Source organism: Mustela nivalis (assembly GCF_964662115.1).
Source record: "Mustela nivalis genome assembly, chromosome: 12".
NCBI lineage: Eukaryota > Metazoa > Chordata > Mammalia > Carnivora > Mustelidae > Mustela > Mustela nivalis.
Window position 1 is genome coordinate 16,202,171 of NC_139031.1, and position 286,515 is coordinate 16,488,685.

Genomic DNA, 286,515 nt, shown 5'->3' on the forward strand with positions numbered 1-286,515 from the left:
GAAATTCAGCAGTGTCACTGATCAGAGCTGTTTAAATGATTGAACAGACTATATGTATTAATTTTTCTAATTTCCTAATAAAAAATAATTTACAAAACATTTTCAAAGCCATTTTAAGTCAATGGCTCTGAAATACAAATATTAACATTGAAGGGTCCTTTGAAACTATGATCAACTAAGATGCTTAAATACGTTAATTCTATGAGCCATTCTTCACTGCCTCTGTTCTAAACATTAGTAAGGTGGAGGAGAAAAATCCAAGACAAATAAAGCATCCTGAGATGGTTCTGGTTCTCTAATTGGGTTCGAGTAATCCCAGAGGTGAATTAGGTTAAAAAACTCATAGTGATGTAATTTTTTTTTAGATGCAGTGGAAATGACCACAGTTTTTAAAATTCATCTATAAGAAATTGAAAATAAAGGGGGAAAATATGAATATAAATCCCCCAAGGGTAAGTATGCCTGAGCATAGAAAAGCACAAATGAAAAGTCCAACCCAGAAAAGAAAAGAGTCAAATGACAGAAAGCAATTTCTGTTTTCAAATGAATCTCACTTGTTCCTCCAGAATCAGTCTAGATTTAAGGATCTGTGGGATAGCAACTCAGCCAAGGTAGCCTGGAGAAGGCTTTTGCTCTGTCCCTGGGCAGTAGGTCTCTCCCCGTCGCCCACAACTGAGCTCCTGCCTGTGAAATAAATTGCATCTTTGTCTTACTAATGGGTTTTCTGCTTCGAGTTCTTTATCTTTCTGGTTTTAAAGTTGCCCATGGTCTAAATCACTTTTCATGTTACGGTACCCAAGCAAAATGCATTCTTTCATTCGCTTCCTCATCAATTCATTCTTTCAATTATTCATTTATTCAAAGCTCTTTGAGCCCTTGGCACTCTGCTAGTGAAGGGTATACACTAGTGACACGGCAGGGGGTCTTGTTTCTTATAGAGATGATAAGCAGAAGTTAATAATTTGATATAGAAAAGGAAATGGGAGTGTCCTTCATAACGGGCCTCCAGATATCAAATTTTGATAGCACCATCTTCAGTTTTTGAGAAGACGTGATGGATGTGTAAGGAAAATAGGACCCAAAGTATTCATTTGGCTGATTCCACAGAAGAGAAAATAGAAGCTTCTCAATGACAGATTTTTGAAGCACAGGTGCTATCAACTACATTATCACCCAAACCTGACAAATCAATGGTCTTTAGGTTGTTGAGGACAAAAGTAGCCGCCGTGTTGCTCACACACTTTTATTCAGACAAAGTGCAGCCACGAAAAGTTTCAGAAGGATGAATAAAGGAAGTTTTAAGAGAAGAGAAGTACTGACATTGTTTCTTGGTCAACAAAGAAAAGTTGCTGGGTTATAATAATTGACATCTAGTCCTAAGAATTATCTCCTTGGCTTTACAGGTTAATTAAATCTGGAATAAGATGTTTTTTTTCCCCCAAACAACATAAACATAGCTGAGACATAAGTTATAAATTCAAAGAATACTAAAGATAAAGAAATGGACTCAGACCCAAAGAGCCAAAGGGACACTGAAGATTGTAAGTCAGAAGAACAGCAAGGCCAGAACATGATCCTGGACACTCTACCCCCAGGCCTCATGTTGTGGTTAGTTGTTACTGCTGTTGTTTTTCCCACTTTAACACACTTCCTCTGGGAAGGGCTAATCTGACCTAAAGAAAGGAGAATGGGGGGGCACCTGGGTGGCTTAGTGGGTTAAAGCCTCTGCCTTCGGCTCAGGTCATGATCCCAGGGTCCTGGGATCCAGCCCCGCGTCGGGCTCTCTGCTCAGCGGGGAGTCTGCTTCCTCCTCTCTCTCTCTCTGCCTGCCTCTCTGCCTACTTGTAATCTCTGCCTGTCAAATAAATAAATAAAATCTTAAAAAAAAAAAAAAGGAGAATGGATTTTTAGTTTTTTTCCTACTTTCTTGTGCTTGTCATAAATTTCTCATACGTAAGTGTCATTACTGCATTTATTGCTATGCACAAAGGGGGAAAAGACAAAGGGACAAAAAATAAGACTCTTATGTCTAATAAAGAGAAAGCCAATAATATACTTTCCAAAGTTACAGTTCATAATTTGTATACTCATATCCATGATAACCAGTTAGTATGAGAGGCTTTTAGAAACTGAGGTCTACATTCTGTACTCAATATACTAAGATGTTATGTCCAGATGTCTCAAAAGAGGTTTTATTTTTTAACAGAAATCTTTCAAGTACATGTTCATAACTACCAAATGCACAACAAAATTTCAGTCCTGTGAATGTTTTCTTTTTTTTTTTTTAAGATTTTATTTATTTATTTGACAGAGAGAGAGAGAGAGCACAAGTAGACAGAGCGGCAGGCAGAAGGAGAGGGAGAAGCAGGCTCTCCATTGAGCCAAGGAGCTCGATGTGTGGCTCGATCCCAGGACCTTGGTATCATAACCTGAGCCAAAGGCAGCCACTTAACTGACTGAGCCACCCAGGCACCCTGTGAATGTTTTCAATATGCAGCTTTCCCCAAAATGTTTCTTATAGTTGGCCCTTCGAATTTGAATTTGCAGAGTTCCTTTCTTTACTGGAACTGCTCATTATGAAGAACAACAGCTCCAAGACCTTCGGGCAAGATAATTTGTTAGAATCAAATACAAAAGAAGGCCAAATAAATCTAAGACTTCATTTTTAAATACAGGCACTATTTATATTTTTATACATGAAATAGGAGAACTAGAGTTTTCTACCCTGACAATCATCTGGGATTTATGGCTCTGTAATTTTCAGGAATATTTAAAAACTCTACTCAGAAGACAGAAGAAATGCAAAGAAGTACTTGGGTACACTTTAGCCTGCATGACCACAGACCTACAACTGTTCATTCATTGATTCAATACATATTTAATGAACACATAGTATGTGCCAGACAGAGTTCTAGGAGCCTAGGATACATCAGTGAATGAAGATCCCTGCCCTCCTGGGATCTCCTTGGAGTAAGTGGGAAGACAACAATAAAAACAATGAATCTAATAAAAGAGTTATAGTACACCATAAGCAAGAAGATGATACATGATACTAGGAAAGGAAGAGCCAAGCAGGGTAGATGGCATCAGGAGGGCAGGGATCAGAGCAGTCTGTAGTATTAAAGAGAGTCCTCGGGATCAGCTGATGGAGAAAGGCAGGTATGGGCAGACTTAAAGGAGTTGTGTAGTTGAACTAAGAGCAAATCCAGGGAAAGAACATTCTAAGCTCTAAATAAAATCACCAAGGAAATAAGCAAACAGAGAAAAGAAAAGGGAGGACCAAGGTCTGAGCTCTGAGGCTCTCCAACATCAAAGTTTGGGGAAAGAGGAGAAAGCCACAGAGAGAACTAAGAAGGAGCAGCCACTGAGGTCAGAGTCAAGCAAAGACACATTCCACGAATGAGGTGTACCAGGGAGGAAGGAGGGACCAAATGCCATCTGTAGGAGGAAGCCCTTGGATCGACCATCAGAATTAACACACGTAGGTCACTGCTGAGAGCACTTGTAGTAGAATTTGTGGAAATGAAAGCCCAATCAAAGTGGTTTCAAATTGAATGGGAAAAGAGAAATTAAAAACAATGAGTTTGATACAAGGGAAAGTTAAGAAAAGACTGTAAGAAATGGAGGAAGTGGTGACAGATGATTTTGCTTTAAGATGAGAGAAAATAACAGTATATTTAAATGTTGGTGGGAACAGTCTAGTCAAGATACGGGCAAATGATGCATAGGAGTTAAGAATAAAGAATTGTTACAGCAATTATCTTTGAGTAGGCAAAGGGGATGAGATCTTGCCAACAAGTGAAGCAACAAGCTTTAGACAGAAGCAGAGGTGTTTTAACCTAAGGATAGGCAATAAAGCAGAATGTATGGATGCAAAAGGGAGTAGGGACATAGATGGGATTTGGTCTTCTAGAAATTCTCTTGTGATTGCTTCAAAGTTTCTCAGTGAAATTAAGGTTTACCCCCTGAGAATGAGAAAGGGGAAGCAAAGCAGAGGAGGTGGGAAAGAGTATTACTAGGTGAGCAGGGGAGAAGAGAACTGGGGATGGGTAGTTCAGTGGCCTGAGCACATCAAGAATCTACTTGAGATTTATGGTCATCATTTAAGTTGAGACAAGGCAGCACAGTTGTGTGTTTTTCTCCAGAGATACTCAGTTGCATGAATACTGGTGTGGAAAGGCAGAGGGGTCTCGTTCATCCAGGGTTGTGGCTTTGCCAATCAAGTAAGAAGCCAGAGAAAGGCAAGGGGGTTGATGGAAAATGCACAAGGGTCACTCTGATGATGGACCGTGAAACTGAAGTCTAAGAATTAGAAGTAATCCAAAACCATGCCTCCTGTCTGCTCTCCTGCTTTTGTCTTCCCATAGGATTTGAAACAAGGCCGTATTTCCTACATGTCTGTAGCTCTTGACAGCAACTAGACTTGTATCCATGATGGCTACTCAATTAATATGTATTGATTGTCTAGTTGCTTCTGAGTGTGAATGTGTAGCAGGTTCTCCAATCTTCAGTGATCCTTCCAGAGTCAAGCCCCACTGGATCTGACAGATGGTCTATAAGTTCTATATTTGAAACACCGTATGTCATGCACCAAAGTTCTATACATACTTAGCTTTAAATTTTCAGGTTTGGGTGATAATGTAGTTGATAGCACCTGTGCTTCAAAAATCTGTCATTGAGAAGCTTCTATTTTCTCTTCCCCACACATTTACCACCTCAGCCAGATGCTCCCAATTTCCTGCTTCCTCAGAACACGGTCTGGCCATCCTGGGATTGAATCCTGTTTCACCAGGTCTTATGTAAACACCCTGGTCCAGGAACTGCCATCTGTCTATTCCCCTTCCTCACTTCTCATAGATCTCTTGATTCATAACTGCTGTGTCAGAAATATTGGGAGGATGAATTGATTTTCTACAGTCTCACGGAGTGCTTCATCTCTGCCCCACAGCTGTCCCCGACCCTTTCTATTACTGTCACACACAATTTGGGTTATCTACCTAGGCACAACTGCTGGATTTGATAACATATCATTCCTTTTGCATTTTAAGCCGTAAATTCAGAGACTCCTAATCCTGTTTAAAATATGTGAAAACTAAAGCACCATGACATTTTCATCCCAGGTCACTCAATATTGAAGTGATGACACAAAAACACTGAAGTTCTCCAGATGCCCATTTTAATTAATTGGGGAAAATAATATTTGGGGTACGTATCGCTATAGAATATGGATCTTCAACTTGCTTCTTTGAGAGTGAGTCATATTGCCAATGACTCAAATAAGAATTTACCCCATTACCGATGCACCATCACCTTAATCCATTTTTTTTTTCGGGCATAGAATGCAAGTGTTCCAACAAGCAAGTTCACCTTATTCCCCCTTGATTTCCAGTTTAAAAGCTGAAACACTTTCTGTTGTGAAGAAAAAGTTGGGCACGGATATAATGAAATCACATTGTACAGTGCAGCCAATAATTTCATTTAAAGGCAAATGTTCTATTTTGTACAAGGCTACTCATGACACAGTAACATGAACAGGTGTGCATCAAATACACTTCCCTGAGGATAGGGAAGTAAAGGAAACACACACAGTTCTTGCCTTCAAGGATTTACAGTGGGGGTGGGGGAGGTGCTGCAGATGGGACAAATGAGTAATTTTAGTGGAATTATATTATGAAAGCATTTCTAGGCCAAACCTATGCAAAGAGCCCCTGGACTTTATTGGACATTGTCAACACATTTTTTGTTTCTAAATTAAAAAAAAAAAATGCTATCAGGGCATCTGAGTGGCTCAGTCAGTTAAGCGTCTGACTCTTGATTTTGGCTCCAGTTCTGATCTCAGGGTCATGAGATCCAGCCTCAAGTTGGGCACTGAACTCAGCAGGGAGTCTGTTTGAGATTCTCTCTCCCTTGCCCTCTGCCCCTCCCCCGGCTCATATGCACACATGAGCTATCTATCTCTCATTCTCTCTCTTAAATAAATAAATAAATAAATATTTTCTAAAAATGCTACCAAATAAAAGGTTGAAAGTAAGACTTTAGCCCAGAAACAGGCGTCTTGGTAATGACCCCATTGATCTGTTGTTCTGCCCGTGGAGCTATAGATCCTTCTAATTAACAGAAGACTTGTCTCAAATGCCTTAATTCGTCCAGTTTGACATCCACGGTTACTCCTTTCTAATATTGGCCTAATTTCTACATTTTTCTAATTACTTCTTTCTAAGGATCTTCACTTGTCAGTGTCTATGACTGCATAAGTTACTGTTCCAGTTACTGTTCTGCATAGGCAAAAATCACAACCATATCTAAATGAAACCACCAGTTTTTACACATTAGGAATAGTCATTCCCATACTGTAAAGTAGAAATAAACCCAGGCTATCTATAGGATTTATGTAGGGTTTATTGCATACAGTGCATGAATGGCTACCTACTTATAAACTTATAGGTTTTGTTGAGGCTCCTCCTTTTCTGTCATCAATCAATTTTGGAATTTCTTAATTGGGAAGAAAGGCACCTTGCTCCACGGTCAGAGTCAAAGTTCCAAGTGCAAATACAGGAGCCTTTTGTCTTTTGATCTTGTTTAGAGATGCCCCCAAACAAATGAATTCAATTTTTAAAAACATCTATTGAATGCCTACTGTGCATAAGACATAGCAGTTAAGTATGAGCCCCCAAAGAAACCGATCTGGTGAACGAAATGAACATTCAGCACCTTATAAAATGCTCACCAGTCCCACAGAGAACTAACTGGAGGGCAACAAAAGTTGTTTCTCTAAAGCCATCTGAGATTTGCAAGAAAAATCTCACTGTTCCAGAACCCAATTCCTGCCGTGGAAATGGATGGGGAAAACGCAACTGAAAATTAGAATTTGGTGTCTTTTTGTGATCATATAGATTTTTTTTTTTTTGATTGATGCTTTATGCTCAGAAAAGTTTAAGATTTTCATTTAGAAAACTAGAATAACTTTCTAGAAATTTTCATTGACGTTTTCAACTCCTTGGGTGGGAAGAAATTCAGATGCCATGAGTGGGCACAGGAAAAGAGAAATGGGAAAACATTCTAAAACATACCAAGGTATAAATATTTGCTGCTTGTTAGTTCCCCTTCTTTTAAACATGAAAACTCTGGCATTTTGCTTCCAGTAGCTGAATTCCTAGTCTACTGATGATGAAACCCCAGAGGAAAGTCAGAAAATGGAGACCTCCCACCTAACACATCCCAGGAGAAGGCGTTTAGTCACCCTGGAACGTGATAGGAGAAGAAATGTGTTCTTTACTGCTGTTGACAAATGGGTCTTGTAAGTTGCCCTGTCTTCATTTGAAGCCAGCATCTAGTAATTAACCCTTCCATCTGGCGGTGTCTTTTCCACACTTCTAGTCAAAGACATTTCACATTCCTAATAGCTGTGACTTCAGACGTCCTCCCGCTAATGATACTTTCTGTTTCCGTGCCCATTTGCTAAAATGCTTTCCTCTAATTTAGTGACCTGAGCAGGGATATTAGGAAAAGTGGAAAACAATCATTCAGAAACTCATTAAAATATCTCAGTGCAAAATGAGAGTGGCACGCATGAGGAGAATGAAAACCCTGGGAAGGCATAATAAAGACCTCAGAGCCATTACGGGGGCTGTCAGACTGGTTTTAGTCAATCACAGGCTTTGGAAAAAGAAAAAAGTCTACGTGGACTTTAAAACCAGTAGGAGCTCCTCACACGAAAGGTGAAATTAACCTTGTACCATCCTGGCTATGTGCTCTGTCTACCAAGCAATCACCTTCATAAAGCAATCCAGCCCTATCTTTACAAATTCTAATGCTATTAATGTGAAAATGAAAATTGACCTTTTTTGGGAGGGGGGGGGGTGCTGGAAAGCGTTCTGATGGAGACATACAAAGACAGCATCCCCAGAAATGGGTCCACCTGGAGTTTTAATGTAAGCAAGCTATTGATATTTATTGAGGCAGTTTGCTTTCCCTAGTGAGAATAACAAGACTATGAATTAAGAAAGGGGATTTTTATATCACAAAAACCACTTACATGTTGTTTGATCTAACCTCAACCAGTTTTCTTATGGGTCCTTTAGTGTTCCCATCCATAAAAAGGGCACTTAACCACTTAGATCGCTAGTAGCATTTTAGGAGGTAACAAATTCTTTAACCAAAAAAAAAAAAAAAATCAAGTTTTTTTTTTAAACTTTATTGACATACAATTGTAAGATATATAGACATGCATTGTGCTGATTTGGTATCCATATACATTGTGGGTATATTCCCACCATCTAGTTAATCAACATATCCATCACCTCACAGATTTATCTCTTTTTTGTATGTGTGAGAACATTTAAACTCTATTCTCTGAGGAACTTTCAATTATACAATACAGTGCTATTCACTATAGTCATCATGTTTGACATTAGATCTCAGACTTGATTCATTTACAACTGCAAGTTGGTACCTTTTTACCAATCTCTCCCAATTTCCCTCACCATCCAACCACTTTTCTACTCTATGACTCTGACCTTTTCTTTTCTCAAGATTCCATATGTAAGTGATACCATGCAGTCCTTGTCCTTCTCTGTCTGACTTCCCTCACTTAGCATAATGTCCTCATGATCCATCCATGTTGACACAAAGGCAGGGTCTCCTCTCTTGTGGCTGAAGATTCCATTGTATACACATCATTCTTCTTCATCCATTCATGCATTAGTGGACACTTAGGTTGCATCCACCTTGGCTATTGTCAATAATGCTGCAGCGAACATAGGGGTGCAGATATCTCTTCAATATCCTGCTGTTGTTTCCTTTGGATATATACCCAGAAGGAGAACTACTTGATCATATGGCAAAGTCTTTATAATAAAGGCAGTTACCCTTAAGATCTCAGGTCAATTGTCATGTCTTCAAAAAAGACTTCTCTGACTACCACACCCTATCCCGCAACATCCCCAACTTCTACACACAGTACATCATGTACTTAGAACATCACATAGTTCCTTCATAGCATAGTCTGTATTTATGTATGCACATGCTGCTCACATCCTTCTAATCTATGCTCCATGAAGGCAGAAACTATGCTCTTTGTTCACTGATGTACCCCATGTGTATGCCCAACACAATGCCTGGCATATGGTAGGAAGTCAATGAATAGCGAATTGAGTAAAAGTTTTAAAACTTAGATCTGGAGAGAAGGATATTTAGAGTCCTGATAAGTGATCAAAGAACTATTTCTTCTCTTATTCTCTAGGTTTATACCATAGAGGCAAGGGTCCAAACCAATCAAAACACTGCCCAGAGTCCTGTAGATCAACCCAACCCCACCATGATGGAATTCTTCCCCAGGAGGGTGACATCTGGGGCTCCTGAGCTGTCCTATATCCTATAAGACTGTCCTATATCCTATAAGACTCACTATTTATTATTTTCCTTTCCAAAACCAATGCTCATGAATTTAAACTCTAACAAGGCTTTCTTTTACTTATCGTAAAATGAAAATGAACAGCTCTAGCTCACCCATACAATTCTGTCTTCTAACTTTTTAGATGTACATTATCTTATCCATTCCAGTCCCTTTTTTGTTCCCATAATAAATAGACACATGCACACATAATTTTTAACTGTGTGGACTTAATAGATAATTTGCCTAAAAGAACGTAGTTCTATTATTCAGGCTAACACACTGAAGCAGACAACTCATTTTTTCAGCTAATTGAAAAATGAGATGACAAGTTTTTAAAATCGTGCTTACTTGGTATGAAGACAAATAATCCAGATGACCATTTGATCGCTTTTCTGGATAACATAGCCAGCTGGATGTATTTTCATAATGCTGAAATGAGATGATCATTTTGGCATTATCTGGAAAAATTTTTTTCTTTGTACCCAAACAACTTGCCTAATGGCATAGTTGTCCAAATACTTCATTTTCTCAGTTATTTTGGCTCTGACAAATCTTTCAGTCCTTGTCTTTAAACAGAGGACCTTACGTGGTTGATCACAGATCATTCATTTGTTTAATCTTTCATCCAGCCAACCTTTATTGATCATCTGCAAAATACAGTGCTAATATCCTGTGGGCTCAGAGAACCCCTTCATGGAAGCCAAGAGTCTCTCTCTGGCCAGAGCATCTCTGCTTTTATCCGTTTCCTATGGAATCTGAGTGTTTCCAAATTAACCAGCCCTTTAAGCATGCCCTTTTCTTAATATACAAACAAATTAGACCAAAGCTTCAATCCTGTGAACAGGAAAATAGTCACTTTACAAATATTTCTGGGGATTCTCTGGGAGTGCTTACATGTCATAATAGAGTCTAGTCTCCTCAGTATGCAAATGACCACCTGCCTTTCTCCCTAATCACTCCTGGATATAGATAGGTAGTTCTCCTGCTTCTCCAAGGGTTGTCTTCTCCATAAGCAGCCCCTCCATTTGAGGCTAGGGGTTGAGGTGGAGGGGGCACAATAGGCAGCCTGCATTTCCCAAGGCAGCCTGCAAACAAGACAGGCATTAGATTATTGAATCAAGCAGCACGGGGCACCTGGGTGCCTCAGTCGTTAAGCATCTGTCTTCAGCTCAGGTCATGATCCCAGCTGGGATCGAGACCCGCATCCAGCTCCTTGCTCAATGCAGAGCCTGTTTCTCCCTCTCCCACTCCCCCTGCCTGTGCTCCCTGTCTCACTGTCTCTCACCTGTCAAATAAATAAATAAAATCTTTAAGAAATAAATAAATAAATAATTCTGCTTTGGTGAAGTCTGAGGATTTCCTAAGGGATTATCTTGCAAAGGGAAAACAAAACTCCAAAGCAATGCTACTGCCCCTGATGTTGGGGTGGGGGTGGGGAGGCTTCAGCCTCAGAAACCCATTCATTGCCAGGCCTTTGGCTTTTTCCACCCCACATCTGTCACCCCAGGAAGCTGAAAAATCGGTTAATTCCATTCTGAGTTGCCTCAAACCAAGAAAACTACCCCTTCGCTTCGTTACGATCCTCCCCATCCCCACTCCTTCCCTTCAGGCCCTGTTTGGGCCCTGCCTTCCCATAACCTATTAATCGTTGCCCCCAACAAAAGAATATTCCTGCTTCCGGGAGGAATTCTGACATCGTTCTGAAAATGTAGAAACACTTGCAGTCAACATTTTGCTACGGTATTCGTTGCTTCCCTATACTCTCTGTATCTATCCTATTCTACTATGATTTTCTTTAAACAAAAGATTTGTCAAACACACACACACACACACACACAAACGAAATGATTCGACAGGGCTTACTGATGTTTTCAGGAGCAAGGAAGGAGACTGAACTGTGGAAGATTAACTTGCCTGAGGGGCCTCGCCCTGAAAGAGTTTACTTTTGAGACAACATAACATTTTCATTTCCGGCTGCTTCCACTTCCGGATGCTAAAAGCATCTTTTCTTCATCATTTCTAAAAGACTAGGAGTGCAAACTCTTAGCGGGTCTTTTCCAATACGGTGTTGGGACTGGTATAAAATAAACACTCAACACGAAGCTAGGTCACCTCTATTTTAGTTGCACTTCTTTGGCCTAAATTAAGGATTTATTTCTCCCACAGAATTCTGTGGAACAGAGAATATTTGTTCCTCTTCCTTCCCTAGAGATCTTCCTCCAGATGGCCACTTAGTCCTAAGTAATAGGAAGAAAAAAGATGTGGTTTTATTCATATGGCTTATTATTTTCCTTAAACTCCCCTCCTTATCATTCTACCTATATAATGTCAGAGCACCTGAACAGAAAACCAAAGCTGAACTCACCTGGATATATGGGCTATATACATTAAATGTAAGTGCCAGTTGACTGATCACTGCCTGGATATTTTGAGACTTTGTAAATACCAAGCTAAATCTGAATTCATCCAATGAGATTGAAACCTAACGGTTCCTACTAAGGCCTGCTGAACTGCCTTGCTTTTCTCAGTGTGCATGAAAATAGGCCAAGGAGCTAATACAAATGTATTCAGTAGTTTGGGATATGCTGTTTGTATTATATAGTCATTATGATCTGTCAGCTCGCCCTCTATCATTGCTGGCTAACCTTTAATTTCTGATATTTATTCTCTTTGAAAATAAAGTTCATATTTTTGTAAACATGAAAAGTATGCATGCTAATTGAAAACCAAAATGGAGATATGACAACGCAAAAAGGAAATAAAAATCAGCCATGAGGGACACCTGGGTGGCTCAGTCAATTAAGCCACCGACTCTTAATTTCGGCTCAGGTCATGTTCTCAGCGTTGTGAAACTGAGCCCTACATTGGGCTCCATGCTGTGTGTGGAGCCTGCTTAAGATTCTCTCTCTCCCTCTCCCCTCCCCATCTCTCTCTCTCTCTCTCTGTGTGTGTGTGTGTGTGTCTCTCACCCTCTCTCCCTATCTTAAAAAAAAAAAAAAAAAAAGATCAACCATGATCCCCTAACCCCAGAGATAATCAGTGCTATAATTAATGAGATTTCCTTCCCATCTGCAAATGTGTGCATGTGTATATGAACATGCATACTAGAATGTAACATTCATAATTATGTTGATGTTGTCATTTAAATTTCCTTGACTATCAGTCTTTCATGCTATTTTAAAGTCTTAATCATTTCCCAGCTCACAACTATCCTGATGAGCGAGGAACTAATGAAGCTCTATTGAGTTTCATCAAAGTCCTCAGAGCTTTCCGCTGGACATGGCTAGATGCTGAGAAATGGCCCAACAGAAGCTAGAGAAAAACTCATCCCAGATGTCAGACAGAGACCTTGTCTGAGAGCAGGGCCCCAGGCTTTGGAGGGAAGATGCCACTCTGACTTCGGTATGGAGTCTCTGGCTCAGATTTGCCTTCTAGTTCATGTCTCAGAGATTTGTGCTCAGCAACCCAAGAAACAGGTAGGACTATAGGTCAAAGCAAATGAAATGCTGTTCACAAATATTTGTATCAGACATTGGGTAAGTGGTAGTTCTGCTTTAGGACCTGTAGGGAAAACCTAATAGTAAAGGAAGGAAGATCCCCTTCTTCACAGAACCCAGCATGGCTTTGGTCCGCTGAGGTTCCAGAAAATGCTCCTGAGCTTTGGCCCACAGGGATCTCTCATGAACCTCTATTGGAGTCACCTCAAGTCCATGACAGCTCAAATAAAGGCATTGTCCACAGTAGCTATGCACTAAAGATGGTGAAAACTTTGTCAATGTTTTCCATGCACAGGCCAGATTAGGAGAGGAATCAAATCATAGGCAGCACAGAGTAACTTATTAATTACCAAATGTGAGATAAGCCAGGAGATGTGTGTTAGGGAGTAATGGGTAGAAAAGGCACTTTAAATAGAAGTCCTTTAACAGATTGAAATGAGAAACATGGCCTCTATCTGCAAGAGGGCAAATCCCTTAGCCCCAGGAAGCCCTTTTCTAGAATTTGCTCAACTCATACCAACTACATAAAATTTTATTCCTGACAACTCAACAAATACTCTTTTCTGTTTTCAGCAGATAAATAATTAAACGGTTACAGCATTCTCTGCATATTTGCTATGCATATACTTCACCACTGTGAATGGCCTTTAATCTTTATTAAATAAATTCAATTATTTTTGCCTTTTCAAAACCCAATCCCAAAGCCTTTTCTTCTGCAATGAATTTAAATATCATTGGCTCTGGAGTCAAGCCATGGAGAGGCACTAGATGAGAGTCAGCGAGGCTTCCTTCTGTCCTTCCCACTACCAAGTTAATCGTTTTCTCCTGTAAAGCCAGAAAGTGAACAGAGCAGAACGCATCTAAAGTAAAGCCAATTGCCAATTTCTCTAAAAGGCAACTACTACTTGCTTCAACCCTGAGCAGATAAGGAGACAGAAGACTAATGGTGCTTCAGTCATTTGAGTCATCTGTGAATTAAATGATTATGAAATAGTAAGAACAGTAAGTAAGTGACAAGCTTCATGAATTGGATATTTGTACCATGGCGGTACCCACAGGCTATCACTGTCTCATTACAGACAATTTTGGTTGAACTTCTCTCCAAAGTTAATAATGCAAATTCACTCCTCATCACAGAAAAAAAATATATGGTGCTGAAACAATCAATCTGCCAAGAGATGATGATGATGATGATGATGGTGGTGGTGGTAACATACCTACAAAGGATACTCTGGGTCAGGTACACTTCTCTTTATTTGAGGAACTCATTTCATCTTCCCAACCATCCTGTGAAATAAGGGTTATTATTGTCTCCACTCTACAAATAAGTAAAATAAGGCACAGAAAGATGAAAAAACTTGTCAGGGTAATATAGGAATTGGATTTCAAACCTACTGGGGGAGCTGGATTTCAAACCAGAAATCTGATGTTACGGTTAGCCACATGCCAACATGTAGATCAAAAGCAAGCTTAATCTAATACCTTGACATGGTAGATTGTTCAGAATTCCGAAGTTGTTTCAATTTACTGAATTGTTTTCTTTTCATCTAAGCAACTTAATGATAATGAATAAAGTCATTACATCAAAGACAAAGTATGAGAATTAAACAGATTTTGCAAATTGGGTCACTTTTCATTTCTTGATAACTGAAGTTTGGTTAAATGACCATGGAAGAGTAGAAGATTCAACCATTTGCATTATGGATCGCACAGCTCAGTACTTCCTGGGATGAGATTTATGTTGTAAACAATTGCATTTTCCAAAATGAGGGGAGAAAGATAGAGGCTTGAATTAGCTGCATATCAAGTGTTTGGAACAAAAGCCATTTTTTATTTCTTTGTTGCGAATTAAGTCTGTGTAAGGAAAGGCATAATTTTTCCCCTTCCTTCTTGTTTCCTCTTAGTACCTCAGGACCCCTTGGAGAAGGGTCTTTGTTTTTAAGCAGACACCCTGCTCACAAGCACCACACTACCCAGACTGCTACTCTTCCTCACCTTCCACCTTTCCCATTCTCAACTCCTCTAAGACTTACTTTCCAATGGCCAGGCCTCTATAATACAATTGCCTTTTGTGTGAGAAAAGTAGTAATTGAAGTATTCAGTCTTTTTCTTTTTCTTAATAAATTTTACCAAGTAACAACTGTCATCAGTGATATTATTGAAAGTGGACTCATTTTATCCAACAAACCACAGGATACATAGAAGTCCTTCTACTCAGGAGACTCGGCAATAGTAACAGCCATGTCAGTTGGACTCAATTTATCCAAAAAGTCAAAGGAAACATAGAAGTTCCTCTACTCAAAAGACTTGGCAATAGTAATAGGCATGTTGGTTGTGCTCTTGTGGGCAGAGGCCTTGTCTTGTTATTCCCTGTATCTACACATCTGGAATTCTCAAAAATGTTGAATGGATGTAATTGACCTGAAATGAAAACACCAAAGCTAATAAACAGATAAGGCTTTTTGTGCTGCCCAACTTGAATCTGGTCACTAGATATGTCCTATTATGACGGCCAGTTCCGGAGGAGCTTGATATGTATAACCAGAGAAAGTGAGGGAGAGAGAAAGAAAACTGGGGTAGAGTGGGATGGTGGTAGAATCCCAGATATGTGACAAACATGAGAAGAGCTGAACCAGGGTAGAGGAAAATAAGAACATAGGGAGATTCGGGGACACTAGAAGCTGTGCCACCAGAAATAAGCCTGTGCCAGATGTGACTCTTTTGCATTCTGTCTTAGTTCACTTGGGCTGTTATGACAAATATACCATAGACTGGCTGGCTTAAACAACAAAAATTTATTTCTCTGGAGGCTGAGAAATCCAAGATAAAGATGCTGACAGATCCGGAGTCTGGTGCAACCCACCACCTCGCCTATAGATGACCATCTTCTTGCTATGTCCTCAGATGAATGAAGGGGTGAGGGAGCTCTCCAGGTCCTTTTTTATAGGGACATGAATCCCATTTATGAGAATGCCACCCTCATAACCTCATCACCTCCCAAAGTCTCCACATCCTTATAGTGGCACGTTGGGTTTAGGATTTCAACATATGAATTTGGGGGAACATGAACATTCAGTCCATAACACATTCCTACGCTGCTTTCAGTCCTGGGATAAAGCAGAAGATGGTCTTAGTGACCCCTTCCTCACTACCTTAGCACTTTCTTTTATACTCTGCTTTCAGTGTGATATTCTTATTAGATCATTATCAATTGGACCTTAAAGGTCTGGGCTTAAAATTTCCAGTTCAATCCATTTTCATTAAGATATACCCATAGAGCAGATTTCTCGAGAAAGCATCTATTCATTACTTATGTAGTTACTTACTTACACAGTAAGTGCACATCTTTAAGAAGAATGAGAGAGTGGTTGTATCAAGGAGCAGGTGCATGTTTGGGAAAGTGGATTTGACCCATTAACATAAAGCCTGTCGTCAGCGAAATGTTACACCCATCTTAGGACTGGAACCACTCTGCTCTTCAATGTACTCCAAGTTGCACCTCTCCAGTGTTTTATGGGAGTTCATTACCTTCATATACTGCAAAATTCAGCTGCAGAGAAACAGAATCTTCAAGCATGCTTCTATGGAATGATTCCCAGAACTTGAAGTTCTTTATCGTTTCTGGTCTTTTCCTTCCCTGACACTTATCATAAAAACATATAAGGGACCCAAATGAAGTGAGTTGAGTTATTGTAAAATACGGATTTTGTTTTCCTTTTCATGCTTAAGGTCTTTCTGTGCTTAGATATTTCTCTTTCTTTCTCTTAACTTTGACATGTTTTTATTGTGGACTATGCCATGCATAAAGAAGTATATGTGATGTTTATATATATGTATAGTTTGAAGAATAAGACACACTTTCTTCCTCTCTTAATGGAATGTTTAAAAACATTTAATGGATTAATTGGGAAATAAAAATGAAAGCATTAAGTCCAAAGGAAAAATATATGTTTTTTAAAGCCTCTTAAGAAATAAAGTTATAGGGACTCCTGGGTGGCTCATTCGGTGAAGTGTCTGCCTTTGGCTCAGGTTGTGATCTCAGGGTCCTGGGATTAAGCCCTGCAACAGGCTCCTTGCTCAGCAGGGAGCAGAGAGGCTGCTTCTCCCTCTGCCTCCCTCCCCCACCCTGTGCTCCTACCCCCACCCCATGCTCGCCCTCTCTTTCACTCTCTCTCTCAAATACATAAATAAAACCTGAAGGAAGGAAAGAAGGAAGGAAGGAAGGAAGGAAAGAAAAAAATTTCTGAAGATTTCTGAAAGTTTCCTTTTTAAGTTGAGAAAAGTTGAAACAGACTCCAGTGGCCTGCTTTTACTTTGTGCCCTTTCCTTTATTTTTGCTCTTCTTTTCCTCCCTTCCTTTTTACCCCTCTTCTAGCTCCCCTTCTCCTGAACCTTCCGTGGCCCCAGACAAACAAGGCACAAGGCCAATAGCTCTCTAAAGAACTGTTCCGACAGCTGCTCACAGAAGACTGGGTGAAGTCCCCGAAAGAGCCATGAAGACACAAAATGGTCTCCTACTGCTCCAACCATTTCACAGAAGTTTCAGAGAAAGAAAACCTCCACCTGAAACCAGACCACAATCACATACCTGGTTCTTCTCCTTGACCAATGAAAAATCCAAGCCAAAGGGTGTCTGCTAAGTAAGTTACCTGTGAAGCACTCCCTGAAGCACGTCAACTAAATGCAGTTTTTACCCTCTCTCTGAGTTTCCTGACAAGTGTTTCAAGGCAAAATTCACGTTCAGACATCAATGTTTCACCTCATCACCTTTCCTTCCACCGGGAAGGACAATTGGATTTCCTTCACGGTGGGATCGCCCTCCGTGGTAGGGCAGGACACCCAACATGGAGACTTCTCTGACCAGTCACTAGGCGTTGCCAGCAAAGGGCAGTGGAAGATTTGGAACTGCTAACAACCCTCTAGGTCCCCAAAACTGTGACCCCTCTGTGTCTGGCATCTTTGGACTCTTCCCCACTTCATCTTGGGAAACCCCCTAATCCTGAGTTCCTCCACTCACTCTTCCAAAAGACTTTTTCTTTCCTATGTCTCCTGGTCATCCAGAAAGAAAAGCAGCCATCAAAGGGGAACCTTAGTGGGTAGGGTGGAGTGCTCACCTCCTGTGTGAGCACTGGGAGGCCAAGGCCTCCTCCCACCCCTCACCCCGCCGCCCCCCATTCAGAAGAGCAGATCAGAGAACGGTGTTTCCTGCATTCACAAGGTTAGACTTGAAGGAGCTCTGGAGATTCACCAATTTCCTATATTCTCCTGATAAACATTCAGAAGCCCAGGGAGCTGAATTGGCCCACCCAAGGTTACAGAATTAGTTCCTGTCAAGGCTGAAATTAGAATCTGATCTCTGTCCCAGACACACTGAGTGCTGATTAGTAATGATAATTATAAAAACAAGAAGAAAGGTAATAATAATGTTTACTGAGTACTCACTATATGTGTGCCAGGCACTATTCTAAAAACTACATGCATCAATTCCTTTAATCCTTACCCAAACGTTATGAGACAGACATCATTATTATTATTTCTATTTTACAAATGAGAAAACTGAAACTCAACGTAATTAAGGAAAAGCTAGTGAGTCGTGGAGCCTGGATTTCATTCTGGGAAGTCTTATTTCAGAACTAGAACTTATAAAATCACTGACATTCCCACTGCTCTGTGGTAAAATGAAAGAATTAAGAACAGGGCAGTTCATTTTTCTTAAAGCAAGATATATGCCATTTAAAAACACCAACTTTATTATATTCTGCATTTATTTTAGAATATTAAGAATTCCCTTTCTTTATGAGAAAATAGAATATATGGTAGTTGTTGGTGTTCTATAAGTTTTATTTTTTAATAAAAATATATTTGGGAGTTGTTTATTTTATGAAATTGCAGAGTCTAGAAAGCACTTCTTGCATTATCTCCTCCTGCACGAATTCTGGGAGAACCCGTTGTTGCTTTCATGCTTGCTTCTGGTTCCTGGAATGGGTGGTGGGAGTGGAGGGGGGCGCTACCCAGGTGGAGAATGACCAAAATTTATCACATACTTTTTATCAGTCAGGACTCATTTGATTGCAAGTAAATAACAAGTAAAAATAATTATATATTGACTAATTTAGCTGAAACATTTGGGGATCAGTTCCTCAAATTATGTCTCAAATTTTATTGGCTTCTCTCTTACCATTATATTGACTTAATTCCAAGACTCCATGGGAGCAAGATGGCCACCAACAGCTTCAGCTATTTTCTGTGCTCAAGTTCATAGGGGAAAAGGTATCTCTTTCTCTCTCTCTCTTTCTCTCTCTCTCTCTCTCTCTCTCTCTCTCGTAGCTCCATGTAGGGTTGTACTTTAAGTTGACTGAGTTACAGCAGTCCCTGAAGGGGTCACTGTGGCTGTGTAGATTTATGCTACTTGGCCAGTTCTAAGCTATTCATTATACTCCTAAAGCTGACGATAGGATCAGCTCCATCCACTCTGATGGCAGCAGGAGGATGGATCTCAAAAGGGGAAATTAGACACTGTTGACAGTTGCCAAAGGAATGGGTGTTTGATCATCAAGCCAGCAAATGTCCACCATTCACCTAATGTGTGTCACTCGCTAGGCCAGGTGCTACTCACTCATCACTTCATTTAATTCTCATAATAATCCCACCAGGCAAATGATAATTTACCAATGAAGAAACTGAGGCTCAGAGACACCAAGAAACACACAAAAGGTCAAACAGCTGGTAACAGAAGTTCCAAGAATCAAATTCTACTCCAACCAATTTCAAAGCCCAAGTCCTTGATTTTTTTTATTCTATAATTTGCTTATCCTGCCCTCCCTTCTACCATTAAAACTGGAGATAAAAGAAGCCATCCTGCATATTATAATGACAGGTTGGTCGAGGGGTCCAATAACTGCCCTGTTCCTGGTTTTCTTTCCCTCTCTCACTTCAAGCATTCACAATTTTTAAAATATTTTTTTCTCCTCTCCTCACCACAGTTGAAAGAGCTAAGATTAGAGACACTGATTATGTCTCGCCCCTGAGTTGAAGAGAAAATATAATCTGGAACAATTCTAGAAGGACATTAATCAAATGAGGGAACAATGTTTCTTCTCCATTTGAGTTAGAATTTCCCAGAATGTTAAGCATCTGGTACCATACCTCCTAGAATATGTCCGTTAGCCTTAAAAAAGAAATTTGTCTAATTAAGTGACCAAGAAGTACATAGGAAGAGAAGAATTTCATCACTAATATATTCAAGAACAGTCTCTTGATTCAGTCTACAGCAAACACAGTAATCACAATCACCCCACAACAGCCTCAGGAAACTGTTCCCTGAAATAGTAAATCTGTCCAATCAAAATTAAATGCTCAGAGTTGTAAACAGTATTCAGTGCTTCATTCAAAATCTAAACCAAGACCATCATTTGCAGCATCAGATACCAGTAGTCATGCAGATTTGGGTCATAAATAAGATTGATACATAATATTTAATAAAATATAAAGTCATGACTGAATTTAGTATGGAAAGAATCCGAGATCATTAATCTCCAGGTTTACTCAATGTTTAAAATTAATTTTCATTATTTTCCAAGGAATGTTCACATTTGGGGGAAAAAATAATGGTCATGAAATAAAAATATGGAGAGTCCCTTGTAGATGTTCCCCAAAACACTCAGTCAACCATCTGACCACACATCATCTCCCTGTGGCTTCAGAAAGCAGACCAAGGTCTACTTCTCCTCATTCCTTCTCTCTACCCCCACTCCTCTGAACAGAGACAGCAACTATGCTTACGGGACAACTTAGTTCTTGTCCCACACATCCTGTGGCTCCAGGGTGAGGAACTTGCACATCTCCTCAATTTATATTTCTTCATGGTTTGAAGAAGGACATCCCAGGTTGAACCTAAACTATGTTCACCACTAAGCTTACATATGTGTGGGCTTGTCTGGCAAACTAAATGGGGTACTTGCTGAAAAATAATTGAGAAAAGAAAGGCTAAGCACTCCAGAGAGGGGGAGACATGGCCAGCCACAGCTTTTCTCTACTTAAAAAAAAAAAAAAAAAAAAAAAAGTCTTGGCTCCTGGGCATGAGCAGTGGTGGCCATGCCTGCTCTGAGACAGCAGAAGTGATGGCAGTGCCCAGCAATGGGGACAGGGTGGATTGGTAGCAGAGTGGGATATGGTGTTCAGTGGGCTCTTGAGGTACCTCAAAGTGTCTTCTAAACAATGGAACTGGGAGAGGGAAACAAGAGTGGAACAGCACAGGACTATATGGCAACTGCCCAGAATGTTGGTCAGATGCATGCCTTTTGGTATATGGAGACTCTGAAATAGCTGCATAGGTAAGGGAAAGAGCATGGGGCTGTGACTCCATATTGGATACTAGCAAAACAAAGGTTAGATAAAAAGAGGATATTAGATGACCTCCCTTTAAAGCTTCCAGCTCTGACTTTAAACAATTATATGATTCTCACCAGCTAATGGTGGGTAGGAGAAATCATATCCCACACCCCAAATCACTGCCCTCAATCTTCACCAACAGCAAGTTAAGACACCCGAAGACAGGAATAAGAACAACCACCATTGAATAGGACACCCTTCCCTCTTCCTTGAGAGATTCAGTGTGCTTCTCCTTGCTCACCCTAATTCCTGCTCAAGTTTCTCCCCTCTTCTAAAGTGACCTCTTCTCCAGATTCACTCTTCATCTGTCCCTCAGCTCTTCCTACCCCTGCCTGGGGCATCCCACAGTGTTAGGGTTCCAAAAAAAATTATTATTTTTCAAATCCTTCTTTCCATCATGCTTTGTCCAATAACCTTGTCCTAATTCCAAGCAATGATCTCTTGGTACATAGCTCACCAGTCACTTTGATTATTAGTAGTACTCCTATTAGAAATTCTAATATCTTAGCTGATTGCAAATTGCTCATTTCCACTTCTTTAAGATCACTAGGCCCATAGTCCTGGAGTGAACTGTGTGACCATGTGCTTGACTCTGACATAACTTTTCTTCTCTCTTCAAGGTCTGGCTCTTCTAGCACCTTGGGAGCCAGGAGTTAGAAATAAGTGAAAACAATAATCATGTCCATGATGGAGGTGTTCTGGCCTCCCAGTCTCTCCATAGACACTGTGCTGCTTTTCTTGGGGCAATGCTCAATCTTCCCTTGCCCCTCCCCAAGACCCCAGAAAGAGAGACATCCCTACCTCCCATCCTTTCCATTTGCAGCACATGCCTCTAGTCCTTTCTATGGATTCAGGGGCCCCTTCTTTGGCCCAGCAGCCACCTGGGCAGGCTTATGCACCTGCTTCTCCCTTCATGTCTATGTGCTCAGCTTTGTCCTCAGAGGGCCACAGGGACTAGAATGGGTATGACCCCATCTTGTTCTTCTTCGATGCCTTACACCATGGCCCCTTCTTACTCTGCTGGTGATGACTAGTCCAATAAACCTTCCCTGCTCAGAGATCCCCAGACTAGTAGCAACCAGGTCTCTATGTCCCACATACTTCATGTGTCAGATGCCCAAAAAACTTTCTTGTCCTGTTCTGTACCACTCCAGAGTCAGTACAGAATGAGTCTGCAGGGTCTGGATCTCAGTACCATTTCATCAGGAAGGAGACACAGGATGCTCCAACTCCTTTGACTGATTTTCCTTGAAGACCCTTCACTTGGCTTCTTGGAGAAGAGAGAAATTCCCTTTGGAAACCTCTTACCCAGGCCCTAATGACACCCTCTATCTCCTATCCTCTTGCAGACAGGCGTGAGATGCTGAGGGTTATGCTACTGAGACAGGTTTAACCACCTCTTAGTAAACAATACTGAAGGGTCTTGATGGCATTGACTCGTAACTATCATTAGGATGTGAAGTACTTCGGTGTTCTTGACCTCCCTTGGTTTTATGCCTGTGCTGTAATCCCAGCACTAAAGAACAAAATAATTCTCAATATCCTATTACAAAGTTCAGTGGGTTGATAAGAACTAAACTCTGGCATGGAGCCAGTCCTCTCTGCACCATCAGAGAGCCACACCTCTACAGCCCTCCCACTTAGAGATAAACTCATCCATAGTCAGTTGGCACAATTACAGTGAGACCTCCAACCATTAGGGAAGGAGACTCACCATCACTGGTTTATAAGCCAATACAGCAAAACTTTTTGATACAATAACTTAACATCTAGAGACCATGAGAGTAGCATTCTCACAAACAGCAAGATGACTTATAGCACCATCCCTTCTGCCTATAACCCTGCTTCACCAATTGCGAAATTGAGAACCATAAATTCTCCAACTCCACAGAACAGAGTCAATCACTTGAGACCTGAGATGACAGAGCTACTCCACAGCTCAAAGAAGAACACTTTTTCATCCTCAATGAAAGTTCTAAACTCCCTTCCTCATCATAGTCCTTGCTAATTTTATGTAAAAGTCATTGGAAATGATCTGACTTGATCTATAAGCCAGAAAGAAATTTCTTGTTAACAGTAAGCCCAATACCTTCTGGGCATGAGTAAAAGCGGCCATCTGTGAAATGGCGGTTCATCACTCAGGACACGGCATTCTTCCCTGGAATGTTCTCTCATTCTAAATATGTCATCTCAGGAATTTTATAGGCTGATGTCATCTGACACATTGAAAAGTGTATGAGTGCTAAAATAAATATTTCAAACACCAAACAGGCTCCTGTTTATCTAACAATATACATAAAAGATCCAAAATCTTTTGTTTGGCTGTAGCAAATAATTTTTTGTAGCTTTTCTGACATACTTGCAGCCATTCTGTGGATAATGTACAATTAAAATGGGATTCATCTGCCCTTGGTGGTAATGTGAGACGCCCTATTTGTGTCTTAGTGACATACTATGGAGACAGAGAAAGGCAGCACCCAAGTTAGAATGTAAACACGCCCCTTGGGAGATGCTTTTGTAGGCCTACTTTTTTTTCTTTGAATTGTGTACTAATGAAGGCAGTTCTCAGTAAGACTCCCCAGCCTGCAACATAGCAAGGTTGCCCTAATACCAGGCCACTCTCTAAGTCGCACTGGCCACCAAATACCTCTTCAGCCAGTTGTGTATGGTTGTTCCTGGTGCTGCTTGTCCTCTGCTACACTCCTGGTAAAGTGTGGTGCACAGGAACCTTCCCTAGAAGCCACAGGTTCTCAATCTAGGTAGCACATGAGAAGCACTCGGTTCACGGGGAAATTTTCAAATCCTGATCCCCAGACCAATTTCTCTCTGGGAGTGAGAAACAAGCATGGATAGTCTGTAAAGACCCCAGGCAATCTCCGTGAACATGGTAGACTGGGAACCACTGCCTCCCCATAACTATGCTGAATGTGTGAAGAGAAACATGGTACAAAGGCAAGCGGCATTGACCCCTAAAGATGAACCGTTTAAAGTTGTAATCGAATAAAACGTGCAATCGCGTCCATCATATTTGCATACACCATATGTCAAAATTTGCATGCCATAGATCTATAAATGGTAGCCATGAGTTTCCCTAAAGATGGGTTTCTAGAAAGCAAATGGGCAGAGGTAAGGTTGGGAAGGTGGCTCAGGGCCGTGTAATGAAGGGCTATGAATGTCACAATAGGATTATGGACCTTACCCTTTGGTGACTAGGGATTCTCTGAAGGCTCAGGTGCAGTGATGTGATGTGATTAAGGGAATATTTTAGGAAGACCGGCCTGCCAATAATAGTAGGATGGATCAAAGAGAAAGAAAATAGAGGCAGGGAGACCAATTGAGAGGCAACCAGGGTAGTCCAGGTCTGAGGAGCCAAGAGACCCAGGAAAGAAAATAACTATCACCATCAGAGACCACCAAGTTATTGAAGGAATAAGGAGAGGTGGCCGGAAGAGGAGACCTCAAGCCAGGTTGGGGAGAGACCAGGAAGTTGGGAAGAGAAAGAGTTTGAAACTAAGAGAAAGCAATTCTGACATGTTCCATTTGTGGTTACTGCAAAATATCTAGGGAAAAGGTCTAATGGGCAGTCAAAAATCTGAGCCCAGGGCTCAGTAGAAAAGACAAGTTCTTTCTTGTTCACAAAGAATCAGATCTTTCCTGTTCTCAAAGTTGGGAGAGGATTTACAAACAGGTCCTTAGACACCAGGCTCGGCTTAATCATCTTTTTTTTTACTGCCAGGACCTGGCAAAGATCATGGTACATAATAGATATTCAATAAATGTTTGTCTTTCTGCCTGGTTTGTCTGATGTGTCTGAGGAGGAAACAGTAGGACACTCTGAAAATAATTTTTCCCAAATTCAATGTTTGAAACAAAATCTGCCCTGTCAGCCTTCAGGGGCTTGAAGAACAACAGAAATGGGTGAACAAGCAGAAGAATGCTCTACCTCAAATTTCCGGTGGGGGCCACACAAGACCACAGGTGACATGGGTGCTGTGAGTGGAGGTTGCTGGCTGCTGCCCAGACATCCTAGCAGGGAAGCCAAGGGAACGAGGAACAAGTGGGGTCCAATAACCCACACTACCCAGAACTTAACCCCTAAAGGAGCTGGTGACGGACTAACTATAGATAGAAGGATTAGAATAAACTCTGGATAGAAGATTTATAATTGTAAATAGAACTCCAAATGTGCCCAACTTGGAAAAAACACTGATATAGAGAAAAAGCTGAGTAGTTACCATCTCTAGGACAAATGTCTCCCAATCTGTCAATACCATTAGTTGTCCAGAAATGGAATAAACATCACATCACACTACAGTACTACTATTATTCAAATATGTAGGGACATTGTTATACTTGATAATACATACAAATTTTATGCTAAAAAGTTGTCCACATGCTAAAATATTTAGGAATTAATAGTTTATGGATTTTTACATCATCCACTTCATTACTTTTTCTAAAATTTAAAATTTAATTATGAATAATTTCAAAAGTGCTATAAAATCCTTTTTTAAAATGCCATCAGGACTACATATATATTTCATTATATTCACATTTATTAGTTTATTAAATTATATTATTGGTTATATACTATTAATTTTTCTGCTATTAATTTATTAAATTTAAATATGAATTAAATATAAGTAGTCATATTTATTTAAAAATCACTTTATGTCTTCTCTAAAGGGTAAGATTTTTTTAAAGATTATTTATTTTAGAAGAAGAGAGAGAAGGGATGCCTTGTTGGTTCAGTCAGTTAAGCATCTGCCTTTGGCTCAGGTCATGATCCCAGGGTACTGGGATCAAGCCCTGAGTTGGGATCCCTGCTCAGTGGGGAGACTTCTTCTCCCTCTGCCTGCCACTCCCCTTGCTTGTGCTCTCTCTCTCTCTCTCTCTGACAAATTAAATAAGTAATTAAATAAGAGAGAGAGAGTGAGCATGCAGGAGGGAGGGCAAAGGAGAGAAGAAGAATCTTAACCAAACTCCCTGCTGAGCCTGTGGGGCTCAATCTCAGGACCCTGAAATCCTGACCTGAGCTGAAATCAAGAGTCAGATGCCTGACTACCTAGAAGGTAAGATTTTTTTACATCCTCTTTTTCCCTCTGTTCCTGGAAATTATCTCTTTCCCAGAGATTGACATATGACATTTTTATGTTTATATTTAATATTTTTATATATATGTGTATTCAAAACCACCACGTGTTGTTTTCTGTGGGGTTTCTAATGCTTAAATCAATGACATGAAAATGTATGGCTCTAACTTGGTTGTTGGATTCAATATCATATTTTAGAGATTTATTCATTCATTTTAACTGCTATATAGTACTCCGTAGTTCGAATAACTAGTTTATTGGCCCATTCCTTTCTTCAGGGTTAGATTGTTTTCTTCTAACTTTCTTTCTTTTACAAACACTGTCACAATGAAGTTCCTCGCACATGTCTCTTTGCATGCATATGGGAAAATTTTTCTAGGCTGAATCGCTAGATGGGACCTTATGCATTAAAATGTTATAGAATGTTAAAATTAGAAGCTTTGCCCAAGATCCTAAAGTGATAGGTATTTGTTATCAAAGGGAGATGCCAGACCAAGACAAACTCATGGCACTATCTAAAAAGTGGTTTCACTACCCTTTTGCCCTCCAACCTCAATGAACGAAGATAACAATGGGATAAAAATGGGTCCAATTGTTGCAGATGGAAAGAATTTGTGATGAGGATTTCCTGTAGGTCCTATCCTGGCCTGTGAACACCCACCACGGAAGGAGTAGTTATAGCACCACTTGATTCTCACCTCAATTCATTGAGTGGAATTGAAGGGCTTAATTGGTGACTCCTGTAGTATACTGGGTGGCGTGGACTGGGTCCATCTCCTATGCAAATCTTAGAAAGGGCTAAAATGAGCTTGTTGCTAATGGGTAAGTCAAAAGACAGGAGGCTGAATCAGCCTGTTCTAACCACAGCCCCTGCTGAATGCCAGCTGTCAGAGAGATTAATGAGGGCCCAATATACTTTTATTCCTTGAGGTGGTCAGAAAGCAACCTGGTGTTGGTCCCATTACAAAACACTGTCTTCTATCTGGGAAGGGACACCAATTTATCACTGGAATGGATACATACTTTTCACAGGTGTTTGCCCCTCTTGACCACAATATCTCAGTGAGCATGAGTATCTGAGGGTTACAGACCTCTTCTCTGTCAATATGGTACCCCACCAAAACTCACCTCCGAATAAGGAACTCATTTATAGCAATGGCGGTGTGTTAGTGGGCTTGTGGCCACAGGATTCCTTGGTCTTGCTATGGAACCATCAACCAAAGCAGCCAATCTGATGGAACGGGGCAGCTTGTCAAAGCTTGGCTGATCTGCCAAACGGAGTTCAGCACATGTGAAGTTAGGGAGCTCATCTCAAGAATGCAGCATGTGCATTGAATCAAGTTACAATCTGGTTTTCAATGGCTAGAACTGAGCCAACAGCCAACATACTTTAGTCTCTGATGACAAGAAAAACAGTCCACTCCAGTAAGCAAGGAGTGGAATCAAAAGCAGCCCCTTCCATGATCATACTCAATGACCTACTTGTGGAACTTAGCCCCCAAATCTGGAATCTGAAAGGTCAGAGGTACTGGCTCTTTGCAGGGGAGGGAGACATCAGTAAGAACTCCACAAAACTGAAGGTTGCAGTCACCACTTGGTCAGGGAGCTCCCTAACGGCCAGCAGGTGAAGGAGTAACTCTCAGCGTGCGGCTGATTGATACTGATATTCTTGGAGACCTTAGGTTTCAAATCCAACCTGGAAGCAGGCAGGAGCATGACGGATCCCTGCAGATTCCCTGGGGCATCTCCAGTGAGCACCAGCTAGTGTTGACTGTCAATGAGCAAGGGCAGTAAATGTGTCTCAGGGTGAGCTCCCTGACAAGGATCTGAGCACAAGCAGCTTATTTGAGGGCAAACCCAGAACACATGAGTAGAAAGACAGGAAGAAGGTAAAGCCAGTATTATCAGCCAGTTTGCCATGGTGGGTATCTGGAGCGCACTCTGCTGTGGCCCACGCAGAGTCAGCGTGGAACACAGAAGCCGAAGGATGAGGAGCTGGAGTGTCCCTCAGCATCTCCACACGGTCCGTGGCTGAGAAATGCTCCCCTAGGATTCACTTGCAAACACTTCTGGTCTTCCCTTGGGTCTTCTCAGAGAATTCGCAGATGTTTCCAGCAAGCAGCCTTCAGTCTGTAGAGGTGAATTCTGAGGACACAAAAGCAGGGCCCAAAACCATCTGCTCAGGCCACAACCCAGCAAAGGCAGAATGTGAAAGCTTTAGGAGAAGGTCTGGGCTGCCACACCAGGAAGCAACACAAACCAGCTAAATTGCTGACCACGCAGGAGGGGATCCCAGGACAGGTGGCTGTAGGAGGAAACTGAGGCCCAGAAAGTGGGGCGTCGGGATCCGCCGTAGCAGCGGGACCAGCAGACACGCATCACTGACCTCGTGCCTCACGAGTTTCAAGACACCTCAACTTGTCACACTTTGAGGAGGACTTGTTCCTCCCTGAGAAGAAACTAGAATAGCATATTCTCATAAAAATAAAAATGGAGACTCTAGGTTGTAGTAATGGAGCTAAAATAAGGAAGAGCAGGTTTAGAATCGAGTGGCTACAAGGAGAAGACTGTGGTGTCGCCAGGACTTCTCAGACTCCCTTGCCTGCCTCCTGGACCATGTTGTCTGTTCTGGGGGTTGACAAGAACTTTTGTCCTATATATGCTCCAACCTCCCCTTCATCTCTGTCATGGGGCCCAAGCTGTGAGCCACACTGATGTAGTCTGGCTTCTCCCTCCACTGCCAGATGCAAAAGAAACACCCCAATATGGAGCATGGATCTGTTGTCCTGAACACCTGCAGGGGGTTGGGGACCTCGTCCTGGAAGAGGGAATGTGGTAGAGTTGAGCAGGAGATGGGAGGAGTCAGGTCGTCCATGTTCCTCCTCTCCTCCCGTTAAGGGCTCTGAGGAAGCCCCAGCCTGATCTCCAGCTGAGGTTCTGCAGCCCAGCTGGTGGCCCCAAGCAAAGGTGGGTGTAAGTGAGTGCTCCCCGCATTCCTTCCCATCTCCCCTTGTCTCTTGTTTCCTCTCCCTCCTTCTAGTTGCCCTGGCTTTGCACTTCCCCAATAAAACCTTAACACTTTAAGTCCTGGCTCCTGACCTGTATTTTAGAAAACCTGGCTTCACCAGGATCACTTCTAAACTCAGCAGTCCCCTGGACATTTTCCGGACCACCCTGGGGCCATCGATTGCAGCCCCACACCCGTTCAGGGTCAGCTCTTAGTTTTCTTTGAATTACTGTCCCTAGTTTTCTTTGAATTACTGTCCCTTCACGGAGACAGAAATGGGTAAGTCTCACTCTGCAGGGAAGTTTGCTTTTACGCAGCCAGATTGGAGAGAGCCTTTCTCCTTGCTGGCACTGGGCTCTCTCTGTTTCCTTTCTGGGAGATGAAGCTGAGACTTGAAGACTCAAAGTGAGCTCCGGAAAAACCAGGGCTCCGGAGCTCGCTCACTCCTGGGGAATCGTGTCTTTTTGATATTCCTGTTCTCTAAATATTTCTCTTTTTTCACCGTTTTCTTTTAAGAAGTGGTTTCCTTTTGTTTTACCTGCAGCATTTAAAGTGTCTTGACCTGGAAGGTTTTGGGGGACATCTAGTCTACAGTGTTGCCGGAAAAAAGTTTTGGGGAACATTTTTGAAAAATTTGAAACAAGCTTGCTCTTATAGAAAAGTTGTGAACACTATGTGATTTTTTTCCAAAATCATTTAAGGTAAGTTGCCAACATGATGCCTATCCCCAAATATTTTTGTCTGTGTTTCCTGGGCGAGGGGTATGGGAGGCATGGAGGATATTTCTTCTAAGAAACCTCATATAACTATCAAAATCAAGAAATTAACAATGATATCCTAATCCCCAGACTCTTTTCATATTTTGCCATTCATCCTGATAACATCCTTTATAGTAAAAGTATTGCCTTCAGGAGTGCCTGGGTGGCTCAGTCGGTTAAGTGGTCTGCCATCCGCTCAGGTCATGATCCCAGGGTCTTGGGATTGAGTCCCACATTGGGACTGAGCAGGGAGCCTGTTTCTCCCTCTGCCTGCTGCTCCCCCTGCTTGTGCTCTCTCTCTCTGCCTCTTTCTCTGTGTCAAATAAATAAATAAAATCTAAAAAAAAAAAAAAAGGGGTCCACATCAGAGTCATTTGCTTCTTTGGGTCATTGTGTCTTTTTATACTTTCTTCATCAGTAACAGTTCCTCTTTCTTACTTTGACAGCTTTGATGATTAAAGGCTAGTTATTTTGTAAAATTTTCCCCAGTTTGCATCTGTCTGATGATGATGCATCCTTGGCAGGAGTATCATAGAGGGGAGTCTGCATTTATTATTACTGCATTTTCCCAGATAGCACACAATTTTAATGTCTCTGTACTGCTGGTGTCCGCTCTTGTTCACTTGATGAGCGTGTGCCTACCAGTCCACTCCACTGTAAAGTACCTCCTTTTTTGTTATATAATTGATAAGTATTTTGTGGAGATTTTGAAATTATGTAAATTTCCCATTCACATGAAAATTGCAATGCATCCACTTGGTAACCTCTGTTCGTATACCCGCCTTGTGTGATGGACCATTACTCTTGCTATCTGATGTAACAGTTCTGCTCAATGTGATGCTTAAATTGTCCCCTCTTTGGCTCCCATCCCCTCCAAGCATAGTAGGCTAAAATATATGTATTCATGAAATACACGCATGCATCTAAATCTACATTTGTTCTTATATCTATACTGAGAATATGAATTCACACAGATACCTCCAGTTCCAAATCTTCATAGGCTGGTCCCTTTCTACTTTGTAATTCTCCCCACACTCTGATATTGAAATGTCTAGTTCCTAATTTTCCTTAGTATATTTATTCATTTATTCATTAACACCCATTTATGTAACTAATTTCCATCTCCACTACCATATGCACACCTTCCTCACTCCAACACCATGCCAGACTGCCACCCCCAGCCCACATGGACTCACTCTCCTGGACTGGGCTTGACCCTGTTTGGCAGTCCTATATAAATGCCTTCCTCACACAGCTGTCTGGACACTCTCCTCACCCAACCCAAGCTTCCACACCCTGCCCCAAGCCACCCATGCGTGGACGCTTGCCTTCTTCTGCTCGGGCTCTGTCATCCCACTCTGGGTCACCATGACCAGCACCTGTCCACCCAAGCATGATGTCTAGCTTCCCAACTGGCTTTAAAACTGGATTATTCAGGAAGAAAAGGGGAAGGAGACAGAGCACTAGGGATTTTTAAGATTTTATTTATTTATTTGAGAGAGAGAGAGAAAGAGAGAGAACTATCAAGCAGTGAGAAGTGGCAGAGGCAGAGGGAGAAGCAGATTCCCCACTGAGCAGGGATTCCTGACTCAGGGTTCGATCCCAGGAACTGTGGGATCATGACCTGAGCGGAAGGCAGACTTGGCCGACTGAGCCACCCAGGTGCCCCAGCACCAGGGATTTTTAACGTGCACACTTAATGAAGTATAAAGTTAGTCCAAATACCTATCTTCACCCTAATCAACTCAAGGACTTCAGAGTTTAAATCCTGCACCTCTGCCTCCCACCCCATGGTCTTACATGTGGTTATTGTCATGGGTTTTTCCCTTCCTTTTTTGTATCTCCAAAATTCATAGTTATCTTAATTATGATTTTATGGAGTCAATCCTTATTTATGTTGATCAATACTTTCCCCTCACTTATTTGTTCCCCATTGCTTCTGATAGCCCACTTCATCTAGACTCAGTCCTCTTTTTTGCTCACTCTACCCATCATGGTTTGTCCTTCAATAGTTCTTTTTTTTTTTTTAAGATTTTTATTTATTTGACAGAGAGAGACACAGTGAGAGAGGGAACACAAGCAGGGGGAGTGGGAGAAGGAGAAGCAGGCTTTCCACTGAGCAGGGAGCCTGATGCAGGGCTCTATCCTAGGACCCCAGGATCATGACCCAAGCTCAAGGCAGATGTTTAATGACTGAGCCACCCAGGCACCCTGTCCTTCAATAGTTTTATCACACTGTGTCAGCAATGTCTTGTAGACATGAACCTTTGCAGTCTTTGTCATACATTAATGTTTACTCTTATTCTTTGATGACAGTTTAATTGCAGGGAGCACTATAGGGCAACATACAAGTTGTCCCAGCTTGCTTTGGACTGGGGGTCTCCCAGCATAGGGACTTTCAGTGTTAGAACCAGGACCATTCTGGACAAACTGAGATGGTTGGTCCTCTACTTCTATATTTTATTATTTTCCCACAGTTGTATTAAAAAAGTGATTCTGTTGTCTGTTGATCAGTACTTCTGAGAAAACTTACATGTGATAAATTTGTTTCTTTGAGGGTAACTTGCTTCTATCTAACTTCTCTCTGGCTTCTTCTAGGATTTTCTCATGCCTTTGAAACTATCAGAATGTTGTTATAGAGATTTGTTTCTTATTCATCCTGTTCAGGATTATCAAATATGAATATTAGTATCTTATTATAAATTATGGAGATAGATATCTTTCACCAACTCTAAAACATGTTCAGCCATAATCTCTTCAAATATTTCCTCCTCCGATTTCTAGTTATTCTTTTGGAAATCCTGCTGGATATACTCTTTATCTTCTCATTATATACAATGTGCTACTTAACCTCTCTTGCAGACTTTCTGGCTCTGCATTCCCAGTACTGCATCCCAAATAACTTCCTCAGTTCGGCCTTCCAGGTAAAAAGTCACCATTTCAGTAGTATTTAAACTGATGCTTTACCCATTCACTGAGTTTAATTTCATGGGCTAGATTTTCACTTCCAGAAGCTCCATTTGGTTCCTTTCCACATATTTTTATTTTTATTTTTATTTATATTTTTTTCAGTGTAATGTGACTTACTTATGTAGATCTTTAAAGTCTCTTGAATCTTTACAAACACTTACTTTGTATTCTCATTCACATTACGTCTGTCATTGAGTTCAGGGACTCTACCCTCCCTGTGTATTGTGTTTGCTTTTTCTTTCTCTCTCTCTCTCTTTCTTAGTTGTTTTGATTAATGATTTTGAACATGAGATAAAAGAGTGATGTGCTCTTCCTTTTTTTTTTTTTAAGATTTTATTTATTTATTTATTTGACAGACAGAGATCACAAGTAGGCAGAAAGGTGGGGGGAAGCAGGCTCCCCACTGAGCAGAGAGCCCAATGTGGGGCTGAAATCATGACCTGAGCTGAAGACAGATGCTTAACCCACTGAGTCACCCAGGCACCCCAAGAGTGATGTACTCTTTCTATGAGAAACCTGTGGGCCTATTTAAGGAAGTATATTTTCAAAGTAGTTCTGCCAGGTACTCCCGGTTATTAATACCCAATCACGAACTTTATTTTTTCAATTTAGAGATTTGAGGGACACCTACCTAGTTCTTAAGAACCCAAACTTGTGAGAAACAAGCCTGAGTTACAGATTCTTCTGAGGAGAATTTTTCTTTTAATCTAGAGTTCAGGTCAAAAGCAAGAATTTCCTCTTTGTCTCTTTACAGTGGTGGATTGTTTTCTAACACCTCTTGTAGTGAGGGTGGCTCTTTGAGGGTTTTTACTTTATGCATGGGTCTCATTTACAACAACACATCATTTCACTCAGGCTTCAGGTTACCAAGACAGAAACTCTCAGTCTGACCTCTACCCATATCAAGGGTGGATACATGAGTGTTCCCAACATTCTGGCTTTAGTTCTTTCTTCATTTCTGGTAACTAATAGTCTTTCTTGTGATGAGAACTATGTATTCAAAATTATTTGAGCTAGTATTTCTGAGTCTTTGTGATGGGAGGTTTCAGACATTGCCTCAATCCTCCTCTTGCCAAAGTTGTAATTTCACATTATAGCAGGCCCCTTTCATGGACCACTTAGAAACACCTCAGCTACACCTGCCTCTTCTGGTATCTGCAGTTCTCACAAGCTCTGCTTGGGATCTGACCAACTTCATCACATGTGACTTGGCAGATTTTCTAACAGCCCACGCATTTCCCCCTAAACAAGGAAAAGAGACCAGGCGGTTCCTCTACAAGAATGCCAAGGGCATTAATAACAATCTCTAGAGTTTTCTGTACATTGTGATATTCTTTCATGCACATCCTATGCAGTGTCCATAACAGCATGGACTCCCATTCTCTGGCTCTTGCCTCTGCCCTCCTGCCCAAACAAGAGCTCTCAGCACCCACGCTAATTCACACATCATCACCACACAGCTTGACCCTACCCCACTTTCCTATTTGGACCCCAGACTTTCTCATTGTTTCTAGTGTTAGTCTGCACCCCAGGTTCTAACTTGACCTTCTTCTAAGTAATACTTATTCATTCTACCTGTAGATCTTGCAAAGATAGGTGTTTCCTACCTTTGAAGAAAACTTGGCAAAAGCCAGGGCCATTTGCACAAGTTGCAGAATGAATGGGAATTTTTTTTTAATTTATTCTTGACTAAAATAAATTTAGAATTCTAAATTAGAGTCCCCAAAACCACACCAAGTAAACTAGGAAAGAATTTTATTCAGTCTTACAGTCTATCTAATGCTGGCCTTCTGTAGAAGCTATAGTGACCAGAAACTCCATCAGTCAACTATCACGTATGCGCATACACACACACACACACACACACACACACACACACTGCCCAAGAACTATTGTTTGGCCCTTTTCTTTCAGTTTTATTGAGAAACTGCAAATCATGTCTCCCAGCACAGCAGTAAGTAGAATGGAATGTCTGACTATAGCATATTTTGTCCTGGTTGTGTGGACACCTTTAGACACACTCCGTAGATAAAAATAGAATATCTCAGAGCTATGCATACAAAGAGTATAAGCTCTCATATATAAATAATTGCATGCATACAAAAGATTTAAATACTGTTTCTTACGCTCCATTGGAAAAAAAAAAAAAAAAGATCTGGAAGAACAGAATATCCCAGTCAATTCCTACCAGATCATTAGAATTGGCACTGAGGATTCTGACCATGCAAACCACTCCAAATCACACAGAGTCATTTTTACCCAAAAGGATACTGGGGACACTTCATCAACCCTAACTTCTGACAAAACTGAGTCAGGACAAATCTTACCAATGTTGGAGATAAGCAATCTCTAAGCAAATAAATAAAACAGATGGGCTAGGGGCACCTGGGTGGCTGAGTGGATTAAAGCCTCTGCCTTCAGCTGAGGTCATGGTCTTAGGGTCTTGGGATCAGGCCCCACATCAGGCTCTCTGCTCAGTGGGGAGCCTGCTTCCCCTTCTTTCTCTGCCTGCCTCTCTGCCTACTTGTGATCTCTGTCTCTCAAAATAAATAAATAAAATTTTTAAAAAAAAGATGGGCTAATAAAATATTTTGTTACAAGGGAAAAGAAATATTGTAAGGGAAAGAATACACATTAAAAATTATTTTCTGTAGAAACATTCTATATATATAAAATATATGTATTTTATATGTAGTAGTAAAATATACATAACAAAATATATCATTTTAATCATTTTTTCATTTTTAAGTGTATAGTTCAGTGGCATTAAGTATATTCATATGGTTATATAGCACAGAATGTATCTTTTAAAATTCCTTTATCGTATCCCCCCAAAAATACAGAGATAGCTTCTGAGAGGGGAAAAAAGTACAGGTTTAAAATTCTCTGTTTTAGAGACAGAGAGTGCATGGCTCTGCATGTGTGCAAGCCAGGAGTCAGGGGAGACATAGAAAGAGGGAGAGAGAAACACTTTAGCAGACTCCATGCCTAGCTTGGAGTCAAATTTGGGGTGGGGGGGTTGGCTCTCACCCCTGAGATCATGACCTGAGCCAAAACCAAGAGTCAGATCTCAACTGACTGAGCCTCCCCGGCTGCACCCCTAAAACATTTTAGTGAAACTGCACTAAACTTCACAGGAAGTTACCTCCTCCTTCACAGGAGGAGGTAAAAAGCAATACTGATAAAGAAGAAAATCTATTCAGTGATGTGGAGAATAATCTTGAGAAAGCCACCAGAATAAAAAATAAAGAGGTAAGAAATACCAACAATGAGAAAGTTGGTAACAAAATAAAAGAAAGAAGTTTATGGGTCTAAGACAATCATGGCAGCCCAACCTCCCCCATCATAGTGATTGGTTCAAAATACCCATGTAACCTGTGATTATCCAATCAGAGTGAAACATGAAACTTTTATTTAAAAATATGAGGATAGATGCCATCTCTCCTAGATGTGAGTAAGGAAGGCTGTTGCCCCAGAAACTACTGGCCACCATCTCACTTAAATGTGGGAAGGTATGGGAGAATGAAGCTTATAAAGGATTAGAAAAGTGGAGAGCCAAGAGAATTGACAGCCTGATAGTGACATGAATATAGGGTATTATGTTGCTTATACACTTTCCTATCTTTGAATTGTTATGTTTTTAATCTAACAAATCTTGTTTATTGTTTAGGAAAATCTGAGATTTGAGTTTTCTTTTTTTAAATTCAAAAATCTTTCAGTGAACACGCTCAATAAAATCCCTCCCTTAGTAGAATTCCCTCAAACCAGAATGCTCAATGTGAAAATTATAAAATTAAGAGTATCTCTAAGACAATTTTAAAAGACCTGTACTTAGGTCTCACCTAGTGAGAGTCTTAAATGTCAATAGAAAGAAAAAATACTAGAAGCTTTCAGGCAGAAAAATACAATTAAATACCAGGCTGACCTTAGACTTGGTAGAAATACTAAATACTGGTAGGTAATTAAACAGTGCTTAATATAATTTTGAGGAAATTCTTGTTTTGACTCAAGAATTAAAAATGTAGAAAAAAACTTGTTCAGGTGTCGGGAGCCAGTACAGGAGGCCTACTATAAGAGCTGTAAGGGACTGAATATGATTGGCTGTTCATTTAGGTCCACTCACGAGGGAGGTGCATGAGCACTGCGGTGATTGGCTAGGCGGGCTAAGCTGCCGGTGTATATATGCTTGAATGTACTTGTAGAGGGGCGGGCCCACCGGGAGCCAGGCCTCCCCGCGCCGGCTGGAGGGGGCCGCAGCCCAGACCATGGCGGCGGCAGCGGTGGCGGCGGGCGCCGAGGGGCGGCGCGGGGCCCTGGAGGCGGCGGCGCCGGAGCGGGGTGGCGGGAGCTGCGTGCTGTGCTGCGCCAGAGGGGGAAGAAGATAAAAAGAAGCCATTAAAGAAGTTTGCCTCCACGCGTGTCTCCGTGTCGTTCTTGCCGGCCGAGAGCGACAAGTGGTGCCGAAACCCGGGAACTCGTGCAGAAGAGACGCGCGGAGTTAGGCAACGATCAGTTAAGAGTGCACCTATTTCTGTCTAGTGACAGGGAAAGTTCCTCAAGTCGAGGACGAGCGTAGAAAGCTTTCCGAGATGGGAAACGAGATGGCTGCAAAGTTCCTAGGATAAGGACGAGAGTAAAGCTTTCCGGTATGGGAAACGAGATGGCCACATATAAAATGCTGGGGCCGCTTTCTGATATCCTTAAAGCAATTGGTACTCCTTTAAAAAATAAAACAGCTCGTTTGTTTTTGAGAGAAGTGGGACAAACGGCTCCCTGGTTTTTGGAAAGGAGCAGAGGAGGGAAATCGCCCAAAAGCCAAAAGGTGAGCAAGATGCAAAAGGAGCTTGCAAAAAAGGAGGAAAAGCTAAAGAAGGCTATGGCGCAGCTCAAAATGCAGGGGGAAGTTATGGCGCAGTTGAAATTAAAAGTGAAGGAAGGAGCTATGGTGCAGTTACAAACAAAGACGGAAGTGGTAGATACCTTAGATCCTATGCCCACACGCCCAGCCCCAACAGCGCCACCTTACGAGGGGCCTCCTCCGTATAAACCTTGCTGCACCAAGGCCTGCTATTGTGCGAGCTGCACCCCACGAGTGGCTGCCATAGTAGCCTCTCAGGAGTTTGGGTGGGAACAGGATTCTCATTCAGTCCTAAAATCCCCACTTACTCTAACTCCACCTTTTTTGGCTATAATTATACCTACCAAGACCCGGCGCAAGGCGCGTCAGCTCACCTTCTAGATAGGTGGCTGCTCTGCAACGCTGCACAGGCATGTACAGGCTTGGAAAGCCTTCACTTTATTAATGGGTCTACATGGCCTAACTGTGTACAACTATCACGTAGGCTCTCGATTTGAAACAAATGTTACTTGCAATTGCACCTCAGCTAAACACATAAGTTACTCACCAACGCCCATCTGTGTTAGAGCTCCCTTTCTCTTCATAGTTTTTAATGCTTCTACTATTAACAAGTCATCTAGTCTCTCTTGTGAGTCCCAGAATTGTCTGCCCTCAGAATGTTGGAACGCCACGGTGGGAGACTCGGCAGTAATAGCCAAGATACCGACGTATATCCCGATGCCAGTACAGGTGAACCCCAACAACCTGCCGGTGCTGCTTCGACATAAACGAGACTTTGGAATAACAGCAGCCATTATTGCAGCTATCGCAGCATCCGCCGCCGCTGCTACTGCTGCCGCGGTAGCGTTGACAACGTCAGTACAGACAACGTCAGTACAGCTGCGCTCAACAACGTCACAGGAATGGTCGCTGAAGCATTGGCTACGCAAGAACAAATTAACGGACATTTGCATGCTGGGATCCTTATTGTAAATCAAAGGGTTGATTTTGTACAGGAACAACTTGATATCCTAGAGTCAATTGTGTCGATAGGATGCATACATAATATGGCTGGACTTTGTATCACACCTATAGCTCATAACAACTTATCCTTAGCAGCTAACCTCTCTAGACAGTTAGGAAATATGCTTAATGGTACCTGGAACCGTCAATTTCAAAATTTAACTAGGCAATTACGAGCTCAAATTATATCCATAAATTCTACCAAAGTAACTATTGCACCTGTTAGTGAGTGGAAAAAAATGTTACAGCAATCTGTTTCGTTCCTCAAACAGTGGGCCGGACTTGGTGCCATGGCTGTTCTCTTAATCACAGCTAACGTACTAATGTTACGTTGGGTGTGTGGCCGTGTCCGTTGCAATCAATGACAATAACACCTCATGGTTCAAGCCATGATGGCTCCTGAAGCTGGTACCTCCCCCCAGATATGGCTAAGTATGCTAGATCGGTAGTCAAAGACGGGTAAGACTGATCCCACACCATAGCAACCTAAGACAGGGGCTCTTCGACCAGGGAGAGTACCCGATGACGGGTAAGCATGTGTGCTGAGGATTGGCAACCTAAGACAGGCACGATCTCAGCCATTATAAATAAATAAAAAAGGGGGAGATGTCGGGAGCCAGTACAGGAGGCCTACTATAAGAGCTGTAAGGGACTGAATATGATTGGCTGTTCATTTAGGTCCACTCACGAGGGAGGTGCATGAGCACTGCGGTGATTGGCTAGGCGGGCTAAGCTGCCGGTGTATATATGCTTGAATGTACTTGTAGAGGGGCGGGCCCACCGGGAGCCAGGCCTCGCAGCGCCAACTGGAGGGGGCCGCAGCCCGGACCATGGCGGCGGCAGCGGTGGCGGCGGACGCCGAGGGGCGGCTCGGGGCCCTGGAGGCGGCGGCGCCCGATTGGGGCAGCGGGAGCTGCGTGCTGTGCTGCGCCAGAAGGGGAAGAAGATAAAAAGAAGCCATTAAAGAAGTTTGCCTCCACGCGTGTCTCCGTGTCGTTCTTGCCGGCCGAGAGCGACATTCAGGTATGAAAACAATAAAAAGACCTCCCTCGTTATACAAAGATTATGAAAATATAGCAGTAGCCTTCCTTAAAAACAACAACAACAAAACAATCTTGCACCAAAACACTATATACAAAAACACTATATATGTGAGGGGCACCTGGGTAGCTCAGTGGGTTAAAGCCTCTGTCTTTGGCTCAGGTCATGATCCCAGGGTCCTGGGATCCAGCCCCACACTGGGCTCCCTGCTGGGGGTGGGGAAACCTGCTTCTCCTTCTCCCAGTCCCTCTCCTTGTGTTCTCTCTCTCTCTCTCTGTGTTTCTCTCTTTCAAATAAATAAAATCTTTTAAATTAATAAATCAATCAATTAATTAATTAAAGAAATGGCAATGGTAAACGTTTGATGTTGGACAGGACTTTTCCTGTCATGTCAGAATTTTGTTTAGAGCCCCACAGCTGAGTATATTGGAGGCCATGGATTGCCAAATTCTGAAGAGAGGACTAAGTGATTCTCATACACCATCCAGGGTTTAAAGGGGCCCCCAATGCCACATTCCAACCTGCTTAGGTAAGTAAAAATGAACAATTCAAAGAACTTCTGTTGAATGAGAAGAGATGTTAAGATAGGTCTTATTGGGCAAATGGGCTGAGATTTTTTCCCCACCCCCCGGGGGGGCGGGCAGTGATTAAGGGGGTGGGGACAAAACATACACCCACCCCCCACCGCTCCCCCTCGCCCCCCCACCACCCCCCCTGCCACCAACTCCATAAAAGCAATTTAGAGGGTTTAGGGTACCTTTCAGAAGAAGACATCTGCATCTCTGTCTCCTGTAGTGACCTGCAGAGTCTTGCAAACCCATCCTGGTGTTGGCCTCAGAGCAGAGGGGCATGTGGTAAGAAAATTCTTTGATGGGCGCCTGGGTGGCTCAGTTGGTTAAGCCTCTGCCTTGGGCTCAGGTCGTGATCCCAGGGTCCTGGAATCAAGTCCTACATGGGCTCTCTGCTCAGCAGGGAACCTGCTTCTCCGTCTCTCTCTGAGTGCCTCTCTGCCTACTTGTGATCTCTCTCTCTGTCAAATAAATAAATAAAATCTTAAAAAAAAAAAAAAGAAAAAGAAAGTTCTTTGAAGCTTGATGTGTCTCCCTGGGAGTTTGAGGATTTACATAAACATAGAGATAGTGTCCTGTGCTCCTCCGGAGAGGTTTGAAAGCTGGAGCCTGGTCAGGGTATCATGGAATGAGAAAGAGAGAGGCAGCAGTGGGGTGGGACGAGATGGGAGTTTCATGTGCCTGAAGAGGATGCAGGGAAGGTGGACGGGTTGGAGCATTCTCGAAGATGCCTGGCCAAAGAGGGTGCCTGGCTGGGGTGGGGAAACTCAGCAGCAAGAAGCATGCACTGGGGTAAGAGCAGCGGGAAGTTCCCCCAACACTAGAAAAATGCTTCAGCACGTGGTGTCTGGGGACCTCATATTTAGTGATTGTATATTAATATTTCAGTGCAGGTATTTCTAAACGTATGCCTATATTTATCATTAAAAATGATATCTACAAAAAGCTTTTAATTTCCTGGGCAACTACTTACTATATATTGTTAAACAACAACAACAAAGTATAAAATCATATCAATAATGTAAACTCAATACATTTTTTAAAATGAAAATACAAGGATCAAAGATAAATATGTCTAAATATTATGTAAAATAGCTGTCTCTTACTGCAGGAGTTGAAGGTAATTTTTCTGCTTCTTTCTGCTTTTGAGCATTAAAAATGTAAGAACATGTAGTATTATTTAAAAAGAGAAATATGCTACAAGCCTTCATAATCTGGGGTTGTTGATGGATGGGCTTCAACTTATCCATGACTCCTCTAAGACTGCTCGTCACTTTTTCTATAACTAAGTTTGTCTGGAGAGAAAATGAGAGTTTTCAAAGGATTTCATCATCCCAGAATTACTAAATCCATGGACTGAAAATTTTTAGAAAGTGGCTTAAAGGAGTCCGAATAACTTAGCTATCATGTTCCATATTTGCCCCATGCCTTTATATTAAAAAGTTCTATATTTTAAGTATCATTATTCAAAAAACTAAACCAGTAAAATTTTACTTGTTTGACATTCAAATGCAAAAACTCCTAAGATATTCATGAATATCTTTCTCATTTAAATTATAACTGCTACCGAAACAGCTATTCCATAAATATTTATTGAGCAACTGTAGAAGCAAGGTACCAGGAAGCATGAAAACCTTTTTCAGCTAAGAACTTCAGGTCCAAGGTACAGGGAAATGAGGAAGAGGTACTACACCTTCGTGGGATGATTTGTTTATTTATGCATGTGTAGATGTATGGGTGCGTGCCTGTAAGCATTTGAGTATTTATTTTTATTCATGTTTTACCTTGCTCAAAAATATTTAGGGGCACCTGAGTGGCTCAGTCGGGGGAGTGGCAGACTCTTGATTTGGGCTCAGGTCGTGATCTCAGGGCCCTGGGATCTGTCCACATCTGACTCTGTGCTCAGTGAGGAATCTGCCGGAAGATTCTCTCTCCTTCTGCCTCTGCCCTTCCCCTTGCTCTCATGCACTTATTCTCTCTGTACAATAAATAAATAAATCTTAAAAAATTTTTAAGGAAATGTAGCAAAATAAATATAACAAAATAAAATTTAAAATAAGTAAGTGAATCAGTTGGAACAAAGACTAAAATGAGGTAGAAAAAGTAAGACAAAGGCAAGAATAAGATCAGTGCTCTTAGTTCATGCCAAAGTTTTAAGTTTCCTTGTAGCCTAAACAAAGAGGGAAACATGATCTGTTCCATGATTCTTGCTGCCCAAAAGATAAAAAGAAACCAATTACCCAGGAGAAACCCAATGACTGCTAGTTCTAACACCAAAGGGAAAGTTCCCCCATGGGTCCTCATAAAGAGGACACTGTGCAGGATAATGAACATCATCTTCATGGGATTAAATAATGAACAGCTGATTTCTATCCTGATAGAAAATGTGCAGCAAAATATCTGGGTCATCCTAGGCATCCCTGGAGAAGTCCTAATGGCCATGTGCTTAAAATGACAACTCCCTATCCCCTTTCGCAGCTCTGTTTCTTCCCACAACACTTGCCATCAACTTGTATTTTATCTTTTTGAACCTGTCTTCCCCACACTGAAATATAAATTTAATGAAGACAGAGACTTTGTCTATCTCATTTGTTTGCATTCCCAGAATTTAAAAGAAGAGCTAGCATATAGAAGTTGCTCAATGTATATTTATTGAAAGAATGAATTTCATGAATTATCATCATATAATAAATTATTATTATTATCGTCAACATGTTATTAGAGGGATTCACAGAACTCTTTTATATAATATCTTTAAGGTACATGAGGTAAAATTAAACTGATTTAAAACTTAAAAAGGCAATTCTATGAAAGTCACAACAATGTGGTATAAGAATGTAGATTTCAGTGGTAAAGATGTGAATTTTATGACATCTAAAAAAATCAATAAACTGTGTATTATTGGATAATCCTTTACAAATACAGATTTGATCATTACAATGAACCTGCAAATTAGGGCTGTATTTTCTGAAAGCAGTTAGAGATGAGGTATTCTATGTTTCTGTAAAATGCACAGTTATCTGGCTTAGTTCAGCTGGGTTAGAAATCAGAAAAGAAGTCTAAAAAATGACACAATCCTGAACCGAAAATAAGTTTGGCACCCATGCAGGTGGGCCAAGGGATAACCCCCAGCCAGAGCCAAGATTTTTCTCAGAAAAAGATTAGGTATTCACGTGAACATAAAGACAATTTGATGATGATGGCCTCAAATGTTTATTCTATAGTTTAGTAGCTGTTAAGTTTTTAGCCCAGGAAAAATTTCAAATAGGGTATCTAATGGCTCAACTGAAGCATCCACCATCTTTTTTTAATTATTATTAACATATAATGTATTGTTTATTTCAGGGGTACAGGTCTGTGATTCATCAGCCATACACAATTCACAGCACTCGTCATAGCACATACCCTCCCCAATGTCCATCACCCAGCCACCCCATTCTTCCCACCCCTCTCCCCTCCAGCAACCCTCAGTTTGTTTCCTGAGATTAAGAGTCTCTTATGGTTTGTCTCCCTCTCTGGTTTCATCTTATTTAATTTTTCCCTCCCTTCCCCTATGACCCTCTGTCTTGTTTCTCAAATTCTGCATATCAGTGAGATCATATGTATATGTGTGTATTTGTGTGTGTGTGTGTGTGTGTGTGTGTGTGTATCCTACATCTTCTTTATCCATTCATCTGCCAATGAATATCTGGGCTCTTTCCATGGTTTGGCTATTGTGGACATTGCTGCTATAAACATTCAGGTGCATGTGCCCCTTTGGATCACTACATTTGTATCTTTAGGATAAATACCCAGTAGTGCAATTGCTGGGTCCTAGGGTAGCTCTATTTTCAACTTTTTAAGGAACTTCCATACTGTTTTCCAGAGTGGCTGCACCAGCTTGCATTCCCACCAACTGTGTAGAAGGGTTCCCCTTTCTCTGCATCCTTGCCAACACCTGACTTGTTTCCTGACTTGTTAATTTTAGCTATTCTTACTGGTGTGAGATGGTATCTCATTGAGGTTTTGATTTGTATTTCCCTGATGCTGAGTGAGGTTGAGCACTTTTTCATATGTCTGTTGGCCATGTGGCTGTCTTCTTTGCAGAAATGTCTGTTCATGTCTTCTGCCCATTTCTTGATTGGATTATTTGTTCGTTGGGTGTTGAGTTTGATAAGTTCCTTATAGATTTGGGGTACTAGCTCTTTATCTGATATGTCATTTGCAAATATCTTCTCCCATTCTGTTGGTTGTCTTTTGGTTTTGTTGACTGTTTTCTTTGCTGTCCAAAAGCTTTTTATCTTGAGAAGTCCCAATAGTTCATTTTTGCTCTTGCTTTCCTTGCCTTTGGCGATGTTTCTAGGAAGAAGATGCTGTGGCTGAGATCGAAGAGGTTGCTGCCTTTGTTCTCCTCAAGGATTTTGATGGATTCCTGTCTCACATTTAGCTCTTTCATCCATTTTGAATCTATTTTTGTGTGTAGTTAAAGGAAATGGTCCAGTTTCATTCTTCTGCCTGTGGCTGTCCAATTTTCCCAACACCATTTGTTGAAGAGACTGTCTTTTTTCCATTGGACATTATGTCCTCCTTTATCAAAGATTGGTTGACCATAGAGTTGAGGGTTCATTTCTGGGGTTTCTTCTCTGTTCCATTGATGTATATGTCTATTTTTGTGCCAGTACCATACTGTCTTGATGATGACAGCTTTTTAATAGAGTTTGAAGTCTGGAATTGTGATGCCACCAGCTGTGGTTTTCTTTTTCAACACTCCTCTATTTTGGGTCTTTTCTGGTTACATACAAATTTTAGAATTATTCTGAACCATCCACCATCTTAGTAAGATTCCCATAAAGTAACATGCACTTTTAGCATCTTACAATTGCAGAATATACACTTAAGCAAATAAGTTTGTCTTTGATAGAGATATTTTCTATAAGGGACTTAAATATCCAGAGATATTTACAAATATGAGAACTTTAGTTTGATTATAATTGTCCTGTCACTATTCTTTCTGAAACTAGTATCTAACAGAGTCAGTTGTCAATTCAAGCTGGTCCCAGTTGTTGACAATAAAACCATATAATTGTTATCTGGAAAAGATTGTCTTTCTCTTGGAGACTGGGGAAGGGTAGATCATTCACCTAGGTCATCTTAAAGTGGTATCATTTTTTTTCATGTGAAAGGAAAGAACCACAAAACTTCCCTGTTTTATTTCCATCAAATACTATTATTGGATTCACAGAAGCCCACACACTCCTACCTGACTCACATTGACAACCAATGGGAAGAGATGTGTGCCTAGGGCAGATGGTCAGCACAGATTCTCCAGGAGAACTAGTGGACTCATGTCCCCAACTGCTGGGGCTGCTGCCCACATTTGGCCCTCACCTTTCAGCCCCTTTGAAAATTACATCTGCTGAGACAACTTGAACTTGGTCCAATATGCATGCACCCTTGGAGGGCTCTCAAGAGCTTCCTATCTCCGCATATCCAAATCTAGCTTGCCCATCAGGGCCCTGTTCAAATACCATCTTCTTCCAGAGACCTTTCCAGATTCCCCCAGTAACTGTTCCTTCCTTCTCTAAATGGCCCTGTTCCCTTCCCTGACAGAGTTACCAGATATAATACAGGACACCAGTTAGATTTGAATTTAAGATCAACAACAAATACTTTTTAGTATGGGCATGATCCAAATATTGCCTGAGACACCCATGTACTAAAAAAACTGTGCGTTGTCAATTTGAAATTTAAATATAACTGGGCATTTGTATTTTTATTTGCTAAATCTAACAACCATATTCCCAGGCAACCAGAACCCAATAAGCCCAACTTCCTCACCCCAACATAGGACAACTTTGAAGGGCTATCTTAGTTTCAGAGCATCCTTTGTGGCCAAACTAGGGTTTTCATTGACAATGACAATCTGTACCCAGATTTTGTCTCTGCCCAATCTTGCTTCCTACCCCATAGTAGTCCTTCATTCCAAAGAGCACCCCAAAATAAACCTCCAGTACATTAATCTCCCTCCTAGAGTCTGCTTCCCTGGAAACCCAGCTCTGGACAGTGCCCTGAGAATGGAACAATAAAGAGGAGTGGGAGGAAGTCTGGAAAGAAAGACTCAGGTAAACTTACAAAGAATATACACACACCCTGTAGTGAAATGTGTAAAGATGGACTAGGTCATATAGGTCATAAAATATACTTTGGGCAATAATTTAGAAGTAAATACCTAAAAATCCCAAACGTTTCTCACTCCCTGTGGGAGGGATGTGAAAGAGGAGGTATCATAGTAGGAGGTTATTATTGCCTTACACCAGTGCTTCCTAAGCCTTCCCACCTCTTGAGGAGCAGAGAGCCCACGTCTGTCATCTGTGGCTGCATGAAATTCTTCTGAGGTCTTTGCTTTGAATACTAATACAGATCACACCATTTCATAATTTATTACTTAGGCATTTAAAACAAAATGCTTTTCCCAAAATCATTCCATTCACTGACTTCCAAGAAGATGCTCCACAACGTTCCTGTAGCTTTCTATACTTTGTGGAATCAGCCACTCATCCCTAAAGGAGTTCTTAACCCAGCTTGAGTAGCACAGCCCTAAAAGGATTTACTTCTTCCTCACAGGGTTGATTCTGGGGTACATCATGTCAGCCTCTCCTGAGTCCAGGATCTCGTTCTCCCTCTTGCTTTCTCCCAGCCAAAGATTTCTGCTCCTGCGAAGTGGAAAAGTGTCCATTGGTATTCTAGCCTAATTCCAGGTATACCAGGCATACAATGCTTGAAGTTAATGTAGAAGTCTTTTGTCTAGGTTGCCCCAGCAACACCTGGTCACTACAGTCAGAATTTGCATTAAAGATAACAGGTCAGAAGCTGAAAACAGCTCACCAATCATATCATTGAATGCTATTATCAATACCTACCTTGGGTCATTTCCCCCTCAAATTATTGTCTGCCACTTGCTCACACAGAAACTCATCTCCCATTAGTGCAAAGTCTGACATTTCATTATCTAGAAAGAACACAGTTGTAAGGAAACCTGGAGTTCTACTGTGCAATCCTAATTCGGGGAATTTTCTATGAAAACCCTAATTTTAAAAGTCCAGGTTCTACTACCACTCCTCTAACATCTCATATGTGATCACTTGTCCATCTGAAGAAAGGCCCATTAACCCCTGCTGCTCATTTACTCTTATTAAATCAAATCTCTATTGTATTGGTTTTTCTTGCCGCTGTAACAAATTGTCACATGTTTAGTGACTTAAAACAACACACATGTAATATTTTATAGTTGTGGAGTTCACAATCAGACACAGGTCTCACTGGACAAAAATCAAGATGTCAGCAGGACTCCATTCCCTTCTGGGGACTCCAACTGCTGATCCATTTCCTTGCCTTTTCTAGCTGTAGTGGATTTTCTTGGTTCATGGCTCATTTCTTCCATCTTCAAAGCTGGCAACACAGCATCTCTCTGACCCTTTTTATATTATTCCATCCCATCTTGCTCATCGGAGCCTAGGAAGATTCTCCTCTTTGAAGGATCTATGCGATTGGACCTATGGGGGGCCCACCTGCTTCCCAGAATATAAGATAATCTCCCATCCCAAGGTGATTAACTTAATCATATCTGCAAATTCTCTCAAGTAACATATTCACTTGTTCTGGGGATGGAGGGGTGGGCAATAGGGGTGTTGTCATTCTATGTACCACATCCACCCATAACAAATGATTCTTCCTTATCCTGGGGTAAGTCATTAAAACAGACCCAGAAATATTTGGAGAGTTTAAAAAATAAATATAAGTGTATCATATAGGAAAAATTTTAATTATGATAAGCCACACCAAACCTCTCCTTCTCTGCATGACTTTCTTCTCTGTGAAAGATGTTGGTCAGATGACCAGGATGAAATCTCTCCTTGCAGAAACCTATCCCCAAAATTCTGTGTTGGCTAATGCAATTTCTAACAATGCAACTACCAATCCTGAATCCTAACAGTTCTTCTATGAAGAGTAAATCTATGTAGAATTAACAAATCATATTATTACTAGTAGGATTCTCCTCAAATTGAAAAACCAGAGTGTTCATCAACTATGAGATGAGGCCCATGTTGAAGTGAAAGGTAACTATCGCATCTATGGGAAAATTTTTCAAAATGTTAAGATAATTCTCATTTCAAACTCTCAGCTATGGAAGTAACTTATTTCTAAATCAAAATTTCTGTCATAACCCTATCAATGCAATATTTATATTCCTCAAGATGAAGTAGTAGAGGTACATCTTCTGCAGCAGGTAGAAATGAAAAATGCTTACCTCTGGTTATTTGTGAAGTGTTAAAATAATCTTTCACTTGGAATTTTGTGAAAGTCCTAGAAAAATAAATAGCATAATATGTATAGTATGGGGGAAATAATCACCTATCTACTTTTAACAGTATAAAAGATAATTCTGTTACAAACTCATTCCCAAACTCTGCCTTTTTCAAATTTCTCAAGAAATCTACATACAAATTCTTATTCAAGAGGCAGCTTTTGCGACGATATACAATCAAGATTTATTGGTTCTTCTTCCACAGTGAAAATCTATCATGACCATTTGATTTTCTAAACGACTCAAGAAAACAGACCTTTGTGGGCATCGGGGGAATTTTTAATACAAAGTTACGAGCATTCACTTCCTACAGATCTCAACACCCCCTCCCCCAAAACTGTCCTTGGCCCCCTACCATGACCAAAGAACTAACAGCAAGCAGTGAAAATGAGTCTCCAAGGGGAGCTAATTTTAAAAAAAAAAAAATGGCCAAGAAAAGAAAGACACAGAGAAAAATGAAGAATACGAATATGTCACCCTAAAAACACCAGTGCCTAGAGCAGGGCCTGGCATGGAGTCAGCACTCCATAGATATTTACTGAATGCTGAAGTTCTTTGTTTTCTATTGAACATTTTTCACTGAGCAATGTGTCCCAAGAGATACAGTTCAGTGATGATACTATCAGTGGGAAAGGAGTTGGTGAGGTGGGTGACTAAAGTTCTAGTCCAAGCTCCACCACAACTAAATGTCTGATCTGGGGGAAATGCCTGACACATCTGGATCTCTCATTCCTCTGCTGAAAAATGAGGCAAATAGACTATGATCTGCAAGATCCCTTCAAATGCAAAATCTAGATTCCTTGGACACAAGAAGGTATTCAGTTGTTTCAATGCTGTGCCCCAGGCTTAGCTAGCACTCAGCTTCATCTTCTCTTCTTCTCTCACACTCTTTGTAGTTGTGATCTCTGGCCTTGTCCTACTGTTAGTTCCAGTCCTACCATAGTTCCTCTGACTCCAAGGTCAACCAGTGGCAGCCACCATCATCTATAAGAATAGTGACTGGCCTGTGCAGGGACCCCCTAGGAAACTACTCTCCCTTTATCTCATATCCTCAAGGTTTTTTTTTTTTTTAATGTATATATTGGATCCATAATTTTTCTTTTATTTGGAAATGATCCTACTAGGATATATTATTAGCTTACTTTTGGGCGTGGTAATAATGAAGTTAAGAGTATCAGGTAGATGTAAGATTTCTGTTCCTTGAACGAACACTAAACTCTAATCGTACCTACCTATCTCATTGACATTGGGCTATAAATCGTCATAGTTTCAAGAGAAATAATTCAGGCATAACCCAAAGTCCATCCTGTGAAAGTTTTTCCAAGAGCATTCCAATTCTCCGTTGCTGATGGTGAAGTGTATTGGCTGCACAGAAAAGGAAGTACATTTCTCTCATCTCTTCTCTTTCACTCAACCCTGACATCAAAACAGCAGATTCCTCATAAACAGACTGAAAAAAAAATTAAAGAAAAGAAAATATTTATATAAACCAGTTCCTGAATAACATTCAGCTCTTGATAATAGAAAACCTCCCAAATGCTTTATCCCAAGACTCCCTAAGGCTCCTAAAACACAAATACACACAAATCGTGTTCAGGAATCCTTACTTAAAGTTGATTAACCCAGTCCTTCAGTTCTGCCCTGTCCCTGAGATATGATCAGGCGAACTCATTAGTAAAATACCTTTGTAAATGATGCTTTTAACACAAACCAGACGAGCAGATGTGTGACAGCAGTCAGGCCCACCATTCTGCCTCATTTTTACTGATCAGCCAGTAACCATGACAAACACTCAGTGAATTATATGGTTTCCTTAGGGAGAAAGACAAGCTCTTATTCTACAAATAAGACTTTTTTTAAAAATTCTAGAAGAAAAGACCTTGGCTTATTAATTTTGAAATCTGATGAAATGTTCAATTAGTGGCAAAGCGCAACTTCTAAGTCTAATTTATGAACACAAAATCTAACAATGCAAATTTAAGGAGACCTAGGTCAATAAGGTTGACTCTCCACTAAATTGATAATCAGTGAGTTTTTCCAGAACTAAAAACAACTGAAGCCAAGGTGTTTTCAAGAAAATATCACGGTAGATCTTAAATAATAATTATTTTGCCAACCTAAAATCTCTTGTGTTCTACCATCAGCCTGAGCAGGAAACTCATCTACCTCTTTTTTATTTTTTTTTAATTTTTTATTTTTTATAAACATATATTTTTATCCCCAGGGGTACAGGTCTGTGAATCACCAGGTTTACACACTTCACAGCACTCACCAAAGCACATACCCTCCCCAGTGTCCATAATCCCACCCCCTTCTCCCAAACCCCCTCCCCCCAGCATCTACCTCTTTTTTACACAGAACTTTGCACAGGGTCATAAAGCCAAAGCCTTTCCATAAATTAAGGTACCAAGTCCTGTTTGATGCATCGATTCTCTAAGAAGACTGAGGAATTTAAATCAGTGAGCCACATAAACAGGGACTTTTTTTTCCCATAGTAAAACAAAAGCAGGATTTTAAAATCAACTGGTTTTGATTTTACAGAATAGTATCTTTCAGATCGTAATTATATTTTCAGAGAAATAATTAATGGAGAAGAAAATCAATTCCATCTCATTAGATAATGAAGGGCATTTTACATCAAGCAACAATACATTAAACCTTGCATAATTAGTCAAAACAATCATGATAACTTCAACCAATTTACAGAATAAACCAATGTAAGGGAAGAGTCCCTGAAGTAATGTAATACTGAACTGATATTTAGAATCCTCTTAAACAGAGCATATATCAGCACAGACATCTGGTATTTTCCTGTATCCAATCTCAGCTTACATTTGAGTTTATTACAATAGAACAGAAAATTAAAGTTCTTAGTATCCTGAACAGAGCACTGGGCCAAATATAAAGTGACCTCCAGTTTATGGCAGTCAGAAGTGCAAATGAAATTCATCAGGTTGCTTTACTTCTTCCCAAAACCAATCAGAAATAAGGAACAATAGAAATGGGATATGATGAAGGTAATTCTAAATGTTGAAAGACAGGTCAGGTCAAATGGGGGAAGAAGTTGGAGAGGGAAGGTTGGGGTGGTCAGAAGGCATCACAGGAACAATGGATGCCTTCCTTATATCATGAAGTAGCTATAAAGTAAGTTTTCCCAAAATCCTACCTAGGCTGGCTCCACATGGAATGTTCCCAAATATTTCTTTGCTCCACCCCACCTGCCTGGTACTTGGTCATCATTCACCTTCCTAAGGTGACTGGGCCTTGAACTTACCAAAACTAGCCACAGAAATTGCTATCTCTTTCTTTCAATCCCATCATTTCCAGAAACTACTAGAAATGACAGAAACATAGATTTTTCTCTCATCAGGAAAACACATGAGTAGTTTTCAGATTTTCAAACCACTGGAAATAGGTGTACCTACCAGTGATTTACACTATAAAAAGATTCTGAATAGGTATGCCCTTGGAGAAACTCTTGTCAAGGAATGACCCTCAACTCTTGATTCCCTAAATTTTTCTCCCAAACACACAGGATCCCATGTAGATTCTCAGTACTCTTAATGCCTTGGGACTAGTTTCTGCTTTAAGAGTCTGCTTGATCCAGTTTGTTTCATGGTCCATCCCAGATTGACCAGAGGGGTGTATATACAGGTGCTCTCTTGATTTTCTTAGAGAAGGAAGAGGTATTATAAGCTAGGATCAATCAGACATCAGGTGTCTGCCTCTGTGTTTGGGATTTCTCAGTGCAACCCAGCTATTCTAGCCCTGATGCTTACTTGATGGCCTTTAAGGTATGCCTTCTACAGTTCTGGTACCCCTCCAACACTCTGGTGTTGTGAAATGAAAAGCAAGAAGGCACACAAATTGTCATAACTTTTCTATCAATAAGAGATTGTCAATGGGTTGAAAAGGAATCTCATTAAAAATAATTCTTTACATAAACAGATCACTTGACATCCACAAATTATTTTCATAGTTTATATGGCAGAATCCTCAAAATGACATCTTGAGATGGGATAGATAATTTAATTTCCTCTTTTTAAAAGCAAACAGACTCAGAAAAGCCAAATGACTTATTTACATTATAGGATTAATATCTAATAGAGACGGAACTTGAACCCAGGATTCCAGATTTCAAGGTTGAGTGTGCTTTCCAATGTATCCTGGTACGTGTCATATCTGAAATGAAGGAAACCAAGTCTAAAAGGCCAGCATACACCACTTGGGATACTTACAGATCAGACACAAGACAGCACTATAGACCAGTAAGAACTTAATAAAGCCAGAACCCCACCATTGGCCCATCTTTTAGACTTGGCTAATAGATTATCTTTGGTTTTATTAATCTCTTTGGCATCCTAAGTGATATGTCAGGGGTGTCCCATGAGGTCCAGAAGAGCAAATCTCCACCTTGACAGTTTAAAGACATTTTTGTTGAATATTTTTAAAATGCAGATGCCTAGACCTAGCCCTAGACCTACTGAATCTGAATTTCCACATCCATAACCTTGGTATATGCACTCTTTAAAAAGCTCTAAAGTAGCTACTGATGCAAATCTAGGATTGTGAACCACTCTTCTGGAGAACAGTAAACTCTATTGTCAATTATACTCATAAAAAAACCATCAATGAAGGGAACTCAAGGTTTATTGAATATGGTAGTAGTAGGCTTAGTTATATGTTTTAATAAGCATTTTTCAGTTTTCTCAACCAATATTCATACTGTAATTTTTCTTCTCTTTGAAAAGCCACAGGAGGAGAAAGGGCCATTCTCCTCCACTATCTCTTGTGCTTACCAATGAGGCAGGCTCATTAAAAACCAATTAAACAAGGGCACCTGCGTGGCTCAGTCTGTTAAGCATCTCGCTCTTGGTATCAGCTCAGGTCCTGATCTCCCGGTAATGAGATCAAGCCCTGCATCAGGCTCAGTGGGGAGTCTCCCTCAGATTCTCTCTCTCCCTCTCCCTTTGCCCGCCCCCATGCACATGCTCTCTCAAATAAATAAATAAATCTTTAAAAATTTAAAAATAAAAACTTTCTTCTTAAAAAAAATAATAATTAAAAAATTTCTCCGGCTTAGACTCAATCTAAAATATTCAACAAACCAAAGCCAGATCAACAAAAGAGTCCCTGCAACCTCCTTAGTGACCCTCCATAATCCCTATAGGTAATTAGTTAAAAAATGATTGTTAGATGTGCTTTAATCAGACTTTCATCTACTCACAGTGTCATGTAAGAACAGACATGGCATCATGTAACTGAGCATTGATTGCTAAAAAGTTTAAATACAAATTTAGAGTATACTCCTAGCAAAATTTATAAATTCTTATAAACATTTAACAATTTATTCTGTTTACTAATCTTACTTCTGATGTCATCTTATTATCTTATTATCCCAGTGCAATTGTTCCACTCTCTTAAATTAATTATATTTTATCTTGTTATATGCCATACATTTTTATAAGTTACCCCACATATTTTTTAGGAACAAGGAAAGAGAAAGAAGAAAAAGAGGAAAAAAAGAAGGGAAGAAGGTAGGAAAAAATATTCTAGAGCAGCCTGAGCTTAAATTATCCATCGTCTCTAAAGATTTTGTATTATCTACTTACTACAAATTATATTCTTACAAATGTGGGTATTATATGACTTCAAGTTATTCAGAACTCAGTGCTGTGGTTTTCTAAAAAGGTGCTTATCTGTTTTAGTAAGAATGAATATTCTTATATTTTTCCACTTAGAACTGTAAAATAAGTGAAGCAAGGGGGTAATATTCATTGATTTCTTTGGCAAGTTCTTTAGTGAGGGATGCAAGGTGGTAACCACTTGCCACACTCCATTGTAATTGTGTGTTAGCTTGCTTCCCCTCAAAGCCATGCCACACCACTCATCACATTATCCTGGCACATGGTAGTCATTCAGTTGAGTGACTATGATCTAAGCAAAGTCTTAGAGATTTGAGGACCAAAACACACATACAATAGGCCGTCTACTCTCTGGGGTCTAGTATATAGACTGGGATAAACATATACCAATGAAACATACATGTAAGTGGAGCACCTGGGTGGTTCAGTGGGTTAAGCATCCAACTCTTGATCTCGGCTCAGGTCTTGATCTCAGGATTGTGAGTTCAAGCTCCATGTTGGGCATTATGCTGGGAATGAAACCTACTTAAAAAAAAAAAAAAAACCCACATATATAAATATATACAAATGATTGTCATAGAAGGTAACCTGTGATAAATATTATTTAAATGATTGAAAAAATAAGTGTTCTAGGAATCAAGGAGAGAAGAGGTTCCTTTCAGGTGAGCACTCAGGGAAAGATCCATGGAAAAGTGATTGTCATGGCCTGGAGGCAGTATGGGGCATTCCTTCCATGTAGAGGAAACACCACAGGAGCAAAGGAAATGTGGGGAAATGCAAATGGGTTCAGGAGACAAGTTGACTGAAGAGGTAAATTGAACTAAAGGGTGATGGGAAATAGTGATTGATGTGAAAGAAACTGTCAGTTACTTCCCTTCCCATCAACCCCTTCTTCCTTAACGACAGTAACCTGACTTTAGCTCGTCTCCTAGGTGCCTCACTAAAAGACATTCCCATCCTTTCTAGAAGGTAGGTATATCCACAGAATTATGCTTTGGCTAATGGAATATTATCTGAGGTGTCACATGGGACTTTCAGCAAGGCTCTGTAAACATAAGGGGGCACACCCTCTTTGTCTTCCCTCATGGACCAATACTTGTTTGTGTAGACTGAAGCCTTGGCAGCCATCTTTGACTATGAGGCTGGTCAGTCCTAAAAAAAGCCTTGCTTGGTTCTTAAGGACTTCATTGGACCACATACCAAGCAAGTACTACCCATCACTGGATTCGTTTTATAGGAGAAAGAAATAATGTCTGTGTTGTTCAAGACTCTTTCACATCAGGTTTTAATGTTATGTAAACCAAAACCTGACCAAAACTGATACATGAGAAAAACATGTCAGCACAACCCACACAGCATACACACACTATAAAACAAAAAATGTTACCCTATTCCTGTAGGCTATTCAGCCAACTTTTCCACTCATCACTTTCTTGACTTTCCTAAACCCAGATGATACACTCTGCTACATTTAAGTAATGTTTACCACAAACAGAGCCCCTGAGAAATCATCTCCAGCAGCAACGTCGAAAGCAATTTTCCAGCATCTGATTTTGGTGTAAATCATTAAGATTCTCGCTTTGGCATGCCACAATTACAGCGAGGCAGGGCTGCAGTGTGGAATTAATCAAGGCGTAATAACCAGGTCAGCTTCAAAGGACTTCGTTCCAGCAGGAGAAAAAGGCAAGGACAAGGGAGGGGTCAACACTAAAACTTAACTGACCAGCCAAGGCGCTGCTGACAATCCCTAGGCAGGTAGAATAAAGTCCTAACTAATGTGAACCCTCGATTGAAAGGACTCATTTGTGCAGCAAGATGCAATCTTTATAATTACTTGCAAAGCAAAAATCTGAAGTCTCCTGAATTACTTCAGGAAAGAAGGTTCTATGGTAGGAGCTCCGTGAAGTGTTTTAACAAGAACAAAAGAGGCACAGGAGTCGACAAAATGGAGTTTGGGAAAGCAAGGTGATGAAGAAGGAGCCCGTGCTAACCGCAATTAACATATAAGAGAGGAGATCAGCACATCTCATCTGATTAATTATCAGCTCCCCACTTCTAGGCGGGAACTGAATGGCCCCAGGAGTTGTGTCAACCTTTGCCAGTGGCTTTGAAAGTCCCTTTTGAACAGAGGGGACAACAGAAGACAGGAGGGTAACAATGCCTCCTCCTGACCGCACTTCCCATGAAACACCTGGCCAACTTGGTCCATGCCCCAAACTGAGGCCCAGCCTTGGCTTCTCATTGGCTTCTTACGCACCACCCCTGCCATCAGAATCATGAAAACAAAATCCACACTTTTACTACCGTTGCAAAGCATGTCCACCTGTATCTTTTGATGCTAATGACAATCCCAACGAGGAAACTGAATCACAAAGAGGGACTTTGAATTCACAACCATCACTGAGAGATTTGGGTTTTTTGGAAAGAATCTGTTCTGGGTTATGGAGGTACTGACGGAGAGGAAGGAAGAGGGGAGGAAGACAGAGAGAGAGGGGACTGCCCAGGCAATGACAGAAGCCAAAGAGTACAAGGCGCACTCAAAAAAGTTGTCTGTGTGTCAGTTGAGTGTCAGGTGCACAGAGGAGTAGAAGGAGGTCAGGAAGGAAAGGTAGGCGAGGACCCTGTTACGGAGGAATGCCTCCAATGCCAGGTCATGTGAGGTCAGGGACTGTATGAGTGCAGGCTAATCACATACCTTCCGAACTGACTTTAAGAAAACCAATTGGGGGCGCATGGGTAGCTCAGTGGGTTAAATCTCTGTCTTCAGCTCAGGTCATGGTCTCAGGGTCCTGGGATCAGGCCCCACATCGAGCTCTCTGCTCAGCAGGGAGCCTGCTTCCTCCTCTCTCTCTCTCTCTCTCTCTCTCTGCCTGCTTCTCTGCCTACTTGTGATCTCTCTCCGTCAAATAAATAAATTTAATAAAAAAAAAAGAAAAAAAAAACTAATCAGATTGGGATGTGTAGGTTGTACGTAAGTAGAAAAGCTTGAGACTAGGCAGAAACTTTGGGGGGAAAGTTAATAGTAACCAGTGCAGTTTTCTCTCTCTCATGCATATGTACGCACAAGTTTTCTTTACAATGAAAACTATTCCTAAACTGAGGTTTCCTTTACTCTGGGATGATAACCACACCAGGCTCTGCTCCTGCATGCGAAGCCTGAGTGCAAAGCCCGTGTGCACATCACTTAAGGGACCCTGCTCCTTCTCCAGCAGCTGTCCAGCGTCACCACAAAACAAATATGTGGGACTGTTGACAGAAAGCCATAATCCTTCCTACAGCTGTTGCATAAATTGCCTATTAGCAGTCCCAAGCCATAATTCATGTCAGATCATGTAGATTCAGCCCTTAGGAAGAACTGGAAAAATCTTATCATTAAATGACGTTCTTTACCAAATCCCTAAGCATTTTCTTGTTATTTCCTAAAGCTGTTCCTCCTTCCAACTCATCCCTGAACTTTCTGAGAGCTGGCAGAATCAAACATAAGCAAAAAGTTCATACTCTGTGTATACTGTTCCTCTGGGGACAGGCCTCTTGGGTCCTTGGGATTTATATTTTAGTACCACAATTTAAATGCAGATTTTTAACTCCCATGTTGAGCAGCCAAAGAGGTTTCTGACTTGATTAAAATACTGATGCATAAATTTTATACTTAACATTTTTCTTCTATAACATGAACCCAGCTAAGCAGAGTGGTACTGAAGCGATGTTTTTAATGAACTTTCAGGTCATGCGTAAGGTCTCCGAGGAAGTTTATTTTCACAGATCCATTCTCCAAGTCTTAAAGGAACAGAGAGTTCTCCTACTTTTTAAATAGGATTTTAACAACAACTCCTACCAACGGAAGCTCATAAACTGAGGGGACATATTGCTGCTTAGTCCTGTGGGTGGGGGACAGTGGCCGAACAGCTAAGAGACAGGAGAGGAAAGGTGGAATTCACAGTCCAACTAACCAGTGTTTTGCAATTTGGTATTGGGAAGCTGTATCAAGCATCTGAGCCTCAATTTTACCATTTACAGAAGTGGGGGTGCTTAGCATACCGACCTGAGGATGTCATCAGACAGCAGCTAAAGGACAGAAGTCACATGATAGACAGCAGTCCTCACTCCTTCACACAGGGCATCTGGGTTTGTTATTTAGTTTGTGAACTTGTCCAATCTGGCCCTCAATTTCCTCTCTTGTAAAACTGAGGAAGGTAGGTGAGGTGATGCCCTAGGTCTCTTCTAGGCTAATACAATGACCCTCTGGTGCTGCTCTAAGCATCACAACCATTAACCACGACGGCCACAACCATGGCCGTGGTGGTGATGCAGTGGCAGGTGGCTCAGCAGGCAAGGAAACACGGAGACTGCTAATCGTGTGGAAAAAGCAACCCAGCTTGAGAGAAGAGTGAAAGCAAGCCAACTTGAGCTACTCTGCCTTACCTTCACCTAGCCACGCAGAGGCCAGCACTTCAAGGAAAGAAAGAAAACAAGATGGCAGTGGGGGCAGGAGGATGTCCTGGTGGCGGGGGTGATGAATGGAAAAAGCCAAGAAGGAAATTAAAACAGAAAACATACTCCACGTAACTTAAATCTGATATAAGATGCAACTTATAAAGCAGAGGAAACACAAAAATGCTCTAGTAGAGGCAGCCGTCCTGCTTAGCGGCAACCCCAAAGCCAGCAACTCTTCTTGTCTTTCACAGTTCCAGCCCGTAGAGTTATGAATGCAACCTCAGGCTCTGAGCACAAATCATGTTCTCTCCCACAAATGCAGTTCTAACTCTACTCGGTCCTACTCACAATGACAAGAGACAAAGAGAATGAATGTCATGTGCGTTTGCCAGCTGCCAGATGGAGACTATTGGTGAAGGATTTCAAAATTCATAAGGACCATCCATCCCCACTCCTTAAGAAGCAGGCGGTCTTCCTTCACTGCGCATGACCGTGTTCTGTGGGAATTCAGCAAGAGTTAAGCCTAAACCACAGACAGCACAGAAGCCAAAGACCTATGACATTCCCCAGGAAAATTCACCGAAGACGTTCTTGGCATTCTACCACTCTGATACAAATAATTTTAAAAAGGAACATGTTGGGGCACCTGGGTGGCTCAGTGGGTTAAAGCCTCTGCCTTCGGCTCAGGTCATGATCCCAGGGTCCTGGGATGGAGCCCCACATCGCATGGGGTTCTCTGCTCAGCAGGGAGCCTGCTTCCTCCTCTCTCTGCCTGCCTCTCTGCCTACTTGTAATCTCTGTCTGTCAAATAAATAAAATAAAATCTTAAAAAAATAAAAAATAAAAAGGAACATGTTACATATACTGAACTCAAGTACAGCAACCATACTGATGCCAATTAACCAAAGGAAATGAGAGTTACTCCTATCTTCAACTCAACCAAGAAAAACGTAAAAGCATGTTGATAATGGGCTTTGAGATCTTAAGCCAGAAATTTATGTGACTTGGTTACTGTAAAAAAAAAAAAAAATCCTAAGAATTACCTTTCTAGCAATATGATAGCGATATCTCCTGCCAATACCATCACCGCTCTCTTTACCAAGTGTATTTATCAAGAGTTGTGCTCTGTTAGGTTGTATTTTTATGTCTGACTTGTAAACAAGCTGCCCCTCTGGGTTTGCCTTTTGCTGTTTGGGAATTTGAATTCTGTGCAGGTAAACTCAAGACTGCAACCCTGCCTTCGCCATCAAGTTTATTCCTCCTGGGGCCTCTCCCTCAGTGAGAGGTTTTCCTGGCTCTCTTGAAGCAGAAGGATCTTCAGGATTCCACACCCTACCTCCTGGACAGGCTTGGCTTACGTTCACTAGAGCCAAAGTTCTCACAGAGAGTTGGCAAGGTCAAAACTAGATCCCAACTCATACTGAGAACTGCTGCTGTCTTAGCGCAAAGACAAGTTCATGGTACCAAACTCGACTGATAGTTACTGTATGCTATGCTTCCGCATATGTACAAGCAGGTTAAAAACAAAATTTGCCTTATTTTAAATTGCCCCTGATGAGTATAAATAATTGACTTGATGACATCTCAATCCTGAATGTGTGTCTTTACTGCATTCAGTGTGATAAAAGGGAGGGAAGCCTACCCAAAGCACATCTGTTACACACAACCATGTTGTCTCAAGGGAAAGCACTTGTTTAAGGTTTGAGTTGGGGACGGAACTAGCTGCTTTTCCAAGCAACATCATTTTGACTTGAAACGACAATGGGGAGGCAAACTACAGGGACTCAGACTTGGCAGACATTTTCTTAGAAATGAAGAGAGAGTCTGTCACTTCAAGGAAAACAAGAGACAGTGTTCGCGCCCATGATAACATTTGAGCTTTCAAGCAAACAGTAGGTTTCAGAAAACCTGAGTCCACTGCTTGAGCTTGACACTTGCCCATTCTAAAAGATTTTTCTGGGAAAATCAGTGAGGATATTGAGGAGCATAATTTTTTTATATTACAAAATGAAATGCATGGATATTTTAAAGATCAATATTTTCCAAATTATCAAAGCCCGATGTTAGGTTTAAAAGATCCAAAGCGCGGGCACCTGGGTGGCTCAGTCATTAAGTGTTTGCCTTCAGCTCAGGTCATGACCCCAGGGTCCTCGGATTGAGCCCCACATCTGGCTACCCACTCAATGGGAAGCCTGCTTCTCCCATTCCCACTCCCCCTACTTGTGTTTCCTCTCTCACTGTGTCTCTCTCTGTCAAATAATAAATAAAATCTTAAAAAAAAAAATAAGGGAGAGAGAGAGTACAATTTGCCAAGTTTGGGTAGTATCAAAGTACGATATCCACCATTGTCTGAAAATTCACTTAACATAATTTTCTCTTTTTCAACGTTGAAAACAAATAAAACAGATAATCTCAAAAAAATAAATACAAATGAGTAAAAAATAAATACAAAAAATAAACTAAACAATAAAGTACAAATAAAATAAAAAACAAAAAAATAAAATAAACATATAAATACCCAAAAATAAAAACAAATAATCTCAACAAACTGAATGTGAAGTCTGGTGCCTTATCAAGACCAGCCTCAAGCTCGAACCACCACCCGACTCCCCAGCTCTGAGCTCCTGCAGTCTAACCCCCAACTCATGTTTGGTATAAAAAGACTCTCTGTATTCCCTATGCAGCATTTTCCATCAGCCATTTACTCCTCCAGCACCACTTGGCATTAAGTGCTCTCGTCATAGACGTTACCCTGAGCCACTGGTGATTCCCACTAACCTGGATGGTGAGCAGGAGCACGGAGACTCACACCAAAGTAGGGCAGCTCCAGAATCCAGGCTCCCTCCTGCCATACTTCACTGCTTCTGTGCTGGGACACTCTCTGGGTGAGGGGTATGCTACGTCTTCAACCCAGAGCTGGGTTTGGATTAAACCATCTTCTCCAAAACACCTGAAAAGAATTCCTGCCTCTCTATTAGTTCTTTGGAACGTATACTTTTCCTCCTAATCCTGCCACAAAGTTAAAAAACAAACTGCTGCTGGCTGAATTGTGGTCGCTCAAAATTCAGAGGCTGAAGCCCTGATCCTCAGTATATTTGGAGATGAGAACTTTAAGAGATCATTGGGTTCAGATGAGGTCATGAAGGTGGGCCTTCATGATGGGATGAGTGCCCTTTATAAGAGACATTGAGCGCTTCCCCTCTTCCCCTTCCCTCCTCCCCCCTCCCCACCCCCACTAGTGTGCCCCATGGTAAGACCCTGGGCAGATACAGAGTGGGTACTGACCAGACACCAGCCCTGCTTGCAACTTGATCTTGGATCTCTAGTCTCCAGAACAGTGAGAAATAAGTGCTTGTTGTAGAAGTCACCTAGTCTGTGGTATTTTGTTATGCTGTCAGCCTGACCTAACATAGGAGCACAACTCAATTTTTTTTTGTTAATTCTGCGCCTCACTTGGCCTGCACTTAAGGTGCCTTCTGCTTCAGGTTTTCTCCTAACACAAGACTAACAGCGATGTCTTCAGAATGAACATGAGCTGATAGAGGACTGTACCCTTCCCCTGTAAGTCTTCAGCCCTCGGGAGACCCACAGCTCTGTCTCCAGTCCCAAAAAGCCAGAAGAGAGGTACCCTCAGAGTTCTTGCCCACATATTACATTTGCTGCTTTTAATCTTTCTGTTTTTTAACCTCCATATTCTCCTAAACTTCTTGGGAAACATGTAATGATATTTAATTTTAATTCTATAGCTACAATGGATTTGCTGACTAGAAATGGAGGCTTCTGGAGGCAGTACCTTAATCCTCTTTAAAAAACAGCTCCTGGAGCTCTCTGCAGCTGTAAATTATAAAAACAAAAGCAGGATTTAAAAAATACACGTGCGTCCTGGTAATCACTTAAAGTGTAACACATCATGTTTAAACAGTAATATGAATGCATCCTTGGGATAAGCAGAGGCATTAGCAGTATAAATCTTGATTATTGGTTACAATTCTCCAGGTTTGTAATGTAGTAACAATTGAAATCACTCCGACTGGAAAAAATTAACCCATACCTGTCCCTTCTTGGGCCCGGAGACCCAGCTCCCAGGCGTGAGCTATCTTCTGCTTTTGTGACAAGAAGCACCATTTCTCTAGGGCAGGTCTGATGTTGGTTTTCATGACCATCCTTCTCCTAAGGATGTCAACCTAAGCAGATGTCTGATCCCAGGCTGCTTGGGACCTTTCCTATTTCAGATCCCAAAGCCCTACATCCTAGGAAGCCCTCAGAACTATCGGACCCCATACCCTATTCACCTAGTTCAAAAGCCATTTTTGAAACAAACGAACAGCCCGAAGGACTCGCACATGTCATCTCTTAAAGAAAGAACATGAGGGATAGAACAGTGCAGTTGTCCAGAGCATAGCTGTGGATGGCTGGGTTCAAGTCCAAGCTCTGCCACTTACCAGCTACGTGACCTTGGGTAGCTGAACTTCTCTGGCCCTCCATCTCCTCTTCTGTAAAACGGGAAATTAATGGTACCAACCACAAAGGGCTGTTTGAAAATCCAGTTTGTTGATATGCGTAAAGCATTTAGAACAGTGGCCAGGGCACGCTATCAGAAATGATGAAAGCAACTGACCTAGTACTTGGTCCATAGTAGATGTCCCAGCTTATTTAAAATAATAGGGCCAGAGCAACCCTGGGCCGAATTGGGAAGGAAGTGAAATTATTCTTCAGTTTCTTTTTTTTTTTTTTTTTTTTTTCCGCCCTAGGCTTGTCCAAAACCAGATCAGGCACCTCCCTCCTGGGTATTTAGTAGAAATCCCAACTCACTCTGCCTCCCTGGACAGCGCTCCGTCCTTCCTCTCTAACAGGGCATCACACATTCTCTGGACTCATTGCTTCTGTGCTCGTCAGCGTGCCCTCTGCACTCACCACTGCCTTTGCCCTGTTCCGGATGTCTGTTGCTGGTTGCTGATGAGTTCATTTGTGCTGAAATGCTTCCTCCCCACTGTACCTCACCTCCCACCCACAGGGATTTAATTTTCAAAGGGAACTCCCAGAAACTTCAACTCTGAATCTAGGGAAACTAATCTCTAACAATTGGGACTTGAGGCTATGTGGGAAGGGAGGGGAGGACTGGGAACAGGATCATTTCAATGGCATCTCCCAAATCCCCGTGAAGACCCAGTGCCTGCTAACATGGAGGACTGGTTTGACTGGAGACTCGTTCCACAGATTCTTGCTTTGAGACACACATTCATTACTCGTCCCCTGATAGGTCCTAATGCTGATTATACCAGGAAGCTGCAAACAGATGAAGTCTTACCTCTTACCCTTGAGTAGAGGAGTAAGGAAACCAAGTCCAAAGATCTAATTTGGAGGGAATAGATGCTATCACCACACCACCCATTCACAAGGGTGAATTTTTGGAGGCAGAAAGAGAAAGAGAAAGGACTAACAGTAACTCATCAGAATGAGTAAAGAACACCTCCACTTGGAACTTTTACATGGGAAAGGAGTCTTAGACATGCCCAACTAAACACAAAACGCAAGTGACCAGAGATGAACTTAGAATTTCCCTTTCATTGCCAACTCCCTCAATTTTCATTGCCTAGACTCAGGCATTAGATGCCAGTTAAACCCACCCCAATGACCCTCTGAAGGCTGTTCTCCTAGATAGTCTCCCAAACTTCCAACCCCTCTCTCATCAAAACTTCCCTGCTCATGTCTCCTTCCTTCAGAACCCTTTTTCTAAAGCAAATCTAATAAACTGTATAAAGATCTGGTGGCTATTGGTGAACATGCAACCCCTCCCACTTATATCCCTTTAGTGCCTTAACTTGAGGTTAATCTCAAGCACAGTAATGGATTTCAAGTATAATGACAGGTATATAGAGGAAATAATAAAGAGTGCACACGTTGTACCCTAAAGGCATACCCCCCAAGCGTTCCATTGATAATTAGACAAGGTAGAATATAAGGCCAATAGTGAATCACTCTTTGTATGGCATGATTTTTACAAAATATTATTTTATTTTGCATTTAAAGTCTATTTAAAGACAAACCATCTTTGGTATGGTATTTTAATATTAAAAATAAGAAAGGTCTTTAGCAAATCAAGTTGGGATTTGGCAATACCTCTCCACCCCTACCACCCTTGCAATGCTACTAAGAAAACTTCTACAAATAGTAACAGCCCTGAGGGACAAGACTCCTACCTCTTTCCTTAGTGACCCTGGACAGGTCCTGCCCTAGAACTGGGCCACACACTGCTGCCCACAAAGCTTAATTAGGAATTGCTTAGAAGTTTTGAAGTTCAAGGTTCACAGTAAGAATCTCAACAATATTCAGGCATGCCTTGGTGGCTCAATCGGTTGAGCATCTAACTCTTGGTTTTGGCTCATGTCATGATCTCAGGGTCATGGGATGAAGCCCTCCATCAGTCTCCACGTTCAGCTGGCAGTCTGCTTGAAAGTCTCTCCCTTTACCCCCTTCTCACTTGTGTGTGCAAGCACACTCTCTCTCTCTCTCAAATAAGTAAATAAAATCTTATTTAAAAAATGAACTTTGACAATATTTTCAGTTAACACATACTACTCAGTAACCTAAAAACTTGAGTCAGAAAATGCTCTGTGGTATACAGCCTCGTTACTTGGGTTCTAACATAAGCTCCTTCTTCTTTATTTAGTTTTCCAGAGGCATGGAGAAGCAAGACACATCGTCCAGACCAGTAGAGTGAATCTTCTCAGAGATGATGTCATCTGAGGAGCTTTCAATTATTCTCCTGGCAAAATTTCTTGCTTTCCCAGCTGTCACAGAAGCTGAATTTTTTTTTTTTAAGATCTTATTTATTTGACAGAGAGAGACACAGTAGGCAAAGACAGGGGGAAGCAGGCTCCTGCTGGCAGAGAACCCAATGTGGGGCTCGATCCCAGGACCCAGGGGTCATGACCCAAGCTGAAGGCAGAGGCTTTAACCCACTGAGCCACCCAGGTGCCCCAAGCTGAATTTTTTATTCATTCTTCTCTACCAAGGCTGAATTTCTCTAAAATTCCCAGAAAATACTGTAGAAAGTAGTAATATGTTAATCCAACATCTATTCTTAAAACTTTTCATTCCATCCTCCATAGCAATAAGAGGAAGAGCATAGTATTTGGACATGGAAGATCTATTAAACAGTGAATAAACTAAGTACTTAAAGTGAGGTATTAGGCATTTCCCAATAAAAGTAGATTGATATGCAAGTGTTATGGGCTGAATTGTGTTTTCCCACAATTCTTATGTTGAAATCCCATTCCCAGTACCCTTTGAATAGAACTGCATTTGAAAATAGGATCTTCAAAGAGGTCATTAATGGAGTCATATAGGCGGTCCTAATCCCTGAGACTGTATTTGGATATAGGATCTTTCAAAGAGGTGATGAAGGTAAAATGAGGCTGATAGGGTTGGGACCTCACAAGAAAAGGGAGAGACACCAGAGTGCATGCAAACAGGGGAAGAAGCCATGTGAGGACACTGTGAGAAGGCTGCAGTCTGCAAGGCAAGGAGAGGGACCTCTGGAAAAATCCACTATGCTGACACCTTGAATTTCTACCCTCCAGAACAGTGAGAAGACAAATATCTATTGTTTAAGCCAACCGGTCTGCTATTTTCTTATGACAGCCCTCACAAACTAATCCAACAAGAGTCCTATTCCTCTATGAAATAACACTGTGTTTGATTTATTCTTAAACACAGGCACCGTGTATGTTGGGCTCAGGGGAGTATTTCGGTGCCCAGAAGCGTTAGAGCTCAGTAAGTAGGTAGCTGCTGAAATGATACGATAGAGGAATAAATAAGTAAGCAAATTAATTGTATCAACTATACTTCAAGTGTTGCCTAACTGAGAGATAAACAGGAGAGGAGAGCAGGAAACACTTCTTTCTTTTAATGGTTTTAAGTTATTCCTCACCATTGATGTTACATGGTTGACTGGCTTTGGGCCAACTTGCTCAGACCACAGAGATTCAAATTCTCACCACCAATTAATTTGCTGGCCTTAAACCCCTAGGTATTTTTGGTGGAAATTACATCTTTACTGTCTGTGTCTCCATCTGTATGTGGCTGGCTTTGTGTGTGTCTCTCTGACCTTCTCTCTGTCACAGAGCAAATTAATTGTATAAAATGAAATAGTGGGGCGCCTGGGTGGCTCAGTGGGTTAGGCCTCTGCCTTCGACTTGGGTCATGATCTCAAGGTCCTGGGATCGAGCCCCGCATGGGGCTCTCAGCTCAGCAGGGAGACTGCTTCCCCCCTCTCTCTCTGCCTGCCTCTCTGCCTACTTGTGATCGCTCTCTCTCTCTGTCAAATAAATAAATAAGATATTTTTTTAAAAAAATGAAATAGTAACAAAGAGCCAAAACAAGTAGCACCGGAGGCAGGAAGGCCCTAGCAAACCCTTTCAGTGGCCAGTTCCTAACCCTTTGAACCAAACACATACCAAGAATTACCAGTACCGGCATCTGGATCTTATTGCTTGGGTGTTTTTTATGTTTGTCAATACCAGAACCCCCCATCCACACAGAGTTGGGTTAATTCATCACACACGCGCACGCACACACACACACCATATCACTGCCCACTGGCTACCTTTGGCCAATGACTGAAGGAAGTGGTGTGTAAATACGCCAGCCCTCACTCCATTGCTGGAGGAGCTCTGGGATGTGGGCTGCACAGCAGGGAGAAGAGCCCGTTGCCCACACTAATGGCTTACTAGATGTGTGCTCTTCAACTGTGTGTCTTCTTCTGTCTTATTTCCCCACTTTTCTTTTTTTTTTTTTTTAAGATTTTATTTATTTATTTGACAGAGATCACAAGTAGGCAGAAAGGCAGGCAGAGAGAGAGAAAGGGAGGCAGGATCCCCGCTGAGCAGAGAGCCCGACACAGGGCTCCATCCCAGGACTCTGGGATCATGACCTGACCGGAAGGCAGAGGCTTTAACCCATGGAGCCACCCAGGCGCCCCTCCCCACTTTTCTTTCACATCCCAAATAAATGTCAGATACTTGAATCTTAATTCAAGGTCTGCTTCTGGGTAAAGCCACATTGGGGCAAAATAGACCTGCTTTAGAATTCTGGTGATACCACTTACAAGGTTAGGCAAGCTAACGATCTCCCTCAGTCTTCACTTACCTATTTGTAAATGGAAAAGGTTAATACCTACTTTGTGGGTTGCAATGAAATAGCATGCATGTACTTAATGAGTTGATTTCTCCCTCTTTGGTTTGGCTCTCCCCGCAGGAGATTTCAAACCGGCAAAGAGTTCTATCATTTGATTTGCTATGTAACAACCCCTCCTGCCTCCTCAATTTAGTGGCCTAAAGGTCTGTTATTCAGCTCACAATCCTGGGGGTGAGCAGTTTGGTTCTTCTGTTGGCTTGCACCGGGTTCACTCGGGCAAAGGTGGACCACAGGCAGTGAGGTGGGTGATTATGCTCCTGGGGGTTGACTAACTGCCCGGATGAGCAGGATAACTGAGCCACATGTCTCCCATCACCTGGAAAGCTGGCCCAGCCTTCAAGTGGCAGCTCAAATCCCCAAGAGTAGCAAGATGACAAGTCCTAACGCATTGGTGTTTTTGCACATTTGTCATTATTGCCAGTAGAAGGACTCTGTTTCTAGATGAGAAGAGCTACCAAGTGATAGTGCAAGAGTGTAGATATAGGTAGGGGAGAAATCTGTGGCCATTTGTGCAACTGACTACAAACAATATGCCTTACATATATCTCAGGGGCTTCTACAAGGCATCTGGGGACCACCAGTTTGTGGTGGGATCTCCCATGCCAGGTAGCTTGCTACTGATTGAAAAACAGGCTGGCTCTCTCAGGTCAAAAAATAATCCCTCAGCTGCATTTACTAGGTAAATTTGAGAAGCAAAGTGTGTAGCTGTTATCTTTGACCAAAGTTAGAAGTTTTTGTTGGAAGATGATAAAGAGAAAAAGTTTTTTTAAAAAATCCAGAACTATATTTGTTTTACTAAAATGTTCAGATGTTACCATTGTTTAATCACCTCTGATGTAATTATATTAATCACTGGAATGGCTGTGTGAATACAGATATTCACACAAACACATTCTTCAAGATGTTGTCTAGAGATGTAACTACAATCAATCCAGGGAACCAGTGTAAACTAAGCTGCTGCTTCCTTCTACCAAAAACCAATTAATTGCAAGCCTGAAGACTACACAGAAAGATTGTAATAATTGCTTCATTCTTGTAAAAGCAAACCATTTTTCTAAGTTGATTACAGGTCATAATTACTCATCTTAATTTCAATAATAATTACCTTTATAACATTCTTTATAAAAATAAAACTAAAGACTTGCTTTATAAAAAAAAAAAACTTTTCTAATAAAGGATGAAAAAATTATAAATAACCTCAGGGGGGAAATAGTGCCTTGGATTCAGTAAATTGCAAGCAACATTTCTGGCTCCTGAACAAAAATTGGTCTGCTCAATAAAGTCCAGAGAGTCTCAGGGCACAGCCGTGAGATTGAAGTAATTCTCGTGCTGTTGTAATTGCATTTATTTTTTTATTAACTGTTACATACATACTTCTGATATTTTGTTAAACTCTATGCATAATTAGGATAAAAGAATTAAGACTTGACTGCTTTTTAGAAGGTTACTGAGAGGACCTAGGCTGGTGGTAACAATCCCCAGTCCACCCAACCCATATGTGTACCCACCACCAGCTTGAGCAAGACTCACTAACTTCCTCTAAGGAAGGCAGTCAGGCCCTTGGGACTCAGGGCAATGGCTAAGACACATCATTCTAAGTATGTATCTCTGGACCTCAGAAGCAGAAGAATTCAGCTTCTCGCCAGGCACAGTGCAATTCTCTTAGGCTCCGCTGGAGGGACACCTCTCCAAGGCAGGAATAAGATCTGAGTCTCCCTCTCAACAGGGACTCCATTAGGACAGCACTTTTGCAGGCAGAGGAAAGGGGAAATCTCAGCCATGAAGCAAGAGTGGGTTCAGCTCGCCCATCTCCAAACAGATGAACTGCACATTGAAACAGGACAACACTAAGGGGAAGGTAGCCATGTTGTCTGTCATCCAAACCAGGATACTTTTTTTTTTTTTTAAGATTTTATTTATTTATTTGAGAAAGGGAGAGAGTGCACACAAAGGGAGAGGGAGAGGGAGAAGCAGACTCCCCACTGAGCAAAGAGCCCAATGTAGGGCTGGATCCAGGACCCTGAGATCATGACCTGCCCCAAAGTCCAATGCTTAACCGACTGAGAAACCCAGTCGGGGTTTTTGCACATTTGTCATTATTGTGCAATAAGACTTTACTTAAGAACCCAGATACTTTCATTATGCCAGGACACAGGCATGACTCAGGGCTTCCCCAGAGTGGGTGGTTCTATGTGGGAAAGCTGATAATATATCTGATGACAGCAGGATATTTTCTTCTGACCTGGTGATAGATGCTGATCCTAAGCAACAACAAAACAGAAGTCGGTGTTAACCTCTCCGAGGGCCTCTTTCAGCCCCTGGCCTCCCAGCAGGGTTGTCACACGCTCCACACAATGGTCTCCACCCTCTGCTTCAAGGAAGCAAGGGCAGCTCCCAGGATCACACAGGAAAACACATGAAAAGACTTCATCTCTAGCCCTGGTTCTTCTACCCAACTCATGGTGGGAACCGCCAGTGAGGGAAGAGAAGGCTTTGATTGCACAGCTAACACAGATGCTTAATGGGACAAAATTCATGGCAGAAGAGTTCAAAAACTAAAATGCCCTCTGAGAATTCTCAAGAATTCTGACCACCCCTGTACAGACCTGGACCTGGGAGCAGGGACGGGGATGTCTTTGTAGTATCTTCCTGCCTACAGCTCCTTCCATGCCCCTTTGGAATGATCACACGGCACTTCTCTGCACCCTCCTGGGGGCAGCTGTTGATGTTCCCCACACAGGAGGAGCCCCATTAAGTACTCCCATAGCCAGCCCTCAGTCCTGGCACATTGATCTTGGGGGTTCAGACAGCAGCTTACGCTGCAGTTTTCTGTCCCTCTCCCTTTGGAGACAAGAGAAGGATTAGAATTTTTTTCTGCCTTTGATTATTATAGACTTTCTTTTCATCTAGGTGCTTCCTGGGGACGAAACAACACCATTTCCTGCCCTAAGTGAATGCTTACACCAAGATGACAGTTGGAAGATCTTACAGTGACTCAGTAAGTATTAAAGTATTAGAGTTTTATCTCATTTTAAAGAGAATGGACTCATGCTGTCTGCATGCCAATCTTCTTTTCTTTTTGAAGCTGTCAAATATTAATGTATAAAAACAGGTGTACTCCATGATGCAGGTTGCCATGAAATCTTTAGAGTTGATATAGTAACTGCCAAACACCAAGTATTCTGATCCTGCCCATCACAGGAACACTCCTGTCTTTTGAGACCATCTTCTAGGACCCTCTCATCTCCAACTGTCCCATATCCAGTCACCATCACTTCTAAAGAATCAGCCCCTTCCTTTCATTTCCATTACCCCCCTCTCCAGCTGCTAACCTGACCTCCCACCAACTCTAGAGTGAGAGCCTTCTACCTGGATCCCAGCCTTGGGTCTCCCCCATCCCCAGCTAACCCTGCCCACTAGCCTCCCCTGTTCTCCCCGCCTCACTGGTGGTAATTTGTTAGAGGAACACACCCTCACTGCTTACAAAGAAGCAGACACTACATGAAGGATTTAGTGTTCACTAGCTTCCCCATTATCCCCCAATAATATGGGGTGGTTACTACTCTTACCCCCATGTACACATGAGGGAATCACCCAACCTCATGCACCAAGCTAGTGAGTGGTGAAGCCAGATAACAAACTCAGGATTCTGATGCCAAATCCTAGGCAAGAAATCCTTTCGAACTCTTCTCAAATGTGGGTGAAGAAAGGCTCACAAGATAATAATGACAGAGAAAAACAGCATTGCTACCCCTTGGCTGGCAGACCATGGGAAGGAAAGAAGTCTTTGTTCTTTTCAGTCTATTTTGAGATGTATAAGAGGAGCAGACCCTCCCCACCTCTGCAGCCTGCAGCCCCAACAATCCAGACAATCCAACTTCTAGGAACGTCCTCACACAGTTCTTCCCTTCCTCCTGTGTGGGGAACATCAACAGCTGCCCCCAGGAGGGTGCAGAGAAGTGCCGTGCGATCATTCCAAAGGGGCATGGAAGGAGCTGTAGGCAGGAAGATACTACAAAGCATGGTTCTGGTCCATGCTTTTTTTTTTTTTTTTAAGATTTTATTTATTTATTTGACAGACAGAGATCACAAGTAGGCAGAGAGAGAGAAGGGGAAGCAAGCTCCCTGCTGAGCAGAGAGCCCGATTCGGGGCTTGATCCCAGAACCCTGGGATCTCTTGCAGGCTGTGGGAATAAAGGAGGGGTATGGGAATGAAGTTGTTCTGGGCACAAGTTTGACTCTTTCCTTCACTGAACAACCTCCCCCAAATAAGACCGAGGATCCCAGGCTTGAGGAAATGGGATGTTTCCTCCCAGGTTGCTTCAGATTTGGGTTTTAGTTCAACACCGCCTTTCCTGTTCTCCCCCATCCAGCGTGTCTTGCTTTCAACCCTCTCACAACCCTGAAAATCTCTCTGAAACATTATCACTGTGACACTTTTCCATTGTCTTTATGGACCTATTTAACTAAAGCCTCCACGAAGGTAAGGATCATGCCTATTTTGGTTCACATTTCTATTCTCAAGGAAGCCTCCTTGAGTTCTTTCTTTCCTGAACCCCCACATAGAATCTTAATTACAAAGCCAATCAATTCTACTTCCTGATTTATAACCTGACTCTTTCTCTTGCCCTCTCCATTGCTGTCATCCATGGCCAACCCTTCATCGCCTCTCATTGGAGTTATTTTCACAGCATCTTGCTTCTAATGCCCACTGTCCAAAAGTCTCTGCTCAACAGCCACAGATCAAATTACAATAAAATCCAAACTCTTGAACCTGACTTGCAAAGTCCTGCAAAATCTGACCCCTGCCTTCTTTTCCAACCTCATGCAATGCAATCTCATTTTAAGGCCAAATGGAAGGTCAAGTTCATTCCAGCTTTATGGCCTTTGTCCTCATGTTCTCTGCCGGGAATGTGCTGCCCCTGACCTTCCTTCACATGGCTGACTCCTCAGCATTCAAATATCAGCAAGCGACACTGCTTCTGATGACCCAATCAACTTTGTTGCTCCCTGTGATATTCCCTTTATAAGTTTTCTACCTGGGACTTAGTACTTAAACTACTATATGATTTTTTTCTTATTTGTTTCTTTGTTGGTTGACTTCTCTCTTCATTTAAATTAAGCTTCATGAGAACAGTGACATTGTCTTTCTTTATTCGATCCCAGTGATGAGAACAAGGTGCTTGCTAAATGTTTGTTTGTGACTTCCTGGCACTTTGCCTGGTATAGTATACCTTTTCAGCAAATATTTGTCGAATGAAGGCATAGCAATCTGGTTTTAAATTATTAAAACTTTATGCATTTTCTATTTAGTCTGGCAAAATTAACACTATTTTAAAATCTGATTTCAAAGCATTAATTTGACTATTCAAACAAAAACCTAGCAAAACTTAAAGATACAAACCTGAGGTCCAGCAGTACTCAATGCAACTTGGCTTTGAGCAATAAAACAAAAGGTTGTTGCTTCTGTTCCCGATTTATGCACATTTTGAGGTCTATCTAGCAGACAGAAGCACAAGTAAACTTGTAAAATGCCTTCATGATGATCCCTTACGTGTGTACAGCTACCTAACAAATATCATGCAAGTTTCCTGTGCCATTCCCGCTGGAATAAAAATGGGATTACAGTAAAACTCATAAAATGACAAACATTTTGGGAGTCTCTTCTCCCAGTTTCTCTGAGAGGACCCTCTGACCAAACTTCCCACCCTTTCTTCAAACTTGTCATGGAAGTCACTCCCTGCGTCTGTCTCCCATGTGCTACCTGAACCAGCCTTCCTTTTAGAAATATTAGTTCCCTCCTTTCCCACTTTTATTCACACTGGTGAAATCTCCAGGAGCTGCTGCTAACAAGAGCCCACCAAAGCCCCTGCTGCTGGAGCCCAGTGGGGTGGCCACCTCTCCAGGAACCTACTCTTATCTGTGCTCACGTGTTGAGGGCGCCATTAAAGTGTTCTGAAGGACACCGAAGTTCATTTCCCATCACTGCTGAGATTGCTGCCCACAACCTCCTGAGACCTTCCTTGTGGTCCCAGTATTTCCTAGATATTTGAAAGAAACTATGGGTTTAAATTGGGGTTGCCAGTTTGTTGGAAACTAACCCTAACCCAATCTGATAGATAGAAGTTTTATTGTGTCCTGAATCACTCTACCTTCCCTTAAAGCCACTACTCTTGAACCAACCTTGTATATTTCAGCTTTCTCTTTCTTTCAGATAAGCTATTTCCCTGGGCTTCTGGGTGGCTCAGTGGGTTGAGCCTCTGCTTTCAGCTCAGGTCATGATCTCAGGGTCCTGGGATTGAACCCCGCATTGGGCTCTCTGCTTGGTGGGGAGCCTCCTTCCCCCCTCTCTGTCTCTGCCTGCCTCTCTGCCTACTTGTGATCTTTCTCTCTCTGTCAAATAAATAAATAAAATCTTTTTAAAAAATAAAATAAAATAAGCTATTTCCCAAATAAATCATTGGTAGATAAATAAAATAAAATAAGCTATTTCCCAAATAAATCATTGGTAGATAGGCTCTACCAGTCCGCGGAATGTTCCCGAGTTGAACACAGCTTAGGCTTATATTCACCAATGCAATTCCACAATACATATATTTTTTGGCTTCTCATGGCAACACACAGTGGGATCAAGGTGAAAACTATCTTTCATGTAAGGAAATAGAAAAAAGATGATGTGAATTATCTGGGATCAAACCATCATGTCACTGCTGGAGCTGGATTTCAATTCAGGCCTCTGGAAAACAGCTCAAGAGCTCTTTCTCATATGTGAAGTTCCAAATACTATCTCTGAATCTCTACCTGCTTCCTCAACTCTTCCCCGGCCTCAGCCAAACGTGGAGCACCTGGAATCTCTTGGAGTTCTACTGATTTTCAAGTGAAAGCTTTAGTTTCTACTTCCTGTTTAGCAATACCTGTTGTCAATTCTGCCCCTCGAAGTATTCACTAATACTGTAAGGCTGAATTCTTACTCCTTCTAAAATGGGATCCAGCAGCCCATATCCCACAGTATCCACGAGGATCATTAGCTATGCCTCTTTGGAATAAAGACACAGATCTGGGCAAGTTAAGCCCCCTGTTTTTTGCCTTTATTTCGTAACTAAATAAATAATTTCCCTAAAAAAGGATGTTTTTCCTTCTAGGAACACATGAATTACTCCCATATTATTCAAATGAATGATGCACTTTTTGGGTGGTGGGGTAGCTTCACATGGGTAATAATCTTCTCTGACCCTCAGTTTTCTCTTAGAGGAAAAAGGGAAAGTAACACAAACCCATAGAGTCCTTATAACATCAAAAAGATAACCAGTAAAACACCAGCAAGGGAGAGAGCACAAAATATACACTCAATAAATGTTTCCTTACTTCCTGGCCTACCACAAATACAAATTTAACAATTAAAGTTTTCTATACATTCTCTGTTCTTTTCAAGTTTTACCTAATACATTGTAAAGCATCTATACAAAATCCTTCCTAAATTAATTTTTAGTCCTTTGCCTTTTTAGAAAATGTTGATTCCTTCTGTTATACAGAGTAAGTTGATTTGGACCAGAATAAATGTACTCATCCTGGCCTTTGTCACCTTCAGTTTTTTGATCCTACTAACAAATGCCACTCAGGTAAAGCACTGCTTTATAATTACATCCACATCCACTTTCTCTTACAAGAATTCAAGCTCTATTAATTCGGATATGAGATGGAGAAAGAAAAAATTGTTTGGGTGACTTCACCTTCCAAAATCTAAACAGGGATCTTTGTATTATTCCTAATTGTGGAAAATAACATGAATATTTATAATCTCCTTGGCAGTTACCAAATCAACAAAGAAGTATCTGTTATTCCTAGAAATTAAAGAAAAAATTCCATATCATCGCATACATTATACTGTGATTTTTTAAAGATACCTTATGTGGAACCTGCAGCTGAAAATGCTACACTAAACAGATAGAGCCTCATTTTTTACATGAGTAGAAGTAATTTTCAGTAAATTTCTTTTAATTTTTAAAATAAGACTGAGAATGGCAGTAAACCTTGGGATCAAAATGGGTAGCAGCATTTAATAAGTCACCTAAAAGGTTTTTTTTTTTTTTCTCTTAGCTTTATTTTTGTTTTGTTCAATAGGAGAAATCACTATGGATTATATTGTTTAAAGTATAGTATTGAGGGGCTCTGGGTAGCTCAGTTGGTTAAGCATCTGCCTTCAGCTAAGGTTGTGATCTTAGGGTCCTGGGATTGAGCCCTGAGTTGTGTCAGGGTCCCTGCTCAAGGGGAAAGTCCAAGAACTTTCTGGTCTCCTTCTGTCTTACCCCACCCTGCATGCTCGCTCTCTCTCTCTCTCTCTCAAGTAAATAAATAAAATCTTTTTAAATTTAATTTTTTAATTTTTTTAAATTATAGTATTTGAACAACACAAGGGTCACTAAATCACAAGACATATATATATTTTTTTTTCAGCCTCCAGATATCCCTGGGCACCATCCCCAATATTTTACAGATAACTACAAGATAGCTCAGAGGGGAAAGTAAATTACCCAAGGGAAGAACTAGAATCTACCACACCAAGAGTTTGAGGGGAAAAGCAACAAGCCCAACAACCATCATAACACACAGGAAGTCATCAGCAGAAGGCACAGGTGTTACTAGTCTCCCTTCCGGCATCCTTCTAAGAGATGAGCCCAGACCCAGCACAACAGGATGTACCGGTGGGGCTCTAGCACAGGGTCGCCACCCCCTAGTTTCCCTCTATGTACTGGGTGAGCGTGAGAGTGGCCTTATAAACAGCCAATGCCTGGAATCCAAGCAATCAGAGTTTCTTAATTGCTGGCCACACAGAGCGAGTGCTGGGAAAGCATCAGAAGTCTGGACTCGTGAGAAACAGCAGTCCCTGCTTCTGGGATAAGGAAGCCATCACCTCATGAAAAGCTGAGTTCACGGACTTTCTGCACTTACCTCTGTTTACTTCTGTGCATCACAGCATGCTCCCTGTGTTCTCACTTCTAGAGACACATGTCATTATTGTCACTGGGCTGACTACTGGGGGAAGGGGAGGGGAGGTCTAATCTCTCTAGTTATAGGATTCAAGAAGTATATTTCCCAACTTATTATATTTTCCAACTTATTATATTTGTCTTCAGGTTTTAAATAACTTGAGTACAAGAACCATATCTTAAACGTCTTCTCTAATTCTACATTACACCATAAAATGAGCTTTTAACACATACTTGTTGGTTAATGGATTTGATAAAGTTCTCTCATCCTACTTCCTGAAAATTCTGCATGTACTTTAGGAAGCCTGGTGGAAAGGGGAAAAGATACAGAAAAAAAAAAAACTAGTTAATATTATGTTTGATCAAAGTCAATCATCCATTGTTCTTTGTTCTCACCTCTGATCTCTTACATTAATGATTTGTGGGAAAAGGAAAGAGGGAACCTATGTGGCCTTCTAGTTCCACTCTGAACTCCTTCCTTTGGGGGCAAATGATTTCTTGAGTGCACACAGTGTCTACCAAGCTCTTTGCCCTCTTTGTTTGTGTGTAGAGAGAACCCTACTTGCCCAGGCAGTGGCTAGAGATGGGAGCAGAACATGGGTGAATGACCTGGTAAGAGTATTTTCCTGAAAACAGGCGTACCTGGATACCCAATCATTTTGGTTTAGGCTTACTATTCTAATGCTTCTGATTGGCTCTGTCTTTTTTATTTATTTATTTATTTATTTATTTATTTTTAAGGATTTTTTTTTTTTGACAGAGAGAGATCACAAGTAGGCATAGAGGCAGGCAGAGAGAGAGAGAGAGGAGGAAGCAGGCTCCCTGCTGAGCAGAGAGCCCGATGCGGGACTCGATCACAGGACCCTGAGATCATGACCTGAGCCGAAGGCAGCGGCTTAACCCTCTGAGCCACCCAGGTGCCCTATTTATTTATTTATTGAGAGAGAGAGAGCATGTTCAAGACCAGGGGAGGAGCAGAGGGAGACAGAGAATCCCAAGCAAGCTCCACACTCAGCAGCCCAGAGCCCCATGTAGGGCTCAATCCCATGACCCTAAGATCGTGACTTGAGCCAAAATAAAGGGTCGGACCCTTAACCTAATGAGTCACCCTGGCATCCCTGGTTGTTTCTGTCTTAAGGCTGGTTTGTAACTTATACAGAATCACCAGACTTTAAAAGTGTAAAAGATGATTATTGAGGTCGTCTAACCCATTCCCTTTCAAATAGATGGTAAGCAGTTTCAACAATTTGGGTTTCTCTTTTAGACAAGTCTATACATTCCACTTCTAGAAATTCTAGTTCTTCCTTGAAATTTCTACACAAGCACCCCATATTTGCCCTATTGGCACAAAGAATAAGAGTAATTGCCTTTGAGTATTTGGTACTGAGTACTGAAGTACTAAAGATACTATCGTTATCCTCAACTTTTCTGTTCTCCAGATAAAAGATGCCATTCCCTTCAATGATACTTCCTTTGACAGAATTTTTAGACTCTTCCCCCCATATATCTTTCCTTTCCCTATATAACGACAGTGTCCTTATTTTTGTCTTGACTTTGCAAAAAGTGTCTATGTGGAAAGACCTTCAGGATTATTTATCATATGACCCCCATTGCTGTCTCTGGTTTGGCCAATTGCCATTAAGAAAGTAGGTAGTGTTTGACCTGCAGAGCTTACTGGATAGTTTCTGGACCATCTTTAAGTTGCTTTTGTGATATTTTGGTGTTTAACAAACTTGAGTCTGATTCTTTAGTGTATTTTTTATTCTGTTTTGTTTTTGTTATTCCCAACTCTTCATCATCAAAAATCTCACCCTTCAGAAATTTTCAAAGAATAAGACAATGAACTCTCATATACCCTCTACCTAGAGTCCATAATTGTTGACATTTTGCCCTATTTTTATCTCTTTCTGTCTGTAAACACACTCACAGGTCCCTTGCAATCAGTTTTCCATTTAGAGCCCCACTCATATAAATGAATAGACAACTCAGGATCATAAGTGCTTGAAAATAAAGCTTCAACATGAAAAACGAAGCCAATAACCCCCTACCAAAAAAAAAAAAAAAAAAAAAAAAAAGATCTCTGAAGAAATGGAGACATTAGGTGACACTCAAAACAAAACAAAAATAATTAAAATTAATATCATCAAAGAGCATAGATATGCATCTATAAACTAAGAAAAAGATTTAAAAAAAAAAAAACAAACAGGGACACCTGGGTGGCTTAGTTGGTTAAGCAGCTGCCTTCGGCTCAGGTCATGATCCCAGCGTCCTGGGATCGAGTCCCACATCAGGCTCCTTGCTTAGCAGGAAGCCTGCTTCTCCCCCTGCCTCTGCCTGCCACTCTATCTGCCTGTGCTCACTCTCTCTGACAAAAAAAAAAAAAAAAAAGTTTAAAAAAAACAAACAAGCAGAGAACTTTGAAATTAAAAATGTGATAACTGGGATTAATACTTAATAAAAGGAATGGAAAGCAAGGTCAAAGAAACCTCCTCAAAAGAGTAGAATCAAAAGCTAAAGCACTTGGGGCGCCTGGGTGGCTCAGTGGGTTAAAGCCTCTGCCTTCGGCTCAGGTCATGATCCCAGGGTCCTGAAATCGAGCCCCACATCAAGCTCTCTGCTCGGCAGGGAGCCTGTTTCCCCCTCTCTCTCTGCCTGCTTCTCTGCCTACTTGTGATCTCTGTCTGTCAAATAAGTGAATAAAATCTTAAAAAAAAAAAAAAAAGCTAAAGCACTCAAAAAATAGAGAAGATATTTTAAAATGAGAGGACCAATCGAAAGGACCCAATATGTGATTATTTGAATTCTAGGAAAAGAAAAAGATGATGGGGTATTATAATTAACTAGTATAAAAATAAGCTTTGCAAAATTAAAGGCAAAAGTCTTAAGATTGAAAAGGCCCACAGACACCCATGGCAATAGTTTTTTTTAACTGTATATCATATAATCATGGAGTCAGGCAACTCCAGGTCTAAACAGTAAGGTATGATTGCTTTCATCAAAGTATCTCCTGACTTCCCAAAAACAATACTGGATCCCCGGAGAAAGTGGGGTCATGTTTGTAAAATTCTACAGGAAAATTATTTTCGATTGGTAATTCTCCCACCAAACAAACTGGGTATGCTTGTACAATAAGAAATAGTATCATACATGAATATGTATGGAATAAAAACTGTTACTTCGTGTGAAACTTTGTCAAAGGAAGCTACTGGGTTATAGTAGGTTTAAAAAAAAAAGTTAAGAGAGAAAAGTCAAGAAAGGAAGACTTTGAATTCAAAATATAGGTTCTACACATGCCCAGGAAATGCCTAGACAAGACCTCTGTAGCAGTCTAGGGAGGCAGGATGGTGGCTGTTGGGAGAAGAGGCAACAAAAAATGGAACTAATGATCGTGGCTGCTTGCAAAATTTCTGTCTGGGTAGTAGACAGATATTTAATAATAATTAATAGAGCTATAATAATAATGATAATATATAATTAATAATAATTAATTGATGATAATATGTAATATAACCATAGAGCAAGTGGGTGTGGAGGAAGGAGAAAGGGAGAGGCAGGAAGGAATCCTCTATCACCTTGACAGGAAATCCATCCCTACTGAGTAAAATCAACCCAATCAAGAAATCGCAATAAAAGCATATTTAGATACATGGAGATAAATATGAAAGGAAATAGCTAAAATTGTTGGATGTGGCAGCCTCTGGGAAGAACCTAGAATAGTGCCCAACATGTTCATATCAATCAGAACTATTTCCATTGCAAGTGACAGAAACTCAAATTAAACTAGCTTTAGCAGAAAGAGGAATGTATATTAGCTCACATAACATTTTAAAAAAATCATAGATCAATATAGCTGAATTCAGGTTTTCAAAATAATGTTTATATAATGTCTGTAAGAAATTATCTCTTGTTTCTTATCTCTCAGCCCTGCTTTCTTTCTCCTTGGTTGGCTTAATTCTCAAGCAACTTTCCCTATGTGGGGGCAAAGATAGTCCCCTGCATCTCTAGGCTTACAACCCTTAGCAGCCAAACTCTAAGAATGAAACAAAGGCCTCAGTTCTGGTAGTTGTAGCAGAAAACCAGAAATGCCTGGGTTCGGTCTTGTGCCCATTTTTGAAACCATCTCTTTGGTCAGGGTAATCCGATGCTATGATTGACTGAGCCTGTGTCACATGCTCACTTTGGAGCTGGAAAAGGAAGTCAGTCCCACCTGAAGCATATGGAATAAGGGTCAGGAGAGCTGTTCTCCAAAAGTAAATGGGGGTATGTGATGGTTAAGCCATGGCTCCCAGATATTTGATCAAGCACTAATCTAGATGTTGCTCTGAAGGTGTTTTTCAGTTTAGATTTAAATCAGTAGGTACACTTTGAATAAAGCAGATCACCCTCCATAAAATGAGTGGGCCTCCCCCAAGCAGTTGAAGATCTTAAGAGGAGGGGGAAAAAAAAGAAAAGAGCTGATATTCTTCCCACTCCAACTCCCCTACTCAGAAAAGAAGGAATGCTGCCTTCAGACTGTCTTCAGACTTGAGCTGAAAGGTCAACTCTTCCCTGGGTCTCCAGCCTTCTGACTCATCTCGCAGATTTTGGCCTTGCAGGCCTCCAACAATTGCATGAGCCAATTTCTTAAAATCTCTCTAGAGATAGCAAGATGATAGAGATAGAGATAACGTATTGATTATCTTTCTTTAAAGAACTCTAATACATTGTTCCTAGGAAGATGTTGCTGCGGCAGAGGTCGAAGAGGTTGCTGCCCGTGTTCTCCTCAAGGATTTTGATGGATTCCTTTCGTACATTGAGGTCCTTCATCCATTTTGAGTCTATTTTTGTGTGTGGTGTAAGGAAATGGTCCAATTTCATTTTTCTGCATGTGGCTGTCCAATTTTCCCAGCACCATTTATTGAAGAGGCTGTCTTTTTTCCATTGGACATTCTTTCCTGCTTTGTCAAAGATTAGTTGACCATAGATTTGAGGGTCTATTTCTGGGCTCTCTATTCTGTTCCATTGATCTATGTGTCTGTTTTTGTGCCAGTACCATGCTGTCTTGATGATGACAGCTTTGTAATAGAGCTTGAAGTCCGGAATTGTGATGCCACCAACGTTGGCTTTCTTTTTCAATATCCCTTTGGCTATTCGAGGTCTTTTCTGGTTCCATAAGGCAAGGGAAGCAAGGGCAAAAATGAACTACTGGAATTTCATCAAGATCAAAAGCTTTTGCACAGCAAAGGAAACAGTTAACAAAATCAAAAGACAACTGACAGAATGGGAGAAGATATTTGCAAACGACATATCAGATAAAGGACTAGTGTCCAAGATCTATAAAGAACTTAGCAAACTCAACACCCAAAGAACAAATAATCCAATCAAGAAATGGGCAGAGGACATGAACAGACATTTCTGCAAAGAAGACATCCAGATGGCGAACAGACACATGAAAAAGTGCTCCATATCACTCGGCATCAGGGAAATACAAATCAAAACCACAATGAGATATCACCTCACACCAGTCAGAATGGCTAAAATCAACAAGTCAGGAAATGACAGATGCTGGCGAGGATGCGGAGAAAGGGGAACCCTCCTACACTGTTGGTGGGAATGCAAGCTGGTGCAGCCACTCTGGAAAACAGCATGGAGGTTCCTCAAAATGTTGAAAATAGAACTTCCCTATGACCCAGCAATTGCACTATTGGGTATTTACCCCAAAGATACAAATGTAGTGATCCAAAGGGGCACATGCACCCGAATGTTTATAGCAGCAATGTCCACAATAGCCAAACTATGGAAAGAACCTAGATGTCCATCAACCGATGAATGGATCAAGAAGATGTGGTATATATACACAATGGAATACTGTGCAGCCATCAAAAGAAATGAAATCTTGCCATTTGCAACAACATGGATGGAACTAGAGCGCATCATGCTTAGCGAAATAAGTCAAGCAGAGAAAGACAACTATCATATGATCTCCCTGATATGAGGAAGTGGTGATGCAACATGGAGGCTTAAGTGGGTAGAAGAAGAATCAATGAAACAAGATGGGATTGGGAGGGAGACAAACCATAAGTGACTCTTAATCTCACAAAACAAACTGAGGGTTTCTGGGGGGAGGGGGTTTGGGAGAAGGGGGCGGGATTATGGACATTGGGGAGGGTATGTGCTTTGGTGAGTGCTGTGAAGTGTGTAAACCTGGTGTTTCACAGACCTGTACCCCTGGGGATAAAAATATATGTTTATAAAAAATAATAATAATAAATAAATAAATAAATAAAAAGAAAAAAAATAAAAGAACTCTAATACAAGGAACTTGAACCTAAAGAAATGAGTGAAGAAGCTGGGTAGACTAAATAAATAAATTACTCATTGATAGATTAGTTATTATTACAGGAGGCAAATGGACCAATTTTTAAGGAAAGTCTCTATTAAGTGAAAGAACAGGATACCTGAATGTTCATAAACTCTGTTATAAATGCCCAGGCAAAGGTAAAGACACAATTCATCTAAAGTGATTAAATAGTTGTCTCTAAAAGCCAACTCCCTATTTTATTTCAAATATGGAAGATGACATCAGTTTGGAGACTTCAGCAGATCAGGAAATGGGCACAAGTGGATTACAAGTATCTCCTGGGTGACCAGACACCTGTAGATAACAAAGAACAAGAGCTGGCACCAGAGAGGGTGATGTCACTTGTAGGATTCCCACCCAGGCTGAGGGTTCAGTAGTAACTCTTGAGTACACTAAACTTCTGGAGATACTTACACAAAGACTTCTGCTTGTCTCATCTTCCCAATGTCTCAAATATAATTATTGTTTAGGTTTCTTTTGCTTGAAAACAGGATCATTCTACTACATTATGGCCAGCATCCTCAAAAGTGAAGAAAATCGGTGTCAACATTTTGGGTACCATGGGAACAGATGTTCCTTTCCCCCCACCGTCAGATCTTTGGACAGGGGCCCAAACTGCTCTAAGTGAAACAATCTTAAAAACTGATCAGGGCCATTTCTGTCTAAGACACAAGGGTTGACAATGAAGCTTACTATAACAACTTCTTCCAAAGGGCAGTTAGGAAGATAATGAACATTTCTCATCTGCTGTAAACTATAATAATAGTAATTGTTAATACTACATACAGCCTACCGTTTACCAAGGAACACAGATTTTTTAATAAAAATTATGATTTCAGGAATTTTAGGTTACTGACCTTCTGGTCACACCACCTTGTAGTCCAGTCCATGCTGAAAATAGCTTATATTCTAGCATCATGCTAACACCCACCTAACCAAAGCTAGCTTCCTATAAATCTTCCCTAAGAGCAGCATATAGTGAACAGTCTGGATTTCAAATAACTCCTGAGTGAAACATGCTCCTTATAAAAAAGGTATAACAGGGATCTGAAATGATGACAAAGCAAGTCATAAAAACTGGTACAACAAATCTGTCTAACTGGAGAGTAGTTTTCCTCTACTACATAAAAATGCAAAAGATTCACCCAAAATTCAATTTCACTGTTTACAAAAAGCCATAGCCAGGACATGATCAAATTAAATAGACAAATTAAAACTTGGAAAGTGAGCAAGAAAGACAGAATAGCATAATACGAAGACTAAATGGACATATTCAAGATAAATGACATATTAAAAAGAAAAAATGTCTAACTGAGAGTGTTAAAAACAATGAAAATGAGTATTAGTAAAGGAGTATTCTAGAAGAATTAAATAGTATGAGAAAAGTTAAAAATCAAGAGAATACCAGAAAAAAAAAGGAAATAAAATTACAGATGGTTCTAGAAATTTGGAAGTCTTGTGATCAATACCCCCATTAAGAAGTAATAGGATTGCTTAAAACAAGGTGACTGATGGTGGTTTTCCCCCAAACTGGAGATCACCGCTGCAGTTTAATGAGACTTGATATCCCAGGCAAATATCCCTAAACAGACGCAGGTCTTCCATGGAATGTCTCAAAGTTGGGCCTGTAGACCAACTTTAATCGAAACTCAAAAAAATCACATCATGGACAACACAACCATGGAAGCCAACCAGCTTCTTGGCAACCTACTTGGAGAGGAAAAACAAGACTCCAACAGCAGCCACTCTAAAACCCCAAGTTCTTAGAGAGCTGGATACCCACCATGCAGTGCAGAGCCTGAGAGTAGCTCTCCGCCAAACTGGGCAGAGGTGAACCACACCATGAACTTCTGCCCTTATGGAAAAGGCGGTCTCTTTTATCTCTAAACACCTCGCCCACTTGATATTCCCCCTCAGTGCCCATCATGGAACATGTCTTGTCTCAAACTAGAGGAGCCCAGTCCCTTCTGGTTTTCAGCACCTAGACAAGAGTATTGAGGACAGAAGTTGGAGGTGGGCCAAAGCCACATACCAAAATGAGCATAAGCAAGGCACAGAGTGCCCCAGTTAGCAGTGCTTTTCAAAGGAAGTTGTGTGGATCGCATTCCTCAGAGTCTCTGGGGGCACTAGTTCAAAGAGAGATTCCTAGACCATATTATAGACCTGCTGCATCAGACTCTCTGAGGTGCAGCCCAGGACTCTGCACTTAAGCACCACCTTCTACTCTCAAGAGATTGGTATGCTTGCCAGCCATAGAGGTTTACTGCCTTAGAGGAAGAGTGGAAGCAGGGAGAATTGGACCAGTGGGCCAAAAATGTCCCCTCTGGGGAGGAGCAAGGGTGTAACGCACAGAGACTACAGGCACATCTAGCAGCAGCTGCTGGGACACAGGACACAAAGGCGCAGAATCAGGAAGGCAATAATGTTAGGGTCTCAGTGCATTTTCTAGCCCTGGGTAGACTGTCCCTCTTCGGGAGAGCCGCAGCCCCCTTTTCCCTGCAGGCATGCCTCAGCAGCCATTAAAGGCATGGTGCTGAGGGATTACAGCTCCTTACTAATTAAATTGTAAATCTCATTTCAACTGTTGGAAAAAACCAAGGGCACAAAAATGCAGGCATCTCTCTAAGCTAGAGTAGAGAAACTGTCTTAATCTTGAAAGAACATAGCACCCAACAAAATCTACATCAGAGGAGAAGCAAAGAGTCCTTGAGAGCTGGGGGGCGGCGGGGGGTGGGGGGGCTGTCAGCTTGATAGAGTGCCGTTCTCTGTTACCAGAGCCAAATGTACTGAACAGACCCTCAAAGTGTCAGCGACAACCCGAGAAATTTCCTTCCAAATATATAGCCCGCCCCAAGGTTCACGCTATCACACATCTCCAGTCTTGTGCTCAATTCTAGACTTCATCTGAAAACCTGAATCTCTCACACTATTTGACCCATAACCTTGGGGTTTCTCAAACCCACTTGTTTTAATGGAGTGCAATAATCTAGAGTCACAGGTCTAGAAGGTTTCTGGGCTCAACGCATCATGCCTCCATGTGAAGGGTAACCATGTTTACACTGGGTCATGCTAGGGACGTGAATATAAAAGGTCACAAGACCGACCACCTTCACACACATACACATCTCACCCAAGTGCCAGTTTCTTCCCACGAGGAAGAGAGATGACAGGTACTGGATACAGATACTGCCGCAATCTTCTGTTCTGTGGCTTCAGCTTCCCGTGAAATGGAAATGGCGCTCTCCTGACATCTCCCCGCATGCTCACTTATTTTATTCCATGATAGGTGAAATTCTTCGTATGGCTTTTGGGAGACTTCAGTCCCATTTTCCCGTTCCTCTGCCTGTCGGCAAAGAACTCTGGGCTGATAACCCATCTCCTCAGAGTTGCAGGGAAACCCTCTCAAGGGGCAGGTGAGCCTCGCAGATTCTGGCATAAGGAGCCAAGAGGTTCAGTATTGCCATGTGCCTTAGCCCCCATTCTCCAAACTCACCTTTATTACAAGAAAAAATAAAGGATATTAGGAAACTCATTCACTTTATTCTTTCCCTATCTCCTAATTAGCTCAAAACTCCATAGGAAGGGAAGTGGGATGGTATTTGGCTGTCCTCAAATCTCCAACATTTGGCTTCTACTTTCAGTTGAGGAAAAAGTTAACATAAATCCCTATGGTCAGAGAAATACGAGGCTCCCCTCAGCCCAGCCCCATGGGTCCAGATTGAGGGAGACAAGGGCTTTCCAGCATGGCTCTGTTACACTGTTTTCAGAGTGGTTATTGGGAAAACAAAAGCAAACCAAGAACTATACCCTTGCCTGAGACTTACACAGCTGTGTGGGTAAGGATGACTCTTGGGTTGTAGATGACTTTTGGGTTGCTCTCTGTAATCCTTCATTTCTGGTTGAGTGGGCTAAACACAGGTGCCTGTTTGCTATGTCCACCATGTTTGATATTTTCTCCATACCTCTGCCCATGCTGTGCCCTCTGGAATGGCCTCTCTCCTGGTACCCCTTCCCCCACCGCTGTTCACTGCTTATGTGTAAAGACTTAGTTCATTTCATCTTGATCTTTTTCAGACAGAGCTACATACTTCCTTGTTTTCCTTTAACATCTTGTTTCTACCTCTAGTAATTGCTGCTGTTACTTTTTCCTGGCCCCTCTCCTTCTGCTCAATCCCTACCCTGGTAGCCTAACAACTCCAGATGGCATAAACTGTCTTATTCATGATCTTTATGAACCCGAACTCCTAACCCAGTACCTAGCAATTGGGAACATGTGTAATAAGTATATGGAGACAGAGACGGATGGGGAGGGGGTAGAATGACACAGGCACAGATTCAGATAGAAGAGAGAAGAAGAAACATAGGAACAAAAGACCCACCAAGAGAGATGAGAAAGGGGAGGAGAAGCCATGAAGGGGGTGGGAGAGGAAGAAAAGAAAGATAAAGTCATAAACACAACAACATAGCCCACCATAAGGATATCCCACAAGGATATCTGTGAAATTCTTACTGAATGCTAGAGATGGCTATTAATGGGGGAAGACCTCACAGCACAACCAGAAACCATAGCAAACAGAGGTGGCCTTTGCAGCCAAGTAGCTGCCCTGGAAAACTAGACACCAGGCAGCCGGGCAGACCTGTGTGCTCATTGCTAGTCAAAGTGTAGGGGACAGAGTTTACTTGCTGCAAGTATTCATGAACCCTCCCACGCCTGGAAGCGTCCTATTTCAACTGTATTAGAAATAAATGACTTTTCTGTCTGCTAATCACAATTCCCAAACCTTCTTAACTTGTCTCATTATTTAAATGATGAAGAAAAGAGTTCAAATGGATTCATTTTTAATTTTGACCTCTAAACCACATTTAGGAGATCATTTAATCCTTAACGTTTGCATCATAAGGCATTTGGTTCTGCAGGCATGCCGTAAATCTGCAAGATGAACTGTGATTCACTCCTGTAGGTGTTAGTATGGGATTATGTAAGCATTGCCAATAATGAAAATAAATTACTAGAAATTATGGCAAAGAACAAATAAAAGCAGCTATGTCTATAAAAGTGTTGCTCTCCAGGGGTGCCTGGGTGGCTCAGTGGGTTGGGCCTCTGCCTTCAGCTCAGGTCATGATCTCAGGGTCCTGGGATTGAGCTCTGTGTCGGGCTCCCTGCTCGAGGAGGGAGCTTGCTCGAGCCTGCTCGAGGGGAGGCCTGCTTTCCCCTCTCTATCTGCCTGCCTCTCTGCCTACTTGTGATCTTTCTCTGTATGTTAAATAAATAAATATATAAATAAAATCTTTAAAAAAAAAACAACTGTTCCTCTCCATATAGTAATAAAAGATGGTCTGTGTATAGAAAAGTAATTTATAACAGCTAGTAAGCAAATCGACATTCTTTTAGATGATGATCAGCCAAAACATCATGTACCAAAGAGGAAAATATACAAAACAATACATAGTCATAGCAATAGAAATCACTAATTAGGGATTCTTTTTTACATTGTTTTATCCGATGAGTGGAATTATTTTCTCACAAACAAGGCCTATGACATGTAGCAAGCGTTCCCTAGGTCTGCCTCAGTGTGTCTACATTAAGCAGTCAAGTCCCAGTGGTCAAGGACCAAAGTGATTCCTTGATTAGTATTTAGGACAACAGCCCTTGTAAATAGGCTTTTATGTTTCTTTCACGGTAGTGGTGATGGTTTTGAGGGGTGCTGGTTCTGGGTTTTGTGTTTTCTTTCTAACTCCATGCCCCTTCACGGAGAGCACCTCCTCTTGGCAAATACTGTGTTAAACCCTGAAGAAATGTATTAATAAGCAAATAAGGCTCAGGCATTATATTCAAGAATCTCACCGGCCAGGGGATTGGGCAGTGCTACAAGTCTGGAGACACAGACATTCTGTCTTCTATAGCCGAGGTCCCCACAGAACCCCCAGGGTCCTAACAGACACGGAACACAGAGGCCCCGTCTGCCACCCTAGATCTCTCACTTTCCCATGAAACCACCTCTCCCTGGGTTCATGTCACTCCTCCAACAATTATTTGGTATACCTTAGTGTCAGTACCGTATGTCTACTTGCAATGTCCTCTAAGCAGATCACAGATTCCTTGAGTATAAAAGTTCGTCAGACTTGCTTTGGTGTCATTCAGAGCAAGGAGCCTGGTCTCTTGATTAGTAAACTGTTCTGTCTTATCTTCCTAAAGGCACCATGAGGCGGTTTGAAGACATGAACTGTGTCTGATATGTTCTGGTGATCACTCGACACTCTAGCATAGGGCAAATCCCACGGGACACCCTTAGGCTGTTTGTTGAGTGAACCAGAGGAATCTGAACTACCGAGAGCAGAAGCACTCCTGTCTGCGAACCTAATCCCGTTCTCTTCTGGCTCTAGCATCTAGATCTGCTGTTTTGTTTATTCCTCTGTAAATAATAATTTTATCTATCTCAAAGTGTATTATAAAAATGAGATCATTTTATTGTATTTTTTAAAATTTTTTAAAATACGATGCCCAGTTCTCAGCACTCCAGAGAACGCCAGTAATGGTAGTTATTATAGAATGTAACTCTCAAGTGGATTGATCTTAGGGTGAAAAGAAATCCCTGAACTCTGACTTTGAGGGGGCAGAGGCATTGGACCCTGGTGCTCTAGCCTTAAGCATATCTTCTCCATCCAAAATTCTTGATATGTCCAGTTGACGGGCTGAAACTAAAGAAATTTCCCAGGGTCTGCATGAAATCATAGCAAATGAATTCTAGCTTAGAGTTCATGAACGGGCTTTGGCCAGTCCATTAACTCATAAATGTATTCCGAAACACGTATGTATGCATGTAGATGCTTTTTCCATCTAATGATTACATAGCTTTGGTCAGACAATCAAAGGAATTGGTAGCTCAGAATAAAATTCAGAACTCCTACTACTCTGAATAATCCTAGGATAAGTTCTGCTTTTCCCTAAAAATCACTGGAGAGAATTTTCCTCCATGAATTGAAGTATCCAGGAAGATCTTTTACCTAGGGTGTATATCATATTTTATAAAACCAAAGAATTAATGATTTTTAAAACCCAGAGAACAGAAAAAGGAGAGGTACAAAATATCAATATGCCCTATGAAACACAAGTGCCAGTGATTAAAATCTGACACATGCTCCCTTGAACACCTGGGCTTGAAATATATTAGAAAGAAATGTCAGAGCAATTAATAAGCTCCTACCTCCTGTCCATAATCATTGAGAGAAAAATAAACAGAAGCTTAGCAATTACAAAGATCAGAGAGCTGAGTTTTGTTAGTTCTGCAAGAATTTCCAAGAAAATACATTATTTTAATGAAATATACTACCAGCAACCAAAAGATAACATGATAGAAAGTTTTGTGGCGATTCAAGAATATTGTTTCATGGGGCCAGGCCCCTAACTCTGATTTCAACCATCACAGGTTTCAGAGCCTCCAAAATACCACTCTGCAGATATTCTTCTGTTAGTTTTCTTATTTATAAACTACCTATTTCCTTAACTAAAATTTTACCACTGCTTTCCATTCCATTCCAGTGGTCAGAGAATGTGTTACCTACAGAAAGGAAAAGATTGCTAATTTACTGCCTTTATATAAACTAATTTTTCCAAATGCCTTATTCATTCATAAAGCACACTGAGTCAGACACTGTAACAGATTCTAGAAGTAGAAAAGCAAATAAGGTAGACATTGACCCTGACATTAGAGAGCTTGCCCTCTAGAAGAGAAAAAGATAGGCAGGAAAGTCAAATAAAATCGTTTAACAATTGTATGCTATGTCTAATGCTATTTTAGAAATGATCAAGAGGTTTAAGTTTAGAATCACAAAGGGGACTTTATATTAGATAGTCAGGGAAGACCTTTCTATAGAAATGCCATGTAAGCAGAGACAAGAAGATAAAAAACTCTGTCCATACCTAGAGTGAGAAAAGGAGAACCTAAGCTTAGGGAAACAGCATGTGTAAGCGCTAAGAATCAGGAAACACCATGTATTTTTTTTAAAGATTTTTATTTATTTATTTGACAGACAGAGATCACAAATAAGCAGAGAGACAGGCAGAGAGAGAGGAGGAGGCAGGCTCCCTGCTGAGCAGAGAGCCCGATGTGGCGCTCAATTCCAGGACCCTGGATCATGACCTGAGCCAAAGGCTGAGCCACCCAGGCGCCCCAAGACCATGTATTTTTGAGAAAGGGGAAAGTATGGCGAATTCCATCTATTGAGGGAGAGGAAGTCAAAACATATGGTTGGAGAAGAAGGGACAAGAGCATGCAAATCCTGGAGGCCATGGTTAGGAGTTCAGACTTTGTTCTATCTACAGGGGCAAGTCACTGAAGGGTTTTAAGAAAGGGGGAGACCTGATGCAAATTCTATTTTAAGAATAACATCCTTAATAATATCTGAGTAGTGATTACTATGGGAAGACTAAAAGATGTTAATGTGGAATAAGTGGCCATGACGTTGGAGTGAAGAAATGATTGAGACATATTTAAGAAATAGAATTAATGGAGTTGTCTGGTAGACCAGACATGGGGTCTGAAGAGAAAGGAAAGAATTGGTATTATTCTTAGGATTCTTGTTGGAGAGGATGGCAAGACCATTTACTGAGATGAAGAAGATTTGTTGGAGGTGCCAAGAATCCTTTTTCAGCTTGTAAATTTTGCCATATATCTGTTACATTCAGGTGGAAATGTCACGTAGGCACCTAGATCTAAAGCCTGCAGTCCAGATGACTGACCAGGGCCAGAGATATAAATTTGGTCTTCAAAATTGCAGTAGTATTTGGATACTTAAAAACGGGCGAGATCCACCTAGAGAGAAAATTTGGAAAGGGAAAAGGACTGTAAGAGTCCTACCTCACACACACACACACACACACACACACACACACACACACATCCCAACCATTTAGAGGTCAAGCTGGGAAGGGGAGTCCGCAAGGAAGTCTAAGAAGGGGTGATTAGTAGAGCAGTATGAGAGCTGGAGAAGTGAGAAGCACTAAGAGAAGAAAATGCTCTTCCTTCCAGCTCACATGTCACACTCTAGGAAGCCTCGGAGAGAAGTCCATTAGTCTCAGGCACATCTATCTGTATTGCCCTGAGTGTTGATTTGACTTAAAATATACCTTAAACCAGTGCTTCCCAGCCTTTAACAAGAAGACCTGGGAAATGATAATATGTATAACTCCATGGTGGACAAAACGGAGGGTCTCTGGAGTCCTGCTGAGGCTGCTCATGGCCCCGGATGAATACAGCTATGGGATCCCAAACCACAGCAGCGTAACACTGTTGGCTCAGTCTGTAATGAGAAATATAGATCCATGAGAACTCCTTTGGTTAAAGATATAGAAAACAACCTGAACTAACTTAAGCAAAATGTAGAGAATTTAACGATACAGAGGTAACTCAAGAGACCCAGAACAGGAATCAACCAGGCCTGAGGAAAGATTGGAATGGAGAAATGGAAAGTCATCAACATCCATGGATTCCTCTCTTGGCATCTCCTATTGCTGCTTCTCTCAGTACCCTGCTTTGTTAATTTGGGGGGCAGAGAAGCCCTCTCTGCTACTCCATGTTTATGGCATGCTGTCATCCGTCCCAAGTTCAGAGATTCCTTCCCTATGTCCCAATTTCAGACTCCTCAGGGAGGGACTCAGGACCAATGTAAACCAGGGGTGCATACCTCTTCTGGTCAGCTGAGGCTGCAGGAAGAAGTTATAGTGTGTAAAATGGCCACAGGGAGGCACTATGGACTGGGCACACACTCCAAAAAATACTGCTAGGTCCAACATGAAATTTCCATTGATCTTGATTATAATATATTCCTTGATTCTAAGGCATCATCCATTATAAAAAGCATCCATTCTGAGGTTTTTCCAGATAAAGCAAAGACCATATGATCTATCTACCTATCTATATTTCGAAGCCTACAGAAGTTTTTGGTTGTTCATCCCATCACATACCACGTTCTTCTCCACTATCACTATGACCATCAAAATGTGACTCTCAGTTTCTTTTACAAAATACAAAAATAATTCTGAGTCACTTTTAGATCATAAAGTTACTCTAATTTTCATTACCCATGCCCATTGTCTTGACAGATACTGCAATTTGGGGATTGGTAAAATAACTGAAAAGTGTATCAAAGAATCTGGAATTCTGTCTCTGGTTCTGCTTTGATTATACTTACAGGATTTTTAATTGAATTACATAGCGCTGGAATTTAACATGCTTTTCTTGAAAGTCAGCTAAAGGCTTTTATCTGATGTTCTGAGCTTGAATGATGGACCTTCACAAAATTAGTTAGATGCACCTTTCTCCTGGCTTTGAAAATTCTATGACGCATTCTGAAAAAGTTGGACTTCTCTGATCTCTTTAATTGCATTGCCTGATGTGTGATAGTCAAGTCTTCTGCATACACAGTCATTTTTCATTTCAGTGTTGTACAATGATGTAGACTTATTTAAAAATAGTTTTGTTGATTTTTGCAATTACACTCTTAAAGATTATTTATTTATTTATTTGACAAGCAGAGATTACAAGTAGGCAGAGAGGCAGGCAGAGAGAGAGAGGAAGAAGCAGGCTCTCTATTTTTAAATAAGTCTGAAAAAGGATTCTTGGCACCTCCAACAAATCTTCTTCATCTCAGTAAATGGTCTTGCCATCCTCTCCAACAAGAATCCTAAGAATAATACCAATTCTTTCCTTTCTCTTTAGACCCCATGTCTGGTCTACCAGACAACTCCGTTAATTCTGCCGAGCAGAGAGCCTGATGCGGGGCTTGATCCCAGGACCCTGGGATCATGACCTGAGCCGAAGGCAGAGGCTTTAACCCACTGAGCCACCCAGGCGACCCTGCAATTACACTCTTAAATTCAATTTAAATGCTATGCAGTCTTGGTACCACCGATGCACCAACTCAGCTGAGGTGAACACCTACCTTCTGTGCCTGGCAAATTCGGCACATGAACATGAGAAAGCAATGGTAACAGCTTCTCTGGCCACCACTTGGAAAGTCTCTTCAGAAAGATTTTAAGACACATCCAATTTCAGAAATGTCAAAATATGGAAAACGTATACCTTGCAATCAAACAAATATATATATAAATATATATTTAGTTCTCTTTCACTGAGACTTATTATGTGATAGACATTTTTAAACTAAGTGATTCACATGGTTTAACTCATGTAATCCTCATGGCAATCTAGCCAGCTATCGCTCTTATATCCATTTTGTAAATGAAAAAACTCAGGTTGCAAAGTTAGGTAATTTCCCCAAGATCACCCAACCAGTAAATAACCTAGCCAGGATGGAAGGCCAGCCTGAGTCCAAATCCTATGTGTTTCATCAGTGTATCAAAATGCTTCCTAATTAATTACATGGTAGTCAGCAAGAGTCATTAAAGATAAGACTAATTCAGAAGATAAATTATAAGATTAATTAATAATATGAACATACCCACCTTGCTATTATTCAATTAAATGAGCTATTATATTTTTCAAGAAATGTGGACAGGCCTCCTTATAGGAGCTACTACATATGTCAGGAACGTTTCTGGTATAACTTGGATGAATCACTATTCACCTATCCTTGATTATCTCATCTTTAAATTCGAGGAAATATTTTAGGTAATAATAATCATAATGAGTGGAAAACTACTTGCAGTTAGGGCTCCATACAGTGCTCAGCTCTTTCTCCCAACTTGCCCTCATCCAGGTGTACAAAGCAGAGAACAGCCGGGCAGCTTCCTGAGCCTTACCATCACCTGTGCAGGACAAGAGACAGGTCGAATGAACGTAAAAAGTGCCCTGCTCTAGTAGCCCCCGATCCTCTCATGTTAGAATTCTGCCTCTGGGAATCACACCAACCAGGTGGTATGGGGGACAGCAAGGTATCACCCCAAAATATTAAAAAGATGGCCAACAGACATATGAAAAGGTGTTCAACATCTCTAGCCATCAATAAAATGCAAATCAAAACTAGAAGTCACAACTTTTAGAATGGTTAACATTAAGAAGATAAGAAACAACAGATGTTGGTGAGGATGTGAAGAAAAGGAACCCTCTTGCACTATTGGTGAGAATACAAACTGGTGCAGCCACAGTGGAAAACAGTATTAAGTTTCCTCAAAAAGTTAAAAGTAGAAGTATCATAGGATCCAATTATTCCAGTATTGGGTATTTACACAGGGAAAACAAAAATGCTAACTTGGAAAGGTATCTGTATCCTATGTTTACTCTAGCACTACTTTCAATACCCAAGACATATAAGCAACCTAAGTGTCCATCAATAGACAAATGGATAAGGATATATATATATATACAAAATATTATTATATAATATATAATATATTTAATGGAATATTACACAGCCATAGAAAAGGATGAGCCCTAGCCATTTGCGACAACATGGGTGGACCTAGAAGATATTATACTAAGTGAAATACATTAGACTAAAAAAGAAAAAGACCATATAATTCCACTTATACCTGGAATCTTAAAAATGATTAAACAAAAAGCAGGATCAGAACTATAAATATAGAGAACTGTCACAACAGCCGGCACAACAAATCGACCAGGAACATAAGGTAAGAGGATGGTGAAAAGAAATTAAGAGACAAAGAGATGGGGGCAGGAGGAACACTGAGGATGATGTCCAACAGTGCCGATTTTATTCCACATCTTGCAAGCGTTTATAAGGCAGACCACAATAGAAGGAGTAATAAACATCAGTATCTAGTCAGATGACCGCAAGTTCCTATAACAAGTTTACATTAACTACAAACAAATCTCATGATGCCAGGTAGTCACAGTTAATGCCATTAGCTACTATTGATGCAAGACAATCAACCAGGGAGTGGGTTATGAGAAGTACAGGAACAACAAGGACCAACTAAGAATTCATGACCCTGACCACATTGTTCCCTTCTGTAGAGAGAGCGTATGGGAAATCACATAGGTGAACGCACAATACATAGCACAGACCCTTTCTCAGTGTTACTCAACTTTCCCATCCTTAACCCCCTGTCAAGTCTTCTGGACTTTAAAGGAGACACAAGTCAGGGCCTGGTTTGGTCCTCGACTCCAACTGTGCCTTGGCCTCCAACAGAGAACAAACTGATGGTTGCTGGGGAAGGAGGGTTATGGCTGGGCAAAATAAGTGAAGGGGAGTGGGAGATACATGCCTCCAGTTATGGAATGAGTACGTCAAGGGAATAGAAGACACAGCATAAGATACAGTCAATGATACTGTGACAGGTATGTAATGGGACACATGGTAGCTACACTTGTGAGCACGGTATAATACACAAACTTGTCAAATCACTAAACTGTACACATGAAACTAAGTAACATGATGTGTAAACTATACTCAAATCAATAAATATGTATATATATACACATATAAAAAATAAATAAAATGGACATGGAAGAAAAAATTATTAAGGGACAACCCCAGATACTACAGCTTTTCTTATGAACATCAGTACCCTAAGAGCCTATTTCCTGTATTTGCTGAGAAATAGTGATGCTTCCTCATCCTAACCTGCCAGGAGTTGGTGAAGAGGGTCTTCCTGAAACCACAGCCAGTAGCAAACTTCTTGCCTACTGAGTATAAGTAAATAAATAAAACTCATGTTGGGGACACCTTGGTTGCTCAGTCAGGTAAGCATCCAACTCTTACTCTTGATTTTCGGCTCAGGTCATGAGATTAAGCACCATGTCAGGCTCTGAGCTCAGTGCAGAGTCTGCCTGAGATTCTCTCCCCTTCCTCTGCCCCTCCCCCACTCACACTCTATCTGTCTCTCTCCCTCAAAATAAAAAAATAAATAAAATATTAAAAAAATAAAACTCATGATGAATATTATAATAAATTATACTCTATAACACATATTGAAGATCATATTATAATTATGGCATGAGGAACATTGTAATCTGTGCATGTTAACTCATTCATGGCACCTCATAAGGCTTCCTTCCCTGATGCTGGGAAACAGACCCTGAAAAATTTCATCAACCTTCCAAGGGCTGTGGTTGGGCTTTATTTAATAGAGTGTTCAATGAATTGTAGACAGAACCCATTTCTATTTTTAGAGAACCAAACAGATGACACAGAAATCTTTGTGTGCAGGTTTCAAATGTGTTTGCCTTGCTTCTCATTTTCCTCTATTACTTTCAGGTTCACAGATCGCTCTAAATCACCATCTTTATTATTTCCTTCCCGTTGACCCTGTTGCCATTTCTCTGTTATTGGTCATGCTCATCTATGTGGCTTTTAGGTTAAACTCCAACATCTTCTGGCGGATTCATCCTTTTCTCTCATCCATTCACTTTCATTCATTTGTGCTCCAAATATTGTATCCCTACTACATCTCAAGTCCTGTGTGTTTATCCATGTGACTAACGCAATGAGAACACTGAAGTCAGTTCAAACAGGCATGAGATGTATTTAATAACAAACAGAAAATTCAGTTTTACTCTTCCCCAGAATCCCAATTGGCTCCCCTTTTGGACATCTTTGGATTAGAAGCCAGATCTTCCCCTTCTTCTGTCATGATTGGTTCTGTCCAAAGGAAACTTTAGCAGTGTGTCAATGGTGGATTTGGACATTTAGCAAATCTGGTCCAAATTCTGCATCATTTACCAGTTATGAGAGCAGAAATAAGTTTGGTAAGTTCCCCAAGTCTCAGTTTCTTCATTTACTGAATGGGACAGCCACATCTATCTACTGAGTAGTTCAAAAGCTCAAACACATTACTATAAGTAAAACAATGGAAAAGAGGTAGTCAATAAATGTTATTTCTCCAATGCCACACGCCTTTCTTACTTGTGCCTTTGTCTTCTCTACATGCTGTCATGTATTCAGCCTTTATCTAGTGAGTACCTATTATGTGCCAGGCATTGTGCTATTTATCTTCTTCTATAATGAACTCAAGAACTAAATGGGAAGGACATAGTCAATCTGAGTGAAACAAAGACTTTATTTGCAGAGCAAACTAGCTTTTTACTAAGAATTTATGTGCGAAGAGGGGAGAAGGGCAAGTGGGACCACAGATGGACAATGTGCCCCCCGCCCACCAGCACCAGCCAGCAACCCTGGCAGAGAACACCACTTCCATTGAGACCTCAATGGTCTTGGCTACTGCAAGACTTCTCCATGCACTGCTGTGTCCTAGGTGCCCTCACATATGAACAGGTACAAAGAAGGCCACTGCTTCCCACACCCTTGTTCAGTGGCCCCATCTCTCTTTCCAAACTGGCTCCCAGGCAGACAACTAAATTCTCTACCGATTAACCTTTTCTGCCTGACTCTGAATGATGAGACCTCTTAAACCAGCTTCCTTCTAGCTTAGTCCCTGAGTTATTTTCCTTCAGCTCACACTTCCATTGCTAATTAGCCACACATTTCTTCATTTATTATTGGTAACAAAACCCCTTTCCTTTTTATTTCTTCTGTGTTGAATTTTCCAATTTGGAAGGAAAATATTTCATGGGTATTTTAATGTCTGTTTAGTATTCGCTAGGCTACATTACAAATATACTGTATTGTTTAACTATTACAACAACTCTGAGATGTAAGTGCTTTTTAAAAAGATTTTATTTATTTGAGAGAGAGTGAGTGAGAGAGGGAGAGCATGAGTTGGTGGGGGAGAGGTAGAGGGAGAGGGAGAAAGAGGTTCCCTGCTACGCAGAGAGCCCCATACAGGGCTCAGTCCCAGGACCCTAGAATCACTATCCAGACCAAAGGCAGATGCTTAATCATCTGAGCCACCCAGGCACCCCTGAGATGTAGGTGTTGTGACTCCTTCCATTTTGAAGATCGAAAAATCGTATCTTAGACTGATATGTGAGAAGGGACTTCAACTCTATATTCTCTTCCCATTACCCCAGTTTGAAGAATTACTACAAACATTGTACAAACAAATTCACAAATGTAATAGACTACAAAAACGGCATCTGCAATTGTCGACTGATGCATACGTGAAATTGTCTTTGTTCTTCATTAGTTAGATATTCCGTCCTAAGCACTTGGACATCTTCTATCCTATAGAGAGTCAATGAATTTAAATTTTGAGAAGCAATATCTCAACTAATTCATCCATTTTGAGGGTTATTTAGAAGTATATTTTCCTAAGCATCAGTAGGCCAGATTATAATAGAGTACAATTATTACCATATACATCAATTCTTTGTGCCTGCATTGTATTTATCTACTGACAAAGCCTTTTTCCCCCAGTGTCAGCACTCTATCGTTAATATAGCTTTAGAACAGAATTGTATTCTCCTCTGACTCATATATCACTAACGAAATTACTAGCAGGGATCCAAGTCTCAATTACAAGCACAAAATAGGCCTCCATTTTAGTATATATCAAGCCTATCTGGGTCAACATCTATTCTCTGACATTGATGTATTCCATCAGGATGGGCCAAGTCATTAAAGACCTTGCAAGTCCCCCCAACAACATGTTATCAGGTTGTATTTTTCTTTTGGATCTTCAACATTTGTCCTCAAATCATAAAAATCAGTCATGACCAGTTTTAAAGGAGATTTTTAAAGGCATGTGTAACTTTGACATTGACACCTCACTATAAAGGTGAGGAAACCCTAGCAGACTTGCCCCAGAAAAAAAAAAATCCCCTAATTTCATCAGTTGGGTTTTCTGGGGCAACCAGCTTACTGCTTTACTCTCTCTGACACTACGAAATATCCAACAACATACCTTATCCTAAACATCCAGTGTAAAGACCTGTCTCAGTCTGCTTGCGCCGCTATAACAAAATGCCATAGATGAGGAAACAACAGATGTGGGGAAGTCCAAGACCAAGTGCCAGCATGGTCAGGCTCTGCTGAGAGCTCTGTTATTGGCTTAGGGTGTCCCCCTTCTTGCCATGTCCTGACATGGCAAAGAAAGAAGGTGCAAGATCCCTGTTCTCTTCTTTTACAGTGTTAATTTTGTTGTGAGGACCCCACCTTCATGAACTTATCTAAGCATTATTATCTCCCAAAGGCCCACCTCATTTGGGATTATCTCCCGAATCCCCACAACGTTGAGGATTAGGACTACAATATTTGAATTTGGGGAGGAGGACATAAACATGCAGTCCATAAAATGCCCTCATCACCTATGACATAATCTTCCTAGAAAGCTCTACGTTGCTGGTAATATCACTGGCTTGTGTACAACTCCTAACCATCCCTGAGAAGAGGAAGAGAGTAAGAGCCATCCAGGCTATCCGGAGTGAGTACTTAGGCCCAGGCATAGCTTTATGAAGCTTCTGTGAACCATGTTTCCTGCAAAATGGCGGGAAGACTTCCGTACCAGTTGCCTTGAAAACTAAATGAGATAGAAACTGAGAACATGCCCAAGGATAAAAAGAATGCACAAGAAACTTCTGTTAAAAATAATAATAATAATAACTGGACAACAAACCCAATATAGCTTGCCTGGATTACAAGCCCGTTGGCTCCACATCAAACCCATTTTGGTGGCTCCCCTCCCCCAATAGGAAAGTCACACCCAAACCTAATTCTACAGGGGACCTCAATATCCCCAAGTCAGTGAGTTTCCTAGACATCTCCTTAAACAATGGATTCCAAATCCATATATCCCATATCTATTTGTCTCACAGTTAACACGACCACTTTGTTTTGGTTATACTATAAGAAGGTAAAGCAATAGGGGGCAAAGTACCTTCACTCAAACATACACTATGGGCATGTCCAGCCAAGCTTGCTGCTCCAACCCATCTCCCTCCAGAGGGCAACCATATATCTTCTTTCCTGCTGACCCTTGCCTTATAAGTTCCCTCCAATAAAGTCTATTTACTATTCCTTCTGGCTGGCATTATGAAATTATTTTTCAGCCTTACTGCAGACAGATAATGATCATGAAATGACCCATCTTGAGTAACAAGTGGTAGCCTCAGAGATTTACCCTGCACAAGTACCATATTCACATAATGAAAGGTGATTTCATTTTTAACAAAACAGCATTAAATAAATATTGTAAATTGGATTCTACTGGTTTTATAGGTTATATATAATTAGCTTGTAAATTTGATTTGGATTGTAGTTATATAAGAGCTATAAGCATAAAGTGTTTCTATGTGGTTCTATATTCACATTTCATCAGTATTTTAACAAAAGAATGTAAATCAATACTTGTGGTTGGAAGATATCGCTATGTTTGTGAATTCTGGGCTTTGCTCAAGCCCAGGTGAGTAACACCAAGACTTCAGCAAGCACGGTTTTGTTTCCCCATGAGAAGACCTACCTAAGAAGGTACATCTGGCTAAAAAATAACTTTCTATTATACCACAGTGGCTGTTACCTGAGTGGCATTCTGAACATTTGGGTATGAGGAAGCCTGAATGAGAAAGATGTTACTCACCCCGCAGTATTAGAAACTATACATTGGGCTAGTTTTCCCTCCCCGGTCACAGGTTGTACTGAGTCAGACATGCTCATTTGGTACTCCTACAGCTTGATGGGAGACTCCCTTGGCATAGAACTTTTCTTAGCCCAAAACTACTCAGGTGATTTCTGACCTTATCAAAGTTAAAGACTCACCTGGAATTTGGAAAGGAAGCAGACATGCTAAGATACTAGATCCTTACAGGAGGACTGAAAATATTCCCTTGAGTTTGCATGTGGAATCAAGTAGTCCCAGTCTTACTCTGGGACACTAACACTCAGTTTGCCTAGCAAACTTAGAACTTAGGGAGCTGTATCAGACACCAGAACCAAACCAAGTAGTACAAAGATGAAAGATAAAATCTCTGGATACACTGGAGTTTGTTTATCAAATCTATAATCCTAAATCCCATTTTCACTTCGACCCTTGCCTTTAGGGACCTCTTCACAAAGACATGATCACTTGGAAATTAAGCCACAATGGCTGCATCTCTAGTCAAGTTAAATCGGGTTCTTCTCTCATTTGTTTTTCCATAAACCATTTAAACTGCTGAGTTTCCCAACAAGCATAATTTCCAAATTCATTTGCTATTGGGGTTCTCCATAAAACTTCTTTTTCTCTCCATATAACTTTAATTCTAAGCTTTAATGAATTGGCTTATAGCAATATTCTGACTATGTCAAATAACACCATAGATTCTCTCTTGGCATACTTGGCATACACCTACCTATATAGTCATCCTTCCAGGGAATTAAGTTATGAAATCAAAGTTCCAGGAGATGATATTTAATCCCACTATTGCCTATAACTTGAAACAAATGCAGCCATTGGTTTTGTATAGAGATGAACCAGCCAGCTGTAATAGCAACATATAACGTTATCAAAATGTATCATGTCAAATGTTATTAATATACTGATTATAATTGTTTTATTACAATAAAGTATAATATCAGATAGTATCATGTATGTTAATGTTTATATGTATTTTAAATCAAGCATCTGTTTTGTAGTCTTTTAGGAAGAGTTTTTATAATTGATTCCTGGTTTGTATTGAATTAAACTAACCAGGTGAGTAGAAACCTCATAGGAACTATTCAGACAACTGAGGTAAGAGTTAAAAAAATAGAATTATACTACTTAGTTGTTTTTTTTTTTTTTAATTCCCATAAGATATTTGAAGGAAATCATCTGAAGAACTGTAGCAGGTTAGTTGTTCTGGAAATGATGTTTCCTTAAAGAGAGGGATTGGGAGGGAGACAAACCATAAGTGACTCTTAATCTCACAAAACAAACTGAGGGTTGCTGGGGGGAGGGGGGTTGGGAGAAGGGGGTGGGATTATGGACATTGGGGAGGGTATGTGCTTTGGTGAGTGCTGTGAAGTGTGTAAACCTGGTGATTCACAGACCTGTACCCCTGGGGATAAAAATATATGTTTATAAAAAATTAAAAAAATTTTAAAAAATTAAAAAATAAAATGAAAGAGAGAGAAAAACCAAGATGGTACCAAAGAAATGGAATTTAAAAGCAACTTTGAATTAAAATTAAGATACAATGTAATGTCACAGTTCATAGGAAATCACTACTGAAAATAAGGTGCCAGCCTTCTGGTGACCACACTGTTCTCCCTGCAGTGACCCATCACAAGCTTCCCTCTCTGCTCACACTCTCCATCTGGTGGGGCTCACGGGAGAAGACTCTGCCTTCACACCTTCTCTAAGAGTGTGGTCATGTCAAGGAACATCCAGTGTGTTTCTGGGGATTTTATTTCTATGTGCCCAAGAAGCTGCATGAAGGAAATTAAGATGTAACATGTTACAGTTAGGGAAGGGAAAAAGACAAAGGCTCTCGCACCAGACAGAAAAAACTAACACACCCAGAGGTAGATTTAAAATATTTCCCAGAGGGTATAAGCGCGCGCACGCACACACACACACACACACACACACCCCTATATATGGATATGAATGTATATAGATATATACTATAATAGATATATCTATAAACACGTACATAGATCAATATATCATACATCCAGGTATGTACACATGAAGAGAGAGAGTGTGTGCTTTCTTCAGGAATATTCTGCTCATTTCTAGTTTGATCTTTCTGTGCATAATCATTTAAATATTTATTACGTATTTTAAAGATAACCTATATAAATTTGGATATAGATATAAATGTGTTATTGGTAGCAACAGAAATATTTTTAAAATATTGAGGAATAAATCTAATTAGAAATGAGCAGAAACATCCTGAAGAAAATATTTTATCTCTACCGAGGTCCATAAAAGAAGACCAATAAATCACATACCTTCTTCTTGGATAAAAACCTTAAACTTGTGGGGCACCTGGGTGGCTCAGTGGGTTAAACCGCTGCCTTCGGCTCGGGTCATGGTCTCAGGGTCCTGGGATCGAGCCCCACATCGGGCTCTTTGCTCAGCAGGGAGCCTGCTTCCCCCTCTCTCTCTGCCTGCTTCTCTGCCTACCTGTGATCTTCCCCTGTCAAATAAATAAATAAAATCTTTAAAAAAAAAAACCTTAAACTTGTAAAGATGCCAGTTCCATTTATTTTAGTCTATAAATTTAGTAAGATCCAAATAAAAATACTAGAAAGGCTTTTAACCTTGTGAAATTATGTATTTTTTTCCTTTTGTAAAATTTTATTGGCTAATTCTTTCAGAACAAAACTAAGTAACAGTGATGGGTTTTCATCATTGTCTCACTTTTTTACTGTTACTTGTAATACTTTTCACCATTAGGAGTTATACCAGGATTGGCTGAAACAACACAGACATACTGTAATGTGTTAGATGAAATCAACTCAACACTTCCATATTCTAATTGTCCTGAACTTCATAAAAGGAGTCAATGCAGCTTATCTCTCTTTCCACTTTTTTCTTGTGGTTTCTAATGCTGCCATCCACACCTGCCTATCCTTCACTATTTCCTTTGCTGTCTATGTCATGTTAGTCCGATGTCTATATATTGGAGATGACTCAGAACTTGTCTATCTAAACTCTTGCCCATGTAATCTTGGGTCCATCTATACAATCCTAAATTAAAAGAGCCAACCTGCACCTTTCATTTAAAAATAAATAGAAGCACACATGCACACAAATATAATAATATAAGTAAGTATAAGTAAAGCTAGGGAAATTTGATTAAGACTGATGGATTGTATCAATGTCGATATCCTAGTCGTGGTATTATACCGTTGGCTTTTGAAATGTTACCTTTGGGGGAACTGGGTAAAATATGTGAGGAATCTCTCTGTATGTGAACAACTGTATGTGAATCTACAATTATTTCAATAAAAATTTCAGTGAGAGAGATCAAAGATCAGGCAACCCATTACATCAAAACATTTTCAGTTGGCTATTGTATTTAAATATATATATTTTTTAAAGTGGGGAGAGGGAGAGAGGGATCTGATTAACTTTTAATTTCCACATCAGTAATTTTCTCTCATTTCTGGTGTTTATATTCGGTTTTTTTTCCAACATAAAGAAATTTATTTTACCCAAACTGCTATCATGTATTGATCTTTAGCTAGTATTTTATGCAGCAATTCTTTCCCTTTGATAAATCTAAATTTAAACTTCCCCAACCCATAAAGTGCACAAATCATTGTACTGATAGGATCTCTTATTTAGTGAAACAAGCAGACCAAAGAAAAATGATATGTTGGGTAAGAGTGTGATTCTGATGTACAAACCAGTATTTCTGCAAAATTCTGAGCATGTGCAGCTAGGCTTGGAGGAATCCTGATAACTGGCATCCAACTGAAAAGTTAACCATGGAGCCCTGAGAGTCTGTCTCGGCCTCCCCTGTTTTATTCCTTTTCTTTCTCCCTGCCCTTCATGTTTCCTCTCCTTTTGCTCTTTTTTTTTTTTTCTTTTTTTTTTAAAGATGTTTTTAAGCGACCTATACACCCAACATGGGGCTGCAACTTACAACCCTGAGATCGGAAGTCTTCTGCTCTACCCACTGAGCCAGCCAGGCACGCCAGGCACGCCTCCTTCCTTCAGGGTAGGAAGTATCAGGAGTTTATAATCTTCTTCACGTGATTCCAATATGTAGCCCACTTTGAAGACCTTTGGTGGTTGGCAAAGGTCTCTTCCTGTGGGTTTTTGATGAAAGAGGAGGTTTTCCTAACACGTGAAGGACCTGGGAGCTCTCCTGGTTGTCAGCCCCTGCTTCCAGATGCTTTTCAACCTCCGTTCCCTGGTGAAAAGCACCCCGCAACCACTCTCCCAATGCCTCTGTCTCCTCCCTCAGACCTGAGTCTCCAAGCTGCCAGGGCCCGTACCCATCTGACTGTGTTCCCACCCCCTTTATGGCAGAAGCTGCTACCTGAGTCTCTTCTGCTCCATCCTCCTCCCCAAGGGTGCTGATAGTGACTTTACTTTCTGGAAAGGTCATTCAGGCTTCCTTGGCCACGCCCCTCTTTTAGCACTCTGGCATACAGGGAACCCAGAAGAGAGCCTAAGAAGAAACAGTCTGGACATGGGTTACAGACCCCTGGGCTTGTGGAATGGAGCACAGGAGGAAGAAGGCAGGAGCACGAGGCCCTGAAAGCACTGAGTGGTGAGTTCTGCGCGGAGAGTGTGTGCAAGCATGTATGTGTGTCAAACTGCGTGTGTAAGAAGGATTCGTGGTTTGCACTGTGAATAACGAAAAGGAAAACTGTAACATTTTATCCTGATTCCGTAGAAAGTAATACATGGTAGTTTTCACGAGTTGTTGATCATTTATATAATTATTATGCAGCATGCAGATTTATGTCCATATATACATAAATACATATTATATGTATTTTATATATGATTTTGTGCCACACGAATATATGTAGGTATATATATATATATCAGGCTCACTTATGAATGTCACTTGACCGTGATGCTCACTGCTGCTTGTATCCCTACAAGTTATAGGTTTGTAAGATCACATCAGAAATTTTGCTGTATGAAGTTGTGAAGTCCATTGTTTGATCTATAACATACCCAGTTACTGCAAACCGTGTCCTGCTCTATCCAGTGATTCTTCACAGAGATTTTTATGATATTCTGTCCTATTAGGTGCCATCCTTTTTCTGTGACCTGGTCTAAAAACAGGAGTGAGTAACTAAAATATTTTGAGCGCATTGTACATAGCTATAAAGAGTATGTAATATCCATTCTTCCAGCAGGGGGCTCTCTCACCATTAAAAGTATACACGGGGAAAGAGAAAAAATGATTCCCTCAATTGTGCATTCCTCTTACTTCCTCACGCACCAAAATATCAACTTTCTGCTCACTGCCAAATTCAGTTACTTTCCGGGGATAGGGAGGACTTCATTCTCCTGGAACTTAGAATCTAGTGTCTAATCGTCGGTTACCTCTGCTTGAAACAATTACTACCTCCTGAGTAGAAGTTGTTATTACCAGGACTTCCATTTAGAGAGGAGGTGATTCCGCTTGCTGAGAAAGCCAGTACTTTGGAAGGGAGTTTGTGTACACATTAAATTTGATTTGCTCTCCTCTGTGCTCTGAGAGATGTATTCCCTCTTGCAACTAGAAAAGAAATTGCCTCTGTTTCTCTCATAGCCTCTCCTGAGATTCAGCCACTGCTCTGTTCCGAGGGGGGGGAAAAATGACTAATCCAGTGGGACAAGCTTTCTATGCCAACAATATCAAATGGCCTTTTGTGCCATTTCAACCTAGGGAAGGCTTTTTCAGTCGAACCAGGTCTCCAGGCTAAAGAATGAGTTTACAAAAATCAAAATGTTTCATGCATATGATTGCAATACAGGTCAACCCAGAAATTCCAAACACTACTCTCTCCACCCACATCCCAGAGCCAGGGCTCAGGGTTAACTGGGTTTAAATGGATCAGTGAATGCCTAAAGGTCAGGGCTGTCTCAGGATCACTACGTTGTCATGAAGCAGATATTCTCCAATATCTAGAGGTAGAGCCATAAGGGGTCTTTGAGTTCAAATAATAAGCATACCAAGCAGCCTACCAGGGAATCAACAATGCAAATTTCTTCTATTACTAAAATACTATATGGATGTTTATGCAAATCAGTGAGTACAAAATACCCATTGCAACAATTTCTAGATAATGTCCATTTTCTAAAACTAGTTTCAGCTAATTAACCATGGTAAAAACTAATCTATTGCCCTCAATCTTGCTGAAACGCTTTATGAGACTTTCGGTAGCTTGGCAGTCATTCAAAATGGTCCCGGATTGATGCCAAAAAGTCCATACTGGCAAATGCCCAGAATTTTATAGGAGCCTCCCACACCTTACATGAATTGCCCTCTGCATCTTTTCAGCCAGAAACCAGCCACATGCTTCCCCTGATTGTGAGCATGTCAGGGGAGACATTCAGAGGCTTACAGTCACTGTGTTCACTGGGTCAAAAATAAGTTCACTTATGTGAGCCATGGAACAAAATATTTTAATCTGTATCTTCATAAAGTTTAGAGGTCACTGTACCAATACCTCTCCTCATTTGGACTTGGGCCATGTTTAGTTTTACTGAGATCATGTCCTAATGTGTAAGCTATTAAAATATTTCACATGCACTCCTTTTACTCTCTTTGGAGATGTCTTTAGCCCTCAAACATGAGACATTAAGATAATTGCTAATAATGTTCCTACTGCAATTTTGGGGATATCTTGCAGAAACTATTTTGCCTTCATCAGTAATCTTGGTACACATGTATTTTATTCATCCACATTCTGCAGAGGAGGAAACTCGGTTTTAGAAGGGTGAATCCACTTGTCCAAGGTGGTTAGGTAGGAGGTGACAGAACTGAGATTGGATCCCAGGTCTGTCTCCAGAGTTGAGGCAAAATACCACGCTTCACAGAGACTGCTTATCACTGAGGAAGGGAGGGTCTGGATTAGGGCTCTATATCTTCTACCTGGGAAGCAGGTAGAAGGCGGGGGGGGGGGGGTGCCTGGGTGGCTCAGTGGGTTAAGTGGCTAAGAAAGCCTCTGCCTTTAGCTCAGGTCATGATCCCAGGGTCCTGGGATCGAGCCCCACATCAAGCTCTCTGCTCAGCAGGGAACCTGCTTCCCTCCCTCTCTCTCTCTCTCTCTCTCTCTCTCTGCGTGCCTCTCTGCCTGTTTGTGATCTCTGTCTGTCAAATAAATAAATAAAATCTTTAAAAAAAAAACAAAAACAAAAACATCTGCTCTGGGAAGGACTTATTTCACTCCGACGCTCTTCCTAAACATCAAGCCAAATATCTACACCTACTTCCTAAACTCTTAATTTTGAACATCCTCAAACCACCTTCAATCCGATGGTGAGGTCCAAGCCCATCAGCTCTTTCTCCACCATTGGGAAGACAGCTCATGTGATGAAAATCGCACAGGGTTGGAAATCAGAAAACGGGGGTTATAATTTCAGCCTCACCATCTACTATCGTGGGTAATTTAGTACTTGGAATCTACTCCTTCAACCCTAAAATGCAAAGAGTAATGACATCTAGTTTCCTAGAGTTGCTGATAATTATTAAGTAAGAATAATGTATGTACAAAGTATTTTTCAAAATCCTCTACAAACATTCTAATTATTACTATTCTCTGTGTTTGTTGATACAATTTCCATTTTCATTTGTAGATGTAGCTATCTGGGATACTTTCATATTTCCACACAATGTCAACAGAGTGAAGGAATTTTTGAGCGTTAATTTTCATAGTTTGTCAAGCATCCAGTGAAAATGCTGAAGCTCAGATTTCCTTACCACTTCATTTTGCTTGCTCTAACAAGTACGGAGAACAATGAACATAGCTAACAATGATTCCCCATCACCTCTCTAACATAAAGCACTCAGCTTTTATAATACATGTGAAGCAAACAATAAACACAGAAATACGTAATTGCTTTTTAAGAAATATTTATTTCCACTTTACATTTCAGTGTAATGTGGAGGACTCAATTATTTTATTTAAATGGACTTTTGTCGGGTAAAACTCTCAGTATCACTCATAGATTATGACACGGGAGCATAGTCATGGGAAAAGGAGAAGGAATTTTTAAAGGCATTATACCTTAAACTGTATCAATATTCACAAACCATAATGAAGGCCACAACCATCTGTTAATGCAGTAAAATTAACAATCACACTTTGTATTATATCTGTATACAGTTAGACATACTCTGGTGTTGTAACATCTTTAAATGTAGTTGTTGATTTTTTTTTAATCCAAGGTTTGCTTTCTTATAACCAAGAAACATAATGGATAGGTGTCCGTCTCACTGCTAACTTATAATTGAATTTCCTTTGTCCTGTATCTTCTTATCTTTATGTCGGAAAAAAAAATCATGTTTAGGAAATGTGGATCAATTTACACCTTCCAAGACCTTCCCAGTTCTAGTGATTGACTCATGTGTCATGCGTGTTTCCTCTGCCTGCACCCTGCTCCTGAACTCTGTTTCAAGACATTCCTGAGTCAAAGCTCGCTGTGATTTGTGGGGTGCCCCTCCTGCCAAATTTTACCCTCTTCTAGCTGTATCTAGTTGTTTGCTTCACATATCCAGTCATCGGCAAGCAAACCGCTCCCTTCACGGAAGTAACGTAAGGCCAGTAGACAGGATATCAGCAATTCCCATCCTCAACAGAAAAAGATGGCTTTGACAATAGTCTTAGACTATTCCCTGTCCAAAAGCAGAGATCTCAGGTAGTCTTCAAACAAATATTTGTGCACAACTACATTCACTTAGAGGTGATATAACAAAACACTAAGAGCATCGTCCCTAAAACGGGATTGCGTTCCCAACTCTGCTGCCTATTAGCTGTGTGACCTTCAGTGATGTCCTTAACCTTTCCGTGTCCCAGTTTGTGCATCTCTAAAATGTGGAATGTAACTGTACCTATCTCAGAGTTATTTCAAGCAGTCTTTGGGTTCATACATGTATATATAGTATTTAAACAATGTCTGGTGCATAGGATATGCCCAATGTCTTTCCTATTAGTGTTGCTACCATTTTTGTTTTAGTCATTCATTAAATATTTATTGGTCTCTGCTAGGGCTGTTACATGGGGCATGGGAATACAAACCTGAGCAAAGCAAACACCGAACAGCCCTCATGGCATCTATAATGGCACACACAAATCAGATAAACTCCTGAATATTTACTAGGAAACATGATATAAATAAAATACATGAGGTATGACTGTGCCCCTAAAACTCATGGGCCTAGGGCACCTGGGGGTCTCAGTCCATTAAATATCGCCCTTCAGCTCAGGTCATGATCCCAGGGTCCTGGGATCAAGCCCCGCATCAGGCTCCCTGCTCAGCTGCAAGTCTGCTTCTCCCTCCCCCTCTCCCTCTGTGCTCTCTCTCTCTTTCTAAAATTTAAAAAAAAAAAAAATCTTTTTTTAAAAAATCATCGGGCTGGTCTCCCAGATTATCTTAGCCTCTGCAGTTCCTCTATTTTTTTTTTTCCCCAAGGGATAGAAAGGAGTCTCCTTGCTCCCACAGTCTGTGAACTAGTACGGACTTGCTTGTCTGCTTCCTTTGTGCCCTATTTCTGGAGAAAAGCCTGGTTCCCACTCCTCCACTGCTTAGTTTGAAACAGCTCTGTTCAACCATCCTCATCTCTTCCCCCACCAGCGCAGAGCTGCCCCTTTGAAAATCAGCCCGGGCCCTGATTCTATTTAAATCAGCAGTCCTCCTGGACTCTGCTGCTCAGCTGGGTGTTGAGTTGTGTTGTTAGACATATTACCCTGGCTTCTGCTTCCCCTGGTTGCCCATCTTCCTGCTACGTTCTACACACGCTTTAGAACATGTGGATCTGGCGTCAGATGCTGCCTTTATACTTGTTATTCTCTGAGTTCTGCTAAGCTTCTCAATCTTTCTTGGCCCTTATAGTTTCATCAGTAAGATAAGAATAAAAAATATCGACACCATAGACTTGAGGGGCTTAAATAAGATAAGAATTCTTAAGCAACTTTTAAAGTCTAACGCTCAGTAAGTAAATTCATGCATGCAACGAATACATACCCCTAGACACTGAGGACATTACTCAACAAGTGCTTATCCTCAAGCACTGAAGATACATGGTAAAAAAGACATCAATTCGTTTCTTCATTTGTGAAGATTATATTCTATTGGGAGAGGCAGCTAAAAAGTAAAAGAATGTAAATTGTTGTTGTTATTTTTGTTTTAAGTTTTGCTTTTTATTTTACATAAGCTTCCTGGCCAATGTGGAGCCCAGTGCAGGGCCCTAAGCCTGAGACTCAAGCTGAGATCAAGAGTGAAATGTTGAGCTGAATGAGCCACCAAAGTGCCCCATAAGATAGTGTAAACTTTAAGTATGTACAGGAAACAAAAAAATTACTTAGAAAAAACAAGGGAGATTTACTATAAGTAGTGGTCAAAAAGGGGGTGGGGGAATGGCAGCCAGATAAAAGACCATGTGCAAAGGTCCTGCGGTGAGAAAGATTAGCAAGATTGAGGGCCTGTGGGACCACAGTGGCCAGAGCCTGGTAAGCCAGCTGTGGAGTGGCACAAGATGAGACTAGAAAGGGGAACCTAGTAAATGGTTTGGATCTTCTTCCCACTACAACCTCTAGCCCCCAGTTTTGTTTTTTTAAAGAACAGATAGGTACTGCTACACAGAAGACTAGTTGATTCCCATCTTAGGAATTCATTGTGTTACTACTGACCCAGTTCTTTATGGAATAAAAAAAAAGAAGTTTGAGATGGATGGTATGATATACATGATGTTCTTCTGTTTTCTTCCTCTCTTCAAATGCTGGTGCACCCTGGGGGTCACTCCTATTTCATGCTTCCCCTAATCTGTTTCATTCTCATGGACTATGTAACATTTGTATGCCCATGAGTCTAGTTTATATCTCCAGCTCCTAGTTGGCAGAGCTCCAGATGCATATCTAACAGACCCCCTTACGGGTGCCCAAATTTAAGATGGTCAGAAGAGAGCCATACATTTTTGCCCTCCAAGCATGTTCTTTCCCCCAGACTTCCCCATCCCTACCAGCATCCAACCTTTCATTCAAATCAAAATTGCAGATAAAATCCCTGACTCCTCCCTTTCTCCTGCCCTCCTCCACCCAATCCATGGAGGCCTGGCAGCTGGGCATCCTCACAACATCCCTTATCTATTTCTCTGTCTCAACAACCATCCCCTTCTCGGGTCATGCTGCAGTCACCTGGGCTAATGGAGCTACGGAAACAGTCTCCCAGATGGTCTACCTCTTTCCCACAGTCAGTTGTTTGTTATTCCAACAATCAATTCTCCACACACCAGCCACAGGGATCTGTCGAGGACATGAATGTAAATTACATCATGTCACTCCCCACTTAAAACCTGCTGTGCTTCCCACTGCACTTAGCACTTAATTCAGAGACCCCTGACCCCGGACCGTGAGACCCTAAACCATCCGGCGCCTTAGCTTTCCTCTCCTACCTCACTTACTATCCCTCCCCTCCTGTGTCACAAAGCTCCTGCCACACTGTCTTCAAACACATCGCAGCAGTTTCCATTCAAAGGGCTTCGGGTGTCTTGTTCCCTCTGCCTAGTGCCTTGCCCTCTGAGCTTTGCAGGTCCGGCCTTCATCTGTCCTCCAGATCCTATCTCAAGTACTTCTCTCTCAGAGAAGCCTTCTCTAGCTTCTAGTTTTAAAGAAGTTTCTCATTCCCCTACTTGTTCTGCGCCACAGCTCTGCCCAACAGAACCTCTGTGAGGGAAATGTTGGAAATGTTCTACACTCGGTGCTGTTCAACACAGCAGCCATGAGCCAAGCCCCATGTGGCTCTTGAGCACTGGAAACGCAGCTACAGCCGCTAAGGAACTGAAATTTTAATTTTATTTTGTTTTAATTTATTTTATTATAATTAGTCCTGTGTGCAGACAGGGGCTATCCTGTTGGATAGAACAGCTCTATGAAATCACCTTATTTTATTTTTCTCAGTGCACTCATAACTACCGGAAGTCATCGTGTTTATTGCTTTTATACCTCTGTGAGGGCCAGGGTTCTGGTCTACCTAAAAAAACAGTACTGGGCATACAAAAGGCCTTGTATTGATTATCATAAATTCAGCAGTTTAAAACACACACACACACACACACACACACACTTATTATATCACAGTTTCTGGGAGTCAGGAATCCTGGGCGAACCTTAGCTGGGAGCTTTGCTTCATTGTCTCTCAGAGGTCTGCAGTCAAGATGTTGGCAGGGCTGGGATCCCATCCAAAAACCTGACTAGGGAGGGATCTGCCTCCAAGCCCAAATGGTTGTTGGCAGAGTTCAGTTCTCTGAGGGCCACTAGAAGGAGGGGTCTCTTCATGGCTGGCTGTTGACCAGAAGCAGTGGTCCGTTCCTGGCCATGTAGGAACTATATGACAGCATATTCCATGCCAGCTCTCCATCAAGGAAAAAAAGAGATTCTGCTACCAAGACATAAGCTGCCATCCTCTGTAATCATGGAAATGATAGCTCATCACCTTTGCTGCATTCTTTTGTTTGGAAGCAAGTCTGTAGACCAACCTGCCCTTGAAGGGAGAGGATTACTCAAGTGCATGAAAACCAGGAGACAGAGATCATGCCAGGCCATTTTAGGGGCCCGCCTGCTCTAAGCGGTTATTGACTGTTAGCTGAATGGATGGCTGAGTGGATAAATGAAGACTATTCTCGCTGAGTAGCTGTGCCCCTTGCAGCAATTTTATTCCTCCCTGTGGAAGGCAAAGCCTCTTGCTTTAGAAAGTATCAAGGAAAAAACAGAGGCTCTTTCCCTGAAGAAATATGAAAAATTAAAACAGCAATGAAAAAGGAAGCTCCTTAGCAAATCGGGCAGACCTTGACTTGATAACTATTAGAAGCACGGGCCCTGGATCACAATGCTCAGTTTCAACCCCCAACACTGCATTTTCCCAGGTGTGTAGGTAACTTCCTTGTGACTCAGTTTGCTTCTCGGATGGATGTCAGGATGAAATGGATGTGGCGATCTTAGAACAGTGCTTGGCAGAGAGTCAACACTCAAGGAATGTTAACTATTGTTGTTATTACTGCTACTACCACCAAATTTTGTGTTGAAGACACACTTTCCGCTTTTATTGCTGTTAATGGGGTTCTTATGAGTTAATGATTGGATTGCTCATGGTTCTTAGTTGCAGGCAACAAAAAGCTACTCTGGCTAACATATGCAAAAAATGGCGTTGTTAAATACATAAGGAATGGCTACCAGAATTCCTGGAAAAACTAAAGAACTGGCATGGGGCTTCAGCCAATAACACTACCCAGAGCCATGAGGCAGAGCCTGTCTGCTGAGACCCCTGCCCTTGTTGTCCCCACTACTACATTGTCCCCTCTACACCTCCCATGTGATCACCGTCACATCACCAACACCCCCAGCCCCAAATGCCATCTGCCCAAAGGAACCGAGTGTCCATTGGATTTCACCACCACCGAGCTAGAGGCTCATAGGCCTCCACATCACTGGCTCTGGGTTCTCAGCGGGCTCCATGTGACTGATGGAGGCTAGGTCTCAGACAGAGACCAGATAAGCAAGGATTTGGCAATTTCTTTCTTTATGGTTGTAAATAAGCCTGCTTCATTCCAAGATTCATTAGAAGGGGAATTTCCAAAACAGAGGATGAACATTGCAAAGCTGGACAGCCAAAATAACTTTTGAAGGCAAATGTCCACTAAAGTGGTCATTAACGATTTCTCTCTGAGCATGATTTTTTAATCCATGCATTAAAAATTCAATAATTTCCCACAGGGAAGTTCTCTCAAGCATTTACATCTCTCATTAAATTCCTTTATAAGTGGAAGTGATAGTCTTGGAGCTAAAGTGAAAGATTGGTCAAAATAGTAATTGTTTGACTGATTTATTTGTGGTTTATTTTTTCACCAATGGATTTTCCTTTTCCAGAAAATCATTAATTGCACATTATATTCTCCACCATGACTTGTACCCTTTCTGCACTCAGATGCCATGCTATTACAAGCCTCTTGCCCTATAAAAAGTGAGATGTCTCTATTCATGACCTCCTTGGAAGAAGTTCAAATTCTTATTGCTTGTGGTATTTTAATTTTATTTTTCTAGCAGACAGTCATGAGAGTTTCTTTCATCAGAAACTTCAGAATAGATGGCTTTGAGCCTTTGTGATTCAGCCCCAGTGAGTTTGATATCCGGTGGAGACTCCTCCACACATCAGAGAAGGAGTCTCTGACACCAAGGTCAATGTCAGATGGGCCTCCAAAAGGATTGTACCTTTTGCAAGCCTACCAACAGCTTAAAGTTGATACAAAAGAAAGATACTCTGGAAATTTCTGCTTTGAGGAATATTCTACTTCCACTGTCTCAAGAATCTGGAATTTTTCTCTGGTCTTTTACCTTAAGGCCACAATTTTGCCTATTATTTTTCCCTGATAGTACACATCTATAGAAGGTTGCCCAATAAGCATACAAGTGGCAATTTGATCATATTGCTTTAAAAATACTTTATAACAATGTGAGAGGAGAAAAAAACAAACATTGAGATGCAATCCATGTGCAGGTTGGTAAATTTGAAGTTTAAATTTTGGTTACCTAATTCAGATTGATTCATTTTATTTTATTTGTTTTTTAAGATTTTATTTATTTATTTGACAGGAGAGAGAGAAATCACAAGCAGGCAGAGAGGCAAGCAGAGAGAGAGGGGGGAAGCAGGCTCCCTGCTGAGCAGAGAGCCCAACGTGGGGCTCAATCTCAGGACCCTGAGATTATGACCTGATCTGAAGGCAGAGGCTTTAACCCACTGAGTCACCCAGGCACCCCAGATTGATTCATTTTAGATAATCGTTCTCAATCAGGGGTGGCTTGGCCCCTTAGGGGACATTGGCAATTCTGGAGACATTTTTGTAATAATAGGTGGGGATAGAGGGGAGTGATGTTACTGACATCTGTTGGTTAGAGGCCAGGGATATTGCTAAATGCCCTACAAGCCACAAGACCATTCTCTACAACAAAAAATTATCCCACCCAAGATACCGTTTATGTTGAGGTTGAGAAATCCTAACGTGAACTCAATGACTTTTATAGGCATCTCCAGTTTTCCTTCCTCAATCCATAGTTCTGTCCTTTCTTGGCATAGAGACACCCCTTCTGACTCTCAGATCTTTAAAAAGCAAGATTCTTCCTGGGCGGTCCATCCAGATCTCATTCTCAAGCCTGAAGTTGTGGAGGATGAAGCTATGCCCTGATCTCCAATTCTGAAAATTCTCTGAACAAATTTACCTTGGTAAATACTCCTTGGTTTTGAGCCTTTTCTGAAACATTTCTACTCGGTTAAGTGTATTTGAACCTCAGACTTTAACAAAATCAACTCCTGTTCTTAGCACATGTACACCCTTAGTTTTTCTAAAAATTGTCGTCCTAAAGCACTGGGGGCATCCATGTTCTCTACCTACAATCTAGTCAGGCTTGTCCTGTAAGCTCTTGTCATTTTATGTCCACATCTGCAAAATGATTTCATAAAACTAACTTCAGGGTAGTTTTCATAAAACTAACAGGGTAGTTTGATCAGATGAAATAATATAAAAGTGTTTAATAATCTATAAAACAATCAAAAGTTTGCTTTTACTGTTAGTGTTCTTTTTCTCCCCACCTTCTTTCTCTACCCCATCCCCTATGATTAATATGTGTAGGGCTCTCTGGTAAGGATGTCACATAGTGTACCCATCAAGCATTTAGTATTGGCAACAAAACCAGTATACCTAAAACATGCATTTGTATTACATTTGGCCCTACCCATAAAAACAGTGAATTACACAGTCACGTGTTTTGAAGGATAGAGAAAAACATCACATTGCAATTAGACCCTCCCCCAATTTAGCAGGAAAAAATTACAAATGGGTCGGGATTTTTACTATATGGTGCTTGGGAATAGAAAATAAAATGAAACTTCAGAAAATAGCTTATTTTTTTCATAAGAACAATCTTACGATTCATGGTTGAAAAATGGGGTTAAATAAAGCAAAGAAAGAACAAACAATAAATAAACTTATGTCATCTTTGAAAAAAATATACTCAAGCCATAGAAAATAAATATGTGTTGCATGTATTGATACATAATATTTTTGTTAGTCTTAACATTTATAAGACTTCTTATTGATGACTTGGATAGTTTGTTTTATATAAACATAGTTCATGGAAGTTTGAATTGTTGTCTTCTTTTTCTCTTAGTAAATTTCCCTAAACTTAGCAAAAATAATCAGCCTCTTTCCATCTACCTTGGAGAGTCTTGCCGCATTGAGATCATTATTCAGAGTCACTGTAAGATCTAGCCATTTGACTCTTTCCCAAAGAACTTCAGTTCAATTGTTTCTATCCTCCAGCATTAGATGGGAAAACAAATGACACAAGGAAAGCTACAAAAAAAGAAGTCACAAAAAGAACAGTCATAGTCCATTGACTGTGAGCTTTTGAAGATATTAAAGAGTCCCCTATTGGAAGCACAGAGCTTTTTGATGGTTGGGCTATGGAGACACAGTCATCTCTTCCTCATACTGTTCCCCTGGGTTACTGCCCAGAGTCAGCAGCATGAAATACTACTTCAGAGCCTGTGGAATGAGTGAGTCTATTCGCAACAAAGTGAATTGTAGGTGTTCGTTACCCAGTTACACACACTAGTATTCACTTGTCTATCTTCCCTAGTAACACTTCAGTTTCATAAAATATGATTCTTTCCCCCCAGATGTATCCTTTAGTGAGTATATACAAAGAAAAACATTTCAGAATTATGATAGTCAGGAATGTTATAAATGCAGACATTCCGATATGTGTGTCTTGAATCAAAAATCCATTTCCCCCCAGCTACAAGCATGTTTTTGGAAGTTACTTCTGATGCATGTGATCAGACTTTATATAGTCTCCATGATGTTATCATAATCAGCACTGGCAATTTACTGGTGTCCGCTCTTGTAGGCAGATGGTTGTTTTTACAGTCCAACAAAATTTTAACTCTTCCTTTAAGAAGTGTTGAGTTGTGTCACAACCTCAACTCAGTGTGGCAGACTTTGAGAACTAAATCACTGTCTCTTAATCCATCCGGTCTAGGAAAGCTGCCTAAGGGTCCGTTTCAGCAATTGCTGTCCCTTGTGGCAATATGACATTTGCCTTTCCTATTATAGGCTCAACATTGCAAAGTTAACACTTCAGAGACCATTCATTTCAACCCAGGAATGTGCCAAAAATTCAGGTACTGCCAAAGATGCATCCTGGGGTCTGGCGCAGGAATCCATTTAAGAAGGTATTAATAAAATCAAACAGCATACTTTTGTACTGATAGTGTTTTGTTCAAACAATATAATTATTTCCATAACCAAGGCAATAAACAGTAAATTATCCTGTATGAGTTAAATATTAAAAAATGACACATGATTCTAAACAAAGAAATTCAAATGTCTTAGAAGAGTTAAGTTTTTAGAAGTGAGAGTCTACGGTAAGTCCAGATCTCCCTTTATCTGAACTAAACGTCTCTGTTTGGTCAGCTTAACTCAGCATCTTCCCAAAATGGCTCCTTTCCTCTCAGCTAAGCCAACCAAACTCTGAGTCTGCTATTGCCACCATGATCCAGTCCTTGGAAGGGACACTCTGAAGGATCAGAGCTGTATATTCCCTGGCCCCTGATGTACTTCACCTTCCACACTGAAGCTGTTTAAGCTTTCTCCCATTCTAAAAATGAGTCTAGATCCTCCAAAGCAGAAGCACATAGGCAGCTCTGTCTAGCACAATACTCACTCACTCTGGTTGTGTGTGCAGCCCACATTGGTAAAACAATTGAACTAAAGGTACCACAAGTGTGGTGGTCTCCCAGATCCATAGCTACACACTTACAACATGGCCTGTAGGCTGGCCTTCTGGCCCAACTCTGGTCTTGGACCATGGCTCACTGATTCATCAGCACCTGCTGCCTGGCATTGGTGCTGATACTATGCACTTATTTTAGAAGGCTTAATCAGGTCATGATGAAGTACAGGATTCCTTGACTTCATCCTGAAATTGTTGAACTGTAAGGATCTTTACTGTGCATGGCACTGAGTCTGCATGAGGCACAGGACCTAAATGTGAGCCTGGGAGAAGCAAGAGATGTGGGAAACTGAATTTTATGCTCAAGTAGATATTCTGTGTGATGTTAATGCCATTTTAATACTGCATGTCCTTTAGCACTGCATTTTCATGTTTGAAAAGTTTATCAGGAATATTCCATAGGCCATAGTTTCTCCCCACTCCCTCCACCCCCAAAATCCCTACAAGATATTCAGCAAACCCACATTATTGTTAGGACTAGCTCAGACTTTTGACTTACACATTCCTGCTATCTGAGCCCAACCCAATCCCTGATTCTATCAAGCTAATAACCTTCCTTGGTCTTTGCAATTGCTGCTCCTTTCACTTGGAATGCTCTCCCTGAGGAAGGTTGAGTGGCTCACTCCTCATCCCAGTCTCAGCTCAAATGCTCTGCTCTCAAGCAGGCTTCTAGCAAACATGGCCTCCTTCCAACAATACTCACTATTATGATACTCTCCTTTAGTTTCTTCATAGCACTAAATACACCTAAATCATCTCATTAATTTATTTATTTTCTTTTTCCCCCCACTAGAATATTTATCTTCATGAAAACAGGAATCTTATCTTAGTTACCACTTTCTTCTGGATTCTTAAAATAGTGTCCAGCACTGAATAAATATTTACTGAATTAATTATTTGTTGTAAATTCATATTATGTTTGAATATCTGGTAGAGCTATATCCACCTCATTACTCTTTCTTGTCACCTTACTTTCATAAACTTTTTACTGCAATATCTCAAACTCCTTCAGTTTAATTGGACATAAGTTCTGCTCTACATAGATACACAACTTAATAAAATAATTTCTTTTTTCTGGTTCTTGAATTTATATTTGTTGATAGAAAACTTAGAAAATATTAAAAAGCATAGGGAAGAAAGCAAGAAATCAACCATACTCATACAACTCAGAGACTGGCATGATTAATATTCGATTCCTTTTGGTGTATTTTTCTAGAAATGTTTAGATACCAACTGGGTGTCCTACAATTCAACTCAATTCTGACACTGTCTACCCAGAGATGGCATCAGATTCTACCAGTTAAAGGTTCAGTCCTACAAGACTATCCCCTCAACACACACACATACACACATACACAACTTCAGACTCAGTGTAAGACCAGGTTGTCACCTGTGCTTTTGATTGCCTATAGCCTAGAGGTTCCCCCAACCCTCTCTTTTGGTTCAATTTTGCTAGAGTGGTTCCCAGAACTCAGAGAAGCATTTTATTTATGAGATTACTAGTTCATTATAAAATAATAAAACTCAAGAACAGCCAGATGGAAGAGATGCAGGGAACAGGATGGGGAAAGGACGTAGAGCTTCCATGCCTTCTCCAGGTGCGTAATTCTCCTAGCACCTCCACACGTTCACCAACCAACCCAGAAGCTCTACGAGCCCCATTCTTTGGGGGTTTATGGAGGCTTCATTACAGGAGCACGACTGATAGATTGATTCAATCTTCAGGCCCTCCTCCTGCCCCAAAGGTCAGAAGGTGGTTGGTTCTTTTGGCAACAAGCCCCATCCCTAGGTGGGGTCCAAAAGTCACCTTGTTAATGTAACAAAAGACACCTTTATAGTTCTCATCACTCAGGAAATTCCAAGGGTTTCAGGAACTCTGCACCAGAAACACGACAAAGACAAAATATATATTTCTTATAAGTCACAATATCACAATAATACTCACAGATCCAACTTTACTATCTCAAATTAAAAGGGCGTATTACAGCTTACCAGCTGGGCTAAACACTGTCAATGCTAACCTATGGGAAAGTAATGGTGTGATGTAAGGGAGAGATCAGAGACTGCAATAAAGGGTATTTTCTCATTTTACTGTACATACAATGATGTTTCCTTAAAATTTAAAAAATAAGTATGCTTTCATATATTACTTTTGTAATATGAAAATAAAAAGACATGGTCTCAGTTAAACTTCTTATGGCCCTATTTAAGAATATGATTTTGTGTGTATATTTTGAAACAGGTCTCAAAATTCTTTTTAAAAACTATTTAGAGCCTGTTTGTATTCATTGTTTTGGCTCACCACCATGCAAAGGTGAAACGACTGCCTATTCAGATATGACTCTTGGTTAATTAAGGTTCTTGATTATACTATGAGATTAATCCATTCAATATTCATTGAATATTTTTGAGCACCTGCTATGAGACAGCATAGGGATAAATATTCAGTATATAACTGGCAGCAAGATAGACAAGATTCTTGTCCTCATTAGGCCTACCTTCTAATGTGAGAGGCAGACAGTAAGTTGATATTTTATTCAGAATAGGCTAGATTATTCTGCAATGATATACAAACCCCCAGATCTTAGTAGCTTAAAACAAAAGGTTTATTTCTCACTGAGGCTGCATGCCTTTCACAGGTTGACAGGGGAATTCAGGAACTCAGTTTGAGGGTTGTCTATTGGAAAAAGTACATTGGAGGAGGTAAAAATGGCATTTAAATGTTTAAATTTTCTGACCTAGAAACGATTTAATAACATTGATGTTCATAAGTCTTTTTGCCAGAACTAGTCACATAGACCCACCTAACTACTAGGGGACCAGAGAGAGTTCCAAAGTGGGAAACATGAGCAGATGAGACTAGTGACAACAATCTGCCCTTCTGATCATTAGATATTAGGTTTATCTTTCTTCCCATTTGCAAAATATATGCATACCCTCTCCAGAGAAATAACCCTAGAAGTTCTATCACAGTGCAAGCTCAAAGTCCAAGAAAAGTCTAATACTTAGGCTTAGATATATCTTCTCTTGATCTGGAGACATATGAATTAAATAAACAAAATATCTGCACTATCCTCCTTACCTCTCCACCCCACTCCTAATATATAATGGTAGAATAGGAACAGGATAACTATCACAAATACTCCCATTTAAAAGGGAGAAGAATAGTAGCTATTGTTGGTCCATGGCAACTGTGGAATCCTGCCAGGCAGACATTGAGGGTCTTAGACACCAGGGTGGAGAATGTTCCTTGGTTAAGTACCAATTCTGATTCATGGTAGGCTCTCCTCTCCCACTGTATTGCTTTCTGTGGTCCTTAGCCCTACCTTCTACCTTCTAGAAGAGTTCATTTCCATTATCCTCCATGTCCTTGGATTAAGTGAGCATTAGAGAATATGTCCTTCTCAGTTTTTGAACAGCGTTCTCAGACTACTTTCTGCTCATCCTTACTCACAGAAAGTTGAGGCCCAAGGGTCATTTCAAGTCTTATTTACAGTTTCCTTTAGTACTCACTGCTAGATATTTTGGCACCACCCTAATAAATGTAGCCAACTTCTTCTACATTTGAGTCAAGTCTGTTCCATGTGCCATAGGCACAGCCACTGTGCTTTCTGGGACACACATTTTTCTTTAATGTCTCTTGTGGGAAGCTTGAGCCCATCAGGTTTTGTTAGTGGGAAGGCCTGTATCATTTAATTCATCTGAAAGTATTTACTGGGCACCACTTCAATCTACTCAGAGATTTTAGTCATGAATGTGGCTGTCATATCCTTGATTTGATCCTTTACACAAGGCTGAGTTCTAATTAGTTTTTCTGCTCATCTCAGTTATTGACGAGAATTGTTTATATCTTCCAATGATGCAAGTCTCCAAATCTCTGAACTTTCTATGATCACTTTTAGTTCTAGTTGCAAGCTGGACAATTATTTCTGTTTCATCTTTCCCTATAGTATCTTATGTAATTAGTAGTTACCAAAACCCAAATGGACATAATAGACATATACAGAACATCCCATCTGACAGCAGTAGAAGATACATTCTTATCAAATGTACATGAAACATTTTTTAGGATAGATCATATGTCTCAACAAATTTAAGAAGACATAAATTATATGAAGTATCTTTTCCAACCATAGTGGTACGAAACTAGAAACAAAAGGAAAGCTGGAAAATCCACAAATATATGGTAATTATACAATGCACTCTTGAACAACCAATGGATCAAAGGAGAAATCAAGAGAGAAATTTTAAAAAAAACTTGAGACAGATGAAAATGGAAACAAAAATACCAAAACTTATGAGATGCAGCAAAAGCAGTTCTAACAGGAAAATTTATGGCTATAGATGCATAAGTTAAGAAGAAACAAAGATCTTAAATAAACCTAACATTATACCTCAAAGAACTAAAAAGGAAGAATAAACTAAGTTCAACATGAGAAGGAAGGAAATAATAAAAATTAGAGCATAAATAGAGAACAAGAAAACAAAAGAAAAGATTAACAAAATAAGAGTTGACTCTTTGAAAAGATAAACAATCTTCACAAACCTTAGCCTGACTCCCCAAGGAAAAAAAAAAAAAAAGAGGACTCAAATAAATAAAATAGAAAGGGGAGAGGAAATGTTACAATAAATATCACACAAATACAAAGGGTCATAAGAAACTGTTATGAACAATTATATGCCTAGCTTGTTCTAGAATAACATAGAAGAATGGATAAATTCCTAGAAAAATACAACCTACCAAGAATGAATCATGAAGAAATAGAAAATATAAATACACCAATAATGAGTAAGAAAGTAAGAGACTAAATCAGTATTCAAAAACCTCCCAAAAAAGTCCAGGATTTTGGTTTCAGTTGTAAATTCTACCAAAAATACTCGAAAGATTAGTAACAATTCTTCTGAAACTTTTCTAAAACATTGAACAGGAGAGAATACTCCCAAACTCATTTTAAAAGGCCAGAATTAACTGGATGCCAAAGCCAAATAAGGATACTATTAGAAAACCAATACGTTTTCTATACTGATAAGTATATAAATATAGAAATATATATAAATATAAATAAATCTATAATATATAAAAATTCTCAACAAGATATTAGCAAAGTGATTCAATAGAACACTAAAAGGTTCATACACCATGATCAAATGTATTTATTCCTGGGATACAAGGATGGCTCAACATACTCAAATCAATAAATGGGAAACATCACATTAAAAGAATGAAAGACAAAGATCATGATCACATCAATAGGTGAAGCATTCAACATCTTTTTTTTTTTAAAGATTTTTATTTATTTATTTGATAGACAGAGAGAGATCACAAGTAGGCAGAGAGGCAGGCAGAGAGAGAGAGGGGGAATCAGGCTCCCCGCTGAGCAGATAGCCCGATGTGGGGCTCGATCCCAGGACCCTGAGATCATGACCTGAGCCGAAGGCAGAGGCTTAAACCACTGAGCCACCCAGGCGCCCCAGCATTCAACATCTTTTCATGACAAAATTCAACAACTGGATATTGAAAGAAGGTACCCCAATATAACAAACAGTGTATATGACAAGTCCAGAGCTAACATCATAGTCAAAGATGAAAGATTGAAACTTTTCCTTTAAGATCAGGAACAAAACAAGGATGTCCACTCTCACCACTGATTCAAATAGTGCTGGAAGTCCTAGATAACAATCAGACAAGGAAAAAAAAAGGCACCCAAATTTCAAAGGAAGAAGTAAAATTGTTTACAGATGACATGATCTTACATATGTAAAACCCTAAAAACTCTACCAAAAAACTGTTAAAATTAATCTATGAATTTAGTAAAGTTGCATGATACAAAATCAACATATAAAAATCAGTTGCATTTCTATACACTTAACAATGAACTATCTAAAAAAGAAAACAATCCCAATAACATAAAAAAATAATTTAATTAGGAATAAATTTAACCAAGAAGACAAAAGATCTGTACACTGAAAACTGTATGACACTTGTGAAAGAAATTGAAGAGGATACAAACAAATGCAATGATATCCCATGTTCATGGATTGGGAAAATTAATATTGTCAAAATGTCTACACTATCTAGAGCAATCTGTAGATTTAATGCAACCCCTATAAAAATTCCAACAGCATTTTTTACAGAAATAGAAAAAAAATCCTAAAATTAGTGTGGAACCACAAAAGACCTCAAATAGTCAAAACAGTCCTCAGAAAGAATAAACCTGGAGCCATCACTCTTCCTGATTTCAAAACATATTACAAAGCCATAGTAACCAAAACAAATCGTATTGGCATAAAGACAGGCACATAGACCAATGCAACAAAATAGAGAGCCCAGAAATCAACCCACAAATGAACTAACATTTGAAAAGGAAGCCAAGGAGACTCAGTGGGGAAAATACAGTCTTTTCAACAAATGGTACTGACAAAACTGGACAGCCACATGCAAAAGAATGAAATTAGACCAATATCTTGCACCACTTAAAAATTAACTTTGAATAGATTAAAGACTTAAAGGTAAGACTTGAAAACATAAAACTCCTAGAAGAAAACATAAGGAAAATGTTTCTTGACATTTGTCTTGATGATGAGTTTTTGCTTATGATGCCCAAAACACAGGGAACAAAAGTAAAAATAAACACGTGGAAATGTATGAAACAAAAAGCTTCTGCACAGAAAAAGAAATAATCAACAAAATGAAAAGATAATCTACAGAATTAGAGAAAATATTTATAAATTATATATCTGATAAGAAGTTAATATCAAAATATACATGGAATTCATACAGCCCTATAGCAAAATAACAAAGTATCCTATTTAAAAATGGGCAAAAGACTTGAAAAAGCATTTTTCCAAAGAAAATATGCCAATGGCCAACAGTTACATGAAAAGACGCTCAACACCATTAATCACTGGGGAAATGCTAGTCAAAACCATGGTGAGAGATCTCCTCACGCTGTTAGAATGGCTATCATGAAAAAGCCAAGAGTTCATAAGTGTTGGAGAGGATGTGAAGAAAAGACCACCCTTGTGTACTGTTGTTGGGAATGCGAATTGAGGCAGCCACTTGGAAAACAGTATGGAGCTTCTTCAAAAAACTAAAAATAGAACAACACTATGATCCAGCAGTTCCAATTCTGGCTATATATGCAAAGGAAATGAAATCACTATCCCAAACTGACATCTGCACCCCCATGTTCGCTGCAGCATTATTTACAATAGCCAAGAGATGAGAAACAGTTCAGTGTCCACTGACATGAATGGCTAAAAAAAATGTGGTACATACACACCACGGACTATTATTTAGGCATAAATAGGAAGGAAATCCAGCCATCTGAGACAACATGGATGAATTTTGAAGATATTATGCTAACTGAAAGAAGTCAGGCAGAGGAAGACAAATACTGTATGCTCTTGATCTTACTTATATTCGGAATCTAAAACAACAAACAGAAAAAGAGAGTAGATTGGTGGTGGCCAGAGGTTAGGGGTTGGGAGAAATGGGTGAAAGCAGCCGAAGGGAACAAAATTCTGGTTATGAGGTGTCACATTCTGAGGATCTAATGTATAGCATGATGACTACAGTGCATACTGTATTATATACCTGAAAGGTTTTAAGAGAGTAGATCTTAAAAGTTCTCAACACACACACACACACACACACACACACACACACACACACATCCTTACTAAGATAATCATTTTTGCAATATATGTATATATCATATCATCACCTTGTATACCTTAAACTTTCACAATGTTATATGTCAACTATATCTCAGTAAAGCAGGGAAAAATAAATAAAAACATGCCCACCACACACACAAGAAAATAGTTACCAACACGAGCAACCAGCTTTCCATTGTCCAGCCTCTTCCACTAGAGCTACAAATGTACAGGGTACTTCACTATGCTACCATGGGAGACTGTTTTGCCAAATGTTTCACTCCTATGAATACGAGTCATCATCATCCTTATGGCTTCTAATATCACTTCCTTTATTGTATACTGTTTAGTCCCTAAGCCAAAGTCATCTATTTAAGACTTTTGTTCTAGTAACAGCTCTCTTCTGACAATAATTTCTGCATCAGTCAAGATTGGCTCAGTGTTACTCACTAATAAATATTAAAATCTCAGTGGCTGAAAAGTTTGCTGCATACATTGTGGAATGGTAGGGGAGCTCTGTTCAATAGAGTCACTCAGAAACTCAGGCTGATGATAGCTGTTGTCTTGAATGTTGCTGGCGGCTGTAACAGAGGAAATCAAGAGCTCTGAAGGGTCTTGCATTGGCAAGCCTGAAAGTGACTCATATTACTTCTGCTCATAACTAATAGGCCAAAATTAGTTACATGACATTATTCAACCACAAGGAAGCCAGGAAGAGCCATTCTCTCTTGTGCTCGGGATGGTAGACAAAAGAAAATAGTTTTTGAGCACCATGAATACCTAGCAAAGTAGGTCGACAAACAAAAAGAAATGAAAAATCTGTGATCAGTGAGGGAAAAGGGGAAAAAGCTGGGCTATATGGTAGAAGTAATTGAGGGACCTATTTAAAGTGGGTGGTCTGGGAGGTCTGATGATGTAACATTTGCATTGAGACCTTGAAGTTCAGAAGGAGTAAGCAAGAATGAAAAGAACATTCTTGTAAGGGGAAAAAGCACATTGGAATGAGATTGGTGTTTCCTAAAACTGACAGAAGACAAGATTTTGAGGAACCCAAGAAGCAATGAGGATAGGAGCATTGTATCATAAGAAGGGAGAGACGTCAGAATCAGATCACAGAAGACCTGAAGGCTGTAGCAAATAATTAGGATTTTATCCTAATGCAATGGGCAGCCATTGAAAGGTCTTAGGGTGAAAAGAGCCTGTTTATGTTTGAAAAAGGTAACTCTGGCTATGTGAGGAATCACTAAGAAAAGAGAGGGAAATGGGAAACCAACTGGGAGGGTACTGTAGCCGCGGGACAGGTGGTGGGGTTGGGAAGGTTCAAGGAAGGGTATCAGTAGTGAAGACCGTAAGTGGTGAACAATTTAAGATATTTTGGAGGCTTTACTGATGTATTAAGAGAGAAAGATCAGGAATGATAGGAATTATTTATGACTTCCATTGTCAAAGATAAACAAATCCGGATACTAGTAAAGTGGTAGGAACAGATTTTTATTGGTAACAACTTGTTGCAATAAAAAATTGGAGACCAGCCTTGAAAAGTCCCTGAGCAGATAATACCAGTTCAGTCATACAAACAAAGATTATTTTAACTTATTTTGCAAGACTAACTTGACCTTGGTCATTTCTTACTTATGCCTCTGAAAATCACAAGTGAAGCTTGAACTGTTTCCCAAGGTTGATAAGAACAGTGCCCTATCATTTAAGAGAATTCTAATATTATAACCAGCCACTGTGAAGAGTAGTCTGCTTTTCCACTACATAAGCTGTTCTTATAGCAATATACCCCTGAGCCTCATTCTTGCTTTGGTTTGAGTGCTTCTGGTTTGCAACTGTCTTTTTGGTATGTGCACAATAAACTTTGACTAATTACTACTACCGGTGATTCATTCGTTTTGCTTCTGTTATGTCTGAACTTCGGACAAACTATTACGTAGGTAAAAGAATCCAATGTGAAATGGACTCAACTTTGATATGCACAGAGATTAATTGGTATTTTAAAGGAAGAATGAGAGAGGAAAGCAGAGGCAAGTGGGGACTCAACTGAGAAAATGCAAGTAGGCCAGCTGTGTATGCTAGCTGGCAATCCCTGAAGTTAGGGTTCTACCTTCCAACGAAGACTGGGAGACAGAAGCCCTAATCTCAGGTATCAGCTGAAATGAAAAGAAAAAAAAAATTGGCAGCCTTGAGTTTTCTCAGGCAGATACTTTAAGGGGTCTGAGTTCATCTTAGGATGTGGCCTTGATCTGTTAGAAACTACATTAGTGTTGGTTCAAGTTTTTATATGCCAAGGTTGAGGCCCAGTTGAGAACAGGCTCTCAGAGGACCCTGGCATCAGTTTGGTCAAGGAGAGAATCTTTGTCACATGTTTCTGATTCTAGTGACATGTGGTTGGTGATGTCATTCACAGAGAAGGGGACGTCTACAGGGACAACTAGGTTTAGAATCTAGAGGAGACCAAATCCCATGTTAAGTTTGAAACATTTGAATGGCTAAGAAATTAAATACAAGAATGGTTCGTAGGGAACACCTGGGTGACTCAGTGGGTTGGGCCACTGCTTTTGGCTTGGGTCATGATCTCAGGGTCCTGGGTTCGAGCCCCATATTCGGGCTCTCTGCTCAGCGGGGAGCCTGCTGCCCCCTGCCTCTCTGCCTACTTGTAATCTCTCTCTCTCTCTCTGTCAAATAAATAAATAAAATATTTTTTTTAATGTTAAAAAAAAGAGAGAATGGTTTGTAGTAGAAGTCTAAGCTAGAGCTATAAACATAAATCAAGAGCTGTCATCATGATCTAACTGGAAGATCACACAGGTGGGAGTGGGAGATCAAGAAAATGTAGGGACTCTAGGATTTGCCTTACAAATTATTCCTTGAGATTTCTTTCCAGAAATGTATCACCATTAGGTGGATGGATCGGTGTTTTTGTCAGAAAGTCAAATTAAAAGAACATCAATCAAGGTAGCTACTAAATATTTGATTTTTCTTTTGATTTGAAACCTATCTCCATTTACTATTTCTAAACCATAGCAAAAAAAAATTACATTTATTGTTCACATTAAACATATGTAGCAAACTGAACAGAGAAGGTTTAAATAACTTTTGCCTTACAAAATTAGTAAGGATTAGGTCCTGTATACAAAACCAAGCAATCTCTTTCCAGAGGCTATGATCTGAACCCCTCTACTATATGGCAAGCATGTTTAGTAGCTCGGCCTATTTACTTAGTGGGTCATAAATAATAGTCTTTTATATACATGTAATAGTTCTGGTAAGTTTTTATTGGATCTATGTTTATGTGTGCATGTCTGGGTCATTAGGGTTGGGCACAATTCACCTAGAGGCTGTGCCCTAAGGTAAAACACACCCAAACTCTAAGAAGCGTAGAACTGGCTTCACGAGAATAGCCCTGAAGCTTCAACCCATTAAAAAACAAACGAACAAACAGAAAATAAAAAAAATAAAAAATAAAAAACGCAAATTGTACAGTTGGGTTTGCTTTATCCTACGGCATCAAGCTGAATTCCTAGTCCTGGACGAAATTCGTTAGTCTGGGAGAGGAGTAAAAATTTTCCCCCACCACACACTGAAGTTTTCTCGCTCCAAACAACATCATACATGGTCATTTTACTGAATTCACCCGGTTATCTTAAGTATTGAAGAGGTCTTTGACGGCAGGCATTGTTTTATCCATCTTTCTTACTATACCCTCGGTGGCTAACAGAGTCTAGCATGGAGGAGGAGCCCAGGGATGCCTGATAGTGTAAGAAGAAAGAGAAGTAACAGAAAAGGAAGGAAAGAGGGTAAGAGAGAGAAGGGTTAAAAAAAAAAAAAAAGGTAAAGGAGGGAACGAAAAGAGAAAGGAATTCAAAACGAACATTCCTACTGGACACTTAGAATGTGAGCAAGGTGCCCTCCAAGGCTGTGTTTTAAAAAAAAAGTTTTTCCCCACGTGTGTGGTCTGCAAAACACATCCTGGTTCTACCTGAAATAGCCTAACTGGGCCTCCGCCCTGGGCCCTTGCGGCCCACGGACTCGCTTCACTGGCCTCTCAGTCCCGCCCACTCCCCCCGGACCCGGTCCCCCAGCCTGCCTCGCCACTGCGCCTGCGCACGTGGAGCGCTCCGCCGCGGGCCGTCAGGGCGGGGTCCCGAGCGGGGTGTTCCGCCCAAGGGAAGAGGAAGAGGAAGTTGGGGGAGGATCCTAGCTGGGAGTGAACCGGAAGTGCAAACGCTCCTGCTTCTCTTCGGCCAGGCGGAACCTGCTCTGCTGGGCCGGGTGGCCGCAAAAGAACTTTCTTTCTCCCGCCCAGCGGTCGCCGCGGCCAACTGCCTCGCCCGCCTGGCAGCCTTCCCCGCCTTCTCTTCCCCTCTCCAGCTCCGCGCGGCCCTGTCTCCCTCTCGCCCCGCGGTATCCGCTTGCTGCTCCCACCGCCTCCTCGTCTTCTGCCCGGCCAGGCGGCCCGCCCCGCTGCAGTGATGTGCGACAAGGAGTTCATGTGGGCCCTGAAAAACGGAGACTTGGATGAGGTGAAAGACTATGTGGCCAAGGTAAGCGGCGACGAGTGGAGTGCGCGAGAGCACGGAGGTGGGATGCCGATGAGGCTCAGGAAGCGGACGGGAGCTGGGATGGCGGGCGTGGGGGTGGAGGGAAGAGAGCCTGGATGGAGGTGGCCCCGAGGAGAGAGGGGAGCCTGGGAGCGTCTGAACTGAAGCAAGGGTCCGGATACCACGGTCGCGTTCTGTCAGGTAACTGGTTGGTGCGATACAGTCAGACTCTACTTGTCCGCCTGCTCCCTGGGGGAGGGGAGGAGGGGTAACCCTCTTTGAGGGTCGCTTCTGAGCCCTGGTCATTTGAGTTTGGTCGTCTTCTATGGCGGAGTTACTTCAATCGTTCTTTGAATGGAGGTAATTCTCCATCTTGGACCTGCCGGTTGCTGAATGAAGTAACCTCAGTGATTAGAATCAGAGGAACGTTTTCTTGAACTTTGAACCTGTTGAGAATTTGAAGTATTCATTGACCCTGGAAAAGAGTGCCGAAAATAGCAATGGTTGAAATTTTGAAATTCGGTATCACTTCACTGTGAAGTCTTAACTTTGGGTGTGGCCTTTTTCCTCTCCCACACTACAGCGGACAGGTATTTGCTTCAAGTGGTGAGGTTGTCAGTCAGCACCTGGCAGTGTTTAAGATAATCAGACTAGTTTTCAGACAAGCAGGTTGACTTCGGTTACTCCATGTTTATCCTCGATCCCATCTGAAATGCTCAAACGTGTAATAGATACTATGCAGTGTAGTCACAGTGTGTTGAGGGGTAAAATCGTGATGAAGAAAGCTCATCTCAAACCTAAACTCAGAATAGAAAGTTGACTCTGCTTTGTGGTGGAATGGTAAGCTTAGAATCCCACGCAGACCTGCCTCTGGACCCTGAAACGGCCTTTTGTAATCGTTAGAGAACTGACCTGCGATTATAATACGATGGTAATGTAAAAACAGATCTCCCAAAACGAAAGTATAACCTTATGACGTAACCATGGAGGGTGTCTTCTGAAAAATATAATTTTATGACATAACTTCTTAAAAAGTGAGAATTGGATCTGGATTTTAGTTCTTCAAAGGGTATGACCACTGGTATGTTGTTTTTGCTTCAGAGATCTGTGTTAGGAAGGAACTAAGCAGAAGCAGTGTTTCTTAAAACTTGCAGGATTGTGCAAGGCAAACCACTGCTAGTTTTTACTCATTTAATACCATTACAATTTAGACTTTTGCATGCAGAATATGTATTTTTGTTGTTATTTGCAATGGATTCATAGGACACCATTTGCTGCCTTCTCAGGTAGTGGCAGTCTGAAACCTGACCTACTGGATGTTTCAGTGTAAGATTGAAAGGAAAACATTACTGGGGTACTTTTATCCATGGTACACTTTCCAGTGATGGGACACTGTGGTACTCTGGAATCAAGTGGGCTTTTGTTTTTCTGTTATGGAAGAAGCTAGGTTATTTGATATACCTGAAATATGAAAAGTTGGTAAATATTAATGGAGCTTACAGCTACAAAACAATACCATTTATTTGGTGTCTTCCTGATCCATTATTTTATATCATCCTTGTAAGTCTTGTGAAAGTCCTTTTATTAATCCCATTTTACAGATAGGAGTACTGAGATGCAGGGTACTTAAAAATCCAATATATATATATATATATTATATAGAGATAACAGATAATGAAGCCAGAACTGCTGACTCCAAAACTTAGGCTCTTTTAACTGCTCCATGCAGTCTCTCCCAATATAAACTGTAATTGTGAAAGTATTTGATATCAAGATTCTAGTAGAACATTACCCAATTTTTTTTAAGAGTATCAAAATCAGGTCATTATGTTCAGTTTGATTTTGTTCTTTCCCTATACTATCCTACTGCCTATTCTCATCAAAAGAGAGATGCATGAGAGGGAGGCCAGGCATTCAAAGAAAAGCAAAAGGAAGTATTAAGAACTGGCTTATCTCAAAAGTTTGACTATAATGTAATCCTGTGAACAATGAGCTTTTTCCTTAGTTTTATTGAGTATCTCGAGTCTCTTAAAATATCTTTTGTTAGTGAAAAATACCCCCAAAACCCAAAATCGCCAAAACCTACCACTCCAGTATTTACTGATTGAGTTCCCTTACAGTGCTATTCATACTCTCAAGTGCTTATAACATAGTTTCTTCTGCTCAGCAGCCATCTTCCCTGCTTATTCATTGCCTCATCCTTTTCATCTACCAATTTATGAACACTCATTATGATACTGAGTTTATGTAATATGCATTTATCTGAGTAAAAGTATGTAGACAAAGTACATAAAGGAAGTTTGGACTCATCTAATTTTCCTTCTAAGTGGTGAGTCTTTAAAAATATTCTCCTCAGTACTCCTATGAAGATCTCTCACATTGTTAATACATAAGAATGGACCCATAGGTGAAGTATTTTAGTATTTTCCCTTTTTAAAACTAATATGTTAGGGGCGCCTGGGTGGCTCGGTGGGTTGGGCCGCTGCCTTTGGCTCAGGTCATGATCTCAGGGTGCTGGGATCGAGTCCCGCATTGGGCTCTCTGCTCAGCAGGGAGCCTGCTTCCCTCTGTCTCTCTGCCTGCCTCTCCATCTACTCGTGATTCCTCTCTGTTAAATAAATAAATAAATAAAATCTTTAAAAAAAAAAAAAAAACTAATATTTTAAATAAATCAATAATCTGGGGCCTCTGGGTGGCTTGGTCGGTTAAGCGTCTGCCTTTGGCTCAGGTCATGATTTCCGGGTCCTGAGATCGAGCCCCACATCAAGCTCCCAGAGCCTGCTTCTCCCTCTCCCACTCCCCCGGCTTGTGCTTTCTCTCTCTCTCTCTCTCAAATAAATAAAATCTTTTTTTAAAAAAACCAATAATCTTACTTTTCTACCTGCTATTGACTTCTATACAGAAATCGGAAATAAGGATAGGCATAAATTACTGGTTTTGAGTGAGTTCTTAACTCTGAAAAGTAAATTCAGTGTCTCCAGATCATTGAAAAATCTATGTTATTAAATGTAAAAAGCAGCATATAAAGAAAATTTTAGGTTAATCTGTATTAAATGTTCATCTAGAACATTAAAAACAGTATCTAAGACACTTTGGCTTCTTGAATTGACCTAAAGACCACAGTTGGTTAGTTAATTCATTTTTATTAGGCATCTTGCAGGTCCCAAGCACTCTGCTAGGCCTGACCCGATAGTGAAGAAGCTGGACACGGTGCTCAGTAGACTTAAGCATCTACATTCAGCAGACTCGTAGGGGGCAATTTTCATGCTTTTAAAGAAGTATGAAAACGATAAGTAACATCTCACTTACATAAAATTCAGTTTGTCCAGTTGGTAAACGAGCGAAAGCCAGAGAGTGAGATCTTCATGAGCAGCAATAATAGATACTCGTAGCCCCATCCTCAGTCTCTGTACTTATGGGTGACGTTACCTTTGCCTCATCTGCATTTCTGTCTCTATGTCCATTTCTTCTGTCGCAGTTAATTCTGCTTTCACCTGAGCTCCCATCTGCCAAATGGACGCCTTTGTTCACATAAAATCCAGATTGAGCCCACACTGTCTTCTCAGAAACTTTTTCATTTTTGTTGTCTCCATTTTGACTAATGACCTCCTGACCCAGCAATTTGCCCAAATGAGAAATTGGGGGATTTTCCCCAACTACTCAGTGTTGTCAAGACTACCCACTTCGTCTCTCTCTTTACTCATTCTTATCACTACTACTTGTGATTAATTGCTGCATCTTTCCCACCTGAACTGTATTTTCCTTGACTTTGGTAGTCCTCTCTTTCCTCAGTTTGCACATCTTAGTTGGGGAGATCTCTCTGTATTGTGAATTCTGACCATGTTATCTTTTTCAGCCAACCTCCTCCACTGTCCTTAAAATACTTTGTGATTCCCCATTATTATTTTTTCCCATTAATTAATTTTTAAAAGGGCCAGTTACTGCTTGGTTTGGAGGATTAGGCCATTATGATCTGGCCCATGCCTACCTTTCTAAACTCTTCTCTCTACAAATGCTCTGCTCCAGGCTGTGCCAGGCTGTTTCTTACTTGTATATTGTTACATGGGCTCTTTTTATCCTCCCGAACCAAGTCTGTGCACCTCAGTCCCTAACCCCCAACCTGGTTATCCCCTGTTTATCCTCTGAGCTTAAATTCCACTTCTTCCAGGAAAAAAAAAAAAAAAAAAAAAATTGACTTAAGATGGTGCACTCCTTCTTTTACTGTTTGACTTATCAAATTGCTGTGACTTTGTTTACATGTCTGTCTTTAATTAGGCTCTGAGCCTCTGGAGTTTCGATACTATATTCTTTTTCATCTTTGTATCTCTAGTACAGTGCCAAGGAATTTCACACATTAAAAGCATATGTTCCAAGAAATTCTTTTTATTCTTGACTTAGCTACAGTTTCAATATACTTCATTAGCTGTATAATAAAGATTACCATTAACAGAGTGATTTATATTGCCGGGTACGAGAAGACACTCTGCACGATCTTTACCTAAGTTTTCTTTTACTTTTTACCCCAGCATTTCAATATAGCTAATAGTATTCCCATTTTAAGGATGAGGAAATTGAAACTTAGAGAAGCTAAGCAACTTAACAAGGTCACAAAGTCAGTAGCATAAGGATTTAAATATAGAGCTGTCTGAATCTACCTCCCGTATTTTTTTTACTGTATCAGTCTGCCTTGAAATGGTTATCTGGTTTCTTAGCTCAGAGTAGCTTAGCATCAGCACCTTAAGAAAAAGAAAGGGGCTTGCAAGAAGGAGACACAAGTCATCTCTGATTATGAATAAAGACATAGGAAAAATGGCTATAATTTTTGAAATTTTTAGCTGTAACAATATAGAAATAGCATAAAGACAGCATCTCTTATAAACTTTAAATCTCCTCAGAGGCTCTCTTTGCTCAAGGTACTCTCTGAAGAGACTGATTATTTGATAGCTTGTGGAAACTTTTGTATTTATAGTCACATGTTCTTTTTTTTTTTTTTTCCTTAAGGTTTTGTTTTGTTTTTAAATACCTACACCCAATGTGAAGCTTGAACCACAACCCTGATTCAGAGAGTTGCACACTCTACTGACCGAGCCAGCCAGGTGCCCCTGTAGTCAGACAATCTTACAATTTATATTCCTAGTGATGACCCTGTGCAGTGCAGAAAGGGTTAAATTATGTCTGCATTAAGAAACAAAGTAAAGTATTGAGATCTTTATTCAGAATGGTTTCAATTAACAAATAGCACTTTTTTTTTCAAAAAGTATGTTCTTAAAATTTTATTTGAGCACTGTCATGCCATGTATAAATATAATTTCATTTACTTATATCAACCCATGAGCATAGTTAATGTTGTTAAACCCCCATTTTAGAGATTAAGAGACTGAAGCAAAGATTAAGTTAGCTTGCCTAAGGTCTTAAAACTCTTGAGTAGTGAAGCCGAGATTTGAACTCTGACTTCATAGCTCCTTGCTATATACTTCAGCATACCATTGACCTTCATTTCTCAAGAATGCTATGTAATTCAGGGGGTACTGTTTTATGCAAGTCTTAAAAATAATCACAGCAGGATGGTAATTATCCATTGAGACTACTTAGAGGTGAACTTTGTGGTAGAGTTTGAAGATCCAACTATCCTAGGGGTGAACATTTGTGAGTTGTATTAATGGGCCCTTATAACCTCCAGTAGGTCTGATGTATGTACTCTCTTGTTTACATGTGCTTCTGTTTCACTTGCTGTGAAATACTATACATCAGGTCTCTAACTTCCCTTTCTCTATGGTTTCCTTTCCCTCTCCAGCCCCCATTCTAATTACATCTGCCTTTGACACTCTGATAGGTTTGAAAAGCCACAATTGTGCACCCTTTGAAAGGATAGGATCTCTTGAACCTGAGAAAAGTATCAACTCTAATCTTCAGAAATTGCAAGACTTATTTGGATCGCTTTTCACTTTCCTAATAAAATAGGCGATTTAAAAGCAGTCTTAATTTAATCTGTCTTGCATTTATTCATTTTAGGCAGTTTCCAGTTTTTCCATTCCTTTTTTAGATTACCGGCTTCTTTCTTATAAAGATTTTGTCCCTGTATTCTGCCCTTTATACATCAGGGCTAGTGACTCAGTGAGAAAGCAGATATATCAGCTTGTATAAATAAATATAGGTGCCCTCAGAAGATAGAGAAAATTTAGTGTAGATACACTTTTCTGTCTGTTAGGCTTTTTTTGAATGTAAAAGAAGATCTTTTTATATTGGAAGGCTAATGTTCACTCTGATATATAGTGTTTGGTTTGAAATTGTAGACATTGCCCTTACACTAGTGCAGGCAGTTAAAAGTATAATATATTAAAGCTGATTTGATTACAAAAATATAAGCTTTTACTATGTAAAAGATAACACTGCACTGAATATAATAAATTGAAGCTAAGTGTCCCATTGCCCATTTCCCCTGCCCAAGTAGTTTCTTAAATATAGGTTGTATTAGGTATTTTTAAGACAGAAAAGCATTAAAAAGACAAAAGTTGCCCCATTATTCTACTACCTAGATAATTCCTTTTAATTTTAAAAATCAATTAATCTTTAAAATTAATTAATTAATTAATTCAGGAGCAGATTAAAAGATGCAGCAGCTATGACTTCCTTCTCTGGTCTCTGTGAACAAAGTGAACCAACAGTTTCACGTAATTTCAGAAAAACACTGGAAATTCAGTTACTTGTCTACTTCCCCACTTAAAAACAATTCTGTACATACGTCTACACTTGCGTTTTTAAATTCCTTGATAATTTATCTTAAGTTCCACAGTGAAATTTACTCATTTTACCCCCCCTTTTGTTCACTGGGGCATAGTATTCTATTTTATGGATATACTGTAATTTATTTGACTAGTGTTCTGGGGCGCCTGGGTGGCTCAGTGGGTTAAAGCCTCTGCCTTAGGCTCGGGTCATGATTCCAGGGTCCTGGGATCGAGCCCCGCATTGGGCTCTCTGCTCAGTGGGGAGCCTGCTTCCTCTTCTCTCTCTCTGCCTACTTGTGATTTCTGTCTGTCAAATAAATAAATAAATAAACCTTTAAGAAATATATTTGACTAGTGTTCTATGATAAATGTTTTTTCCAGCTTATTTTTGTAATTAAACAGTGCTATCATGATTATCTTTGTATACATACCTTGGCAGTTTTCAGGTTGTATCTGTATTACTCTCCCGATAAAGTTTTATAAACTTAGGCACATATCAGTAAGCACATTAGACCTATTATTCCCTGACAACATCAGCAGCACTGGGCATCATCACACTTTTAGTTTTTGCTATTTGAATAAGTTGCTTCAAATTCCATTTTTTAATGAGGAAATCAAACATCAAAACTTTATTAGCATTTGTGTTCTTTCCCCCAAATTTTTTGTTCATATCTTTTGTTCATTTTTCTATTAGGTAGTTGGTCTGTTTTTTATTGATTTGCATGAGCCCTTTATAAATTAAGAAAGTTCATTTTGTCCCATACTTCGTAAATTTTTTTTTCCATTTTATCTCTTGACTTCATCTATTTTGTTGTTGTTCTATAACAGTCCTTAATTTTTATGTGGTAAATATATCACTCTTTCCCCTTTTGTGACTTGAATATTGTCTCCTACTTACAGAGACATCTTTCTTCTCTGTAAGATTATAGATAAATTTGGTCTTCTAAAACTTCTTTTTTCTTTTTTTGGTATTTTAGGCATTTGATCCTTCTGCTATTTACTTTGAAGTGTTTGTTTTTATAACAGTTTGTTTCCATACCATTTATTGTGTATACCATTTATTCTTCTTTCTTTACTAATCTAAACTATTATCTTCATCACTGGCAGAATTCTGTGCTTGAATTTCTTGCTCTGGTTCTATCTATACTAAATTGTTTTAATTACTGTAGCTTCATAATATATTTTAGCATGGAATAGAGCCATTTTTCTCTTATATTCTCTTTAGAATTTTTGCATGAGTGTTCCTTTAAGATTTTTTTTCCTTTTTTCTGTTGTCTTAGGGAAAATATGAGCATTTTTGGAACTACCTCAAGTTTAACCCTTATGTCTCCATAAGCATTATACATTTTTTTCTTGCATGTTGACACCATCTAATCTGAAGAACATAATCCAACATAATCCTTTAGGTAGGATCAGAGAATATAGTACAGTGTGGGAATATTCTGTATCAAGTATTTGAAGTAGTGAAGTTGTGTTGAGGTAATCCGATCATAGCTGAATTGATAATTTTAAGAATTACTCTAGGTACCATAACAAAGGCCACCTTGTAATGAGAAGTAAGACAAGAATTAATTTTTTTGCAGCTATATCTTTACTATATTAATAGTTTTGATAGCTTGGAAGCTTGATTTTTTTGTGGGGGGGTGGTCCACAGAACACTACCAAGGGTGGAGAGGAGCTGTGATTATTGAAAGCAATGAAAGAGGAAGCAAACATAAGCTTACCCTAGAAAATCAAAGAGCAAAGAGTCATGTGACCTTAAAGTTCTAGAGGCCCATACAGTGATTAATATGTATGGATATAACCGTGAGCTTCAAGAAGAGTTTAAAATTAGTCTACTTTTCTCTTATTTAAAAAGTCAGAGATGTGTAGGATATATTTTGGAAAGATTTCTATTTCATAATACAAGATAATGAATACTTTGATACTTAGGTCTAAATTCCTGACCTTCTGAAAAATTTAGATATCAAAGAAAGGGGGTTGTAGATAATGAACACTTTACCTGTAGTATAATAGAAGCAATAACAGTCTCCTTAGGGAATTTGAAATTTCATTGTTGGGTTAGCCATAATGGCTTTGGAATTAGACCCTCTTGGCTCTGGCTCTCTTAACTAACTGGATTGTGTTGAGCACATTAGTTCCCCGCTCAGGACCTGGGTTTCCTCAACTGGGGAAAAATGAGGCTATTAATAATACCTGCTTGGTATATGTTGACTGTGTGCCATTTTCCCTCGCATGCGGTGATTGTTAGCCAAGAAATGTTAGCCACTGTTACTCATAATAATAACCATAAATTTTTTTAGAAGCAGAACTACGTAAATATCATGTAGTCCTCCTCCCTTATTTTGTAGATGAGAAAAAATAAGTCATTAAACGTCTTGACCCAGATCATACTGCTAATTAGGATTAGGACTTTATGGCAGTTTTCTGGAACCAGAATAGGTGCTTTCCCCCCCCCCCCCAACTATGGTATTTTATAATAAAGTATTTTATACTTTATACTAGTTACTACCTCTGTTGGTGTGCTCTTTTTTGCCCCACCCTATCTGCAGAGTAAATTTCTGCTTATTTTTAAAAGTTCTTGTTCTGTATGGCACTCCCTGTTTGTGCACTTAACTCCTCATTTATGCCAATGTGGTATCTAACACAGAACTTCTTTGAGGTGTTTCTGCTATACTGCAGTTACTTGAACTGGAGAGCTCTAGGCTCCTGATTTGACTGACAAGTCCCTGGACTTGAATTAGAAAAATAGTGGTTTAAGAAATTCAAATCTTGTTCTATGGAAGTCTTGCTCTTGTCTTTAAGTTTTGAATATTCAAAAAGAGTTTTGAGTTAATGACTGGTTAAGAAAAAAAAAGTGCCATGTGGGAGTGGCTCATTTGTTACCATTTAGATGTTTGAATAGTTTTTCTCAAACTTTAGAACTCAGAGATCACCTCCCCCTGAATATTTCACATCTTGATTTAAGATACAATGTTTGTAGTGGGGCTTCCCAGAATTTGAAGGCCCTTCCTGTGTTTGAGGAGTTCACTCTTATATGGTATGAATCTTGGTGAAATGCAAGACCTACCACAACAAAAGCCAGAAAATACAGATAAATTTCTTTTTCCTGCCTGCACTTAGAAAATAGGCCCCAAATTCATAATCCTTATTGGATGCTTTTTTCCTGGAACTGATACAAAGACACTGGCACTGTAAAGAATGTAGCAGCAGCAGTAAAATATGCAGTTTCCAAAAACAGAAGTCATCCTATGCCCGTTGTGGTATCTTCTACGCAGGTGCTTCTTGTGACAGATTTTGGTTTTATTTCTTGTTTTGAAGCCTCCTTCATGCCTGCACATTTACTGAGCTTGGATCTTGCTTGATTTCCAAACTGTGGAATCTCAAGAGAAGGCTAGTTACTGCAGTTTTCATTGGTTCATTCATAATTCATTCAGCATATCATTTGGGCGCCTATAATACCAGCCACCGTATTCAGTAAGCCTAGGAATACAGTGATTGTTTCTGAGGATCCATTTTCTTTAGTAGGCTCAGTTAAAAGGGTATACACGACAAACAATAAATAAGATAGTTATATGGGTTCTGAATAAATTATTTTCTTTCTTAAAACATGACAAAAAACTTAGAAAGCAAACATACAAATACGTTAATGTTAAGGAATATACAACCATATAAAAATAATAGATTGCTATAAGAGCCAAGAAAAAGTCATATTTGATTACGGTATAGAGGAGAATCAATGCTATAGAACATCAGACTCAAAATGGAAGATAATGGGAACAGAATCCCTTCTCTTTAAGGGTTTTCTTTGTGTCAGGTATGGTCCTACAGAATAAGGTAATATACATGTAGATAATGCATATAATTTAATCCGTGTCTGCCCAGGTAGGCTTTATCTCCATTTTATAGGTAGAGAAATGAAAATTAAGTAACTTGCCTGAAATCCTACAGCTAATAAGTGGAAGGACAAGTTTTGATCTCATTCTAAAAGAGTATTCTTTTTCCATCATTTGCACTGAAAATTTTCAGAACTACAAATGGAATACATAGATGGAAAAATTGAAGATTATTATGATATGTAAAGCGTTGAGATAGAACCAGCAAAAGATAGCATAAGCAAAAAGAACATACAAGTTCAAACTGATAAATAGAAATACAAGTTTTCACAACTGAAAAGAACACCCACAATTGGAAATAGAGGGTCCCCACATTTTATTCAAAATCGGTAAATGTAAATGAGGTGCATAACACATCCTGACTAAAATGATTAACTTATGGAGATTTTTTTTTTTAGTTTGTATGCTTATAGGCAAAATAATAATGTGAATTTTGAGGTTAAATCGTCTTACCTTTAAAAAAAATAAATAAATAAATCGTCTTACCTTTAGATTTTCTGGGATAGTATTGGAAAATAGTGAAACAAGCAGTTCTGTCAGGAATAAAACATTGAATCAAGTTGTCACTTATGTATGATCACGACAGAAAAACAATCTTAAGAAAATATATATACCCCCTTCCCCCCTCAGTAGATTTCTGCATAAATCATATTTAAAATTTTAGAAATGGAATTACTTTTTCCCTTCTGTCTTCTTTTTTGCCCCCTCTTTTCCTTCCCTTTTCCCTCTTTCTCCTTATTGTGGTTTTATTTGCACATATAAACTTTAGGAATGTAAACCATTGGATCCAGACACGAAGATATATCCCAGCCTACGTAAGGTTTTAGGAATAAATTCCAGCTGTGACGCCATGACTTAGTTTCTTGAAAATGAAGCTAATTTTTTTTATCATACTAAGCTTTCTAAATTGAGGTACCACCATAATATTTTGAATGGATTTTTTAAATTTTGGTAGTCTTCATATAAATGCATGCACTCTGTTAAATTAAAATTTTAATTTTATACCACCAGTAAGAATTTTAATACTTCACTCTTTCCATCTGAAAATTTCTAAATGTGACTGATTGCTTTAAAATCTTCCAGAGAAGAAAAATCAAGTGAGCTTTTAATAAGTAAATCAGCTATACAAAATTAATTTCAGTGCCAGAAGTAGTCATCTTGAAGAAAAAAAAAAATGAACCTTACGTTGAAAGTTCTGTGTAGTATACAGATGAGGGATTATACCATAAGATTTGAGCTCTTAACTCTCTGGGCTTTCGTTTAAAAACTTTTTTGTTAGTAAAAAAAGTAGATGCTTAAAAAAAAAAAAAAGATGCTTAAAACTTCTATTAGGTAAAAAATACTTAAAAACAGTCATGCATTATGTTTGCACTTAAAATTTTTTCCAGCTCACATTTTGATTTTTATTAGTTTTGTGTGATACTAGTAAGTAAATTAATGAAAACGAACTCTAATTTGAATGTATCCTTCCAGAACCTTGAATAGTCCTAAGTTAAGAGTCCTGGAGACAGAAAATCATAGTTATTTGCATAACTATTTTAAAAACACAGAACTTTGTTTTATTTTGTAGTTCTCATCTTTACACAAGGTATATGTGGTTTTTTTCTGTGAACAGTATTTTTCAAAAATTTTTTGCCGGATTCTCAGCCATCCATTGACCATTGAAATATGTTAAAAGTACTACCATTTGTAGTAATTTTGTCAGTGAAAATAACCCACAGTTGGGAATGTGTCTGGGGTGACTAATCCTGGTAGATTTTAGAAGGTGATTATTTTGGTCAGAATCAGCATAGTAAGGATTTTAACTAGTAATAGAAAAATTGTTCTTCAAAACAATTTAAAATGTTTTCTGTGGATGCATTATTATTTATGTACTAAGTAGGTGCTCATTAAATGAATGCTTATTATGGGTGTTATTCCTGTTCATTATTTTGAAATGAGTTCATATTTATAATATTGAAAGTTTCATGCATTTGGTATGGCAGACCTTTACTGAAAACTGTAGAAAATATGTAGAATTAAGAGCAAGTGATTAAATATTTCTCAGACCATCTCCCTTTCTCCTGTGCTGTCTGCCTGTGATACCACCGTTTTTGTTTTCTTTGCTTCTCAGTGGTAAATTATACATTTGAATCCACTGCTATGTAATTTATAACTCTGGTACTTTTTATCTACTAATATCACTAGTTGAGTATTGCATAATTTTTTTGGCAAAGTTGTATCCTGAGGCAAGGATTTGTACCCTCGAGGGGCAGGAGAGAGGACAGAGGGACAATTGTAGGAAAGAAGAGGCCATAGCATTCATCCAGTTCTCAAAAGGTTCTGTCATTATGAAAATACTTAATACTACAGTATTAAGGAAATTTTGAACTCTGAGTGAGGAAAGGTAATACTTAGCTGTAACTGAATTACCGGGTACATTGACTCAACTATATAGAATTTGTTAAATTTAATAGTTTTACTGCATTCTCCTGTCAGTCAGGTGTCCAGTATTAACTTACCTGCTGTGCTACAAAATGGTCACACATATGCTAATTTAGTCTACTCTTTGTTGACTAGCTTTTGAGGACACTGGTTTCTTGTGACAGTACAGTATGTTCTTATGCCGGTGGAACTCAATTGCAGTAACATCATAGGTATCTTGGAGATCAAAGGAAGCAAATTACCTGTGTATTTTCACCTGAAAAAAGTCCTTAAAAAGAGTTCTCGGCAAGAGTCAAATGACCATTTTATTTGTAAAGAATGCCATCCCAGTCTGAATGTTTATTATTCAAATGAACCTAATGTGTTGCAGGAAGTACTGCATCTAGTAAACATCACACCCAAACCACACTTCTGCAATGCATATAAAAGGTTTTGCCATTGGGGCACCTAGGTGGCTCAATCCAATCATCTGCCTTCAGCTCAGGACATGATCCCAGGGTCCTAGGATCAAGCCCCACATTGGGCTCATCCTCCTCAGCAGGAAATTCATCTGGTCAAGTAACACTTGTTACTTGACTACCCCACCCTCCTTGTGCTCACTCACTCATTCAGATAAATAAGTAAAATCTTAAAAAAAAAAAAAAAAGATTTTGTTGGGTTATGGACATTGGGGAGGGTAGGTGATATGATGAGTGCTGTGAAGTATGTAAGCCTGACGATTCACAGATCTGTACCCTGGGGCAAATAATATATTCTATGTTAATAGAAACCATTTTAAAAAATTAATAAAAATTAAAGATTTTGCCATTACGGATAGGCAGTCTGAAATTATTGAAAGTATGTATGTATTTGTAAATATGTTTTTATTATATATTAAGACCGTTAGGAGAGTAGATAAGGCGAATATTGAAAAAAGCTGGGGAAATTTGGTGAGAGGAAGATACAGAAAAATAGAAATACAAAGGGAACTAGACTAGGGACGCCTGGGTGGCTCAGTTGGTTAAGCAGCTGCCTTCGGCTCAGGTCACGATCCCAGCGTCCTGGGATCAAGTCCCACATCGGGCTCCTTGCTCGGCAGGGAGCCTGCTTCTCCCTCTGCCTCTGCCTGCCATTCTGTCTGCCTGTGCTTGCTCTCTCCCCCTCTCTCTCTGATAAATAAATAAAATCTTTAAAAAAAAAAAAAGGGAACTAGACTAGGTGAATGGACCTACTCTCTGTTTGGACTGTGAATGATAGAGATAGAGCACTTCATATCACAAAGCCCCTTGAAGTGATTTTTTTTTTACTCACTCTTGTACCTACCTTTTGCCACTTATTTGCCTTAAACTTCCAGAAGACATACTTAACAGTGAGTTAGTACTAGCACCCACCAGAAGAAAAATTACTCTCTGGACCATATAAGTGATTAAAATGGCAATATTTCTAGAATACAGGTAAAGCAAAGCAAACCAAAGACCTCATACTTGTCCTGTGTTACAAATGAATATAATGATATTCTAATAGCCACCATGTAATATTAAGTTATTTGCAGAGTGCTTTGTCTGCATTTTCTTATTTAATTCTCATAACATTTGGTTTAAAAAAGACACCATGAAAGATTGTTTTGACAGATAAGGTAAATGAGAATTGAAGAAATTTAAGTAATATGCCCAGGTTAACCAAGCTAGTAAATGGCAGAGCCAAGATTTGTCTTTCGGTGTTTGATTTCATAAACCACTCTCATTCCACGTCATGAACAGGAGTTTTTTGTTTTGTTTTGTTTTTTTTAAAGACTGACGGGGTAGAGAAATGGAGTTTCAATTTTTTTTTTTTTTTTAGTGACTTAACACAAACCTATTGTCAAAAGACAATAGAACCACAGTGACCATAGTCCAGCTCATGCTATGCAAATTACACCTGTTACTTGACCTGATGAATTTGTGTCTTTTTGTTCACTTCTGTACTTTTCTACCATGTAGAGTAATATCTCGCTCTTAGTGGGAGCGTATAAATATTTGTTGGATAAATGACTGGGGAATGAAAAAAATTTGAACGTCTTATAAAAGATCTAGAGCTGTGCATGTGATGATAAGAGTTTATATAGAAAGAGCTTGTAGTTATTCTCTCTCCAGACGATGAAATTAAGATCAGATTAAGGATTATCAACTTGAGCTGAAAGTCACTGGCAAGATTTGAGTCTCTAAATGGCAGGAAAAGAAGAGCATCCAAAATCTAGACAGGAAATAAAGTGTTAACAGACAGAATCCAGGTGAACCAGTTCCCCTTCATGTTGGCATTAGCAAACTGGCAGAAGAGGGGTCTGAATCATGGTGAGGGGGAGTTACAGTATTGTCTTGGGATTTAACTCTTGTCACCCAGTACATTAGGGTTCTTCAGTGCTTTTAACTAGTTTCTAAGGTGTAACACAAAAGATAAGGAGATCAAAACATAGATGCCAGGCCACTTTGAGTTACTCATGTAAGAAGTCCTTTATTTAGGGGTGCCTGGGTGGCTCAGTGGATTGAAGCCTTGGGGTCCTGGGATCAAGCCCTGTGTGGGGCTCTCTGCTTGGCAGGGAGCCTGCTTCCCCACCCCCACCTCTGCCTACCTCTCTGCCTACTTGTGATCTCCGTCTGTCAAATAAATAAATGAAATCTTTTTAAAAAAATCATTTATTTAGATCATTATAAGACTTCTTTACCTTTGATAGAGAATGTTGCTCATTATTTTTTTTAATGATTTGTTATTCAGGAAGAAACCATCATATTAATACCAAAGCCAGGTATTTGTTTGCTGGTTTTGCTTAAAATGAAAGATGAATTCAGCACCTCCTTTGGCTCCTAGACTTTGACTCAAAATATTAATACTTCTTTAAAATAAGACTTGGAGATTCTCTGCAGTTAGTCCTAAAAGTGCTGTATGCTGTTAATTCTTGTTTTCATTCCAAATACTCATTTTTATAAGGATATTTTTCGACCAGATTTATGGATAATTATTTATTCCCTGTCTAGAATTAGATAATTATTCTAAAATAGTGGACTCTGTGTGTGTGTGTGTGTGTGTGTGTGTGTGTACCACATACATTATAAATACTGGGTTTTTTTTCAAGCATTGAAAACTCTTAAATGCACTTTTACTACTGATATTTATGAAACTAGAAAAATAGATTTTTGAATTTGAAATCGGATATTCTGAGGTTAATTTTCTTTGGAAGCAAGATGGATTGGATGATGTTTCTGTATAGGTTTTTCTAATGGATTTTTAAGTTTATAAAAATTGTCATTACCTTTTAGCTAATATGGAAAGTTACCAGAATTAGTATACTTAAAACTTCTGTTGTTGCGAGATCTAGGCAAAACAATGTTTTCAAAGTCTAATGTGAATTAAAATAAATTTAAGATTTTAAAAAGCCTATAACTTTATATTAACACTCTTACAAAAGCTGTGGTTTTCCACAATTTTGGGCCTAAAGGTAATATTCTTACCTTTAATATAATAATTTAATATTTTTATCTTTATTTTTAAAGCAGTAATTTTCCGTTATTGAGCTCTTTGCTTCATCAGTAATTTAGGACATTCACTATTGGTTCCATTGTGTATGTGCATGTTTTATGTGTCTAAATTGGTATGTTTTGCGTGTTATTTTTGTTGCTTCTTCCTTTGGTGTTTTTTGGTCCTGGTTTGTATTTATGTTAAAGTTTTTGGTATTACTTTATAGTTTTATTGCAGTGGGGTTAGAGAATAGGTTCTATAAGATTTTCAACTTCAGGAGGTACTGAGGTTTTCTTTAGTCTATTACATTCAAGTTTTGTTAATCATTGTAAGTTAAAGGTGTAGTTTCCATAAAGTTTGAATTTCCAAAAAATTCGGTATGTATTAATTCAGTCTTACTGATTGTTAATCATGCCTTTTATAGTCTTACCTGCCGAAGCCTGATAATATTATATTGGTCTCTCACTACGGTGCCATTTTGTCAGTTGATTCTTGCTATTCTTTGGTAGATTCATGACTAACATACATAATTTTTAAATGTAAAATGAACATCTCTATCACATATACTCTTTGCCTTGAATTCAACTTTGTCATGTAGTACTTACTCATTAATTTTTTAGATATATGTGCCTGATATATTTTTGCCCATTTGTTTATATTTTTCACATTTTCTCACAGTATTTTGTTTTTAGGTGTGTCTCTCATTGGATTTTTGTTTGCTTTTCTTTTACCAATGTTACTTAACAAAACCCAAATTCATTCTTCATGTTTAAATTTGATAGTTAAACCTATTCACATTTGTTAACATAACTGATCAGTTTAAATTTTCTTTTTAGACTTTGAATTTATTTTGTTTCAACTTATTCTCATTTTGCTTTTTTTGCTTTTTTTTTTTTTTTTTTTTTTTTTTTTTAGTCATAGGAATTAATTTTCTTGGCTTCCTTTTCTTCCATGACTTGAAAGATACTTTTTTTGTTGTTGTTCTACCAGAACTTAAATTTCATCAGAAAAAAAGTGTTTGAGTCTAAATTTTTGCTAAGCAGTAGCCTTTTTTGTTTTTGTTTTTCAAAACAAAAATCTGTGTTGCTGTAATTGAGTAGAAAAGTAATGGATTTTTAAATTTTAAAAAAATATAACATTATTATAATTCAGAAAATGAGAGTATTCTCATGGTCCTTGTCTCTAAAGATGACAACTAATAAATTTATTGTATATATTCTTTGAAATTTTTTATGATTATAGATAAACATATTTTTCTAGGCTTTGAAGTAAGTAGGATCATTCCTTTATTCACTCAACAGAAATGGTCATCCCCGCATGTCAGCGGTACAGATTACCTTCATTGTTCCTCAGTTTCCTTGTAAGGGAATAGTAGTACTAATTTCCTAAAGCTTTTGTAATAGTTAAGTGAATTAATACCTGGAATGTACTTGTAATAACATTGCCTGGTCACATGGTAAGCATTCAAGAACTATGTTATTTTCATCTTAAATGATTCTGCATAGTATTTCATGGAGGATATGCTAGCATTTATTTTAAAGTCTTCCATGTACAGTATTTAGTTGTGATTGTGTCACTTATAAGGCTCAAATTGGATAGAATCTAGTCGATTTTTATTTCCTCACGTACTTTCTATTTTATATAAATGTGTGATTGTATGTGCGTGTTAAATTCTATCTTCTCTCTTAAGACTTCTAACATCTGTATTATCTAGTTTTTAACCATATTTGCTTAAATAAGGACTTAATTGGCTTTTCATCATTAATTCTTTGATGCCCAAACTCCCTGATCTTGTGTTCTCATTTTTTTTTTTTTTAAGATTTTATTTATTTATTTGACAGACAGAGATCACAGGTAGGCAGAGAGAGAGGAGGAAGCAGGCTCCCTGCAGAGCAGAGAGCCCGATATGGGGCCCGATCCCAGGACCCTGGGATCACGACCTGAGCCGAAGGCAGAGGCTTTAACCCACTGAGCCACCCAGGCGCCCCTTGTGTTCTCATTTTGAATTCATTTCTTCTATTTCACTAAAGCAGCAGTTCTCAAAGTACTGTAGTTCTCATAGATCTTGGTGGCGGGGGGGTGGTGGGGGTGGTTGGGACCCTCTTCAAGACATCCGTGAGGTCAGAATTATTTTCATAGGAATATTAAGACTTTCTTTGCTCTCTTCACTATGATGACACTTCTACTGATGGTGCAGAAGCAGAGGTAAGTAAAGCCACTGTTAAAATCAAGGCAGCAGCACCAAACTACGTGACTGCTAGTCATTGTGAACTTCATTTACCCCAACACATGCACAATTAAATATATGCCAGTTTCCCTTCAGAATGCCCTTGATGAAATGCTAAACAGTGCACTTTCATTAGCTCTTGGTTATGGTGTACACTTCTTTGATATTCTGTGTGAAGAAATGGGAAGTGTGCGTAAAGCACTTTTGCAGTTGGAGCTGCAACCTGAACTCGCTGCCTATTTGATGGAGCAAAACCCTGCAGATTATAAATTCAGTTACTCCGTCTTGGATATTTGACAGGTATTTTCTTGCAAATGAAGTTAGTGAGCCGAAGAAAAAAGTCAAAATTGGAACATTTGCATCTGCCATTTTGAGCTTGACAGTGTCCCAGAACTTAATGGCTTTACTGATGAGATTGGAAGTGTTATCAATGAATGTGATTGTTTTGATACTGAAGAAAGAAGTGTGTGAACATTTGGAAGATCTGTGAAACTCAGTAAACCGGTACTTTCTAAACGACCAATTCATTACAAAATCATGCATATTTATAAAAGATCCATTCAAAGTGTAAATAGACTGATGGGTTTTAATATAACAGTATGAAGTTCATTGCTACAATGACAGATTCCACATTGTAAATGACCTTTAACAAGCTACCACTTGTTGAGTTTTAGTGTAGAGTCAAAGAAAATCCATAATTAACTAAAAAGGCTGTTAAAAACATGCTAAATATGGGGCGCCTGGGTGGCTCAGATGGTTAAACTTTTGCCTTCAGTTCCTTCAGCTCAGTCATGATCTCAGGATCCTGGGATTCAGACCCTACATCCTGCTCCTTGCTCAGCTGGGAGCCTGCTTCTCCCTGTTGCTCTCCCTCTCTTTTTTTAAAAAGGGTTAAATTTTTTACATGTTCAACTACATATCTGTGGGAGGCCAAATTTTCTTCATATATTTTGCCCAAAACGGTATGTCAGAACAAATTGAATGTGATAGCAGATATGAGAAGTCAGCTGTCCCCTATTAAAGCAGACATTAAAAAGAATTGCCAAAAAAAAAAAAAAAAAAAGTGTAATGCAGTGTCACCCTTCACATTTTGGGGGAGAGGGGAAGAGGAATATAGTTATTTTTCATTTTTAAAAATCCCATTTATGTTAGCATGCAGGGTTTCTTTTTGTGATTTCTAAGTGAATTACTTTTTAAATTTTATTTATTTATTTGACAGAGACTCACGGCGAGAGAGGGAACAGAAGCAGGGAGAGTGGGAGAGTGAGAAGCAGGGGGAGTGGGAGAGTGAGGAGCAGGCTTCCTGCCTAGTAGGGAGCCTGATGCGGGGCCCAGTCCCAGGACCCTGGGACCATGACCTAGCCAAAGGCAGACGCTTAACGACTAAGCCACCCAGGTGCCCAATTAATAAATAGGTAAAAGGCTGTCTATCTTAACAAATACCCATAGATGGAACCATTATAAACAGAAATAACTTTGGGATGCTGAGGCTAAAAGTTGGAGAATTTACTGCATTAGAAGTCCTAAGATAGGGGCGCCTGGGTGGCTCAGTGGGTTAAGCCGCTGCCTTCGGCTCAGGTCATGATCTCAGGGTCCTGGGATCGAGTCCCGCATCGGGCTCTCTGCTCAGCAGGGCGCCTGCTTCCCTCTCTCTCTCTGCCTCTCCATCTACTTGTGATCTCTCTCTGTCAAATAAATAAATAAAATCTTTAAAAAAAAAAAAAAAAAAAGAAGTCCTAAGATACTGCTCACCTCCTCCTCCCCTCATGGGAGCATCAGTGGTGTATTTTCTGATTTGCTGGTGCCCAAGACTGCCTTTGCCTTTATACATGAATGTTGATTTGCTTGGTGTGGAATGCATGAGTCATAATTTATTCTCTCTCAGCTGCAGATCAGAAAGTGTGTAGACCTTCTGCCTACCTCCAACATACTTAAAGGACACCTCATACATCCCCCCAGCAGTGTCAGTGTCAGTAACTCTCCTCAGAGGCTTAGACCTGATCCCCAAGTCCTCTCCAGAAAGCATTACTATAGATAGTTTCTGTCTCTTGTCCTCTGGAATTCAGTGTTGGAGAAAGAGACTAGGCTAATTTAATTTTCGTTAGAGTTAACATATCTTTTGCTTTTTTTTTTTTTAAATCCTTGGAAAACAGAAATTGCAAAACTAGACTAATGGGCACTGGGGGCGGGTGGTTCTATTGAATTTTGTCAGTGGGCTTTTAGGATCTGCAGGTTCAGGTCTTTTTTTTTTTTAACTCAAAAAGTTTGCTTTTATAACTTTCAATTCCCTTTGTTTTGACAATGTATTATTTATAGATTTTAGCTTTACTATCATTATATCATGTAAATCATTTTTATTTGTTTATCAAACCTCGGTATTCTGGGAGAATTTCTTAAGCTTATAGTCAGTTCTTTATTTAAGTTTTCTTAATTTAGGCTTGGTAGCGTTACCCAGCTCTGACTTTGGTGCGGATTTTAATCTTGCAATTTCAGTTTTAATTCTTCTGTCATATTTCACTTTCTCTACCAGTTTCCTATTCCCAAAAGCCTGGATCTCCGTTTGTTCGCTTTGCATATTTGCTTATCTTCCTCTTAAGATACTTTTTTCATAGAAACCATGTCTTTTGGATTCTATCTTGATCACTCTGTGAATGCTTTCTACAATTTTCTTGAGTTTTCAGTATGATTTTATTTCCTTTGTTATAGTTTTCTTGTAGTTTTCATATACCCTGATACTGTTTTTTTTTTTTTCTCTAAGTTACCCTTTAAAGGGGAAAGCTGTCCAGATTGAGGGTATGTAAACATGCCTAGAGTGGAGCTTGACATAATAACCCTGGGGCTTAATCTTATAACCCTGGGATCATGACCTGCACCGAAATCAAGAGTCAGATGCTTAACCAACTGAGCCACCCAGGTGTCCCCATCTGAGCTTTTTGAGTTGTCTTTTTCTGTTCGTTTTCACAGAAGTTGAAGCAGACATATTAGGAATGTGACCTGGAGAATGTATCAGTTAACACTGGAAGACAGTGTGCTTTTCTGTTTTAGTTTGTGGACACAGTTTAGATGAAGTGAGAACTTCTAAACATTTAGTATTAGCATTAGGATTTAATGTGTTCCTACTAGTTTTAATTTATTTAACATCATTATTACATTATTAACATATGAAATACCCTATTCAGTTTCTGAACTAGAATTGATGGCACACTCACCCATTTCCCATGAGAATACTATGAGCAGGTCTTGCCTTCTTTGAATTTTGCCATTTTCTCTTCCCCAACTTTTTTTTTCTATCTTATAACCTGATTTCAGAGATGTTAAAATACAGGAAAATGCATATTTTGGAATAAATGAAATATATGATATAGTTATGTTCTATAAAATAAGAACTTTAGTGGTACAGGGTATTTGGTATTAAACTACATTTCCAGAATTAGAGTAATAAGGTAAACTCTGGCACATCTGCTCAAGAATGGTAGCAAGATAAGATACCTCAGGGTTAAGGAAGTGTTATTTACTTTCATAGCAAAAAATTAAACAGAAGGACAGCGAGGTAGTAATAATTGTTGTGTTTTAGATGGCAGGACTCACTAGAAGAAAGATCTCTTCTTTCCAAATCTTAATGAATGTGTTACTTTTTAAGTATTTTTGTGGTGGCTGTGGGGTTGTCTGTAACACTTATGAAAAGGGATCAGTTAGATTATTTATAGACTTTATTATTTATGCTATGCTAATTTCCCTTTTTTTTTTTTTTTTGCAGTTCCTAGACTACTATTAGATAAAGGAAATCTCCATCATTCCATTGAAATTTTTATGTTTTAATGTTATGCTTTGGGGAGTGATGGTAAAGGATGGTGGGATAAGAATGTCGTGAACTAGATTCAAGACTACTTGAATGGCCGTATCCAAATACTCTGCCTATTTCTTTATGTAGTGAGCTAAAGGAAGTTTCCTGAGTACTGGCGGGCCTCCTTCCTCATCTTTTCTCATTTTCTAATAAATGTCTTAGGTCACCATAATGAAGATAGGTGAGGTACAACTAGAGGGAGGTTGGGGATCAGAACTAACAAATTCCTTTTAATAAGAACCTAGAAAGAACTTGGTAGCCTAGAAAAATAAAATGGCCATTTTAAGTTGAAATTGAATAGCAATTAATGTATTGGCCCAGCATGTATGCTCAGAAAATCTGTAACTGAAGTTCGGGGTAACAGCAAATCATATAAAAAGATTTCATTTTAGTTATAATTTGATGTAGCTGCTAAACATAATGGGTAGTCCAACATGAAACCAGGGACTGCTTGTTCCATGTGTCCCCAAGGGGTAGAACCAGAACTGTAAAGTGGGAATGAGCTGATCAGTAAGGTCTTGAGTTTCCTTTCATTAGAGAGGTTCAATTTTAGGTTGGACATAACACAAACAAGGATTCAAACAGAGTGAGGAGTTGGATTAGATGACATTCAGAGTCCTTTCTAACACTGAGACTTTGTGACTTTCAGACCCACTGATGATATTTTTAAACTACCTCTTTGTGGAGTAAGAGTTGTTATGGTAAGCAGCAGGTTCCATAGTGTGACAAAGATGCTGTAAATGACTGCACTAACTCATTAAATTGGACTGTTGGTACAAGTCACCCATAGACATCATAGGCGATATGTATATAAGTAAGGCACTCTCCTTTTTTTAATGGAGTTTTTATTGAAGTACATAAATAACAAATACCTAATTGAAAAAAGGTAAAATATAGTAAGAGACATAAACTAAAAACTATGAGGATTAAAAGAAGGGAATTCTATATCAAGAGTATCAAGGGGGGCAAAGAGTATCGGTAAAAGTTTCATGAGAGAAAATAGGTCTCGAAAAGTAAGTGGAATTTCAGCAGATCAGGACATGAAAGGAAGTGGGGTAACCCTGGCAAAGAAAGGCAACAACATGAAGTTTCCCGGAAGCAGGAGAGCACTGATGTGTTGGGAACAGTGTAGTATGAGGTAAAATGGCCAGAAAGGCAAGTTGGGGTTGAAGTGAAGAGGACTTGAATGTCATGATGAGGATTTTCTATTCAACAGAAGGTAGCAGTTGAAATTTTTTTTTTTTAAGATTTTTATTTATTTATTTGAGAGAGAGACAGTGAGAGAGAGCATGAGAAGCGAGAAGGTCAGAGGGAGAAGCGGACTCCCCATGGAGCTGGGAGCCTGATGCGGGACTCGATCCCGGGACTCCGGGACCGTGACCTGAGCCGAAGGCAGTTGCTTAACCAACTGAGCCACCCAGGCGCCCACCAGTTGAAATTTTTTGAGTGAAGAAGCATGAGCAGTCTTACTTTTTAGGAACATTGATGTACTTGATCGACATTTGCTGAATTGCTGAAGGTGGAGAAATTGAGTGGAAAGGCATCAAAGAACCATTGAGGACTCTGTTAATAAAAGCATTTGGCATATTGAGTGCTCACTATGTGCCACCTTAACGTTATTTCAGTGTAACCTCACAACTATGTCGTGTGGTAGGTACTTTCCAAATTAATACTTCCCGGATTCCCAGGAGGAAATTCCTATGAGAAATCCATACACCATAATTAATTTCTGCAGGCATATTCTCTTATGTGCATGTATGCTGTGTTCACCCACATTCTCCAAATCACCTTAGTGAATATTGTTACATCTTAATATAGCATTTTATAACTATTATAACCAGCAGTCACAAATTATTGAGGTTTAAAAGTACCATATTAGGTATTGTGGTAGAAATAAAAGAAGTGCAAGATATAGTATCTGACTTCTAAGGTAGGCACACCTATCTTAGGTATTTATGGTATAAATTTAGGTATAAATTCTACTTTTTTGTACCATTCGCATGCCCAGCACAACATGGCTGCTCAGTAAATAGTAATTGATTTATTGATATTAAAAGTAGAACTAGGCCATTACACCAATAATTTTCTAGTCAGATAAGAATTTATCAGTACGGCTCAGGCTCTTAGTTATTCAGAACAGTGATACTTGAGAAATGAAGCATGATTAGCCTTCACAAATGCCAGTAATGTTATTTAATTTTCAAAAACCACCCACTGTCCAGCCCTAAAATGTCATGCTTCAACATAGGAATAAAGGATATTGCTTGCAGTTTATTTGGTTCTCCTCTTAACATAGACCTGATTTATAGATATAAACTAGTCATGCATTATCACATCTTTTTTTTTTCTTTTAGTTCTATGAATAGTTTTGATTAGGACCAGGGAAGAATTGGAGCAGGTAGTCTACGGTTGCTGGAATATGGAATAATCTTCTTGGGTTCCATTCAATTTGGAATGTCACATAGACTTTCTCCTCCCACCGTAGTCTAAACCCCCTTACTTGAGAGGCACCAGAAATCAACTTATCCTAAAGCATTTCATAGTCACTATAGTGCTTCTGGATAGAATGTATTTAATTTGAACTGCTCACCAGAAAATATTGTGAAGTTGATTATCTCTGCCATATTACTTATCTGGAATATGCCGTGTTTAGAGAAAATAAGAATAGCTTAAAAACAACTTAGAAGAAAAATAAGTCAAAATATAATTGTAAGATAATAAAAATCTGTGTTGTACATTTAACAACCAACAGGCTTCATGTTGCAATAAAAGAGTAAAATGAAACTGGATAGATTATTCTTATTAAAAGGGAAAGGAAAAGCTAGGCAAGCCTTGATGTGATTACAAATTAGGTGTGTCAGTTTGCATTACTTCACCTGTGTATGAAGGTGTGTGAAGAGTTGTGTGTGTGTGTGCAGAGCTGTTATTTGTGACCTGTAAAATTACTTACACACGTATCATGATGAGAAACAGTCTCATAATCACAGTGTTACTGCATGGTAAAGTCTTTAAACACATGTAAACTTTATCCCTAAGGAAGCATTTGTTATTCAAAAAAATCTCTAGTCTAAGTATTTTGATATAGATATTATTACAGGACTGTATAGGGCTGGCTGAGTTTAACACTGTTTAAATTACATGTGATGAAAATCGGAAATTATAACCAAGATCCCCAAAATTTGTTTTAACCACCTGGTTGTCCTGGGTAAGTCAGGAGAAGTGACAGAGAAGCAGTAGTTAGTAATGTGGTGTAGCTGAAGCCAGGAGAGTGTGTGTTTAAAAAAGGAAGAAATGATTGACTTTGTCACTTCTGTGAGGTCACTTAAGGTGAGGACTGAGATAACCTTTGCATTTTGCAACATGGAAGCCATTGACCTCAGCGGAAAATGGTAATGGTTTAGTGTTGAGGGTGGAGGTCAAATTAGAACAGAAGGTAAGAAATTGGAGATAGCAAATATGGACTGTGTTTTTGGAAAGCTTAGCTGTGAGAGGGAGGAGGCGAACAATAAGTGAAAGGTCTTAAAGGAGGGTCGAAGGAGAGCGTATCATGTTGTGTTTTGCTTGTTTAGTGGAAGAGTTGTGGATGGCACATACTGATGAAAAGGAGACAGTCTAACGGGAGAGGTTGAAAACACAGACAAGGGTGCCTGGGTGGCTCAGTGGGTTAAAGCCTCTGCCTTCCGCTCGGGTCATGATCCCAGGGTCCTGGGATTGAGCCCTGCATCAGGCTCTCTGCTCAGCGGAAAGCCTACTTCCCCCTCTCTCTCTGCCTGCCTCTCTGCCTACTTGTGATCTCTCTCTGTGTCAAATAAATAAATGAAAATCTTTAAAAAGAAAGAAAAGAAAACATAGACAAGAAAAGGGATAAATAAGGGATTAAATTTTCTAAGAAAACAAGAAAGGATAATATCCAAAACACTGGTGAGAGTTTGGCTTCAGATAGGAGGAGAGATTTGTCAGTTGTAGGAAGGTGTAGTGGAGGGAAGCTCCTGAGGGAGTGGCTGTCTGCAGGTGTCTTCTGTGTGAGGGTGTGATGAGGTTATCTGCTGAGAATGAAAGGGAACGAGGAGATAGAGAAGTAGAAAGTCGATTTAAAAAAGTGGAAGAAACTTAAAATAGTCTCTGTGGAAAGTGGAAAAGCAAGAGAAAAAGGAAAACATGGTAAGATTGTCATGTAATGCTAAGGGACCCCTTGAGATAGTATATCTTTCTTTAATCCCAGAATCTGGGGGACTGAAAATTAGGGTTAGATTTTTCTTTGTAGCCAGTAATGTTTCATTAAGTTAGAATCAGTATTGCAGAACAGGTGTCTAACTTCCTTTCTGGTGATGTCACTAACGCGTAGAGTATGGGTAGAGGGTAGGGAGAAAGGAACTAGATAGAGCACTATCTTCCTTCCGTATTTTTATCACGTCTGCTGCAGTTAAACCTGTCAAGACTGTTGGGAAAAAAACGGTGAAATTCTCTCTACTTCGCCGAACACACCATTGATCTCAAGTTACTGCTGCTGTTACTAGATAGTTAGCTAATCCCTGTTTGCTTGAAATGGAAGGTGTCCTGTATGACCTGCTTCCAAATCCATTACTTGAGCAACCTCACCATTTCTTCAACCAGAAGCTTTATCATATCAATATTTACCTTATGTCAGAAACTGTACTAGGTCTTGGAGATCCAAAAGTAAGTAACAGCATCCGGGTACCTACCTGACCTGTGTTCATAGCGGATACTGATATAGGCAGTTTGAGTACAATGTGATAAGTGTTAATGACATAAATGCAAGGTGCTTTGGGCACACCTGTGAGGTTCACATTACTCAGAGCTGAGCTGAGGTGGTTAGACATGACTTTCCACAGGAAGTTGTATTAAAGCCTGCTTCTAAAGGATTGCTAGGAGTTAACTAAACAAAGAAGGGGAGGGGTGTGCTGGGGGAGGAATGCTGTGGGAATTGAAGTTGGAAGGGCAGTCACCAGATAGATGACTCCAGATCTTCTAAACTGTGTTGTTTAGACATTATCCTCTAGGAGTGATGAATAGCCTTCAGAGGACTTTTTTTTTTTTTTTAAATTAACATATAATGTATTATTTGTTTCAGGGGTACAGGTATGTGATTCCTCAGCCTTCCACAATTCACAGCACTCATCATAGCACATACCCTCCCCAGTGACCATCACCCAGCCACCCTAGCCCTCCCCATCCTCCCCACCCCACCCCCAGGCCCAGCAGCCCTCAGTTTGTTTCCTAAGATTAAGAGTCCCTTACCGTTTGACTCCCTCTCCTCCCCCGTCCCATCTTGTTTTATTTTTTCCCTTTTTCCCCCACAAATCTCCGCCCTGCCTCTCAAATTCGGAGGACTTTTTAAAAGGGAATGATGTGATCACATTTTGTGCTTAGCAGGTTCTCTGCAGAGTAAAGAATGGAGTAGGCAAAATAGTGCTAGAAGTTGCGATCTTGATAAGGATGTTTTTTCCAGCAATTGAGACAATTGTTTTGATCTCTGAAGACTACCCAACAGGTAGGGGTCACCTTGATCCTCTCTCATCATGCTTTAAAACTGGTTCCATGTAGTTAGTTGAGGTATAGGATATAGAAGGCAAGAGGGAGCTGTGAAGGAGCTTGACTCAACTAGGTATATTGCTCTTTAAGTCTCCCATGAAGATTGATAGCCCTGCTCTCATCCTGTCTCAAATATTGCCTTGTTAGCCATTTTGTAGGAATAGAGCCACAGAGATTTGATTTCAGGAAAATCTGTTATTGAGGTATATTGAAAGTTTTGACATGTATATACCTGTGAAATCATCACCACAATGAAGATAAGGAGCAGATCCATTACCCTCTTGCTCTTTTGTAATCCCTCCCTCCTCTTGTCCCTCCCCTTCCCTCCCCTTCCCTCCAGAAACCACAGATCCGCTTGCTTTCACTATAGTGATAAAGCCTGGGTGGCTCCGTGGGTTAAACCTTTGCCTCGGCTTAAGTCATGATCTCAAGGTTGTGGAATCGAGTCCCACATCGGGCTCTCTGCTCAGCAGGGAGGCTGCTTCCCCCTCTCTCTCTGCCTGCCTCTCTGCCTACTTGGTGATTTCTGTCAAATAAATAAAATCTTTTTTTAAAAATTATAATTTTACGGTAATGCTATACCTTCTTGATTACTTCAGTTTCTAATAATTCTTGAAGTCATGTAGTACCAGCCTTCCGAATTGTTCTTTTTAAAGTGGTTTTGGCTAGTCTAGATTCTCTACATTTTCAGATCAAATTTAGGTCAGTGTGTCAGTTTCCAAAAAAAGCCTGCTGTGGTTTTGACTAGTCTTGGGTTGAATCTACACGTCACTTTGGGGAGAATCAACATCTTTACAGTCCTGAGTGTTCCAGCCAACAAACATGATATATCTCTCCATATCTTTAGGTGCTCTCTAATTTCAGAACTTTTTAGCAGTTTCGGTGTATAGGTATTTCACATTTTTGTTAATTTATCACTAAGTATTTTATATCTTTGGATTCTCTTGTAAATAATACTGATTTTAGTTTTGATTTGCAGGTACTCATTGCTAGTATTTAAAAATGCAGTTGATTTTATATATTGTTTTGTCCTGAAATACCACTAAAGTTACTTACTAATTCTAGTAGCCTTTTGGTAGCTTCCATAGAATTTTCTACATAAATGATAATGTCACCTCCAAATAGAGAGTTTTGCTTCTTTTTTTTTTTTCAAAATGGATTTTTGTGTGTGTTGTTTTTGGTTTTTGTTTTTTCTTTCCTAATTGCACTGGTTATGTTGAGTAGAATTGGTAAGAACAGAGATGTCTTGTTCCTGATTTTTAGGGGCAAAGCATTGAATATGTCACCAATGAAATATGATAATTGTTTTTTTGTTTGTTTGTTTGTTTTGTTTTGTTTTGTTTTTGGTGAAAGCCCCTATTACATCAAGGAAGTTTTCTTCTTTTCCTCGTTTGCTGAGCTTTTATCAGGAAAGAGATTTAGGGTTTTGTCAGGTACTTTTTCATTTACTAAGATGATCATATGGTTTTTTCTGGTTTGTTGAAATGATGATTTATGTTGACTGACTTTTCAGATATTTAACCAACTGTGTATTCCTGGGATAAACTCCTTTTGATCATGGTTATAGTCTTTTTTTATATCTTTGGATTCAGTTTGCTAAAATTTTGTTTAGAATTTGTGTTCATGAGGGAAGAATGCCTGTAGCATTCTTTTGTTTTGTTTTGTTGTAGTGATCTTCTGTATCATCATTGTCGCATTTTGAAGAGTAATGCTGACCTCATAAAATCTTCTGGAAGAAGATTGGTATTACTCTTTTTCTTAAATGTTTGGTAGAATTTACCAGTGTAGCCCTCTAGGGCCTGGGAGTTTCTTTGTGGAAAGATCATCAGTAAATAAAGTCTGATATTAGCACTTTGTGTATTCACTCTTTTTTTTTTTTTAAGATTTTGTTTATTTATTTGACAGAGAGAGACACAGTGAGAGAGGGAACACAAGCAAGGGGACTGGGAGAGGGAGAAGCAGGCTTCCTGTGCTGCTGGATCTCAGAACCCTGGGATCATGACCTTAGCCCAAGGCACTTAATGACTGAGTCACCCGGGCGCCCCCAGTCTTTATTTTTCTGATCACTCTGGTTAGATATATATCAATTATATTGACCTTAGAGAATCAGCTTTTGATTTCTATTCCTTTTTTGTTTTCCGTTTCGTTTGTTCCTGCTTTTTTATTTTTCCCTCTGGCTTACTTTGAATTTAATTTTCCTTTTTATAAAAATAAAGTTTATTTTTTGGAGCATACTTAGGTTCACAGCAAAATTGAGCAGAAGGTACAGGGATTTCCATAAACCTTTCTTCTTCTCCCTAGTTTTAAGTTTTTATTTAAATTCCAGTTAACATACAATGTAATATTAATTTCACATGTACAATATAGTAATTCAGCATTTCCGTGTATCACCCTGTGTTCATTCCAAGTGTGGTTCTTAATCCCCATCACCTGCTTCATCATTCCCCCCACCTCTGCTCTGGTAACCATCAGTTTGTTCTCTGTAGTTAAGTCCGTTTCTTGGTTTGCCCTTCTCCCCTTTTTTTTTAACCTGTACTCATTGTTTGCTTGCTTGCTTGTTTCTTAAATGCAAATGAGTGAAATCATACGGTATTTTTCTTTCTCCAGCTAGTTTATTTCACTTAGCATAATACTCTCTGGGTTGGGGGGGGTGTGTGTGTGTGTGTGAGATACTCTCTAGTTAAGGTGAAAGTACAAAAATCATTATTTTGAGGCCTTCCTACTTTACCAGTACAGATCTTTTAGTATTACAAATTTCTCTTTGAATATAGCTTTTGCTAAGGCTCCACAGAAGAGGATCTTTTTTTTCCTGTCCATCATACAAAGCCTTTCTGATATTGTCATCTTTTGTCTGCTAAAATAAGAGTTGTAAAGATATGTCTGCAGGGATAAAGGATAAAGTTTAAACTTATGACTCCATTTCATATGCATTTCCATACTTAGACTAAGTGGGAAGATGCCACTTACTTTGATTCAAGAATGTATCTTTTTGACGAAGTCCTCTTATTGATTACCTACTACAAGCAGTACTTTCTTTTCATGAAAAAAGCACCTATCCAGTTAATGTTCTCTAGCTAATATTAGTAATGGAAAGGAAATACTAATAATATAAGGAAAAATATATTTGAGAGTCACTGAAGCAGTATTTCCGTTTGCCTCAGAGGCTCTCATTTGTGCAGTTGTGAGTAAAGGCTAAAGTGGCATATCAAGTTGCCCTTACTATTTAAATTTGTTTCCAAATACCAAGTATATAACATTAAGTCATACCTTTAAATCTCGAGCATTATGCAGAAACCTGCCTTACTCAGTTTGGATGATCTTTTAGTGCTAGTATAAACCAACATCAGGGTCCACAGAAATAGTAGCTGACCTTTATTAAACATTTTATACTGTGTCAGAAACTGTTAAACTGCACGAAGTGGCTTAATGATGCACTAAAACCTTGTGAGGTCTAAGCATTTTTATTCCCATTTTATAGATAAGGAAATGGATTTGGAAAATAACCAGTCTAAGGTCCCATACTACAAATAAGTAGTAGAGTTGAAGCTTCAACCCCATCTGCAGTGACTTTAAGCATGTTGTACACCTTTCTTCTGTACCCATATAGAGTGTGTTTGAAAGAACAGCTTTTAATGGCCATGGAATGATAGGGTTCTGAACATCTTGATTCAGAATATGGTTTGATAAGTAGTTGACCATACCAGGGTAAGTTGAGAAAATAAATTCCTTCAGACATGTTGCCACTCTGAAAATCTGAACTTTGTTTAAGAAAGATGGGCAGATACTGAGTTGGAGGCAACGTGAGTTTAGATCTCACTTGTTAACTAAGCCACAGTAAATTAATTAGTTAACCTGATTTAGCTTCAGGCTTTTCATTTATTAGATAGAGACTTTCTCCTTTAAGGTTGGTTTAAATATTAGAGATTGGGTGTCTAGCACAGTACCAAATCCATAGTAGCTGGTCAGCAAAGAGGCTGGTTGTATTTGTTACTCTTAGAATCTTCTCAGTGAATGAAAAGTTTTTTTGAGGCCTTCATGACCCACTCCCCATCCATCACCAAGATTAAGTCCTGGTCTTCTTCTTCTTTTTTTTTATTTTAATTTAATTTTATTTTTTTAGCGTTCCAGGATTCATTGTTTATGTACCACATTTGGGCTCCATGCGATACGTGCCCTCCTTAATATCCACCACCAGGCTCACCTAGCCCCCCACCACCTTCCCCTCCAAAACACTCAGTTTGTTTCTCAGAGTCCACAGTCTCTCATGGTTTTTCTCCCCCTCTGATTTCCCCCAACTCCCTTCTCCTCTCCTTCACCCAGTGTCCTCTGTGTTATTCCTTGCACTCCACCAATAAGTGAAACGATATGATAATTGACTCTCTCTGCTTGACTTAATTTCACTCAGCATAATCTCCAGTCCCATCCGTGTTGATAAAGTTGGGTATTCATTATTTCTGATGGAGGCATAATATTCCATTGTATATATGGACCATATCTTCTTTATCCATTTGTCTGTTGAAGGGCATCTTGGCTCTTCCCAGTTTGGCGACTGTGGTCATTGCTGCTATGGGGGTACAGATGGCCCTTATTTTCACTGCATCTGTATCTTTGGGGTAGATACCCAGTAGTGCAATAGCAGCATCATAGGGTAGCTCTATTTTTAATGTCTTAAGGAATCTCCACACTATTTTCCAAAGTAGCTGCACGAACTTGCATTCCCACCAATGGTGTAAGAGGGTTCCCCTTTCTCCACATCCTCTCCAACACTTGTTGTTTACTGTCTTATTAATTTTGACCATTCTGACTGATGTAAAGTGGTATGTCAGTGTGGTTTTGATTTGACTCTCCCTGATGGCTAATGATGATTAACATTTTTTCATGTGTCTATTAGCCATTTGGAGAAGTGTCTGTTCACATCTTCTGCCCACTTTTTGACGTGACTATCTGTTTTGTGTGTGTTGAATTTGAGGAATTCTTTATAGATCTTGGATATCACCCTTTGTCTGTACTGTCATTTTTTAATATCCTCTCCCATTCCATTGGTTGCCTCTTTGTTTTGTTGACTGTTTCCTTTGCTGTGCAGAAGCTTGTGATCTTGTTAAAGTCCCAAAAGTTCATTTTCTCTTTTGTTTCCTTTGCCTTTGGAGACGTGTCTTGAAAGAAGTTGTTGTTGAAGAGGTTGCTGCCTATGTCCTCCTCTAGGGTTTTGATAGATTCCTGCCTCACGTTGAGTTCTTTTACCCATTTCAAGTTTATCTTTGTATATGGTGTAAGAGAACAGTCAAGTTTCATTCTTCTATACATAGCTGTCCAATTTTCCCAGCACCATTTATTGAAGAGACTGTTTTTTTTCCACTGTATATTTTTTCCTGCTTTGTCGAAGATTAGTTGACCATAGAGTTGTAGGTCTGTTTCTGGGCTCTCTACTGTGTTCCACTGGTCTGTGTGTCTGTTTTTGTGTCAGTACCATGCTGTCTTGGTGATCACAGCTTTGTAGTAAAGTTTGAAATCAGGCAATGTGATGCCCCCAGTTTTTTCTTTTTCAACATATCGTAGCAATTTGGGGTCTCTTTTGGTTCCATACAAATTTTAGGATTGTTTGTTCCAGCTCTTTGAAAAATGCTGGTGGAATTTTGATTGGAATGGCATTGAAAGTATAGATTGCTGTTGGCAGTATAGACATTTTAACAATGTTTATTCTTCCGATGCATGATGCTTTTCCATCTTTTTATGTCTTCTTCAATTTCTTTCATGAGTGTTCTGTAGTTCTCGTGTACAGATCCTTTACCTCTTTTGGTTAGGTATATTCCAAGGTATCTTATGGTTCTTGGTGCTATGGCAAATGGAATCGAGTCTCTAATTTCCCTTTCTGTATTTTCATTGTTAGTATATAAGAAAGCAACTGATTTCTGTGCATTGATTTTGTATCCTGCCACGTTACTGAATTGCTGCATGAGTTCGAGTAGTTTGGGGTGGAGTCTAAGTCCTGTTCTTCTGATAGTATTTGTACAGCACTGAGTTCCTTTCCTTTGTAACAGTTATGTTTTGATTTTTTTTTTTTTTTTTTTTGGTGTAAGTATTTTGTGTGTGTGTGGTTTTTGTTAACATTGTTTAATTATGTGACTTTTTGATTAATATCTTCTTCCCCACACAAGATGGTTAGTTCCATCCAATCAGAAGCCATGTCTGATTTTGTTCACCTTTGTCTCTGTGCATGGTGCCTGCCATATAGTGGGGCTTTAGTAAATGTTAAATGAAGGAAATGATTCTTAGTAGCAATACTAACTACCTTGTGATAATGATGTCTGCTTCCTTCAAAGTCATGATTCTTTTCCTTGAATTATAATACATGTCCTGTGATAAGCATGAACTCTCAGTATTTGAACTTACCAGTGTTCTGTGGTCACATCTTGACATTATGCTGACTGAACTCCTTAGAGTACAGTAAAGTATTTCATGACAGTTAGCCTTATTGTCTGTTGTTTTCAGTTTGGCTAGACATGATTGAATTACCTTCATACTGTATGTGTGCTACTATGCAGAATTTAATTTCAACTTCTTTGTCACTTATTTCACCTCACAAAAAATGTAACTGTTTCATGAAATTCTAATGATTTAAGAAGGGAAGAATACCAGGTATTTTCATGTTCCGTCTTCAGTCTACCATCCATCTAAATATCATTTTTATTTGGCTTCTCTTATAAGGGAGAAGATGTCAACCGGACACTAGAAGGTGGAAGGAAGCCTCTTCATTATGCAGCAGACTGTGGGCAGCTTGAAATCCTGGAATTTCTGCTGCTGAAAGGAGCAGATATTAATGTATGTAGAGAACAGTGTCATTTTAGAAAAAAAAAAATTTGTTGTATGCCCTGAATAATATTTTCTATAGGCTTGTAAAATAAGAATAAAAAGTCTAAAATTATACCAAATTTCCTGTAACTTAGAATTTTTTTAAAAATAAGCAGCACAGACTTTTAAAACTATAGGTAGCAAATGGCTAGCGTGCAGTGGAGGACTTTGCAGTCCTAGGATAAATCCAGATTGGAGTTTTGGACAAAGGTCAATAGGCAGAAGGTCAGATGAGAGCAGTCATCTCCCGGCTTTTGCCTTTTATAGCTTTTCAGACTTTTGGACAAATGTTTAAGTAAGGGGACACCATGTCACCTGGCCCCATTGTATCAGTCTTTTACCTCTTTAGCAGCTAATTTCTACCCACCTCTTCCCTTCCTGGACCTCACTGACATTCCTACAATAGTGAGAACTTGGGGCTCAAAGAGGTTAAATAATCAATACAATAAGTGGTAGAGTCAAGGTCTGAGTTGAGGTCAAAACCCTGTGCCCTGTACTTCACTGCACTGATACCCAAGGAGATATTTCTTATGGGCTTGGGCCTTGGCCGCTGTCTAAGTAGTGGGAAATTTATAGCTATGAAGCAATTTCATGTAACAAGGCAAATAGGAAAACATTGAGAGTTCTCTAAATAAATCTAGAAGGAAGGGAGAAATGAAAAATAAAGTTTTTTATCTCATTATTTCATAGGCTCCAGATAAACATCATATTACCCCTCTTCTGTCTGCTGTCTATGAAGGTCATGTTTCCTGTGTGAAATTACTTCTGTCAAAGGTGAGGTCAATTGCTAATTGTTTTTAAGTTTTTATTTAAAATTCCACTTAGTTGATGTACAGTGTAATATTAGCTTCGAGTGTACAATATAGCGATTCAGTACTTGCATACAACACCTGGTGCTCGCCACAAGTGTGCTCCTTTATCCCTATCACGGATGTCCCCCATCCCACAACCCTCCTCCCTTCTGGTAACGCAGCAGTTTGTTCTCTATAGTGAGGAGTCTACTTCTTGGTTTGCCGCTCTTTTTTCTCCTCTTTGCTGGTTTGTTTTTGTTTCTTAAATTCCACAAATGAGTGAAATCATAGTATTTGTCTTTCTCCGACTCATTTTGCTTAGCATAATACTAACACCATATGTATTGTTGCAAATGGCAAGATTTCATTCTTCTCATGGCTGAGTAATATTCCACTGTGTATATGTGTGTTTGTATAGACATCTTCCTTATCCGTTCTTCAGTTGTTGGACATTTGGCCTGTTTCCATAATTCAGCTATTGTGGATAATGCCACTGTAAACATCGGGTGTGTGTATCGCTTTGAATTAGTATTTTTATATTCTTTGGGTAAATATCTAGTAGTCAATTCGCTGAATCATAAGGTAGTTGTATTTTTAACTTATGAGGAACCTCCATACCATTTTCCAGAGTGGCTGCACCAGTTTGCTTTCCCACTAACAGCGTGCAAGGATGCCCCTTTCTCCACATCCTCCCAACACCTGTTGTTTCTTGTGTTGTTGGTTTTAGCCATTCTGACAGGTATAAGGTGATATCTCATTGTAACTTTGATTTGCATTTCCCTGATGAAAAGATGTTTAACATCACCTGTCTTGTGTCTGTTGTCCATCTGGATGTTGTCTTTGGAAAAATGTTAGCTCATGTCTTCTGCCCATTTTTAGTCAGATTATTCATTTCTGGGTTTTAGGTTTTGTAAGTTCCTTATCTTCTCCCATCATGTAGGCTGCCTTTTCGCATTGTTGATCATTTCCTTTGCTGTGCAGAACCTTTTTAGTTTAATGTAGTCCCAAGACTTTATTTTTGCTTTTGTTTCCCTTCCCTCAAGAGACATATCTAGAAAGTTGCTATGGCCAGTGTCAAATTACTGCCTATGTTCTCTTTTAGGATTATTACGGTTTCAGGTCTCACATTTAGGTCTCTCATTCATTTTGAATTGATTTTTATGTATGGTATAATAAAGTGGTCCAGTTTCTTTCTTTTGGATGTTACTGTCCAGTTTTCCCAACATTGTGTGTTGAAGACACTGTCTTTTTTCCCACTGGATATTCTCTCTCTTGCTTTGTCGAAGATTAATTGTCCATATAGTTGTGGGTTCATTTCTGGGTATTCTCTTCTATTCCATTGATCTGTGTGTCTATTTTTGGGCCAGCACCATACTGTTTTGGTTACTGCGGCTTTGTAATATAACTTGAAGTCTGGATTTGTGGTTGCCTCCAGCTTTGTTTTTCTTTTTCGGTGCTGCTTCGGCTATTCGGGGTCTTTCATGGTTCCATACAAATATTAGGATTCTTTGTTCTAGCTCTGTGAATAATGCCGTTGATACTTTGATAGGGACTGCATTGAATGGGTATATTGTTTTGGGTAGTATAGACATTTCAACAAATATTTGTTCTCCTAATCCATGAGCATGGGATGTCTTATCATTTCTTTGTGTCATCTTCGGTTGCTTTCATTGGTTTTTGTAGCTTTCAGAGTACAGGTCTTTTACCTCTTCGGTGAGGTTTATTCCTAGGTGTCCTATTATTTTTTATCTCAGTTGCTAATTTTTATTGTTTTTTTTTTTTTTTTCAATTACTTTTTGACTATTTAGGCTAAGTATATGGTTGGTCAGTTAAATTGTGTGTGGCATCAAGGATAGAAAACTAGAGGCAGTATTTAAAATTGAGGTCTAGAACAAGTGTTATTTCCAAATAGCTGGTCCACAAACTGTTAACCAGTTCATGATGGATAAGGAGCTTGAGCTAAACTCTAAGTCAGTCCAGTCTCCTTTATCAAGAATATCTTGCTATGAGTAAACAAGTTAGCTGAACTAAGCATTATACTTAGTGATGTAGATAATGTCCTAGACTACTAAGTTTGCAGACTGGTGCTAAGTTCACAAACTGCACTTTGAGTAGCCCTGGTATGAAATGTGTAAGCTTCATTTTCTGTTGTACATACCGAGTGAGATTATTAGAGGCAGTTTGCTATAAATAAGGACCCTCCACGTCATCTGGTGTCTTGATATGCTTGTGGTCCTGTTAAGTTTGGAATTTTCCAGTGTTAACTCTAAGATGGGGTTCAAATTCCAGTCTCAACAAACCAGTCAGTTGCAAATGATGGAAGACAAGATCTTTATAAAACAGGGCACCAGTATTAATCCCAAGCTTATCATTTTATGACATACTCTAGAAAATACGGTTTGTAGCATTTCACTTGGGTTTTTAAAGTAAGTCCTGCTAAAGGAAGAAAGATACCGAAATTAAATGAGTAAATGGATATAAAGTATTTTGCCACAGTACCTGACAAATGATCGATAAATAGTGGCTCCTATTTTAACTAAGACTGAAGAGGATTTTATGCTTCATAGATTTAAAAAAATTAGGAAGGAAGGCTAGCACATTTGTCTCTTAACTCTATTGATAATTTTTTGAAGATTTTAAGGATTTAAACTGTTCTGAATGCAGTTAATTCAAGTTCTCTTTTTCCCCCCCATAGCCGCATGTTAAACACCATTACTAAATTTCATTAAGTGTGTGGTTGTTACTGGCTTGGGGTTGGGTTTTTATTTTGGTAGAGGAGGTATAAATCAAGAGTAATTTTTAGATACTACACATTATACTGATATGAATGATGTGGTTCTTCCAAAGCCAAACAAATGAAAATATCATTCTTGGTCACTGCAGTTGATCCAGAATCTGTGGTAGGATGTGCTCACAGAGATAACTAGTCATTCTGTCTTCCTCCTCCCTGTCCATTCCTCCCCCACACCCATGGAAAGATTCTTTTGAAAGCTGACAGCTTCTGAAAGTCTTCCTTTAATCACTACTCTGTGAAGCGTTTCACTTGCCCCACCTGCCTTTGAGTCTGCCAAAATGCAAGGCTTGGTGGCTGACTCCCTTGCTGTGGGAAGTACAGAATAAAAATACCTTATTTTTCTCCTCAAAATTTAAAAAAAAAAAAAAAAGTACCTTTGAAAAGTACTGGACCATTTCATCCCTGGGAAAATATTTTTGCTTACCATATTCAGAACTGTTTGTCACAGGCTACAAGTATTGATTTACAGTTTGTTAAAGATTTATATAATTCCAATATTTTATTAGTTAGAATTCTTTATATTGCACGTAACTAAATCCAGCTCAGATAGGCTTAAACAGTAAGAAGACCTTGTTGACTCACATACCTACAGTTGAGGCCCACAGCCTGACCCTGGGGCTTAAGCCATATTACCAGGATCTGATTTCGCTTTGCTTCTCAGCTCTGTTCCTCAGCATGGACTTAATTTCATTCCCCTGGCCTCAACCTGTCTGCTGAGTGTATAGTAAAAGAAACAGTAATAATACTGTCTTATAAATTTGAAAATTACTAAGTAAATCTTAAAGTTCTCATCACAAGAAAAAAAACTATGTGAGGAGGTGATAGATGTTAACTAAACTTTAGTGTAATAATCATTTCGCAATATATGCATGTATCAAAGCAAACTAATACAACTCTAATACAAATGTTATATGTCAATTACAGCCCAATATGTCAATTACAGCCCAAAATATAAATTTGTAAGTCAGAATAAAAGATAAAACAGGATTTCTTCCCCCTCTCCTTTGTCTCTCTTTCCCTGATATTTTTTGATGCAGCTCAGGTTTTGTTCTCTGAAAATAAAAACCTAATTAAAAAATTAAATTAAGGGGTGCCTGGGTGGCTCAGTGGGTTAAAGCCTCTGCCTTCGGCTCAGGTCATGATCTCAGGGTCCTGGGATGGAGCCCCGCATCAGGCTCTCTGCTCAGCAGGGAGCCTGCTTTCCCCTCTCTCTGCCTGCCTCTCTGCCTACTTGTGATCTCTGTCTGTCAAATAAATAAATAAAATCTTTTTTAAAAAATTAAAAAAACTATAAAGGAATCTTTTTTAGCTTAGGCTCTGTGATCATTAAATGAGATGCTCCTAAGCATGCTCTTTCTTTTTAGCCATATCTTATACTCTGTTTCTTTCTGATAAGCCCCTCTTTCTCCACGGGAGAAACAAAAGAGTTACTGTTTTGCTAGAGAAGTCCCAAACCATGGTTGGTATTCCTTACTTCCAAAGCATGATGCTCCAGGTCGTTGAGACATTGCTGTAAGATTCCATTTTCTGCCTTGATTTGCATGTACATTAGGCCCTAATATGTTTTCTTAGAAAGGTCTCTGTAATTATATACAATGTTGCTACATTATTGAATGTAAGTTGGTTGTTTGACTTTTAACTAGCTTATTTTTTCTTTCACTTGTGACTCTAATACTGTTCTTTTGTTTGTGTCTGAGCCTTGATTTCTGAAGGTAAGTGACGTTCAGAGACAGCTCTGTTAATGGCAGATGAATTGTACCCATGCAGAGCTGTTATTTTAGATGAAAGGGGTTTTTTTTACCGTTATGAAAGCATAGTAAAATTCAGTTCTGCTTTTTCAAAATTACTTTGATTTTTTATTATTGCATAAGCTTCTTTAATGGATACCCTATAGTTTTGTTAGCCAAATACTTTTTTGGAAATTGATTGTGCTCTTTCAGAAATCCTTCGTTGCTAAAATAAGGCTATTCCAGAGCACTTTTTTGTTGTTGTTGTTGTTGTTGTTAAAATCAATATTTCTATTACGAAATCTGGTTCTGCCTTTTGTCAAAAGTTTGAATCCTTATCGATTATTACGAATTCATTTTAAAAGTATTTAGTTTGAAAAGTTTATCAAATTGACATTTATAATATATTATCCCGCTGATGTATCATTAGTATAAGAAAAAAGCCAAAGTAAACGAAGTTGAAAACTCAGTAAGATTACAACCCATAGGGGTAAAAAGAAAGAAAAACCACAAAAACGAAAGAGAGTTAGTAGAACATTCAGAATCAAACTATGTGATATGCTAGATCACTTACTGGACAAGTTTTTTTGTTTCTAATTTAATGCAATGGAAGATGAAGTTTATGACCCATGTGGGAATTAGAAACATTTACTTCTTGATTGGAATGTCCGTATAGCAGAAGAAGAAGCTAATATCTGTGGAGAACATAATATGTACAGGCACTTTGTTTATCTTATCACCTTTAATTTCTGTCAACCCAAATATATAGGTATAATCATCTCCATATTATGGATAAGGAAACCATTTGGCTCACGACGGTTAAGTATCTACCCAATGTTAAACAAAATACAATGGAATTAAGATTTGTTCCAGGATTATGACTCAGAAGTCCATGTTCTTTCCCTATCAGAATTACAGGGAGGGACAGTTACAAGAATGAAACACATTTATTTCTGTAGATAAAGTTATTTGGCCCAATCTTTTATTTTTGATCTAATAATAATTTTTTTAAAAAGATCAATACACATGGGACTTCTACTTCAAGATTGAGGTACGAGCACATGCCATGGTATCCCCTTTTTCCCTCCTATGACAGAAAAGTGGTTTTTAAAATGAATGAATCAGTATTTGCTTTGGAACATAAGCAGGGCTCCATTAGAGAAGTTATAATGAATCCTTGAGACACAGAAAGCAGAGGGGATGGGGTTGAAGAAGAAAACGTTCCCTGAAATGAGCAAGAGAGTATTGAAAAGGTAGGAGCTGATCCAAGACTGCTCTAAGCCCAGAAGTGGTGAGCATCCTGAGTAACAAACAAGTGAATATTTGGATTCACTTCAGGAAGAAACAGATTTCAACCCAAAGAGAAAAACTGAGATGCAAGAAGGATCAGAATCAAGAAATTAATCTGTGAATAAATCTAAATGAATATGAAAATACAAAGCAAACACTGAAGTTAAAAAAATAAGCTACTATAGGATTATTAAATAACAACCTATAAGATGGAAAGGAGTACTTGAAAAACATCGTATAAAACTGGGGAGAAGAGACCAGGGAAAGGACACAGGTGAAACAGGTTAAAATGCAGGCCCAAGAGGCATCCTGGGAAATGTAGCAGTAGCAGAGGAGGAAGCAGCCCAAAGCGAGAGTATGAAACAAACTTCTGCATAGAACCAGCAGCAACCAGACAGCACAGCAGTCCATGAAAAGGCCAAGCCTAATTGACGCCAGCTTGTTTTTATCAAAACAAAACAGACTGTTGAAGTATATATTATTTTGAATTGTAATTTTCTCAGTTGAATAAGGTTTTTTGTTTGGTTGGGCTTTTACCCTAAAAAATCTCAACCAGGAAATGTGAGGAGTAAAAGGGATATTTAAAAGGTGGAAAAGAAAAAAAAAAAAAATATATATATATATATATATATATATATCCTATAGTCTAGAGGTTGGCACACGTTTTCTTACAGTCATGTATGCCTTTCTAGACGATGTGGTCACTGGAGCTCTATCTAACGCAGCCAAGGACAAACTAAAACAAGTACAGGAGTTTGTATGGATTCACAGAAAACCTGAATAGCAAGGCATTCTTGAGAAAGAACAAAGCTGGAGGCATCCTAACCCTTGATTCCAAGATAAATATCCCAAAGCTATAATGAAACACTGTGGTACTGTCACAGAAATACACATTCTGTTCAGTGGAACAGAATAGAGTCCAGAAACAAACCCGTGCTTAATATGATCAATAAACCTATGACTGAGGAGGCAAAAATATACAATGAGGAAAAGAAAGTGTCCAAAACATGATGCTGGGGAAACTGCACAATTACAGAAGAGTGAAACTGGACCACTTTCTTATATCAAGTGCAAAAAATAAACCCAGAATGGAATAAAGACCTATAAATGGGACTTGAAATTTCCCAGAAAAAAAAAGTAGTAATCTTTTTGACATTGGCCTTAGCAACATTTTTCTAAGGCAAGGGAAACAAAAATAAACTCTTAGAACTACACTAAAATAAAAAGCCTTTGCACGGTGAAAGGCACTATTAACAAAATGAGAAGGCAGCCTACCGAAAGATTTAAAAATTATATATTCAATAAGGGGTAAATATCCAAATTATATAAACATACAGCTTAACACCAAAAACATCCAAGTAATCAAATAGACATTTTTCCAAAGAATGCATGTAGATGGCCAGCAGACACATGAAGGGATGCTCAGTATCACTAATCATTAGAGAAATGTAAAATTAAAACCACAATGAGATAACAATACCTTATACCAGTCAGAATGGCTAGTATCAGAAAGATAAGGAATAACAAGTGTTGTCAAGGACATGGAAAGAAAATAACTTTTGTGCATCATTGGTGGAAACATAAATTGATACAGCTATTGTGGAAAATAATATGGTGGTTTCTTAGAAAAATTAAAAGTAGAAATACCATATGATCCAATAATTCCACTACTGGGTATTTACCCAGAAGAGACTCAAACATTAATACAGAAAGGTATGTGCACTCCTGTGGTTATGACAGCATTATTTACAGTAGCCAAGATATGGAAGCAGTCTACTGTCCATACAGAGATAAATGAATAAAGGATACACACACACACACACAATGGAATATTAGCCATAAAAAGGAAAGAAATCTTGCCATTTGCAACATGGACAGATGTAGAATGTAGAGGGTATTAATGGTAAGTGAAATCATAGACAAATACCATATGATTTCACTTATATTTGGAATCTAAGAAGCAAAACAAAGCATGAACCAGACCCATAATTACAGAGAACAAGCTGGTGGTTGTCAGAGGGGACGGGGCAGGAGGATGGGCAAAATGGGTGAAGGGGAATGGGAGTACTGGCTTCCGGCTGTGGAATGTAGATGTCACGGGGATGAAAGGTATAGCACAGGAATATTGTCAGGGGCATTGTGATAGGCTTATATGGTGACAGGTGGTAGCTACACTTTCAGTGAGCAAACCATGATGTATAGAGTTGTCCAGTCACTATGTTGTGTACCTGAAACATATGTAACATTGTATGTCAACTATAGTTGTAAAAAAGCTGCAATGGAGAAAGGACAGGCATGGCTGCATGCATTCCAGTAAAACTTTACTTACAAAAGCAAGCATCTGGGTCATAGTTTGCACACTCCTGTTATAGCTCATGAATAGTTTGGAATTTATAGCACATCATTTTAAAACACCAACCCTCAGTGGGAAAGTGATCTTTCCTAAGTGATACAAGTTGAGAATGTATCTATCATTCTGGGTACTTTCACTCACCTATGTTAATACTTATTTGTTGAAAAGTTTTATTACCAGTTAATGGAGCTAAACAAGAGCTTATAGGACAGTGATCTGGAATTTTCCTTGTTTATTACTGATCTTCCTGACTAAAATCTCATCAATAGCATTGTTTCATGAAGACCTTAGTTAGAAGAGGGTTAATCATGAAATGATGCTCTTGAATTTTATTATTAGCCAGTGGACTCTCGTAAGCCCAAAATTCATTTCTTTCCCACAGCTATATATATTTTGGTATCTTAATTTTCTGAGAGAAAGTTTGCCTGTAGCATTAATACACTGTCATGTTAGGCATTTCCTATAATATTTTTATGATATATATTATCTAACATATAGCAACATTTCTATATTAATACTAAAATTCCTTATAATTTATGCAATATCTTATAATTTATGTAATTGATAATTGGATTTTAAGAAGTGTCCTTGTTTCCTAATCCTGAGGAAAACCCCTTCTAAATAAACCACTGTGGTGAAAGGGAAATATTTAAATGTTTACTTCTATTCCTCTTTCAAAGATGTTAAGTTTACTATAATTTTGTAGACGGGTAAGCTGAGTCATCTACTCTGGTGTGTGTTCCTATTTTGTCCCCACGTAAGTACACATCGCTATTAAAAATTACCACTCAACTTCTGTGAAAATAAGAATTCTTTTAAATAAATAGAAAAAGTTGTACCCTGGCACGTGAGAATGAAGATCTTGTAAATTGAAAATGTAATCCAAGTTTTTAAAACATGGTAATTACAGTTTTCCTAGACTAACAAACCTATAGCATATTTCAATTGTTATTATACACGGTCATTTGTTACTAGTGGTAATTAGCACAGTAAGCTGTATCTGAGAGGAAGAAAGCCAAAGAAACTTGGGCTCTTTTTGTTTTCCATGACTTCTCTGCTTCACTGTGTCAACGAAGTTCCCTCCTTAGCTGGACGTATCTGCTCTAACCGTATGACAGGTGACCGCTGATATGCAACACTAATTGTAGTGACTCCTAGCTGTTGCAGACAACTGATATCTCTGCTCCTGTTTGAGTAGAACAAATGAGATACCTTCCTCTTATGAAGCTATTAGTGTTTTATGGACAGTTGGTCTAAAGAGTAAAAAATACTTTACATCAGTTTAAGAAAATTTAGAAGACCATCTTATAACATTGATGTTTTTGCTAAACATATTGGCATTGTATTTTTAAAATGCAGCAGCCACTTAATGATAAAAACTGAATACCCCTCTCAAATACCAGCATTGTCAAATTTTCAAAGTGACTGTGGTACAGATTTGCTACTGTATGGAGAATCTAATGGATAAGAGCCAGAGATTGGGAAGTCCCCCTTCTCAGCAGAGACAAGTCCATGCTTGCAGGTAGAACCATTTTTCACTCTAATTACTCCTTGCTCCACCCCCAGTAGAACTTAGACAGCTTTACATACCCTCAAGCAGAGATGCTCTGATTGCTCAGAACCCCCGAGTTCTGTTCCATTTCACAGGGGCAAGTCTGGCTTTAAAAATGCTTTAGGACAGATGACTCTCAAAGAACCCAGCCATGCCTTTCTGAATTGCCAGAATTAATACAGCCACAAATTTTACTGCCTCAAATGAAGAAATCAGTTGTTACACTGTTTAATGTTTCCTGAGTCTCATACAGATACACCCATGGTAAGCTAGTTTTTTTCCCATTTAGATCTTTTAGTCTGGGGTCATTATTGAATAGTTTTTGTCACGGGTGTATACTGGGGCTCTGCTGCTTCCACACCAAAACCCCCCTACCCCACCCTGTCCAGTGTAGCTCTCAGTTCTGCTTCTTAATAGCTTTTGTGGTTTTGAGCAAGTTCCTTCACATGTAAGCCTGGTGAGTGTTCTCTCCTGCAGCACGGAGCCAGCACAATAGTTCCCCCCACCCCCCATCCAGAGTTTCACTTTTCACAGTTTCAGTTACCCTCGCTCAGCCACAGTCCAGATTCCGATGATCCTCCTCCTGACTGTCTGCAGAAGGTCAGTAGTCGCCTGGCGCAGTGGCCGTGCGGCCAGCGTTCACCCGCTGCATCTCATTATGTAGGCCCCGATCATCTCATACCACCACCTTTCAAATGAGCAACATGCACCTCTTCCTTTCGCTTGAACCGTTAGAGGCACTGTAGGGTTATTAATTGGCTTAATATCATACCGTGTCTCAGGGAGTAGGGAGGCTGGAGGAGAAGGAGACAGGCTGGGGACTAAGTTCCTCATCTGATATGGGCACAATTCATGGTGCCCCAACACAATGACAGTGGGAACATCAAAGATCACAGATCACTCACAGATCACACACAGATCACCAAAACAGAAAATGAAATATCGCAAGAATTACCAAAATGCAACACAGAGATGTGAAATGAACTAATGCTATTGGAAAAATGGCACTGAGAGACTTGTTTGACCCAGGGTTCCCACAGACCTCCCATTTGTTTAAAAAAAAAAAAAAAAAAAAAGTATCTGAAGTGCAATAAAGCAAAGGCACATTAAAATGAGGTATGCCTGTCCTTGCCTCAGAGTAATGTTTTGCATACGTGAGCCTTTCCTTTGTCCTCTCCAGGTTGTGAAAATATGCAGAGAACTGGCTTCTTGTTCTCTTTAATGCCCCAGAATAGGAGTTGACAACCATTTTCTGTAAAAGACCAAATAATAAATATCTTGGGCTTTGCAGGGCACATGGTCTCTGTTACAGCTGCTCAGCTCTGCTGTTGTAGCACAAAAGCAGCCATAAGCAATTGTGGGGGAGGGGGATGAGATGTCTGTGCTCTGGTAAAATGTTACCAAAGCTATGTCTAGCAATGAATGGAAAACTTCATAAATATATGTTGAATAGTCTTGGGAATTGGTTATCTATAACACTGTTTTTAGCTTGAAAGTGTTCAACAGTTGACATACTATATACATAATTGTATAAGGTTCTTCATTTTCCTGTAGGAGGCACAAAAATACTTAAAGTTAATAAATTCTTGAATCTCGGTCTCACCCTGATGTTTTTAGGAGAAAAGCCATAGGTCATTTTTAACTAAAGATAGCATGGAACACAAAATGTATAGTCAGTACGCTCTAGTTTCTTTAACTTGCTAACTGACTTTGGGCAAGTTTCTTAACCTCTCTGAGCTTCGAGTTAAATCTCTTATTAAAAAGAGAGAATGGGGCGCCGGCATGACTCTGTTGGTTCCGTGTCTGCCTTTGGCTTAGGTCGATCCAGGGTCCTGGGATCAAGTCCTGCATTAGGCTTCCTGCTTGTAGGGAGTGTGCTTCTTCCTCTGCCCCTCTCCCCCACTCCTGCTCGCCCTCTCACTCTCTCTTTCTCTCAAAAATAAGTAAATAAAATCTTCAAAATAAAAAAGAACAGTACCTACTTTACAGGGCTGCTGTGAAGAAAAAATGAGATGATGTATCTGTAGTATTAGATAAAAACTCAAAACTGCTACAAAAAAAAAACTAACATTCGGTGCATTGAGTATTGTATTAGATTCTTTGGGGTACCCAGAAATATTCTTCACTCTATCTCCTGTGTCTTTATGTAAATTAAATGTGCTATTAAATCCTATACCAGTAAATAACATACAACATGTATAAATGTAGATATTTGAATAATTCTTTAATGTTACTGTTTTTAGTAGATTTCAAAATTGAATTGTATAAATTCTATGGTAATGGTAATATTTAAGTGTATACTCAAACAACTGAAAGTTCTCAGATTCTGAGCACTTTACCATACTACTGTGGAACTATAAAGAAATGTCCCAAATCATGAGATAAGGGAATTCTTAATGAGCAGTTTCTCAAGACTGTTCTAAAATGTATATGAATTCAAAATACATATTTTGCAGTTAACAGTGATTTGGTATGTATATACATAAGATGGTAGAAAGGTCTTTTTCCTTTTAATGTGATGGATATATATGATCACTAAGAGTAAGATTGATGTTACTAATATTCCCTTGCACTGTGACCTACGTATGCATTTTCGTTGAGCAACTGTTACACACCAAGCATCATCCTCGGTGTAAAAAGTACAGAGGTGAATATAACAAGACCCCTACCCTCTGGAGCCCAGCCTAATTTGGGGGAGACAGGTCTTTGAATATAATTAAAGACTGGTAACTGCCTAAAGAGAAGTAGAGTTCATCTGTAACAAAAACTCCTCCTACAGTGATTTAACCAAGAAAGTAACTCATAACAAGATGTCTGAGGTGTGTAGGCCCAGGCTGGGCAGCTGGAAGTGCTGCGTCATCAACATCCCACACTCCCTTCTCCATCTTCCCCAGACCTTATGGTCACAAGAGGACTGCTGAACTTCCAGGCCTTGTGTCTGTGTTTTGGGTAGGAACAAGAGGAAAGAGCTAAGAACTCTGTCCTCCTAGGGCTTTATTGAAGAAGGAAAGGCCTCCAAGGGAGAGGCCAAATTTGTGTCAGATGGCCATCTGTAGCTCTGTAGGCATCTGGGGATTCAGTTTCTTTTCAGCCTCTGAAGCAGGGGAGAGCAAAGTCTAGTCTAATAGAAGGAGACAAATACAGAAAACCAGTGCATTAAAGTGTGATTGCTGTGGCAGTAGTTTCTATGTGACATAGTAGGCATTTGAAGGAAGAAGAGGTCAAGTGTGGTCCTGGAGGTCAAGGGCATGATGTTATAAATAAGGGTGCCATTACAACTTCAGGCACCACAATTCATAAAGCACTTATAATGTAATTCTCATAAAGCAATTGATACCGGAGCTGAACCTTAGAAACTTGTGTCCAGGAATCTAACAGAATTGTGGGGCCATTCTAAACAGAAGCAACAGTGTTAGAAAAGGCACAGGGACAAAGAGAGGCCTTGATGCATTAGGGTAAGATAAAAAATTATTCACAGCTACAACATACACTAGAAAGGATTTAGCAAGAAATATGACTAGACAGGTAAATAGCAAATTATGCCTCATTTGCCATAATATTTATCTCTTCTCTTCTATTAGGATACCTTTAAGGTTTTTTGGTAGGTGGGTAGTATGATGAGACTTGGATTTTAACAGACATCACCCAAATAAGTGTACGGAATCTGAACCGAAATGGTGTAAGAAGTGAAAAAAGAGGGGTGCCTGGGTGGCTCAGTCAAATGTCTGCCTTTGGCTGAGGTCATGATCCCAGAATCCTGGGATCAGGCCTGGCATCCAGCTCCCCTCTTAGCAGGGAGTCTGCTTCTCCCTTTGCCCCTCCCCCCACTTTCTGCTCTCTCTTTGCCTAATAAATATTTTTAAAATGTGAGAAATGATAGGAAATTATTGAATTAGGATTTCTATATAAAAATCCTGAACTAAGAAAGTCATGGTAGCAAGGACAGCTGAGAAATGTTAAGAATAGTCTGTTTTAAAGACTTGGTGACTGATTATGTGGGAAGTAACAAAAATTATATGGTCTCTGCACATTTCCTGGAAGATGGTGGTATTCTTTACCATGATAGAGAAAAACTCAAAAATGAACACATCTGTAGGAAAAGATAATGGAGGAAGCACATGTAGAGGTGAGCCAGCTTGAGCCAGACGAGGAGAACAAGAACATCGGAAAATGGGCCTCTATCCCTAACTGGCCTTATCGGATGGAACCACCCTACCAATCTTAATACTCTTAGCACTAGACTATTTGAGAATAATTTATATTGTCAGAATGCTAGAATGCACATAATTACCGCAAATAATCGACTGTCAATGCAGTCCCTATCAAAATCCAGTGGCATTCTCACAGATACAGAAGAAAAAAATCCCAACTTCATATGTGGAACCACAGAAGATTCCAAATAGCCAAAGCAGTCTTGAGAAAGAAAAACAAATTTGGAGACATCACACCTCATAATTTCAAAACCTATTACAAAGCTTATAGTAATCAAAGCAGTAATGTGTTAGCATAAAAACAGACACACAGGAAATAAGTGGGATAGCACAGAGCGCCCAGAAATAAACCCACATATATATGGTCAACTAGTTTACTAAAGAAACCAAGAACATACAGTCAGAAAATGGCAGTCTCTTCAATAAATGGTATTGGGAAAACTGGAGAGCTGTCTTAACACCTTACATAAAAATCAACTAAAAATGGATTAAAGACCTGAACATAAAACTTGAAAAACCCCAATGTTTTCTTCCTAGAAAATGTTTTCTCCTAGGAAGAAAACATAGGGGTTAAACTCCTTAACATCTATGTTGGCTCTGTTTTTTTTTTTTTAATTTGACACCAAAAGCAAAGGCAAAAAAAAGCAAAACTAAGTAGGTGGGACTACCTCAAACAAAAAGCTTTCTGTACAGCAAAGGAAATAACAAAATGAAAAGACAACCAATGGAATGAGAGAAAAGATTTGCAAATCTAGTATATAAAATATATAAAGAATTACAATATATAAAGAATTACAACTCAATTGAAGAAGAAACACAATCTGATTAAAATATGGGTAGAGGACTTGAACATTTTTCCAAAGACGACATACAGATGGCCAGCAGGTACGGATAAAAGTGCTTCCCCAGTCATCAGGGAAATGCAAATCAGAACCACAATGAAATCTCACTTCTCACCTGTTAGAATGGCTATCATCAAAAAGACAAGATATAACAAATGTTGGCAAGGATAGGAAGAAAAGGGAACCTTGTTGGTGAGAATTTAAATTGGAACACAGTATGTAGTTTCCTCACAAAAAATTAAAATAACTTCCGTATGACCCAGCAATTCCACTTCTGGGTATTTATCTGAAGAAAATGAGATCACCATCCTGAGAAGGTACCTGCAGCCCCCATGTTCACTGTTGCATTTATTGACAGTAGCCAAGACATCCAAACAACCTAAGTGTCCATCAACAAGTGGATAAAGAAAATGTGGTGTATAATATACAATCATGTGTGCATGCACACACACACAGGAATATTATTCAGCCATTAAGGAAATTCCGCCATTTGCAGCAACATTGATGGATCTTCAGGGCATAGTATGATAGTGAAATAAGTCAGAGACCAGTACTATATAATCACTTATATGCAGAGTCTTTAAACACACACACACACACATACACACAAACACACACACATACACACACACACACAGACTCATAGAGTGAGCTGATTGATGGTTGTCAGAAGTGGGGTGTTGGGAAATGGACAAAATGAATGAAGGTAGTCAGAAGATACACACTTAACAGTTGAAAGAGGGAGTTCTGGGGATGTAATACATACCATGGTGACCATAAGAGGTAAAAAAGAATCAAAAGTGTTCTTACAGAACAATATAAAAGTTGGTCTTGACAAAATAGAAAAGCTTAAGTGAAGAAGTACAGGGAATGATGGGAAAGTAGAGAAAATATCTTATAAAGTAGAGGGATGAGATACTGTCAGAACTGATGGAACAAGAAATAGAAATTTAATAAATTATAAATTTAAATGCTAGTTATTTAAACCTCTAAAGAAACAAACTGATATTTTAAATATAAGAAATAAGACAGTCTGGGGAAGAAGGTGGTGGTGAGCTAAAGCCTCATTCTGTGGCAGGAAGTAAGAAGATAATATCCAAAGTTAATAATGCAAATAAACGAGAGTATTATTTAGAGCTTGTTGAATGAGCAACTCTCCCGGAGCACTGGGGTAAGGCATTGTCTGTCTAGAACCCGGCGTGTATAGCGACACGGTCCATGGCACATGAGCGTGTTGAGAAGTTCCATAGGATTAGCATACAGAGAGGTTAATGGGGGAAGAGACTGGGGAGTTTGACCAGAGTTGGTCTTTAAAGAACTGTTTATGTCAAGTTTGGAGAATTCTCTAGGCCTTCGAACAGAAGAACAGTGGAGATCTGACCAGGAGAGGAGGGCGGGGTGCTAGCGGCTGTTGAATGGCTGAACCCTGGTCGGGGCTGCCGTGCTGGCTTCTCTGGGAGTTAAAAAGGTTCAGACGTGGTACGGGAACAAACTCACCTCCCGAACACTAGGCACTTTTCTAGGTACTGGGAGCTCATTAGTCAGTGGCACAGAGGAGATGCTCCACTGGAGCTTCATTCTAGTAAAGGCGGCTAAAAACAACAGATAGAAAGCTGGATGTACACATTCTCAGAATTGAAACGCCAAGGTGCAAAGAAGATATTCTAGAATCCACACTGTCCAGGTAAAGCTTTGGAGTAGGCCGGAGAGGATTTCCCTAGCATACAGAAGGGAGCCTCCTTTTATAGCCCACAGGACAACCATTTACTGCTCAGTTTTTGTACGTAGAATGTTCGGTGTTACACAGCGTTCTTTCAGAACATGTCTCAAGTAAATGGTTTGTAAGCTCTGAATTGTAGAAAAATAGACGTGTAGTATTTATGCATTCTCCACAAGGTGTTGCAAAGAAGTCATTTTGTCACAGTAATACGTCCTTTAGCAAAAGTGATTTTCCCCACATTACACCTAGGGAAACTCTTTTCTAAAGCTTAGCGAATGCATGATAGTATAAGTGAAAGGCAGTCGTTGCCTGTATTATTGGCAAGTTATGTTTGTAGCTTACAGTTTCTGGTGCCTGAAAAATAATCTGGTATCTTCACCACTTAGTCTACAAACTTGCCAGATGTTTGGGGTTTCTTTTCAGTAGAAGGGACCCCATTAGTATAGAGATTCTTGATTCTTGATCTACACATTAGCCTATGCAGGTGATGGAGTCTCTGCGTTAGGGCGGACTCGTTCAGTATTAATGGCCATTTCCTCTCTTTTCAGGGTGCTGATAAGACCGTGAAAGGTCCAGATGGACTAACTGCCTTTGAAGCCACTGACAACCAGGCAATCAAAGCTCTTCTTCAGTGATGGACGGATGGGCTGACAGCTCTGGAAGAAGGGCTCTCCTGTGGCCTCACACTGCTGCCTGTCTGTCTGTCACTCTCTATCTGCCAGCTTCTTCAGCTAAATACTTTAAGAGGGGTGAGGGGAGAGAGAAATTCATAACAAATCAGACTACCAGAAAAAAACAATGTTTGGGAAGAGAGGAAAAAAACTGTGGTCAGGCTTTTACTCGGATTCCTGATCAAGTCCGCCTCTTTTCCATTTCCAACAAAACATACAGCTTATGCCCAAGGGAGAGCAAAGACAAAACCTACCAGTACCATTTGACCCTTTCAGCTCCCTAGCTAGTTTATTCATGAGATGGTGTCGAGGGTCTGATCCTCCCAAGGCCAGCTCTCCGTGCGGGGTAGCCGTAACTGCGCGAGCAGCGGCGGCTGCTGGGACCTAACTCCGGGTGCTGAGATAAGCAATCAGCTCTAGCCTTCTGCCTTAAGACGCACTCGACTGGGGGCCTCCTGGCGTAGTTAAGAGCGCTGCCCGTGGTCGGCGACCAAATCTTCCCTCAGCGACTTTCATCTTTACGTGGGAGCTCAGTTAAGGTGAGGGGGCACACTCCTAAATTGCCGGATGACTCAGCTTTGGATTTCCTCTCCCCTTTCACAGGGATTTCATGTATCTTTAGATACAACTGACTAGTTTTATTTATAAAATCTTAAATTTTGGAAGCCTAAAGGAGAAATCATTCCAGTGTGCATATTTTTTTCTCCTCTAGATTCAGACGTTTATATAACATTGAAACACTTTCAACCTCCTGCTGGTAGTAAAAGGGGATTTAAACTTAGAATCATAGCCATAGCCTGTTAGTGTCCTATAGAGAATGGTTGTCTTAGTACCTCTGGATTTTCTTTATTTGCTCTTTGAATGGATTGGCCTCGGTTATGTTTGGAGAATCAAGGAACATTCTTTGGAAATCCTCTCTCAGACCCACCTTGGATGCTGATTACTGCACCAAAGCTGTCACTGGGGTGAGATTTACGATCTGGACAAACTGAGCCCTGTCCCTTCAAAAGTTCGCTCATTACCAGGTTTCCCCAACTTGTCAGTAGGCTTCTGCTGAACACATGCCAGCCTGCCTGCATAACAGATCTTTTGTTTCTTTACTAAACCATGCATCGCATTTAATGTGACCCCTTCAAAACGTATTCTGTGTTCTTAAAAATACAGGGCCCTTCAATGGGTGTTCTGACCTGCAGGAAATATTCAGACACATGTTCACATGTTCATTTCGTGAGCAGTACAACGAATTAAAACATATACCCTTAAATTTGCTATCTTGCATTTAAAATATTGACTCCTTTGACTTGCCATCCATAAAAGCTTACTAAAAATGTTAGGGTTTTTCCTCAGCCAAATCATGCAATAATTGAATGTACCTCAAATTTTTAAAGGGGGGGGTTGGGTTAGGGGCTTGTATTCAGATTATGGATAACAAAGAATTATGATTTTGTAAGGCAATGTAGCATTCTAAAGCAGGGTTAAACTAGTATCAAGAGTAGCCAGCTAATAACAAATTTGAGTGAATGGTTGCTGATCGGTTGTTAGGGTGGGTGTGTGCGTGTGTGTGCATGTGTATTTTTCCCCATGAAACCTTTTTTTTTTTTTTTTAAATCTTGTGGCTTTTTGCTTACAGCTAGCCTAACCCTGTAATTTTCCTGCATCCAAGAAAACAATCATAAAATAGAGGTTTAAATACTTCGATATATTTGGCTAATTCTGCTGTCTTAATACAGCTTATTAGAGTTGGATTGGAAGTCTGCAAACAGACTTCATTACATGACTGAATGGAAGCAGAGCTATCCTCACGAAGACGGAGGGCATTTTATCACTCTGTATTTTGGGAGCAACAAGGTGTTTCAATACCTTCGTTTTCACCTCTTGGCATAATGCTGTTGACAAGGCGTGGGTTTTACCCGCTCTCGTTGTTACCTTTCCTTTCCAACCGGTGTGTTGCAGTTGGCCGTTGCAGAGAGTGCACTGTGTCCTGTCATTCCTAAACCTGGTCTGCTTTCCTCAGTCACCCGGCATAGAAATCACGTGGTTCTTTGTACAGTTCATCCTGCTGTTCGTGTCACAGTAGAGGCTCCTTCGCCTTCCCTCTTCTTTCTCAGCCATCTTGTAGGCCCCATAACCCTGGGGCGACTGCTTGAGAAAATCACGTAAACATAGAATAGACTGGCCAACGTGGTTTACACTTTTTTTTTTAGCTAGGTTATTTATAATGTATTTCTGAACCACTTGGCAGAGAAATTCACAACACTTAATGTTCATTTTTTGAGTAAAGGAAGCTAAAAACAGGTCTGCTTTTTGGTACTACATGCATTAGTGAAAGGTTAAGTAAGTTTTGTTCTCCGCTGAATATTTAACATCTCAGAAGAAATCTTGCATGTTCTGTAGTTTTTGTATTAAGTCAGTCATTTTGTATGCACTATATCAAGTAAAAACAGGTGGTTTACCTGTTTACATTAGTATCCTAACAAACTCCCCCCCCCCCCCGCCCTTGCAGCTTCATTCTGGTATCGAAGTAGACTTAGAGTTCAAACACAGCACCCGACAATACCCAAGTCACCCTTCTATGCAGAACTCACCTTCTACACCCGGCAGGGCACAAAGGAGAGGTAGGCGGGTACAGTGTGTGCAAGCTGCAAGTAAGGCCCTTTACTCACTGATTTCTTTCCCCCCAAATAATGGATCTTAAATCTAGATGTACCAACTTTTTTTTTTTTCCCTAAAACTTCAACTGAGCTGCTCTTTACTTCCTTGCAATATTGTGTACTCGGTTGTGTATAGAAGAAGCTGGTGAGAGTGCCCTCCTACCTAAGCAATTGCAGTGTTTTGCATGCAAAATTTTAAGAATTTAAATCGTCCTGACTCTATTTCGTAAATGGAGAAACAATCATATCTTTCTAAGCAGTACTGAAGGAAGACTAGTGCTTTGTGCATTTTGATATATTTGAGTTCTTTTTTCCCATCATGTAATACTTTTGACACAGTTGGGTTTCTCATATGATCCTAGTTCATGTACATCCGAATGCTAAATAATACCGTGTTTCAGTTTTGTGTTGCAAGAACAAATGGAATAAACTTGAATTGTGCTACAAGGAACGAGTCGGCAGCTTTTCCTCCCTCGGCTCCTGCGGCCTTCCTTTCCAAGCCCTCCTCTCACAGCTCAACCTGGCCTCTGATTGACTCCAACTTTGGTCATCCATATTCCCCCTCGTAACCCCCCAATGCTAGAAAAAAGTGGAAAGAAATAAGACAGGAAAGATTTAATTGAAATAAACTGCTCTTCCGTATCTGGAAGTTTTGGTCTTGTATTAGTCTCCCGACGCAGACTGGCTCACTTACAAAATGTTCGGCAATCCTGACTTTCTAAAAGCAAGGGCTAGCCAGCATGTCCTCGAGCATCCGGGCCAGGGTCATGGGCAGCCACTCAGATCTTTCCTGTGCTCACTGAGGTTGCCGCACATCCCAGGGTTCATGTTTGCCAGACCTACTTGACCATGAGCATGCTCTTAGCATGTACTTTTCGGAACAAATGTTCTGATTTAACATTAAATCACTTTGAACCTCAAAATCTGAGCAAGATTATATTCAGCTGGATTCTGTTGTAATCTTGTCAACAACCTAAGACGACCGTGTATTTTTCTTTTGAAATGACCAATGAATAATAACCATATGTGCAGGTGCTCAAAGGCAGCAAAAGCCATCTTCCAGGACCTTCCTATTGCCAACCAAGGTGTAAGCATGGGGCACCATGTAGGGGTAGATGTGAGCATTCACAGATTTTTTGATCAATGAAACCTTAAGAATCAGGGGTGCCTGAATGGCTTACTTGGGTAAGTGTCTGACTCTTGGTTTCAGCTCAGGTCGTGATCTCGGGGCCTGGTATCCAGCCCACAGCCAGCTCCTCACTCACTGGGGAGTCAGCTTGAGATTCTCGCCCTCGCCTTCTGCCCCTTGCCCCTACTTGCACACACTGTAAAATAAATGTTCAAAAAAAGAAGTGGGGTCCATCTAAGTGTTTAAATCTAGTTAAATATGTGTAAAAGGGAACAGGGCATCTTCTGTAATCACTGAAGAACAGACCAGTATTAGTCAAGGAAGGCATACTTCTAGACAAAAAGCACTTAAGAGTTACTGTGAAAACCTGCAGTTAGACACCAGCAACCACAGGACTGAGATGCAACAGAGTAGATAAGATGGTTAGAGGATTTTTTTTTTCCTTCTGTGAGATCAGGGGTTCCTAAAATGTCCCTGGCCTAGCCACGTCACTGCCACCTGAGGACTTGATTGAGGTGCCCAGTCCAGGCCAACCGAATTGCAACGTGTGCTGAGCCCATCAGTCCACGGTGTAACTAACCCTCTGGGACATTCTGATGCACACTCGAGTTTGAGGACTACGGTGAGAGACCATTAGAGTCTAAAAACCTGCAAATGGGACGTCATCGAGGTTGGCTTCCTAGAGATGAAGTAAAGGGAAGCCTCTAACACGGGAGCATCAGCAGAACTGAACCCCCAAGAAAATCTCAAGATGAGCCTCAAAGTTAGGCGCTGGGCGAAAGAAGCGAAGGGAAGATGTAACAGCTGGCCCAAAGAGACCATGTTGTGAGAATGACCCTTTGTTATTAGGGGGTTTTCCCTGCAGGATGTCCTGTCACATGCTGTGGGTAGTATTTCCACAGGAGCCCAGGGTTAGGGTCCCCATGGCTGAGTTGCTTGAGCCTTTCCCAAGTCCTTCCTTGAATCCCACAGAGAGGCGAGGAGGCATGCGAGGAATTTGGGAAGAGAGGACACGCGTCTCCTTATCTTGTGCCTGACTCATTGCAGGTCACGGGGATTGCTCCAGTCACTTCCCCGGTTCCCTGCTGGTTTCTGCCTGTCCATCCTACAGCAGGAGATAGCCACACTGGGAGGCCAGTTCCTGCTGTCCCCACTCCCCGCCCCCCCATTCCCCGTGCTGGTGTTAGTGCTGTGAATGTGGATCCTTCTCTGCGGTGGGACCACCATGGGCTCAGAAACCGCCACCTGCCTGTCACCTCACTGTGGTCTGTTTAGGATCAACTCTTCTGCCCAGATACTAGCCCGATCATCACACATCAGCCATAGGATACTTCCCTGCAAGGCTCTTATTTCATTGAAATAATAACTAACTGCCTGAGAATAAAATACATCAGTAGCTTTTATAGTACCTGCCCCTTGGTGGACATTCACCATATTTGTTCTGAACTTCTCATGTGAAATCACTACACAGTCCAATAGGACAGAAGCGTTGTTTTCAGTAAATCAGGACTAAAGGATCGCTGTTACGACCATGGGACTATACCTAACTGTCACTGTACGCAAACGGCCCTGTAGCATCGAAAGTACTACTGGGACCACAAACCCCAATCAATGAAGTAAAGACAAATATCATAGTCACAATGTCACATGGAGGAGTGCTGACCGTGGGGTCACATGCAGGCCACCGAGCCATTGTGGCATATACCAAACACAGCTCTCAATAGAGCAGCAAAACAAAGCACATTCCGGCCACCCTAGCAACTTCTGAGCCTTCAGCAGCTGCCGCAGCAGGGATGGCCTTATTTACAGAGTTGGGATAGAACGACAGGTCACATGTCTAGCGACCTCCGCAGTCACACCTCTTAGGACACAAAGGAAAATAATGCATCGACAATTCCTGATCACTGGGTGCTGGTTTTGAGGATACTACTAGATCACTAGAATCTTTATTTTTAAAGCCGCGATATCTTCCTAAGCTCTTAGTTACAAATCTGACGATGTATTACGTAGCTGTAGGTCCCTGGCTGACCTCTAATACTGTTCCATCTCCGGGGGTTGGCTACCAAGTCACTCTGTGTACTCAGAGCAAGGCTACCTTTACCACTGAATTTTTTAAATTAACATTTATTGGGTGCAAGTTAGGAGCCAAGCATTGTGCCGAGGACTTTTTACCACAGGACCTTATCCAATATTCACAATCATCGTTTTGAAAAGGGAGATGAAGAAATGTTCAAGAATTTGCTCACAGCCAGTCAGTAGCTCAGAGCAGTAAAAGTTAATTCTGATCTGAGTGTTCCAACTCCTTCAAATTAAGTGGAAGTAAAAGGTGTTCTCATCCAGATACCCAAAACCAACGCTCAGACCTACTGCCTTGGCAGAACCCTGCCCTGATCCATGGAGGACACTGTGTGGCATTGGCGCAGTCATTCTCAACAGTGGGTGTCCAGAACTAACTTCACATGACCGAAGCATTTCCCCATCCCCCAGCCCTGGGCACCTGCCATTCTGCTCTCTGCTCCTGGGAGTCTACTTGAGTTTCCACATATGAGTGAGGCCGTGCAGTATTTGTCCTTTGTCTGGCTTAATTCACTTAGCAGGATGCTCTAAAGGCCTAGTGATGTTGTTGCATATGGCACGATTACCTATTCCAAGGCTGAATAATAGGACATCATGGGTCTATAACCACATTTTCTTTATCTGAGCATCGACATTTAAGAGGTTTCCCTATGCCGGCTCCTGGGAATAACACTGAAGTGAACACAGTAATGCAGACAGACCTCTTTAAGATCTAGATCTCAACTCCTTTGGATATACACCCAGAAATAGGATCGCCAGTGTCCCAAGCCCACCTTAGAGGCGTACATTGTCTTTCCACAAGCTCAGCTTTACCACAAGCTCAGCTTTATTCAATCATAAAGGTTGACTATAATTATCAAACAGGCTCAGGGTTCTAAACTCAATGACCTACAACTTGGCTTCATACATGTCACACAAAGCACAATACAAAGTCACACAACAAAGAAGACAACAAGGAGGGGCGCCTGGGTGGCTCAGTGGGTTAAGCCTCTGCCTTCGGCTCAGGTCATGATCTCAGGGTCCTGGGATCAAGCCCCGCATCAGGCTCTCTTCTCAGCAGAGAGCCTGCTTCCTCCTCTCTCTCTGCTTGCCTCTCTGCCTACTTGTGATCTCTCTCTCTCTCTCTCTGTCAATAAATAAAATGTAAAAAAAAAAAAAAAAAAAAAAAAAAAAAAGAAGACAACAAGGAGGTATAAGAAGTGAAAGCAGCAAACTCCCAAGTCCGTCCGCGAGCGGGCAGTTGAGAGGAGAACTCGGTCCAGTCCAGGTCAGCTCTCCGCACTGACGGCTAATTCCGTCCAACAGTGGAGAACCTTTCTTTTTTTTTCCTTTTTCTTTTTTTTTTTTTTTTTTTTTTTAAGATTTTCTTTATTTGACAGAGATCACAAGTAGGCAGAGAGGCAGGCAGAGACAAAGGGGAAAGCAGGCTCCTTGCTGAGCAGAGAGCCTGATGCGGGGCTGATCCCAGGACCCAGGGATCATGACCTGAGCCGAAGGCAGAGGCTTAACCCACTGAGCCACTCAGGTGCCCCTGGAGGACCTTTCTTTATCATGGTCAGGACCTACTGGGCAGAGCCCTAAGCAGCAGCTGCCTTTTCAGTATGGTCAGATATGGGAGAGTCCCAAGTTGAGAGTCTGACAGTCTGACAATATGTTACTTTGACTGCAAAAGTCATCCCTTTTTAAAGGAGTTTAATCAGTCTTGGGCTCTCTGGTTCTCTCGATTACCAGCTCTCAGTTCTTTTAAGCTATCTTGGCTTGGATGCCTATACCAGTTCTGGCAGCCATCAGCCCCTGCAGGTTTCGGTGATAACTGGTCTTAGCTGCTCTGCCCCTGGCCGCTTCCATCACTGCTTGACAAGAATCACTGCCTAACATGAATGACTCCATCTTGCTCTCTCTGGATGGATTAAACATTAACTCTAGTTTTGGTGTTTTGAGAAACCTCCCCATTGTTTTCCATAGTGGCCACACTAATTTACATCCCCACCAATAACTTGGGACAACACAAGCTCCCTTTTCTCCACTTCCTTGCCAACACTTCTCCATTGTTGTTGGTTTTTTGTTTTTTGTTTTTGTTTTTTTTTTTAAATAAGAGCCAACCTAACATATAGGAGGCAATAATTCATTGTGGTTCAGATTTGCATTTCCCTGAGAATTAGTGATATCGAACATGTTTCCATATCCCTGATGGCTATTGGTAGGTCTTCTTGGAAAGGAAGGCCTTTTGGGCTGTTGAGTTATAGTTCATTATATGTTTTGGATATTAACTCCTTATCAGATAAATGGTCTGCATATATTTTCTCCCATTCCATAGGTTGCCTTTTCATTTTGTTGACAACTACCTTTGCTGTGCAGAAACTTTTTAGTTTGATGTGATCCCACTTTACTTTTGCTTATGTCTGCACTTTTGGTGTCCAATCCAATATCAGCAGCTTTTCCCTGTTTTTGTCTATGGGTTTTATTGTTTCAGGGTTTATATTTAAGTCTTTAATCCATTTTGAATCAATTTTTCAATAACGGTCTAATTTCATTATTTTTCATGTGGATCTCCAATTTTCCCAATACCTTTTAACAAAGAGATGTTTTTCCCCATTGAGTATTCTTGGCCCCTTTGTCAATATTAATTGACTGTATATGTGAGGCTCTATTCTGTTCCATCAGTCTGTATGTTACTATACCAATACCATATTGGTGATTGCTATAGCTTTGCAATATCTCTTAAAATCAACGAGTATGATACCTCCAGCTTTGTTTTTCTTACTCAAAACTGTTTTGGCTGTACAGGGTCTTTGGTGGCTCCCCGTCATTTTTAGGAGTGTTTTCTTATTTCTACAAAAAGACCACTGGGGTTTTATTAAGCATTGCATTGAGTCTATGTACCACTTTGAGAAACATGGTCCCCATTTTAACAATAGTAATTCTTCTAATCCATGAACATGAGATGTCCTTCCACTTCTGCTATTTTTTTCTGTCAGTTTCTTATATTTTTCAGTAAACAACTCTGTCACCTCCTTGGTTAAGTGTCATCTTCCTTTGATACTGTTGTAAATGGATTTGTTTTCAATTTTCTCTTTGCAGAGTTGTTAGAAATGTAACTGATTTTTGTATCCAGGGACGTACTGAGTTTTAGGTCTAACAAGTTCTTATAACTATACCGGAGTTTTAGGTCTAACAAGTTCTTATAACTATACCGCAACACTATGAACCTGGAAACAGTCCTATACCTATGCTTATCAAAAAAAATTACCATTTAAGGGCGCCTGGGTGGCTCAGTGGGTTAGGCCGCTGCCCTCGGCTCAGGTCATGATCTCGGGGTCCTGGGATCGAGTCCTGCGTGGGACTCTCTGCTCAGCAGGGAGTCTGCTTCCTCCTCTCTCTCTCTCTCTCTCTCTGCCTGCCTCTCTGCCTACTTGTGATCTCTCTCTGTCAAATAAATAAGTAAAATCTTAAAAAAAAAAAATTACCATTTAAGGGAGTTAGGGTTTCAGGATATTTTGATGTTTCAGCATTTTAACTGAGCATTTACTATGATCTGGGCACCATTCTAAGTAATTTCGTGGACCACAATGTTTACTCTTCCTAAAAACCCTATGAAGTAGGACTATCATCATCCCTGTTGTCAGATGAGAAAACTAAAGCTCAGAGAAGTTAAGTAACTTGACTATGTTCCCACAGCCAGTGAGTGTTAGAGCAGGTCTTCAACTCAGGCAGTCTGACTGAAGTCTGTACTCGATAACTTATTATGTTGCCTCTCCAACTTTCACTGAACCAAATCATGACATTTTAGTCAATTAACACAGTTCTTTAAAAGATACATAGAAAACAGTTTATGGATTTAGGATTTTAAACAATCAGGTAGAAAATATTATGTAACATGCATTCGTCAAGGACTTTGCATGATGAAATCAAATTCTACAAAGATGATATTTAATTTTCAAGTTTGAGAAGCAGCGATATTTGAGTGTAACATACACGCAAATACATATTGAGTATAACATACATTTTAGGGGGGGGCAGTCTAAGAGATTAGGATTCAGAACAAGAGTCAGCAGCCTACAGTCCATAGGCAAACCTAGCCTACCACCTGCTTTTGTAAATAAAGTTTTCTTGGAGCGCAGCCATTCCTGTTCATTTGCTTACCACATATGGCTGCCTCCACACTTCAAGGGCGGAGCAAGCAGCTGTGGAGCCTATATGGCTGACAAAGCCTAAAATATTTACTATATGGTCCTTCATGGAAAATATTTGCCAATGTGGGTCATAGAGGTTTAGGTGAGCTAGACTGAGAAACACCCGTGGTGAAAACACCTTTAGGACCTAGTTCTAGAGTGATTAGCAGAGTCAGGAGAGAATGTTATGGGTTTGTTGAAGCAAATGAAAAGCCAAGCCCATCAGTAAGGCACCTCTTTACAGCTGTGGGGAGACGGTTACGGTAACCATGCCCAGTGACTCGTGCCTCTCAGTATGGGTGCTCTCGGGTAACCCCTCTCTGCATGGGGTCTTGAGCTTGGCCATGTGACTTGCTGGGGCCAAATGGGCCAAATGTTAAACCAACAGAAGTTAAACATGTACTTCCTCATCGGGGTTTGGATCTCAGCAGGAGGAAGATGAACTCTTCAGGAGAGGCCACTTCGAGAACAGATGCATCCCAGCCTGCAGGCCCAGCTAACCGCCGCCCGTGACTGAGGCCATCTGGGCCGCCACCTCCAGACTTAGGAGTGACACCAGGTGAGACCAGCAAAAGCCCACTAGCTAAACCCAGTCCAAGATGCAGAACTGTAAACAAACAGTGGTGGTTTTAACCCATTAGGTTCTGGGTGTTGTTGAGTTTTTTGGTTTGTTTGGTTTTTGGTTTTTGGTTTTTTTTTTTAATGCAGAGTACAGGCGGGCAACAATACCCTAGCTGAAGGGCATCAGGAACCAGTGGCTTCGCCTAGGGATGAGAAATTACGTCTGAAAATCAAAGGGAAAGTGATCACACACACACACACACACACACACACACACACACACAATACCAAATGCCATTAAGGACCCAGGATTGCCTTTTCTTTCAAACTCCTGAAAGGAAGGAGAATAGATTAAAAGACAAAAATCTTTGCCTTCTTAGGGAAGGTCAGATGCTGTAAATAATAAACTCTCCTCTTTCTAGAGAATCGTTATTCCCTTCTGTCTTCGGAGACAGAAAAGGAATCGCTCCCAACCCTGCAGGGCTTTCTTTTTGCCTCTCGGAGAACTCAAAGGCTGGTGGGGATTTACAGGTATGAGCCAGATCCCTGAGCCAAATTAGGCAGGCAAGGCGGAGAAGCAAGCTGTGGGTTAAGTAGTGTGTGGGGAAGGGGCGCCAGGCGGGCTGGGCGAGGCCGGAAAGACAGGGCAGCGCAGAACAAAGGGGAGCCACAAGGGCGAAGACTCTGACCAGAGATTCCCCGCAAACTGCAGGGAGAGCCAGCCCAGATGAAGGCCAGGAGGGCCCTCAGTGCTGGCCAGCAGGGGTGGAGGTGGCGGGCTCCCGCCTGCACCCAGGGCAGGAGCCTCTCACACTTCAGACGTCCACTTCGTGCAAGCGCGCACTCTCAACCAAGGCCTGGGAAATCCCGCGAAAGCAGCCCTCCCGAGATCCAAGCCAGCCTCGAGCCCAAAAACTGCCTTGGAGAGCTCTAGAAGCTCAAGAGTGCCTCTGACAAGGAGACAAGGGAGGGGAAGGTTGCAGGTCTGAAGGAGGAGGGACAAGGTCACGTGGGATGTAACTACCACAGGAGACAAAACGTCCACTACAAAAGCAACTGGGGCCATTTCAGCTCAGAATGAAATTCATGAAGGGAGGTGGTGAGGCTCGTTCTCCAAACTGTGCGCTCATTCATTCAGTCAACGCGTATTGATAGCCTCAAGGTGCGCGGCACTGTTGTGGGTCCTGCAGACAGGACAGGACTCCTGCCCAACTAGGGCTTACAGCCCGTGAGGGGAGAAAAACCAAACAGTAACAAGAACGGGAAGTCTAGGGGTCACTGGGTGGCTCAGTCGATGGGTGTTTGCCTTCGGCTCAGGTCACAATCCCAGGGTCCGGCGATCGAGCCCCACATCGGGCTCTCTGCTGGGTGGGAAGCCTGCTTCTCCCTCTCCTACTCCCCCTGCTTGTGTTCCCTCTATCCCTGTGTCTTTCTCTGTCAAATAAATAAATAAAATCTTTTTAAAAATAAATAAATAAAAAATAACGCAAAGTCTACTCCTAAAGATCATGACATGTCCTGATGGGTGCCGGAAGGAAAGAAGCAAGCTGGCTGAGAGCACATATGGGGTGTGGGGGAGATCGGGAGGGGGCCTCCTTGTTCCTGGGGGGCAAGCACCTGTGTCGTGCTCAGGTCTGTGTCCCTCCCAGTGTTTGTGCATTTGAATGAAATGTTTTGGCTTCAGGTCAGCAAAGCTCCACGCGGTTAGACTTCTCCCACTTTTCACTCTATGGTCTTGTGTGACGCTGACGCAGGCGAAGACATGGTGGGGGAGGGGCACCAGCAGCATGGTGACCAGAGTAGATGCTGAGCAGGCCCTCCAGGGGACTCACCGGGTTCCCTACTAAGGACTCAGCAAGTAGGGACAGGGAACAATTCTCCAGTGCCATTTCTGCATAGGAACATTCCCTACCCTAGAGCCAGCAGTATGGTCCCCCATACACTGAAGGGTTCTGCTCCAGAGTGCCCTAGATCATCCTAATGGGACCACTCAGGAGAGAGAGCCCAGCTTTCTCTGTAGGGAGCTAATAATGCTGGCCATTTCTGGGGGAGGACGACCAGGCTTTGCTCGCTTTACAAAGCAGGAACATGGTCCCTAAGCTTTATCACCCCAAGGACGAAGGGGTTTATTACCCCGAGGAGGACTGGGGTTTCTAACATCTGCTCCTCACATGAATCAGAGAAGCCCTGGAGATTTGCTTTTCATCTTTTTCTTACTCTCCCCTTTGTCCTGAGTGTACCATTACATAACAGCACTATAGATCATCTCTGTTCAGTAGCTACGAGTTTAAATCTTGTTTCATGTCATTATTAGCAATTCTTTTCATAATGAGAGCAATGCATAAAAACCCCAATTGAGACCTGGACATCAGACACCTAGTTGCCACAAGTAAATGAACTGTTTGCTCCAAACGTTTCACCGTGGTTTGATGGCACGGGGTGGGGCGGGGGGGGGGGGGGAGGGTCCCTCTCTGAGGATAACCAGACCCAACACAAATGTTTTGGTTGTGTGACCTTGTGGATTATCTTTTTCAAGTTTCAACTCCCTCATTTCAGAATATGCAAAGGGTAGGACTTTAAAGGGCATCTTCCTGATCAAATCTAATACCTCTGGTCCAGAACTTTCATTTGATTAAATTTCACTTCTTGAGATACTGACTCCTGAGTGTCAAATACATGATTTAATATGCTTGCTAAATTATGGAGTGTTGAACAAAGGGAAAGGATTTTTTTTTTCTCTTGCCACCATTATTTATTTGGGTTAAAGATTGCCTTCTGCTTCCTGGCATATGTTAAGAAATAATTATGTGAGAGTTGTGTCACATCATGAATCAACCTGACCGTCTTTTCCGCCAAAACTTGCACCTCTACTTTTGGCGTCCCTCTCTTTGAAGTTGTCCTCTCTTTGCTAAGAAGAAATAGATGCTTTCATAAGCCTGTGGGCTAATTATGTCAAGGGGAAGGTGAGGAAGCAGGTTCCTAATATAGGTTCAGGGGCTGCACAAGGTTGAACTTAAGCTGACCACGGGAGAGTAGCACTTCCTTTTTTCTCATTGCGTTCTGTTCTGCCTGCACTGAGAGACAGTCATTCTGAGCCTTCAGGTAAACTTGTACTCTAGATGAATTTGTCCAAGTTTCTTGTGCCCACATTTGCCTGAGCTGAAATTGTTTCCCAGGATCCAGAAACACTTCTGACACTAACCACCAATCTCTCGTATCCGTAAGTCAGTCCATCCAATGAAAATTGAATTAAAGAGTCCTTGCTGCTCCCTCTGCTTCCTCCCCAATGCTTAACTGTCTAATAAGATTCAATTAAGACCACTCGGGCCTCCCCCAACCAACACAGCAGCACAGGAGAGCCAAATGTAAACCAGGTTGACTAATGGAGTCAAAAACACCAATGGGTAACCAGGCCAGAAGAAAAGCATGGAGAACACAGAGATAGCACCAGTATTGCAACACAAAGTGGTTATGAAATGATTCAAGATATTTAAAGACAGACATTGTTCTAAGAAAGCAGTAGTTCTGGGTATTAGATCAGAAAACATCCTGCTTCCAGTCCTAACTGGGAGGCTTCCAGAAGTATGGTGGCATGAACAAGATACTGTGGAATTAAGAGTTTTAGCCCAGCTTGTGCAGTCCTTCTGCATCCTGACTCCTTAAGCAGATTTATCTCCTACTTGAGAATTATCCCAAAAAGCCCAGCACGCCATCAACACAAAGGACTTCGGATTCCTTTATTACCACGGGGCTCTCGATGGTATTGGAGACAGGAGTTGCACACAACCAGAATTCCCAACACAGATGCTCAACATCAGAACAAGAACAAAAGCGGGTCAAGGGTACAGGCAGTCAAGTCAAGGGTGCCAGGAGCGCCCCCCACCCCCCGCCCATCCCTGCCCCCGCGGGGAAAGGACTCCCAGATCCACACCTTTCCTGAAACTCCATTCAGACCCTGAGTCCTTCTCTCCAACTACCTTCTGCACCCAAAACTAAACCCACCATCTGCACTGCCCACCCACCTCCGCAAAGAAAACATTTCTTTCCTTCCAAATATAAAGTGCATTACAATCGATTAATTGAACATATGCCACAACACCATTCTTTCAATCATGGAGATTTGAAACCCAGTCAGACTTGCTGGGTTACACACTGTTTCATCCTCTCCTGCTGTCCTTTCTTCTATTAAAAGCCTCCTTGGCCAAGCTGGACCCTCCATTCACACGACTGCCCCCCGTTACGGATCGAATCATGTCCCCAAAGAGGTATCTCAAAGTGCTAACCCCCCAGTACCTCAGAATGTGACTTTCTTTGGAAATAGGACTGCAGATGCCAGTAGTTCAGAGGAGGTCATACTGGAGTAAAAATGGGCCCTTGATGTCACATACCCGGTGTCCTTAGAATGTGAGGACAGAGGCAGAGATCAGAGTGACACAACACCAAGCCACAAAGTGCCAAGGACAGATGGCCACCAACTGAGGCTCAGAAGAGGCAAGGAGGGTTCCACCCAGAGTCTCAGAGAGCACGTGGCCCCACGGACACGTCTGTGGCTGACCTCCATCTCCAGAGCCCTGAGACAATGAATGCCCATTAAGGGATCCAGTGGGTGGTACTTTGTTAGCCCTTAGAAACAAACACAACCTCCTTCCCTTCTAGGAACCTCCCATGGATTCCTGTTTCCTCATCATCTCAAAGTTCTACTCTTTGGCCAGCTCCTGAGGCCTGCACCTGCCCAGCCCATCCTCCCTTTACAAACATACCTACACCATTTCTTTGTGACTTCTCTGAATTACAACCTACATCGACCTCTCCCATCTTCAATGTCCTACTACTCCTGTTTCCACTAAAATCTTCTTCCCCTCCACCAACTGTCTTGATTTCTGCCTTCCCTATCAGTCCACAGCCCCTTGAGAAATGGGCTAGGACTTACTTTCTTTTGCATCTCCCCTGAGCACCCAAATACACCAGAACTCATGGCAGATGAACAGATCTAGTCACCTTGACACAGGCTTTATCCTTGACCTGGAACATCAGGCAGCCCGTAGGCTACAGGCCAGGGACCGCAGTTTTGCTTTTTGTGTCCCCAGTGCCTAGCCCAGTGTCTGACATTTCGTAGACTTTCAGTAATTGTTTATTCCGGGTCCGTCCCAGGTAGACCAGCATCCTGCTTCTTTTAAAGGACTCACTAATTAAACAGCTTGAAGTTCTTCAGACAAAAGTGGCTGGACAGGGAGGAAATGCCATTCTCTTTCTCTGGTAACCCCACTAATAGGTCATTAAAAGGGCCCCAGCTTGGAGCCCCAGGAAGCCTCATTAGTCCCCACGACCCATCAGGGAAGGCAGCCTTCCTCCCAATTATCAGGCTTCCTGTTTATTAATACATGACAAGCCTTGTCCTTCAGCCCATTGTTACCTGTGTTTCCAGAACTCTTTGAAAGCATAAATAAATGATAGCTGGCGGGTCTCCTTTCCCCAGGATGTTGTCAGTGTTGAGAATCCTGACAGTTTTCCAAGACATGATTTGCCACTACAAATGCCAAGTGCTCCTGTCCTCTCCTATTTATAGAGATGCTTGATAATCCAAGGAGCCAACTCCTTCCAACAGAGACAGACCAATCCTGTCATAAGTCTGCAAGTCACAGAGCCGTGCACCTGGCTTTTCAGAGAGCCCAAGGCCTGGCAGTGGAGAACCCGTCTGCTCAGCAGGCCAGCCATTCAGATCCCCAAGATGCCAGACCAGAGAGCCTGCAGGGGCCACAGGGTGACTCTGGGAAGGGCAGAGCTCCGAGGAAGGTTATTGTTGTTCCAACTCTGTCTTTGCCCCCTTTCCACCAACCTCATCTCTTTGATCCACAGGTCCCAAAACATTTGAATTAACCTCTCGGATACTTTGTCCCTGGCCATCCACTGGATGTTTCAAGGGTCAGGATGGGGAGGAGAGTTGCAGCGGGGGGCGGGAGAGGGGTGGGTGTAGGAGAGTGGGAAGGAGGGGGTCCAAACCCGGAAGGTAGGTAGAAGCCAAAGAAAGAAGGGGCCGTTCAGTTTCTAGTTCCACGTGGAAGGAGCTCAGGACTCACTCGGTCTAGACAAGTAAAAAGCTGAACACACCGAACAACCAAAAGTTCTTCTTGGGTTGGAGACATGAGGACACGGAGCAAACCACTGCCCCTGAGCCTGGAGAGAAAAGCGAGTGGACACGGCGAGTCGTGACTTACCAGACAGAGGAGGCACCTCCGAGGGAACCCGTGCCGGGCAGGAAATCCTCAGCTGTGATGAACAAACTGGTAGGGGCTCGGTGTGGACAAATCTGAAAGTTGAAAACTCTGGGGGGAGCGGGTATCCAGTCATAGGAAACCCCCCAAATACTGTGAGATTTACTTCCAGGAGCTCCAGCAGATTCCCACAGTAAGTATCTGAGGACAAACTCCCTCAAGCTTCCAGCAGGGGTTGGGGGAAGGAACCATTTTAAACACACCAGAACGTTGTTCTCAGTTAGGGCTGCCCTCAGGTGAACAGGAGGCTAGTCTGTAGGGTATTTCAGGGCCTAATTGACTGGGGGGTTGGGAAATACCCCACTCCAGCTGTTTCTCGACATCACGTCCCACCTAAGGGAAGAGAAAGAGCTGAGAAACACCTGTGAAACTCAAAGCACTGAGGCACAGCCTCACAGAAAGGCTGAGACTGTGGCACACTCCACCTTTCCCACACCTCACCAACACATGACTAGAGACCTACTTATGGCAGTCCCTCTTACCTGATACGTTATGTCCAGCTAGCCAGAGAAAATTACAAGCCCACACCAAAAGGTGAAAAAACACAATTTAAAAAGAGCCAACATCAGAACCAGACAAAGAAGGATGGTAGAATTATCAGACCAAGGACTTTACCCAACTATGACAATATGCTAAGGGCTCTAGGGGCGCCTGGGTGACTCAATCAGTTTAGCACCCAACTCTTGATTTCAGCTCAAGTCATCATCTCAGGGTTGTAGGATTGAGCCCCAAGTCAGGCTTCATGTTCAGTGAGGAATCTGCTTCTCTCTCTCTCCCTCTGCCCCCCAACCACTCACACACATGCACATACTCTAACAAATAAATTAATCAATTAAAAAATATATGCTAAGGGCTGTAATGGATAAAGTAGACAGCACATAGGAATCATGGTCAATGTAAACAGAAGAATATCCTAAGAAAGAAAAAAAAAAAGAAACGCCAGATTAAAAAAACCACTATAACAGAAATGAAGAATGTCTTTGATGAGTTCATTAGCCAATTGGATGTGGCTGAGGAAAGATTCTCTGATCTAGAGGATATATCTGTATTCTCAAAACCATAACAAAGAAAATAAAGACTGGGAGGGAAAAGCAGAGTATCCAAGTTCTATGGAACATCTGCAAAAGTAATATGCATAATATGGATATCAGAAAAAGAAAAAAGAAGAAACACTTGAAACAACAATGACTATTTTCCCAAATTAATATTAGATACTAATATCAATATTAGTATCAGTGGATTATTAAAACAGTGGCATTTTATTATTAAAACAGAATATTAAAACAGTGGATCCAGGGAGCCCAGCAATCATGTGGGATAAATGCCCCCAGAAAAGTACAGCTGGGCATATCATTTTTAATTACAGTAAATCAAACACAAAGAAAAATTTTGGAAAAAAAGCCAGAGGAAAAGAAACACATTACCTACAGAGGGACAAAGATAAGAATTACATCTGAGTTCTTCTCAGAAACCAGGCATGCAAGAAGAGAGTTAAGTAGGATATTTTAAATGTTGAGAGGAAAAAAACCACCAAACTGGAATTTTGAACTTATTGAAAAATTGAACTTATTGAACTTATTGAAGAAATTATCCTTCAAAACTGACGGAGAAATAAAGACTCTCTCAAACAAAAGAAAACTGAGGGCATTCGTTGGTGTGACTGGGTACCTCAGTTGGTTAATTGGCTGCCTTCAGCTCAGGTCATGATCTCTAGGTTCTGGGATCAAGCCCCACATTGGGCTCCCGGATTAGCAAGGAGTCTCTGTTTCTCTAGCTCTCCCTCTGCCTCTCCCCACTGCTCATCCTCTCTCTGTGTCTCAAATAAATAAAATCTTTTTTTTTTAAAGATTTTATTTATTTATTTGACAGAGAGAGAGATCACAAGTAGGCAGAGAGGCAGGCAGAGAGAGAGAGAGGAGGAAGCAGGCTCCCTGCTGAGCAGAGAGCCCGATGCGGGACTCGATCCAGGACCCTGAGATCATGACCTGAGCCGAAGGCAGCGGCTTAACCCACTGAGCCACCCAGGCGCCCCATCAAATAAATAAAATCTTTAAAAAGAAAAAAATTGAAGGAATTTGTTGCCAGTAGATCTGTCTTACAAGAAATATTGAAATACATTCTTTAGGAAGAAGGAAAATAATATAGGTCAAACCTTGGATCAACATAAAGAAAAGAAGAGCGTTAAATAAGGAATAAGTGAAGGCAAAATAATAACTTTCATTTTTTTATTCTTAATTGATCTGACAGAAAACTGTTCATAATAATAGCAACAATATATTCAATTGGGTATTCTTATGGATTATAACATATCTTATATGCTATGTCTTTATATACTTATGTATGTATCTTATATATATTTATGTATGCTCATGAATAAGTGAAATGAATGGCAGCAATGATAGGAGGAAGCAATTAGGGTTATTTTGTTATTATAAGATCCTCACACTACCCACAAATTGGCATAGTGTTATTTGAAAGTGGACTTGGATTAGTTGTAAATGTATATTATAAACTCTGGGGCAACTACTAAAAAGGTTTTAAAAAAAGAGTTTAAGTGATATGCTAAGAAAGGAGAGAAAGTGGGATCATATAAAATGCTCATTTAAAACTACATAAAGCAGGGAGAGGAGTCAAGATGGCGGAGAAGTAGCAGGCTGAGACTACTTCAGCTGGCCGGAGATCAGCTAGATAGCTTATCTAAAGATTGCAAACACCTGAAAATCCATCGGCAGATCGAAGAGAAGAAGAACAGCAATTCTGGAAACAGAAAAACAACCACTTTCTGAAAGGTAGGACCCGCGGAGAAGTGATTCCAAAGCGACGGGAAGATAGACCCCGGGGGGAGGGGCCGGCTCCCGGCAAGCGGCGGAGCAACGGCAAAATCAGGACTTTTAAAAGTCTGTTCCGCTGAGAGACATCGCTCCAGAGGCTAAACCGGAGCGAAGCCCACGCGGGGTCAGCGTGGCCTCAGGTCCCGCAGGGTCACAGAAGGATCGGGGGTGTCTGAGTGTCGCAGAGCTTGCGGGTATTGGAACGGGAAAGCCGGCTACAGAGACAGAGCCGACAGTAAGCTCGCAGCTCGGGGTTACCTTGAACTGGTCGCAGGCTCGGTGAGCTCGGAGCGCGGCCGGAGGTCAGGCAGACGGGAGTAACTGGGCGCTGTTCTCTGAGGGCGCACTGAGGAGTGGGGCCCTGGGCTCTCGGCTCCTCCGGGCCGGAGACCAGGAGGCCGCCATTTGTATTCCCGTCCTCCGGAACTCTACGGAAAGCGCTCAGGGAACAAAAGCTCCTGAAAGCAAACCCGAGCGGATTACTCACCCCGGCCCCGGGTAAGGGCGGTGTAATTCCGCCTGGGGCAAAGACGCTTGAGAATCACTACAACAGGCCCCTCCCCCAAAAGATCAACAAGAAATCCAGCCGAGACCAAGTTCACCTACAAGGAGTGCGGTTTCAATACCAAGGAGAGCAGCAGAATTCCAGAGGAGGAGAAAGCAAAGCAAGGAACTCATGGTGTTTTCCCTGTGATTTTTTTTAGTCTTGCTGTTAATTTAATTTTTTTCTTTTTCATTTTTTGTTTTTTTTCTCGCATTCTGGTAAAATTTTTTTTTAACTTTTACCTTTTTCTTTTTTAACGTTTTTTAACCAGTTTATCTAATATATATATTCTTTCTTTTTTATATTTTTCTTATTTGTTTTCTTTTTTTTTAATTCTTTTCTTTGTTTTTTTCTTTTTTCTTTTTTTTCTTTCTTCCTTTTTGAACCTCTTTTTATCCCCTTTCTCCCCCCTCACGATTTTGGATCTCTTCTAATTTGGTTAAAGCATATTTTCCTGGGGTTGTTGCCACCCTTTTAGTATTTTACTTGCTCCTTCATATACTCTTATCTGGACAAAATGACAAGACGGAAAAATTCACCACCAAAAAAAGAACAAGAGGCAGTACCGAAGGCTAGGGACCTAATCAATACAGACATTGGTAATATGTCAGATCTAGAGTTCAGAATGACAATTCTCAAGGTTCTAGCCGGGCTTGAAAAGGGCATGGAAGATATTAGAGAAACCCTCTCGAGAGATATAAAAGCCCTTTCTGGAGAAATAACAGAACTAAAATCTAACCAAGTTGAAATCAAAAAGGCTATTAATGAGGTGCAATAAAAAATGGAGGCTCTCACTGCTAGGATAAATAAGGCAGAAGAAAGAATTAGTGATATAGAAGACCAAATGACAGAGAATAAAGAAGCTGAGCAAAAGAGGGACAAACAGCTACTGGACCACGAGGGGAGAATTCGAGGGATAAGTGACACCATAAGACGAAACAACATTAGAATAATTGGGATTCCAGAAGAAGAAGAAAGAGAGAGGGGAGCAGAAGGTATACTGGAGAGAATTGTTGGGGAGAATTTCCCCAATATGGCAAAGGGAATGAGCATCAAAATTCAGGAGGTTCAGAGAACGCCCCTCAGAATCAATAAGAATAGGCCAACACCCCGTCACCTAATAGTAAAATTTACAAGTCTCAGTGACAAAGAGAAAATCCTGAAAGCAGCCCGGGAAAAGAAGTCTGTAACATATAATGGTAAAAATATTAGATTGGCAGCTGACTTATCCACAGAGACCTGGCAGGCCAGAAAGAGCTGGCATGATATTTTCAGAGCACTAAACGAGAAAAACATGCAGCCAAGAATACTATATCCAGCTAGGTTATCATTGAAAATAGAAGGAGAGATTAAAAGCTTCCAGGACAAACAAAAACTGAAAGAATTTGCAAACACCAAACCAGCTCTACAGGAAATATTTAAAGGGGTCCTCTAAGCAAAGAGAGAGCCTACAAGTGGTAGATCAGAAAGGAACAGAGACCATATACAGTAACAGTCACCTTACAGGCAATAAAATGGCACTAAATTCATATCTCTCAATAGTTACCCTGAATGTTAATGGGCTAAATGCCCCTGTCAAAAGACACAGGGTATCAGAATGGATAAAAAAACAAAACCCATCTATATGTTGCCTCCAAGAAACTCATTTTAAGCCCGAAGACACCTCCATATTTAAAGTGAGGGGGTGGAAAACAATTTACCATGCTAATGGACATCAGAAGAAAGCAGGAGTGGCAATCCTTATATCAGATCAATTAGATTTTAAGCCAAAGACTATAATAAGAGATGAGGAAGGACACTATATCATACTCAAAGGGTCTGTCCAACAAGAAGATCTAACAATTTTAAATATCTATGCCCCCAACGTGGGAGCAGCCAACTATATAAACCAATTAATAACAAAATCAAAGAAACACATCAACAATTATACAATAATAGTAGGGGACTTTAACACTCCCCTCACTGAAATGGACAGATCATCCAAGCAAAAGATCAGCAAGGAAATAAAGGCCTTAAACGACACACTGGACCAGATGGACATCACAGATATATTCAGAACATTTCATCCGAAAGCAACAGAATACACATTCTTCTCTAGTGCACATGGAACATTCTCCAGAATAGATCACATCCTCGGTCCTAAATCAGGACTCAACCGGTATCAAAAGATTGGGATCATTCCTTGCATAATTTCAGACCACAATGCTCTAAAGCTAGAACTCAACCACAAAAGGAAGTTTGAAAAGAACCCAAATACATGGAGACTAAACAGCATCCTTCTAAAGAATGAATGGGTCAACCGGGATATTAAAGAAGAATTGAAAAAAATCATGGAAACAAATGATAATGAAAATACAACGGTTCAAAATCTGTGGGACACAACAAAGGCAATTTTGAGAGGAAAATATATAGCGGTTCAAGCCTTTCTCAAGAAACAAGAAAGGTCTCAGGTACACAACCTAACCCTACACCTAAAGGAGCTGGAGAAAGAACAAGAAAGAAACCCTAAGCCCAGCAGGAGAAGAGAAATCATAAAGATCAGAGCAGAAATCAATGAAATAGAAACCAAAAAAAGAATAGAGCAAATCAACGAAACTAGGAGCTGGTTCTTTGAAAGAATTAATAAAATTGATAAACCCCTGGACCGACTTATTAAAAAGAAAAGAGAAAGGACCCAAATAAATAAAATCATGAATGAAAGAGGAGAGATCACAACTAACACCAAAGAAATACAAACTATTATAAGAACATACTATGAGCAACTCTATGCCAATAAATTTGACAATCTGGAAGAAATGGATGCATTCCTAGAAACATATAAACTACCACAACTGAACCAGGAAGAAATAGAAAGCCTGAACAGACCCATAACCAGTAGGGAGATTGAAACAGTCATTAAAAATCTCCAAACAAACAAAAGCCCAGGGCCAGACGGCTTCCCAGGGGAATTCTACCAAACATTTAAAGAAGAACTAATTCCTATTCTCCTGAAACTGTTCCAAAAAATAGAAATGGAAGGAAAACTTCCAAACTCATTTTATGAGGCCAGCATCACCTTGATCCCAAAACCAGACAAGGATCCCATCAAAAAAGAGAGCTATAGACCAATATCCTTGATGAACACAGATGCGAAAATACTCAACAAAATACTAGCCAATAGGATTCAACAGTACATTAAAAGGATTATTCACCACGACCAAGTGGGATTTATTCCAGGGCTGCAAGGTTGGTTCAACATCCGCAAATCAGTCAATGTGATACAACACATCAATAAAAGAAAGAACAAGAACCATATGATACTCTCCATAGATGCTGAAAAAGCATTTGACAAAGTACAGCATCCCTTCCTGATCAAAACTCTTCAAAGTGTAGGGATAGAGGGCACATACCTCAATATCATCAAAGCCATCTATGAAAAACCCACTGCAAATATCATTCTCAGTGGAGAAAAACTGAAAGCTTTTCCGCTAAGGTCAGGAACACGGCAGGGCTGTCCATTATCACCACTGCTATTCAACATAGTACCAGAGGTCCTAGCCTCAGCAATCAGACAACAAAATGAAATTAAAGGCATCCAAATCAGCAAAGAAGAAGTCAAATTATCACTCTTCGCAGATGATATGATACTATATGTGGAAAACCCAAAAGACTCCACTCCAAAACTGCTAGAACTTGTACAGGAATTCAGTAAAGTGTCAGGATATAAAATCAATGCACAGAAATCAGCTGCATTTCTCTACACCAACAGCAAGACAGAAGAAAGAGAAATTAAGGAGTCAATCCCATTTACAATTGTACCCAAAACCATAAGATACCTAGGAATAAACCTAACCAAAGAGGCACAGAATCTATACTCAGAAAACTATAAAGTACTCATGAAAGAAATTGAGGAAGACACAAAGAAATGGAAAAATGTTCCATGTTCCTGGATTGGAAGAATAAATATTGTGAAAATGTCTATGCTACCTAAAGCAATCAACACATTTAATGCAATTCCTATCAAAGTACCATCCATCTTTTTCAAAGAAATGGAACAAATAATTCTAAAATTTATATGGAACCAGAAAAGACCTTGAATAGCCAAAGGGATATTGAAAAAGAAAGCCAACGTTGATGGCATCACAATTCCGGACTTCAAGCTCTATTACAAAGCTGTCATCATCAAGACAGCATGGTACTGGCACAAAAACAGACAAATAGATCAATGGAACAGAATAGAGAGCCCAGAAATAGACCCTCAACTCTACAGTCAACTAATCTTCGACAAAGCAGGAAAGAATGTCCAATGGAAAAAAGACAGCCTCTTCAATAAATGGTGTTAGGAAAATTGGACAGCCACATGCAGAAAAATGAAATTGGACCATTTCCTTACACCACACACAAAAATAGACTCAAAATGGATGAAGGACCTCAATGTGCGAAAGGAATCCATCAAAATTCTTGAGGAGAACACAGGCAGCAACCTCTTCGACCTCAGCCGCAGCAACATCTTCCTAGCAACAACGCCAAAGGCAAGGGAAGCAAGGGCAAAAATGAACTATTGGGATTTCATCAAGATCAAAAGCTTTTGCACAGCAAAGGAAACAGTTAACAAAATCAAAAGACAACTGACAGACTGGGAGAAGATATTTGCAAACGACATATCAGATAAAGGACTAGTGTCCAGAATCTATAAAGAACTTAGCAAACTCAACACCCAAAGAACAAATAATCCAATCAAGAAATGGGCAGAAGACATGAACAGACATTTCTGCAAAGAAGACATCCAGATGGCCAACAGACACATGAAAAAGTGCTCCATATCACTCGGCATCAGGGAAATACAAATCAAAACCACAATGAGATATCACCTCACACCAGTCAGAATGGCTAAAATCAACAAGTCAGGAAATGACAGATGCTGGTGAGGATGCGGAGAAAGGGGAACCCTCCTACACTGTTGGTGGGAATGCAAGCTGGTGCAGCCACTCTGGAAAACAGCATGGAGGTTCCTCAAAATGTTGAAAATAGAACTGCCCTATGACCCAGCAATTGCACTATTGGGTATTTACCCTAAAGATACAAATGTAGTGATCCAAAGGGGCACGTGCACCTAAATGTTTATAGCAGCAATGTCCACAATAGCCAAACTATGGAAAGAACCTAGATGTCCATCAACAGATGAATGGATCAAGAAGATGTGGTATATATACACAATGGAATACTATGCAGCCATCAAAAGAAATGAAATCTTGCCATTTGCGACAACATGGATGGAACTAGAGCATATCATGCTTAGCGAAATAAGTCAAGCAGAGAAAGACAACTATCATATGATCTCCCTGATATGAGGAAGTGGTGAGGCAACATGGGGGCTTAAGTGGGTAGGAGAAGAATCAATGAAACAAGATGGGATTGGGAGGGAGACAAACCATAAGTGACTCTTAATCTCACAAAACAAACTGAGGATTGCTGGGGGGAGGGGGTTTGAGAGAAGGGGGTCGGATTATGGACATTGGGGAGGGTATGTGCTTTGGTGAGTGCTGTGAAGTGTGTAAACCTGGTGATTCACAGACCTGTACCCCTGGGGATAAAAATATATGTTTATTAAAACAACAACAACAACAACAACAAAAACTACATAAAGCAGAAAAGAATTGAAGACAAAAATAGTAGCAGAGAACAAGGGCAACAAACAGAAAACAGTAATGAATGTGTTAGATATTAATCCAGGTATGTCAGTAATCCCTTTGAATGTCTAGAGTCCAAATGCATTAATTAAAGGGCAGAGATTGTCAGAGTAGATCAAAAAACAAGATCCAACTATATGTTGTCTTCATGAAATCCACTTTAACTATAACAACACAAATAGATTAAAAGTAGATGGATGGAGAAAACTGCACCATGCTAATACTAAGAAGAAAGGAGGTGTAGATTACCAGAAGAGTTTATAGTTGATCAAATGCACTTTCAAAAGAAGAAAGGAGCCAAGATCAATTAAAGAATCAGAATTATATGAAAAGGGCAATTAAGGAACAAAATTTTTCAAGGGAACACATTTAGAAAGTGGATATCTAGGCTTATGGTGTCTTGAAATAAATTACTGAGGTTATTCCGTAAGTATTTTTGCCAGTTCTCAGTAACTTTCTGACCCCCAATACTCAAAATACTGTGTACGTTCCCAAAATAGAGTGAAGGAGTCCCACTCTCTGTTTAAGAAATGTAAAAAATGTGAAATGCAGCATAGGTCTGGCCTTAGGGATGTGTATGAGAGAGCTGTAACAGCAGGAGGTGAACACCCACCTTCTCTTCAGTCAGTGGTGTCATGGCTGTCCTCAGCTATGGGCTAGGTCTATGCAGCATAGGTCTGGCCTTAGGGATGTGTATGAGTGAGCTGTAACAGCAGGAGGTGAACACCCACCTTCTCTTCAGTCAGTGGTGTCATGGCTGTCCTCAGCTATGGGCTAGGTCTATGCAGCATAGGTCTGGCCTTAGGGATGTGTATGAGTGAGCTGTAACAGCAGGAGGTGAACACCCACCTTCTCTTCAGTGTCCCTCCCTGTCAGTGGTGTCATGGCTGTCCTCAGCTATGGGCTATTCCTGGGCCTCCTTCACAAGGAGCCCTCTTTTATCTCATGTTACGTCATCACTTTATCTTACAATCCAGAAATGTCTGCATCTTAACTGCACACTGAACAACCTTCCAGACGCACTGTCTCTCTCTGAGGTAGCTGAAGTGTAGCAGGATGACTTACTTTCAATCACACAGTTTTCTAGAAGTCTCAAAACTCCAGGCACTATGGCAAATGGGAGCAAAGAAAATTATGTTTGGAAGGAAAAATGTCCCTTTATTATTGGCAACCCAGTGCCAACAAGCACACCCATGACCCAGATCATGGTTTCTAAATACCATCCTCCAACAAAAGGAACCAGGGCTCCTTGAAGAAGCAGTTGATTCTACATCCAGGCAAGAAAAATACTAGATGATCCTGGAACATTTTATGATGCCAGAAGTAGGGAAGGACTCGAAAAGGACGAGGGCTTCCTGAAGGAGCATAGAAACCAACCAGAGTTCCCAGAGACCAAAGCTGGGACAAATTGAGCAATAAGCAAAATAATATTTAATTGCGATCCCTAGAATAAGAATAAAATAAACATACACAAGTCTATCCTGACATTTAAAAATAGTTGAACAGGGGCGCCTGGGTGGCTCAGTGGGTTGAGCCTCTGCCTTCAGCTCAGGTCATGGTCTCAGGGTCCTGGGATCAAGCCCCCGCATCAGGCCCTCTGCTCGGCAGGGAGTCTGCTTCCCCCACCCCCAACTCTGCCTGACTTTCTGCCTACTTGTGATCTCTCTGTGTCAAGTAAATAAATAAAATTTTAAAAAATAAAAATAAAAATAGTTGAACAAATAAGGACACTGGCAATAAGGCATAGCTCATCCTTACAAAAGAATTTAAATTAATAAGTGTGGAAGGAAAGAAAGAGATATCAAATCACCATTAGAACTCCATAGTAACAATTCCTGTGGGAAAAATAATCCACCCATGGCTGCTAAAATTAGTGGTTGAGAGTTTGAGGAAAAGCAGAGTATTTCTATAATCTAAAAGCTCCTCCCCAAGATATGTATTAATTGTAAGAGGAAACACAGTAACTTTACATTCCATCCCTTCAGACACACCTTAGCTGAATAACAGAGGGAAAAGCACCAGTAATAAGAACTATTGATATCATGTACCCCTGGTATCAGATCAGGACCCCACACTTAGGACCTCATTTAACCTTAACCACCTTTTTAAAGACCTTATCTCCAAGGGCAGTCACATTGGGGTTTAGGGTTCCATCATATGAATTTGGAAGGGGGAACAATTCAATTTGTAGCACTTGCGAACCACAACCTAATCATGAAAATACATTAGACAAACCCAAATGATCCATGAAACAACTTATAAGCACTTTTCAACAGTTTCAAGGTCATAAAAGACCAAGAAAGACTAAGGAACTATCTTAGGCTGAAGGCTATTAAGAGACATGATGATTAAATGCAACATGGGATATGGGATTGATTCCTGGGACAGAAAAAGGACATGAATGGAGAAATGGACTCGATCTGAATAAAGTCTCCAGTTTAGTTACTATTGTTGTATCCATGTTAATTTCCTGGTTTTGATTACTGTGTGATAGTTATATAAAATGTTAACATTACGGCAGCTGGGTGAGGGGTATACTGAAATGCTTTGTGCTCTTTTTACAACTTTACTCTAAAATTATTTCAGAACAAAAAGGGTTTTTTTTAAAAATGTCCCTTCACGTCACACTCTTCACAATGTGGTGGGAGTAGAGAACAGACCCTGGAAAATCTCTCTTTTGTGGGGGAAGTGTGGGGAGACGGCACAGAGAACTGCACAATTTCCCCACCACCCTCCAGGATGTAAGAGAGAGCGGGAGATGGGAAGAGTCGAAGTGGAAGACAGATTTTAAAAGCCGGTCTCATGAAGGCAGACGTGGAGCATGGCATCGGCCATAAGAGAGATGGGGGCTGGCCTCCTTCCAGGGGTCCAATTCAGAGACCCATCACGCACCTTTATTTTAAGACTGTCAGCGGTTTGTGTGCGCCAAAGAGAAAGAGAGGACTCTGTTTCCACACAAACAGCCCGGTGGACATGGACCACTGGCTGCTCTCCCTCCCAGCTGGTTGATTCTCTGGCTCTGAGAGCCCCAAGGCTGATTATTGTAGGGATTAGCACCTGACAGCCTGTGCAACCCAGATAATTCCTTTTATTTAGGACAATCCACAATAAAGTGGATGGCCAACCCCTCACCCACTTCCTACTCTCCCCGCCATCTTTCAGCTTTTGGTTCTAAGCATTTTTGTTCTCATTCATTTTGCAAAGGTTTTTTTGAGGTTTTTTCCCCCCTGAGTACCTACCTTGTTTAAGGCATCAGTAAACCCTGAAGATAGAAAATAACTCTTAGATAAGAATGGAGTGCTAACACATAGTAGGATTGCCATCAAGAGTTTGCTGAATTGAGTTGCACGCCCTCTGTGGATTATATCCAGAAAGCTTTTCTATACTTAGATTGTGGTATTTCTGGCCATAATCTCTCCTATGCACAGTGGCCGGAAAAGAATATAAATTGCTGGGCCGAGGTGTAGCTGTGAAAGTTTCTAAAGATACACCCTTTAACACAATGGCTCCTCTATATAAGATGCACCATGAACCCTGGATAAAAGATAAAAATAGAAATAATAATGAGAGTGGTCAGCTATCATCAAGTGTTTACCATGTGCCGTATATGTAAAGCTCCCAGCCACAAAGCTAGTGTGTAGGAGCTAGTACAAGTTTGCAGATGGCTAGTAAAGAAGAGGCTGAGCCTAGACACAAGCCAAGCACCTGGACTGGAGTGCAAGCTCTAAACCAGCGGGCTCTGCTTCCTTCCCATTCCTCAGTTCTGTTCTAGCCTTACTGCAGGACTTAGAGCAAATCTTTACAATTCTCTGGGCCCCTGACTGCCTGCCTATAATAATAATAATAATCATCCCATCTTGTCTTGTCTACTTCGAAGGGTCAATTACATAAAGGTCAACACACAAACGTCGAAGTCACAGTAGACGAAGGGGATCAACAGGACACTTAATGTGACGAGCACTGAGAAACGGAAAGAATTGTTCAATCATTACATTGTACACCTGAAACTAATGTAAGACTGGAGGTTAATTGTGCTTGAGGTGTTTTTTAAAGATTTTATTAATTTATTTGACAGACAGAGATCACTAGTAGAAAGAGAGGCAGGCAGAGAGAGAGGAAGAAGCAGGCTCCCCACTGAGCAGAGAGCCCGATGCGGGGCTCAATCCCAGGACCCTGGGATCATGACCAGAGCCGAAGGCAGAGGCTTTAACCCACTGAGCCACCCAGGTGGCCCGAATTTTTTTTTAAAGTTGTCTAAAATGTCTAGGACTCTGGAGCACCTGGGTGGCTCAGTCAGTTAAGCATCCAACTTCTGATTTTGGCTCAGGTAGTGATCTCAGGGTGATGAGATCCAACCCCTGGTTGGGCTCTGCACTCAGCGGGAAGTCTGCTTGAGATTCTCTCTCCCTCTCCTCCTGCCCCTCCCTGCCACTCACACTTGCATGCTCTCCCTCTCTCTCTCAAATAAATAAATAAAATCTTTTAAAAATAAAACAGGGGCACCTGGATGGCTCAGTCAATTAGGCATCAGCCTTTGTCTCCAGTTGTGACCCCGGAGTTCTGGGATTGGGCCCCACATCCAGCTCCCTGCTCAGCATTGAATCTGCTTCTCCTGCTCCCTCTGCCTCTCTCTCCCAATTCTCTCTCTCTCTCAATGAATAAATGAAAATCTCTTTAAAAATAAAATAAAATAAAATTAGGACTCTATAGGCAGAGAGAGAGGGGGATATCTCTGGCCAAGGATGTGGCCATAATTGCATTACGGATGTTATCCACATAAGGATAAGGATATTATCCACATCCTTGGCCATAATGCAATTAGGAAATCAGCTATAGAAAAGATACTTCAGGGGCACCTGGGTGGCCCAGTCGGGTAAGCATTGGCCTTCAGCTCAGGTCATGATCCCAGAGTCCTGGGATAGAGTTCCACATCAGGCTCCCTGCTCAGTGGAAAGCCGCTTCTCCCTCTCACATTCCCCTTGCTTATACTCCTCTCTCTCTCTGTCAAATAAATCAATAAAATCTTAAAAAAAAAAAAAAAAAGAAAAGAAAGAAAAAAGAAGGTACTTGAAATTTATTTTAAACTAAAGTGTTCATAAATAAGTCACAGGTTAAAGAAATTAAGTATCATTAAAATAACAGATTTAAAAAAACAAAAGATATAAATCCACAAAATCAAATTCCTAAGCTGCAGTGAGGAAAACTGAGAGGCAGCCTATTTTTCCCCTTCAGAACTCCTGAAAGATCTGGACATTTTAGGAATCAGGAAGCTCTGGAAGCAAGGATGGAGAAAGGTCTGAAAATAGACAGACCGGCTGGAAATGAGTGTGGGAAGCACTGAGAAGACTCAAGGTGACTTCCCTTGGCACAGTCCAAATGACAACCTCTTTATACACTTGCCAGAGAGAGTAAGGCGGGGGTCCCTGGTCCAGCACACATTAGGCATGGCTGAATTTTGCTGTTGTTGTTGTTTTGGTTTTTTGTTTGTTTGGTTGGTTTTTTTTTAAGATTTTATTTATTTATTTGACAGACAGAGATCACAAGTAGGCAGAGAGGCAGGAGAGAAAGAGGAGGAAGCAGGCTCCCTGCTGACCAGAGAGCCTGATGCGGGGTTCGATGCCAGGACCCGGGGATCATGACCTGAGACGAAGGCAGAGGCTTTAACCCACTGAGCCACCCAGGCGCCCCTGTTTTGTTCTGTTTTAAGTAGGCTCCACACCCAGCACAGGATTCAGGGCCCAACACAGGATTCAAATGCACGACCCTGAGGTCAAGACCTGAGCCAAGATCAAGAGCGTACGCCCAACCCACTGAGCACCGAGGTGCCCCACAGCTGAAGTTTTTAGCCGTCCTCACAAAAAGAGCTGAATGTTCAGTGGGAACTCTTCCGGAATATTGACACTTTCTCCTCCCAGCCTTCTTCCCTGACTTCCTGCCACTCCAGCAGCCAGGACTGTAAGCCTCAGGCCTGACCTTGAGAGAGGCTTCGCTGCGGGATCTCAGGATTCTGAAATCCAGGGTCCCTCAGGATCTGGCCTACCCAGAATCCTTTCAGGGATACTCACAGCCCATCAGCTCTACCAATGGGCTCAGGGCTGCCAATCACTTTTTTCCCTATTGTGGTAAAATATGTGTCACATAAAATATGCCATCTTGGCCCTTTATAATTTCACAATTCAGTGGCATTAAGCCCATTCACAATGTTGTGCAAGCACCACCACCTTCTATTTCCACAACTTTTCATCACCCCAAACAGAAACTCTTTATCCATTAAGCAATAACTCTCACTCCATCTCCCTCCAGCCCCTGGCAACCTCTGTTCTCCTTTCTGTTTCTGTGAATTGGCCTACTCAAGATATTTCAGGTAAGTGAAATCACGCAATATTTGTATTCTTTAGTGTTTGGCTCATCTCACTTAGTATAATGCTTTCAAGATTCAATCATATAATTTCATTCCTTTATAGCTGGATAATATTCCCTTCATTCACCCACACCTCTGCTGATGACACTGAGATTGTTACCACCTTTTGGCCACTGGGACCGATGCTGCTGTGAACACCAACGGCACAATATCTAAGTCCCTCTTCTCAATTCTTTTGGGTATTCTCTCTTCCCATCACTTTTTAATTCCTTGTCATCATAAAGTGACAAACCAGGGATCCCCTGACATTTGAGGAAAGCATTTATGATGAAAAACAGAACACGAACAGGAAAAAAAAAAAATTGGTTTTCAACTTAGAGGAAACAAAGACTATATACAGAGAAGAAAACAATGCAAAACAAAAATGTGTATCCTAAGAAAGATAAAAAGCAGATACAGCATCTAGGAAATAAGGAGAGTATGCTTTAAAAATAAAACTTGCAGAGAACAGAAAAGTTCTTTGTAAATAAATGTCTGAGAGCAGAAATAAAATGCTAGAACTACCATGCTGTCCAGCAATCCCACTGCTGGGTCTGTCTCCAAAGGAGATGAAAACAGGGAACCGAGAGACATATGGGCTCCCATACCCATCACTGCACTATTCACAACAGCCAAGATATGGAAACCACGTTTGTGTCCATCAGCAGATGGACATTTAGCAGACTGGCTAAAGAAGAGGTGGTACATATATATATACAGTGGAACACTACTCAGCCTAGAGAGAAAGGGAAATGCTGCCGTGTGCAACAACATGGATAAATCTTGAGCATATTATGCTAAGAGAGGTACATTAGAGAAAGACAAATGCTGCATGGTATCCCTTATATGTGGAATCTTCAAAACCAAAAAACAAAACAAAACAAAAAAACAAATTGTAAAAGAGTAAAATGGTGATTCCCAGGGATTAGGGGTGGGTGAATGGGAGCAATATTTAAGGGTACAAACCAGCAACTAATAAATAATTAAGACCTGGAGACCTAAGATAGAGTACAGGGATGATAGACAATACAACTATTATAATCATTCAATTTGCTAAGAAATTAGATCTTAACTGTCGCCAATGGACGAAGTGATCATTACGTGACATCACAGAGATGTTTACTAAAGCTACAATGACAATCATACTACAACATAAAATGTACCAAATAGGTATGTTGTACACCTTAAACTTACACAGTGTGATATGTCAAATATATCTCAATTTTTAAAAAAGAAAAGAAAAGAAAATATCCCAGAGCTAATACACATCAGAAAAAGCCCACCATGTGTCCAGCACACAGGATAAAAACTGGCCCTTGCCAACACACATCATCATGGAACTCTGGAGTTCTGAGGATTAACAGAAGACCCTAGAAGTTTCCAGAGAGAGAAAAACATAAGCATGTATGAGGGGTCTAAAGTCAAGATGATTTCTGACATCTTCCCAGCACTTGAGAAGCTAGAAGACAATGGAGTAATGTCTTCAAAATGCTTAGGAACAAAGATTTCTGACCTAGAAATCTCTATTTTAAGTTCACTTGTGGTCCATACACCCAGATATGAGCTTTCACTTTGGCAGCATTTTTCCCAAACTTCAAAAATTCACGTACTATCTTCTTGACTTTTGCCCTAATCCCAACGACTTCTACTATCATTATTCTCTTCTTAAATGGAGTCTTTTTTTTTAACTTAAAAATTTATGGAATTTGTTATGGAAAACCAGCTATCACTTGTGATGAATAAAAAGCAAATATGGAAATAAAGACAATCAAAGCAATGATTTCAAGTTCTAACTGGCTCCTGTTGGTTTCCCAGGGCTCAGCCTGGTGCCCTTCTCTGCTTGAGAAAGATTTAACAAGAGTAAGAGAAATGTTGAAGACCTATATACACTGCCTGATAGGTCTTTTGATGTAATCAAAAGGACCAAAAGAGATTTGAAAGAACTAATTGTCTGTATGCATCAACCTTCTATAACAACACCTTCTGCACCTCCTATTCCCCCATGCCCCCAACCATTCCACCAGCACCTCATCTTGGAAATACTGCACTGAAAGGACACACAGAGGCCATGTCCCACTCACTGGCAAGTCTCAGAGCTGACAAGGTGGCCTGTGTCTCCATAGAGAAAAGCATGAAGGGCCTTGAGACCCCATCAGGCTCAAAAGCTAAGATCAGACAAGAACACTAAACCCTGTTTTGGTTTTAAAACCTGTCTATCTCTGCTCTTCAAAGCTCAGAAACAAAAGGGGGCCTGCCTGCAAAAGGGCAGGTCTCATCTGTGAGTTCAAACCAAGTCTTGCTTTAACAAACTACCCCACACCCCACCCCATCTCCAAGTTTGCTTAAATTATCCTAATTTGCCATTTCACAGCAGAGTGGTTTCTGCAGGTGGTCTACCCCCAATCCCACCCCCACAGGGTTGGGCTATGTGTGAATGGCAGCTTCACGGTCTTCTCCAGGCCTCGGGTAACGTTTGTGGTTTTCCTCTGTGTTCACACAACCACTGAGGCTGGTCTCCAGAGATGTAAAGACTTGCTGGTCCCTGACTGAGATGGGCAGCTTCATAAGTACATGGGCTAAGTGTGTTCAGCACACTCTCTGGCAAGACCAAAACAGGTCTCAGACTCCAAGACTCTATATGGCCAGCACCATCTACCATCCATGACCCACTTCAGGCATGAGACGAGTAGGAGCAAGGTCCAGTAGTCAGAGACCAAGCAGAAGTTCTAGCAGTTGCAGTTACAATCAGTCAACAAGAAACCAAAACATTGTTCCTGCCCTGACTAATAACAATAACCACCTCAATTCAAGAAAATACCTTGCCAGCCCATGTGGAGTGTAACCCCCAGGGCCCCTTTTCATCTGGATTTTTTTTTCTTTAAATGTTGGAGAAGCCCAGAGTTCCTCCTTAGACAGTCTCTCACTTTTTCCATATGCCCTCTCTCCCTTGTCATATAATCCAAGCTCATGGTTCAAATAAAATCTATATGCTGATGGCTCCCAAACTCATATCTGCATACCAGAACTTCTCACCTGACATCCAGACTTGTATATTCCTATGCTTACTCCATTTAGAAATTTTATAGGCAACTAGAATGCAACATATCCCAGATTGAGTTCCTTGTGTTCTCCCAAAGAACCATCTCCCCTCCAGTCTTCCCTTCTCAATTTAAGTGGCCACCCCTTGGTTCCATTTGCTAACCTTGGAGTTAGCTTTAGGGTTTTTTTGCTCTCACATTCCCTCCACCATCTTGTGAGTTCTACTCCAGAATATGTCCAGAGTGTGACCACTTCTTACCACCCTCACTGCTCTCACCCTGGTCACTGTGGCTATGGCAGTGGCCTCTGCTTTTGCCCTAACCCCAGTCTATTTCAGGGCAGTGGTCAGAGTTCTCCTATAAGACAGACCACATTACTCCCGTGGCTTCCATCCCCCTAGAAGGAGAAGAGAGAATATTCACGACAACAGTCCCATACAATCTGCCCTGTTACCTCTATGACTTCTTCTTCTCCTCTCCTCCTTTTCACTTGGCTCCAGCCACACTGCCTTCCTTTCTGTCTGTGAAATAAACCAGGTATGTTTCTACCTCAGGGCCTTTGCACCTGCTGTTCCCTTGACCTGGAATACTCTTTCCTCAGACAGTCACATGCTGGCTCCTTCACCTCCTTCAAGTCTTTATTCAACAGTAAGGCTTTTCCCTGCCACTTATTATGGGCTGAATTGTGTCCCCACCTCCCCACCCTTCCTGAAAAATTCATATGCTAAAGCCCTAATGAACACAGAGGAGCTCAGAATGTGACTGCATTTGGACATAGCATCTTTAAAGAGGTGATTAAGTTTAAGTGAGGTCATTCAGGTAGGCTCTAATCCAATAGGACTGGTATGCCTAGAAGAGGAGGAGATTGGCACAGAGGGAAGACCATGAGAAGACACAGGGAGAAGGGCCCCATCTACAAGCAAGGAGAGAAGTCTCAGAAGAACCTCCTCTGCAACACCCTGACCTCAGAGTTCTAGCCTCCAGAATTGTGAGGAAATTAACTTTTGCGATTTAAGCCAGTCTGTGGTACTTTAGCAAACTAATACATCACCCCATCTACAATGCCCAATGCCCTCCTCCAACACTTCATATTCCCCTTCTGTGCTTGCTTTTTTCTCCCCAGAATTTTCCACTGGTAAATATGCTATAGAACTTTCTTATTTCATTTATTATGTGCTCTCACATTACAATGTGGTTACCTTCGGGAAGATGGAGACTTTTATCTGTTTTCACCCAGAAGTAGAATGGAACCCAGCACACAGTAGGCACTCTAATCATTGCTAACAGTGAATCTTCCTGCTCCCTGCAGAGTATGAACGTGAGCTTGCATTTACATGCAGAATCATGGGTCTGGGGGAAGGCTGGGCCACCCTGTGTGCATTCAACAAGGTTTGAGGAGCACCCACTTTCTAAAAGATGGACATTTTAAACACTGAAGTAGAAGGTGGTCACAGTGAGATGAGGAAGATGAGAGGATATCAAGCAATTATTGATATAGACACAAATAGTTTGGTCTCTGGTCCCTTTGGGAACCTAAAACCTTGCTGGAGAGCTTACTACACTCTGCCATACACTAGGTTGCATGCTTGACCTTCTCTCAATCCCCCCAATCACTTAATAAAGCAAATATTATTCTTACTATTCCCTTTTTACACAGGAGACACCAGGCTCAGAGAAGAAGGTTGAGTGGCTCAATCAAGTTCACCTATTGACAAAATGGCTACACACTACACTAGAGGCCATTTGGTGTCATGGCCACGTGCTACTGGAGTCCATTTGGTGCCAAAGTCTATGCTCTTAACCACTATTCCAGAAAGATATAACTGAGTCTTTGGGTTGCCAACCTGCTGGGCTACCCTTGGGTATTCTGCTCTGATTAACTCTTTTGACCTTCCCAGCCCAACAAGGAGAAGATCCTGCTGAGCTTCAACTCCAGAAACATAGCCTCTCCTACTCATTAGCCTTCACATTCTAGGTCCCTGCACTGTGTGAGCAGCATTGCTGCTGTCAGTCCTCACCCCCCTCCCCCAGCAGACAAGGGCCAGTGAGCTCTGGCTTCAGAGTCTAGAACAGCCATCTCGTCCCAAGGGTGTGCTGGCACTGAGAGCCAATAGCAGGTCCCAGTGGAGACTGACTGAGGTCAGGAGTAGATACATTCAAGGATTTCACAGTGACTCTGGGGGAGGAGGCCCCAGTTGTCTTGAAATAATCTTTGGTGACATCTATGGCTAAACCCAAGTGTCACAGTGAGGAGTGCCAGTCACCAAAACATGTCTGGATTTTCAGAGCTAGTGAGGTCTGTTGTTTGACACCTTCTGTGTCTTGGTCAACAGGGACATGAGTCATGATCGGGTACAGGAAGCAATGCAGAGCACCAGTCATACATTTAATCTCTGTGACTCCTAAAATTTCAAATGAAACTTATGTTTAATGGGGACCTGTTATATGCCAGGGACCATATTGGTGCACTTCATCCCCAAAACCTGTGAGATAGGGATTGATATCCTCATTTTGCTAATGAGAAAACAAGGCTCAGAGAGCTTGCAAGTGGTGAGATCTAGCTTCAAATAGAGCCTGTCAGTATCCAAAGCTCAATGTGAACTTCCTGCTACACAAATTTGCCTTTTAGAAGAGAAGAGTCCTTTCTCTCTAGAAGGACTTTATATCTCAGGAAAGTAACAACTTTCTAACCAGATGTGCCCACAGCACTATCCAAGTTCCAAAACAACAACAAAACAACTTACCTAACTGGAAAAAAAGGAGTTTTCATTGGAGAGCTCAGAACTTGGAGCGGAAGAATGGCCCGAGAAAGGATGGGGGGTACACATAAGCAAGAAAATCCCTCTCCACTCTAGGAAGCTGCTCCTAATTGTCTTTCTCTATACCCAAAAGGTGTTCCTTTGGGTTAAGATGTTTATGACTATAAGAGTCCCTGCAAAGTTCACCTGCTAGCCTGACTGACCCCTGGGCAGAAATTAATTCATCTGCTTCCTAGCTGCTATGACTGCTGGTAGGACCTAGGGCAGTGACAAGAATGGGGGGAATGCATCTTGAGGAGATCTGAAGCAGTCATCAAAATTAGTCTTGTCCTACCTCATAAACTTTCCTGTTCACAGCTCTGCCAACAATTCACTGTGTCACATTTACATCTCAGTGAGTGCTATGTCTCAGAACCATCATCTCTAGGTGGAAGAAGCCTCCAGAAGCAATCCACTTCATCCCCCAACTCCAGGGGCCACCACCACTCTCCACGTGGTTAAACAGGGATCCATTCTTGAAGGTAGTTTCTCAGTTCTGCTATAAGTATCTCCCAGGGACTAATCATCCCACAAAGAAATCTTTCCTTATACCTGGTTTCAGTGTCTCCAAGGAAATTCCAGCTCCTTTTGTTCTCTTTGAAGATGAAAGGCCCTTTTCATGACAGATTTAAATATATTCAAAAAACATGGGGCACTTGGGTGGCTCAGTAGGTTGAGTGTCTGCCTTTGGCTCAGGTCATGATCTTGGGGTCCTGGGATCGAGCCCTTCATCAGGCTCCTTGCTCCAGGGGGAGTCTGCTTCTCCTTCTGCTTCTACCACTCTCCCCCACCCCCATTTCCTATCTCTCTTTCTCTCTCAAACAAATAAATAAATAAACTTAGAAAACATTTAAATATATTTAAACATTACAAAAATCAGCAAAATTTGTAAAATATTCAGTCATAATCCTGCCATCTTACCTTAATTTTTATTTCTCTGTATCCCTTTCCAAAGTTTATCCTTATAAATATTTCCAGTAATTATAATCCTAACATAGGTACCATTTTGTAGGTTCCTCTTCTCATTAAAATACTTCTTCACACACTACCTAATTTTCATCCTCTTCTTGCAAAAGAAGGGTCATTAGTGTGCTGTCTTTCCTACCCAGATTATTCCTGGAGTCCTCACCTATACTCCAGAAAAGATAGAATGATTATTTCTACTTGAGGGGTGTGTATGTCTGCCCATTAATAGGATGGGACTCACCGAGCCAGTTTACCTAATCTTGCCATATCTCCCTTGAGCCCAATAATATTCATATATGAGAGGGATGGTTGAGGATTATGTCAAGGTTTTCTTACATTAGCATAAGTGTTCCTATTTCTTGACTCCTTGTTATAGACCTATGATTCAACTACTTAGTTTCCAATGACCATATTCAGCATGATCCATGCTGTTCCACAAAAGGGTCAAAAAACTACAGACAGTGTATTATACCAAACCTCCTCCCCAGTCTTCACCAAAACAGTTAGTGCCTGGCATCTGAAACAGCTCTCTTTTAACAATACAGGTCTGCTAAGCTCTGGGGTCTATTGGTGCTTCAGCTTCACTGAGGACTAGACCTCACATGACACCGATGTCCCCTTGAGGAGGCAGAATATGTACAAAACACCCTTGGTAATTCAAGTCCTCACAGTCAAACAGCACATAGTCTATAGCAGGAGACAAGATTGTTCTGAGTATAACTCACTGGCTGCTACAGAATGGAACATATGACCTTCCATTGTGCTTTCAATTATAGTTAACTAAGAGTGAAATATGAGTCCCTACCAGAGCATATCCCAGGAACAATCTTTTTAAACAAAGGCCAAAAAAAAAAAAAAAATAGAGTACTAGCCCTCAGAAAGAGCAACAAGAGATGAATGCATACCTGTAGGAAAGTGATGCCAGTCCAGAATTAAAAGCTGATTTCACTTAATGAGCAGAAGACTAAATGCCACTGATCATCCTACAGAGCCCCACCTCACTCCCGAACTTCCTTCCATCTGGCACATGGGAAGAGACTCCATCTCTCTACTTGGAACAATTCTTATTGGAATCCAGTTTCTGAGGGCCATTGTGGGCCCTTCTGCAAGCTTAAGAGAATGATTACTTTCTGGCAGAAGGCCCTGGGAGAGTTGTCAGACATCCTGATAAACAGGAAGCATTCCTATTCTCAGTGTTTGACCACATATTTCACTGCCAATCTTCCACAATTGTCTCGTGTCCACACTGACTTTTCCCAATAGCCAGGCAAGGAGCCAAGAAAATGAGTGAGCATCTCTGCCCCTGACCGTGTAAGTCCTGCTTCTCTCAGAATAATGGACAAGGAGGCTTATTCATAAGGGCGTGGAGCCAGCTCACAGCAGGTCATGAGAGCGGAGTATTACATTTTCAGGAATTTTGTGAGCAGGTGGACACCAACTCAAAGGCTGGAAATCAGCCATGGTGAGAAGATGTATACCACAGAAATTGGCAAATACTACAAATCATCAGTGCCAGTTGTTAAACATTGACCAGCACACCATTGCTCATTATTGAATCTTTGGGATTTTATAGACATTCAGAAAGGGTCAGAACTTGAGCTATTTGATTTTTTTGATTCTCCCCAGAAAAGACCAAGAAAGATAGAAACAGAGAGTCAAAAATTTGGGGGATGAGAAGGGATGCTAGAGATCACCTGGTGGAAACACTGTGATCAAATGACAAAAATGCCACACGGCTGGGTTCCAGACAAAAGACAAGACCCAGATCCCTGTGTCCCCATCAGTGTTCTTTGGAACATCCCACCCAGATGCTACAATAACAGCAAACTAATACTTGCTTTCACCCCATCATTCTGGGAGCAAATTTTCCCACCCTGAAAACAGAGCATATGATTTTCACCGTGACATTCCTTGACCTGAGAAGCAGGAGGGCCAAGCATTTCCCAAGCGTTTTATGGAAAAGAACCACTTCCTGCTTCACTTGAGATTTCGGGCAGGGAGTGAGAGCAATTCTGAGCAGGTGCAGTATCTGCCTCTGGGCAATGGTCATAGTCAGTAGGGTCACTGTGACAAAGGAGCATGGACTGAGTGACTTATAAACTATAACCATTCCTTTTCTGAAGTTCTAGACATTGGAAATCTGAGATCAGGGGGCCACCCCAGTTGGGTTCTGGTAAAGACTCTCTCTAGGTTGCAGACTGCTGACTTCCCATCGTCTCTTCGCATGGTGAAAGTGAACTCTCTGGGGTCATTTTTATGAAGGCGCCCATCTCTTTCATGAGAGCTCCACCCTCATGGCCTCATCAGCTCCCAAAGTCCCCACCTCCAAACACCACAGTGGGAGTTAGGATTTCAGCACATGAATTTGGGGAGGACACAAACATTTCGTATCTTGGAGGGCTAGTTAAGTTTGCTGGTGCCTGAAGCAAGCAACCAAAGAGACATCTCTGAGTTCAAGCATCATGGAATTCCTTGAGTTCCTAGCCATGCTGAGGACACACGGTCCCTGCCTCTTCCTTTAATGCAAGCTGAGCTGGCATAGCCACCCTCCAGCTCTGGTGAGGACCATGGATGCCTCGGACCCAGACTACCAGGACCCGGAAAGCATGTCAGAACTCCTGTCTGGGAGAGCCCCAGATCTTCATCAGCCCAAGGACCAGAGAAGCCTGGAAGTTGAATGAGCCATTATTCCCACTTTGTGGTTTGGGACAGAAAAGGCACAGCCCCTGAACTTGTGTGAGTTCATAAAACACAAGGCAAAACTGGGAACTTTTGACCTTATGGATTTATTTTGGCTAAAAAATAACTGAGAGCATCTCAAAGGAGAAGAGTGAAGTGTTAATGAACTAATTAGCACTTGTGTATTGGTTGCTAGCAGTTCATGCGTGTACACAGTACCTGCCTTCGGTACTTAGAAGTTTGTTCTCGACACTTAATTAGAAGATTACCTACTCAAAGGGAAAAAGTTAGGTGTTAGATTATATGGGTGACTTTACAAAAAATTACAGAGTATTCTATTTGAAAAGTATTTTTTAGTCAGTTCAGTCTGAAATTGCTGATACTCTAGCTCCTAGGCTGGAAGTAAATGTAACCACTGGTGCTGTGTTACTTGAAACAGATGTCACCAGCCAGGCAAGAGACAGACACGTTCACCGCATCCATAACCTCCAGTAGGGTTTGTTCTACCTCCATGAACCTGACTTTGTGACTTTGGTCTATTTCAACAAAAGGAAATCACTGTTGCACTCTGAGGAGTCTGGACTGGGTTGCTGGTCCTGTTCAACATTCAGTGAGAACCTATTGCCCATAGGACACAGGCCAGCTTCTCAAATGGTAAGGTGCATAGGAGTCCCCTGGGGGACCTGCCTGCTAAAATGCGGATTCAAACAGCCTCCCAGGTGATGCTTATGCTGCTGGTCCAAGGCCCAAATTTCCACTGGCATAGCGCTAGACAATGAAAACAGAATGATCAACAAGACAAAGCCTCTGCATCTTAGGAGCCTATAGACACAGGTGATTTCATACATTGTAGCACCATGATAGAGATGCCACATGCCCACTTGCTGGGGCAGAACAAGGGGGCATCTAACAGCTAGGAAAGTCTTCTGGTGAGAAAAACAGAAACAAACCATGGATGGCCTTGCATCTGTGGCTACAGTTGCTTAGAACTGTTGGATACCCAGGGAGGAACTATGGACGGTTCTTCAACAGGGGAAGCAAGGATGCTTGAGCTATGTTTAGAAAATCACTCTGGAGCCACTGAAGGAGGCTGGAGAAGACATCCTGATTCTTTTCAAGTCCTAGGGATTCCGTATCCAGATGATATCACAATTCCATCCACTCCTGTCCGTCTCCACTGCTGCCCCATTGGGCCAGCATCACCATTTCTTTTCTGGAATAATACAATCACCTCCTAACTACTTCCAGCTGTGCTCCTACAACCTATTTTCCATGCAGCCACTAGAGTGCTCTGCTTTGGAGGTGCACCAGACCATGTCACCTGCCAGGAAAAATCTTCCCATGGCTTCCTATCACACTGTAGATTCCCAAACTCGTCCCATGGCCCATAAGGCTTAACACAATCCTACCTCAGCTGATACCTTCCAAACATGCACCTACTCAGAGCCCTTCTACATGCTGTTCTCCCCACCCTGAATGCTCTTCTTCATCATTCAGATCTCTGCCCAAATGTCACCTCATCAAAGAGGCCTACTTTGAACATCCAAGTTTAATCCACTCCATCAGTCAGTTCTTATCCTTTTATCTTGTCTTTGGAGCACTTATGGGTATCTGGAATTATTTAATGTGGATTAAAACACACACACACACACAGACACAGACACACACACACACACACACTCACACATTACCACAGTATAAGCACAGTGACAGGAAAGGACATAACTATCCTCCTTAACACTACATCCCCTGCCCCCAGATCAGTGCCTATGGTAAGTGCTCTCTGAATATGTGTTAAGCGAATGGGTTTGTGGGAGGTAAAATGGGTGTCAGGGACACCTGTTAGGAAGCCTTTGGAGTCATCCAGGCAAGAATCAAGGAAGCCTAAAAGAAGGTATTGGTTGAAAAAAAAAAAAAAGTTGGAGAGATAGCAGCTTGAGGAATATTTACGAAGTAGAATCAATAGGACTTGGTGATTGAAGAGAGATGGAACATGTGAATGAAGGAAAAAATAAAGACGATTCGAAGACTTTGATCTTCTGTGTCTAGTGAGTGGCAGTGACACTCAATGAGATAGAGAACCCCAGAAGTAGAAAATGATGAATTCAGTTATGGATGTGATAAACTGGAGGTTCTTCTGGTACATCCAGATGGAGGGGAATATATGGGTCTGGAGCTTGGGACAGATGTCCGTACTGAAGATAGAAACTGAGAAGTTACTGGTATCCAGTGCTCAGAGAGAACATGCAGAATAAGTCAATGAATACACAGTAGGCAAAATCTTGAGGTGCTCCAACAGTCAGACGGTGGGTGAAGAAAGGGGAGCCCATGTGGGACAGAGATAAGGCGAACTCGAGCATTTTTCTGTGTCATGGAAGCCCAAGGAAAGTTCCCAGGAAGCAGGAGTGATTAATGGTGTTAGATGTAGCAGACAGGTCAGGGAAGATAATAGAAAAAAGTGCCCATTGGATTTGCAATTAGATGTTCGTAGGCACCTCCCATTCAATAGAACTGTGTAGGTGGAAGTCAAATTGCAGAATAATGAAGACAGAACCAGAGGTGAGGAGATGATTAAAAACCAATCTTTCAAGAAGTTTGAATGAGAGAGGAAGGAGAAAGACCAGCAGTTACAGAGGTCACAGGAAAGCTCTGCTGAACATTTTTTAAGGATGGGAGAGACGATTATGTTTGTGTGCTAAGGGTGAGAAGGGGGAGGGTGAACACAGGAGGAGAGAGGGAAGTGATGGCCAAGCCCCTGGGGATGGAATCCAGGACACAGGTTGTGGCATCAGCCTTTAGCAGAAAGAGGGCTACTTTATTGTCTGAGGTAAGAGAGAATAAGGGAAAAGTGGAGCAAGGTAAGTACAAGAGAGTACGTGAATAGAATGGCCTCAATTTCTCAATAAAACAGGCGAGAGAGAGGCAGGTTAGTTGTTTTTTTAAAACAAACAGGGGGGACGCCTGGGTGGCTCAGTTGGTTAAGCAGCTGCCTTCGGCTCAGGTCATGATCCTGGCGTCCTGGGATCGAGTCCCACATCGGGCTCCTTGCTTGGTGGGGAGCCTGCTTCTCCCTCTGCCTGCCACTCTGTCTGCCTGTGCTCGCTCTCGCTTCTCTCTCTATGACAAATGAATAAATAAAATATTTAAAAAAAAAAAAAAAAACAGCAGTATTTAAAAAAAAAAAAAAAAAAAAAACACGGGATCCAAGATCATGAACTGACAGCCTGTGCATAACACACTGTCTCAAGTGGGATGGAGGCCGGGAGGCCTGAGAGGAGGCTGTTTCACACCAGCATGAACAGACATAACTAAGAACCAAGAGAACTCAGGATATGTGGGAGGCAGAGTGTGAGACACATCCCATCATCCCACGGGGGCATGTACACTGCGGTGTCATGAAGACTCAAAATTCATACAAGACCCAGAGTCGCCCTTGCCTTTATGTCCTGCCCTGTCACGCCTTTTCCCTTGTTTCGATGTCTCAGAGTGTGGGTATGTGTAGAAAACAGTTAACATACCAGGTCTGAGACTGCTACCCTTAGAAAGGTCTGCTTGCATGGTTGGCATCTGGGAGCCAGACACTCAGAAGGTTCCCTGGATGATAGGGGAGGTTACAGTGCCTGGGCTGTTTGTGCAAACAGTGTGGTTGATGCTAAACACCCTCTTTCCTTCTGGGAGCCTGGAATTTTGGGACTAGCTATGTAATCGGTGCCTACATGACCAGCCCCCAAGAAAAACCTTGAGCCCTGAGTGTCTAATAGAATTCCCTAGGCAGAAACATCAGACACATGGGAAGGAGTGAACATTTGGTGACGTCACCCGCTCTCTCACGGGAGGGATAGAGCATAAGAAAGTCTGCATGTGGATTCCTCCAGACTCTGCCTGTGCCTTTTTCCTTTCCTATGCCCTTATTGCATTGCTGCAATAAATCTTAGCCCTGAGTACAATTATCAGCCAAGTCTGGGAATTCTTCTAACATATCACTGAACATGGAGGACCTTGGGGACGCCTGACACACAGGCCATACTTGCTACCCACTTTGTTGTCCCCTACCACCTACTCTGCCACCAAACACGATCCACCTTCTACATATAACACATTACAGAAACAGGGCTTACTGGGCCCATCTCCAGTCAAAAACACTGCAGGAGTTGTGAACACCGGGGTACCATAGACAGATGAGCATCAGTGTGGCAAGTTCCAGCACAGCTTTCCAAACTTCCGGACGATATACTTTCTTGTATGATTCAAAACATGTCTCAAGCAATTTCTTCAGAAGCCCAGATGGTTTTATCAGTCCCATTACCTAAAGGCTAAAGTGTAGCTTCCAATACTTCAGTGAATGCTGGCTAATAGATTCAACCCTAGAGCAGGAGTTCACAAGCTATAGCCCAGAAGCCAAATTCAGTCCAGGGTTTGTTCCTATAAATAAAGTTTTATTGGAACACAGCCAGGCCCATGCATTTACATGGCATCAATGGCTGACTGGACACCCCAACAGCCATTTGAGTAGTTTCAAAAGGGACCCAATTGGGGCATCTGGGTGGCTCAGTGGGTTAAGCCTCTGCCTTCGGCTCAGGTCATGATCCCAGCGTCCTGGGATCGAGTCCCACATCAGGCTCCTTGCTCGGCAGGGAGCCTGCTTCTCCCTCTGCCTCTGCCTGCCATTCTGTCTGCCTGTGCTTGCTCTCTCTCCCTCTCTCTCTCTGATAAATAAATAAAATCTTTTAAAAAAAAGAAGAAGAAGAAGAAGAAGAAAAAGAAGTCACAGATATTGGGAGAAGTCTCTTCATTTGTTTGGGAAAAAGGTCTTGCTCTCACAAGTAAGAATGGCCACTTTAAAAAATAAATAAATAAAATAAAAATAAATAAATAAATAAATGCTACATGTATTTATTTTTAATTTTTCCAAAAATTTGATTCTATTAAAGTTTTAGAAATATACTTGCACATTGTATAACATAAATAATAACTAAAATTCTCTATGTGCCTTTTTTAAAATTGTTTTTTGAAGTTTTTATTTTAATTTCCATTAGTTAACATACAGTCTAATATTAGTTTCATGTGTACAGTATAATGAGTCAACACTTGCACACACCTGGTGCTCATCACAGCTAGTGCCCTCCCTCATTCCCATCACCTACCCATCGGCCCACCTACCTCCCCTCTGGTAACCATCAGATTGTTCTCTGTAGTTAAGAGTCTGTTTTTGTTTTTCTTTCTATTTTTTTCTGCTTTTCTCACTTGCTTTGTTCCTTAAATTCCACATGGTATTTGTCTTTCTCTAATTAACTTATTTCCCTTAACATTAAACGCTCTAGCTCCATCCATGTCATCGCAAATGGTACGATTTCATTTGTTTTTTTATGGCTGAATATTCCATTGTGTGTATGTCTATCACTGCTTTATCCATTTATCAATTGATGGACACTTGGACTGCTTCCATACTTTAGCTATTGTAAATAAAGCTGCTTTAAACATAGGAGGGCATATACCCCTTCAGACTAGTGTTTTTGTGTTCTTTGGGAAAATACCCAGTAGTGCAGCTGCTGGAGCCACACTCAAATTTATTGATTCAGTAAATGTCTACAGAGCAGCAACTTTGTATATGTTTTGCAAATATCTCCCTGTGTAGGACCCAGTATTTTCACTGTCATAGCGATGACTTTAAAAACGTTTCTTGAGCATGTTCAATGAACTCATTTTTTTTTAGAGATTTTATTTATTTATTTGACAGAGAGAAATCACAAGTAGATGGAGAGGCAGGCAGAGAGAGAGAGGGAAGCAGGCTCTCTGCTAAGCAGAGCCCGATGCGGGACTCGATCCCAGGACTCTGAGATCATGACCTGAGCCGAAGGCAGCGGCTTAACCCACTGAGCCACCCAGGCGCCCCCTGAACTCATTTTTTAAATTTGCGTGCTATTTTAGAATCTTCGTTAAATTTAAGGTTGCTAAGATCTTCTCATACATTTTCTGCTGGAAACTTCATAGTTTCATTTCTTCTATGTTGGTTTCTGCTGCACATCAAGTTACTTTTTATAGGTTATGTGAGGCAAAGGTTAAGGTACGTTCCGATGGTTTGGTTTTTGTTTTTTACATCTGGCCATCCAGTTTTCCCAGTACTTTCTGTTGCAAAGATTATTCTTTCCCAGTTGAATTGTCCTGGCACCAGTATTGAAGACCAATTGACATATAGGTGGAGGTCTATTTCTGGACTTCTGATTATGTTCCATAGGTCTGTCTTTATGCCAGAACCACAATGTCCTTATGACTATACTTTTTAATCTTGAAGTCAAGCAGCGTTAAGTCTTCCCATTTTGTCCTTCTTTGTAAAAGTTGTCTGGACTGTCTATAGTCTGAATTTCCTTGTAAGTTTTCAATTGGCTTGTCAATTTCTAGCAAAAAAAAAAAAAGTTCTGCTAGGATTTTAATTAGGTTTGCTCTGATCTATAGATCAACTTCAGGAGAACAGATATCTTAACATTGGTTCTTCTAATCCATGAACATGACATCTCTCTCCATTTATTTAGGGGTTCTTTAATTTTTCACAGCTATGTTTTATAGTTTTCAGTGTACAGGTCTTTCATATCTTTTGTCAAATTTGCTCCTAAATGTTTCCTATTTGGGGGGACAGTTGTCAGGGGTACTTTTCATGGCAATGTCTACCTGCTAGTGTATAGAAATACAATTACTTTATGCATTGGTCTTGTATCCTGCAAATACAAGTTCTGGGACCTTTTTTGGTAGATGGTTGGGGTTTCCTACACAGAAGATCATGTTGTCTGGGTATAAAGACAGTTTTACTTCATCTAATCTGCGTGCCTTTTGTTTCTTTTATGTGCCTTATTGTACCAACTAACCTCCAATACATTGTTGAATAGGAATGTTGAGCAAACATTCTTGCCTCATTCCCTATCTTAAGGAGAAAGCATTCAGTCTTTCACCAGTAAGTATGATTTTAGTTATAGGTTTTTTGTTGGTCATAGGTTTGGTTTAGGCTTAAGAAGTTTCTTTCTGTTCCTGGTTTGCTCAGAGTTTTTATTTTAATGGGTATTTGTTTCATGAATCTATTGTTTTACCCTTATGTATTTGTGATTTCCATTGATAAACGACCATAAAAACGTTTTCATTTGAAAGTAATTTCTGTTACTCATAAAATATATTTAACTTTCAATATTGTCAATATTTTTTCATGGTGTAAGGCAAGCAGACAAGCCAAATGGGAATTTAAAATTATAACTTAGGGGTGCCTGGGTGGCTCAGTGGGCTAAAGCCTCTGCCTTCGGCTCAGGTCATGATCCCCAGGGTCCTGGGATCAAGCCCCACATCCGGCTCTCTGCTCCGCGGGGAGCCTACTTTCCCCTCTCCCTCTAACTGCCTCTCTGCCTACTTGTGATCTCTGTCAAATAAATAATAAAATCTTTTTTAAAAAAATAAATAAATAAATTGTAACTTAGCCTCCATATATTTGATTTTATGTGATTGACTGCTGTATTGTCTGTCTGAGTCATAAGCATTTTTAAAACTTCGTATAGCATTCTGATAAACAATGGCTTATTAAATACCAATTTTGATTCTTGAAAGAAAGGATTCTAATAAGAGAGAAATAGGAAAAGAACACAATCAAATATACAGAGCTTAGGAGTTATTGCCTATTAAACTGCACTGGTTTGGGGTACCTGGGTGGCTCAGTGGGTTAAGCCTCTACCTTTGGCTCAGGTCATGATCCCAGGGTCCTGGGATCAAGCCCTGCATCAGGCTCTCTGCTCAGCAGGGAGCCTGCTTCCCCCTCTCTCTCTGCCTCTCTGCCTGCTTGTGATCTCTCTCTCTCTCTCTCTCTCTCTCAAATAAATAAATAAAACTCTTAAAAAAAAAACTGCACTGGTCTTTAAGTTTCTGGACTGTATGAGAGTCTCAACCGCATCTCAAGTACTACTCTCTCTCACTTCCTGCTAGTTCACAGAAATTTTAATTCTCAAAGCTCTACTATACCTAAAAACTCACCTGCGTAAGACCAAAACCTTGAATACCTTATATAAATCTTTCAGATTCGTTTTCTTTATAAGAGAGAGATTGTCTGGGGTCAAGAGTAAAATTAATTTGATCCTCAAAATTTTAAAATGTATTCTATCATCTAAACAGCATACAGAGATCTGGCAAGATGCCTCCTTGTCTTGCTGGGGACTCCGTCTACAGCGATAAAATAAAAATGATTCATACTCATAAGCATTCAGGAACCTGCAGAGAGTTGCCACGACAGCAAATAAATGAAATGTCCATTTCCCGCAGCTGGGTGGTTATGTGAATGCACAAAACAAAAGCCTTGGTCTCGCCATCCCTTCTTTCCTCTCATCTAGATAACACCAGCCATCTTCAAGGCTCAGCCTTCACTTGCCTAGGGAAGATGAAATAAAACCCTGGGGAGGAATCTGTCCCTACTCCAAAAATCTACTCCACCCACAAGCTGCCCTCTGGGATTTCACTCGTGGATCGCCTTGATTATTTGGTCTGGAGTCCCTTTGACAGCCGTCCTTCTGACAGCCGACTGCATCTTTGGGCAGTTCTGATTCAAAGAAGAGCCATCTTGGGGCTCCTGGCCTGCTCAGTCGGTAGAGCATGTGACCCTTGATCTTGGGGTCGTGAGTTCAAGCCCCACATTGGGTGTAGAGCTTACTTTATAATAAAACAAAACCTCCATGTACATTTCACCCAGTGGTCCTAGCTCCACCCTTGGCAATAAGATATTGAACAAATTTGCCCCCTTCCTAGAAGACATCCTTCATGAGGTAGAGCATAGCTCTCCAGGCCTTGCTAAATCTGCTCTTTACTCCTTACTAACCCAAATGTATCCCATTGTGTCCATGTGTTTCTTCAAGCTAGGAGTCCAAAACTATATGTGAAAACTCCAAGAGAAATCTGATGCCCATAGAGTCAGATTGGAATTTATATGTCTTCATGCTTCATTTTGTGTTCACATTAACACAGCCTTCCTTCTTGGGACAGTCACATCATATCATTATTTTTTTCTTAGCATAGGATAGCCCAACTAAATATATCATTCCCTTAAAAAGCCATTCTTCTAAAATGCAAACATCTCAGGAAGAGTTTGCAAAGAACACTATAGAAAGAAACATGTTATGAATTGATTTCTCAGATCTATTTCCTCTGTGGGAAGTCTGACAATCGGGCACCAAGAGAATTCTCAATTTGAGGGAAGAAGAGGTAAATTTATGAGAACTGAGGAAGGCAGGCCTGGGGGTGCCACAGCGGCCAAATGAATGGGAGGGGAGAGAGAACACCAAAAGAGGAGGTGGGATTCCGTGAAGGATCAAGTCCAACAGTTTTATAGTTTTTCCAGGGTTTAGAATTGCCAAAAACTGCAAGCCTGCTCTTTCCCCTTCCTTCCAGTGAATTCTCGAAGAACAGAAATCCTGTCAGTCAGCTTTCTCACATGGGCAAGGCATCATTCCCATTGCTGTGCTCAGCAATTTCAAGTTCTTCACTCTCCTCTGGCACATTCTAGTACGCCCCGCCCCAACTTTCCCTTTAAAGTTTTTTATATTGATCTCTTCTTTTCCCTCAGCCAATATATTCATAAATGACTGCATCGCTCTTTAGCCAAGAAAGTGATTGTGCCAAGGGTAGGGGTCGTGGGACAAACCCAACAAACCACCCAAGTAACAGCTGTGATATCACAGTCAGAGCATTATGGAAATAAAAGAACATCTGAGTCCTCTAACGAAGGATTCATGTTTTACACGGACACCTAGGAGCAGAGGGCAGTGGGCTGGGACAGCTTTGGAGAGAGCTGGCAACCAGTGACTGCGGAATCAGGGAGGAGGGAAGAAAGGTACTCAAGAGATACCTCCAGACACAGGTTGGGGGTTTCACCCACACTTAACCAGCCACGCCAACCTTGGGGAGTACGTATTACAATGTTCTCTCTGTAGGCGAACGCACAGAGGTTAAGCTCTCAGAACTTGCCCAAGGCCACACAGCTCATGGATGGATGACTAAGATCTGGGCCACACAAAGTCCATTGTATCTCCACCTTCCTACACAGCCCTCTGGACCTCAAGAGAAGTGCTTCTGAAACCATGTGTCCCACTTAATTCTTGGCTGTCGAACTTGAATGCTACATGCTGGAAACACAGATACAACTATGTGATCCTGGAACACTGAGAAAGAAACAGGCTCGAGTTCAGAGGAGGCACCCCAGTGGGTGAGCAAGGGGAGGGGACCCACAGTTATGTATCATAAACAGATGCGTCTCTCTGCCCTGTGTGGGCCCCATCTGTACAACCATCTCTCACTTCAAAAGCAGTGATGTTAAGTCAACAGATATTAGCATTCACAAACAAGGCATCACTGTAACTTGGTTTCCCAACCTGAATGTCATTTAGGTCCATAAAAAAAGATGCAACTTTGCCATTGTTGCCTGAGAGGGTCACGCTGGGAATTGGTAGTAATGTGGAAAGAGAAACACGAGGAGCTGGAGTGAGCTGTGGGTGGAGAGAAGCCATGATCTGTAGATGGGGGATAAAGAAAAGCAAAGGAGTGGCTGACAGCCTCCTCCAGGATGATCTGCTTAAATACTGATCCATAGCGGATCTTGGAATAATTAGTAACTATGTAGTAGCCAGTTGATTCCAAGTGCTGTGCTCACAAGAAAAAAAAAAAAAAAATTCAGTAGGGCCGCTGAATCTTTGATTTCTAGGGCAAAATTAAACAGCACATCTGTCTCCAGGGGATTCTTTCTTACTAGAAATCACAAAAGATCTTAAAGAGTGTGCACACATTGGATGTACTCCCTAGCTCACCTCACAGTAGATAAAATATGTTAAAAAAAAAAAAAAAAAGAAACGTTAAAAGTCATAGTTGTACTCAAAAACAAAATAAACATCCCTGTGGAAGAGCTGAAAAGGGAGATGAACCATGAGAGACTGTGGACTCTGAGAAACAAACTGAGGGTTTGGGAGGGGAGGAGGGTGGGAGGTTGGGTGGGCCTAGTGGTGGGTATTAAGGAGGGCACGGATTGCATGGAGCACTGGGTGTGGTGCATAAACAATGAATCTTGGAACACTGAAAAGAAGTTAAATTAAATTAAATTTTTTAAAAAAGCAAAGTGATCAAGACTGGTGATGGGGTACAGGCTACTGAGCCCCAAAGCTGACAGAGGCAACAATGTTTTGGTCACCCTGAAGGAAGGTATGTTAGTCTTCTCGGGCTATCATAACACAATACCAGAGACCAGGTGGCCTGAACAACACTTATTTTCTTACAGTTCAAGAGGTTGGAGGTCCCACATCGAGGTCCCAAGGGTTCAGTTTCTGGAGAGAGGTCTCTTCTGACTTATGGATACTCACCTTCTCAGCATGTCCTCATATAGCCTTTCCTCTGTCATACGCAGAGGGGGGTAAGAAGGGAGGGAGGGAGTTCTCCCCTGTTCCTTCATATAAGGGCCCCACCCTCACCACCTCATTCAACCTACTTCCTCAGAGGCCCCATCTCCAAATACAGCCATGCTGGGGGTTGAACTTCAACATGGGAATTTGGAAAGGACCACCAACATTCAGTCCATAACAAGAAAATTAGCCTCGGGAGGTGACAGGGGGACAGGCAAGATGAGCATTTCTTGCCTCGTGGCAAACAGCTGAGAACCAGGCTATGGACCTGAGAGGAGCCTCCTGATCAGGAATTAAGCTACTGGTCTGTATCTTCCTGGCATTTCCATGGAGCAGGAGCCCCAAAACACCATCACAGGACTTGATCCTGGACTAAGAGCTTGAGAGGCCAAATGGAAGCATTGACAAAAGTCATAACACTCTAGATATGAAGACAGAAAAGAGACACCAATTTCCATTGAAGGTGACCCTGCCAGCATCTTTATGGGTATTTATATTTGATTTGTTGCCACCACTGCTGCCTCTACCTTCTTGAAATGGGTGCTTAGCTCATTGATTTTCAGCATTCTTTTTAATTATGTGAATTTAAATATGTGCTGTAAGGTTCCCTTTAAGCAAGTCCAAAACTGCATCCACAAGTTTCTGTCTGCCATAGTTTCATTATGATTCAGTTCAAAACATTTTAACATTTTTACTGTGTTTTTTTTTCCTCTGATGCATAAGTTATTTATGAGAGTATTTCTAAATTTCCAAATATAAAGGACTTTGAGCCTTTTGGTGGTGGTGGTGTGATTTTTAGCTTAATTGTACTGGATTAGACAGCACATGCTATATGATCCCAATATTCTTAAATGTGCCGAGATTTCTTTTAAGGCTCATGATAAAGATTTAACAAACAACATCTCATATGTTTGAAACTTAAAATGTACTCTTAAATCATGCTCAGATTCAAGAGATAATCCTCCGTGAAACTGCAAAATATTTTGACCTGAACTACAATGAAACCGATGCATATTTAAATTTCTGGGTGAAGTTTAGATTGTAGTTAGCAATTCAGAGCTTTAAAGAAAGTTTTCAAAATTAAAATTTAAAAAAAGATTGCAAAAGAAAAAATTCAACTCAAGGAACTAGAAGAATGCCAGAACAAGATTTAAAGAAGTAGAAGAAAATACAACAAACACAAACAGATACATATGGTAATGTTTACTGCAAGATTTTCTATAAAAAATCCCCTCCCCAAAAAGTAACTTTTAATTACCAGACACCAGATTCAGAATTGACAGCTGAAAATGGTTTCCCTTTAGTTATATAAGTTGTGGTATGTCCTTTCACTGGAATATTATGCAGCCATTATACATACATCTTTGACTCTTCATTTATTGACCTAAGGAAATGCACAAGACACATCATAAAGAAGACAAGGTTAGAGAGCTGTAAATATGCTATCTGCGAAGTTTCTTCAGGTTGTAAAGAAGAATTGCTTCTGGCTGGAGTAGGAGAAACAGAAGGAGAAAGAGAAAGAAAGGGAAGAGGGGAGGGCATGGCTTCACTAGAAAGATGTTGGAAAATTTCATGGGATTAAAGAATAAAACAACTAAGAATGAGGAAAGGGCCAAAACCAGCATAGTTTCATGGATCTCGGTAGAAAAAAAAAATGCCAAAGTACATTTTTTTAGTTGGTTTAGATTAACCTAGGTTGGATCCAATGTCTATATCAAAGCCAAGCAGCTTTGGTTTATCAAATAATGTAATCCTGATTATGAGGATGGTCACAGAGTAAGAAAAATGATTGTACACATACCCAAGAACTGTCTATCACCAGTAGGATCCCCCGCTGTTTGGGTATGTGTGTGTGTGTACATGATATGGTAATGGAATAGCGAGTGATAGTCACTCCCTTCGAACTTTTCAATACACCTCAATGACTACGCTTTATTTTTATAATTTTAAATGCAATTTTCTGTTTAGGAAAGAAAAACTCACTTCAGAATGTGCTAGCATATTTTATGAGACTCTGGACAGACCTGACAGCCACAGGGTACAAAGCTGTCATCACATATTCCTAAGAAAGCACAGTGACCACCAGCTCCATCTTCCTCTCAGCTGTCTGCCCACCTCTGTTTCCTTGTCACTCACCCAAATCTGTTCCCTGATTCAAGAACAAGAAAGAAAAGGTTATTAGCCTGTAGGATATAGGGCAAAAGCAAGGACAATAGACCCAAATCATCCCAACAGAAGGAAACAGTTTTCAGCTGTCAATTCTGAGATCATCATCTGGTAATTTCATGCTCTGCAAAATCTGGAGTCTTTAACCGAGTCTGCATCTTTTTCTGCTACTGATTCACAGAGGATGGGCTTTGGTTGCTCTTTCCTCTCTTCTTCCTCTACACACACACAGGAGAAGGAAATATATACTTATAGGAGGAAAAAAATGCAGGTATTCTTTTAAGATCTTTTCAGCAACTCTCGTGTCTCCGCCACTGCCTGTCTGGGCATTTCCATGAGCGCATCCCATGAATGAATATTCATCTGACAAGCAACAACCAACATCTCCTCTAGACAGAACGGCTCAGCCTTTGGCATCAGCATGCCCTGGGTTTGAATTTTGGCTTTTCTTTTTCTTTTGCTATTTGCAAAAGAAATTTTTTTTCTTTTATCTTAAAAATTTTTTAAGAAATTGTTATTTCTTTTGCTATTTGAAAAAAATTATAGGACTGCCATAAGCCTTTGTTTCCTAACCTGTGAAAGGCTTCTGTGAGGAGTACCTGAGACAGAGCATCCTAGCTTCTGACTCACACCTGTCTAAAGCATCCTCTAGACCATCCAGTTAAGGGAAAGAATTACAGCTTCTTCTCCTTTGTTTGCTGAGAAACAAAGACTACCACCATCAGGCATGGCACTAAACATACACCCTTATCAAATCCTTTTACTTCTCTGTGACCCAAACCGTATCCCAACCATGTTATAGCAATCTCCTATACCTTTTGTGTTCCTAGAATGGTGCCAGATGCACTAGTGGGACTCCCATAATTATTTGTAGAACTAAGGCATGCAGCCAGCCAGTCAAACACCCTCACATTTAATCAACATCTCCTCCTATCAAAGGTGCTCTTCCAGATAGAGTCAAAGGTAGCAAGAAGTCGCGCGTCAGTGTTGAGCCATTAAGGAAACTGAGGCACAAAGATATTAAGTGGCTCACCCGCAGCCAAGTCAATAGTACAATATCATTCTATGTTCCCATACCCATTCCCTACTCAGTGTGCAAGTAAGAAAAGAACAGAAAGTCCCTGGGTGTACGACAAGGAGTAAACAGATAGCTCCCACACCTGAGAATGAGCATAAGCCCAAAGGAGGCCATTCACCAACCTTCACAGAACATAGCGCTTCAAGGTGAGAAAAGAAACCTTCCAAAATGGAGGTGGAAATCACGACTCAGGAACCCCATATTTAATCTACAAAGCAAAAGAGTGAATTGCCCTGTTGGGGAAAGATCGCAAGAAGGGAGTGGTGAGCATCTGTCTGGGGCCTCCCAAACGTATCCATCCTCAAAAGCAACTTCTGCTCCCACAGGGTGACCACCATGGCCTTCAGCGAGCTGTTGCACTTTCCTCTCGGGTACAACAAATAGAACTGTTATTGCTTCTCAGATGAGCCTGTTTCTGTTATTCCAGAATGTGCTCAGACTGCCCAAGGGTGTCATGTCAGAATGCAGGTCATGTTTGATTCCACGTTTGCTCTTCTTTTTACAAAGTATAAAAATAAAATAAAAAGTAAAGATGGCAGAAAATGATCAAAATCTTGTTGGCTCCTTTGACAGAAGAAAAACTCACTCGAAAAGTAAGAAAACCGAGGGGACGGTGTAGAAGAAAGTGCCGCTGATGAAATTCAGAATCATGGGTACTCAGAACAATCAGCATCCCATCAGAACAGTATGTCGGTCACAGATTGTACCCCAACCCTGATGGCTCCTTCTCCAATCGACACCAGTATCACAACGCAGCAGGCAGGCCTGTGTTATCTGGCCTCACACTGGAAAAACAACCCAAAGTATCATCTTCCCCAATAAGGGCAAAACATCGACAATGGGTCAGCTAAGGGGACCTCCCATGGTCTGGCAAAGAGCTCTCTGGCTCCATTTGTTGCCATGTATGAAGCACTGGGCATCAGGGATTGTGTTCCAGAGCTAGGACAATGTTGCAACAAGTCCTGAGAAGTTTGGTACTTAAGGTAAACAATATTCAAATGCAATATTTTTTTAAAAATTAAAATTAATGCAGAAGCTGCTATAGAAAACAGTTGGAAGCTTCCTCAAAAAATCAAATATAGAGTTACTATATGACCCAGCAATTCCACTTCTGGGTGTGTACCCATAAAGAACTGAAACAGAGACCTCAACTGTTATTTCTATCCCCATATCCATCACAGCCTTACATTAGCCAGGAAGTAGAAACAACCCAAATTCCATCGATGGATGAATGAATAAGCAAGATGTATTGTATGCCTACAATAGAATATTATTCAGCCTAAAGAAGGAAATTTTGACACATGCTACATCATGGATGGACCTAATGGTGCCTGGGTGGCTCAGCTGGTTAAGCATCTGACTCTCAGTTTTGGCTCAGGTCATGATCTCAGGGTTGTGAGATCAAGCCCTGAGTCAGGCTCTGTGCTCAGGATGGAGCCTGCTGAAGATTCTCTCTCTCCCTCTCTCTCTGTCCTTCTCCAGCCCCCACTCACACACTCTCTCTTTCTTTCTCTAGAAAACAAGACAAAACAAACAAGCAAGCAAGCAATAAAACCATGGATGGACCTTGAGGACATTCTGCTAAGTGAAATAGACCAGTTGCAAAAAGACAAATACAGTACGATTGATTCCACTTACAGGAGAAGACAAAAGCAGTCAAATTCACAGAAACACACTGTAGAACAGCAGTTGCCAGGGGCTGGGAGAGGGGTGGATGGACAGTCAGTGTTTCATGGGGACAGACTTTCAGCTGGGGAAGAGGAAAGGCCTTCCGGAAATGGATGGTGGTGACGGATGTCTAGCAGAGTGACCACACTTAATGCTTCTCAACTGTGCACTTGAAAATAGTTAAAATGATAACTTTTGTGTTATGCAAACCTCACCACAATAGAAAATGGGGGGAAAAAAATGGGGAAAGCTTCATGATGAACAAAATGCAAACATTTTACATAAAGTTGCGGTCAATACTACTGATTTCTCCTTTTGCCTGAGGCTCCAATATGGCTCCACATGGCCGGTATCCGGGTCAGTATCTTGTTCACTACAATTTTTTAATTGTGCTTTTTGCAAATCCTGCCTTGAAGCATTGCTCACCTTGATTTCTGAGATCGGGAGCTCCCCATTAAAGTTTGTGACCCAGGAAAGGGGCTCCCTCTCGTCCCCTGCCTCTCCCTGGGCCCCGTATTTTTCCATTGCTTTCCTTTGACATCCTAAGACCTCTACATTTCCATTTAGTCTCCCGTCTCTCTCTGTTGTGTCTGGAGAAAGAGAAAGGACCCAGAAACCAGTGCCTCTGGATCATCAAAGTCATGTTTTCGTCTGTGAGCCTTCCTGCTGCTCCCTGGGCTCATCACTGACTCTAATTTGGGCTTCTTCACATGCCAGGTCCCTCTCGCCCTAATCCTATCATCACCTGGAAACTTTCAGCCTGTGACCCTGCATTACCTTTAGCAGAAGGCCCTGAAGAGCTCCTGTGCCAGCTGTTTTTTTCCTCTTCTGGAGGAATTGATTCCTCGTGATCCCCTGAGCTGTAATCTCATCGGGCTGGAATAACTTGACACTCCCATTTGTCTGAAACAGAAGTCATTTGTCTTCCAAACCTCAGAGCTGGGCTTGTTGTGAATTCCACCCATTGGCCTCCTCTTAGGGGACTGTGACCACTTCATCAGCTGCGTTTGCCTTGCCTCTGAGAGAAGTAGGGCTAGCAAGGACGAGAACATTCCTGAGCAGCAGGGAGCGAGAGCTGCAGGCAAAGTCCGTTCTGGGTGAAAGCACCTCACCCACTTAGAGGGAGCCTGGCTCACATAGCCTGGCCTGGTGGTCTGGACAGAGCTCAGACGTGGGTCGGCAAACTCCACAGGAGGCACAATTGTCCACCCCAAGGCTGGACCCTGGGTGAATTCTTCTTCCTAGCAACAGTCCATGGAACACCAAGAGAGAGGTAAGGGGAGCTACGGCCAAGGCCAACCGTGCCCCTTAGCAGCTGTGTGACCTCAGGCCCTTTGGGTCTCAGGGGCTTGACTCCATGGTGGGGATAAAAATGGCCCAGGCTATTTCAGAGGGAGGCCAACACAGTAAAATCGGTTCCTCATTGTGGAGATGTTTGAAAACACTCTAGTGCCAAACAAATATAATGTGTTGTTTTGAGTGATCTAACCAAAAGCAATGACTAAGCACTTTTCAAAAAGAAATCCAAAACAAGGAATTGAGCCCTTGTGATACACCAGGCAACATGGGCCAGGGTTTTGAGAGGACTCGTGCTGGGACTGCGGAGACCTCGGGAGACATGAGGAAGGCCCCAGCTCCTTGTGCCTTATACCCCTTTGTTTCATGGGACCGCAGACCAACTACAGGCTGGGTAGGGGGAGACCTGAGGGGCAGAGCACCCTGGGATACTGTCCCGAGGACAGCCAAGAGAGCATGCAGCGGAAACAAGACTGACCCAGCATCTCTTCCGGACTCCTCCCAAAGCCTGCGGAAGAGAAGAGGGCCCAAGAATATCCTAGTCAGAGTGGAGGCGGTACAGTGAGTAGTGGTCCCATGGAGCCAAATCTGACCAGAAAGTTCCCACATACCTGGGCCTAACTCAGGTGATGTGTGAGATCGTATACATCTGCAGAGCGTGTGCCCAAGTGTCATAGACATTTTTCTTTTTTGGTTACTCAGCACTGAGTATCCTCCCTTTGTTTCTAGCACATTCCCCTGGTGCTTCTCCATAGAAAGCAGAGCCTTCTTCCCACTAGAGATCCTGAAAAAAGCCAAAGACTCTTCTTCCCAGGCTCCCTTGCAGCTCAGTGAAGGTGAAAGCCAGGACTTTGAGTCAGGCCCCCTGGTACAACACGCAGAGACAGAGCATCCTTCTGGCAGTGCAGCAGCGGCCATGACAGCAGCTTGGCATTTCCGGGGGCAGGAATGTCCAGTGCCCTGGGCCAGCAGCAGAGGTGATGTAAGCGGACATTCCGTTCCCACTGCAAAAGCAGGATCTTGGGTGGAGGCTTCGTCACAGCAGCTTCTCCCCTGCTGTAGTTTGGAATGTGACTGGGGTTGTGGTCTTCATTGATGCCCCATCTTTTGTTCATGCCTGCTTTCCAAACCTCGCTCTAGAACCTTCTCTAAAGGTTCTTTGGCCTATCTAATCACTGGTCAATAAATCTCTTTACCATTATGTAAACAGAAGTAGCGTCTCTTGCTTACCTTCATGAGTTCTGGGTGATAACACCGAGTAAAACAAGTATCACAGGCCAACCCCTGCCAATCCCTGACACCTGCTGGGAACACCCCAGACAGCCCACAGCTTCTCAGAGGCCCCAAAATGATGACCCAGGGCACTGGTGCAAGGAATGTGCCCCGCTGCCCAAGTCACATAGGGCAAGATGAAAACCTCCCTCAGATGAGGAGCAAAATCACACATATTTAGTTCATGTCAAAAGTTTAAAGAAATTTCATATTTTTGATCTTCTGTTTCAGTAGGTTTTATATTAATAACAGAATTCTTCTCTGTAGTGACTTTAGCCAGAACCTGGATTAAGAGAACTTTTAGAAGTTAGAATGTATTCCTGGCACCGGCTACCTTAGAGTGAATAAGTGAGGACTTGGCTTGCTAAATCAGGAGGGTTGCCAATTCCTGAGCTAGGAAAATGCCAAAATCTTCTGGCCATTGCACAGAAGGAAGGTTCAGCAGAAAAGGCCTGGCTCCAAGCCAGGCACCTCCTCAGTGCTAGGTCTACCCCTCGACTTAGTCATCAGTGACACACTGAACTCCAGGTCCATACAGACACCCCAGGCCCCAGCTTTAGCCCTCAAGAAAGGAGGCAAATGATATCGTCACCATCTCTTAGCCCCTCTGTACAGAATGTGGGCCAAGGAAAACGGCACGATTCCTTCTGAGATAACAGCATAAAACCTAGCATAGTCGCAGAATTCCAAAGCTGGAGGGGCGCCTGGGTGGCTCAGTGGGTTAAAGCCTCTGCCTTCAGTTCAGGTCATGATTTCAGGGTCCTGGGATCGAGTTCCGCATTGGGTTCTATGCTTAGCAGGGAGCCTGCTTCCCTCTTTCTCTGTCTGCCTCTCTGTCTACTTGTGATCTCTCTCTCTCTCTCTGTCAAATAAATAAATAAATAAATCTTTAAAAATTAAAAAAAAAAAAAGAATTCCAAAGCTGGAGATGGTGTGCACAGGTAAATACTTAACAACCAACTCTCCAAAAGGAAAAAAACGGACAAACGGGCGTGTATAAGGATACTGTAGACTTTGCTGATAGAGCGTGCATTTACAATACCCAGTTTCTAGATTGTAAGGAAATACCCCACAGTCCTTACTGCAGATTCCATAGTGAATTTTTGCAGAGCCCTTGTATTCACAGTCAAATCATGGCCATGATTCCACCACGACTTGACAAATAGAGTCGCACATCAGGCTGCTAAGTCTCCTCCCAATAAATGTATATATAGGATGAAATGCACCGATTTAGTCACTTTTGTACAAATTATGTTCATTGAATTAAGACCTCACTCTCCTTCAGCTCTGGTCATGACAGACTTTAAAGTCTAATGTGCATTATTAATATTTTCTCCTTTACTTTCGGTCTAGAATATAATAAATCAAGCACAGATTTATCCTTCATGTAAATACTGCCATCATAGTCAATGTCGGGCAACCAAGGGCTATCACAAACCACTGAGCTGAGAAGAGATGGCCAGTGGCTCACCATTATGTAGTATTTCCACGATACAGGTAACAATTGATGTAAAAAACTTGAAGGCATGAATAAGATGTACTGTCATAATTAGGCAGAGATGTGTTTTGAATATTTATTACCTTTGTTTTTAGTAAAGACATGATTTTTAAATTCATATAATTCTCAATAATGGCTATAGTTAACAACCAGCTCACTAAATTCCTGAAAACCTATTCAGCCTTCGAACGCTGGTACAAGCCGACTCCAACACGCCCCTTGCTGAAGCAGACCCAGAGAGATCCCTGTCTACATCTGTTTCTCCACATAGGCAGAATATCAGGAGATGGGCGGTAGGGAAGCGGAATAATAAATACTGGGATCAGGAAATCAGAGATGTTCTTTGTGTCCGTTCGTAAGAAATCCTGGATGTTCAAAGGATGGAGTCTGGGTTCTGGCTGCCCTGGCATGAAGCTTCCAGCTCCTCCATGCCTTTTCAGATCTGACCTATTTTCAAACCAAAAAAAAAAAAAAAAAGACTTATTCTCCAGTTGCCAACTTTGGCTACTGGTTGCACAGACCTTGCTCTATCCGTGCAGACACACCCTCAGTTTTGACAGCATTTCCCGTAACTCTGCAGGTCCAGAAGAATGACGCAGCTGGAGATGATTTTGAAGACAATTAAAGCTAACGAGCTGACCCAGCAAAAGCCGCAAGGAAGGCAGGAAATGGCTCTGGCTGGAGGAGAGTTTTGCCAGATCGCGGGGAAGAGACCAGTTAGGAAGTAAAATGGGAGAGGATCTGCTTTACCCACAAAGATTAGGATTTGCTTAGCCAAACCTTGACCGTAACTGAAATGGAGAGTGTGATTCTGGCGGTGCTGTGGGGACCCAGGCACTTTTCTGTCCTGTTGATAGAAGGGTAAATCTATACAGCCTCTACGGAAGTGTTTTTGACAGTGACTCTCGGGGGTTTGGCACGTTCTCGTTGAGCCAGACACTCAGGATATGCATTGCAACACGGTTTCAGTGAATAATGACATCAGGTTAGAAACAAACACAGAGTCTATTAACAGGTGGGCTGCTAAATGTATAAGTGACAGTAAATCCAGGTAGAGGAATACTATACAACCACTAAAAAGGATAGGGCGACTTATCACCTGTTGAACGATCTGAAATAATGCTGTTAATTAAAAAAAAAGAGGGAGGTGCACCAGCTGCTACCATTTGGCTGTTTTAAATAATTATTTATACATTTAAAGAAGCATAAAACATCTTTGGAAGGATACACAAAGAACCTGAGCACAGTTTGCCACTGAAGAAGAGAATAGACAGAGGCTGAGTGGTGAAAGACTTAACCCTACAGCACTTTTAATTTTATATCATGGATGATCCCTTTTTTTTAATTATTTTTTAATTTTACTTCCAATATAATTAACACAGCATCGGTTGCAAGCATACAACATAGTGATTCAACAATTGTGTAATCACTCAAGTGTTCTTAATCCCCTTCGCCTGTTTCACCCATCCCCCACCCTCTCATTTTTCTAACCAAATAAATAATAAAGTGTGTGGCTATTTTTAAAACAGCAAGAGTAGCTACTCTTCGATGGGTCTTAACCACTGTCCTGAGCTCCCTTGAGTTTTGTTTAAGTCACCTTCTAAAGTCACATTCCACAGTCTGCCTGGCCCCACGTGGTCCTAGCATGGGGAGCTGTTCCTGTCCTGCACCCACGTGGTCCCTCAGGTGAGCCAACCACAGTGTCCACCCCAACGGGCCTCTCTTCTCCCTGACTCCCACCAGTGCTTCCTGATGGCCACGTCCAGCCAGAAGCCAGGGGGCAGGGAGCCGTTGGCTGCAGTCTAAGCAGGTCAGCCCCCTGGGCCCCGAGCTGGGAGCAGGCTCGGGAAGAGGCCTGGAGGGGCCTGGCCTCTCCAAGAGTTCGCACTTTGGTGACCTGGGAACAGGGACAAGTAGGGACTAAAACCTGGGTCTAGTTTCAAATCTTTTTTTTTTTTTTTTTAAGATTTTCTTTCTTTCTTTCTTTCTTTGCAAGCGATCAGTGGGAGGGGCAAAGGGAGAGGGAGACTCAGACTCTCCCCTGAGCAGGGCGCTCATCACAGCCCAATGCCAGGACGACCATGACATGAGCAGAAGACAGATGCTTAACCGACTCAGCCACCCAAGTGCCCCTAGTGACCTTCAGTCACCCTCCAGGGTCCTAATGGTCTCATTCGTAAAACGAGGGGGAAAGTGGGCCCCTACCATGGCCTTGGCCACACACTTAGCCTGACCTCTCAGCCCCACATGCAGGGTCTCAGGGCCCAGCAGGCAATGATGTGCGTCTCACTCATGTTCCACGTTCCCCCACAGAATAACGGAAGCCTCAGGACTCTCCATTCAGACCGCCTTCACAGACAGGAACTGGAAGTTTCTACCCAGAAAAGCGACCCATGGTCCTTCAGGATCCAGTGGGAAGTTGCCTTCTCTCAAAGTAGCGTTTCTTCGTTCAAAATGTCAACCCACAGGCCCCACCCCCGGAGCCAGAGGGTCTAGGGTAGGAGGCCAAGAGAGGTGTTCCTTGTAGCACACTTGGAAACCCACGGTCTTCAGGAACAGTGCTGCATCATCGAGTAGGAATTGCCAAGTTCATTTCCCTTTCAGTGAAAACAAGCTATTATTCTGTAATGGTTATTTTTTCAAAACAACAATAAGAGCTTGGGGACAACCAATCCACTTAATGCTTTGCAGCATGGATGTGCGCGCTAAATAGTAAAATTACATTTCAAAACATGATCAAACATCAGCCTAATCAGCCAGGTGTTAGACGCTCAATCACAAGCCTCAAAACACATCATCAAGGATCAGTAAGCAGGTGTTTTAAGTGAAGATTGAGATAAACAGTTGCCTTTGTGAGTATTTAGGAGGTTTTGCAACATTAAAATGGAGCACCTCGCACTCCAGCCGGCAGACGTCAGAAGCTTTGCGGCTGAATAAAACCCAGGCAATAATTAGCCTTGGAGATTTTCACTGGATTGCAATCAAAAGTTCTGAGTCTTACTGAGGAAATCTGTGTCCTTCCTTTATTTCCACTGTCTGTAAGGTGTCGCCCTTGTGGGTGGAGACGCTTTTAACAATCATGAGGACACATTTTGCTTTGTTGGGACTGAAGATTTTGATCCCGTTCAGAGAGTGTGTAGATCACACACACACACACACACACACACACACACACACACACACACTCAGTGACATAGACCCATCCCACCTGTTTCTCCAATGTGGCAAGTTTAGGCCAGGGAGGGCGGAAGAAACAGCAAAGTTTCCCTCTAGAAGTTCATTTGTGTTTTCACACACATTCCATATGGCTTCCCAGTGGCCCCACAGCTAGTCCAGCATAGTCTCCCGAAAATCACTGGGGACAATTTCAAGTGACTCACCATCCTCGGCTAAAGCACCATTTTAAAAACCATTATTAATAAGACCAGCTTATCACGTAACCATAGTAGTTTGTCCTGGGTTTTTTTGGTTTTTTATTTTTTATTTTTTAGGAAATGCCAAGCAGGGGGTGCAGTCATTAAGTGTCTGCCTTCAGCTCAGGTCATGATCCCAGGGTCCTGGGATTGAGTCCCGCATCAGGCTCCCTGCTCAGTGGGGAGTCTGTTTCTCCCTCTCCCTCTGCCTGTCATTCTGCCTACTTGTGCGCTCTCTCTCTCTCACTCTCTCTCTGTCAGATAAGTAAATAAAATCTTGAGAGGAAAAAAAAAGGAAATGCCAAGCAGGAGTGCCTGCTTAAAAACAGGGACAAACTACTATTCTTTTCTGGTAAAAGTAAACTTCATCTATGCACTGCCTCAACAGGAACACAGTTGTGTTGTTTTGTAATGGTCTTTACTAGGCCATATATATTTTTAAAGATTTTATTTATTTGAGAGCGAGAGAGGGGAAAAAGGGAGAAGCAGGCTCCATGCCGAGCAGAGATTCGATCTCAGGACCCTGAGATCATGACCTGAGCCAAAGGCAAACACTTAGCCCACAGAACCACCCAGGCATCCCTGAGAGAATTACTTAAGCTTCGTTATTCTATTTCTTTTCTCTCTTCCCAGGCCTTGAATTCCCACCAAAATAATAGTTTCAGTTCTTACCATTTTACCTCCTACAGTTGAAGGAGCCGTAGATCCATGTTGGGCCGTCCAGCACACCAACTTAACCGAGTCGCCATCATCCTCACCCGTCCGCAGAGATAAAAGTGAGACATCACAACGTTTCACTGTCGATCCCAGCCATCAACGCATTGCTCTGAAACAAAATCGAGTTTTGTCAGGGGTTTTGAGACTGTGGATTCAGAGTCTGAATGAGCCCAAAGAACTTCATTCTTCCCTCCCACCAGTTCCCAAAACCCGTCGGTAATTGCCGACCACATTAGGGCTGGTCTTTCATATCCTCGTCCTCTTCCGAGCTGTCGGATTCAGCGGGGTGCTGGTTAGTGGACCGCTGGGGCTTCTGTGACTCAGGACATCCAATCCTGAGCTGTGAGTCTATTTGCAAAGATAAAAAGTTTCCTCTCTAAACCAGGGAGTCTGACTATCTTTGGGCTTTTCTGGCGCCCCTTTGTCCTGTGATCTGTACTCTCTTTGGTGTGTGTACTCTGTCATCTCTCCTCTCCCAATGGTGCCAGCCCGGGGCGTATTAACCTCCACTTACCCAGAGGGAAGAGGAGCTCATTGGCCCTGGCAGCCTCCTGAGCCAGCAGGGGGGGTTATAACTTTAAGCTGGCCTGGAAATTCCCTCAGAAGTCCTGAGGGAATCACACAAATGATTCAGACCACTTCAATCATGGTTTTTCCTCTTCTCTGTCCTTCAATAAACCTCTGGCCTCCTATTTCATGGAGCAACTAGAAATCATTGACTGATTCCTTGCCTGTCTCCTCCCATCTAAGAACTGCCCTCTCCTGTCCCTCCTGTCTGCTCCTTTCCGCCCCCCCAGACCCTTTCCCCACCAAGGCTTTGAACCCCAACTCTATCAACTGCTCTCCTTGTCTTCAGCTCCTGATCTCAGGCTCCTGAGTCCTCTGTTGAAGCCCTGGCCCATCGCCATTTGTACATAACAAAACAGTAAATTGGAGGTTGGGACCGAAGCGCCGAGATAGAATAAAGATTATATTCCAAGGTCTGCACTAGACCCAATGCAAAATCTCAAAGCGAGATAAGCAAGAACCGGTGTTTTGACTTTTAAATTCCCTCACTCACATGGAGGATAAAAAGAGTCAGAGGAGGGGGAATTGCAAGGATTTTAGAGCAGGGCCGGTACAAAGCTATGGTTCTCACCCCTCAAGGAGAGAAGGATGAAGGGCATGTCTGCCTTCTCCTCAAGCCCAGTGAGAGAGCTTTAATAGAACCCCTTGGAGAAATTAATGTGTGTCCCCTGGAGCTGGGGGACTGGAGGGACTGGGGTCTAGCTTGTGCCTGAGAGAGTCAAACCAGGACCACGTCAGCAGGCAGAAGCCCGGATCTAAGGAGGAAGTTTGCTCCTGGAGACCAAACAGACAAATCCGGCTCAGGAAAACTCGGCCTGGGAAAAGAGGGCCCTAGAAGTAAAAGGCAGAGCAGTAGTGGGATGGGTAGAGGGGGTTTGAGAGTGAACCAAGTGGACAAGACCAGCAAAAGTGTTGCCACTGGAAGGTCCTACCAGGTGAGATTTCAAAAAAAAAAAATCCCATGGAAATGCCCAGTGTCCATGATGTACTCAGAAGAGACAGACAGGGCAAAGCCGTCTCACCTCTAGTCCTCCTGGCTCTGGCCCTGATGCCCTCGTTAGCAGTTGGTTATCAGCTTGGAGCAGACGTTCTAAATGAACTAACATGACTTGGAACCTTCTTTTACATAAGAGGAACCAGAGAAATGACCAGTGCCTGAAATAGATTTAAAGGGGCAGGGGAAGGGGCACGTGAGTGGTTTAGTTGGTTAAGTGGCTAACTCTTGATCTCAGGTTCCTGAGTTCAAACCCCACGTTGGGCTCCACAGTGAGCACGGAGCCTACTTTAAAAAAAAAAGAGGACAGTGGAAGACAAAAATAAGACTGCTTCGGGAAAACTCAGCCCTCAGGCTGATATTCCACACATACAGACAGATAGACTCCTTAGAAGAGAAAGCACAAACCTCCCCTTGACTCTACAACAACTTTTAGCTTTGCACATGTTTTCCCTCCCCCACCCCTGAGGTTATTCAAGGAAAGTTGCTCTCCCCCCGCCTCAGGCATCACGTCCACAGCCAACCTGCTTCTGCCTTTTTATTACTGCTCAGAGACATCTCTTGGATAAGGTCACCATTCATATCTTTTTATTTTTTTCTTATTTTCTCAAAATAAATTTTTCTTACTGTAAAAGCAAATATGCATATTGCAGAAAAATCAGAAACCTTAAGTACCTAAAATGATCATTAAAATAAAATCAGGGCGCCTGGGTGGCTCAGTCAGTTAAGCATCTGCCTTTGGCTCAGGTCATGATCCCAGGGTCCTGGGATCAAGTCCCACATCGGGCTCTGCTCAGCAGGGAGCCTGCTTCTCTCTCTGCCTCTGCTTGCCTTTCCCCATGCTTGTGCTCGCTCATGCTCTCTTTCTCAAATAAAATCTTAAAAAATTTAAAAAAATGTTTTAAGTAAATAAAATCCATAAACCCATCCATACCAGTTCAACCACTGTTAATGGGTTGATGCAGATCCTAGACTACTCTGTGCATACAGACATTGCGTAGATTCACACACACACACAAACTGAGTTATTTCAAGTGTTTCATGATAGCCATGATGATTTAAATGAGCTTGAATGCAAACATAGACATACATGCTACTTAAAACATGTGTATGTACATGCACAAATTTGAGATGTATTTTTTAAGTATTTAGCAGGTTCAAATAGAAGTCTTACACACAAGCAAAAACAGGATTATGGGAGATGCAAATAATTTACATAGGTACCTTCCTTACCCCGAAATATCTTTTTACATAGTGAGCTTATAAAATAGGAGAGTCTACAGCTGCGTTTCCTTCACTCGGTCTCTTGTTCTTCTATCTTCGTGTGTCTTATGTAAATCAAAACTGTCCTATTCTTTCTGCTGCTTCTGTGTTTTCCAAAGATTTATGAAGACATTGGCTTTTATTAAAGCAAGGACTCTGGGACAAGTTGGCACTTCCATTTACATCAGAAAACAGTGGGAGGTAATGGATGTGTTTTTAATGCTTTATCCAATAGTAAGACATCATTTCATTTATTTTTCTTTTTTGTCATTTTTTTAAAATTTTATTTATTTATTTGACAGAGAGAGATCACAAGTAGGCAGAGAGGCAGGCAGAGAGAGTGGGGGAAGCAGGCTCCCCGCTGAGCAGAGAGCCTGATGCAGGGCTCGATCCCAGGACCCTGAGATCATGACCTGAGCCGAAGGCAGAGGCTTAACCCACTGAGCCACCCAGGTGCCCCTTATTTTTCAATTATATGTAATGTGATGTTAAGATAGGAAAAGACAATGGTGGAAATTCTGAGCAGATGATTTTTTTTTTAAGCTGTACTTTTGGTTTTTTTTTTAAGTACACTCTGTCCCCCAGTGTGGAGCTCAAAGTCATGACCCCAAGATCAAGAGCTGCATGCTCTACTGACTGAGACAGCCAGGTGTTTCATGGGCAGATGGTTCTGACATAGGAAATATCTTTTACACATATAATCATGTGAGGTCCACTTCTGCCAATATGTAATTTATACTAGTATTTATTCAAGTATTTATACACACATACCACTTTGTTGTTTTGACACATTCCACTATGTTAAAAACAAACACTAAAGATTTAAAAATCACATCTAAAAATCCCACTCCGTGGAAAAGACAACATTGAAGAATGTTGTGTAAGACTTTCAGACCTATTCCTAAACAAATATAGCTCTGTAAACCTCCCTTCTTTTTAGAGAGAGAGAGAGAGTGGGTACACACATGTGAGTGAGAGGGAGGGCAGGCAAAAGAAGAGGGAGAGAGGGAGAGAATCTCAAGCAGACTCCGTGCTGAGCCTGGAACCTGATGCAGGGCTCGATCTCACGACCCTGAGATCATGACCTGAGCTGAAATCAAGAGTTGGACGCTCAACGGACTGAGCCACCCAGGCACCCCACCATAACCCATTTTATTTTGTTATTTTTACAAAATGAGAGATCATGCAGACTGTCCTACAATTTGCTTCTTTTACTTAACCTGCCATGAACATTTTTTCAAATCTAGACATCCAGACTGACCTCATGCCTTTTACCAATTGCGTATTGTTCTGCTGGATGTTATGGCCCATGATTTATTTAAGCACGTCCTTGTGGAGAAACATTTATTTCAGAGAATTTATTATCACGGAAGGTGCAGCTCTGCCCACCAAGTACCTTTATCTCCAAACAGTTGTCTAATCATTTAGGTAGGCTCAGGAGTCAGAGGTGAACTTGCTTGGTCAAAAAAAAAGCACATTCAAAAAAAAGCACATTCAAATTTCAATTTGAATAGAATACTCTAGAAAGAATGCACTTATACTCTAGAAAGACTGCATCACTTTACTCTCCCTTGAGCTGTTCAAAAATGAGTATTATTGATCTTTCTTTTTGCCAAGCTGATAGGTATAAATGAACATATTGTTTCCATTAGTATTTTTTTCCATAGTCAATTCATCCTTGATTGGCTGTCTTGTTTCTCCCAGGAATTGCTGATTCTGGTCTTTTTCCATCTTTCTGCTGGGTTATTTGTCTTTTCTAGCAATTTATAAAATCTCTTTGGCTAATAGAGATATTAAATTTATCGCACTGATTGCCAACAATTTTTCCCAGTTCTTCTCTTGGCCATTGTCTGAGGGACTCTCCGCTATGAGAAATGTAAATTTTTCTACAATCGAGTATACCCACCTTTTCCTCATGGTTTCTGGTTTTAATATCATGTTGCACAGGGTCTCACTACTCTACTCTTCTAAGAATAGTCACCCATTTTTTTCTTCTAGTATTTCTAAAGAATTTTGCTTCTACACTTGTTACTTCATAGAGTATATGTTTGGGTATAAACAGTACAATTAGAATCCAACAGTATCATCCTCTGCATATTTTGACATCCTTTTTCACTTATTGCATTGTGATTGTATTTCCATGTTCACGGATTTATTCTGTAATATTATTCTATACCGGTTCCGTAACTTATTTAATTTTATTTAATTGGATAATTACGGTGTTTGCAATTATTTAAAACAGCTGAGTGATAAACATGCCAGATGCTAAGTCCTTATCCATCACCTAACAAGCTCCTCAGTATTTCAACTCTTTAGATCTTAAGCTTTGCCCTGCCTTTGTACCACAATGAACTGTACCTCCACCCAGCCTATTGCTCAAACCAAAACCTTAGAAGTGACTTTTGTATCCTCACTTTCTCTTCACCTTCAAACTCAATCCACCAGAAAAATCCCACCAGCGCTATCTAATTGTCCGCCTGTCCCCTGTTCTCCTCACCTGGATGACTATGACGGCCCCTCTGTTCTCACTCTTGCCCATTGCAATCCAGTCTCTAGACAGCAGCCATAGCATCCTTTTAGAATGGAAATCGGATCAAGCCCCTTCCCTGCTAAATCTCTCTAATGACTTCCCATTGCTTCAGAAAGTAAAATATGAACCCCTGACCAAGCCCTGGAAGGCCTCTGTCCTCTGTCCCTGCCAGGCTGCCTCTCTGACTCAGGTCCTACCATCCACCCCCACACACTAAGTTTTCTGTTCTTTTTTTTTTTTTAGGTAGGCTCCACACAAAGCTTGCAGCCCAGCTCAGGGTTTGAATTCATAACCCTGAGATCAAAACCTAAGATCAAGAGTCAGACGCTTAACTGACAGCCACCCAAACTATCCCCCACTTCTGCTCTTTAAATGGACCAGACTTGTTCCTGATTTAAGGCAGGGCTTCTTACCCTCAGCACTGGTGATATGTGGAACCAGATAATCCTTTGTTGCGGGGACTGTCCTGCACATGGCAGGGTGTTTGCTAGCATCCCTGGCCTCTACCCCGCTAGATGTCTGTAGCACTCCCCATCCCTCCTGATTTGTGGTGACCAAAAATGTCTCCAGATACTGCCAAGTGTCCCCTGGAGGGCACAATTACCCCCAGTTGAGAATCCCTGTCTTAGGGCCTTTACATAAGCTGTTCCCTCTACTGGAACAGTCTGCCCCCTGGATCTTTATGCAAATGCTTCTTCTCATTCAGGACTCCATTCAGATGTCACCTCCTCAGAAAGGCCTTTCCTGTCCATCCAATCTGAATGCCCTCCCACCCATCAACAGGTGCCCCTGTAGTCCCTCTGTTTTGTTTTTTAATTGCTCTTACCACTGAAAAAGCCTCGTCCAGGTTTGGGTATCTCTGCTTGTCTCCCCTACTAGACTGTAAGCCTCAGGCCAAGAACAGGCCCTTATGTGAGTAAGCAGATGTTCAGGGGATATTTGTTGATTGAAAAAAAATAATAAATTCCCGGGGCGCCTGGGTGGCTCAGTGGGTTAAGCCGCTGCCTTCGGCTCAGGTCATGATCTCAGGGTCCTAGGATCGAGCCCCGCATCAGGCTCTCTGCTCAGCGGGGAGCCTGCTTCCTCCTCTCTCTCTGCCTGCCTCTCTGCCTGCTTGTCATCTCTCTCTGTCAAATAAATAAATAAAAACTTTTAAAAAATAAATAAATAAATTCCCAAAAGTGGACACCAAAGTTCTCTTTGTTGCTAAATCCAGTAGGTACTTTCAAGGTCATCTATGATTTCTTTCCAACATTGGACATTCCTAATGACCTGTTCTTTTTTTTTTTTTTAAGATTTTATTTATTTATTTGACAGAGAGAGGCATCACAAGTAGGCAGAAAGGCAGGCAAAGAGAGAGGGAGAAGCAGACTCCCTGCTGAGCAGAGAGCCTGACACGGGGCTTGATCCCAGGACCCTGGGATCATGACCTGAGCCAAAGGCAGAGGCCTAACCCACTGACCACCCAGGCGCCCCTGATGACCTGTTCTTTAACTCATCACTTCCCTTGGCTTCCATGAACCTGTGCTGCCCTAACTGACCCTCATCTCTTGGACTCTTCTTTCTAATTTCCATCAAGGGTTCCTCTTCCTGAGCGCATCCCCGAGACACTGCTGATCAGGGAGATCCATCCTGGGGCACCTTCTCATCTACCTACTTATCATCTAGCAAGGAGACCTCAGCACTCCTGTGCACATCTCATCAATTACCATCTATTTATCCATGACTTCCAAATTCCTACCTCTACCCTATGTGCATGAGGCCACTGGAACATCCCACAGGCCCTTCAATATTTCCCAGCCAAAGGCAGCACTTCTACCAACCCCAAGCCCCCCAGCTCAACAATTTCCACTGTTGGACACAGCTTAGCCAGCTGCTCCTGAAGCTCTAGTTCCTACGGTGGAATTATTCTGCTGGATTGCTGCCAGGCCCTTGAACAGCCTCCAGACCATCGGCCCTGCTCCCAGGCAACACATGCTCCTTGCTTTGCTGCTCGAGACTCTCAATGGCTTCCGATTGCCCTAAGCCTAAGATACAATTCCTCCCCATACCTTTCTCTCTCTCTTTTTTTTTAAAGATTTTTATTTATTTGAGAGAGAGAGAGTGAGAGTGAGTGAGAGATAGAAAACATGAGCAAGGGGAAGGGGCAGAGACAGAGGGAGAAGCACACTCCCTGTTGAGCAGGGAGCCAGACATGGGGACTCCATCCCAGGAGCCCAGGATCATGACCTAAACCCAAGGCAGATGCTTAACCAACTGAGCCACCCAGGCGCCCCCTTCCCATTCAAGAACCTCTGTAAACTGGCTGTTCCATCACCCCAACCACTTAAACCATCCTCTCCCGTCACCTCTGGGACTACAGAAGTGCTTATTCCTAAATCAGAAACATTGGCCTCTACCCCTCTGTGCCAGGATCCATATGATATTCATAAAATCAACGGGCAATTTCCATTCTCCCTTTTCTTGAGTCATTATGTGTTTGGTCTGGGCATCATGAGCCTTTGAACCTCCTTTAAAAATAGACCTGAATACTCTTTCCTCCGTTGCTAGTCCCCAAATGGTCTTTGCTTCAAATGACCTCAAGACACCTCTTTGAAATCACCTGTGGGGTTTCTATATCCTATCTATCTTACTTCCCAAACCCTAATCCTAGTTTTTAATGTCACTCTCTCTGCTCTGTACAGCAAGAGACATCCTAACAATTTCTGTGAGGGTCTGGGTTAATGAGTAACTAGAACTTGCATCATCCAGCTAAGAATCTAGCCCAAGATTTACACATTGCTGCCACTGTACACTTGGTAACAGTGAGCAAGCATTTTCTCAGCTCTCCAATTGTATAAAAGAAATTCAGAGATAACATAATCGATTACTGAGAACTAATGAGAAAGCAACATGGTATAAATAAAATGCGGATTAAGAAGTGACATATTAAGACCAGCATGCAAAACCAAAAGCAAACTGCTATCTGTTCAGAGCTGTCGTGTTCAGCCTCTCAATCCGTCCCTGTCCTGTTGGCTCTTGGGCTTCAACTTGACATTCTGTGTGAATGAATTCCAGGCTGGGCCTCTTTAAAGGAAGAAGGACCCACCACTGTCAGGCTACCCAACTTCCCCATCAGGCCAACCTGAGACACATCACCAAAGGATCGTATTCCTCTCACCTTACCCTAATTATTACTATCAAGGTGCGCGAAGGGATCCTGGGACCCCAAAAAGGACCACGGGCTCTTGCCTGTGGTCTGTACTGTTCTTCCCAGCTGTGCAGGTACAGGAGAAGAGCGGTAACCCGTGACAGTACCCAGACCATGTCTGCGCCAGGCCATCTCCTGGGGGAGGGAGCAGGGAATCTACCTTGTAGGATAGTAACAACTGGTACTCACTGGGAACACACTGGCAGCGGGGAGCTTTCCCCTCCTCCACGGGGAACCATAGGAGCCCACATGATGTGACCCGAATTGCAATTTTGAGAACACATAGCCTAACACATAGCCACTCATCTGGGTTGGGTGACATGGGACTCTCTTGGTGTTAAGAGCCCATCGTGCCCAATTTCTCAAGGCTGTGCCACAGAGAGGCATGGAGAGACCAGAGTGAGTCTGAGAGTGACCTTGGAAGCCAGAGAGAAATGGGTTCCCAAAGCTGGGGAAGGAGTCTCCTAATGATTGCCAACAACAAAATGTCTTCGTGTTGCAATATATTAAAATAAGCCATCTAGTCCTAGCACTCGAGTCCACGCTCCACGCAATGAGGAAATTACAAAAGGGAAGTCCCTAGAGACAGCTGTGGCCTATGTAAGGAAGAGAAAGAAACACCTGGCTCCTGGCCCTCCTGGCTCCTGGCCCCAGTTATACTTGATCGGTCAGGGAACTTTTTTTTTTTTTTTTAAAGATTTTATTTATCTATTTGACAGACAAAGATCACAAGCAGGCAGAGAGGCAGGCAGGGAGAAAGAGAGAGGGAAGCAAGCTCCCCGCTGAGCAGAGAGCCCGACGTGGGACTCGATCCCAGGACCCCGAGACCATGACCTGAGCCGAAGGCAGTGGCTTAACCCACTGAGCCACCCAGGCGCCCGGTCAGGGAACTTTTAAAATTCCTTTTAAAATCAGAAAAAAAAAAAAGTGAGTGTAATCCAATCTGGACTGCACTCACCTTTATATACCACTGCAATTATAAAATATCGACTTTCCTATTTTTTTAGGCAGAGGGAGGCACCTGCCAGGCCAAACAGTTTCAAAGGATCCTGGAAGTCACCGTGCAGACCTGAGCAGAAAGGATACCCAACAAGCAGCCACACAAAATGCCCGGTTCCTATCCTGCCCTTGCACCTGCTGACTGAGGGAGGAACCTGCAAATCCTCTCTGCGTCCCTCTCCCTAGAGCCCCAGAGCAAGTCCTGAGTAGCTGTTCTGCTCAGGGGCATGCGGGCCCTGCCCTCAACTGAGAACCGAAGTCAGGATCGGAACGATGATGGTGATACCAGCGGCGCCCATTACCATGCGTCTGTAGGCATCAGCTTCAGGGCTACAGGCTTCCCAGGCTTGCTCGCATTTCCTCACCACTGCAGCCTTGGAAGGCAAATAATATTCCCGACATTTTATAGATCAAGAAGCCACAACCTGAAGAACCTAAGTAACAAGTCCTGGCCACAGGCTCTGCCTTGACCTTGCCAGGAGGATGACATCCACGTTATAGTCGCCATTAATGATGGCCCCAGGAGTTACGTGATGGGCCGGCACCGGCCAAGCTCACCCGTGTGCTTTGAACCTTCACTCCACTGCCTCTAGAATTAGAGTTTTCCCAAGCCAAAAGCACACCCCAGACCAAACAAGGAGAGAGAACAAGAGACACAACAGGGGTCCTAAAGCCCAAATTGCCCTATACCTACAAGCCCAAGATTTCTCTCCAGCACCGCACACCACAGGACCTCACAGAACCAAAGAGCCCCTTATGGCCCAGGCCCCAGGGTTTGCTAATCTTGAGGGTGAAGGTGCTGTGTCCACAGCTGCTCCAGGGTAGACGGGGTAGGAAGCTGGCACCCTCCACCCCACGTGCCAGACTATCCTCACCCCTGGTTTTCCCACCTCATGGCTGTCGCTCTCTGGCATGTCTTTGCCAGTTTCTTCCAGATGTTTCCAACCCCCCCCCCCTTGAAAGCATGTCTGATGAGGGAGATCAAAGTAACGGCTCATTCTTGTCTATGTATTTCCCATAAACCATCTCAAATCTCACAGGGACGAAGGGGAGTCTCAATACCCTGACAGAAACTGTGCAGTACTCTGTTATTCAACACATGGTGCCCAGACCAGCAGCAACGGCACTGCCTGGGAGCTTGCTAGAAATGCAGAACCTGGGCCTCACAGATGCTCTGATGACTGTTGCACACTTCAAGTTTGACAAGCATGAGCGGAGCGCAAGAGATGAGGTCACTGCCAAATTTTGGCTCTCCACTGACTCACTGGGCACTTTAAACGATTCTGACACACGCATTCCATGCCAGAGGCTCTTCCATGACTCCAGGGGAGGACAGCCTGTGCACTGGGGAGATTTTAAAAATCCCAAAGTGATTCTAATACCCAGCCAAGTTGGCGAATGTCTTGAGTACATGATGGCGGTGTGGCAGAAGAGTTTGGCAAGGAGGCCCGGCAGGTGAGGAAAGCAGAGTGAGCAGACCTGGGGAGGCAGGTGTGAGCATGCGTGTCCACGCATTAGGGAGAAGGCCTGTCTGAAGAGAGTGGAGGTCTTGTCTGGGGGGTGGGTGGGGACAGGGGCACTTTTGGAGAGCAGGTTAGGGTCATGGAATGCATCGTTGAGGTAGTAAGAAATGAGGAACTGGCAGGAATGAAAGCCTCTCAGCAACGCTGGCTCTGCCTACAGATTTGCCCAACAGGCTGGGTAGGAAGGAGCCTAGAGTCAGGGAGACCAGCTGTCCATGGGAACCCAAGAGACCTGAGGAGACTGGAGAGGCACGAGGACAATGAGAAGCAGCAAAGACAACAATGTGTTGTATTTATTTGCCAGGGCTGGTGTAAAGGCACCTGAAACTGGAGGACACAGACAATTAAAGTTCATGGTCTCCCAGTTCTGGAGACTAGGAGTCTGAGAGCAAGGGGTCTGTGGGGCTGGTGTCTTCTGAGCTGTGAGGGAGAATCTGTCCCCTACCTGATGGTTTAGCTAACAGTCTTTGGGGTTCCTTGATGTATGGCAGCATCACCCTGATCCCTACCTTCATGCTTTCATGGCATTCTCCCTGCATATGTGTCTGTGTCCAAACCTGCCCCTTTAGAAGGTCCTCGCACTAAGGTCCACCCTAATGATCTCATTTTACCTTCAACAAACCCTATCTGCAAATACAGTCACAGGGTACTGGGGTTTAGGGCTTGACGTGTGAATTTGGGGTTGGGGTGTACATATTCGATCCATAAGACACACCAAAGGGGGGAAAAAATCTCTAAGAGATCAGTTTTTCTTCCTCACACTCTAAACGCCTGAAGTCAGCTGGGTGAGATCTCCACTCCTATCTTCTGAGGTTGATGATGGTTGCAGTTTACTGGAGGCAGAAGCAGTTAAATGTGAGATGAAAGAGGACTTTCCTTGGCAAGGAATGCTGGCCGAAATATGATTTTTACATCCAGTTTTTCTTATATCATAGCATGACAGTGGGTTTAATGTATCAGTTTATAGAGTTGGAATTTATAGGCCATGGTATAATACTAAAAAAGCAAATGTCATCTTTTGTGCATAGAAATAACTGTCAGAAGTCAAATTCTCACTCTTCATAGAACACATGATACTTGATGTGGAAAACTCAAAAGACTCCACCCCCAAACTCTTAGAACTTACACAGCAACTCAGTAATATGGCAGGATATAAAAATCAATGCACAGAAGTCAGGTGCATTTCTATACACTAACAATGAGACAGAAAGAAATTACGGAATCGATCCTATTTACAATTGCACCAAAAGCCATACGATACCTAGGAATAAACCTAACCAAAGAGGAAAAGGATCTATACTCAAAAAACTATTGAACACTTATGAAAGAAATCAAGGAAGTCACAAAGAAATGGAGAAATGGTCCATGCTGATGGATTGGAAGAACAAATATTGTTAAAATGTCTATGCTACCCAGAGCAGTCAACACATTCAATGCAATCCCTATCAAAATACCATTAACACTTTTCACAGAGCTGGAACAAAAAATCTTAAAATTTGTAAGGAACCAGAAAAGACACTGAATAGCCAGAGGAATGTTGAAAAAGAAAACCAAAGCTGGTAGCATCCCATGCCAGACTTCAAGTTCTATTACAAAGTTATAATCATCAAGACAGTATGGTACTGGCACAAAACAGACACACAGATCAATAGAACAGAACAGAGACCCCAGAAATGGACCCTCAATGCAATGGTCAACTAATCTTCAACAAAGCAGGAAAGAATGTCCAATGGAAAAAAGACAGTCTTTTCAACAAATGGTGCTGGGAAAATTGGACAGCCACATGCAGAAGAATGAAACTGGACCATTTTCTTACACAATGCACTAAAATAAACTCTAAAGGATGACCTAAATGTGAGACAGGAATCCATCAAAATCCTTGAGGAGAACACAGGCAGCAACCTCTTCAACCTTGGCCACAGCAATTTCTTGCCTTGTGTCTCCAAAGGCAAGAGAAACAAAAGCAAAAATGAACTATTGGAACTAAATCAAGATAAAAAGCTTCTGCAGACCAAAGGAAGCAATCAACAAAACTAAAAGGCAGACTACAGAATGGGAGTTCTATAAGTTCTATAAAGAACTTATCAAACCCAACACCCAAAAAACAAATAATTCAGTCAAGAAATGAGCAGGAGACATGAACAGATACTTCTCCAAAGAAGACATATAAATGGCCAAAAGACACATGAAAAAATGCTCCACATCCCTTAGCCTCAGGGAAATAAAAATCCAACCCACAATGAAATACCTCCTCATACCTGCTAGAATGCTTAAAATTAACAACTCAGGAACCAACAGATGCTGGCAAGGATGCGGAGGAAGGGGAACCGTCTTACACTGGTGGTGGGGATGCAAGCTGGTAGAGCCACTCTGGAAAATAGAATGGAGGTTGCTCAAGAAGTTAAAAATAGAGCTTCCCTATGACCCAGCAATTGCACTATTAGGCATTTACCCCAAAGATACAAAAATGTAGTGATCCAAAGGGGCATCTGCACCCCAATGTTCATAGAAACAATGTCCATAATAGCCAAACTGCGAAAAGAACCAAGATGTCCACTCACAGGTGAATGGATAAAGAAGATGTGGTATATCTAGACACAATGGAATATCACTCAGCCATCAAAAAAGGATGAAATCTTACCATTTACATCAACATGGATGGAACTGGAAGGTATTATGCTGAATGAAATACATCAATCAGAGAAAGAAAATTTCCTTAAGGTTTCACTCCTATGTGGAATATAAGAAACAGCACAGAAGATCATAGAGGAAGGGAGGGAAAACAGAATGGTAAGTCATCAGAGAGGGAGAAAACCATGAGAGACTCTTAACTGTAGGAAACAAACTGAGGGTTGCTGGAGGGGAAGTGAGTGAGGGATGGGGTAACTGGATGATGGGCATTAAGGAGGGCACGTGATATGATGAACACTGGGTGTTATACACAACTGATAAGTTATCGAACACTACATCTGAAACTAAGTATGTACTTTATGTTGGCTGATTGATTTTAAATTAAAAAAGAAAGAAAGAACTCTCAGAGATCCCAGCAGATCCAGCAGGAGAGGAAACAGAGACAAGATTCTATGACACTAATGAACTATAGCCAACACCAACAAATAGACTGCCATTTCATGGTCAACTAACTCATGTTCAAGAAGACAGGGGATTTCCAGGGTCAAGAGCAAAGGCCTCAGAGGTTAAGGCAGCCAAGGGGTGAAGTCATGATGGTGAGATTATTGTCAAGACATACCCTAACCTGCTGTATTCCTCTGGCGACTCAGTCTCATGACGGAGGTGTACGTGTGGTAGGATAGACTGTGACCCAGGTTCAAAGATCCCAGGGACAAATAGTCAAGACAAAGGTGTGCCCTGAAATGATTCTGCTGCACCTCACCCAACATTAGCTCAATATTCCTTTTTGTTTTCTTGTAATAGAGATAAGCTTTAAGACTTTAGTATACACTGGACCCCACTGAAGGACTTGTTAAAACACAGATTTCCTGAACCCACCCCCAGAGTTCCCAATCCAATAGATCTGTGGTGGGATCTGAGATTTTCCATTTCCAACATTCTTCCAAGAAATGCTAAGCCACGAACCATACTTTGCAAACCACTCTGCAGAGTTAGGCACACTCTCACTTCCTCCTCTCCGTGACCAATGATAAGTATTCGAGGAGCAATGAGCCAAGGTTCAGGGTACAGTCTGTGACCACTGCCTATAATTGTCCTTGCAACTGTTTGTTGAGGATTTAGTTCAATATCTCTTGGCTTCATTAGCTTCATGCTATAATCAATTGAATTAAGTGGACTCCATTTTTTAATTCTTCTAGGATCTTAATCCATAAAGTCATAAAACACTTACCCAAGGATTCTGACAAGGTGAGGGTTATTTGATTTTTATGGGTGGTCATTTGAAACTAGCTTGCAAACTTTGGCACAGAGGCCCACTCAGAAGCCCCATAAACTCAATTTAATGAGCAAATGAGCGAGACGTGGAGGCAACATCATGAAGGAAGAGCATGTGATATTGGATCAAGGGACTTGCATTGAAGTCGCTGCTCTGTTATGAAGCAGCTATGTAACTGCAATTCTCTCATCTGAAGAACACAGAAAACTGTTAGAATTATAACTCAACAAGGGTATTATATAGTCTATGGATTTCCCCCTTCCATCCAAAGATTCTTCTCCACTACCCCTTACCTCTCAGGGTTTTTGAGTATAAAATGGGATAAAATGTGGGGAAATGCTTCCTTTGACCCAAAAGTACAACCTCAAGGTATTATAGAAAAAGTCCCATATGAACACAAAGAATCATGTTCATTGTAATATTGACTCTGAAGAGTCAAAGTTGGAAAACATCGAAAAGACCAGAAATTATAGTACATCCATACAAAATAATGCTACACAAGGATTTTAAAGATGGGAAAATCTACAGGGTATATTAAGAGAAAAGAAGGAAATTGCAAAATAATACCTACCAAATTACCTAGTTCGTGTATTTTAAAAGCCATGTAGATATGTGTACAATGCATAGAAGGGTCTGGAATAATGCACATGAAGCTCTTAAGAGAAGTTCTTTCTGGGGAGGGGAGATAAATGGGACAAGGCTTATCTCAGCTGCGCATACAAACAAGAGGCAGCTTTTGGTTCCTGCCAAAGCAGAAAGTATGGGGCTTGGCTGAACCCATAGAGGTTCTGGGGTCCCCAGCTGCTGCCAAAGGAATCTGGGGATGCAACCTGAGTATAAACTTCAATTGATAACAGACCAGAGAGGATGAGTCCCCTTTGGATATAATGGTCTACTTGATGGTGTCCCATATGACCAAAACCATCTGATTTTCCTCATTTTCTTGGCCAACTTAGTGATACCTGCCTTGTGTTCCCTTCCTCCTTCCTGGCCTGCTTTCCCTGTCTCCCTCAAATCTTGATTCCCTGGGATTCTGGCCCCCGACCCCCAAGTACTAGCCCAGGAAGCTTGGCACATCCAGCTCATTTTTCTAGGGAGTCTGGACTAAGAGAGTTTTGTGTTTACACAGTGATGATATATTCAGATAGTACTTACAGAAGAATACAAGATTAAAAGCTCTTATTGTAAAGAGCAACATGAAGGTCATGGTAATTCAAGGTGTTTGGTTGGAAAGAAGGCTGGGGGAGGTTGTGTTGGTATCATCCTCTTCCAGGTCTTCCCAGAGGAACTTGGGAACCAAATGTTCCTGCTTGACGGGCAATGTTTTCCTTGCCCTTCCCGGAGCCCCACTGCTCTTCCAGTCGGCCGCTGGGTCAACCAGGTTGTACCCTCCAGGTATTATCCCCTCTCCAAAACCTCAGAACCAGCCCCGTTGCCTCCTCAGCCTTCCTTCCCTGTTTGTGAAAATGACATGTGTGTGTGTGTGTGTGTGTGTGTGTGTTGCTTAGCTTGTTTCAAATCAATTGAACTGAGGGTTCAAGGAGTACTACCTATCAGCACACTTTTTTTGTTTTGTTTTGTTTTTGCTCTCAAGAGAAACCAGGGATCTTTCGGTTTTGAGAAACAGAATGGGAGCAGGAGAGGCAGAAAGCCAGATGTGCAGTTTCGCGGAACCTACCTGCCCCTCATCTCCCCCATGTCAAATGCCCTGGAAGCAGAAGACACTAGAGGTCAAGATGTCCAGATGATACAAGAGTGGGAGTTAGGGGAAGTTTCCCTCAAAATCCATTAACGATCAAGTTCATAGACTTTAGTGCCCCAAGAAAATTGGTTTCCAGGAGTCAGACTTTAAGCACAAGAAGGAGCCATTAACAAAGTCCTGCTGGTTCTCCGCGCACACCTGCTTTGGAGGATGGGGGCGGGGGCTTAATACTGACCTGAGGGGAGGGGCCTGGCGCCTCAGTTTGCCTTGGCTAAGTTGTACTGGGTACAATTAAAGAACTTTAACCCGCAGGGCTATACCTGGGGAGGCTTTGCAAGCGAAACAGAAGAACGGAGCTTTTCTCTGGCATTGTTCGTTTTGTCCAAGAAAAATCTCCCTTTATTCTGAGTCTGGAATTGTCTGAAAAGACAAAACAAACTAGAGGCTGAGGGTAACAGAGTCCTGCCTTGTAGGTGAGAGAGGATTCCGTCTCTCTGACACCGGAATCCTGAGAGTCAAGTACTCTACAACTGGACAGGCCTGCCTTAGGAATTTCACTGGGGATTCGCTGAAGGGCAAGGTTTACCCGAAAGAAGTGAAAACAAGAAAAAGCCATGGGCTTTGATATAAAATGATAGAGATCCAGATGAGCAGGTCTAAAATGGAGGTTCTTTCCTTAAAGCCAGCCCTGGCTGGCTCAGTGGGAAGAACGTGCGACTCTTGATCTCAGGGTCGTGAGTTCGAGCTTCACGTTGGGTGCAGAGATGACTAAAAATAAACAAACTTTAAAGCCAGCCCTGATTGCAGGTGAGGAATGCACTAAGAACTGAAGAGTTGCTCTCCCCACCGGGATTAGAAGAGGCAGCCCACTGGGCCTCCCCTTTGTCTGATGTGACCCTGTTCCTGTTGACAACTCTTACCGAGTCAAGGTTTTGCTGGGTATCATCAGGCCTGCCCAGAGAGTCTGTGCTTCCAACTCCTCGTTCCGCTCAAGCAAGCCCGAGGAAGAACATCCCATCCGGCAACAGTATTGTTCTGGACACAGTATTTACAACTCTTCCTGTATTTTCTATGGGTTTGCCAAGGAACTTGACAAGTGCTCCACTGGAAAGCGGTTTTTGTTTTTGTTTTTTTTAAGATTTTATTTATTTATTTGACAGAGATCACAAGTAGGCAGAGAGGCAGGCAGAGGAGGAAGCAGGCTCCCTGCTCAGCGGAGAGCCCGATATGGGGCTCGATCCCAGGACCCTGGGATCATGACCTGAGCCGAAGGCAGAGGCTTTAACCCACTGAGCCACCCAGGCGCCCCTGGAAAGCTTTTCCTTAAAATCTCTCGTGTTCAATTCCAAGGTCACCCTCTTCCTGCTGATATCTGGCACCCCACTCCCTCCTCCCACTGCTCCGTCAGGCTCAGCCTCACCGAGTCGGGAGCCAGTCCTGACCAAGGCAGGAAAGAGATGCTGAGCCCCAGGCCCAACGAAAATGGAACCTGGAACCTCGTGCCCGCCCCAGGGAGACCTGACTCTCCTCATACTTACCAGGCCAAACCTTCTACCAAGCCTGGCCGAACACCTGGTTTCCCTCATAAGCACTGAGGCCCCAATACCTAGCCTGCTCATAACGTCTTCTCCTCAGGGGGAATGGAACAGACCCTGTCACGGCTTGGGAGCCTTTTCACTGAACAGAGCATCCAGAGACCACAAGAACCACCTGCCACCACGGTGGCTGACAGCAAGCTCGCCCTCCAGCCACCCCCAGACAGCCCCTCCCACTGCACCACGCCAAGCTCAGGGGCTCTCCAACTCCAGGGCCGTAAGAACATCCAGGAGACTGTTACAGAGGAGTCCTAAACCATCACTGGAGACTCGGATCCAGGTGTCCGGCCCTTTGCTCATCCCCTGTACTGGGTGATTCCAGCGGGAGATCTCTGTGAGCCCCATGTTGTATAAGGCTGCTGAGGGCAAACCAAAGCCCTAGCCCAAGTCCCACGCAGCTCTGGAAGCCTGCCCTCTGTGGACGGCCACCGGCCCCACTTCTTCATCTCCCCGCCTGCCCCTCCTGTCCACCTGTGTTACGGGGCCTGGAAGCATCCGCCATGATGGGGCAGCTGTTCCCCTCACGCCAGCAAGGCCGCAGACGGCACCCTGACTTCTCAGCCCGATGCCTAGCCTCCAACCTTCCTTGAACATTTAATAAATCCTCCATTGGGCAGGGACGAGAAGGTCCTCTGAGGGCTCAACGTTATTACAGAGAAATGTGTGTTGATATTTCAAGAACAATGAATCTTTAATGAACTGTGGTCCCACAGAGATGGACAGATTAACCCGAAAAGGTTAAACACTTTTCTGCTTGTTCCATTTTGGTCTATCTTCATCCTTCTTCTGTCGCAGCAGAATACATTTTGATCTGACACCAGGAGGAACTTTCCATCGTGGCTCGGTTTCAGAAGGCTGCCTGCAGAACTGTCACCCCGTCTTGTGGGCAGAGAGCTATTTGGAGAACCACTGCCCCCCCCCCCCCAGCCAATGGCCGCCCTGCAGGAATCCCCAGGGAGTGAACTCCCTTCTTGGGTAGGAGGGGCCCCGGGCCTGGGGCTCCCCAACCCCTTCCCCCAGCCCCTGCTGTGCTCCCTTTCCTGCTTTGTCACCTTGACACAGCCCTGGAGCCCACATTAGCATAAGGAGTGACAGCAAGAAATACAGTCTGTGGGAAGAGCCTTCCGCTTTCCTTCTCTGCAATTACCACTTGACTGCTTCAGTCAACAACAGAATGGCTCCCCCACATACCCCATTACCATTTACAAGATTAAAATAGTCGGGAGGTTACAGAGGTAAACACAGGTTACTTTGAGATTTTGAGAGGCACTGCTTTCCCTGGCTAAGCCCTCCCCCAAACCCTTCTTTCCTGAAGAAAATTGAGGAGAGGCCTGGGAGAAGTTAGCATCTCCCTACTTACACAGGAGAAGATTTTAGAAAGAGACCAAATGAACAGATAACAGTGGCCAGCATGGGCCTCTGTCTCAGAGGCTCTAGACTCACAGATGACAGTCTCCTGCCCTCTGCACACCTTCCCGGGCATCTGCCACTTGATACCTCCCCCTCCTTGAGCAGGAGGCTTCTGTGTTCTACCTGCAGGTCCCACCACTCAAGTTCCAGGAAAGGAGACCTAGATGAGCAGCCTCATATTTCTCTGTTCAGAGTACAGTCTTGATTTTGGTTGCCCACTCGTCGAGCAGGAAGATCTGGCGTAACCAGATCCAAGTGATAAAGGTTTGATCCAACAGACTAGGGGTAAACCTCACAGACGCTGGGGTTGCCTTGCCCTCCACCAGGGCTCCCTGCACACCGCACACCACATGCACCAGGCCCTGGGGTTGAGTCACACCGTAAAAGCCCCCAGTGGCATGGAAGACCGCTTTCTGCCTCTCTGATAATGAGAGGCTCTTTCAGATGAAGAGAGATTTTTCCATGATCTCAAATGTGTCCTGAAAGGGCTCGCAAGGATCAGTCATGACCGGATTTAGTGGTGCAGACGTTCCCCTACCCAACATAAAGCTCCCAGGACGGACAAGGTCAGGTGATAAGGGCCAGGAAGGTAACATTATGTGAGTCAGAGCCTAACTAAAGGCATATGCCACCTGAAGATCTTCAAGTTCAAGTCTAAAAAATGTGCTCAAACGAAATATACATGGAGACCAGGTTCGGTGTCCTGGCCTCTAGCCTGCCATTCCTGGATTAGGAAAAAACAAAAACAAAAAAAAAAAACAAAAAAACAAAAAAACAGGAGATCAGAATAAACATGATCAAAATATTTCCCTCCTCTTTTCTAGCAGCCTGCATGCATTCTGTGCTGTGCAATGCCGCCCAGACTATGGAAAGTGATCCCCAAAGAACATGCTTTCCTGGGATGTTTTTCTAGGAATCAGGATGGATTCTACCCTCCAGGCCGTCCCCTCTCTATTCTCATCTCTTCTGAGACCGGGGCACATTTGTAATGTCACAAAGAAATCTGTGTCCACAGGATGGAGGGTTTTCTTCTAACTGAAACTAATTAGGACTGGCCAGGATAAAAACGCCACAACCTTGACCTTGTCAGCATGGCGTTCCAACGACAGCACTGGCCAGCTTGGTCCTCTGGTATTGCTGAAGATAGGAACGTCGAGACACCTGACAAATGTGGCCCATCTGGCCATCTGTGTCTGTGCCAGTCAAAGGCATGAGTGAAAACGTTGGCCTGTGGCCCAGCACCGCCATTACTGCTCCCCATCAGAGACGAGGCGTTAGGGCTCAATCACATCAAACTAGACTGGAAATGGATGGGGCTCTAAGGTCAGAGAGCACCTGGCTGGAATGATTCCTGCAGGTGATCCCAGAAAAGATACCTCTGGTCCCTGGAAACTTGACAGTTTTGTTGCAGGGGAGGGAAGAGGAGGGAACCACAGTGCCCAGGGGTGGAGGCTAGGGAAGGAAAGGAGGGGGATGTCAGGCCTTGGGGACTTGGATCACACAGGAGTCCTAGGTGGCCCGGTCCAGTAAAGATCAATTTGGGGGATGATTATAAGGATTGGGTCTAATTAAATAGATTATAGTTAATTGGTTTAATACCATTTTCTTCCCCCAGTGTGTGAAGACACAGGTTCAGTTCCGTTTCCTTGCGTTTTCCACAAATAAGAACTAAGGATATGGGAATCAGAAGGAAGATGCCCCCTGGTGCACGCTTTCCGAGGACTAGTTAAGGAATCTCTTCAGAAACAGCTTGGAAATGGAAGGCCACGATGAGGGAAGGACAAGGGACATCCATTTGTAAATAACTGTTCTCATGAGCCTCCCTGGTGCCTCCCACACCACCCCCTCTCTGGCCCTGGATGCCTGGAACTCCAGTGATCTAGCGTTGGGGCCGCCAGGCACCTGCCAGCTCACCAACCCCCTAGATGTCCTGGCTCCTGCACTCCTGCCCCATCCCCACAGTCCACCTGGCCAAAGCAGACCCAGGCCCAGGTCCAGGCCAAGCCTTGCTGCCCATCTGATCCTCTGAGACAGCAGGGGCCTGCCTGGCTGACAGCCAGCATTTTCCCGCAGGCGCCCCACCGTGGCAGCCCTAGGAACTGCAGCCCCCACAGTAAAAGGACTGTCCGAGCTAGCCTGGCCAAGAGGTAGGTGCCTGTCACCCACCCAGGGAGAAAAGAGCCCAAGCATCTGTGCATGTGGACAAATGGTCAAGATGATGACAACCAAGACAAGAAATGCCAGCAGGCCTGTAAATCTCCATACAAACTCCAACCTTTATCCGCGCTCTGCTTTTCTCAAGCGGCCACTGAATGCAAGGTCGGATAGATAAGGTCCCTAGAAGCATAGACATTTTCTTGACCTGCCTGTTCTCCTGGTGCTCACTCAGTCCTGCGCATCTGATAGAAGCTGCATAAATACATTCATACGGGCTGACTGGTTTTCTCCCCAGAACACTTGAGCTTAACTGAAGTAACTTACTGAATCAAAGAGAACACCCTGGCAGAAATTCAGGTCTGCCTGAAAAGTAAGAAAAACACAGGGCACCTGTCAGGTATCTGCTCTTCTGAGATCCAAGCAGGCCTGAGAAAAACCATGTCAGGGCAGCCTAAGGAGGACCTGGATCACAGTGGGTCTCTTAGCTGGTCTCCTTCCCTCTGGTCTCAGTTCTACCCTCTCCAACCTCTCTGCCATGTGCTGATTGAAGGAGACCCGTCAGGTAATGCTACTCCTTACAATGGCTTCCCATTGTTCTCAAGGTAAAATTCCAATTCCATTACAGGGCCTCACAATCTGGTCTCTGTTAATTAATTTCTTTCTTTCCTTTCTTTCAAGTAGTCTCCACATCCAGGATGGAGCCCAACGCGGCTTGAATTCACAACTCTGAGATCAAGACCTGAGCTGAAACCAAGACTCTGCCACTTAACTGACTGAGTCACCCAGGTACCACCCCACTCTGTTAATTCCCTGATAACTTCTGCTAAGAGGTCTCCATTCATTCCCACATCTACTTTTCCCAGAAAAACCAAACCCATGTCCACAATAACCAAACTATGGAAAGAGCCTAGATGTCCATTGACAGATGAAAGAATAAAGAAGATGTGGATATTTAGATACAATGGAATGTTGTGCAGCCTTCAAAAAATGAAATCATGGGGGCGCCTGGGTGGCTCAGTGGGTTAAAGCCTCTGCCTCCAGCTTAGGTCATGATCTCAGGGTCCTGGGATCGAGCCCCGCGTCCGGCTCTCTGCTCAGCGGGGAGCCTGCTTCCCTTCCTCTCTCTCTCTGCCTGCCTCTCTGCCTACTTGTGATCTCTGTCTGTCAAATGAATAAAATCTTAAAAAAAAAAAACGAAATCTTGTCATTTGCAACGACATGGATGTAAGTAGACGATATTATGCTAAGCAAAATAAGTTAATCAGAGAAAAACAAGTATCATATGATCTCACTGATATGTGGAATTTAAGGAACAAGACAGAGGATCATAGAGGAAGAGAGGAAAAAACCAGAGAGGGAGACAAACCATAAGAGATGCTTAATCTTAGGAAACAAACGGAGGGTTCTTGGAGGGGAGGGGGTTAGGAGGGATGGGGCGTCTGAATGATAGACATTGGGGACGGTATGTGTTGTGGTAAACACTGGGTGTTGTGTAAGACTGATGAATCAAGACTGTACCCCTGAAACAAGTAATATATTATATGTTAATTTTAAAAAGAAGAAGAAAAACCATGTTCTCCCTTCCCACCATGCTTTCCTCTTCCTGGAGCGTCATCCCAACCCCCAGCTCTCCTTTACCAGACCACACTCACCCCCCAGGCTTGGCTTATCGTCGTTCATTCCCTCATTTCAAAATATTACATGTAATTACAAACTGTGACCAGAGCTATCAGAGCCATGGCCAGAAAATCTTCACAAAATATAAGACAATTAGAGTGACTGGGTCTGGAGAATATTCCAGACCCAGGAACCACATCATAGAAGGCTCTGAGTGGTAAAGATGGAGACATATTCAGCCAACTAGAGGTCACTTGAGCTAAACCCCTCTGAGGTGCTCCTGCAGCCCCCAAACACCTACACCATAAACTTAGTTTACAGATATTTGTAGATTTAGAACTTTTTGAGGGCAGGGTATGTGCCTATCAGGCTCAAAGACATAGCTCTAGCTTCTAACACAGTGCCTAGCACATAGCAGTGGCTCAAAACAAGATTTAATGAATGAATCAGTGATGAACCTGACGCTCAGAGAATTTACAAGGTTTGCCCAAGGTTGTACAGCCAGTAAGCAGTGTGGGGCAGTGCCGTGGACCCAGCTCTGCTAAGTCTAAGCCAAAGTTTTGTCCATCTTGGTCCTCTGCCTTATGTCCTTAAATAAATAGATTATATTTTCCTCGTGGGCAGAAACACTATTTCCATCCCTCCAAAGAACTTCTGAGTTGGTATTGGATAAATGCATCAAATGAAGAAAAACAAAGTACTTCTTGGCTAGGGGAGCTCATTTTTATACCCTTTACTATATTTTTTTCAGGATACATCCTAAGTATGTCCATTATCTGGGTTGTAGGATAAAGCCTCCTAAGATTGGAGAAACTAAGTAGTTGGCACAAAATCCTATTTTTCCCAAAGTAAGAGTCATTGATTTTCCTGGCAGGGTTTCCCAAGACTCCATCAAGGAAAGAAGTAGGACTCTGTTGGACAATACTCAAACCAGAACCCAGTACAACATGGGGAACCTGACCTTCCTGTACTTCTCTAAGAAGTCTGTGTTCTGAGTCCCCTAAAACTCATCCCCATAACCTGGAATTCCCAATCCAATTTGTAGAGGTTTTCCAACCCTCAGTGTATTAGTCAGGATTCTCCAAAGAAATGGAACCCATAGGAGATATACACACGTTGGCAATTATGGCAGCTGAGAAGTCCCACAATCTCCCTGCCATCTGCAAGATGGAAACCCAAGAAAGATGGTGGTATGAGTCCAAAGGCCTGAGAGCAAGGGGAGTAAATCCCAGTCAAGGGCAGGAGAGAGTAAGAGAGGAGCTGTTCCCAGCACAAGAGGTAAGGCAGAAAACAAAGTGTGAATTCCTCCTTCCTCCACCTTTGGTTTGCCCACAGTAGATTGGGTGATGCCCACCATATGGTGGAGGACCATCTATTTACTGAGTCCATGGATTCAAATGCTCATCTCACCTCCCTCACCACCACCCTCCCTCACACGCACACCCAGAAATAATGCTTCACCTGAGTATCCCAATGCCAGTCACGGTGATACATAAAATGAACCATCCCACTCAGACGGCTTCCCAGAACTTTTCTGGCTTAAAGACGATGAAGAGAGGTAACTTCATTTCATCCCAAACTCCAAAAGAATGGTCTCTGGTTGACATGAAGCTCACTAATCACATACATGAGGGTAAGTCAGATTTGTTCACTTTATTAACAAAGTTCCACCATCTATAAGAGGAAGAAGAATTTCTGACTTGAGTCTTGGACAATTTAAAAATCAGTGATCAATGGTCTGGTCTTTGTGATTGTGGAGGATATGTTAGTTTTTTCTTGTTTGGAAGTACATGGGAACAACAAAAAGTCTCTAGGGGATGTGAGATTGTTCCATTAAATAATAAGGTTTTTTAATATTTTATTTATTTATTTATTTATTTGACAGAGAAAGAGATCACAAGTAGGCAGAGAAAAGGGGGGAAGCAGGCTCCCCGCCGAGCAGAAAGCCTGATGCGGGGCGTGACCCCAGGACCCTGAGATCATGACCTGAGCCGAAGGCAGAGACTTAACCCACTGAGCCACCTGGGCACCCCTAAATAATAAGTTCTATGCAAGAAGAAATGCAGTAGAGACAAAGTCTCCTGAAAGAGACAGAATGACTCCAACCCTCTAAGACTGGATTAAAGGCATAACAGAGATGAACCAAGACCATCCACCAGACATGGGGTTGGCATCCCCGCCTAAGGTGTGTTCAAGAATGAAGCCCTGCCTCTTCCAAGTTCATCAGAGCAAGTGAATATATCCCACATACAGTTATGTCTGATTGCACTCTCACAGCTCAAGGCTAGTCAATACCAAGTCATCTAACTAGCTCCCATTTGACTGATTCCAGGCTCCCTAAGCAATCTACCATTGACAGTTGGCCTGAAGATTATTCTATAGGAAGAGACAGGTATAGGCCATTAAAACATATTTTATCTGCATGGCATCTGTGTTTTTCAGCATAAATTTTAAAAAGTGACATTTGTTTTCATCCAAAAGCCTATATATTTGGTTGGAGCAAATCTTTCTCAAGCATTGGATCTGCTTTCATGATGCTGGCTGAATCAAGCCTTGAGCCTGTAAGGCTAGGGGCAGACCCTAGACTTTGGGGAGGTCAACACCATTATCATTTTGCGACGCTTCTTTGGGTCAACCAGCTCTCCCAGACATGCCCTACTCCAGACCTTCAAATCACATCTCTAACTGCCACTTGAATTGTTTCCCCGTAGCCCCCCCACCCCCACTCCCAGGAACATGTTGGGCTACCCTAAGCCCCATCTCTCAGAACCAATGACATAATTTGCAAGGTATCTGCCTGTGAATGATGTTCCCCTCTTTGATCGATTACCTGTTATCTCTAGGGACTAAACCCATAACCCAGTTTCTGGGTACCTCGCTCTGGTTAAGTGAGTAGAAAAACTCTTCTGGAGTCATCTTGAACACTCCCGATTCCAAGCATCTTACTTGGGGAGGGTGGTCCCCAGAGAGACAGTAACGGCTTTCTAAGGTAACAGAGGGGTTGTCAGATGATCCCCACCAACCAGATGTTTACAGACTCGCCTTACCATTAAGCTTTGACCGTGTCAGCAAGCACGGTCTTTCTGCGTACTCTCCATGGCAAAATCCCAATGCCTCAGAGAGTGCCAGACCCATAGCAGGGGCTCAGTGACTGTTAAAGAGCAGAGCAAGAGGAGGCAGGCAATTCATTCTCTCCATTTCCTCAGTCCCCACATCAGCCACCAGCACATGTTACTATAAGTACCAGCTCTCATGACGCAGAGTGATTCTCAGAAGCATGAGAGGGTGAGAAGGAGTCCGCTGTGTATCAAAGGCCTGATGTTGCCCCACCCACTCCCCAGAAGATTCTAGAATGTTCACTCAGATCCCTTTGGAAAGAAGACTAAAGCAAGCATTTGATTTCTACCAGCTGGGCATCTGGCAACATTGGGCAGAGCCAGGCAGAGACCGAGGAGCAATGGGGGAGGACCGAGGGGATGCTCCAAGGCTGTGTCCACCCACTGCCAGGCCTGGCGTTGGCCATTCCCTGCATGGAAAATGGTAGGTAACTTTGTTTTTAGAAAAACAAGTCTCCCTCTCAAACACGCAGTCCCTGGGCAGAAGTCAGGGGGATCCAGGGGCCGCCGCCATCCATGCTTCTGTGTAAAGCTGCATTTCCTTCTGGCCAGAGACGAGTCTCTCTCTCTTCCTGCTTTAACTAAAGTAGGGACCTGCCACCTGCCTCACCTTTACCCTCCCTGCTGTGCGCACACACGCCCAGCTCCAAGGCCACGGCCACCATCGTCTTAGGAGCACATGGGCACACACAGAGAGCCAGAGACCCACCTGTGTCACCACCAGCGATGTGCCTGGGTGGGCTTGACACGTCGATCTGGGCTGGGCTCACCACACAGGCTCGACCAGCAGGCCATTTGCGGAGAGGAGGTGCCCGGTCCTTAGTGCTGAACGAAGCCTCCGGGACTGGGACACGAGAGGCTCTTTGAAGGGAAACCCACTGGGACAGGTGGAGAAGAGGCTTCAGGGGCTGAGAGAAGGACGCGGAAGTGGCTGGTGTGGGCGGCTGGAAATAGCCCATCGCGGCCTCAAACGTCCTCCCTCCCACCCATCACCAAAGCAAGAGCAACGCAGCCACGTGAGCTTGCCCCCAAGGCATCGTGCAAAACCGGAGCAGGGACAGGTGGAAAGAGTGCCTGCTGCCCAGATTCCTGCCCCTTTGGAGTTCTCTGGAGGCAAGCGCTGGTTTCCCCCTAGCAACTAACACCTTACGCAGTGACTTCAGATAAAAGCCTCCCTTAGAGCCTCTGCAGCCCAGCGTGGCTGCTCAGGTTCCAGTTAATAATCAAAACCTGCTGCCCGCCCGCACCTGTGCTGTTCAGAGAGAACAGGAAGACCCCGCTCTCCCAGGCACATCGACAAAATGCTCGGATGCCCCGAATGGTAAAAGCTCGTTTGAACCCAGAAACCCGTGGGAGGAGCAGCCCCTAGTTAGCGAGTGCTGACCCCAGGCCAGGCACTAAACACTCAAAAGGGTCCTCTTCCTTCCAAGTAGAGATTCTCTTTAGGCCCTCTTTATAAAGGCGACATGGAAGGGTTGAGCCCGTGCCCTTGGCAATGCCCTTCATCCCTCCATCCAATAGGGTCAATTTATAAAACCAAGACCTGGAAAGAAGCTTGTTGCTAGGAAGATCGTTTCCTCCCAGATGTGAAAATAGAAGCCCCCCATCCCCCCGCCCTTCCGCCATGTGGTTTTCCACTGCCTCCTTGCTCCATCTACCAAACATTTGCCAAGGTCCCATATGTCTCTCTTGCCCACCTTCGTTAGCCTCTCCCCTGGCGCTAATCTGAAACATTTAGCATCACAACAGTAACAATCAGAAAGTCTAGCCCCGCTGGACTCTGGGGTCTTGGCCTGACTGTGTGTTCACTGGTTCCCCAAGGTGCTCATTTTGTAAGTAGTCAAGAGCTCCCCCCACAAAGCAAAACTAAAAAGTACCTGTCTTCAAGGACGCAGGATCCTCTTCCTTTTTATTTTAATAAGAGGGAAGTCAAAAAGCTTTCCAAAGCACTTAGAGCACTGAATTATAAAACATCAGAAAAAGAAGATTTTCTGTTTCCCTCTCCTCGGCAGCCCGGTCAGCAAGGAGGGACAGAGGAGGGGTGGCCTGGAGGATTCCACGGTCCAGCTCTGGCCAAGGAGCAACCCCTCCCCAGAGAAACCTGGCCCCTTTGGAAGTGCAGGTGTCCCCCCCATCCAAAAGTAGGGCATTCCTAGGAATCCTTCCCTTAGCCAATGTGGCATAAGGCAAAGAAGGAACGTCAGTACCATTAAGTTACATGGAAAAAATTTTAAGCATTCCCAGACCCCCCAAAAATCACCTCTATGAGGCTTTTCTAGTACCTTAGGGCACATCTTGTTAACAGATGCACAAAACAAATAATCAAGATACACGGCAGATGGTCACAGACAGTTCAAAGCTGGCAGCTTCATGGGGGAGAGGCTGCGTGTGGCTCCCAGGGACAGGGCTCGGTAGCACCATTCTCATGAAGGCTCTCTAAAGCCCAGAGCAAAACCAACGCTAAAGGCTATTTTCACTTTTTGCCTTTTTCCCTAAAAGTGAAAATCCTCGTCAGATTTCTTTAGGTTAGTGAGACCCGCTACTAACGTAGGTCTTTCGTAAAGGCGAAGTGGGGATAACACGAACTTTCAGAAAGCCAGGGCTACCTGTATGGAGCTAGACTTCCTTCTCCCGGGTGCTCTAGAACAGGGGTCCTCAGAGTAAGGTCCTGGACCAGCATCAGCGCCCCCTGGCAGCTTGTGGGAAATACAAATTCTCAGCCCCCATCCACCCTCCCGGCCCTATGAAGTCAGAACACCAGGGCGGGGAGCCCACGCTCTGCATTTCGGATCCTCCCTCAAACGGGAACCCCTGCTCTGGGTGCAGAGAAACCTGGCTGTCCTTACCCTAGCGGGTGCTTCAACCCATATGACTGAAGCCAGGGAGGAGTTATGCAAAGGGCGCAGCTCAGGACTGGGCCCCCATGTTGAATTCGGACTTCCCGAGTCCCCTCAGAGACAAACATGTTACTTCCCCCATCACCAGGGTTCCAAATGTCTTCAAACTCAATTTTCTGGCCAGCCTCGGCCTCCTGCTCCCTTGCCAGGCAGATGGAGGCGGGGGTCCCAAAACCCTCTGGGACCATCATGGATTAAATGAGGCCAGTCTCCCTAAGTTGCCCTAAACCAGGTCTGGCCCTTCCTAAGGCCTCAGAAGCACCAGCTCCCCTTTCTCCCTGTTGCTTCTCCCACCCACCCAGAGCCTAGCACAGGCTGACTCCATTCTTCAGCCATTCCCGGGAAGCAGACCCTCTAGACCAAGTACTGTGTGGGGCTAGGGTTCCGGGAGTTCAGGGAGATCGGCTGAGTCTCCCGTCCGACGCAGGAGGGCTAACAGGCCAGTGCATCAGGTGGTGGGAGCCACACAGACCGACTTCTGTGGGCCCCACACCTTCCCCGCAACTTGGAGCCACTTGTTTTCCTCTATGACAAGCCCAGCCGGCTGCTCATCTGCCTAACTCAGAGCCCCTGGAATTCTCTAGAAGTCACTCGGTCTGCCAGCTCTTCTTCAGACAGGACAGCCCCAGGGGCTGGAAGGACGGTGCCTGGGACCAACCTGCTCTCCAGATGCCACAGAAAGTCCCCTTCCTTTCTCTGTCCCTAAGAGCCTCCTTTTGTGCCTCAGTCAAGGGCCTGAAAGGCGAACAGCCCCCAGACTCTCCTACCTCAGAATCGAAGCTCGTGAATGGAAACCCAGAGGGACTGAATAAGCATCTGAGTGTGGTACATACTTTCCAGAAATAAAACAGGTATTCTTTTTGTCTTGGGTTCTCCTATCTCCCCCGCCCCCGGGGGGCACGAGCATTAGCAAGCTGAGCTGGCCCCTGACGAAAAGACGGTGTTGAATGTTTAGTCAGTATTCACAACACGGGCAGGTGAAGCCAGCGCTGGGCTAGGCCTCGGAGGCCCCACACTGAGCAGGACAGTGCTCCTCTCGCCGACCTCAGTGTGGAGAGCACCCACGAGCAAATAACCAAAGGTAAATGTAATTAGAATCCCTGGTAAGTGCCAGGGAGGAATGAGGTGCCACAAGCAGAGTGAAGGAGACCTCAGAGCTGGGGGGTAGGGGCGGAGGAGGGGGCGCTTAAGCCAAGACCCCGAGACCAGAAATGGGCCACCTGGGCAAACTCAGGTGGGAAAGAGACCCAGGCAGAGGGAACCACAGGTCAGAAAGCAGGTATGGAAAGCATCACGTGGAGGGGCGCCTGGGTGGCTCAGTCAGTCAAACATCTGCCTTCTGCTCAGGTCATGATCCCAGGGTCCTGGGATCGAGCCCCAAGTTGAGCTCCTTGCTCAGCAGAGAGCCGGATTCTCCCTCTCCCACTGCCTGCTGCTCCCCCTGCTTGTGCTCTCTCGCTCTCAAATAAATAAATAAAATCTTTACAAAAAAAAAAAAAAAGGAAGTGTCTCCTGGGTTTAAGGAATACAAAGAGGCCCCTGGAGTGGCCCAAGCGAGAGGATGTAGTTGGAAAGTCGGGCAGGGCCTGGACATCAAACGACCTTTGGTTTGAACCCCAGGTCCACGTCCCTCAACAAGCGGACAGCTGGAGGCAAGTCCCTCCCCCTCTCTGGGCTTCAAATCAGCGCCCTCCTCTATAGAACAATGATGACAGTAACCTCACGTGGTTACCAGGGACCGAAAATGACATGATGACGGTAAGGCTAATGAACCATGATAAGAGATCACGAAACAGAAGCTGTTATCATAAGCTGCTCATCTCCTGATCATCCCTGCCCACCTTTAGCAACACTGGGAAATTACTAGGCGCGAAAACATGACCCACGAGAAGAACCGGTGATAAATTGGGGGGTGGGGGGGGTTGGGTCCAGAAAATCGGGAGTTTGATCAGGAAGGGCCTTACTAGTTTTTGTGGGCGCTGGTGACCTCAACAGGGTAACTATGTAGTCCTTGCTTCCACTGTCACTGTGTTACTTAAATACCACAAGGAGGTGTGGTGTTTTCTGTTTCTTTCATAACAAACTACCAAGAAGTTTGTGGCCGAAAATAACACAAATTTATTATTTGAGAGTTTCTGTGGGTTCCAAGCCCTACGTGGGTCCCACTGGGCTAAAATCACACTATCGGCAGGGCTGTGTTCCCTCTGGAGGCTCTAGGGGAGAATCTGATTCCAAACCCATTCAGGTTGTTCAGTAAGTTCAATTCCTCGCAGTTCTAGGACTGAGGTCCCTGTCTCCCTGTGGGCTGGGAGCCGGGACCACACGTACCTCCTAGAGGCCATTCTCCGGCCCCTGCTTGTGGGCACCGACACCTCAGGACAGCAACAGGGCACCAAAACCTCCTCAGGCTTGCAATCTCTCTCACCTTCCTTGTCCCCCACACCTCTGCCTCTTCAGCCAGAGAAAATTCTGCTTTGAAGAGCTCGTGTGATTAGACCGGGCTCACCTGTGCCCAGTTGTCCATGATAATCTCTGCATTTTACAGTCTATCATCTTAATGATATCTGCCAAGTTCCCTTTGCCGTGTAATCCTATCTGTTCATTCAGAGGGTCCAGGGATGAGACCATGAACATCCATGGGGGGTCATAATTCAGCCCAACACAAACACTAAATGACTTTCCCGATCCGTGATAGAGCAACCTAGATTGTCAACAGGCATAAGAACCAAGAGTTCCATTCAGAGCGTGTGGATTCACAGAGCCTGAAAGGAACGGACAAGAACACCTCAGAGTCCCTGGGACAGAGCTAGCAGGGAAGCGAGCCAGGCCACGAAACAGAAAAGCAGCCCCAAGAATGGGCCCTGGTGGGTGGTGAATGCAGAATTCCTGGCCCAAGGCGGAAACCCGTGACTCTAGGGGGGTGGGGGTGGGCAGATGGGCAAAGGGGAGCAGGGGGTGCAGCCCTCCGGTCAGGGAACGAATAGGTCACAGGGAAGACAGGCAGGGGGTGCAGCCCTCCGGTTAGGGAACGAATAAGTCACAGGGAAGACAGGCAGGGGGTGCAGCCCTCCAGTTAGGGAACGAATAGGTCACAGGGAAGACAGGCAGGGGTGTAGCCCTCCAGTTAGGGAACGAATAAGTCACAGGGAAGACAGGCACAGCCTCGGGGACATAGTCAGTGGTATTATAAGAGCACTGTGTGGTGAGAGGGGGTGGCTACACTGGGAACATGGCGTAAAGTACAGCGTCGAGGAATCACTATGTTGTACACCTGAAACTGATAGAACACCATCAGTTCAAGAAAGAAAGAGGGATGGAGGGACGGAGGGACGGAGGGAGGAAGAGAGAGAAAGAGAGGAAGAGAGGCCTAGTGACTCTATGATAAAAGATCAAAGCAGCCTAGAGCAACGTCGGCTAGATGTTGGGTCTCTCAGCCTCCTGAATTAGGTGCCCTGAGCATTTTCTGACTAGGAACAGAGTAGCCTGAACCTATAAGCCTTCTTCCAGTGTCTCCAGCTTTGGAAAAACTTTGCTTTGAAAGGAGAGAACAAGGTAAGTCCTCACTGTAGAAAATATGGCAGAGAGAATTCACAAATGGTCTTGACTTAGCAATATTGCCCTTCTATATTCAAGTACCAAGAGGTGGAAGAATCCTCTAGTTAGTTCGTGGAGATGTTCAGTTGCTTCCTTTGTCTTTGATTTGTGTGTGTGTTTGTGTGTGTGTGTGTGTGTGTGTGTGTCCTTGACTTTTAAAGTTAGACCTGTCCCTTCCAGTCCCTGGACCTGATGAGAAGTTAATTATATTGCTATATGTCAGAAAAGTGAGAAATGTAAAATCTATAATCCAAGGGAAATATAAGAGGCAGCAGAGCCTTCCCTAGAGCATAGCACCTTAGTGTAATTGTTTTGGGTCATGTTACCCAAGACACCAACAGGTGGGTGAAGGAGGTGATACAGAGAACATACCCACCTCCCCTCCACCACCACCCCAGGCTTTCTAGAAAAAGACGTAAGAGAGACCTCATTTCCTAGCACCCTCTCCTGTGTCATCAAAAGCAGAGGGGAGACAATTATTTCAGCATCCAAAACCAATAGTACTTGTTTTCCATATTCTCCATTTCCATTCACTTCCTCATCTCTGAGGCTGCTTTTCCTTCTAGCGACTCTCTCCCCTCCCCGCAGTTCTACGGGGAGTGGAGGTCTTGTCACTGTGCTGTAGGTGGGACTTCCCAAACTCATTGTAATGAAAACTACAGATGCCACCCCAGGCCAGACGCGACTGCATGGGTCTCAAGGAGAAGGAAACTGTCTCTTTCAACACTTCCCTGGGGGACTCTAAAGAGAAGCCTGCTTAAAAGCCACCTTGTAGGACAGGGCTCAGTTTGCTGAAAGCACATCAAAGTCCAGCTGCCTAGAAGCCCAATCAGAAGAAAGAGAAACGGAAACTCCTCGTGGAAACTCTCTAGCTGTCCAGGCCCACGGGAGGAGAGCTTTCTCTGGTTGTCTTCCTGTCTTCCTGTGATCGGGTTAGTTTTTTCTGGAATGGCTGTATTCACCCCTCAGAATAATAATAATTATTTATGGGGTAACAAGCGCCCTAAATGAAGAACACGATAAGGCCAAACTCCTCCACCAGGGAAGGGGAATGGGCTCTTAAGGGTGTGAGACCAGCCGAAGGATAAGAAGGTAAAGCTGCTTGAGCCCTCCGCCCATCAAACTTTGGTCTGTACGTTTTCTGGACTCATGTCGGTCCGGAATGCAGTGACGAGATGGACAAGGGGACGACGGGAAGGAAGGCAGAGGTGGGAGGAAGAGCGGAGGGGCCGGAGAGAATTCTGATTCTACCCTCTCTTGCAGCCTGAGCCCATCCCGGAGAAGAGAGTCATCCTTGACCTGCTCGTATTGATCATAGTCCCCTTGATCTCGACGAGCCTCACAGCAGCATCAAGGATCAGTTTAGCTGTGGAGGATCTGGGGGGGCGGGTGTCACACTCAATTCCCAAACATTCTAAGCTGCAGAACGGGCAGGGGAAGCCCTTCACCAGAGGAGATCACGTTGGAACGTACGCTAGAAAGGCCAACAGCATTAACAGCCTTAATAAGCTCACAGTACTCCAACTTCAGTGGGCGTCAGAATCTCCTAGGGATCTTGTTAAAATTCACATTCCTGGGCCCCACCCACGGGGAGTTTTTCCCTAGCACCCGTCTTGATCCAAAGGCTTGGGAGTTCCAGGGGAGGGAGGTTAGCAAGAAGCTGTCATCTCCCTTTTGCTCCATTTCTGCATCTTAGGAAATAAACGGAGCCCACGGTCGGCCTCCAAGAGGTGCGTCAACAAAGACTCGCTTGGCCCCTAACTTGACAGTAGTCTACCAGACCTCCGGGAGGGCCGAGCTGCCCCAGCTGCTCGGTCTCACTTGTAGTTAAGCCCATACTGATGGGAGCTGTGTTCTTGTTCTGAAACGGTCCATGGGGAAATGCAGCCCAGGGTATGTATCAGGAAGGCAGCCGATACCCGAGAACTCACTGAAAATGTGGCCGGGGTTGGATTACCCCCGTTGAGCTGGTCAGGTCAGATTTCCAGATGCAGGGAAGGCCTTCTGGGGACAAGGCTTCAGATGGCCTACCCCATCACAGTGTTCTATTTTGGACGATCGTATTTGCTTGCAAAGAAAGGGAGCGTGTCCATGTATCTGTATAAGCATGTGTGTGTGCACATGTGTGTGTACTCAGAAGCGTAAAGGCAAGACATGTTCTAAGGTACACAGCAACAGTGGATTCCCTAGATGTATGTGCACAGGGCTCTAAAGATCACGGTTCATTTTTTCCTTCCTTTTGCC

At 41.6% G+C, this 286,515-nt stretch overlaps 1 protein-coding gene and 4 long non-coding RNA genes across 5 annotated transcripts; 3 read left to right on the plus strand and 2 right to left on the minus strand.

Annotated features, from left to right (window-relative positions):
- The first annotated feature begins 131,507 nt into the window (after window positions 1–131,507).
- On the plus strand, window positions 131,508–188,009 carry MTPN (myotrophin). Its single transcript, XM_082693292.1, has 4 exons — window positions 131,508–131,974; window positions 166,817–166,930; window positions 167,651–167,734; window positions 184,789–188,009. Exons 1-4 carry the CDS (start codon window positions 131,903–131,905, stop codon window positions 184,873–184,875), a joined length of 357 nt encoding a protein of 118 aa, XP_082549418.1. The 5' UTR covers window positions 131,508–131,902; the 3' UTR covers window positions 184,876–188,009.
- Window positions 153,092–158,419, plus strand: LOC309845393. Its single transcript, XR_014301266.1, has 2 exons — window positions 153,092–155,783; window positions 155,991–158,419. It is a non-coding gene; the product is annotated as an uncharacterized lncRNA (long non-coding RNA).
- Window positions 178,520–184,782, minus strand: LOC309845390. Its single transcript, XR_014301263.1, has 2 exons — window positions 183,135–184,782; window positions 178,520–183,098 (listed from the first exon to the last, which is right to left on the minus strand). It is a non-coding gene; the product is annotated as an uncharacterized lncRNA (long non-coding RNA).
- Window positions 188,010–194,633: 6,624 nt separating the features above from the next.
- On the plus strand, window positions 194,634–218,027 carry LOC309845391. Its single transcript, XR_014301264.1, has 3 exons — window positions 194,634–195,498; window positions 217,120–217,180; window positions 217,281–218,027. It is a non-coding gene; the product is annotated as an uncharacterized lncRNA (long non-coding RNA).
- A 29,115-nt stretch (window positions 218,028–247,142) lies between these two features.
- LOC309845387 lies at window positions 247,143–251,693 on the minus strand. The gene is made up of 3 exons (XR_014301260.1): window positions 251,439–251,693; window positions 251,166–251,319; window positions 247,143–247,527 (listed from the first exon to the last, which is right to left on the minus strand). It is a non-coding gene; the product is annotated as an uncharacterized lncRNA (long non-coding RNA).
- Window positions 251,694–286,515: the final 34,822 nt, after the last annotated feature.

Coding starts and splice junctions, on each gene's coding strand:
- MTPN (XM_082693292.1), top strand. CDS start 131,903: ATGTGCGACAAGGAGTTCATGTGGGCCCTGAAAAACGGAGACTTGGAT. Junction 131,975..166,816: donor TGAAAGACTATGTGGCCAAG/GTAAGCGGCGAC, acceptor TTCTCTTATAAG/GGAGAAGATGTCAACCGGAC. Junction 167,735..184,788: donor TGAAATTACTTCTGTCAAAG/GTGAGGTCAATT, acceptor CTCTCTTTTCAG/GGTGCTGATAAGACCGTGAA.